The sequence below is a fragment of the Monodelphis domestica genome, chromosome 3 (assembly GCF_027887165.1).
Source record: "Monodelphis domestica isolate mMonDom1 chromosome 3, mMonDom1.pri, whole genome shotgun sequence".
In the NCBI taxonomy this organism is placed as follows: domain Eukaryota; kingdom Metazoa; phylum Chordata; class Mammalia; order Didelphimorphia; family Didelphidae; genus Monodelphis; species Monodelphis domestica.
This window is the reverse complement of record NC_077229.1, coordinates 224,195,331-224,470,483: the sequence shown is the minus strand read 5'-3', so window position 1 is coordinate 224,470,483 and position 275,153 is coordinate 224,195,331. Positions and strand designations below refer to the sequence as shown.

General features: G+C 36.5%; 4 protein-coding genes and 1 long non-coding RNA gene across 9 annotated transcripts; 2 read left to right on the top strand and 3 right to left on the bottom strand.

The window, feature by feature from the left end:
* Positions 1 to 31,887: 31,887 nt before the first annotated feature.
* LOC100023534 (centrosomal protein of 97 kDa-like) lies at positions 31,888 to 77,100 on the bottom strand. 3 transcript variants are annotated; one of them, XM_001375014.4, is made up of 13 exons: positions 76,648 to 77,100; positions 69,744 to 69,974; positions 54,392 to 54,617; positions 52,181 to 52,302; positions 48,945 to 49,103; positions 47,853 to 47,954; positions 45,732 to 45,845; positions 45,007 to 45,173; positions 41,849 to 42,013; positions 38,370 to 38,506; positions 36,381 to 37,137; positions 34,386 to 34,461; positions 31,888 to 33,899 (listed from the first exon to the last, which is right to left on the bottom strand). In XM_001375014.4, exons 2-13 carry the CDS (start codon positions 69,933 to 69,935, stop codon positions 33,315 to 33,317), a joined length of 2,802 nt encoding a protein of 933 aa, XP_001375051.2. In that variant the 5' UTR covers positions 69,936 to 69,974; positions 76,648 to 77,100; the 3' UTR covers positions 31,888 to 33,314. The 3 variants fall into 3 exon arrangements, with proteins under 3 accessions (XP_001375051.2, XP_056679513.1, XP_007487892.1); XM_056823535.1 differs by lacking the exon at positions 69,744 to 69,974; XM_007487830.3 differs by lacking the exon at positions 41,849 to 42,013 and having other exon boundaries at positions 76,648 to 77,099.
* A 132-nt stretch (positions 77,101 to 77,232) lies between these two features.
* LOC100023635 (glyoxylate/hydroxypyruvate reductase B-like) lies at positions 77,233 to 151,136 on the top strand. Of its 3 annotated transcripts, none has more exons than XM_007487828.3 (6): positions 77,233 to 77,368; positions 139,899 to 140,283; positions 140,996 to 141,167; positions 143,956 to 144,134; positions 145,528 to 145,624; positions 146,699 to 151,136. In XM_007487828.3, exons 2-6 carry the CDS (start codon positions 139,902 to 139,904, stop codon positions 146,853 to 146,855), a joined length of 987 nt encoding a protein of 328 aa, XP_007487890.1. In that variant the 5' UTR covers positions 77,233 to 77,368; positions 139,899 to 139,901; the 3' UTR covers positions 146,856 to 151,136. The 3 variants fall into 3 exon arrangements, with proteins under 3 accessions (XP_007487890.1, XP_056679512.1, XP_007487889.1); XM_056823534.1 differs by lacking the exon at positions 77,233 to 77,368 and adding an exon at positions 79,093 to 80,094; XM_007487827.2 differs by lacking the exon at positions 77,233 to 77,368 and adding an exon at positions 134,282 to 134,440.
* Positions 83,175 to 89,022, bottom strand: LOC107651825 (uncharacterized). Its single transcript, XR_008917642.1, has 2 exons — positions 88,202 to 89,022; positions 83,175 to 84,638 (listed from the first exon to the last, which is right to left on the bottom strand). It is a non-coding gene; the product is annotated as an uncharacterized LOC107651825 (long non-coding RNA).
* Positions 151,137 to 160,351: 9,215 nt separating the features above from the next.
* RBFA (ribosome binding factor A) lies at positions 160,352 to 177,950 on the top strand. Its single transcript, XM_001375112.3, has 7 exons — positions 160,352 to 160,702; positions 163,103 to 163,145; positions 163,793 to 163,969; positions 164,732 to 164,844; positions 168,513 to 168,597; positions 172,117 to 172,187; positions 177,319 to 177,950. Exons 1-7 carry the CDS (start codon positions 160,458 to 160,460, stop codon positions 177,758 to 177,760), a joined length of 1,176 nt encoding a protein of 391 aa, XP_001375149.2. The 5' UTR covers positions 160,352 to 160,457; the 3' UTR covers positions 177,761 to 177,950.
* A 78,192-nt stretch (positions 177,951 to 256,142) lies between these two features.
* Positions 256,143 to 256,938, bottom strand: LOC100023693 (coiled-coil domain-containing protein 127-like). The gene is given in 2 exon segments (XM_056823533.1): positions 256,143 to 256,581; positions 256,584 to 256,938. Coding segments are annotated over 2 exon segments (777 nt in total). The 5' UTR covers positions 256,927 to 256,938; the 3' UTR covers positions 256,143 to 256,147.
* Between the last annotated feature and the right edge of the window lie 18,215 nt (positions 256,939 to 275,153).

Here is a 275,153-nt window from a genome sequence, read left to right as displayed (position 1 = left end):
AGACTTTTTCCCTTTGGGGAAGGCAATAACCTATCTATCAGAAGATTTCCTTCAAAAGCCATATCTCTGTCTCAAGAAAATACATCATCTTGAATACACAAAGATCCTAATGGTCATCTGGGACTTAGTCCCTAGACCTGAACTTCAACCCTTGAAGAAACTCTAGGTGGAAAATAGATTAGGAACTTCCTGTCCCCTCTTTCCTAACCTACTATACCAAACCTATCCCCTAATAAATAGATCTTTTAACTTACTGAGGAACCAGACATCTTCTTCAATGTACTGAAGGGTGTTACAGACAAAAGAGTGGTTGGCATAAACTGTGACCGCGGAAATATGGTTTCAAATCAAAAATATAGTGGTAGCCATGGGAAAATTCCCAAATATGAAATACCCAAGTCAGCTGGGTTTTTATGGAGATTTTAATTAATACAAATAAAGAATTAAGGAAAGGGAGAGAGAGAGTAAGAGGAAATAATGAGAAAAGGGCTAGGCCAGCCTAGGCTTAATTAAGCCTTAAGAGAGAGATCAGTCAGTCTTTAATCCACTCACCACAAGATTTTTCCCAAGCAAGATTCTAGTGTTCAGAGAGACCCTCCAGTTCAGCTCAGGAAGCTGAACTAAGTTCAGCCACAGAGACAGAGACCAGCCTCCAATTCAGCTCCATAGCTGGATTTTGTTCAGAGGCCTTCTGACCTCCTTTTAAAGAGAATTTTCTCCTATGTCACCTCCCCTAAGTTTTCACATCTACCAATCACAGTAGACGTTTTCACAGGACTGACCATTCTTAATTCACACCTGAGTAGATTAAACTTTTGAGTAATTCACACCTGAGTAGACTAAAACCTCACACCTCTTGCTAAGCTTGCTTGAACTTTTAGTGATTAATTTGACATTCATAGGTACTTAGCACCTTTTTGTATTAGATCTAAAAACAGACCTAGCTTAAGGGCTTGGCCTCCCTATAAGTATGGGTTAAGTACTTTTTCATTGTTCAGTAAGGAGTTTTACAACTTGATCTTCCCCTTAAGGTATACCTAAATATGGGTGGAGTAATTTTTAAAGTTCTCACATTCTTGATCAGGTACCTTCATTGTTTAAAATGGGTTTAGCTTAATCACATCTTCTGAAGTAGAGTCTGAGAATTTTTAAGATTCACAAGTCTGAGAAATTTTAAGATTCACAAGGATCATAGATAACAATCAGCTAAAGAAGAGATTAGTAAAAGAAATTGAAGGGGATTTTCTCTTACCCTTCAGCTCTGGTCAGAGATTCAACTCCATTTTCTCTGGGATAGCTCTGCCTGCGAGGGAGGTGGTGTTCCTCTTTATCTGTTGTATCCCTCTCAGTTACCTGTCAAAGTTTGGTTCCTGATCCCCCACTAGCACAAGCAACAAGACAAAAGTCAAGAAGACTGGCAATATCCCATGATGCAGTGGATGATCTTGGAGTCTTCAAGGTCTGACCAAGCTCTAAACATTTCACTTCATCTTTTTAATCTGCTTCAGCTGCCTTGAGCTCTTGAAACAAATTGTTCTCATCTACCCTTTCTGCCAGGGAAAATCTTTACATGTGTAATATATACTCCAACTCACCAACAAGATTGAGGACATTACACAGAGACTAATACACTGTGGTATAATCGAACGTAATGGACTTCTACATTAGGGGCGGTGTAATGTCCCTGAACAACTTTCAGGGATCCAGGAGAAAAAAAAACACCATTCATAAGCAAAGGATAAACTATGGGAGTGGAAACACCGAGAAAAAGCAACTGCCTGAATACAGAGGTTGAGGGGACATGACAGAGGATAGACCTTAAATGAACACTCTAATGCAAATACTAACAACAAAGCAATGGGTTCAAATCAAGAAAACATCTAATGCCCAGTGGACTTACGCGTCGGCTATGGGGGGTGGGGGGAGGAAAAGAAAATGATCTATGTCTTTAACGAATAATGCTTGGAAATGATCAAATAAAATATATTAAATAAAAAAAAATATAAAAAAAAAAGATTGAGGACATTAGTTATCCTTACCCTGGTTTAGCTCACATGCCTCAGCTGTTTCACTGGGTTGTGGCTTCTATGCATGCTACAGCTTTTTGAAGCCATAGCTGAGAGTTGGATCAAAGGTAGACATCAATGGCAGGTGAGTGGCCCCAAAAAGGAGTTGACAAACCCTCATGCCAAAGGAGCTAGTCCTCCCAGAATATCCCATATACCCCTTAAACTGAATTACCTTTATTCCAGTGGGAGAATTCTGCATTGTTGGCTATATACGTGTATACATTTTCTGAATTCTAATTTGCTATAATTTGCTTAAATTGGGTTTTATTGGCTGGATACTGTGTACTTAGAGTCAAACTTTAAATAAAGATCAAAGGATCCTGCTCTCCTACAATTATGACCCAATGATCAGAAGTTAGAATGAACCTGATCATATGGCCTAGAACAATGAAGGCAAACCTTTTAGGGACTGAGTGCCCAAACAGCAACCTTCACCCTGCATGTGAGTCCCCACCTTACCCAAGAAAGGGGAGAGAGGAAGCGCTACTATTGGGCTGCTGGGCAGAGGGGCAGGTGATATGAGAAATGTCCTCAGGTCTGCATGGAGAGAGGGAAGAGAGCAGAATGTGTTTCATAGGTTTACCAACATGGCCTTAGAATAATAATATTTAAGGGAGCAGATAGATATAACTCAAGTCTCATAGCCCCTCTCTTTTGGGGATCAATTGATTCAATCTATTTAATCTAGTGGAGATAATTGGATGAAATGAGGACTTTTTAGGGATGAGGAGACATTGACACATTTATAGGTATCAGAGAAAGAGATCATGTATCAGAAGAGTTTGAGGATAAGAGAGAAGATGGTAGTCCCTTTGCTGGAGAAATTAGGAGGACATGGGATAAAATCTTCATGTAAAAACATTGACTGTGGCAAGGGAAAAGGCCAGTTCTTTGTTCAAGGACTAAATGAAGGAGGAAATAGTGGGAAAAGATGTCTGAATGATATGTGATAAGGAGGAGAATGGTCTTAATTTTTTCATTAAAACATATTGAAGTCCTAAACTGAGAGGATGGGGGGGGGGGGGGTGGGTTGTAATAAGAAGCTTGTGGAAAGATAAGCTAAATCAAGTTTTTTTAACCTGTCTTCATCAAGCATTATTTGAACCCCCTTGAGATTAATTCTAGCTAAGAATTGCAAAAGGTAGAAATACTCCTATAATGGATACCACATTAAGCCTCTTAAGTTATTTATAATTCAGTGTGAATTAGTTTATCAGAGTACTTCCTAGGAACCTGTTTTGAATGTGGGAAAAAGAAGAAAACATGAGAGTATTGGATGCTTCAGTGATGGTGGTAGCTCTGTAAATGGAGTTGGGAAGGGAATAGAGAGGGGAGGCTTTGGACACTAATGTTGTCAACATAATAGAGTGCTGGACTTGGAACCTTATATATTTTATCTTCTCCCCCTCTCAAAAACCATTCATTAAAAGAAAGAACAAAAAAAGGGGAAGGGAAAGCAATTCAGCAAAACTAAACAACAAATAAACCAAGTCCCGACATTAAACAATGTTCCATGCTGATGATCTGCCATATTTTGAATGAAGGGAAAGAGATGCATTCTCAAAGTTCTTCCCTGGGAACAAAATTTGGTCATTATAATTTCACAGTATTAAGTTGTTCTCTTATTGTTCTTTCCATATTCATGTTATATTCATTGTGTATATTGTTTTCATGTTCTGCTTATTTCATTGTCTCTCAATTCATGTCTTTTCATGCTTCTCTATTAGTTATGCTTCTTTCGCTTTCATACCCATCAAAGGTGTCAATGTGGAATCTAGAAGCCCCCAAACTTGTAGTCTAGAAAGATTTAATGACCCCCAGTTTACTTAGCTTATAGGTGAAAGCCCCAGGTTTGACCTTGTCACATGAAAGTTTCTCCCTGAGGGAAAGTCCAATTTCACTAGTCTCAGACTAATAATAAACCTTATCTTGAGCTTTAGTGGGGATGATCATTCCCACCAGGACCAAACTCTTCTTGTCTCTAGAAACTTCTTCCAGTATATCACACCTTCCTTCCAAGGATCGACCTCAGGACCTTCAGCTTATGAGACTGACAAGCAGCTTATTGTGCTAAAGAGTCACTCCCTTGAGTTTGGTCCTGTGTCTGAGGTCAGATTTGAACATAGGACCTCTCCTCCAGTACTCTTTTGCTTTAGAAGTCTGTCCTATGGAAGCTTCTTCCAGGAAGAGTCTGTCTTGGGGACCTCAGGCTATTGTTATGCTTAATAAATATTGATAAAAGTTGCTGAGATCAGTTTGGTACCCCACTGATATCTATTTATTCACAGGAGAGGTTAGAATAGGAAACAGGAGATGGGAAATAGGATAGTATATCTCTTAATCCTTATACTATGTCTAAAATTCTAATCCTATACTAAATTCTCTAAAACCCTATATCTATGAATCTTCTTGCCTGACAAAACAGGCCTAATTTATCTACTCTGTCTAAACTAATATTAAATTCACTATCTATCTTAACTAATAATCAGTGAACATTAAATCAATAACAAAACCCCTTAAAGTAATTCTTCTATTAACTGTCACTTATAAATTGCCTGTCACACAGACACAAAGAAAACTCTTCCCCCAAAATTTTGAGGAGAAAAGCCCTCGGTAACCAGACTCTCAAATTGGTATCTATATCCCAAACTCTCAAAAGTAACTGACAGATCTTATTGACTGAGAGAATGACATGGAAATCCCCAGAACCTCTGCTCTCTAGGAAGACAGAGAAAATGGAGTCTCTCTTAACTGAAATCTGTCCTCATAAAAAATGCTCTTAAAGAGATAGAGTGAGATTAAGTAACTTCTGCTCTTACATGTAAACTTTGCTCTTAATGAGATAGATTGAAATTAAATAAAACCTTATGAAACTATATTTCTTTCTCTCTCTCTCTCTCTCTCTCTGAATTTGTCTAAGCTTCATAACTTGAGGCAATGCCCCACATTTTTCTTCCAATAAATACCATCCATTTTAAAGATTTTTTTTGTGGGTTTTTAAAATAGTGGTTAAAAAGAATGTACTTTGATATTTTCAAGGTCCCCTTAAATTTCCACTTCACACATACTTATTTCTTATATCACAGTAATATTCCATCACATTTGTAAAGATGGGATTAACTCCACCCTACTTATTCTTTAGATTTCAGCCACCAGGAATATATACACCCCCTCACTTAAGGATTAAGTACAGAAAGGGGAAGGTCTATGACTCACTTGTGCTAGAGAGTGACAAATCAGAAACAACCAACTGCCTCTCAGGCAGTCTGAAGCCAAGTTTAAGCCACCATTGGTACACAAAAGTGGACCAAAGGCATAGGAAGTGACACAAAGAACTGTCTTTAAATTTGGTGGTCACTTCCTGTGAGGGGTCTTCACCTTTAAACTTAGCCATGGAGGAGCTTGGGATTCAGACCTTAGACTGCTTCTCTTTGGTGATTGAAAAGAGCTGACTCCTTTTCCTTGTTTTTTCTGGAGGCACTAGCCTCCAAAGAAGTCCCTCCTCTTGGAGGAGGCCTCATGACTGGAAGTGTTGTTTAATTAATCCTCTGGGCACCCCCCATCCTTGCTGGGGCCTCCGAAGTCCTGAGGGAGTAGCTCCCTCTTTCTCTCTCTCTCTCTCTCTCTCTCTCTCTCTCTCTCTCTCTCTCTCTCTCTCTCTCTCTCTCTCTCTCTTTCTCTCCCTGTCATTCTGACTTGAGTAATTAATTGGAATTTAGTAATTAAACTCCTGGTGACCAACCCAAAATATATTCAGTCCAATCATAATTTTTACCTCCTACACATTCATTTATCCCAATTGTTTAGCTATCCCCCAAACTATAAATATTTATTTTATTTTCAGTTCTTTGCAATTACAAAAAGTGCCTCTGTAAATATTGTAGTGTATATGGAATCTTTCTTTTTTTAATAATTGTCCTTTTTTGGAGTTATGTGCTTAGTAGGATAGAAGGGTATGAATATACCTAGTCACTTTCTAAGCATAATTCCAAATAGATTTCCAGAATATTTGGAATAATTCAAAGCTCCATTAGAGTGACTGCCTTTTCAAAACACATCTACTTTTTTTTAGTTTGTTAATTTACTTCAATATTCTTCAGTTTACTGATATGAGAAAAATCCTCAATTGTTTTAATTTGAATTTCTTTTATTAGTGGCACAGAACATTTTTCCATATGCTGCAATTTCTCTTTCACTGGAAACCTACCTCAATGTATGTGGGGGCAGTCAGCCAGTACCGTGGCTAGAAGGTATAGATTATAACTAATATTTGTTTCATTCTGTGACACTCTTGGAAAGTTGTTTGGTTTTTTTTTTAAGCCATATTGGTTATCACAACATCCAGACTGACAAACATAACTCTAGAGTTGCAAAAGTGACAGATATTTCTAAAAGTTATATTCAATTCAATTAAACAAATGCGTATTAAGGAAAAGTGGAGACACATGGGTATGCATGGGTATAAGCACACCCATATCAATTCATATGCTTATGGAATTATAGTGCCACCTTGTGGCCTTTTCATGTATTGTACCTAAGCAGTTTTGTGACTAGACAAAATTGAAATACTATAGCCCTTGCGGCAATTTCCCCTGGTCCTTGGGGCAAATAGCTGAAGGGCCACATGCAGCCAGTAGAGAAGGAGCTTTGGCTACCAGGCGTTTATAGCAATTAAAAGCAGTAAAAATGACTCCTTAGAACCACTAGTTTACATGTCTATGATATGAGAAACATAGTGTCCCTGGTTTGTTCTTATGCATAGTTGTAAAATAAGTGGCTTCCTCCTACCCCCATCTCCTCTGTTTAAAACTGTGTTTCTAAAACTTCATAGTACTCTATCCGCTTATACAGTCATTTCCTTAAGTTCAGATTGGAAACAAAGTAAAGTATAGAGATTGAAGGCTGGCTTATAATTAAATGCCTACTTCTTTGGGAAGGTCATCGATAAGTTGTCCTTTGATAAGGGAAACCAGGATGGTGAAAAGCCTTGAATTCATTTCTTAAGAAGACCAGGTGAAGCAATAGGGAATATTTAGCCTGGAAAGACTAAGAGGAGAGGAGAGTTGTATTGACATATCTAAAGACAGAGGGATTGTACAGGCAGCTCTTGTTTTTCATAAGTGGAGAGACTTAAACCAAACTTCCTCTTCCCTCAGGGAATTCCAAGTGGCCCTGCCCCCTCCGTGATTCTAGGTCCCTTTATCTGGAACCCTCACTTCCTTGGGCCCCACTTTGGAGCTGGAGCAGTGAACCCTGGTCAGGGACTGCACCAGTTTTGCTACTGCACCAGGTTTTGCCCCTGCATCTACCAGCCCCTGATAGAGAGGCTGGACCAGCCTGATAGGGGTTCCTGCTGTTCAACTGCAGAGGAGTCAAATTCATAATGCAAATTTATGGGAAGCAAGAATAATCTGGGTAGATTTAACAACAGTGGGTAAAAGTTGCAGAATTTAATAATTGGAGACCTATTAAAAACAAAATCCAATGTAATAAGTCAATCAATCAAAGTGCTAAATAGTGTGGAGTAGATGATAAGAAAAATAGAGAAAGGGCAAGATATTGGGCATCAGAAGTAAGGCACAGTGATCCCTCACCTATGGCAGGAATTACATTCCTGAGACCTCCATAATAGGTAAAAATCCACAAAGTAACAGTGTTATATTTATTATATTATTTTTTGATGTTAAGCATCTTCCTCTGGTGCTTGGGTTCACTGCCAGAAGCCTTAGAAGGCACAGAATGTTTGGGGGGGAATAGGGCTTGAAATAAATTAAAACTTTTAGGAAAACTTCACAAAAACACACCACCATAAAACAACACTATACACAGCAATCAGATTTTGATGTGAAGTGGACCAGAAGACGTGCTGAATGTATGGGCACAGTGCAGGAAAGCAAACAGATCAATGCTATAGTCACTGAGACAATCAGCACCCAGGATAGAGAACACAGTGCTGTGGTTGGTTGCCTTTCATTCCATTAGCCAATAGTATGCATGTACAATCTCAGGTTGGCAAACTTGCTCAAGAGGTAGTGGTGTACCACATTTCCATTGTATACCATATGGTATTGATCTGCAAAATCCCTCGATATAGTGAAAAGTCTGCAATGCAGAGTTAGATTTTTTTTTTTAAACCTGCAATACAGTGAAGCCATGATAAATGAACGGAGATATAGCAAAGGACGATTGCAATCCTTTTGTTTTTGTTTCATATCATAGATTGAGTGCTAAAAGGATCTTAGAGGTCATCTAGTCCAAATCCTTCATTTTACAGATGATTAAATGGAGACCCAGAGAAACTAAGTGAGTTGGGTAAGGTCAAAAGGTAATAAATAATAAAGGCATAACTTGAAATCAGGACCCATTGTTATGGGTCTAACCTGAGTTTCCTTTGGACATCCCAAACCCTAGAAATGTTTCAGGTTAAACAGAGTGCAGGAAAATGCCTTTTCTTTGCATTCTTGTTAATGCTGAAGAAAAGGTGACTCTGGGCATTAGAGACTCACGATAAGGAAAGACCCCTGAGAGAAATATTCCTCTTGGATTCTTCCCTAGATTTTGAGATGGACACAGATATACATCTTCTGGTTGTACTCTGATACCCTTGGATTGTAATCTGGGACATCTACTTGTCTCCTAAACTATGTCTGGTCACCTTCTATGTCTTTGGGACACAAAACATCACTTTAGCCCCAAGTCAGATAACAAACATCTCCCACTTCTGCCCAACCTCATTCCATTCACGTAGCCCTTCTTGTCAAAAGGGTATATAAAGCCCAGAGTCCATCTCCTCTAGGAGGCAGTGTCCTAACTATGTTGCCCTCTGAGCCAAATTCAACATGAATACCAAATTAATAAATTTCCCTTTTTATTTCTAAGCTAAATTATAGTCTTGCATTCTTGCAAAGAGTACTTGTCCTGAACCTGGAGTTGACCTCAAGTCCCCCCATAACACCATAACTTCAAGTTCAGTGTTCTAAATTCAATATGACTTTCATGGTATCACACTGCTTCTAAGGGGAGATAGGATTTTTTTTTTAAATATTATTTTATTTGGTCGTTTTCATACATTATTCACTGGAAACAAAGATTGTTTTCTTTTCCTCCCCTCCCCTCTCCCCCCCCCCCCCCCCCCCCCCCCCCCCCCCCCCCCGCCTTTCCCTCTCCCATAGCCTACGCATGATTCCACTGGTTGTCACATGTGTTCTTGACTCGAACCCATTTCCCTGTTGTTGGAGTTTGCATTATAGTGTTCATTTAGAGTCTCTCCTCAGTCTTATCTCCTCCAACCCTGTAGTCAAGCAGTTGCTTTTCAGCGGTGTTTTTACTCCCACAGTTTATCCTCTGCTTGTGGGTAGTATTTTTTTTTTAGATCCCTGCAGATTGTTCAGGGATTGCATTGATACTAATGGAGAAGTCCATCACCTTCGATTGTACCACAATGTATCAGTCTCTGTGTACAGTGTTTTCCTGGTTCTGCTCCTCTCGCTCTGCATTACTTCCTGGAGGTTGTTCCAGGGGGAGATAGGATTTGAACTAGATCTTAAATATCAGGTGGGATCTCTTAAGATGGGAAGGAAGGAAAAGAAAGCAATTCAATTCAGTAGCCAACATTTGTATTGTGCTATAAAGTCTGAGGATACAAAGACAAAAAATAAAACTATCTCTGCCTCTAGGAGCTTAGATTCTATTGAGGGGGAAAGGTGACAACATATACATATGTAATACAATGTATTTACAAAGTAATATAATGACTTTAAGAGGGAGAAAGTGCTGATAAAAAAAATCCTATCTTCATGGCAGCAAAGAACTAGTAATTAAGGGGATTTTTGTCTATTGGGGAATGGCTGAACAAATTGTGGCATGTGATTGTGATGGAAGAGCAAGTTAATTTCTTCTTTTTTTCACTTTCAATTCCTATTTTTTCAATTACATGTAGAAACAATGTTTTTTTTTGTAATTCTTTATTTTTTATTTATTTTTTATTATTATATTTTATTTGATCATTTCCAAGCATTATTCATTAAAGACATAGATCATTTTCTTTTCCTTCCCCCCACCCCCCCATAGCCGACGCGTAAATCCACTGGGCATTACATGTTTTCTTGATTTGAACCCATTGCTATGTTGATAATATTTGCATTAGAGTGTTCATTTAGAGTCTCTCCTCTGTCATGTCCCCTCAACCGCTGTATTCAGGCAGTTGCTTTTCCTCAGTGTTTCCACTCCCATAGTTTATCCTTTGCTTATGAATAGTGTTTTTTTCTCCTAGATCCCTGCAAATTGTTCAGGGACATTATACCGCCACTAATGGAGAAGTCCATTACGTTCGATTATACCACAGTGTATTAGTCTCTGTGTACAATGTTCTCCTGGTTCTGCTCCTCTCACTCTGCATCACTTCCTGGAGGTTGTTCCAGTCTCCATGGAACTCCTCCACTTTATTATTCCTTTTAGCACAATAGTATTCCATCACCAACATATACCACAATTTGCTCAGCCATTCCCCAATTGATGGGCATCCCCTCGTTTTCCAGTTTTTGGTCACCACAAAGAGTGCAGCTATGAATATTTTTGTACAAGTCTTTTTGTCCATTATCTCTTTGGGGTACAGACCCAGCAGTGCTATGGCTGGATCAAAGGGTAGATATTCTTTTGTTGCCCTTTGGGCATAGTTCCAAATTGCCCTCCAGAATGGTTGGATCAGTTCACAACTCCACCAGCAATGAATTAATGTCCCTACTTTGCCACATCCCCTCCAGCATTCATTACTTTCCTTTGCTGTTATGTTAGCCAATCTACTAGGTGTGAGGTGATACCTCAGAGTTGTTTTTATTTGCATCTCTCTGATTATAAGAGATGTAGAACACTTCTTCATGTGCTTATTAATAGTTTTGATTTCTTTATCTGAGAACTGCCTATCCATGTCCCTTGCCCATTTATCAATTGGAGAATGGCTTGATTTTTTGTACAATTGATTTAGCTCTTTATAAATATGAGTAATTAAACCTTTGTCAGAGGTTTCTATGAAGATTTTTTCCCAATTTGTTGTTTCCCTTCTGATTTTAGTTACATTGGTTTTGTTTGTACAAAAGCTTTTTAGTTTGATGTAGTCAAAATTATTTATTTTACATTTTGTGGTTCTTTCTATGTCTTGCTTGGTTTTAAAGCCTTTCCCCTCCCAAAGGTCTGACATGTATACTATTCTGTGTTTACCCAATTTACTTATGGTTTCCTTCTTTATGTTTAAATCACTCACCCATTTTGAATTTATCTTGGTGTAGGGTGTGAGGTGTTGATCTATTCCTAGTCTCTCCCACACTGTCTTCCAATTTTCCCAGCAGTTTTTATCGAATAGTGGATTTTTGTCCCAAAAGCTGGGATATTTGGGTTTACTGTCTTGCTGAGGTCGATTTCCCCCAGTCTATTCCACTGATCTTCCTTTTTGTTTCTTAGCCAGTACCAAATTGTTTTGATGACTGCTGCTTTGTAATATAGTTTAAGGTCAGGGACTGCAAGGCCCCCATCATATGTGTTTTTTTTCATTATTTCCCTGGATATCCTTGATCTTTTGTTCTTCCAAATGAACTTTGTTATGGTTTTTTCTAAATCAGTGAAGAAGTATTTTGGTAGTTCAATGGGTATGGCACTAAATAGATAAATAAGTTTGGGTAGGATGGTCATTTTTATTATATTGGCTCGTCCTATCCACGAGCAGTTAATGTTTTTCCATTTGCTCAAGTCTAGTTTTAGTTGTGTGGCGAGTGTTTTGTAGTTGTGTTCATATAGTTCCTGTGTTTGTCTTGGGAGGTAGATTCCTAGGTATTTTATTTTGTCTAAGGTGATTTTGAATGGGATTTCTCTTTCTAGTTCTTGATGCTGAGCTGTGTTGGAGATATATAGAAAAGCTGATGATTTATGTGGGTTTATTTTGTATCCTGCAACTTTGCTAAGAAACAATGATTTTTAACAATTGCTTTCTGGCTTTTTGCAATCCAAATTTTCTCCCTCCTCTCTCTGGCTCCTCAGATTGTAAACAAAATTGTAATTGTAAACAAAAATAAATAAAATTATTCCAGTGTTGTCATGCAGATTTCCATATTCCTCATGTCATGAAAGAAGATACATATTGCACATATAAGAACAAAGTCATGAAGGTAATAATGCAAGAAATGGTATGATTTGATCTGAGCAGGTTCATTAAAAAAAAAAAAACATGGAAAGATGTACATGAAATTATGAAAAGTTAAATGAGTAGAGCCAAGAAAACATTACATACAGTTACAGAATTAATGTTTAAAAAATAACTAGTGACTGTGACCTTTAGAGAAAGAACTGATAAATAGAAACATTAAAGACATAATTTATACATACATGCTTCCCCCCCCCCCCTTAACCCTTACCTTCCATCTTGGAATCAATACTGTGTATTGGTTCCAAGGCAGAAGAGTGGTAAGCACTAGGCAATGGGAGTTAAGTGACTTGCCCAGGGTCACACAGCCAGGAAGTGGCTGAGGCCAGATTTGAATCCAGGACCTCCAGTCTCTGGGCCTGATTCTCAATCGATTGAGCCACCTACCTGCCCCCTACATATACATACTTTTAGAAATCCTAATATAGGAGGAAGCACCTGAGCTATGGCTTGAAGGATATTATAGATTCTATGAGGATGAAATGAAGAGGGGGTACATTCCAGGTATAGAGAAATGACTTGTGCAAATATGTGGAGGCAGGAAATGGCATGTCATTCATGGAATGAAGAATGTATGAAGAATGGCAATATGAAATAATACTGATAAGGTAGGTGGGTACCACATCATGAAAGACTTTAAATGCCACACTCAGAATTTTTTATTTTATCCTAAAAAGAATTTGGAGCCATTATATTTTTTTGAGCAGGCATAGTTATATCTGTATAGATGACATTGAAGAGTTTTGTTGTGGAATAGTGGAGTATAAGATTGTACAGGAAGAATAGTAATAGATATTATCAGAGATATGCATCAAAGGAGCAGAAGATGGGCTGGTCACATGGCAAGAAAGAGGGATAACTGGTGGACAGCCTTCACTTCTATTCTTTGAAATGTCAGGAAAAAGCAAAGAACATCTCATGGATATTGGATGGATCTTCTGTGTTGAAAAGAATCACAAAGGATAAATAAAGATGGATGCTTGTGATCTACATGATTGGAGAAGAAAGCCAAATTGATGGGACCACATATCTATTTGAGTATTTAGATAAGTGTCAACATGGAATCTAGAAGTCCCCAAACTTGTAGCCTAGAAAGATTTAATGAACCCCAGTTTACTTAACTTAAAGGTTAAAGCCTCAGGTTTGACCCTGTTCCTGTGAGAATCCACGCTGAGGGAAATGTCAGACTTAACAATCCACTTCAGATGGGGACTAAGCCCAAGCCAATACCGAGTGACTCTTTGGCACAGTAGGCAGCATGTCAGTCTTGAAAGCTGAAGGTCCCGAGTTCTATCCTCAGAAGGAGGGTGTGATATCCTGCGAGAGGCTTCTGGAGACTAGAAGAGTCACTTGGCTTTGGCTTGGACTTAGTCCCCATCTGAAGTGGATTGTTAAATCTGACATTCCCCTCAGCGTGGATTCTCACAGGAACAGGGTCAAACCTGAGGCTTTAACCTTTAAGTTAAGTAAACTGGGGTTCATTAAATCTTTCTAGGCTACAAGTTTGGGGGCTTCTAGATTCCACGTTGACAATAGGTAAGGGCCAAATTAGGGGGAACTTCAAAAATTAAGACATTTATATTTGATTGTGTGAGTAAGGGTTCCCATACGTTTCCTGAGGAGTCTTGATTTCTCAAGTCTTATGACCACAAGGTATGGGGAGAGTGGTGGAAGTGATGACCATGCAAGCTACTGAGAGGAATAGAGGCTGTCAGTAAAAGTCTATGACAGGACAGTGGAGGAGGTGTTTCAATAAGTCTTGATTCTTTCCCTGTAGGGAACTCTTTAAAATGAAGAGTAAGGAGATTTGTATATTTTAAGAGTTAAATTAATGTCCAATACTTCCAATACTATTTTTATAAAGTTTATTATCTAACAAAATAGAACCACATGACTAAGTTAATTTACCTGCTCAAAGGGGCCCACTCCACTAAAGCTGCCAACAGGAAGGAAAGAGGGCTAGACACAGAACCCCCCCCCCCCATTTATCCTTTCTACATCAGCATATAACTACAGGAAGTGAGTGGGGTTCTGGGAATCTTAGTTTTTGCTGGGGATCCCGGTTTTGCTGGGAATCATAGTTTTTTAGGGTAACAGATTCTAATTTCACAATATAACAGCTGTTTGAGAGACTGATCAGATATCAAAAGCAATTCCAATTAGTGTGAATCTTAAAAACTGTTCAGACTCTACCTTAGAAGATTTGGTTAAGCTATTCCCTTATTGTAACAAATGGAGATACTTGATCAGGAATGTAGTGGGAATTTTAACATTACTCCACCCATACTTAGGCATACTTTAGGGGAAGATAAAGTTGTAAACTCCTTACTGAACAATGAAAAGTCCCCAACTCATACTTATAGTAAAGCTAGAACCTTAAGCTAGGTAGTCTATTTTTAGATCTAATACAAAAGGGTGCTAAGTACCTATAAGGGTTAAATTAATCACTAAAAGGTCAAGCAACTTACAAAAGGCAAGAGGTGTGAAGTTTTAGCCTACTCAGAGAAGGTTATAACAAAAGAAGATGTGAACTAAGAATGGTCAGTCCTGGGGAAACTATCTACTGTGATTGGTAGATGTGAAAATTTAGGGCAGGTGACACAAGAGAAATTTGTCTTTAAAAGGAAGGAGCTCAAGGTGGAGTTTTTTAGTTGGAGTTTGGGTTAGTTGGAGGTTGGACTAGTTGGAGTTTGTAGTTCAGTTTGGGAATTCGCCGTGCTTGGGACAAATCTTGTGGTGAGTGATTAAAGACTGACTAGTCTCTATTAAAGCTCAGGCCTAGGCCATTTGGCCTAAGCCCTTCATACTATATTTCTCTTATTCCCTCTCTCTCCCTTTCCTTAATTCCTTCATTTGTATTAATTAAAATCTCCATAAAACTCAGCTGACTTGGGTATTTTCATATTTGGGAATTTTTCTCATGGTGACCACTTATTTTTTATTTAAATCAAGACACTAAAAATTATCTTTATAGTTTTGGCAATTCACAGTCTTGAAACCCACATTTTCATGGTTACATTAGTGTAAACCTTAAAATTTCTTAGACTTATGAATGTTGGAAATTTCACCATTGGGAAATTTCATACTTGGAAAAAATTTCCTACTGATAGTAAGAACTCTATTGGAATGTGAAACCCCTTGGCATGGGAGGATCCTTCTCCTCCCTACTTAAGACTACTTTAGGACAGAAACCTTTTGCTAAACAATGGAAAGGGTTTTGACCTATGCTTAAGCATAGAACAGGAAGTTCTTTGAGTCATGATTGATTTTAGAATTGATACAATAGAGATACTTGGAATAACAGAACCAGGCCTTGCAAAATACAATCTCCACCCTACTCAGAGTAACAGGATTTAGAAAGGGCTGCAGCAAAGATCAAGATTTAATTATTTGAGAATATGACCTTCAACAGACATGTGCAAAGCCACAGACCTCTGGGCGGTCCTGGGTTAAGCTAGAGCCACCATTGGCAGAGGGGAGAGATCGACAGTGATTGGTAGATGTGAGAACTGAGGGGAGGGAACTTAGATGGTTTCCTTAAAGATAGCGGGGTCTGAGGACAGTGAGAGGAGAGTTTTTTGCTCTGAGGAGGTTTTGCTCGAGGAGGTTTTGCTCTGAGAGGTTTTGCTCTGAAGGAGTCTGAGAGGAGAGAGGCCCTGGAGGGAGAGCTCCTGGAGAGGTCTTGAAGGAGGCTGTGGAAGGAGAACTCAGGAGGAGTCAGAAGGAGAATTCTCTGGAACATTTCTTGAAAGGAGGCTCTCTTGAAGGTGGAGTCTGAGGTTGGCATCAGAAGCCTTACCTAGAGAGATCTTGGGTGAGTGATAAAACCAACTGACTGATTTATTCATTCTTATTCCTTTCTTACTTTCTCTCTTTTTCTATTGATTAATCAGTGTATTATAAATTAAATTTCTCTATAAAATTCAGTTGGCTTGGGCATATTCATAAATTGGGAATTTATTCCCTGGCAACCATCTTATATTTATATAAAACCAAGACACAGTAGAAAACATATTTCAGCGGTCATAATTGTTATATATTTCCCTTGCTCCCAAAACATTTTAATTATCACATTAGGCAACTAGCAATGATTAGCAGTGATACAGAGTAAATTCTTAAATAAAGCATCAATGTAATATAAGTGGAATGTGAAAGAGATGAATCTAGCAATAGTCTGATGGATTGAAGTTAACTAAATTCAACTGGACAAGTATTTATTAAACACTTGTTCTGTACTAGGTGCTGGGAATATTCAAATGGATTTATAATCTCAGTAATATGAATGTTTCCTCCCATGTTGCACATTAAAACCCATTCATTCCTGTCCATCTGTGTAAGTCTTGTCTATATACATGACATAAGTTCACCTGGTGGGGAAGTGGGGAGGAAAAAAGTGAACTGTACATACTTATGCCCTAACATTTTCTTCCAGGAGGTCACTGATGTGTGTAATAGATTGTTCTCCTAATCATTTTACATAAACAGGAAAGTAAGCATATATGCTAATAGATTTTGATCTACTCTCAATCATTACCAACTTCCCTTTTTTCAATAGGAACCAAGATTTTTGATGTGCCTTTGGCATCTTCCTCCCTTGACAATGTGTCCCTGAATTCTTTTATCCATCATGGATAATATTTTGTAGGTAAGTCTAGCTGCTTTTTCCATTATTGTTTTCTTCAGTGACTTTTCCTCTTCCCTCTCTAAGCAGTGTGGTACAGTATCAATTTCTAGGAAAGCATTTGACTAAATGGTCTCTGTGATCCTTCTAACTTTTTATTTTGATTCTATGATTTTTTTTTTTGCTGTCCAATTTTTTCCATAGTCAAACAAAATAAATTCTCACATTAAATAAGTCTGAAATTATTCATCTCATTCTTCAACTTGAGTTTATCACTTCTGCAAGGCAATGAGTCCTTTCTAATGATCCAAGTTCTTGATTTTCAAAGTTAATTATCTTTACAATGTTTTATTGTCATACAAATTGTTCTCCTGGTTCTACTTACTTCGCATACAAGTGTCACCAAGTTCCTCAGAAACAATTCCTTTCATCATTTCTTAGAGTATAATAATACTCCATTATATCCATAAACTAAAATTTGTTTAGGCATTTCCCAATTCATGGGTACTTCCTTAGCTCCCAGTTCTTTGTTTTAACAAAAAGAAACACTACAAAATATTTTGGTACATATGGAATCTTTTCTATTTCTTTTTAATATGATCTTATAATCTTTTAAGTACAGCCAGAACTGTGGTGTTAGAGTACAAATGTGGTTACTTCATTGCCTTTGATGGCAAAAAGAATTTGTAAACATCTCAACAGATTTTTTGCAGTCTTTAATTGTCCGTTCTCCTCCTTCCAGTCTCATTATCAAATAAATAAGGAGTACATTCCAAACATGGAAAAACAATTTGTGCGATTTCATAGAGGCAGGAAATGGTGTATCATTTATGGGTGACAGCTAGTTAGCCAGTTTAACTGGAATGATTTCAGATGACTTTGCTTGGTTGGGTCTCTCACAAAATTTTAACAATTTTTGCCTTTCATTGCTTTCTTTCTTTTTAGGAGGTGATATTGCTCATAATTGTTTACCATTTGTTTTTAAAGAGTCTTACAAATAAATTCATTTTGAAACCAATATTGCCTTGGCTGCCGTCTTTCTCTACCTGGCAAGTAAATCAGGTTGTTTACTGACTAAGGTAGTTTTAAGATTTTTTTTTTTGTTTCTGTAATGGCAATTGACATATTAGGTAAACTTCTTTATGAAATTATTGTAATTATGAGCCTTTTTTCACCAACCTACTATTTTTACCAGCAATAACTTATTTAAATATGTCAATGTAGAGTTTTTTAATTTCATACCATTTGTTTTTCTAATTTTTATTATTTCATCTAATATTATGGTTATTTTTATCTTTGCTCTAATAGGTTGATAAATAGATCATTCAGGAATGATTCCTATATCAGTAATAAAGTATAGTGCCCAGAATTTTAATCAATAAAGAATGTGAAGTCATTTCTCTAAGCCCATTAACAAAGAATGGATGTTTGGCTAGCCTCTTCCTCAAGCAAAAGACCCTCAGTAAGCCTTGACTCTCTCTTATAAAGAAAGGTATGTTCTCTCTCTGGCTGACTTGATACATCCTTTAGACTTCCCCTTACAGTCCTCATTGGTGGATATTTCCCAAGAGGAGGTAGATTTAGAGACCTTAACTTAGAGATCCTGAATTACTTCATCCCAGAGAAGGTAGGTCTTTACCAAATAAGGAAAACACCAATATACTTTACTTTCAAGTAAGTGAAAATTCAGTTATGGCTGATCAAACCTGCCTTCCAATGCCTTTAATCTTTTCAAGTACTTAAAAAAGGTAGTTTGACAGCTTGGGGCCTAGAAGTAAGTTTAGCTTGGAAGCAGGTTATTTCAGCCTGACCTTGGGCAACTAAAGGGCTTGGAAAATTATTTCACACAGAAGCATTACTAACATGACACAATTCAATATTAACTTCCTAAAAGTTTCTTCTTTCCTCTCTCTGCATAGATTTTAAGAATGATCTCCAGATGTAACCAAAAAGGCTCCAATGTTCCCAATCACATTAATCCTCTTCTCTTTAACTATTAGTAGTTAATTTCCTTTTAAATGATCTAACCAGACCTAAAGCAGTCAAGGTATATGTTCTTATATTTCTTCATAAGTAAGTACAAATTGATAATCAATTATCTCTGAGTCCCCAAACTAATTTTTAAACCAGAGAAACTGCTTTTTTCCATAAGATTTTACCCTCCTATTTTTGTCTTTCTTTGTGTCTGTAGCATTTAACATAATACCTAACAATTAATAAATATTTATTGATTGGTTTTCTCTGGCACTGTTTCTGTTTGTCCCTATCTCTGTCTCTGTTTTGTAAGAATGATATTAGAAAATAAGTATTGTTTTATTAAGTTAGGGATAAGAAGTAAAGTGGATGGCTTGAGAAAAGAACTGGAGTTTTAAGCAGAGCTGAGAGAGCATGTTAATTTCAACTACTGACAGTTTTAACTGTTTTTCTGTGTCAATTATTCTCTATGGCAGTTGGGAGTTGGTCTCTGGCAGTTGGCAGAGAAACACTCTCAGAGACTCTCTCTCAGGGCTGGAGGAGATAACATCTTTGCCTCTCTGTCTGTCTAAGGGAAAGATCTGAAGGAGCTCAGTGTTTTCATTTCCCAACTGGGAAATACTATTGATTATCTATTGTGGTTTTTATAGATTGTTTAACTCTGAGAAGACCAAAGAAAAACCTGGTCTTTGGTTCGGACTCTGAGTCTGTTAAGACTCAAGAGTCCTAACTTGATTCTTGTTGAGACTCAACCAGCTAGCCTTTGCTATTTTATAATTTGAAGGTGAAGTTAAGATTTATAGGGATAATAGTGGTATTTTATTTAGATAGTATAAATTTGGGTTAGTCAGATTAGGGAGGATTAGTGTAGCCTGTGAAACATAGGAGAAGTGGATCCTTGTGGAACCAGGGAGTTTATTTGGGTGGATTTAGAATCCTTTAGAATTAGAAATCCTTTATTTATCCTTATATATTGCAATAAACACTTTATGTTTATAATAAGTCTCTTTAGTGTTCTTGCGCCTGGCCCTGAAGGGAAGTTCACATTTGAGCTTCACGTCATCACTGAAGATACTTTTGATTACCTCTATCAAAAGTATCTGAAGAGTTTTGAACCTATATTGGAACAGTTTTTCTATCTATATTTATGTAGCTCGCCTTTATCATTTTTTTTATTTTTACAATTTCTGTCTCCTTGTCTCTATCTTTAAACAACTTCAGTCAAATACCTACATACTTATTTACATATAGCCAAATATACTTTTTAACAATAACAGAACATGTAAAGTAATAGATAAATATTCCAACAATATATCAGGTTATAGCCAGTCAGCTCTTAGAAAGTACTGATCTCTAACACTGGATCTCCAGTGTAAAAGTAATTCCATTCTCTCAAGATAGTAAAATTTTTCCTAATCATGTTTTATTGCACAGAATAAAAGTTAAATTTAGTTCTCTTGCATTGTCTCTTCAGATTCACTTTCCTCTATGATAGCTAACTCTCAGGAAAGAAGGTCTCTTAGTCCTTTGTGTACATGGCTCAATCTTTCCATCAATGTAGTTAATTCTCTCCTGATAACATTTAAACTATAATGCTCCTCAAGAGGTTTTCTTCCTTAAAGATACAATAGCAGTGTCTTTACTCTATAAAGGAGGAAATGTTGAAGTAAATTGTTGTTCAGTCTTTTCAGTCATATCCCACCCTTCATGACTCCTTTTGAGGGCTTTCTCAGGAAAGATACTACAGTGATTTGCCATTTATTTCTCTAGATCATTTTATAGACAAGAAAACTGAGGCAAACATGGTTAAAGTGCCTTGCCCATGAACACCCAATTAGTTAAGTGTCTGAGATCAGATTTGAATTCAAGAAGATGAGTCCTTCTGTCTCTGGGCCTGACACTCTATCTGCTGTACTACATAGCTGCCCACATTGAAGTAAATGTTATAAATTTAAATACAATTAATTTAATCTGTGTGATGTCATTTTGTGTATTTCATGTTCAGTACCTTTTCTGTTCTTAAAGTATTCATGATGTGTAGGAATTGATGTTTCTGTATATGTCTTTGGGCTCTCATTCCTTCCTTATTCCCAGTGTGTAGTTTATTAACAGATTTTTATCTAACTTAGTCTTTTTTGATCTTTGAACTGAAGTCACCAAGTAACAAATCACTCATGGATTATGTTTGGAAAGTTTCATAAAGTTCTCTGTAGAAATTCTTGACTTAATTTTCGATAATAACAGGTGTTGTGTTTATTTTCAGGGTCATCTTTTTTGCAAAGATTTATCATAAGGACTATAATACTAAATAATCAGATGTTGCAGGAAATTATATTTCTTGTTGACTTTGTATGTACAACCAAACCAACTCTGATAATACCTTTATTTGATTTTCCAAGGAAAAGCTGTGAATCATCATTCCATTAGCTGGAACATCCTTTCATCTTCTCACCGCTATAGAAGACTTGTCAAGATTAATACATGTCAATTCTTCTAGTTGTATATCCACCTGTTGCGTACTGGACAAGATTCCATATTTAATATCAGCATCAAAGTTAGCATTTATAGACATTCTCAAACCTATATGGCCCTTAGCATCATTCTTCTCCTTTCCTATGCTTTGCTATTCTCATTGCAGAAGGGAAAGAGAGCCACACATTTTTGAAGACCATTACATATTTTTGTTTGTATATTTCATGGATTACCATGGTCAAATTATTTACTACCAAATGGCCAACTTGCTGGTAATTGAATTATTTGTACTTTGCTAGACTGATTTTGGTGAAGTCTGTTGCCAGGACTGCATAGGAAAAAAGGAGTTGAAATGAGGTATAGCCTCCCTCTTCAAGAACCTCAGAATCTAGTAGACATAAAACACATAGATAAATACAAAACAAAATGTGATGAGTGCCAAAGTGAGATTCATTGTGGTATGGTGAGAAGACTATTGGCTTTTTAAAAAAGTCTTATCGTTTGTCTTAGAATCAATAATAAGTATAGGTTCCAAGGCAGAAGAATGGCAAAGACTGGGAATTGGGGTCAAATGAGTTGTCCAAGATCTCACAACTAAGAAGTTTCTGAGGCCGTATTTGAACCCAGGTCCTCTTGTCTCTACACCTGAGACACATAAGTCAGGCTATACTTTTATTCTTTAAGATTTTCAGTTAACTGACATCTGTTAACAGATTAAATAGTCTTTGAGGTATCTTATGATGTTGAGATTCTATGCTTCTATGAGATTCAATAAATGAACAAGCATCTCCTGGCACCCGATTCTCAGTCTCAAACAGCACCTTGAAATTATATTAATCAGGGATAGAACTGCTGAGCATTTAAGCAAATCAATCAAATACTGCATGGGATTACAGAAGAAACCATATAACTCAATTTATGCCTGAACAAGAATATCTCCTTTAACACACCAGACAAGTGACCATCTAGACTTTACTTAAAGCTCTCTAGAGACAGTGTGCCCACTTTTTTCCATAAAACATTTTTCATTCATGAGTATTTTTAAGTTTTTAATACCATATACATTGCTTAAAATGTACGATGCTAGTAGTGACTGAAAATGAATGCTGCATTTGGTACACATAGGCTATAAACCTCAAGTAACAGAATTATGTGTACCACCCACAATGCTTTACAATCTGCACTTCTATTTAGCCAGGTTTTTATGTTAACTTCTTATTAAGATGTTTATTGGTATTCTAGTATGCATTCTGGAATGGTGAAATAGTAATATTACCTCATTTATTTTAGCAAATCAGTCTACCATCTCTAGAGAATTTCAGTCATTACAAGATCAAAGTATATAATTTTTCATTTTAGTTTATGTTTTTATTGAGAGTTTTGGTTTTATATGAATATTCTCTTAGAATGATGAACAAAAGAAGTAAGTTTCGCATGATAAAACATGTGCAATCCAGATCAAATTGCTTACCAACTCCAGGAGGGGGAGAGAAGGGAGGAAGTAAGACAATTGGTCTTCTAATTTCAGAAAACATATTGAAAATTGTTATTGCATGCAATTTGGAAAATAAAATATTAAAATAAATTAAAATAACAAAACAGTAATAATAAAATACGTGTTTTACTATATACAACTTTTAACTTTTAATTATGATATCCTTTATAATTTCATCCATGCACATAACTCTAACATTACCATTTTAAAAGCATACAAGCACAATTAAGACTGCTAGAAGCATTTTATAATAAATTAATTCCTTTACACATAGATAAAGTACCTCCAAAATACAAGTTCCTATACATGGTGAGCTACTTTTCTTAAAATTAACACAAATAAATTGAGTATGTAGACAGCCTAAGAACAAACTGACATTACAATTTAGCTAGGTACCATATTTCCAAATGGAAGAACTTTATTTGCAAGTAAATTTCAAAACTTAAGGTAACCTTCTATAATTAAATACAGAAAATATACTGATTTGCTAAAATAAATGAGGTAATATTACTATTTCACCATTCCAGAATGCATACTAGAATACCAAATGCAGCATTCATTTTCAGTTACTACTAGCATGGTACATTTTAAGCAATGTATATGGTATTAAAAACTTAAAAATACTCATGAATGAAAAATGTTTTTATCCAATTACACACATTCTCACTGTAAATTTCAAGGTAAGATTTTTCCCTCTGAAGAAAAGGAATGGAGCATTCTAGGGCAGGAAGGGACTATGGACTCAGTCAAGAAGATGTCCCAAATCTAGCAGAGAGGGAACTAACTTGTTCAGAATACAGAAATAGGTGTCACCTGGAGGCCCTGTTGCTTACAAATCGATTGCAGATCATAAGATCTACGGCTGGTTGATAAGAGGATCTGTTTCTTGGGGTGATATTCTAAGGTAAGGAATGGTCACAGGCTCTAGGCTGTCTCATGAACTAGGAGCAAGTTCACAAGCAAATAGCAGCTGTGCGGCTCTGACTTCTAGCTTCTAGCCCACTCTGAAATCTGCAGAGGAATAAGCAGGTCAGGAATCATAGACCAAAGAAGATGCCTACAATTCTGTCCCTGAGTCAGTAGAGCTTCCCAGTTGAGATAGTAGCTGTGTAGCAGCAGTCACCTGAAACTTCAACTGGGGCAAACCCACAGATGTGTTGTTCAGACTCAAATCAGGTCAAGAACTCAAATAGCTCAGACCTGAAGCACAACAATTGGATTAGTCCATTTGAGGTTCACGAAAAGTTTGCACGTCCCCAGCCTGAGTGGTTCCAGAGATTCTGGAGGAATAGAATAGCTGGACCAATTCATAACTCCACCAATAGTGCATTAATGTGCCTGGCTTTTTTTTCAACTTTAGGTTTATTTCATAATATGTACAGTAGTTAATAAATTACAATTAATACAGTTAATCAGTTATGTTAATTCTACATCATTTTAAAAAGTCATGCAGTACATAGTGTGGTATAAACAAATAGCCTTTGTCATATACAAAAAATTGCATTATGATGAGAAATATGATTACTGACTTTGCAATTTTATATATATTATACATACATATATACATATATAAGATTCACCTCCCCATCAGGAGTCCTTCATTAAAATTTAAAGAGTTTACTAATCAGTTAATACATTACTAGAAAAGAATAGATGTTGTTAGTAAAGTTAGATTACTAACAATTACTTTTTTTAAAAAACCCTTACCTTCTATCTTGGAATCAATACTAGGTATTGGTTCCAAGACAGGTCACACAGCTGGGAAGCTTCTGAGGCCAAATTTGAACCCAGGACCTCCCATCTCTGGGCCTGGCTCTCAATTCACTGAGCCACCCAGCTGCCCCCTAGCAATTACTTTTAAAATTAGTCCAGAAGCAAGATTAAATGTATTTCCATGAAATAAATCTTTAGTTAAGAAAATAGTTTTGAAAAAAAGAGCTCATACTGAAGGTATGCATTCATTTTGTCAGATTATACAAATCAAATCAAATTTATTGTGCTGAATAATGAAAATATGCCCATCATTTTAATACTCATAAATAAATGCTCAAAAATATAGTATTTATATGCACAAGTGAAAAGATGTTAACATGTAAAAATATACTATTCCTCCACTTATGGGAAAATCATAGATCATTAAAAAGATATCAAATTGAATTTTTAAATGTCCAATTTAAATCTACATTTAATCAGCACAAATACTTAAGCAGAGTATTTTTTTGTAAACAGTTAAGATAGTAATCTTTTATTTATTTATTTATTTTTGTCATTAATCTCTACTGGGAAATAAGCTACTTTTCAACAAGACTGAAAGTTCCAATTTTAATTCCACCAAATTCCAAAAACCACTAAGTTTTTTGGTAAACAAAGTGAATGCTTTTCAAAGTGCATAATTTCCAAGTCATCCACTTAAAATAGGAAATTCTAGTTCATCAGTAAGAAAATGCACTTGTCTATAAAAATATTAAGGAATGTTTTTGAAAAGAAAAAGCTATTTGGTAGAAGTAACCACAAAAATAATTAGACTGGCCTATTTTTGCCTCCTTGTGTCAATTAATTTCTATTAAATTTCTGAATAAAATTACTGTAGTCAATGTAAAAAATAAATAATTAGTCTAAATCTTTGTACAGCTTTAATGCAAGAACTTTATAGTATACTTTCTTTCTAAAACCTTTAAAGCATAATCAACTCCAAATTATAAATATCCACTTTTCAAGAAAAAGAATCAAAGCGAAGTGTTTCTTTAAAAAATTAAGAAGACTGATCATGCAGGTGTTAACCTGCTGACACTTTGTGATACCCTTATCTGCCTCCTGTTATCTTCTATGGTTCTGGCATGGGACTCTGGGTTTCCCTTTGTACAACCCAAATCCTAGAAGCGTTTCAAGTCAAACTGTAAGCAGGAAAATTCCTTTCCTTCCTTGTTTTTTTTTTTGTGATGCCAAGGAAAAGATGACGTTAGGCCTCAGAGACTCATGAGAAATATTCTCCTTGGATTGCCCCCTAGATTTTGAGATGGACACAGAGATACACCTCTAGACCCTGCTTTGATACCATCAGGTTGTATCTAAGACATCTACTCGCCCCCTAAACTATGCTAGTCACCCCTTGTGTCCCTAGGACACAAACCCTGGTCAGATAACAAACATCCCACCCCCCTCCTGCCTAACCTCGTTCCAGTCCCTCATTCCGGGTCACTGAGCCCCTGTTTTTGTAAGGCTATAAAAGACCCAGAACACATCCCCTCTAGGAGGCAGTATTCATCTATATTGTCTTCCCAGCCACTTCAATATGAATTCCAAATTAATTAATTTCTTTTTATTTCTAAGTTATGGAGTCTTGCATTGTTGCAAAGGGTACCCATCCTGAACCCCAGGGGTTCGCCTCAAGCCCCCCTTCCCCAATGGTAGTAATTAAAGGCAAGGAGTTATTCTGAAATGCAGATGTAGATCAACTAATCACATTAACATTTTCATCTTCTCTGTCTGAATCTGCTGTTGTGACTTCACTGTTCTGGAGTCCCAAAACTTCACACCCTCCTTGAGGTAATTCCTTGCACTTGGCCATCTGTATAGAAATTACTTTGGCCTTGAATAGTATATCTTCCACATCAGCCTCAGGGACAACTCTTTGATATGCTCAAGTATTTAATAAAAACCTTAATGCTTTTCAATGATTTGCAGCTTTTCAAATTCCAGAATAGTATAGCAAAGAAGGAAATTCTGACAAGGGAATTCAGTCTATATTGCCTTCCATAATTGAAGAATATCTAGAAAGCTCAATTCCCTTTTGAACCTAATTAGAAGCCAACAGAAACAAAAATAAGGGTATCCTCAGTCTTGAGATTCTAAGTGACTGCAAAATACACTGAAATAAGGCACTTAACTGAATTTGCTATGCTTTCATGCCTTGCATCTATTCTTCAAAATTCTGATGCAAGATACAAAGCATCAAAAAGCACATCCACCTCATTCTAATGTGCCTGTTTTCACATAAGCCCTCCAGCATTTGTCATTTTCTTTTTTTTTGTCAATCCTGCCAATCTGTTTGGCTATCAGGTAAAACTAGAGTTGTCATAATATTTATTTCTCTAATTATTAATGTTTTGGAACATTTTTTCATATTTCTTAATAGCTTGTATTTCTTTCATTTAAAACTAATCACAATTGGGGTTTTTTTAGGCATAATAATTTCCTTTACTCTGTATTTGGGATTTTTTTTTACTAACTAGGGAACCCATTTACAGATTACTTCTTGAAAGTCTAGCTAACTCATTGCATGGTTGTGCTTACCCTTCTTAGCAATATAAATATTAGTCATAATTCTAAGCACTCTATTCTGTTTTAGATATGATCTTAAACTTATGAGTCCTATTAACTCTTTTGTGTTTCATGGGAATCCTTAGGAATTCTGTTCTTTAGAGAAGAAAAGAAAGTCACACCCCTTGTGGTCTATTTTTTTGGAGCTTCTAGGGCCAGCCAGACCAATCCACCTTATAACTAGGGGGAAGGGGAGATTGAGTCTATAGGAAAAAGAATGTCTTGCAGCCAGACGGAAAGGACTTCAACAAGTCAAGACTCTGAATATGGGAGAAGTGTCCTCTGGTCCTTGCTCCCCATTACTTTGTCCCTTGAACTTTCCTCCACATATGGTTCCTTGGCCAGTTATAGGACTTGGTCCTGCTGTTCTTTGTTTATGGTCTCCTCCCCTGAGAATTTTCTTGGTACCCTACTTTGAGCAAGGTTTCTTTCACATCTAACTACATTGGGAAGCTTATATCAGCTTTTATATCTTATTTTGCTATGAAGATTAATATAATTTAATGTCTATTAATTGGTTATTTATATCAATTTGTCCGGGGTGCTGTGACAGAGGCTGGCACTAAAGAAAAAGTACCAGGCTGAAGAGTGTGTGGATCTGATCACCTCAATGAGGGAGGGGTCCCAGGAGGCTGGAATCTTGAGGAGCAGAAAGTTCCCTCTGAAGAACAGTTGGTCTCTCAGTCTGGAGAAGCTGAAGAGAGAAGGGTGAATAAGACTTTCTCCTGAGGGTTATCCATTTTTTCCTGCTTGTGACTGAAAATCCTTCCCCCCCCCCCAACATTTCCCAATTGAAAAGATTGTTGAAGAGAAAGCTGAGAAAAGACATTTGGAATCTCTGTCAGACTTTACCTCAGCTCCTGTTGCCCTGGGTCTGAACTGTGGCCAAGGGGCCAAACCCAGGGTCAGTCAACCTATCTCTCAGGGGGTTTAGGCTGCCAAAGCCTGAGTTTCCCCCAAACTCGAGGAGGGAGGAAAAAGGGTTTAAGCTAGAAAAAGGGATCACCTTTTTCCCACTATCCTTTCCCATTCTTTCCCTGCCAGTTATTCCTTTATATTACCGATTGAGTTAATTGACATTAAAGTAGTTATCTTTTCCCCCAAGCTTTGAATCAAGTGTGAGTGAACAGATCAAGGGGAGAGACAGCTTCCTAAGAAGAAACATTTAGTCTCTAATAGTGGAGGGGGGACAAGAGGGACAAGAGCAAATCTGGGAGAGCATCCATAGCTAAGGAGGGAAGGGGGAAGAGGGAAAATCTTCAAACCCTCTCTCCTCTCTCTGAGCCAATCCTAAACACCATCTGTCTCTCCTAGATTCGTTTCCTTTTACCAACCCCAAACCATTTCTCCATTACATCGGGCACCCCAGGATTTAAAAGAACCCCCATTTTAAGAAAAGCTTTAGTGACCAACTGTTGCCAACTGACAGTTGTAAATCCTCAGGCTAGCAGTCATTGTCACTGGCTCTGTCTAGGGGTTTCCACACAGGATCAAAGACATCTTGAATCCTGGTGGGGAGAGTAGAAGACAGTAACCAACTGCCACTCTGGTCAGTTGGAAAACTGAAGAAGTGAGGCCATTGTAAAAGGGAGGCTGTATCAGGGCTGTCAGTTTATAGGATCTAGCCATTTTAGATCCTGTTTAGAAACAAAGCTTGTGGGGACAACAACCATTTCTAACTTAGTGCATGGATAAATTATCATGTATTCACTATCTATGAATTTCAGAACATAATTATTTTCTTATTCTGATGCCAGAAGGTTTTAGGTTTTTGGAAAGAATGGTGAAGTCTAGTTATTTTTAACATTGATATAGTTGGGGGGCAGCTGGGTAGCTCAGTGGATTGAGAGCCAGGCCTAGAGACAAGAGGTTCTGGGTTCAAATTTGGCCTCAGACATTTCCTGGCCATGTAACCCTGGGCAAGTCACTTAACCCCCATTGCCTAGCCCTTACCACTCTTCTGCCTTGGAACCAATACCCAGTACTGATTCCAAGATGGAAGGTAAGGGTTTAAAAACAAAAGCAAAAAAAAAATTGATAATAGTTGTAACAATATGAGAAAATTTATGTTTAACCATAAACATGATTAGGGAAATTTGCCTTTTGAAGTTATGTTTTATGGGGTTGTAATGGCAAGAAATGCTATGGAGCCAATGATTTATAACATCAGCAGCCCTACAGAGTGACATCTGTGAACTCAAGTAAATAGCTGGTTTAGGAAGAAGCTGAGAGAATGATTTTCATCTGGGTTAATTTTGGGCTCTCTCAGCTGATTTCCCTTAGTATGACATTTCCTCTTGAATAGGTTTTGCACCTGGCAAGTTCTGTACATGGTTATGCATTATTGTCAACTTCCACCTGGCATTGACATGTCAAGGGAAGTCTTATACAAGACTTAAAGTTGATTAGATAATATAGGAATTCAAGATCATAGTTCATTTTCATGTTTAATGGTACCTATAATACTCAAAAAGAACAAAGCTGTTTGTGTAAAGATATAAAAACAGTTCAGCTGCAAAATGAATCACTTTTAAGTTTTTTTTTTCCCTTGTGGCATTAAGTTCAATAGGTCAACAATCATTTCTTTTAGTCAATATACTATAAATAAACCTCAAGTAGTTTTTTTAAACCCTTACCTTCTGTCATAGAATCAATGCTATGTATTGATTTCAAGGTAGAAGAGCAATAAGGATTAGGCAATGGGGATTAAGTGACTTACCTAGGGTCACTCAGCTGGGAAGTGTTTGAGGCCACAGCACCTCTGGTCTCTAAGGCCTCTCAATCCACTGAGCCACTTAGCTGCTCCCTACTACTTTTCTTAATACTTTATCAAAATATTTTCATTAGGATGCAGTTAAGGTTAACTAAACTTTTCCAGAGTTCTAATTCCCTTTTTTGAACATATTAATAAAATGAAAGTGTTGGAAATTCACCAATATCTCTGTGAAGAATTCAATAATAATCTACCAGCTAGCAAATCTATTATTCATCAGAGCTCTCACTCATTTTTCCCTTTTAAAAAGATTAGATTGACTATGTGGAACTCACCATCCATTAAACTTCACAATGTACTAGAAATATAATAAAATAATTTTAAATTAAATTCCTAGCCACCTCAAGGTTCCTAAGATACGTTCATTTCTAACATATTCAATTCATAAATCAAGAATATGAAAATCAAAGCAAAATGAAACTTGGACTAATCCCAGCTCTAAGCAAACAATCTCAAGATCCATATTCATTCTTCCATCATCTGTAAAACCTGGTTAGACTATCCTTGCATCTCAACCAATGATTAAAAAAGGAGATAATGGATAGGTAAGAACATCCATAATATTAAGCTAGTTATAGTTTTAAACTTTTATTTTTTAACATGTGAAAAAAGTTAGCTTCTGGAGTTCTACAGAACTCTACTCAATTTATTTCAAAACTTTGGTTAAAGCAATATAAACTTCAGCTAAAACATATTAGCTAGTAGGGCATTTTGTCATGAAGTAACACATTTTAAAAAAATTATTATTATTTATGAAACAGAACAGTGTGCACATAAAAAATGCACATAAATAATTTACAGGCAAAAAACTCTACAATTCAGAGTCTTAAGAGGGCTGCCAAGGACACCGAGGGAGTAAGTGGCTGGCATAGAACTACATTGCTAGTAAATGTCAGAGGTGGAAGTTGAACCCTGTTCCTCCTGAAGCCAAGGCTGAATCTCTATGCTTCACATCACCGTGGCTCTCATTTCTATAAGGTACAGCAGTCAGAATAACATAAAAATAACCAAAAAAAAAGCATCAGAACAGTGAAGAAGCCTTCTGTTTGTCTAACTACCTGCAGCAAATATGGTACTCATATGGAAAACTGGAAAATGAGGAATCTTGAAGAATAAATTTAAAACAGCCCATAAAAAAATAATCTTCAATTTGAAATCAAATTGACACAGTATTTCTTAACAAGTAATTCAACTGTAAATCCCCATAACAATTATGGAAAGGCTAGTGCAATGTTTTTTTATGATTAGGGTGTTACTCCAGTTATTTCTTTTCTTTTTCTTGCTTCTGTGATTTCCTTGTTAGGACAAACTCCTGCTATGGAAGCTTCCAACAACAATATAGATCAGCAGCCATATTTCACTTAGGGAAATGCCTGTGGCAGGGTGGGATAAATTAGCCTTGCTCAAAGAAACAGTCAGAAGATAAAGTTTAGATTCTGGTCTTTTGAACTACAATATAAGCTTTCTAACCACTGCTTAACACTGCCTCTCATTGTGGTTACAGAAGTCAAAAGTGATTTCCTTAGCAAAATATTCTAGATTCTCCAGCAATTAGGAGGGAAAAGTCAAGAAGTACCCTGACTACTACCTAATAAGCCAGAAAAAAATAGTACAATTTTAACTGCTAAATAATAAAAATTAGAAACTGGTTGAATGCTTCATCATTAATAGAGAAACTCTATTTCATTCTTAAACGGTCAGATGCTTTTTTAAATGAAATGTCAGGTAGTCGCCAGTGAGATCCATAAATTTAAAATGATGCTTTTTCTATTGTTCTTATAGTAGCTGCAAGACACTAATATGACATTAAAAAAAAACAAACAACATTCCATGTTTGGGAATTAATGGAATTAGAATTTTTGAAACCAAAAATATCATATTTCAAAGAATTAAGATTTTATGTTTTCAAAAATTATGTAGGTAAAACCAAAGAGAAATATAATTTACGACACAAGACATACACAAAAAAAGTGAAAATTATTCTTGTTTGACTTTATTAGGGTTAAAATTTTTTTAATAAGACAAAATAAAGCTGTATGCCTTTCTTAAACTGAATAATTGAAAATTAGGATCTCAGAAATTGTGGTTCAATGTACATTTTTATGAAATTACTGTTTTCAGAGTTTAAAAGGTAATTTTAAAGTCTGTATATTTGTTAGTTAACATCATTATAACCAAACTATAGCCATTTTTCAAAATATAGTTGTTTCCCAATTCAACCCCCAAATTTGCAATGAATATGAGTATATGTGATAAATATTGATGTACCTATCCCAGGTGAGGGACAAAGTTGGAGGAAAAAATGATTAAGGGCTTTTTAGTAATAAATCAAAGATAAATAGGAACAAGTAGGGCAAAGGTTAAATAAGCAATGAAGCCAATGGTTTAAAGTATGTACACTAGCACAGCTTCTAAAGGAACAGAAGGATGCTTTGTGCTTTCTGACATGTAACAAGAGTATTGCATTTTTACTAATTTTGATTAAGTAAGCCTAGGTTTAGAGCTGAATGAATTATTTCATTTAGCAGATTAAAGCTTACTGTTCTTTTGTGCATTTTGACAATGAAAATGTAAAGCAATAATTTAATAATAATGTTTAATAATTTTTATAAACATAAAATAATGTTATAGTAATGTTTATCAAAACAATAACCACCTGCTGGGAGAGCTTTTAAGATCACATTTTTTCTTTCCTTCTTTTGTTTACAATAAGATCCTTTTAGTCCCTTGTTAGGAAAAAAAATCAAAGCTAGGAAACAATTTCTTAAACCTGTAGGATGCTCAGCAATAGTCACAAGTTCCTCTTCTGCACATCATCCTGCATATGCCACCTCTTTCCATTTTATATGCCTGCACTTTTTACATTATTTTATATGTTAATGATAGAAAAACTGGAGTTCTACAGGAAATAAAACCAATACAAATTTTTAACAAATTCTAAGATATTCTATATTTCCTCTAGAATAACAGAAATACCATTTCACACAAGAAATTATCTTGATGCATTTCAGTCAAAAGACAAACTACAAATATCTTTTAGGAAAATATTGTTTAGAATAACAAAGTATTTGAAGGTATAATATTAACAAGATATTATTAAGATTAAGTATCAGTTTGGGATTTATAATCCAAATAATTAAAGATGAACATATATATGTATATATTGAAATGAAATATACATTCAATATACATATATGTTGAAATAAAAAGGAAAGAAATGGAAGGACAAACACACAGATATATGAAACCAAACACAATTTTTAAAATGGAAATTCAGGTAGATTATATAGTTTTCCATGAAAACTATACAGTAATACCAATATGTGAAATCTGAAATTCTGGGTCACAGACTGGTGGAGGCACTAGAACTTTTGCTTCAGTTCATTCCTCTCAGATATCTAAATGACTTCATCTTGCAAGGTGGTGACTATGTCATGGCATGCATCTATAGCAGCAACATTTGTTAAAGAACTGGGGTTTTCCAGAGGCAAAGCTGTATGAAGCTGACTAGCTTCCCTTTCATTACTGGTACTTGTCATTTCAGTAGCATCATCAAGCTGCTGAACTGACATTAAATACTCCAGTAGGAGACTTTTGTCTGGTTCAGTGTTAGAGCTATCTTTACTCCATTCACCCTGCTGGTCATAAGTATCCTCTGGATCTGGATTCTTATAAAATCTAACCGTTTCTATGAAACTACCTACTGTAGCATTCTTATTTTCTTCTGTAGAATTTATTTCAAAATCATGAGAAACTTGAAAGGGATCTGTAAGGGAGGAAAGGAAATCAGAATCTAGAAAGGGCAGAAAGGCTTCCTCAGGGGGACCTTTGGCATCTGAAATAAACCACTCAGAATGATCAGCAGAAGAAGGCTCTTGATTTAGAGTGGCTAATGGAGGCTTGAATGGTACAGGAACATGATATTGCCAGTCAGAACTGAGGTACTCGTTCACTGAAAGTTGCCAGTTTTGTAGGGATCTTATCTGAAAAACACAAGATAAGGTCTCATTTTGAATGATGAAAATATTTCATTATCTATAAAATATTTTATAAACGAAGTGATAAACTTTGACATTGCAAAAGTTAATCTGTTGGACAATAATGATAACACTTTTACAATATAAGCTGTTTCAGATATTTATGTACGGTTTTCTAAATGATAGAAAGACTTCTCTTTGAAAATAAAAAAATCTGATATTACTAGTTCTTGCTCAGATTGACTTTTACTCAGATTTTGTTCTAATGAGATCTAATCTATAGCTACAAAACATAGGTTGTGATTCTTAGTACAGATATGGTATAGGCAAAGCCTTTTAGTGTTGTGTTCAAATCACATCAATGATTGTGCTGAAACTGGACCCTGAAGATAGAAGGAAAAAAAGCTCAAATGAGTTTACTGATGTCACTTAGAAAGAAATAACAAAACTTCTCTCTCTTGGCTATTTCCCTTTATTCTTATATTTGCTAACCTGATTCCAAAGGAATTTGATAGTCTCTTGCTGCACAAGCTTCTGCTTGCATTCTTCATCTCTTTCTTTTCTCAATCTGTAACAAAACAATATACTCCAGTTACTGATGTAAATAAAGCAGACTGCTCTAATCTCTATTTCTTTTTTAGATGCAGACCTGTGATTTCATTGGCATAAGGAACTATTTCTATTCATTATTTCCCTTGATATTCTTGACTATTTGTTCTTTCAGATGAACTTTATTGTAATTTTTTCTAATTTTATACAAAAGTTTTTTGGTAGTTTGATAGGTATGGCACTGAATAAGCAAATTAATTTGGGTAAGATTGTCATTTTTATTATATTAACTTGTCCTACCCATGAGCTATTAATGTTTGTCCAATTATTTAGATCCAGTTTTAATTGGGTGAAAAGTATTTTGGAGTTGTATTCATATAATTCCTATGTTTGTCTTGGCAGATAGATTCCTAAATATTTTATATTGTCTAGGATGATTTTCAATGGGGTTTCTCTTTCTACCTCCAGTGGGATCAGCAACTGTTCTTTTTGTTAATTAAATAAATTTTATTTAAATAAAAAATGTTTACAAAGTGTTTTTTGCATATTGTTTTCTCTTACTAGCCCTGTGAGCTAGGTACCATCAGTATATTTTGTTCAAATATTTACTAGGCTGCATGTCCTAGTGTTAAACCAAAGAAAAGCAAAAATAAGCTTGTCATTAAGTTGTTTACATTTCAATAGGGGCAACAACAGACATAAGACACATGTACAAGACTCTTGGAAAAGATGGCACTGTGAGGCTGAAAGGCATGCTGAGAATTCTGCACTTTATAGCAGCAGAGTCACAGAAATGGCCAAAGTGCTTAGAAGTAAGTGTCTTGCCCAGGATCACAAAACCTGTATATATATCATGGTTGAAATGTGAACCCAGATCTATCTCACTTCAAAACCAACTCTTTCTCCACTAAGGCCTGTTGTCTCCCTGTGTTCAGTGTTACTATTTATTGCAAAGCAAATTTGCAGGAGTTTAATAATATTGCTTTTCTACTTTGTAAATAAGATCATAAAATAAATGTTAAGACTAAGTTTCAGTAATGAAATAAGCAGAGCTGTCTGAATAAATAGTAGCCATTGGAAAAACATTATAGGCCACAATCTATTTTTATACAAGAATGCTAATGTCAATAGGAACATCAATGACAGAATAAGGTTTAAGATGGTTCTCTTTGTATTCTCGGTTAGTAAACTGTAAGGAATACAATCAATTATATTTCTCTGAAATTTTCAGGCTTTGGACTCTGTGTATCCTATTTTAAAAACTGAAAAAAAAGTAGTAATGGATATAACTTGTTCTCTTAAGTTTAATGAAAAAGAATACATACTATGAATTTTCTCAGCTGAGAATTAAATAAAGTTAATGGTCAACAAATAGTGGAAATGTTTACATAAATTACGAATTTCATTTACTCATATCTAGGTAATTTTCATATATTTCACTGATTCATTTATATGGGACATATGATTTCACAACATGTTTGATGGGTAAAAATTGAAATATAGCTGGTTTCTTTATCTACAAAGAAATCACAAGACTTTATTCTAAGTTGATCATTTTAAATAAGTTTTTTCATTTACTCTTCAACAGGCTGTAAGAAATTCTATTTCTTGATACAGTCAATTTATATATTGGGCCATAGAACTTAATAATGGTAGGATTCAAACTAACTTATAGCTACATTTAGCTTGAAAAATTCTAACTGTTTACCATTTTCAGACATTATTTCCACAATCTGACTCTGCCTAACAGTTCACTTTAAATCTTTTATTTCCTTTACTTCCACTCAGATTATTGCTTTCAGTTATTTATCCATTTTCTAATTTTTCAAATCTGAAAGCAAATAGAGAACTTACAATATGTATAATATCCTGAATCAAGGTTATAAGGATTCCATTCTCAGACTAACAGATAGACATGAGACAAGACTTCAGACCCACCTCCGAATTTCATCAGTTAAGCAGACAATGCGCTCTTGCATTCTGCTCAGCCGAATTTCATATTGTGCTTCTTTTGCTTGGAGGATATGATTTCTTGTGAAGAATCCCCTCCAGCAGGCCTGAAGTTTGGTGGCTGCTTCATTCATTTTCTGAAGCGCCTCAGTCTCTTGGTCCAAAGCCATAGCTAATTCAGATAAAATTCTGCAGGAGAATTTTTCTGAAACGGTTTTAGATAACATTTCATTATTACTCAGTTCTGGGTTGGACACACTGTATCCTTCTCTTTTTAAAGAAGAAATATCATAATAACTAATATTATCTGTTGAACCACAACTAGGTATTGTTAGATCAGGGCAAAGCAAAATGCTATCTTTCTTATTTTCTTCTGGATTGACCTTATTCATCTTTGCTTCAGTTGAAGTCTCTTCTTCATCATTACCCACATCATATCCTTTTCTTTCATTCACAAATTCAATCACAGCACCATCATCTTTTAGGTCCAAGTTAAATCCATGTGGTATCAGTTCAATGGTAGGAGATACTGCAGAAAACCCTGAGGCAACAGGCATAAAAGTGGACTCTGAGGATAGAAGACTACAGTTCAGCTTATCTTCATCTGTCTGTATATCTTCCAAGAATACCTCATGAAGAGAATATTTTTCAGTTTGTATGGAGCCAAGGAAGGTATTCTTAATAGCATATGAATGATCAACAGTGATGCTTTCTCCAACCCAAGAATTTATTTGAATGTCAGGTCCTAGAAAACAGAAAGTTCCAGTAAGGCCACTAACCACTTATTGATTTATCTATGCAGTCTTAAGTCAAACTCCTGAAAAACAGTAGCAGGCAATGAATGGTCAAAACTATCTCCCTAAAATATTCCATGTAAGTCAAACTATATTGGTTTGAAAACCAAACCAACTTGTAATTTTTAATAATAACAGATATAGGTACAATGTTATGACTCAAAGTACATAATATTTGCTTTCTAGTTCAGAAAAAAAGGTTGATGCACTTAAGATTTTTTATTTATAAACATAACCATTATAATATATAAATACTAAACCTCAAATAATGTGAATTTGAACATGTGAACACTTCACAGAATTCATTATTTGCATTTATATCATATGCTAGAGGCACTAGGGAGTCACTAAAGAGACTTGTGAATATATAGACTCCCAAGAGATAAGTGTGATGGAGAGACATTACTTAAAGATATAAAGCCTTTTTTTTTTCATTCAATAATAAAGTTTTTCTTGAGACAGGATTTCAAATGCATCTAGTTGAGGGGGAGAGTAGTAGGAAAGAATGAATCAAAAAAGTAATTTATGAAAATAATTATTTAAAATCAATCTGAAATTATACAAATTTGGAGAATTCTTCTGAACTCTACTTACAAAAAAATAGAGGGAAAGGTCCATTACTGACTACTGGAACTGATAAAATTTAAATGATGAAATGGAGCATCAAGATAAATGTGATGCTAAAGTGAATATTACATACTACAAGGAGAATAGGGATTCAGAGGAGAGAACATTCAAGAAAAGGATAAAATAAAGTGGCTTTAAATCCCAAGATGATAGTAAGAAGGCAAATAAGAGAATAATAGACAAGAGGTACAACATTAAACATGCTCATTATCTTTCCTAATTGGCCATTAATAAATTTATAAGTTATTAAGTCTTGAAGGAACTTTATAATCACCTGATGAAACCTTTCATTTTACAGATGAGGACAATGATATCCTCTCTCTATCTAAATAGGAGGGATACTGCATGTCTACTTGGGGGAGGGAGAAAGAAACATGCATAAAAACAAATATGGGATTTTTAAAATTTGTATTTGTGGTTTCTAGAATCATCTACTAACTTTAAGATTATATCCTTATAACTTGCATTTGAGTAAGTAGAGTTCAGTGCACCTTTCAGTGCACAGTCTATTCAACCATTAAAATTAAAAAATCACAGAAAAAGATTAGGAACTTACCACTTTCAACAAGTATATGGGGTTCTAGAGTTGGACTCAAATCCTCAGGTACAAGAGGTATCCCTAATTCTTTGGAACTGGAGAAGGCAAGGACTTCTTCCTTTGAATTTTGGCTCACCAACTCCGTCTGGTGGAACCTAAAATCCAATATCTGGATGTTAGTTGATAGATCTTCATATATATATATATATATATATATATATATATATTTAAACTCTTATCTTCCATCTTAGAATCAATGTTAAGTATTAGTTCTAAGACAGAAGAGCTATAAGGACTGAAGTGTCTAGATGGGAAGCCAGATGTGAACCCAGGACTTCCTGGTACTCTTTATTTACTGAGCCATCTAGCTGCCCAGACTATACACTTTTTACTGGTATCCTTCCCCTCAACCCTTTCCAAAGTTCACATTAACTCATCTTAGTGAAACAGATAAATGTTAGGGAAATCATTCATAAGACTACACTCATAGCCACATATACATTCTAGAAAATTGTCCTGGAATAGCTTGATCAATGAAACAAAAAATAACACTTAGTTATTATACATAAAGTATTTTGAGTATGCCTATTGCTAACTTGAAATCTGGAAACCCCAAGTTTGCCCCAAAGCCCAGCCATTTTAGACTGAACAATAGACCCAAGGTAAATCAAATTTCAGTACCCTCTGGTCTATTTCTCCCATAGTATGAGTCCTCTCCCAGGTAGCCCAGTCCTAGGCTGGACCCTTCCCTTTTGTATCCTTTGTAAAGCATCAGCCTCCCCATGCCCCAGCCTCCAGCTATGGCTTCTTTCCCAAACCTGTTTGTGTCAGGTCAGTAGTTTGAGCATCTCATTTACTTGTAACCATGGCAATGTCAATCAATCATACTGCCCAGGCCCATAGTTACCCAAATGGTATGTAAGTTCCCCAAGTTCTATAGTTCTTCAGAGGATAATCTAGCTCGGGTTATCCTCTCAGAGATACAGATGGGGGCGGAACAGTGAACACTATATATACATCTCTCTATATAAAGTGTTCATATATTAGATATACACATATGTACTCATATGTAGTTCACATATTAGCTCTACGTGTATATATATATACACCCTCCTATATATAGTGATTATGTATTATGATTATGTATTATATAAATATACACACCTATATATAAAGTAATTATGTTATATATAGTGTTGACTGGGAAAAACAGAACTATTAAATGGTCAAATTCACTCTTTAATCAAGGGGTTCAATGCAATAGTAGGCCTTGACACAGAGCTGTGTGCCACACCACTGCACAGAGTCAGAGGATGGAACTCTGGCCGCTCTGGACATTGACCCCTGAGAAAGCCAACCAGGCTAGACTGGACATTTCCAAGGAGCCATTAAAGTTGGGGAGCTTAAATACCTTTGTAGGTGAAGCACAGGGGCTGAGGATGAGAGGGACAGTTGATTGACTTTACAATGGTAACAAAGGAAACCAAGGAGTTCCAGACAGGAATTACAGTGAGGGACTGATGCTTTACAATGGACACAAAAGGGAAAGACCCAGCCAAGAGCTGGGCCTCCTGGGTAAAGAACTTTGGCCTTAAGGGAGAAACCATAGGGTCAAAAGAGATACTTAACATCTTAAAGTCTATTGTTAGTCTGAGATCAGTGAAGTAGGACTTTCCCTCTGGGAGGAAACTCTCATGTGACAAGGTCAAACCAGGGGTTTCTACCGCCAAGCTAAATAAACTGGGGATCACCAAATCTTTCTAGGCCACAAGTTTGGGGGCTTCTAGATTCCATGTTGACAAAACCTACAATTAACTGGAAAAAAACACAGAACTATTAAATAATCAGAAAAACCACTCTTTAATTAAGGAACAGGGTACAGTGCTTTCCTCAAGGCCTCCACCCAGAGAAGTGTGCCACAAATCCACACAGAGCACTGAGACTAGAGACTGTAGTTGCTCTGGCCACTGACCCCTGGGAGAGCCAACTGCTCTAGATTGACAACTAGGAGGAACAAAAGAGTTTGGGGGACCTATATATCCTTTGGGGAGACCCAGAGGCAGGGAAAGATGACTGACATTGTCAACATGGAAATAGAGATCCCCAGTTTATTTAGTTTGAGTGTAAAAACCCCAGGTTTTGACCTTGTCACAGGAGAGGTTTCCCCCTGAGGGAAGGTCCCTCTTCACCGGACAGTGAACTTCCTGGTAGTTTGGGTGGGAACAGCTAATCCCATCCAATATTAAGCATCTCTTTTGTCCCAAGGGACCCTCCCCCTAGGCTAAGACCCATTACCAAGGAGGCCCAGCCCTGGGCTGAGTCTTTCCCTTTTGTGTCCATTGTAGGGCATCAGCCCCTCACTGTAATTCTGGTGGGGAACTCCTCATTTTCCTTTCTTACCATTGTAAGCTGTCCCTCTCACCCTAAGCCCCCAGGTCATCTAGAGGGGTATATAGGTTCCCCAAATTCTTTTGTTCCTTGGGGTTGTCATCTAGCCTTGTGGCACTCCCTAGGGATAACATCCCCAGAGTCCAGAGTTTATACCCTGAAAAAGTAGTGGCGCCGAACTCTGAGTAAAGGGCCAAATTGGACTTATCCCAATTCTGATTAAAGACTTGGTTTTTCTGACTATTTAATAGTTCTGTTTTGTTTCCAATTTAAAGACATTACCATAGCTACCAGGAAATGGGAGTGTTCAAACTATACAGACAGGATACAATCAAGCCTGGGAAAGGAATCAAAACCAGAGGCTAGGGTGGAAGGGAAGGGGCTGCCAGGTGGGGGGGGTCTTCTTGGAAAAGAGTCCCAGATACAATGGGGAAGACCACCTAACTGGAAGTGTCCTTTACCTTAGGGTCCATTATTCAGTCTGAAACTGCAAGCCTGAGATTCCCTTCAGGATGGATTCTCAAGGAAATGAGGAACCAAGACCAGCTTTGGGGTCTCCTATTTACAAGCTAGTCCTAAAATTTGGGGTTCATTGGATTTTACTAGGCTACAAGTTTGGGATTTCTAGATTCCACATCGACATTACATATATAGTGTTCACATATTAGATATACATACATACATAAAGTGCTTATACATTGAATGTCCATATATATATACCTCTATATAAGCTTACATATTAAATATACATAAATATATATGCATATAAATAAAATATTTAATCGAACTCTACCTCACTGTAGCCATTTGCTAGGATGGCTCTCCATTCCCTAAAAAAGAGGGGGAGGGTACAGGATCTCAAGGTTGCTAGAGGCAAAAATGAGAAGCTGCAGCAGTACTGCCTAGTAGATAGTGCTCCTACAAAGAGTCTCCAAAGCAAACAGCACTCAATTTAAGTAAGCTCCTCAAAGCCTAGCAGAACTCATTAGGGGATATGTAAATGAATAATTTGCATATTAATTTGAATGATTACATTCTGCCTTCCCAAGAAAGCATACCTCAATTAAACCTCCTCTAGGAAACTCCACCAGCTACTAATTCAGGCTCACCTGGTCTTGTTCAATATCTTCTCCAGTTTAGCATCTTCTGTAATTTGGAGGCCCACTGCAGAAGTAAGAGGGCAAGTGGAAGCCAGGTACTGGATCAACTGAATATGTTGGCCAGGCTGATAAGAATGTCCTTTGCCTTGACTAGAAAGCCATTCAGCTTTTAAACTGAAGATATATTATAATAATAATTAATGTTAAACAGTATCAATGGAGAAAAACATTAATGATACCATTCTCTTCCAGATTCTCTTTATTCCATTAATCAATCAATTGGCATTATTAAATACCTACTGTGTTCCAGGTGCTAAGCTAGGCACTAGAGACACTATGAGAATGATTTTCTTTGAAAGTTAGTCTTGATTGTTCTGTTAGATTAATTTTGTTCATAAGATGGAATCAGACAGCTTTAGAATAAAATATATCATCACGATATTAAGCTGCTTATACATTAGGAGATCTAAGTTATAGGTTAAGTTTCTCATTTTGGTAGTGCTCAGCTTTTCCAAAGCCAAAAATATTATTACCAAAAGTTTAACTTTCTTCCATTTTTTTTCTTTCGTTATATTTTGGGGTTTTTGGTTTTGTTTTTCTCTTCTTTTGATAATTGACTCATACAACCCCATAACTCAACAATGCATCCTGAGCTTAACTGGATGTTTTTTAACACCCACTTCAGGGGGGGTTTGTATTTTAATAAAAATTCAAGATTTTGACATTTTGTTCGAGAAAAGATCTTCAAAGAAGAAGCTTGCTAACTCCTAAATCCAGAGAACGAATTGTTGCAGAAAGATGCCAGGAAACCTACATTACATCAAGAAGATCCAGAATGAACTTTGGGTGTGGTTGATTGAACTGAAGTTTGATTGAACATTTTTTTGAATGTATACTCCCTGGGCTGTCCTAAGTCAAGCTTAAGCTACCATTGGTACAGGTGAGACATAGGAAAGTGATGTAAAACCCTCTATATATTTCACATCACTTCCTCTCTCTGGGGTCTTTTCCTGGAGAGGTGGCTCTGGCTGGCAGTGTGCTAAGCATTCCAGCATCTTGGCGTGGTAGAAGCTATTGTCCAGTTTGCTGGTGAGTTTTCCTTGACACACACTGGGAGAAGCTGAGTAGCTAGTTCAGGTTTAGGCATCTTAGCTAAGCTCTCTTGGAATTAAGGCTGATACTTTCTCCTTTACCTTCCAAACACTGTCCTCTCAGAGAAAGCCTCTAATCTTCCCCCTGGCACAGGCCAGGCGGGAGAAATCCTACACCTTTTCCCTCTCCCTTCTCCTTAATTTCTTTCCTCTATATTAATTAAAATCACCATAAATTTCCAGCTGACTTGGGTATTTTATTTGGGATATTCCCTGGAGACCAAAATTAATTTAGATTAGGTCACAACCCTAAAATTATCCTTACACCCACTACCTTAAATTACTCTTTCATGAAGGAAGCTGAAGGAATATCCTCTATAGGCTATGTAGGAGAAAAATATCAATCTAAGATATTTATTGTTACAAAATATGACTTACATTGAAAAATATGTGAACAAGCAAGTTAAGCTGGGTCCCTATATGAAGTGAAATATTACAAATTTCCTAAGAAAAAATATAATTAACAATTCAAAATAAGAAGTATAAATATAGCATGATCTCACTCAAAATCATTAACTTCTGAATATACCCTTTAACAAAAGTTTGTTTACTCTTTTTTTACTCAATTTTTAAAAATATTTTACTTAAATTTTACATTTACTCATCTATATATAAAGATCAGCATATTAAACTCTGATAATCAAAAAATCTATAGCAAGATTATTTAAAACAATATTTTTTTTACTCCTTAAAAAAGTTCAAATCCACACTTAGAGAAAAATGTGAAATTTTAGAAGTAGGCAACATTAGTTTTTTGTTATTGATATATTCCACAGAAGCTTAAGAAAAGTATAAATGAGATCTGGAATAAGCCCTGAGTAATACCATCATGAAATTAAAAAATGCCATCTTTGTTTCATTTTAGTTAAATCCAAGTCAATAAGCATTTATCATGTCCTAGTCACTATGTTCAGTGCTGAAGAGAAAAATATGGTCAAGTGAGTCCCTGCTCTCAAGCTCACAGTCTAACTAAGGAGACAACATACAACAACTACATATGTAGAATAAACTGGAGAGGATCATGGAGGGAGGGCACTATTAAGAAGGACCATGTAAGTCTTCTTGAAGAATCAGTTTTAATAAACTGATTTCTTTCTAATGAAAGTATCATATCAACACATCCTTTTCATATTGAGTCACTTCACTAATCATTTTGTCTTCTCTTTCAGATGAATCTCACATTCAAATTCTAGGCCAGGGATCCCCAAACTTTTTACACAGGGGGCCAGTTCACTGTCCCTCAAACTGTTGAAGTGCTGGACTATAAAAATCAAACAAACTATGAACAAATCTGTATACCGCTGTCTGGGATAGCGGAAGCTGCAGCACTGGATGTGATGGGACTGTCACACCTTGCACAGGCCCATCACCGCCACCACTATGCCAGGCAGTAGTATACACAGTGCGGAATCCCCTCCCCCAGATCGCTGCTCACCATGCTGACATCTTCCATTGTGCAGCCACATAATCCTTTGCACAGCACCTCATTCTTGCTCAGTTACTCTCAGAACAAGGTGCCATGCGAAGGATTATGTCACTGGAAGTCATACTGTACGTGAATGACACCTCACTTTGTGGTGCCACCACATACAGTACTCCAGGTCCTGTACTCTTCTCACTGACCACCAAAGAAAGAGGTGCCCCTTCCAACAGTGCAGTGGAGGCCGGATATATGGCCTCAGAGGGCCCCACGTGGCCTGTGGGCCACAGTTTGGGGACCCCTATTCTAGGCACTAAAGAACTAGCAGCTTTTTCACTAATGCTTTATTATTTTATGGAATGAACCTCAAAAGGCATAATTGTAACTTACTTTGGTGCTAATGTATTTGGTGATGCTTGCCAGTTTAATTTATGTACATAATCGTTTTCATGTTGTCTCCTTTCTTAGATTATGAACTCGAGAGCAGTGACGCTCTTGACCCTAATTTGGTGCATTATATTTCAAGTTAAGAACAGTTATAATACTCATTTGTAGTTGTTACATGGAAAATTGTGAAGTAAAGAGGCCATATTCACCTTTCTTTTTGAGAAATCACATAACCATCCAGGGCTTTGAGATTCAGGCACCAACTAACAACATATGGCCGATAATCAAATCCTGGAACCGACGGCATAGCCATTACACAAGGATTGTTCATTATTGATAACTGTTCCATCTCAGAAAGGGATGACAAGAAAGAGATCTGTAATAAAAGATATATTTATTGAACCAAAAAGACCCAGTGTCAAATAATGGATTCCAATGCCTAATTATTTTCGGGACTTACTAGAACAACAATTTCTCCCTTGTTCTAAAAAGAAAAAAAAAAAGCTACTTTTCCATCTGCCAAATTTAAACCAGAAACAATATGATCATATGTCTACTCTACTTTGGCTGGATCCTTGAGAGGTATTATCTCATCATATCCTATTAAAAAAGACAATTGAAGGTTTAAAAAAAAAAACACCTGTTTGACAACAGGGATAAGTGGATTATTCCTCTTCTCTTACCCTATTCATTGAAGTGCCACAGATGACTAAACAATGTTATCAATGAGCTTGAGGAAAACCTGAGACCTGCCTTCTACAACCATTGACACACTGAAGTGGAATGGAAATTAAGCTGAAATTACACACATCATTTCAAATTTAGGTGGCATCTTCCTAAGCTGTCTAAAATTGGACACAAATTCTTACAAACTATGCTTTCATTCTTTTTGGATCCTACAGGGATCATACATAAAATACCTTTAAGTTCATACCTCATTTAGGTCACAGATTTCATTTTCTGCTAAAGAAAGGACAGTCAATGAGGGAGGTAGATAAACAGGTGCTGCCCTAAGCGAAGTTATGATGTTTCCTCGTAGAAGCAAAGTCTTTAAAAAACAAAAAGAGAAAGTCCATGGTAAGAGCAAAGACAGTGAACACAAAGAGATTTAACTATTTCTCAATGCTAAAATTACTGTGTATGTAAATAATGTGATCCATTTAGATATGTCATATATAACCTATGCTATGTAATTCCATATTCCTTTTGAATAATTTCCAATGTTCTTATTTAGAATGTCTTCTCCTTATCTCTATCACAACTGAGGTAAATTTCACCTTCCATGAAACATTTCCCAATCCTTCCTCTGTCCCCACTTCCACTAATGTTGGGTCTTCCCTAATTCATACAGCCCTTTGTTGTCGTTCAATCATTTCAATTATGTCTAATTTTTTGTGACTCCATTTGGGGTTTTCTTGGCAAAGATATTACAGTTCTTTGACATTCCCTCCTCCAGTTCATTTTACAGTTGAGAAAACTGAGTGTCTGAGGCCATATTTGAACTCAGGAAGATGACAGTCTTGATACTCTACACTGTGCCACCAGTTTAGCTGCCTCATTTAGCTCTTATGTTGGAAAATTTCTCTTCATTTCTAAAACATAGGACATTTGTGTTTTATTTTGTATTATAGTTATTTTTGTGTGCATTGTCTTCCTGAATTCAAATTTGGCCTTACACAATTACTAGATGGGGTGTCCCTGGGCAAGTCACTTAACCTTATTTGTTTCAATTTCCTCATCTATAAAATTATCTGGAGAAGGAAATGATAGTATCATTGCCAAGAAAAACCCAAATGGATAATGAAATCAGACACAACTTAAATGGCTGAATGACACTGTCTCCCTAGAAAAGATCCATGAGGGCAAATACCCTATTGTATTTATGTCTGCATCTTCCTCAACACTTAATATAAACACTTAAATTAGATTCTTTCATTATCACCATAGTATCTGATTGAAATATTTTAGAATAACTGATTCTAAAAGGGTATTTCTGTTAATAATAGTTCGAAAAGAAAATTATCTATTGCCTTGCCTTCAAGGCCAAAAAGAATTCAACTCCTGGTACTGATGTCAAGGGTGAAAGTAGTATGAAACATAGTTATATAAAATTCTAACAGTGATTCTCAGATATTATTTGTTTTTTGTTGTATGTTTCCTTGCCTCTCCCCAAAATATTCTGAGACACATTAATTAAATTTAATTTTTAAAACTTTTTGAGAGAACTGAAGACATCCTGAGATACAACACAACCAAATTTTAGAATTTCAGCTCCAGAAGCTCACTTCAATAAAAACACTTAATTCCCTGAGCTCAAAGACAAATTCTATTAATCTAAGAAGACAATTTATTCATGTATAAGGCTCATGTCTAAGAATGTCAGTTTTCTACTCTGCTTTAGTTTTAAAAATTGACATAAAAAAAAAAACAAAATAAAACAAAAAACAAAAAAAATTGACATCAATGAATAATTATGAAGAAAAATCAAAATCTCATTGTAAAATCCCAGTATTTTGAAAAAAAAATTTAATAGAATTTAATTCCAGGTATCTCAGTCCCTCTATCACCTTCCTACACTACAGAAGGCATCATCTGGCAAAGACACACACACACACACACACACACACACACACACACACATTATGTATTGTTTCCATTTTTCAGTTCATTCTCTGGAGGTGTACACAAGTTATTCTTCAAATCTTACCTTTGTAGCTGTATATAATGTTATCTTGGTTCTCTTCATTTTACTCTTCATTATCTCATGGAATACGTGACAAGTTTTTAAAAAAATCAAACTGCTCATCATTCCTTATGGCACAATAGTATTCCATCACAATTTGTTTAGCCATTTCCCAATGTTGGACATCCCCTCTATTTTTAATACTAAAAATTCTAAAATTACAACAAGGTATTTTGGAGTAATTTTTAAAGATCTTAGAACAGTACTGATCATCAGGGACATATTCTAAGATGGAGAACTAATTTATGGCAGTTAGATAATTTACAATGTATATTAAAATATCAAATCTCAAAATCAGAAAAGTACACATACCTTCAGGGATACCAATTTAGAAAGATCACCTATTTGAGAAATGTTATTGTCTGACAAATCAAGGTGTTGCAGTGTTATACAGCTACCAATTTGGTCTGTGGCCTATGTAAAGAGAAATTTGAATTGTATTAGTTCATCTGTGAATGTTAAAAAACAAATGTACCAGAAACCCAATTCCTTTATTATCTCCCTTAAAATTTCATTTTCTGGTTCCTGTACCTTTTTTTTAAAACTAGGAATTTGGAGGAGAGAAGATTGGACAAAAGTAAGTTAAATATTCATGAAATTATAGACCTTTCTCCATAACCCTACAAAAATAATGGACTACCCACTTCTGGTATAACAAAAAACTGGATTTATGAGTCTGAAAACCTAATAGTTTCAGATTTGGTTCTGCTATTTAACTAGCAATGTGACTAAATGAATTATTTGATCTCTCAGGATCTCAATTTAATCAGCCATTAAAAAGCAATAATACTTACATTACTTTTTTCTTCAAGTTTTTTTTAAATAAAGAAAATGAGTTATTAAAGACATATAAAACATTTATATGTGAAATAGTATTCATTGACAGTTTTACTGTATTAGCCCTCATTTAGCCTCTCCAGACATGTGAAAAATTTTCCTCTTCAAAATGTTTCAAATCCATGCTAGACAATATAAAATATTTAGGAATCTATCTGCCAAGACAAACACAGGAATCACATGAACACAAAACAAAACACTTTTCACACAATTATTCATTAGACTCTACATGAGAACTCAAGTCATTCTGTCAGTTTTCTATTCAGAAGCCAACTTTTATTTTTTAAAGAACAATTTTATTGGTCACCAAGTATTACCAATTGTGAAAATCATGAGTGTCATAGGCAAAACTTGTGCTCAACATGTATTTGCCAGTGAACTTAAGCTACTAGATCTAAAAGAGTTGATCCCTGAAGTAATATCATTTTAAGAAATGCCAGAAATCTCATTTGGAGAAACTTCATTTACCTGAAAAAAAGCCATGCTTGTGATTGCTTGTCATTTGTCATCTGTCAAGAGTTGATTATGTGTTTTCCAGATTTCATTTTTAAAAGAAAAATATTTTACCTTGAGATTATTTCCTGCCAAATTGAGCCATTCCAAGCAAACTAGCTCCTGTAGCCCCTCCACACAGCCAATGCTGTTATGAGGTAAATTCAGCACCCGGAGCTGAGTTAGTGTGGCCACACCCATCATCCGAACTAGACGGTTATTAGCTACTGATAACTGTGAAATAATTAAAAAAAAAATGTTGTTTTCAATAGCCAAATATAGAGATCTCACATTTTAAAAAGAAATAAGGATTATATCTTTAAAATAAAACATACAAAATGGCCAGGCCAGCTTATTACCTGCTCACACCACATTCTCTTTAATTGTTTCACTGCTATCCCTTTATTTGTACATGAATTTTAATTTTACATGGTCACATAAAATTGTATATTGTTCTAAATCTGCTTTCCTTACCAAAAGTCTTTCTAAGTTTCTCTATATTTTTCTATTTATCATTTTAATACCATTAAAGGATTTGCACAATCTTCAAAAGAAACATTTCCAATTAGTATATATCATAGGAAAAATTATTCAAAATCACTAATAAGCAAATGAAAGTCAAAATAACTACATTATTCTTAGTCTTTCTTAAACTGACACACCAGTTTGTTGAGCTATTCCCCAATTTTTAGATATTTTTAGACTGTCATCTTTGTAATTATAAATAATAATGATCTTTGCCTTTTGATAGGTTAAACTTTTAATATGTATTCAACATGATGAGATTTTAAACTCAAAATGTATGCTGATTTTTGTGATTCTTGTTACTTTGTCAATGTGCTCTCAAAGATTTTTATCAATTTGCAACTCCAAAAGCAGTATTTATTACAAGGGTATCTATTTTCCCACATGCTAATCCAAACTGAGTTTTTAATCATTTTGAATCATTCTTACCAAATACAGCAATATAAAATAGTATCAAAAATTTGTTTTTATCAAATTAGTGAGTCTGAATTCAACCATTATTTTACAATCCAAATATAACATTTCTTTTTTCTTTTTATTGTTGCCCCTTTTCCTACAAACCACTGATTTGGTTGTAAACTTCCTTTCTTCTTCCCTCACTCTATCCCTAACTGAATCCTTCCATCTGACAGAATATGCTTCATTCCCCCTGCGAAGGACCCAATTTTTCTTGTTGGAAGGAAGGCAGGTGCCTTTCATCATCTGCTTGATGGGACGAAGATTAGTTACCCACAATTCCTCAGTTCAGGTTCCTTTCATTTCCTTTTCACTTATATTACTGTTCCTGTAGTCACTATGTACATTGTCGTTCTTGTTCTGCTTGCTTTTTATTTTGTATCACTTCATACATATTTGTCCCAATATTTCTCTGAATTCCTCCTATTTGTTCTTTTATAATAATAATATATCATATTCGCATTGGTAGGACACAATTATTTTGTTGTTATGTAGAATACATCCTATAACAATGCAGATCAGCAACTTCTCTGAAAATTATGGTCTAAAGAATTCTTTAGAACATGAGAAATTATATGACTTGTTTGGTGATATAGCCAGGAAGTTTGTTGTTTTTTTGTGTTGTTGTTTTTTAAACCCTTATTTTATGTCTTAGTAACAACTCTAAGACAAGGGCAAGATCTAGGCAATTGGGATTAAGTGACTTGCCCAAAGTCACACAGCTAGGAAGTGTCTGAGGTCAGATTGGAACCCAAGTCTTAGCCTGGCACTCTATCCACTGAGCCACCTACCTTCCCCACCAGGATGTTTCAGAAGTGAGACTTGGACTCAGGTTTTCCTGGCTTGATTCAAGGCCGGCTCTCTATCCACTACATAATACTGCTTCTCAACACATTCCTATATCAATTTGGGTTTTTTTCCCATCATTCTCAAATTAATGAATACCCATTTTGTTTTGATATTTCCTAACACAAAATGTTACTACAAATATTTAATTCATATAGGTAGGGTTGTGTTGGAGTCAGCTCTCTTATGAATACTGACTTAAATTTTTAGTGTGAGCATTTATACCTCAGAAATCACCAAGCGCTACAAATCAAGAGCTGATTAATCATTTTGTTCATTACATAGACTTAAGAGAGTTAGGGGGGGAAATGATAATAATGCATATTAAATTTTAAAGTGTCCTGGACACATTTTTTTTGGAGAGCTAATTTATAAAAATGTACATGGGATTTTTCTTTCTGTCATCCACCTCTGAGGAGTCTGGTTAGATGTGGGAGGTGGTTCAAAGGACATGAAATTTTGTGATTTTTTTTTCAGATAATTATAAATTGCTTTCCAAAAATGATTACAGCAATTCATAGGTCCAAAACCAGTGTATGAGGATCTGTCTTCCCACAGACCCTCATACACTGTATTCATTTTTTATCATCTTGGAGCAATTTTCTTGGTGGGTATAAGGTAAAAAAATCTCATAATTATTTTGTTTTGACATTCTTTTATTACTAGTAATTTTGACTCATCTTTCATATGGTTGTTAATAGCTTACAAATATTCTTTTGAGAAGTATTTATTTCTCCCTTGAGAAATGGCCCTTAGTCTAATACATTTGAATAATTTTTCTATGTATCTTGAATGTTAAAATATTTAATGCAAAGATTTTTCCATTGTATTCTGTACTGATTTTGTTTAATGTAAACGTTTTTCAACTTTATACAATAAATCTTTTTTATCTTTTATAATCCTCTTTATGAATCTTGCTTGTTAGTAAAGCATTATCAAATGGCCAAAGTTGTAAAATACCTCCTTACATTTTTTTGCTTTTTTTTTGTGGCATAAGTTCATATTTGAGGCAAATAACCATTTGGAATTTACTTGTCTTAAATAATTCTTTCCTTAAAATACTGGTTTCAACCCAATTTCTGCAAATTATCTTCCAGTTTCCTAGTAGTAGGAAGCACACTTGAATTTACTGAACCCTTGAGTGTTTTCTATTCTCAGCAAAGCAGAGCAGAGACACAATAGCCACAGTGCTATAACAACTTTATGACTCAATCACAGAGGCAGAGCCATGATAATTTTCATCACAGAGGAGGAATTTATCTCTCATTATGAGAAGGGAAATTATCTTGAGATATTAATATGAATATTTTCACATCAGCCATTTTTATTTTAGCACTATAAATATAGTAAAATATTATTATGACAATAAGCTGCTTCTACCCTTGGACATCTAAAAGCACATAAAAGTACATTCACAATTGTACCTAGATTTGAAAAATAAGTAAACTACTTAAATAATAATTTCCTTGAATTTCACACGATACCTGCAACAATCTTCTGAATTTCTCAAGATTTTCCAATTTGATAATCTGATTTTTATCAAGAATTAAAGTAAGGATATCAGCTTTGCAAGGCAAATTTTGACCCAATTTCTGTAATCCTTGATCTTGAAGAAAATAAGAGAGGAAAATATCATAAAAGAGTAACAAAACAAGTATAAAAGGTTTTGCATGGAGATAGAACTGTGATTAGAATTAAAAAGAAAAAGAGAAAAACATTATGGATTTGAGATCCCAATTAGTCTTACAAATATTTTCTCTAAATGGTTCCATTTTTCTACTGGAAGATTTTCAAAAAATCATATCTCCCAAATTTGGCAACATCCAACACTAATTTTGTATAGCAAGCAGAATGATTGAGTAAAAAAAGAAAAACAGTAGGAAATCTAGGATCTAGTTCTAGCTCTGTCATTAACTCTGCTGTATGACTTTGTATTGCCACAGGAGTACATAAAAATGTATGTAAAAACTTAGACAAGTCTATGTTATTTATAGAGGGCACTTAGATTTACTTATGCCACACAGTGGAGTATTTATTAGATACTTTTATGCAGAATTGGGTAATTTTGGGGGCAGAGTTCCAAATTGCTTTCCAGAATGTTTGGACTAATTCAGTTACACCAACAGCGTATCATTATGTCTGTTTTTCTGCAGCCCCACTAACAGCTGTCATTTTCCTTTTTAGTTTTGCCAATCTAAGGGGTGTAAAGTATAACCACAGGTTTGTTTTCATTTGTATATCTTTAATTTTTAATGTTTGGGGGCACTTTTCAACAGTTTCTTAGTAATTTGGATTCCTTCCCTTTTTAACTGCCTTTTAATATTCTTTGACCATTTATTTATTGGGAATATTCACAAATTTGAATAAATTCTGATATATAAGAATTTATCAGAGAAATTTCCTGCTAAATTTTTTCCTAACTATCCATTTACTACCTAATTTTAGCTACTTTGGTTTTGCTGTACAAAAAACTTTTCAATTTTTCATAATCAAAATTGTTCATTTTATCTTCTATGATCCTCTCTATCCCTTGTTTGGTCATGTGCTCTTTCCCTAGCCAGAGATCTGAAAGGTAATTTCTTTCTTGTTTCTTTAAATTCCTTAAAATATCACTTTATATATGTTAAATCATGTATCCACTTGGATTTTATATTGTTATATAGTATGAGATTTGGAATGTGCCTAATTTTTGTCAGATGGCTGTCAAATTTTTCCAGTATTTTTTTTTTGAAATGTGAGTCTTTACCCCAGTAACTGGTATCTTTAAACACTAAGCTACTATATTAGTTTGTTTCTGCATGTTCTGTACCTAATGTGTTCCACTTACTGGAATATTTTTTAACTAGTATCAAATTATTTTCAAAATTGCTACTTTGTATTAGAGTTGAGATTTGGTATTATTAGTCTTTCTTTCCTGATTCTGTAGGTTTTAAAAAATTTTTAAAAAGATCCCTGTCTTAAATTCACGAAGCTGATTTATCGAACCTATGTAAGATTATATATTTATAATTATTAAATTTCATGCTATTATATTTTTTTTTCAAGCTTATATTTATCCAGGCTGACTGACATCAAATTATATTATTATATTAGCTAAGCCTCTCAGCTTTGACTCATTATAAATGTCTATTTTTATGTAAATCATTGATAAAAATATTAAACCACATAAGGCCAAGCACACATCCCTCTTTCCAAGTTCCTCTCTAACCACTGATGCCTACTATTCTTTGAGTCCTAACATTCAAGCAGTTCAGAATGTAATTTTACTACTGTCCATTCCATATTTCAAAGATAATCTTAAAAGCAAAAACACCAACTCTTTTATTAATGTGGTAAATTTTTTTCCTGGTAGTTCCTCTTGCTGTCAGTCACCAGAAATTCTTTTAATACTATCACTAGAAAGACATGTTCTACATGGGAAAGAGAAATAAATAAAAGCCACTTATAACCTCCTACCTGTGTGAATATTGCTGGGATATAAATGACAGATATTCAAAGCAATTCCAGTTGACTGTGTTATTCCATCTCATCATGTGCCCCTAATCTATGACAATAAACCTTACTATGTAATATAAAGACATTATTTAACTCACTTAATATGACACATTTTTAAAAATGTGTCCCTAATACATGCATCCATTTCCTAAACATGTACATGCTAACTTGAAATTAGGATTAATAAGGAAAATCATTACTTGAAAGATCCACCACTGCCTCCTGACTGAAAACAGCTCCCTTTACGATGAAATGGTCCTGGAAGCACTCACTACTAGCAGACAGAGCAGAATTTGGAAATCTGCATTCTTCTCCCTCTCTCAGCAAGTCACAGAAATGACTGGAGAGTCTTGGTTGATTTAGTTGCCTTAAGGTCACTGAATAATTTTTTGAAGAAGATGTCATCACAAGGCTTTTGGTGTCAGCCTGTTAAAATTTAATTTAATAATATGTTATTTTCATCATATGTTTTTATTTGGTAATCTGCTAATGATGCTTAAAATTTTTATTCTGTATTTGACAAACCCTAATAAACATTAAGATTTCCATATACAAAGACCAAAAAGAGTTAGATGAAAAAGACAAAAAAGAGATTATATAACCAGGAATTTCATTATGTATAGCTTATTTATTTAAACTTTTTGTAAGTATATATTAAATTCAGCATGTTCCTTCAAAAGACTATCTCACTTACCTATGTTCTCCTATACTATATTCTGTTCTCTTAAAATATTTTATTTATATATATTTTTTGCATTGCTATCACTAATCTCTCTTATGAGCAGTTATTTCTCCTGGAAAACAAAAACTTCCTTCCTTGATATAAAAAGTTAAGGTGTTACAAAAAAAAAAAAGAACCATATGTCCAAAGATGTATCTGTTTTGCATCTCTAGTTCATTACTTTTTGGGGAAATGGGAGAATAGAATATTTGGACTTCCCCACAATCCCTAGCACCCTTCTCCATTCCTAACCCCTTCCTCCAATTGCCAAATTTCTTCCCAGAGTATCTATTTGAAGACATGTCCAGGTCAGTTATGCTTACTCCTTCATTCCTCTCTCCATTCCCTGGACTAGCCCACCATGTTCCTCTGCAGTGACTTTCTCCTCTCCACTGCCCCTTTCCCCGCTTTTCATGTAAGTCCCTGAAAGCAAAGACTTTTTTTTTTCTTTTATTATTTGTCTTCTCAGTACATAGCAAAATAGCTGGAACACAGCAAGTGCTTAGTAACACTCAATATCTCCAATTCAGGAACTAGAACTGGTTATCAAATTGATTAGAGGCCCCAATTCTTTTTCAGTTGCCTTTCTTTCCAATGCTGTTAAAACTGCATGAAGGTCCAATTATTTTATAAATTACTCTTTTGGTTCTGGATCAATTTCTTCTGTATCAGTTCATAAAAGTCATCCCATGTTTCTATGAATCTGTCCCTTCAATCTTTTCTTTTTCTGTGTATGTGTAAGAGTATTCTTTTATTATATTCATATGCCATACATAGTCAGCCATTCCTCAACTTTAGACACCCCCCCCTTAGTTTCCAGTTATTTGCTTTAACAAAAAATATTGCTATGAACTTTTTTATACATATAGAATCTTTCTCTCTTTTATCTCCTTGGAAAATGTGCTTAGGAGTATATTTCCCACTGAGGGGATGTCTGGCTGAACAAATAGTGGTACATGTTGGTGATGGAATGCTATTGTGCTCTAAGGAATGATAAGCAGGATGATTCCAGAAAAAGCTGGAAAGATCTGCAGGAACTGATGCAGAGTGAAATAAGAAGGATGGGGAGAACCGTGTTTACAGTAACAGCAATATTGCAAGATGACTGATGGTGAAAACTTGGCTACTCTCTGCAATGCAATGATCTGGGACAGTCCTGAAGGACATTTGAAGGAATGCGAACCTTCTCCAGAGAAAGAAATGGTTGGAATCAGATGGATGTGGATTCAAAGCATATTATCTTTCACGTTGGTGAATTTAATTTTTTATTTTGTGGTTTTGTATGAGTGTGTTCTTACAACAAAAACCAACACAGAAGTCTTTTGCATGATAATAAAAATAAAATTTAATTTAAAAAATATATTTCCCTTATTAATTTGGAATATTTTAATAAGGTTTTTAGTCACTTACATTTCTTCTTTTGAGTGCGTTCTTCCAACAATGACCAATACAGAAGTGTTTTGCATGATAATAAAATGAAATTAAATTTTAAAAAGAAGTATATTTCCCTTATGATTAACTTGGAATATTTCTGCATAAGGTTTTTAATTGCTTACTTTTCTTCTTTTGAGAACTACCTGCCCAATTATCTACTGGGAAATGACACATTATATATCTGAATCAATTCCTTATATAGCTTCAATATCAGAACTTTGTTACAGAAACTTGTTGCAAAGATTTTTTTCTCCAGTTAATTCTTCTCTGACATTAGTTGCATTGCTTTTGTTTGTGTAAAACTTTTTTAATTTTGCACACTTCAAGGCAACCAATCATAATCCCACAGAGGATAGTTTTGCCCCATCTGGCTCCTCAGCCAAGAGTATACACCAAATAGCTAAACTTTTAGTATTCCTTAGCCAGGCACATCTACCAGACACCTGAACTTACCATTCCTCTCATAATAAACAGGATTGCTATAACAACAACTCATTAGCAGCAGAGCAAAATTAAACTCTCTGACGGTACTAAACTAAGCTCTACTCATGTTTCTTATTAATGGATCAATACTTGGCGAATTTTGCTTCAAAATGACGGGAAGAATCAAAAAGCCACATTACTATAAATGGTTAGCTACCACCACTAGCATGAGATGCTGGTTTAAATCTAATTTCTGCCCATTTTCCAGGTTTCCCAGAAGTTTTTGTTGATCAGACTAAGTAAGCCTTTTCCCCAGATGGTGGAGTCTTGGGTGAGTTCCTTCCCGAGTCTCCATTTTGGGGAAGAGGCTCAGGCCAGATAACCTTCATCCCCTTCCAGCTCTACTCCTGACTTTCTGCAATTCAGCACTGTCCCTCTCCCCACTCTTCTTTTCAACTCCTTTTGGTTATTATCTTCCCTCACTGGAATAGAAACCCCACTAACATTAGCTTTCTTTTTGCCTTTATTTGTTTCCCAAAATTTTGTTGTTCAGTTATGACTGATTCTTCATAATCCCATCTCGGGGTTTTATTGGAAAAGATACTGGAGTGGTTTGCCCTTTCCTTCTCTAGCTCATTTTGCAGATAAGGAGCTGAGGCAAACAGGATTAAGTGACTTGCCCAGGATCACAAAGCTAGTGTCTAAGGATAGATTTGAACTCAGGAAGATAAATCTTCCTAATACCAAATGCAGTGCTCTATCCATTGTGTCACCTAGCTACTCCTGGAACATAGTGCTTAAATGTCTAGCCTTGTCAAACACAATGTTATTATGTTTATTTCTAGATCTTGTATTCCTAAGCTGTTTCACTGAAAATTTTTCTATTTCTTTAACTAGTACCAACTCATTTTAATTACTTCTTTGCTACATAATTTTTAATATGGTATTTCTAAGTCCTTTATTACTTTTTTCATTATTTCCCTGCAAATTCTTGGTCTTTTGTTCTTCCAAATGAATAGTTTTAATTTACTAGTTCTATCAGCAAACTACTCTAGTAGTTTGACTGGCACAGCATTAGATAAGTAAATTGAATATTGTAATTTTATCATATTCTCACAACCTGACAATGAGCAAGTAATCTTTCCAATTGGTAAGGTCTACCCATTTTTATATAGGGTTATGGTAGTTTTATTAACATTTTATATATTCTAGTTATTTTGGATGGAATTTCTCTATCTCTTGATGTTAGGTTTTGCTGGCAATAAACAGAAAAGCTGATAGATTATTTGGGTTTATTGTATCTATTGCTTTTCCCCTAAAGTTAATGTTTCAAGTCATTTTTAGTCGAATCTCTAGGTTCTCTAAGTTAAAGCATCATATCATCTGTAAAAAGAGATAACTTCATTTGATTTTGCCTGTTTCTTTTTGTCATATTGCTACAGCTAACATTTCTATCACTATATCAAATAATGTTAATGGACATCCTTGCTTTAACCCTGATCTTATTAGAGCATTTCTCCATTATATATAATGCTAGATCTTAGTTTTTCTGTTATATGTTTATTTTTATGTTTTCTGGTGTTTTTTGCAGAAATGAGTTGCAGTTTGTCAAGTTTATTATTTATTTTATTTTATTTTTATTTATTTTATTTTTATTGACTTAACATTTTCCATTGTTTATGTTTGCCTATATCGAACCAACTCTGCCCTTCTAATATAAAACCAACCAGATCATAGGATATGATCTTCTTAATATATTACTACAGTATCTCAACTACTATTTGTATATATTTTTGTGCTGAAATTCATTAGCAATCTATAGACTATGGGTCTATAATTTTATTTCTCTACTTCATCTTGTCCTTTATTTGGGTAACAAGACCATTTTTGTATTATGGAAAGAACTGGATAGGAACTTTTCTTTTTTTCTAATAGTTGATATATTAGTATTCTTTGAATATTTGATAGAATTTTCCTTATAAATCCATCTGATTGGGAGGCGGAGTCAAGATGGCGGCTTAGCAAGCAGCAAAAGTTCAGACCTCAGAAAACCCTTCCTTACGGATTATAAACTGAATGCTCCTAGGGCACCGAAATTCAAACTGAACAACAGGACAGAGGCAGGGAACCCTCCTTCTGGACTCAAATCAAAAGGTACGCCCCCCCAAAAGCTGGAATCCAAGAATACTCGGGTCTAAGGGGAAGGCAGAGGGAAGGTCCCAGGACCCCTCCTTCATAACCCAGAGGGCTAAGCCCCCAGTGGCAGCGGGAACCTCTGAGCTGGCAAAGGTGCTGGTTTGGAGGGTCTATTTTGTGGGCAGCAGGGTGCCAGGCACTGAGAGTCCAGCGTGGACAGTGGGGAGAAAGCCAGGGAGAGACCGGGGCTGTGGCTGGGTCCCTCCATCTGGGTCCTGTCTCACCCTTGCCTCGGGGCACATCTAGACCAATCCAGTTGAACATAATCCCATCAGGACTCCTCAGAGCTCAGAGAGGCGGGCAAAGGCACTGGGGAACCTTGCGGACAGTGGAGAAGTAGCTGGAGAGAACTGGAGAGAGCCTAGGCGGCCCAGCCTTCCAGGAGTCTTCGGCCTCAGAGCACATACAGTCCAACCCAGTTGAACTTAATCCGATCAAAAGCCTCCAGAGGACAGGGAAGCTAACATTCCTCCCCTAGAGACTTTACCAAGAGATCTGACAAAGCTCCAAGAGAGGAGACTGACAGCCCCAAAACAAAAAAAAAAGGAGAGGAGCAAGAGCACAGACAAATACGGGGAGCAAAGAAGGGGTGAACTCGAGCAAACAACAGAAAAAGAAGAAAGAAATTACAATAGACAGCTTCTGCACAGGTAATGAGCAAAGAGCAAACGAAACAGAGGGGGAGGGATCAGCAAAGGAAAAATCAGAAATACCAGTGAATTGGATACAGGCTTTGGAAGAACTCAAAATGCAATTCAAAACACAATTAAGAGAGGCTGAAGACAATTGGGAAAAGAACTTAAAAACTAAGATAAGTCATCTGGAAACAGAGGCACTTGAACTAAAACAAGAAAATAGTGTCTTGAAAGCCAAAATCAACCAGCTGGAAAATGAGGCAAAGGAGATGAAAGTTGAGGCAAAACAGATGGAAGATGAGGTGAAGAAGATGACCTCCAAAGAAAATCAGACCAAAATGAAAAGGACGACCAAAAAACTAAGGATGAAATCCAGTCTGTAAGAACCAGAATACAACTAGAATCAAGTGACCTCACAAGGCAGCAGGACACTATAAGACAAAATAAATCAATCTGATTCTTGCACTTTTTCCTTTGACAGTTAATTATGGATTGTTGAATTTCTTTTTCTGAAACTTAGTTATTTCAGTTTTCTATTTCTTGTTCTATTAATTTAAATTTGTAAACAAAATACTCACTTATTTAAATGATCAGTTCTGTTGGCATAGAACTGAACAAAACTGTTAAGTAATTTCCTAATGTTGTGAATACTTCTCTTTCATTTTGTAATTAGAAATTTCATTTTCTTTTTAAAATTCAAATTAGCTTAGTTATCTTTTATTAGTTTTTTGTCATCACATATCTTTTTTCATTCAATGTTGTTGTTTTTGCTTTTTAATTTGTTACACTTTTCTTTGATTTTCAGAATTTCTATTTTGGTATCTGGCTAGGAGGTTATTGATTTGTTGTTTTTCTAGGGTTTTTTCCCTGCCCAAATCATCAATCTAATTCTTTGTCTTTTTTGTTGATAAAAACTGTTAGTGATATAAAGTTTTCCCTCAAGACTCTTTTGGCTATAGTCTTGGTATATTATCTCATTGCTGACAGTTGATGAAATTATTTGTTCTTTGACTCAACAATTCAATTGTTAATCAATCTCCATATAAGGTTCAGTTATTTCTTTACAGGCCATTTATTGATGATAATTTTATTGTGTTATAGTCAGTAAAAGATGAATTTAACAGTTCTGCTTTTTTGAATTTAAGATGCTGTTATACCCTAGAGTAGAGCCAATTTTGTAAAGGTGCCATGCATAGCAGAGAAATATGTACATTCCTTACTATTAGTCTTCAACAATTGCTAGTGATTTATCACATCCATTTTTCTGAAGTTCTGTTCAGGTCCTTAACTTGTTTCTTGCTTATCTTTTTGTTAATTTGTCTAGACTGAGAAAAGCATATTAGGATCCCCAAATATTCTAGTTTAGGAATCTATTTCTCCCTGTAATTAACTTTTCATTTTCTGTCATTATACATATTGGCATGATTTAATTTTCTAATACAGCATAACATGTTTATCTCTTTTAATTTAATTTTTTAATGTAGTCTCAGATCATTATTACTATCTCTACTTTTTTAGTTTACTTGAAGTATAATAAATTCTCCTTTGTCTTATATCTTTACAATGTGTTTCTTATAAATATACTGTTTAATGCCATTTCCTAATATCCCGTTTCCATTTTATGCGCAAGTTTGTTATTCTTGTTCATACTTATTACTGTTAATTGCAATTTTTTGCTATCGTATCCCTTTATACTATTTCTTCTCTTTGATCTCCACATTCCTCTTTACAAAGGAAATGGTAAAAGGAATGTGATGAACACTAGTGATATGTAACTGAAGAAATGTTTCCACTTGACCTACTTTCTTCCCTTTGTCTAGGGAATAATTCTTTTTATTTAATCTTCTCCCCTTTTAAATCCATATTCCTAAGCTGCAATTTCTTTTGCTTTTATATATATATATTAATATGTACTTGTCTCCCTCTCCAATTCTATCTACTTCCTTTTTTATATCCTTCCCTTTTCCCAAACTCATACAATCAATCAATATTTATTGATAGCCTATCCTAGGATGTACCTGGCAATGTACAAGCCACTAGGAATACAAGTACAAAGAATGAAATAATCCCTACTCTCAATGATCGTATATTCTAAGGATCATATATTCTAACACCATACTGTTAACTCAAGCCTTCATTGACACCACTTCTTTTAGTGCCCCCTGACTACAAGGTTGGAAGGTGGATGGAGCCCAAACTCTTCCCAACACCATCCTTTTTGGAGGGCAGAAACTAAACTCGGATCATTCTACTTTGCAACTCTTCTGATTTCAATTTCCTGAGCCAATGTGCCCTTGCATTGCTAAATGTTTCTCCCACACCAGCCTTCCTGTCTTCTTTTGTGTACTGTCTTCCCCTTTAGACTGTAAACTTCTTTAGAGCAAAGACTATCTTTCTTTTTATTAACCGTATATCCAGTGCTTTAGTACAGTGCCTGGCATAGAGCAGGTACTTGATAAATCTTAATTGGATAGGATGAAGAGACAAGTATACACCAAAAAAAAAATATCAACATAAACATTACAATATAAATTACACTCATGAAATAAATAATTACAAATAATTAAATGGGCACTTGCATTTGAGGGAAATTGAGATTTAATAAAACTGGAGCCCAAAGTATACTATTTTAAAATTTATTTAGCACTTACATGGTACTTTGCATGTTAGCTTATTTGTTCCTCACAACAACCCTGTTTGTTTTTATTTTTTTATAAAATGTATAAAACTATACTGCTGTTTGTATAAAATGTAAAAAGTATAAAAACAATTTATATTGTTTTCATGTGATATTATAATCTTCATTTTACAAATGAGGAAACTGAGGATGAATGAGGTAAAATGACTTGCCCAAAGTAATACTGCTAGTAGATTTCTGAGTCAGGATTTGAAATTAGGCTTAAGGACTTAGACCTATTTTGATTTTACTGGGATATCTAATACAAGATATTGATCCTAATTTCTGCTAAATTACTTTCTAGTCTTCCCATAACTTTTTAAAAAATCAAATATGAAGAATAAGCAGATATAAAGAGAAAAATGCCTCTAAAATTTTTAAAAATGCTATGATTATATATTTTGTAAACTTTTACTGACTGTAAATGAGTATTTTATTTGCTCAAAGGCTTTTTCTTCATTTATTGATGTGGTTTTGGATGTTTTGGTTTTTAATGATCCTCATGTTGAACCATTCTTACATACTTGGTATAAATCTACCTTGGTCTTAGACAAATCCTGTAGGTTATATGACAGTTCTATTTCTTTTTTTTAAACCCATACTGTGTATTGGTTCCAAGGCAAAAGAGTGGTAAGGACTAGGCAATGGGGGTTAAGTGACTTGCCCAGGACCACACAGCTGGGAAGTGTCTGAGGCCACATTTGAAACTAGGACCTTCCATCTCTAGGCCTGGCTTTCAATCCACTGAGCTACCCAGCCACCCCCCCCCCCCCCATCCCCTTTAAAAAATGAATTGTTTAAGAACTTCTGATGGTTTGGGTATTTTATATTTTTGAAAATATATCTGCTTTGTTTCTATTCTTTGAGTTTATCATGTAGTTAGGAATCAGAGGTTCTGGTAATTATTTTTTCCTTCTGGTTTTGTGATTTTATCCGATTTATTTTGCTTTTCTTATTTTATTGTCTTCTTTTTAATCAGGTTGGCTACAGGTTTATTCATTTTGTTATTCTTTTCAAAAAACTAGGTTTCAATTTTATTTATATAATCTTTTTACTTTCCAATTTATCTTCTTTTCTCCTAATTTTCAATGTCTCCTCTTTGATGGTTATTTTGGATTTGTTGGCTGTCTAATTTATAAAAACATATATTCCATTCATTAAATATCTCCTATTCAGTTAATGTATGTTTGTAGAAATATAACTTTCCTTTAAGGATTCCTAAACTGCAATTCATAAAATTATTGTTTCTGTGATTTGTTCTTTGACTCACTCATTTAGGATATCATTGTTAAATATCCATTTGGGTTAAGTCTTTTGTTTGTGTTCCCTGAACTAATTACTAATTTTATTCCATTTTAGACTGTAAAGGATAAATTGGCTGTTACTATATATACTATATAAAAACTTTTTCTATTGCTGTCTATTTAGAAGGTGCTCTAAGTGTTTTAGCTCTAGCTTTTCCCTTTGTTCAATTCCACATTTTCCTTTTTGTTACCTCCACATGGGCTTTATCAAAAACAGAGAAAGGGACATTAAAGTCTCCCGATATTATTACTCTCTTTTTCTTGGAATGTAGTTAATTTTTCTATTAGATTTAAATACTAAGAGCATATAAATATTAAGAGCATAAAATTTAAATACTAAGAGCATATAGAGCATATACATTTGCTATTGATGTTGATTAATTATCTATGGTTCTTCTCAAAAGTTTTCCATATTTATCTTTTTATATCATATTTGATTTTACTTTGTCTGATAGCATGCCTGCAGCAATTGCCTTTTAAAAATTAACATGATGCATAGTTAATTTTGTTCTAGTCTTTCATTTTTTTCTGCATATGATGCTTTTTAGGTCTGTTTCACTGAAGCAATAACGTGTGGGGTTTTATTTTCTTTCCCAATCTGTCACTTTTTTTGGGAAGGGGAACTGAATCCATTAATAATTAAAGTTAAGAGAGCTAGCTTTACATTCCTTTCCTTCTATCTCTAAAATTGCCTTTTTCTGAATAAGGGCTTTTTGTTGTTGTCTCTTTTCATTTCTTAAAAGTTTTTTTCTCTAGTCATTTTTGGTTAATCTACTTTAAAGCAATCTTTTTTCCATAACACTCTTCTCCTAAGTCTCAAATTTTCCTCCTTCTGTTTGCTATCCCTTACCCTAGTTTTAGAGTTTTATTTAACTTTTGAGTAAAGCTGCCCCTTCCTTTCTTCCCCTCCATCTTGTTTTAAGGGGTTTTTTTCCCCCTGTACCTTGGTCTAAAAATAATTTCTTTATCTTATTCTCTCCTTTAATTCTTTCCCTTTGCTAGTTTAGACTTTAATTCTTTGATTCAGTTTTAATTTTTTTCGTATATAATATCAATTTACTTTATTTTTAAATTTTATTTAATTGGATGATTTGGAATAATTTTCCATGGTTACAAGACTCATGTTCCTTCCCTCCCTTTCCCCCACCCCCTCCCATATATGATGCACAACTGTACTTAACATGTGCCATCGATCAAGACCCATTTCCTTATTACTAGTATTTGCAGTAGGATGATCTTTTAGAGTCCACTTTCCCAGTCATAGCCCCACCGACCCATGTGTGATTCAGCTTTTATGTCTTATTTTTTCCTTTTTTTAGCTTTTCTATTCCTTGTGGCATGAAAGTTTCTAAATTACCTATTTTAATTTCCTTCTAACAACTTCTATGTTATGCCTTGTAGATCTTGCCATACACCTCCCCCCACTTCTGGCTGACCTTTAGTCTTAAAAGTATCAATATCTGCAGGAGATAAAGGATAAGAAATAAACACATAGCTGATTGTGCAATTGTAATTCCCTGTCTTCCTCATCATCCTTTTCCCTTGCCATGAAATCTCTGAGTTCAAACCTACCCTTATGGATATGAATTAAGCAAAGGAGTTTTGATTTTTCCCTCTCCAGAGCCAGGGAGACCTAGAGACAGAATACTCTCAGAAACAGCGGTCTCCAGAATCAACAAGTGTCTGCAGAGGATTCCTACTTCAGGTCCCCATCTCCTATTGGAGAACGCCTCTCCTCTCCCTTGGGGAGTGCTCTTTTGTGGGCCCCCCTTCCCATCTCTACAACAGGATGCTGCCTTCTCATCCCCTGAGCTTCACTTCCTTCCTTCGCCATTGTATCCATTCTCCCAGAGCCCCACACCCTCATCAATAAGAAATTCTCAGTTATATTTATCTTGTTAACACTGACTTGATTAGGGTGTATCACACATTCCCCTCTATCTTCTTTCTTCTCTTTTTTATACCCAAACCATCTCCTTTCTTCCATTCTGAAGTTTAATCTCACAAAAGACATTTATTCACCTGCAGGTAGGGTGGTGTAGGTTTAACCTATGGTATTTCAGGTCTGTTTCTCCAACTATTGTTCTATTTTAAGTTTCACTTGCACCCCTATCCCTTTGTGAACTTACAGGAAGAAATATCTTAAAGAATCTTATTATTTTTTTATTTTCAATCCCTTAAGTATTGTTTTCTGTGACCCTCTTTTATAGGACTTATTTCATTACTCCTGCCTTCCTTAGTTGTATTATTTATTTATTTTTCTTCATTTGGGGGTGTTTCCCCCCACGCCCTGGGGTATTTGAAAGTAAATAAACTTTTCCTATCAAGAGTTGTTTGTGGAAATACTTATGTTTTAATTTAATGGCCATTACATTTATTAATGATGAGGTTTAAGTTTGTAAGGTATGTCATTTTGAGTTGTAGCTCTGTTACTCTTCAAAACACATTATTCCATTCCCTCCTGCAGTTTCTATAGGGTGCAAAATAATCTTGTCAAATTTCCCTTTCTTTATATTTGAAGCTCTTTCTTTAATTGGCACTTTGTTTTCTATGTTCAGAAGTTTACGGCAGTTTTCTTTTATTATTTCTTGCATTAGTTTTTACATTTTTTTGTTACCTCTTCTGAGACACCTATGATTCTTACTATCAATACTATGCATTTCACTTTTCTGTATTTCTATTCCCTATTATTTGTTCTCTCTTTCATTTCCTTAGTGAGACTTGCCACCGTGAAGTCAAATTTTTCTATTGTGCCATTTATTTTTTCTGTGCAGGCCATGATTCTTATTTCTCTCACGAATCATTTGGGTACATTTTACTGTAGTTCTGGGTACTCTTGGAAACCCATAGCATCCTCTGCCTCATCAGATATGCTAACTCATTTTCATTTGTCTTACAATATTTATTCAGAAATTTTGGAATCATTTACATGGGTGTCTGGAGACAACTTCTCCTTCTATTATTAACCTATTCCCTATTGATTTATCTGTTCATGTCCAAAGTTTTTAACTGAATTTTTCTTAAGATGTTTAATAATTTCTATTTTCATATTCCTTTGTGGATCATTTTCCAACTTGTTTCCCTTTAATGGAGGATCCCCTGAGAGCTGAACCTCAAAGCTGTCTCAAAGTTCCCTCCAGTGTGGGGAATTTTTAGCAACCTCTCTCTCTACCCCAACTTGATTTCTAGGGGAATAGAACTGGCCCCAAATGCATACCAGTCCTGTTTCCTTAAGGTCTGGGGAAACTCTGTTGTTCCCCTTCCTCCCCCTACCACCTCCCAGCTCCTTGTCCAGGTCTCCATCTTCTTTAGTTTTTTTACTAGCACTATTGCTAAGTGGCTCCCGGAGCACAAGTCCCTGGGACTTAAGTACAGCCCTGCCAGTAGGATGGGGGGCTGGGGGGGGTGGAGGAAAGGGTATACTGAATGAGCATGTTAGGGACTGCCCTCCTATAAATAATAGACTCGAATACAGGACTACAATCCCCACAAGCCTTTGCTCCACTTCCCCAAAATGCTTTGTAATCTCACAGGAATTCTGAGGTGGGCCGAGATCGAGGAAGGATTTAAGCTGGTGGCAAAGGTCTTGTCGAGGCTCTCTTGGACTTCCGTTTTGGGGCAGGCGTGGCTTTTTTTCATAATGTAGGTGAGGTTGTGTATAGGCCTCTCTATGGCCTGGACACGTGTCTCTTATCCTGTATTTTCTTTAATCCTTAATCTTCAATAAACCTCTAAAAAAAATATAATACTCCTTGCAGAGAGAAACTAATTTCTACCTGCCTCAGTCTCCCAATATTCCCTAAATTTTAATCTTTACACTCCTCTGCTATTAATTCAACAGGTTTTTATCGCATTAAGAGTTTTTTGTTGCTTTAGCCTGTAGAGAAAGCTGCAATTAATTTACTTCTTACATATAATTATAATTTTGGAGAGTTGTGAAGTCATGAGGATAAAAGAAAATGTCTCCATCTTGTTGGTTACATGACCTGGAATTCTTGGGGGGGGGGGGTGTCTTTAATCATTTTTTGATCTGGTGCCTTTTTAATATTTTTGCTGGTTATAGTTTTCTAGTGTATTACATTTCATTTGTAATTTTAACATTAAATCAAATTTTGCATTCTATCTAGCCATCTGCCCAAGCCATTTTGCCATCTTCTAACTATTCTGGATATATCCCAAGACTCCCTTCCATCTTTTACTCTTCCAATAATAAAATTAATAATACTAATAAAAATTAATAATAGAGTTTAACATCCCATCCCTATAATTTCCTAGACCGAAACTCCCTTCTCTGTCTACTACTCCTCTATTATAAATGCTAGCCATTAATAGAATGGAGGGCACAAGCTATCTCATTTTCTAAAATTAGTATTCTTAGCAATAAGCATATACCTGCCATATAGCAAGCACTTAAAAATTTTAATTCCTTCATTAATTTTTAAAAATTTCTTTAACTTTTAATTCTTTCATAAATTAAAAAAAACTGTGGATGATGTAATGTAAAACTATACATGAATAATGGAAAAGCGTATTTATGTATAAACCTGAAGATGTCACCCTGAAATCAATGCCAAAGCACTGATCCAGGAAAGAACAAGATGTTTGTGCGAAAGCATTTTCTTGTTATGACTATTCCAGGAAGATATTCATGAGTTAGTGTTCCATCCCCAAAAAATAATAATCCACCTAAAACATTCTTAAACATTAATGAAAGATTTGGCAAGCTTTTGCATCATTCATGCACTAGTTAATAGCTCTGGAATCCTTTTGAAGTAGCCACCAGTTCACCTGTCTTTTACATCCCAGTGTGACTTTCTTATGATTAACATGTAGCTATGTACATTGATTTTCTAATAAATATGCACTGCCCTCTCTGCTGAGTAGCAGTTACTCTGAACATCAGCCTGCTCCAGACTCTCTCCTTTTGGTGCTCACATGCTGAACCGATTCCTCTTTAGCTACCCTGCTCTGTGCTGCTCTGTGCCTACACTGGCCATAGCAAAAAACACTTAAAAAAAATGTAGCATTAAGACAAAGAACGCAATCCCCCTCCAGAGAAAGAACTGTTGGAGTATGAATGCAAATGAAAGCGTATGTTTTTTCACGTGTTTATTTGAGTATATGTTTTGGGCTTGGGTTTTATATGATTATTCATTTATAAAAATGAACAATATGGAAATATGTTTTGAGTGATAATATATGTACAACCCAGGCTGAATTACTTGCCAGCTCAGGGAGGGAGAAGGGAAGAAGGAAGGGAGAAAATCTGGATCATATAACTTTGGAAAATTTGTATGGAAATTTATTACATGTCATTGGTAAGAAAAAAATGTTTTAATTAAAAAAAAGAAAAAATAATAAGTTATTGCATTAACTTTTAAAAAATCAAGAATTTAAGTTGCTTAGAAACTCATAGCCCAGAGAATTTCAGCGACTTGCCAAGGCTACATAGGTAATAAGTGTCAGAACCAGCATTCAATTCCAAGTTCTGACTCCAATTCTCTTCTTCCAAGAAGTATTTAGCTGGCCATGGCAACACACACCTGTAATCTCTGCTGCTGGGAGCTAAAGTTAATAAATCTCTTGAGTTTAGGAATTCTGAGCCACAATAGGCTGACTGGGTGTCTCTATAAGTCTGGCACCAATATAGAGAGTCCCCAGAAATAAGGACATCCAGCTGCCTAAAAAGGGGCACACTGGACCAAATCAGAAAAATGAAGCAGATCAGAGCTCATGTAATAGATGCTGCACTTCTGGCCTGAATAAGACAGAAAGACTTCCCATTCCATTCACTCTTTCCGCCCAAAAAAGATACTTAAGTAGGATGAAAAGGCATTAGAATATTTTCTATATTTAAATATCCCAAATAATGAAAACATCAACTAAGTCACAACAAATTTAGTTAGCTTTAGATATATATATATGTATATATATATATATATAGAAACTAAATTTGTTGGTATATTTTCTTGATAATATAAAAAAAATCATTAACAAAGTCTTACATGTAAAATCCAATGGAATTGTTCATTGGCTATGGGAGGGGGTTGAAGGAGGGAAAGGAAAGAACATGACTCATGTAACTATGGAAAAATATTCTAAATTAATCAAATAAACTTAAAAAAACTTCTTAAACATTTTATTAGTTTAAAATACACTTACCAATTCAAGATCATGTTTGGATTCTAGCTTTTTTTTCAAAGCTTTGGGTACTGTATCTGGTACTGACCCGGAACTTCTTGATTCATCAATTATGTCATTATTCTCTTCAGTAGAGTCTCTCTCTAGTACCAATTCTTCCAACATTTCAGAAGAATGCAACATTGAGCAAATCAATCTAGTTTCTCTTAGCATATGTTATATTCTTCTATATCCTTCAATAAGCTCTAAATACTTAAGGAAAAATGAGAATGAAAATGTCAAAAAAAATATGTATATCCTTTACCTGAAATGACACAGATTACCCATAGTCAGGATGATGCTGATAATGTATTAAAAAATTTGGATTCCCATATTGATCATAATCACAAGAAAGCTTGATTCAGAGCTCCATAATAACATTAATTTTAAAAATAGATATTTATACATCTCCATTTCATCAAAAAATTTTATTTGAATTCTGTTTTTAAAAATTATTATTAACATTAACTTTCAGTTACCCATAAGACTTCCCTATAGTTTCTCCTAATGGGGATGCCATAAGCCAATTTGCAGATCTCAAAATGCAAGAATATGCTTCTTTACTCAGTCAGTTTTATTCTATTACTCAATAACATTTACTAATTATCTACTTTATACATAGCACTAAAGATAGGTACTGAGGGAAAATATAAAAATAGATAGTTCTTAACATCAGAGTTTTAAAGACATGTCCAAATTTGGATTTCTGTAGTCAAACACTGGGATTCATTTACATATGTTGTGGTACAGAAAGGAAAGGACGCTTTTCTTTGCTCTATGATATGATACATGTGAATTTTAATCTAATTTCTTTGGATGGTTAGAACATGCTATTAGGAAGCACACCATGTTAAAAGGAGGTCCAGATTTTAGTTCCAAGTATGCCATTATTTGTAACCTTGAGAAAGTTACTTCATTTCTCTGAGCCTAATGCTTTCTTCTGTAAAATAAGATGCTTTCTCAGAAAGGTTCTTACTATCTCTATTAATAATCAATTAATAATTAATAACATTCTATTATTCTAAATACTATTTCCTTTCAATCTTATGCAACCCTAACCTAATCCTGTGCTTTTCTTGTTCTAAGATGTAACCTTTTGGAGGGGGATTTTATTAAAAAGGTTCTCCATTCTCAATATCCACACATATTTCTTCATTTTGTAATGAAATATGTGTATTATATTACAATTTGTTGTCCTCTAATTTATTTCTTAAACATTGCATGAAATTTTCTATCCTTAAGAAAGAAAATAAACTCAAGGCCAGAAGTATGACCTTCAGAAAGACCTAAGACACTAGAACAAAAAAATTCAATTGTTCATTAACTCACTTGTTTTTAACTTGTTATATGCTAAGAAGTATGTGCAGAATGTTCATTTTTGTTGATAGTTAATTGTTATATGCTAAGGAGTGTGTGCAGAATGTTCGTTTTTGTTGATGGTTACGTTTATAGAAAAACGTAAAAAATTTCTCCTAGCCTTTCTCTAATTTTTTTAATTAACCAGTTCAAAATTTTCTCTTCCTACCTCACTTCCAATGAAAAAGAAAGAGGAAAAATAAAATTCTTGTAACAAATATGCAGTCAAGCAAGACAAATACCAAATTGGTTATGTTAAAAATTTTAATTTCCTATATTAATCTATTAGATTATATTGCATATGTAAAACACTTTTTTAAAAGCCCATACCTTCTGTCTTAGAAATGATACTAAGTCTTGGTTCCAAGACAGAAGATCTACAAGAGCTAGGCAACTGGGGTTAAGTGACTTGCCCAGGGTCACCTAGCTGGGAAATGTTTGAGGCCAGATTCAAACCCAGGGCCTCTTGTCTCTAGGCCTGGCACTCTATCCACTGAACCACATCCATTGAGCCTCTAAATTGTTACATAAATTTTTTTTGGTTGATATTCTCTCTCTCTCTTTTTTTAACCCTTACCTTCTGTCTTAGAATCAATACTGTATGTTGGTTCCAAAGCAAAAGAGTGGTAAGGGCTAGGCAATCAGGGTCAAGTGACTTTCCCAGGGTCACACAGCTAGGAAGTGTCTGAGGCCAGATCTGAACCCTGGACCTCTTGTCTCTAGGCCTGGCTCTCAACCCAATGAGCAATCCAGCTGCCCCTTTTGTTGATTCTTCTTGACTCTTGGAGCTACAAGCTACTGTTATTTTCACTTCTTTTCCTAAAATATTTCCTAATCAATTTCTTCTACCTGGGCCTAGAGATCAAACAAGCTGATAAAGGAAGCTTGAACAGTACCACTAGCTCAATAGGACCCTGAGAAAAGGAAAACAGTCTATATTTTGCCAAATTAAGTGACCTAAACAAAAAAAAAATCTTGATAATGAATAGGTAGTAGGCATAGTATAAAAGAATCTTTTATTTGTACTAAATCTACCTTTTTTACACTCTATTCTAACTAACTACCCAACCCAGATCCTAGAAGCAATACTATATTGGTGCCTCGGACATTTTTTTTTCCTTCCACAGAGAATTCTCTGTCTGGGTCAGTCTTCCTTTCTCCCCCAAATGGCTCACCTTCTGCTAGAGAAACCTGACTACATGCAGATGTCCCTTCCAATTCCTCAATCTCTGCTCTCCATTGACCTAAGCATCCTAGAAAAGAGTTCTACTTAAATGATCAGAAACTTCCAAACCCATCTGTCAGACCAAATAACCTCTTTTCATTATATCTCTCTCTAGTACTTTCTTCTCCTAAACGTATCTTTATTTTCCTTGGAACCTCTCTTCTCTTGTGTAATTAGAAATCTTGTATCGTTGAACTACATTACCCAGGAACCCACTCACTTCCTGTCATTACATGCTGACATAGACAGAAAATAAATTGGACAGAGTTCCATGTTGAGCTCTCTTTCCTTCCTGTGGCAGCTTTGGTGGAGTGGGCATTTTGAGCAGGTGGATTAGCCATGGGCACATGGTTTTATTTCATTACTTCCAGTGATTATTAATAAATCTTATAAAATATAGTATTTGGAGTTGTAGTATATTAATTTTAATTTTTATACTCTTTATCCTTCAGAAACTTCTTAGGTTATCATTCCTGCTCTAATCTCATTTTCTTCTTTTCCCTCTCTTCCTCCTACAGTCAACCAATTCAACTGGACATTATCCTCTGCTCCTAAATCTCTCACAACCCTTCCCCCTTCCTCAATCGACTTTTCTGTCTACAAACTCTATCCCTTGGGTGATTCCTTTTAGTTACTTTTTCTGCTACTCCCCACATGCCACAGGCTGGATGGATCTGGCTCTAAACTCCCTGAGAGTTCACTACAAATCTACGATTCTGTCATTTTAACACTGCCTAGACCTCAGCAGCAAGATCATCTCTACTCCTCTCTAATTCTCTCTTTCACACATCACAAATGACCTACTGGACCTTTCAAACTGTCCAGCAGAGGGTTCAAGTGCAACAGATCCAAGTAGAATATACCCCCCAAAAAACCAACCCCCTTTTCCAAATTTCCCCATTTATGTTGTTGAAATCACAATTTTTCCAGTCTCCCAGGTGTATAACTTTAGTATTAATATTATGCATTCTCTCTAACCTCATCTATCCTGCATCTTCACACAGCTCAGGCTCTCTTCCCCTCTCCTATGGCCTCCACACTGGCCTCCCTGCCTCAAGTTTCTCCCAGCTCTACCTTCCCACAGCTGGTGAAGGGATTTTCCTTAAATGCAGGTCTGGCCATGTCACTTTCCTCTACCCAAAATATCCCAGAGGTTCCCTATTATCTCTAGGATAAAATATAAATTATACTATTTAATTTGTGTAGCTTTTCACACCCTGATTCCAAAGGATCTTTCTTTAGAAATTATTATTCCCCTTAATATTCTCTAGTCTAGTCAAACTGGCTACCTTTCACATGAGGCAGTCTTCAAAATTTTATTTATTTATTTTTCACATCAGGCACTCTTATCTCTCATCTCCATAATTCTTTACTCTTATTTCATAGTATCTCCCTCTTCCTTCAGGATTTAATTTAAAAACATCAAGCCTTTCTTGATTCCTTCACTGATTTGTATTTAACTACCTCCAATTATATAATAAATATATGTATATGTTATATATACTTATAAATGGTAATACAGGTACATGGCAACCACAAAAGCAAAGGCAGAGAAAGAAAAATATGTAGTGGACAGTAATAGACCAGTTTGACTACACAAGTGGGTTTCTAAAGGAAAGCAGTGGGCAATTAACTGGAGAGACAGCTTGGGGGTAGGAATGGCTTGAATATTAGGCTAAAGAGCTTGGGTTTTAAACTATAGGCATTGGAAAGAGAATCCTCTGGATAATGGAAACGTTGAAATGCTCTAAGTAGGGACCCAAAATGACGAAAATGAAGATTGAAGAAGAATAATCTCTTTGGTTTGATTTTTAATACAAATCTCAGGGCTGAAAAACACAATACAGATAGGAAAAATTATTTATTCTTTCTTAACATGTTACCCCAGGTCTAAGAGATACTGAATAAAGAGTTGGATTTCATGGGGGGGGGGGGGGCAGAGTTCCTCAAGCATCAGTAAAATGAGGATAATAATACCTTGCACTGTTTGACGTAATCAACAAGCAATCATCATTGTGTGCCTAGCACTGGGCTAGGTGTTAGGGATACGAAGAATGAGAATTCCACATATGTACTATAAGTTCACAAATATTATATATAGGGCATTAACATTTTAAAAGTTATTGTAAGGACCAATCAATAAACATTTATTAAGAATCTACCACTTATGCAAGGATCTGTGCTGAATGCCTGATCCAAAGAGATAATATAAAATAAATTTTAAAATGTTAGCACCATATATATTACGGGTATGAACTTGTAGCTCATAGGAGTGAACCTGAGGGGTGCATGGGTATGAGCTTTGCAATGCAATGCACTCAACTAGCTTACTATCTTTCTTTCACTATCTTTTTTTTTACTATCTTTCACACTCAGTAGCATTCTTTCTCCTGTCCCCTTTCTACAAACTGTTTCCCAGGTCTAGAATATACACCCTCTTCTTAGAATCTTTCTTATAATCTTACCCATACTCTCTCTTCCCACTTATTTGTTTATATGAATTCCTTAACAAAATGAATGTTCCCCAATCATTAACCTCTTTTTTTCCTTTCAGTGCCTATGATGGGCATTTTGGAAATGTTTGAGTTGAGATGTGGCAATCAGAGTTTATTTTTGGGAAGTATGAGATTATTATGGACTGTAGTCAGGGAAGGCTTGATGGTGGAGGTGACAGATATGATTTGTTTAGGTGGAAGAAAGAAAGCAAATCCAGGTAAAGGCAGCAACATGAACAAAGGCTCAGAAAGAAGAATAAGTAGTGGACAGTAACAGACCAATTTGATTCTACCAGTAAGTTCTTAAGGGAGAGTAGTGGGCAATTAAACTGATTAGGCAGTTTTGAGATAAGTCATAGAATGGCTTGAATGCTAGGCTAGAGCTCAGACTTAAATTTGTAGGCACTGAAAGTGGATCCTCTGGGTTAATGGAGACCCTGAGGCGCTTTTAGTAGGGGGTACACATAATGAAAAATGGGTGTCGTGAATAATCTTTTAGGTTTGATTTTTAGCACAATCTTAGGGATGAAAAATGTGGAAAGGACAGGAAAAATTGCTCCTTCCTTACATGTTATCCCAGGATTATGGGATAGAAAATAAAGTGCTGGATAAGTAAAACAAAAAGTATGGGTTTGAATCCTGCCTCAGGAACTTCTGGGCAAGTCATAACCTTTCCAACCCTCAGTTTCCATATCATTCAAATATATAGAATAGCAACTACTTTACAAACTTAATGTAAGGGTCAATCAATAAACACACATTAAATACCTGCTACTTGTGCCAGGCACTGTCATGAGTGCTGGATCCAAGGAGATAATGTATAAAATCAATTTTAAAATGTTAATGCCCTATATATAATATGTGTGAACTTATATTACACATGTGGAATTCTCATTCTTTGTATTCCTTAACACCTAGCCCAGTGCCAGGCACACAATGATGATTGCTTGTTGATTAAGTCAAGCAGTGCAAGGTATTATTATCCTCATTTTACTGATGCTTGAGGAACTTAAATGGCTTGATCTGTCGGAAGAGTCACAAAGTAAAAGAGGCAAGATTTAAATACATCTTGTGATTTCAAGTCCACAGTTCTTTTTACTAGAGTAGCAGCACCACTCAAGTAAATAGGACAATCAGATAATCAGAGCCAGAGTAGCAAGTTTTACAGGGTTAGACAATGAGTTAATGTTTTCCCTATCTAAACTCATGCATTTCAATCTCCTCCCCTGACATGTTTCAGAAAAGTTATAATTCTTTCAACTTGGTACAGTACTGTTCTTTTATTTGCTCCCCTCCAACTTTACAATAATTCAGTTAAAGATAACTTAAAAGTTTGCTTACCACCCCTGCAAGTAATAAAAGTATTACAGTCATTTTTGAACTAAGCAAAAGATACAGATAATGTCACAAGGCTAGTTAGTAAAAAGGTCTCCTGATTGCAAGTCTACCACTTCTTTTCCTCTCCATACATAAACCCATTGCTCTTCAAGTAGAGGTAGCTGTAGCTGGGTGCAAGGCTCCAAGTATATTTAACGGCTTAGTTCCAATACCTTTCCTGAACATAACCTGCATTTTTTTTTTGGTCCTTTCTGGTCTCCACTGCTAACTGGCATTAACTCCCTCATCCACCTCATATGAAATTAAAGATAATTGTTCAGTAAGGGGCTGAATACCAAAACAAACCTAAATATTAAATTGTCGCCGCAGCTTAAAAAAGCTGCTGTTCGAACTGAGTTTCATTTGTTAAAAAAACAAAGGAGTGAGATCTCTAAAGCCCCTTGCAGCAGTGGCATTACAGGTTCCCTCTCACCTCCCCACCAGCATGCAGTCCTCGGACAGGTGATGATGCTCCGGAGAGATGGGCCCAAGCTGCAGGATTGCAGCGGTCCAGAGCGAGCACACCCGCAGGAGCCCGTCGGCTGGCAGAGAGGAGGCCCGCCTAAATCAAGACGCCTCCAGGTCGGGACGCCGAGGCGCGAAGCGCGAGCACACCCTAGCCCTTAATCTCCTAGGCGCGGAGTAGAGGCACGTGCTATGCTCCTCCCACCGCTGGCAGTAGCTCCTTCTAGGAATGCCAGGGCAATAAAGAGAGGAGGAAGAGAGGGAAAAACGCAGCGCTGGAACTGGAGGAAGAAAATGTTCCCTCCAGGCCCGCGTGGGCAGCTCCAGGAGACCGCTGCGGTTTGTAACCAGCTCTCAGGACCTGCGGGTCCTCAGCGGGCTTCTCCACATAGCTCACCAACTAGTTGGGGTGGAGGAACCGGAGGAAATGATGCGTACAAGGGAGGCGGGACATAGACTGGGACAGGGCGTGGCACATGCTGGGGCGGGGCATAGGCTGGGGTGGGGCATAAAGTGAGATGCGGGGGCGCGCGGAGGAGGGGAGGAGAGGGGAGGAGAGGGGAGGGGAGCGGAGCGGAGCGGAAGGCGGCAGGGTGGCAGGTTGTCTGTATGCCTGCCTATCTAGATCCCAGGTGTGAAGTCCCCGAACCCAGGGTACTCCTTCTGCAGTTCGCGAGTTACCTTCTAAGGTACTGGCTATCGTGATCCAGCCTCATTTCGTCTTCTTTGCTCCTTCTCACTTCTTCTGGAATGACCCAAGTGGGAACGCCCACCCGAGGGAGGGAGAGGCTGGGGTGGAAGATGGAAAAGAAAAAGGAAAGGAATGGAGCAGGGAGAGTGGTGAGGGTAGGGGAGAACAGGACCTAGCTGCTTTGGGGATAGGGGAATAAGTGACTCTGAGTAAATAGCAAGAATTTAGGGTATGGGTCGCGTGTGCTTGTAGTCTCCTGGCCCCACTTTATACGCGGTAGACAGTGGATAGAGCTTCACTTGGAGAAAGGAAGTATGGGTTCAAAGTCAACTTCAGACACAAAGCTGTGCCTCCGTTTCTTCATCTGTAAAATGAAAAGGATTAGGCTTGATGGCCTGTAAGGCACTTTCCAACCCTAGAACTGCCATCCTGCACCCCAAATGGGCCACTCCACATATACGCTTATCAGGAGGGGAAAAAATCGGCAAATCTCCTTTCCCTCTAGTTTAAATCTTTTTGTGTTTTGGATGGACCCCTTTGTGGTGATACTCATGGACATCTTCTCAAAATAATTTTTATTAAAATTTAATTTTAAATTCATAAGATTATTAAGAAAACTAATAAAATACAATTAGAATACCTTTTAAAAAATAAGTTAATAGATCGCAGGTTAAGAACTTTTGTCCTAGTTGAAAATTAACAACACAGACTAATCCACAGAATGTGACCTTTGTAAAGATCCTGGAAAATTGCTCCGTGACCACCTAAGCAATTTTTCAATATCACAGAACCAGTTTCCCAGGTACAAGGCTCATTTCCGAAAACGAGAGAAATAGTGAAAGCAAGGGTTGTAAAGAAATGCCATTAGTTTCCAGGCCTTCTAGACCTGCTAACAATAAAGCAAACATAAATCTTAGAATTAGGTTGATTTTCAGTTTTATTGCTGGTTTCTAGGCAGAGACTAAAGGTTTTTTTTTGTTGTTGTTATATTGGCTCAGACTACTGTCTGAGCCTCTGAGCCGTCTGTTTTGTTTTTTTTTAATATTTTATTTGATCATTTCCAAGCATTATTCATTAAAGACATAGATCATTTTCTTTTCCTCCCCCCCACCCCCCCTATAGCCGACGAGTAAATCCACTGGGCAGAGACTAAAGTTTTATACTCAATTTGTTCCCATTTATTAAGCCCCTGCTAAGTGCTAAGAACTGTGCTAAACTACTGGGGACACATAGTAAATGATTGCACATAGTAGGACTTTAATAAATGTATATTGTATAGGTGAAGGAGGCCTGGAGGAGATTGGCAACAAAAGTCCTAAATAGGAGAAAATATGAATACAGTTTGCTAGACTATCTTGTATGACAGCATTTGGACCATTTTTCTTTCCAACTATGGTAGAATTTTTTTTTATCTGTAGTGTTTCCTACTGTCAACATAGACTCTAGAAACCCCAAACTTGTAGCCTAGTAAGATATAATGAATCCCAAGTTTTAGGACTAGCTTGAAAATTGGAGACCCCAAAGCTTGTCCTTTTCCCCTGTTCCCCCGAGTATCCACCCTGAGGGGAATCTCAGGCTAGCAGGTTCAGACTGAATAATGGACCCTAAGGTAAAAGACAGTACTCTAGAGGTGGAGGCTAAGCCCAAGCCAAGTGACTCTTTAGTGCAATAGGCAGCCCATCAGTCTTGAAAGCTGAAGGTCCCGAGTTTGATCCTCTGAAGGTAAGATACAGTGGGAGAGGCTTCTGGAGACAAAGAGAATCACTCTGCTTGGGCTTAGCCTCCACCTCAAGTGGATTGTCTTTAGTGATTCTTTAGCGCAGTCTCATAAACTGAAGGTCCGGAGTTCGATCCCCAAAAGGGGGATGTGGTACAATGGGGAAGCTTCTAAGGCAAAAAGAGTCACTTAGCTTATGCTTAGCTCCACCTAACTGGGATTGTCATTTACCTTAGGGTCCATTATTCAGTCTGAAACTGCTAGCCTGAGATTCCCTTCAGGGTGGATTCTCATGGGAACAGGGAACAAGGACAAGCTTTGGGATCTCCAACTTACAAGCTAGTCTTAAAACTTGGGGTTCATCAGATTTTACTAGGCTATAAGTTTGGAGTTTCTAGATTCCATGTTGACACACTGATAGGAACAACTTAATTTGAGTAGGGAAAAAATACTAACTAGGGTGATCACAAAAGGTTTCTCAAGTACAAAGCACTTGAATTGAAGCTTGAAGGTTTTTAAGACAAAAAATTGAAGAAGGACAATCCAGGAAGAGGTGGGGAGGGAGACACCTGTGTAAAGTTGTGAAGTCAGGAGATGAATTGTCAAGCTCAGAGGATAGCCAGGAGAATAATTCGAGTGAATAATAAGAGTGCATGAAGTGGAGTAATGTGAAAGAAGTCTGAAGAGCTGGGCTCAAGCCAAACTGTTAAAGGCTTTAAATGCTAGCTGAGGAGTTTGTATTTTATCATAAAGATAATGAGACAACTGCCCTACTTGCCTCTGGAGAGCGGGGAAGTGATGTAGCCAATTTGTGCTTTACTAAGATGATTTTGGCAGCTGAGGGCCTGGAACCAAGAAGATCAGTTAGGAGGCTATTACAATAGTCTGGGCTCTAGGTATTGAGAGCCTGAGTAGGCTGTTAGTGGAGAGGAGAATGGACGCAGTGTTGTGAAGGAAGAAATGACAAGACTTGAAATATCTCATTTGTCTTTATATGACCCTCAGAGGTAGGTATGATTGTCATTATTTTATAATTATAAAAACAGATTCAAAAGGTGGTGATTATTCATACAACTGCTATGCTGGAAACATAATTCAAATTCAAGTCTCTCCTTGGCTCCAGGTGTTCAGGTAGTTTTTCTAATGTATTAGTTCTAACCATATCATTTCCTACCCACTGACCTCTTCCTATCATCTCTGGCTTCTTTGAATTTTCTCCCCTCCAGTCACTCCACAATCCAGCAGCACTGGCCTACTTGAAATACTTTAAACATGACCTCATCTCTAGACTCCATGCTTCTACATGGTACTGGCTGTCCCTCATACCCACAACAGTTTGCTTCCTACTTTCCCTGTCTTCCTTTAAGACGCAGCTCAAATCCCAACTTTTGCAATAGGCATTTCCCAGTTGTCCAGTCTCGTCTATTCTGGATATGAAGTAGTGAGATAGTGCAGTGGATATAGCAGAGCATTGGGCCTGGAATCAGGAAGACTTCAGTTGAAATTCAGCCTCAGATACTTACTTACTAGCTATGTGGCCCTGGGCAAGTCAAACTTTATTTGTCTCAATTTCTCAACTATAAAATGGGGACACACTGAAAGAGAATACAGGGTAAGCCACTCCAGTATCTGCTGAGAAAGCCCATTGGTTTATGAAGAGCTGGACATGACTAGATAACAAAATATTCTAGATATATGTCTTCCTTTTACCTAGTTATTTGCATTCCTTAAGGGCAGAAACTTATTGTCTTTCTTTGTATCCCCAGGGTTTATCATAGTTTCACACATATTAAGTGCTTAATAAAGACTGGTTGACTGTCTATCCCTACAACATACCACACTACCCTGTAGACAGACATTCAATAATGCTTCCCAGCTTCTTTATTAATTTTTTAGCTGTTACAGAAAAATTGTGACTTGTTTTGATTAACTCACTTAATAATCTCAGAAATTAAAGGTGTGTGGCACTATTCTTGCAATCTTATTATGTAAATAGCTTTACTAAGTAGACCAAAGCTACGGAAGAAACAACAGTTCTCTTTAGACATTACATATGTATTTAGTCAGATATGTATATATAATTTAAATCTACTGGAGCCTTATTTTAAAAGATAATTTTAATCACTATACATTAGCACTATTCAAATATATCTAAACATATGTACATGCATATACATATGCCTATATATGTGTATTTATTACCCTTTAATCCAGGCCTCTGATTGGCAGACTCCAGCAATGCAAATCAGTAACTTGTCTGCCACTTAAAAATTTCATGGTATACTGAGACATTAAGTGGCATTCCTTTGGTCTCAGAGACAGAACTTGAGAGCAGGTTTTCTAACTCTGAGGTTAGTTCTCTATCCACTGTGCCATGGTACTAATTAGGGGCCAAGATCCTGCTGGAACTGGGGAGACTTGTCTTAATTCCTCATGTGTGCGCGTTCATAGAAGCCAGGAACTATTGTGAGCAAGGAAAGTAGAGAGTCGATCTGAGGCAGTTTAGTTTAACTTTGCCCCTTTTTGGACTGATCTAAGACCAAGTCTTGGGTTTCTGTGGTAAAGAGAATATGAGAGGTTTTTAGAATTTGGCAGGCATCTCCTATCTCAGAGAACTACCTTGCTGGTGTTTTTTATCTGAAATGCTTTTTAACCATCTCAGACACTGTTTACACCTGGGGGTATTGAAATATGTTTTAAGTAAAACATTTATTTGAATCTTTAGGCTCCGAGTGATCACATTGTACCAAATGTTATGATGACTCTCCCATATCCACATACAAACATGAATTCATATTATAAAATGAAATAACTATTTTTAAAGAGTCTGTCATAGTCAAAGATTCTCTCTGGATTTGGAGCCCAGCTTCTATTGTGGAAGATTATATCCCTTTGCAGTGTTTAATCCTTCTATCTAATATCACCTTTTGTTGCCCTTTTACAATGACTCATCTGTCCCATTCTTAGGTGAGATAGAGTTCCCTTGGGTAAGAGCTAGTGTGTCCCTGCCTGTGACATAAAAAATGAGAGACTACTCCTATATGACTATTATATCTGGATAGCAATGATTCATTTCATTGTATTTCTACTTGTGTTTTATAAATCACTTTCTCCTGTGTACAGAGGTATAGCTGCAGTTTTTTTTTTTAAACCCTTACCTTCCATCTTGGAGTCAATACTGTGTATTGGCTCCAAAGCAGAAGAGTGGTAAGGGCTAGGCAATGGGGGTCAAGTGACTTGCCCAGGGTCACCCAGCTGGGAAGTGTCTGAGGTCACATTTGAAGCTAGGGGGCCTGGCTCTCAATCTGCTGAGCTACCCAGCTGCCCCCTAGCTGCAGTTTTTTTTTTTACTCTTGCTTGTTTTGTAACTGGCAAGGATATCTAGATTTTGAGGGATATCAGTAAGTCAATTTTGCTTACTATAGAATATATGTATGCAAACATACTTTTATACGTAGTTGAATTAATAAGGAAGATCTTTAGTCCTCGTTTGGCATATTAGAAGTTTATTTCCCCTTTGCCTATGGAATCAGTTAGCATTTGTCATGTAAAATCTCAAGAGAGAGCATCAGCCCTGTGATTCTTCCCTTGAGAGAATAACCCAAGAGCATTCGTTTGCCATTTTCCAGGTAATTTAACAAAATAACTCCTTGGGAAGATTTTTGCATGCCACTTGTCATTGTATAATTAGAATCTGCTTGCCAGGACTCTAAATCTCAGCATCCCATTTTCCTTCTCATGTTATGTCCTTATGTCTTGGAGATAAAGTTTGTGTGTGACCCCTACACCCTCTCTTTTTTTCCCAGGATTGTGACTGGGAAAAGTGGGCTTTATGCCATCCAGGAGAATCTACATATGTGTGTTTACTTTTTGTTAGATAATTAGGTTTAAACTATTTCTTTTAGTTTATTTTCTTTCTACTTCAAGTGATTGTTAATAAACTTTGTAAAATATAATACTTGGAATTATTGGATAGTAATTTAAATCTTACAGCATAGATACTGTAAGTTTTAATTGTCTCTTGTTTTCATACTGTTAAGGTCCAGGATTTCACCCACCACCATGGAAGTCCACGAACAATGCAAACTGGCAGAGAAAGGCCATTTATTGAACTGATACGCGCATCAGTGGGAACCTCTATCATCAGAGTTCCGAGTTGCTTCTGACAGGCTGGGCTTTTTATACTTTTCTGTAGGTACCTTACCATCCTTGGAATTTTGCCTGCACGTATGGCCCTTATCTGCTTCCTACTATTCTTGGAGCTTTGACAATTCTATATTGTTGGGGTCCCCCTGACCTGTTGTTTGACATATTTGTTGGGGTCTTCCTGGACTTTATCTGGTATCTACTGCAGCTGGCGGTTTGGCATATTTATGGTTCTGACAAGTTTCTCAAGGCTGACCAGCTCATTAGGCCTTCCTGCTAGGATTTGGTATATTTATGATTCTGACAGGTCAGCTTGTTAGGCCCTCAAGTTTGACCATTTTCCGGCCTCCCTCATTCCCAACTCCTTTTTCTTTTAGGGGGCAGTGGTTAGGCCCACCCACTGGGGCAGCTAGTGGCTCTCGGCTAGGGGTCTGTACTGTTGTCGAACGGCCAGCACCTGGATGGCATCTAGTCAGTCTTTTATGAACCGAACAAGGCGGTTAAAGATACAGGGGCCAAATGTCAAAAGTAGGGTTAAGATTATGAGGGGTCCTATGAGGGACGTGACTAGGGAGAAAAGGTCGCGTATCAGGGGCCGGCAGTTTCCCCCTCCTTCCGTCAGGGCTTCTAGACCTTCTCGTAGCTTGCTCAGGGAGTCCCTAATAATCCCTGAGTGGTTAACATAGAAGCAGCACTCCTCACCCAAGGCTGCACAGAGGCCCTCTCCTTAAGGAAGAGGGGGTCCTGCTTGGCATAGCAGGTCACTTTGGGCACTATTGTGATGGGGTGCAGCGGGCAGTGAGGAAGCTAGGGGAGACACAGGGCTGTAGGCCAGAAGGGGGGCACAGCCAGTGCGCTCCTGCGGGGGGGATAAGGTATTTCCCAGTTGAGGGATACTCTGTGACAAGGGAGGGGGAAACCAAGAGGCGGGGGAGAAAGTGAAGTAATGGAAGCGAGTGGGTCATGTATTCCTTTTGCTAGCTGTCTCCCCACTGCTTCTGGTGAGTCGTGCAATCTGGCCAGCCCAGCCATCCATAGGGGAACCACACAGCCTCCCGGAGGGCCAGAGTCTCAGGCCCCACCTGGTTCAGTGCCGCCTGCCATCCCATCCCCTCCCCTCTCCAAATGTCTAAGGGGAAAAGGGCGGAGGTCCAGATCTTCTGTAGTTTCTTCAGTGCTGAGCATGGGTATAGAGCTGTCCCTACCTATGTGTAGGAGAGAGAGGGAAGGTAATACGAGGGGGAGTGAAGGCTGCAGACAGTGTCTTTAGGGGCGCGTCCTCAGTGGATTCCAGGGTCCCAGGTCGGTGGAGAACTGCCTGGAGATCTGAAGGGTGTCCTGTCACTCCTTCCCTCGATTGGCAGACCGGTCACAAGGGGAAGTCAGCCCCTAAGAGAGAAGGGTACTGGGGCAAATAGCAGATAGGAGCAGGACATTAATACAATAGCAATGAACATCACACATTTGCATTTGGGTATCTTAACCAACAGACTTCATCCTCAGAAATCATCTTCTGACAGGAACAGATCCCTTCCTGAGTTGTTTGCAGAGTTGGTATGTGACGTTTCTGTTAAAGAATATCCTATTGCAAAATACACATTAACTATAACGTCTATAAACACTGGAGTAACAATATCTTACAGATGTATTTCCTTACCCAGAGGCTGGGGAAACCAAGAAGGCTGTGAGCTATTCCTAAGCTCAAGAACCAAACCTCAACTGTGGTAAATTAAGGCTACAAATACAAGCCATCTAGGAATACACTCCACCTATTTCTCAAAGCATGTTCCTAACAATTTGAGAATTCCCAATTATTAGGGTTGTTTGAGGAAATGGAAACTTTAATATCACAATTTGCATTATGTGCTGATCATGGGAATTGTCACGAAGGAAGAAGGCCCTGAAAGGGAAATATCTCCAAGTCACAAAAGACACCCCAAGCAAGGCTGTCACTTGCCACTGTTGTTCCACTCGAGGATGGTCAGGAAAATTCAGTCCAAAGTGAGCCTTGGGCTGCCTTCTCTATAGCCATCCTAGGACTTTTTCTCTCCTTAGAGCCCTTGCCACTGGGTCCCAGAAGCCTTCTTTTTCCTTAAAAGACAAGTTTTCCCCCATTTCAGCTGAGAGAAATTTGCTTATCAGCAATCCAGGAACAAATCTCCACACCCCCAAACAAGCCTTTAATATCCCTACAAGGCTGATCACTCAATTATTTTCATGTATTTACACATCAGGTGTAGTCACATGAGTGCTGAATTAAGTGGTTCCCTATAAACCAGGGCTGTATCCTCTCCTGGACCTAGGCCATCTGACAGACTGAGACAAGGTCATGCAGGAATCACTTCAGGGTAACTGTCCAGAGAAATTAAAGAATCATGTGTGATTTTCCCATATACATTACGTTATATAGTATCCCTAAGTTAAAGAGCCAATTGTGAGAGCAGAACATTCATCTGTTCTCTTTCACCTTCTCTCTCCCTTTCTGTTTCTTCAAAACCCTCTGCTTAAAAGCAGAACACACCGTCCATCCTTCCTTTACAAACCCACATACTAAAGCTTTTTGGACTCTAAATCAAAGTTCCCTCCTACCAAATTCAAACCCAACATACCTCCCCACTTTCTCTAACCTGCTTTTACCATCATAAGTCAAACAACCAGCCCCCTGGTATCACTTCAACTGCTAATCTGTAACCCAAAAGAATTCTGATTTAAAAGATGACATCATTGAACAGTCTTTAGCATAGAGCTCAACCATAATTTCAGTTCATAGCACAAATTGGTAGACTGAGGTAACAAAATATATGGTAGAGTCAGGTTTACAATAAGGTTTTGTTTACATCCAAATAATACTTAAACACATTTTAGCAGCCATTCACATAACAATCATAAATTTCTGAGCAAGCATTTCACATATATGTCATTTTTAACACCCTACCTATTCTTTGGCTATTGTTTGCCACATATATTCTTATACAGATTAAAAATGTAACCAAAATATCAACCAACAATCCCCAGAACTCGTATGAGGTAACTTTATCAATTACATATCACTTAACTCATTTTATCATTCTGGACCTGGAATGTTTGTAGTGAGATTCCACAGCTGCAAACAAGCTTTTTTGGTCAGCCAGGGCTGGCAATATTTGCTTGCTTGAGCACCTTAAAACCTCCGTTTCTACAATTAAGATATACTCATCTTTAAGTTCTATCACACAGCAGTTGTTAACTTTTTGAAGCCCCTATGTCAGATCATAAGTATCAGTGTAGAATAATTATAAGCACTTCCTTCTCCTTCCTGTGTGCAAGGAAGGGGTTAATAGTTTCTGAGCAAGTTATCCGAAGGCTCCTTGGCTCAATTTAGATTTATTACTTAACAGCCTTGTCCCATCCTTCTTTAACAAGTGAGCGTACTTCAATTTAAAATTTTGAATTTATCAAACCTCTTTCATAATAATTTACTTTCAGTAAATTTTTAGTTTGAACTTCCCAACTTCCAAATAACTGTGATTAAGTTCTCTAGCAATCTTTCAGTGTGTAACCAAACTGAAGTACAAAGCATTTAGATCCTCCTGTTTAGTTTTCTTGTAGCTCAAAATATTGCTACATACTTGATTAAATTCCAATTTATAATTTGTTGTATCTTAATATCAACTAGTATCTCTATTCATTACTCTCATTGAAATGGAGCACTTCATAAAATGAATCCAGATACCCCAAAATCCAATTATTAACTTATCTAGCTAGGTTATAAGATATGAAGTTATTTCCTTTCACATGTACTTAATCACCTTTCCCTAGTTAGCTACATGTTACCTGGCGTTCCAGCCTGACCTCTCTGATATACCTGAAGCTTGACTGTATTTAATCCTCATGAAAAGCCCTCTCGATTACAGGGCTGGTTGAATTTATCTTGTTAAGGACATACAGTTTGTATATCATATACCCTTAACCTATTTAGGTGGAAAACTTAATCCTCTTCATAATATAATGCATACATATTTAGCATTCACTCAGCATTACTCATTTCCAGCATTTGGTATCTGAATACATACATGTTCATTTCTAGATTACAAATTCCTTCCTATGCATTTTGCATTTTGCACGTTTAAAAACAATACATATAACCTTGATTAAAAACAGCATCATTTAAAAATTTCCTCTTTTGTAAAACATAAATTCTTAGCACTTATCTCATTAATCCCATGCACAGATTAACCACTTTAAAAAACTTCTTGTGTGTGTAATATAATTTCTTGCTGCTATTAAAATAAATGTGATTTGAAGGATTCCCAAATTCAAATTCTAGAATAAGTTCTTTTCAACAACACAAGTTTCTCTGAATGACTTTTACATCTATAAAGTAGTCAGTAAAATTTCTGTCCATACAGAATAAACTTTCCTCTCTGCATCAGACTTGCTATCAATCACATTTACACAATTCTCAAATTCACTGAAATCATTATGCATTGCAAGACCTAACAAAACAAACCCCTAACCATGGGTTTTTGTGCTCAATAAAAATCTGGCAACATTTCACATTTAACTGGCAAACAGTAATACATGAAATTACATTTGTACCATATCAAAATCATTATCAATCCTCCCAGTTTGAGAATTAATTTTAAGAGAAAGTTTCTAACTGTGGAGTAAGAATCTCCCTTTTCTGCTCAGAATTTTCTCTCTTCCGCTCCTTTGGGGGCCCATCCAAAGGAAGAAGGAGAGAAAAATCATCGAACGGATAATTGCACTCTCTCTCTAGCCCTGAAGCCTGCTTCCAGGAGCAGGAACAGTGTTGTTACTTCATCATAGCCTGCCTGTTGGAACGCAGGCAGAGGGAGCAGGGGTGCAAAATCTATTCTCCTTTGTGACCCTGCATCCCAAACTCCCCCCTCCCTTTTTTTTCTTAATCCAGCCACAACAAAGACTCAAAGAACCCTATAGGACACCCTCTCCGACACATCCACATACCTGCGTCTAAATACAGAAAGACCCACGAGACAAACAGCAAAAGCCAGAAGACAAATAAGAGACACAGACACGTAAACTGCTCCGATCCTAGGAGCTTATCTTAAGATCTCATTTCTTGGCATGTACTTGTAAAGACCATAAAACACTTAAGCAAGCTGTTTGACAAACAGACTGGTTTTCTATTATTGAGACCAAGAAGTTGCAAGGAAAGGGTTAACCACTGCCCAAGGCAGCCTGACCTTCGGCTTTTTTTTTTTCCCACTGCTTCGGCTTCCTTCACAGTAAAGAAAGAAACCTGATACCCGCAATTACTCATCAGCTGCCTCTGGAGTCCTTGGGCTGCCTCCGGAGTCCTTCGGCTATCTCCGGCTATCTGTCAGGGGCAAGCAGCCGGCGGCTGGCCACCCGATCCCTCCGTGTGGCAAAAAAAACCTCAGTGTGTCTAAAAATCACCTAGAGATCATGGGGCGTCCCCCAGTCTTTCCTAGGGGTGCAATATCTTCCCAAAAAGGGGACTGAAAAAACCCCTTTCCCCACACTAGACAGGGACTCGAACCCTGTCCCAAAAGTGCCAGGGTACCTGACAGAGACACGGAATCTCGTGCTCAGGGCCTGACAACTAGACGGAGACTCGAACTCCCTGCGACAGAGACAGACCTCTGCCCCAGGGGCCTCTAACCACCTGAAAGTTCCGATCTCGGCACCTGCCCTGGACCGCATCCTTCCCCTCCCCTGACCACAAATGCTTCCTCCATTAACTGACTGACTTTCTCGCGAAAGTTCAGAAATGCAGCCATCTGGAGTCCGCACTCAGAAACAGGTGGGAGGGTCAGACCAATGCCTCGAGGCTAAGCCTCTCAGGCGGGCCCTGGGGCTTAGCATAGGGGCTCTTGTTTAAACCGAAAGAACGAATGCCCCACTGAGCCATATGCCCATCAGGGGTCGTCGTCTCCCCCATACACATTCGGTCACCATTCACACCCACAGCCACACAACACTCAGCTCACCTGAAGGTCCAGTCCAAGGCAGTGCCTTAGGCCCTCCTGTCCGGGGGGTTCCAAGGTGGAGGGGTACCGGCGAGCCCCCAAATGTTAAGGTCCAGGATTTCACCCACCACCATGGAAGTCCACGAACAATGCAAACTGGCAGAGAAAGGCCATTTATTGAACTGATACACGCATCAGTGGGAACCTCTATCATCAGAGTTCCGAGTTGCTTCTGACAGGCTGGGCTTTCTATACTTTTCTGTAGGTACCTTACCATCCTTGGAATTTTGCCTGCACGTATGGCCCTTATCTGCTTCCTACTATTCTTGGAGCTTTGACAATTCTATATTGTTGGGGTCCCCCTGACCTGTTGTTTGACATATTTGTTGGGGTCTTCCTGGACTTTATCTGGTATCTACTGCAGCTGGCGGTTTGGCATATTTATGGTTCTGACAAGTTTCTCAAGGCTGACCAGCTCATTAGGCCTTCCTGCTAGGATTTGGTATATTTATGATTCTGACAGGTCAGCTTGTTAGGCCCTCAAGTTTGGCCATTTTCCGGCCTCCCTCAATACCAAAAACCAACAGGAGATCTTAATTAAGCTCTTACTATACATTGTAATAATTAAAAATTATGAGGCTGGTTGTAGTTTAATAACTTTATTAAATCAAAGTAGTGGCTGTCATTATGGGACTCCTTACTACACTATGCCACACATAGCCCAAGACCCCCACTTCCTAATTGGGTTGGCTTATAAACTCTTTTCGCTACCCATTAGCTCTCACATGCCACATCTCAGGAACCAATCATACTTTTTTTAATTTGCCTCCACCGCCCAGGGGGACAGTGCCTGTGGCTGCCTCAATATTTTTTGATTCTCATTGCTCCTTGTCTCATTGGTTCTTAATTTCCCTTTTTCCAGTGTCTCATTTATCTCAACCCGCTTGTTGGTATTTGGCCTACAGGTGACATCACATGAACGACAAGGGAAAAAGGAAAAATTTACTTTAGACAATATCATGCCCAGTTCTGACCTTTATTGAAAGAAGTGCAAGCAGACAAGCCAATCCCTACCCTCAATGGACTACTGGGGAAAAATCACTTTAAAGGAACTAGAAGTGAGGAGGAGGCAGTTGATGAGAGGGAGAAAAAGTAATCGAAAGAGTCCAAGTGTGAGAGGAGTAGAGGTTTGCTGGAGCTCTACTGTTATGAGGAGAGCTGTCCTGATTCACAAGGGTTTACCACCTAAAGAATTACAAGTGCCCAATAAAGTTTAAAAGTTTATTAGGGAGATTGATGGCCAGGAGGCAGCTCCCCAGTGGAAGTCGCCTGCCTAAAGTAACAAAAAAGTGGCGGTTTTATTGATTTTACAGGTGGGCTGAGTACTTGACAAACAAAGGGGCAGGAGACATGTAAGTAACTGGTGAGTCTGGGTGGAGGGGCTGGAGGTGGTGACTTCAGTGACTTTGGGAAGGGCTTGAGGTTGACATGTGTCTTTGTAGTGTAAACCTCAAAATTCCTTAGACTTATAAATGTTGGAAATTTCACCATTGGGATATTTCATACTTGGAAAATTTCTTACTGATAGTCTATTGGAATGGGAACCCCATTGGCATGGGAGGTTCCTTCTCTTCCCTTCTTCAGATTACTTTAGGACAGAAACCTTTTGCTGAACAATGGAAAGGACTTTGACCTATGCTTAAGCATAGAACAGGAATTTCTTTGAATCATGATTGATTTTAGAATTGATACAATGGAGATACTTGGAATAAATCTCCACCCTATTCAGTCCTAACAGGATTGAGTAAGGGCTGCAGCCTAGATCAGATTTAATCATTTGAAAATATGACCTTCAACAGACATGTGCAAAAGCCAGAAACCTCTGGGCAGTCCTGGGTTAAGCTAGAGCCTCCATTGGCACAGGGAAATTGATGAACAGTGATTGGTAGATGGGAGAACTGAGAGGAGGAACTTGGATGGTTTCCTTAAAGATAGGAGGGTCTGGAGACTTGAGGTGGTGGAGGAGTTTGGTCGGGGTGATGGCGGTGGACTCGGAGAAGCTTGCGCTGAAGGAAGCTGAAGGTGGGGGCCTCTGAGACTGTTTCTCCATTTTGGTCACGTGAGTGATAGGGACTGATCTCTTTTCTTTGCCCCAGCTATCTAAGGGCTTGGGCCTTTTGGCCCAGCCTAAACAGAAGGGGTATTTAAGCCCTATTCCCTTCTCTCCCTTTTTCTTTCTCTCTATCTCTAATTCCTTTCTTGCTCCTATTGTAATTAAACTCCAAAAAAGGCTGACGGCTGACTTGAGTTTTCATTTAGGAATTACATAGCTGAATTCCTTGGCGACCTTAAATTAATATATATCAGTCTTTTAAAGTGATTCCCTTGTAACAGTAGATGGGTAACTTGGGGGGGGGGAGGGCAGACTGAGGTTTACATCGTGACTGGCAAGGGCAAGTGGCTGGGCAAAGGACTGAAGGCCAAAGATGTTTAACAGGAGATAGGTAGATCTCAGAAGAGTGGAACATATCTGCTATCTTTATCTGTCTATTGGTGGTTATCAGGAATGGTCTTCTCTGGTCCGGTTGGTTTAAGGGAATCCTTCATTTGTCTCCTGAAATTTCTGGGTTTTCAGCATCCCATTCCAGATTTCCCTCTCTCTTTATTTCTGAGTTCTACTTTATCTACAGCAATAGTACTCTAGTCAGAGAGTCACCAATCAGGAAATTGGGGCCTCTTTTTAGGATGGCGGTGAGGGAGGCCGGAAAATGGCCAAACTTGAGGGCCTAACAAGCTGACCTGTCAGAACCGTAAATATACCAAATCCTAACAGGAAGGCCTAATGAGCTGGTCAGCCTTGAGAAACTTGTCAGAACCATAAATATGCCAAACCGCCAGCTGCAGTAGATACCAGATAAAGTCCAGGAAGACCCCAACAAATATGTCAAACAACAGGTCAGGGGGACCCCAACAATATAGAATTGTCAAAGCTCCAAGAATAGTAGGAAGCAGATAAGGGCCATACGTGCAGGCAAAATTCCAAGGATGGTAAGGTACCTACAGAAAAGTATAAAAAGCCCAGCCTGTCAGAAGCAACTCGGAACTCTGATGATAGAGGTTCCCACTGATGCGTGTATCAGTTCAATAAATGGCCTTTCTCTGCCAGTTTGCATTGTTCGTGGACTTCCATGGTGGTGGGTGAAATCCTGGACCTTAACAGCAGTATCTTCAGGGTGGTACAGAAGCTGGATAGGAGGAGGAGAAGAAATCCAGAGAATGGAGTCAAGACAAGTCCACCATCTCCTTTCCCAATAACCAGAAAAGATCAAGTAAAATGAACACATAGCCAATGAAATCATAGATTAGACCCTCTATGGCTCCCTTGTCAGCCAACCTGGAATAAATCTTGAAACATTGCACTTTTATTCTCCAGTCTAGTCTTCTACTGATTACTGAACTAAAAAAAATGTATTGATCTGAAAATGGAAGTAGCAAATAACCTCTTGCTCCTCATTAGTTACCATGTTGAATCACCAAAAAGGAAGGAGAATTTCTAACACACATCAGGATTAAGCCTTTTCTTATACTGAAAAGGAAAACAGGGAATCCATCTTTGGAGCTGTTGTTCTATCACCCCAATTCCAGAAATGGATTTGAACAAATGTAGCACACCATTCCCATTTCTAGACTTCCCACAGCATTGGTTGGTTACCCAGAATATTATTTAGTCATTTCTAGATACATAAGCAAGCAAAGGGATTTAATAAATTAAAATCATTAAGCAACAATGCAATAAAGCATTTCCCCAGTAAACTTGAGGCATAGCTTTTCATAAACACACGCTGTTAATGGGAATGTATAGACCACATAAGCAGAGACACATATCTAGGGAATACCTGGTGAAGGCAACAGTGGTACTAGGAATATAGTCTTTGTTAGATATTGCTTCCCTAGATTCTCTCAAGCACTGGATTGTTGTTTCTGTTTGCTTTTTGCACCACTTAAAAGTCACTTTCTCCTGAAAACTGTAGCTTCTGCAAGAATTTGTGAACTTGCCTTTTGCCTTTGACTCAGCCCCTAGGTCTATACCCAAAATTAAAAAGCAACAACAACAAAAACAGGAAAAGACTCAGATGCATAAAAACATATATAGTAGCTCTTTTTGTGGAAGCAAAGAATTGGAAACTGAGGGGATGCTCACCAGTTGAGGAATGGTTGGAATAAGTTATGTTAATTATATTTAGAATACTAAATGTACTATAAGAAATGATGATGAAGCTTAGTGATTTTTGAGTAGTTTTTTGGAGTTCTCACAAAAAATAGTATCAGGATTCATTTCACTTTCATTAATGTCATATTTTTTTTCATCAGTTTGTTTAGACCACTTGTGTTGGAGTGACTATAAGGTCAGACTGTCTTCTCATATTTATGTTAGAATCATAGAATTCTAATTTTTATTAAAAATAGCAACTTAGTTAAGGTTTTGGATTATTTTAAAGTGTTTGATTTAAGACTTATTTTTCTGAGTCAGTAGTTGTTATAAAAATAGTACATTTAATTTATTAAAGAAATAGCAACATTATTTTATAATGATCTATTTCCCCTATTTCATAAGCTATAGTTTAAAATTCCTCCCTCTTATAGTCATTACTAGAAAATTCCTCATTGAATATAAATTTATTTTTTTCCAGTTAATTTTACTAATGGATAGAAACTTTGCAATCAAAAAAGTAAAATAACATCTTTTAGAACTCTGAAATTCTTGAAGACAATTTCAGCAGACGCTAATTCTCTTTTCTTTTTTCATAATAAAGTCATTTTACAAGTAGGAAAAAAAGGTTAATCTTTAAGCAGTCCAAAGCTAGGTTACAAAATATCACTATCACATGTTATAAATACCTACATTATCATTTGATTAAACTAAAAGAATTAGCATAAATTTTTTCTTCTAATTTTGAAGTATAGGGTTTTTTTGAGATAAATTTCTTTTTTTTTTTCATTTTATTTTTGTTATCATGTAAAACATACTTCCACATTGGTCTTTGTTGTAAGAACACACTCATACATAACCAAAACCCCCAAATAAAACCATAAATACACTGATGTGAAAGATACTATGCTTTGATCCACATCCATCCAACTCCCATTCTTTCTCTAGAGGTGGATAGTATTCCTGTCATAACTCTTTCAGAATTGTCACTGAACATTGATTGCATTCTTGATAGTAGCCAGGTTTTCACAATTAATCATCATGCATATTACTGTTTCTGGGTATAATATTCTCCCAGTTCTGCTTATTTTACTCGGCATCAGTTTCTGCACGTCTTTTCAGCTTTTTCTGAAATCATCTTGCCTATCATTTCTTATAGCACAATAGTATTCCATCACCTACATGTACCACATTTTGTTCAGACATTCCCCAATTGAGGGCCATCTCCTCAATTTCCAATTCTTTGTCACTACAAAAAGAGCTACTATAAATATTTTTGTATAAGTAGGTCCTTTCCCCTTTGGTAGTGGCATTATAGGCTCAAAGGATTTGCACAATTTTATTGCCCTTTTGATATAGTTCCAAATTGCTCTCTAGAATGGTTGGACCAGTTCATAACTCCATTAACAATGCATTGGTGGGGAGCAGCGGGGCACCTCAGTGGATTGAGAGCCAGGCCTAGAGACAGGAGGTCCTAGGTTCAAATCCGGCCTCAGACACTTCCCAGCTATGTGACCCTGGGCAAGTCACTTAACCCCCATTTCCTAGCCCTTACCACTCTTCTGCCTTGGAACCAATACACAGTATTGATTCCAAGACGGAAGGTAAGGACTTTAAAAACTTTAAAAACAACAACAACAATGCATCAGTGTCCCAATTTTGTCATGTACCCTTCAATATTTTTCACTTTCCTTTACGACCATATTGGCCAATCTGATAGATGTGAAGTGGTTCCTCAGCACTGTTTTAATTTCCATTCTTCTAAGAGTGATTTAGAACATTTAAAAAATATGATTATTAATGGTTTTGATTTCTTCAATTGAAAATTGTTTTTTTAATATCCTTTGACCATTTGTCAAATGGGAAATGGCTTGTATTCTTATAAATTTGACTTAGTTCTCTATAAATTGAAGAAATTAGACCTTTGTCAGAGAAATTTGTTATAAATCTCCCCCCCCCTGCCCCAGTTTGTTTTTTCCCTTCTAATTCTGGTTATATTAGTTTTGTTTGCACAAAAGTTTTTAATTTAATATTATCAAAATTATTCATTTGTTATCTTATAATGTTCTCTTTCTCTTGGTTGGTTATAAATTCTTCACTTTTCCCAAGATCTAGTGGTAAACTATTTTTGTTCCCCTAACTTAGTAATGGTATCACTCTTTATAGCTAAATCATATATTCATTTTGACCTTATTGTGGTATAGGGTGTGAGATATTGGTCTATACCTAGCTTCTGCCATATTGTTTTCTGATTTTTCCTGCAATTTTTATTAAATAAAGAGTTCTTATTCCAAAAGCTGGGGTCTTTGGGTTTATCAAACAGTAGGTTGCTAAGGTCATTTATCTCTGTATATTGTGTATCTAATCTATTCCATTAATCAATCATTCTATTTCTTAATCAGTACCAGACTGTTATGATGATTGCTACTTTATAGTATAATTTGAGATCTGAGACTATTAGTCCACCTTTTGTTTCATTAGTTCTCTTGATATTCTTGATCTTTTGTTCTTCCAGATGAATTTTATTATTTATTTATTTTATTTGTTACATTACATTATTTATTTTATTATGTTTAGTTCTATAAAATAATTATTTAGTAGTTTGATTGGTGTGAAACTGAATAAGTAAATTAATTTAGATACAATTATCCTTTTTGTTATTTTAGCTTGACCTACCCATGAGCAATTAATATTTTTCCAGTTGTTTACCTCTGACTTTATTTGTGTAAAAAGAATTTTGTAATTGTGTTCATATAATTCCTGGGTTTCTCTTGATAAGTAGGTTCCAAGGTATTATATATTGTCTAGAGTTTATTTTAAAAGGAATTACTCTTTCTCTTGCTGCTGAACTTTGTTGGTGAGATATAAAAATGCTGATGACTTATGTGGATTTATTTTGTATCCTGCAACTTTACTGAAGTTATTATTTCTACTAGTTTTTTAGTAGATCCTGGAGGATTTTTTAAGAATAATTTTTTAAAAATAAAAACCCTTACCTTCTGTCTTGGAGCCAATACAAGGCAGAAGAGTGGTAAGGGCTAGGCAATGGGGATCAAGTGACTTGCCAAGGGTCACACAACTGGGAAGTGTCTGAGGCCAGGTTTGAACCTAGGACCTTCCATCTCTAGGCCTGGCTCTCAATTCCCTGAGCTACCCAGCTGCCCCCCACTCTTTTAATTTTTGATATCGATTATTTGGTTTTCTTCTTTCCTTTTTTTTAAACAAATTAACAATTTTTCTGTCTATTTCATTTGTTTTTCATAAAACCAATTCATAATCTTAATTATTATTTCAATTATTCTCTTTAAATTTTATTAATTTCTCCTTTAATTTTAGGGTTTCCAATTTAGTTTTTAATTAAAGATTTTTAATTTGTTTATTTTCCTAGTATTTTTAGTTTCATGTCCAATTCACTGAGCTGCATTTTCCCTATTTTATTGATATAAGTCTTTGGAGATAAAATTTTAAGCCTAAGTACTGCTTTGGGTGTATCCCATAAATTTTGATATATGGTCTCCTCACTGTAATTCTCATTAATGAAATTATTGTTTCTATGATTTTTTTCTCTTCTCTACCCCATTTTAATTTTTTCCAGTCAATAAACATTTATTAAGTACCTACTATATACTAGATATTGTACTAAGTGCTAGGGTTAGAAGGAAAAATTTAAAAAAAAAACAATCATTAGTCTCAAGGAATTAATAGTCTAATCCACCTCTTTTTAAGCATTAGATTATTTAGTTTCCACTTAATTTTTTATATATCTTTCCATGGAGCCTTATTGGTTATGATATTTATTGTGTTATGATTTGAAAAGGATGCATTTATTATTTCTGCTTTTCTGCAGATTTTTCTGTGAGATTTTTATGCTCTAATACAGCATTGGTCAACCTTTTCTGAGTTCCAAGTGCCCAGAGGGCAAATTCAAATTGTTTGTAAACCCCCACATTATTGGAGAGAGCTGAGGGAGCAAGTACTTCCTTTGGGCAGCTGGACAGAGGGGCAGGGCATGCAAAAAATATTGTTGGGCACTGAGAAGAGAGAGAACAGAGCAGCTCTCCAAGTGCCAGCTGTACATGCATTTACATCTTTGCCAGTGCTACCCTAATACATGGTTGATTTTTTTGTAGAAGCCATGTACTGCTGAAAATAAGGTATAATCCTTTCTATTTCCATGAAATTCTCTCTAGAAATCTATTAGTTCTAACTTTTCTAAAATTTCATTCATTTCCTTTACTTCTTTCTTAGTTATTTTTTGGTTTATTTTGTCTAAATCCGAAAGGGGGAAGTTGAGGTCCCTCACTAGTATAGTTTTACTGTCTATTCCCTCCTAAGGCTCATTTATTTTCTCCTTTAAAATTTTTGAGGCTATACCATTTGGTGCATATGTTTGATATTGATATTACTTCATTGTTTATAGTACTTTTTAGCAAGATGTAATTTCTTTCCTTATCTTTTTTAATCAAATCTGCTTTTGCTTTAGCTTTATCTGAGATCATGATTGCTATTCCTACTTTTTTTTTTTAAATTTATACGAGGCACAATAAATTCAGCTCCAGCCTCTTACCTTTACTTCGTGTGTCTCCCTACCTCATATGTCATTCTTGTAAACAGCATATAGTAGGATTGTGGTTTTTAATCCATTCTACTATTTTCTTCTATTTCATGGGTGAGTTAATCCCATTCACATTCACAGTTATGATTACTAACTGTGTATTCACCTCAATCACATTTTCCCCTTTGGATCCTGCTGTTTTTCCCTTCAGTCTGTCACTCTTTTTTGCTTTTAATCACCCTCCTCTCCCCTACTATTTGATTGTTATTCCCTCTCTGACCCAGTTATGATGAGAGTAAAGTTTAAGCATTTCCCATCACCACTCTCGTCCTCCTCTCCATTGTAATAGTTTTTCATGACTCTTTAGGTGAGATAATTTACCCCATTTTACCTCTATCTCCCATTTTCTCTTAGTGTAATCCTTTTCTTCACACCTTGATTTCTTTTGCATATTATATCATCCTAATCATCTTACTTCCATACTGTCAATGTACACTCCTTCTAACTGCTCTACTATTGCTAAAAAAAAATTTAAGAATTACAAATATCTTCTTTCCACATAGGAATACATACAGTTTGACCTTATTAAGTTCTTTAAAGTTTGTTTTTTTTTTCTTATTCGCCTTTTCACACCTTTCTTGGGGTCTTGTGTTTGGACATAACATTTTCTATTTAGGTCTTGTCTTTTGATCAGGAATGCTTGGAAATCTTAAATGACCATTTTTCCCCCTGAAAAAATATACTAAGTTTTGCTGGATAGGTGATTCTGGGTTATAAAGTTGGATCTTTCACCTTCTGGAATATCGTATTCCATGCCTTTTAATTCTTTAATGTGCAGGTCACTAAATTCTGTGTAATCCTGACTATAGTTCCATGGTATTTGAAATGTTTCTTTCCGACTCTGTGTGGTATTTTCTCCTTGGGTTGTGGGGACTCATGAATTATATTCCTGGGAGTTCATACGGGGGATTTCTTTTTGGAGGCAATTTGTGGATTCTTTCAATTTGCATAAGAATCTTAGGGCAGTTTTCTTTGAATTATGATGTTCAGGTTTTTTTGTTTTTGTTTTTGTTTTTATCATTGCTTTCAGGTAGTCCAATAATTCTTAAATTATCTTTCCTGGATCTATTTTTCAGGTCTGCCTTTTTCAATGAGATATTTCATGTTTTCTTCTGTGTTTTTTTTCTTTTGATTTTGTTTCATTGTTTCTTGATGTCTCATGAAATCATTAGCTTCTACTTTCCCAATTCAGATTTTTAAGAAATGATTTTCTTATGTGAGTTTTTGAGTCTCCTTTTTCATTTCATTTTTCTTCCCCATTTCCCCTCTTCTCTTAATTGATTTTAAAAATACTTTTTGAACTCTTCCAGAATATGAGACCAGTTTGATGCTTTACTTTCACTGTTCCATTTTGTGTCTGTGCCTTGCTTTTTGTTGCCCTGAAAATTTTCTATGTTTAGGTTATTTTTTTTTAAAGTTTTATTATTTTCCCAGTCTTTTTCTTGACTTTCACTTTTTTATCTTATAGGTGGGTTCTTCTCTCAGAGGAGAGAGAGCACTCTAAAATTTTATTTCTTCTTTGATTCCAACTTTAACTTTATTTCTTGGTTTTTGTAAGTTTCAGTTCTTCCAAGGTGATGTGATAGCCTGTGGACTGGGTGCTCTGAAAGCCACCATCCACTGCTGACTCAATCACCCCTAGAGAGTGCTGAGCCTGCAGAACTCTGCACTATGAGCTATCAAAGGCCTCTGAAGGTCAATTTTTCATCAAAAGGTTCACAGCTAAGGGTGTGAACCCCCCAAATCTCACCTTCTGGAGAGGTGAATACCCATCAAAAGAGTCCACAGACCCCTGGCTGACTGAGGTGTGAATTCTCCAAGTGGTTTGTGAGCTAAACCCCTCCCTCCAGCCCAAATAGGGGTACTTTAAGTTATTGCCAACCAAAGTGTTTACTCCAACTAGGCAAAGAGAATAAAGGATTCCATTTTTACAAGGGTAAATTCAGAATAGGCAAAGAGGACCAAGAATTTCCTTTCACATCCTTCACCCTAGACAGGGGAGGAGGAAGGCAGAGGAGTAGCCCAAGAGCTCCTTCTTAGGCAAGGCAGTGAATACTTCTATTGTGCTGCTGGGCAGAGGAGCAGGGTGGCAAGGTGGAGAGGGGGAAGGGAGCAACTTCACTCAAGTCCCTCTGCCTTTCTATTAACTCTGGCAGGCAATGACCCGTGTCCACAGAGAGATCTTTGTGTGCCATCTTTGGCACATGTGCCATAGATTTGCCATCATGGATCTAGGATTAGAGGTGAATTTGGAGTCAACTACCTACCAGATCTTGTAAGAATTGAATAATATTTCTACCTAGATATATATTTTATAAAGTTTATTGGAAAGGTTAGACAACTATTCCTATAAGTAACCTGACCACATGGTGCCTAGCCTGCCAGTCTATTTCCTCTTTCCTCCCCTCACCTGCCTCCTCTGTTCTCTTCTTGGTTTTCCCCCCATTCTCTCTCGACTCTCTCCCTCAGAAGCCCCAAACCTTGACCTTTATTGATGCACAATATGTAGACCAATGAAAAACCTGGCGCATCTGTGCTATCTCAGGAATGTTTGATGGAAAGGCTACTCTGGAGGTGGAGGGGAAAAAACTTCCTTGACACAATCTCTAGGTAGGAGAGACTTTTTCACCAAACAAGGGTTTGAAGTAAACAAGCATAGAAGATATTATAACTCTTTTTAATTACATAAAAATGGAAAAATTTTTTACATGAACCAAATCAGTGAAGTGAGAATAAAAGAGAAAATGCTATTTGGTAAAAAGAAGTCTTTGCATCAAAGAACTTTTGATAAAGCCTAGTGTTTAAGACATTTAAGACCAAGAGCTATTCTCTAATAAATAAATGGTCAAAAGGTTAGTACTAGCCAAGTCCCTCAGTCAAGGGGTCAGCACATTTCTAAGGCTCCTACCACTCTTCTGAACATGCCTTATATATGGCTGATAAGGTTTCCCCTTACTTTATGAGCCATACCCTATTACAATAGGAGTTTATAAAGAAAGAGGAAAGTAAGAAGTTACATAGTTTAAACTTTTCTCTTATAAAATATAATTACTGGATTTCTATTGATTAATTGTGATAACTAGGATCTTATTTAAAAAGAGTCAGGGGTTCAGGGATTCTCATTTTCCTCAAATTGAACTCAGGTCTTTTTGACTCCAGGCCCACTGCTGTATCCCCTGTACCACTGTGCTACCAAAGAAATCAATATCATTTCTCTATATTACCTATACATCTCAATATAAAAGAACTTCTATGCAAAATTATTATAGAATATGTATATTTGTGATTCTAGCTACTAAAATATACATTAAAATTATATGAATATAACTAGGAAACATTATTTTATTTTATTCTATTTTAATATTTTAAAAGCCTTACCTTATGTCTTAGAATCAATACTGTATATTGGTTCTAAGACAGAAGTGCAGTAAGGGCTAGGCAATTGGGGTTATGTGACTTGCCCAGGATCACACAGCTAGGAAAGGTCTGAAACCAGATTTGAACCCAGGACCTTCATTCTCCACACCTTACTCTACCCACTGAGCCATCTAGTTGCCCCTATAAAAGACCCAAATAATTGGAGAAATATTAACGGTTCATTAGTGTGACGAGTCAATATAATAAAAATTATAATATTGTGTAAATAATTTATTCATTCAGTGCCATAAGAATCAAATTAACAAAATATTACTTTATGAAACCAGAAAGATAATGAAATTTATCTAGAGCAGAAATTAGCAAACTACTGTGGATGAGAGATTTACAGTCTGCATTGCAAGGACTTTGCAGGAAAACCTCATGCATGAAGAGAATGGAATTCTGATGTCAGCAGGGGATGGGGCTAGAACCTTTAGCCAAGAAAAAGCAGATTAGTAGTTGGAGAGGGGGTTCTTCTCTTTTTGAACCAGAAGGAAGAGGATCATCTTGCTGAGCTCAACCTGTTGTGATCCCTCATCTATTTGAAGAAATCAGATTAGCCATCCTTTTTCAGTAGTGGAGAGAAACTTTTTTCCCTTTGGGGGAAGATAAGAGACTATCCACCCAAGAAGATTTTCAACTGATCTCTTCAATAACTGTACATCCCTCTATATCAGGAAAATACAACAACCTGACTCCACAATCTCATCAGGGACTCAGGTCCCCAGACCTGAGCCCTTAACCCCTGAAGGGAATTTAGGTTAAAATAGAATTAGGCATTTCCTAATTTTCCCTCTACTCTAAACCCACCATTCCTAAATACCAAAAAAGGATAAATAGATTTTATTAATCCAGAAGAAATTGAACATCTTATTCTTCTAATGTACTAAGGGGATCAGAATAATAGGCCAGAGAAGGGAAAGGGATTTCCTCCTTACCTTTCAGCTCTGAACCTTGATCAAATCTCTTGCCTTCACTTGGGTAGCTCCACCTAAGAGAGGAAGTAGTGCTTCTTTTTATCTGTCCCCTCTCTCTCTCCTAAGCCTTTCAAACTTGAGTTCCTGATTCCCTGCTAGTACACTACCTGCCAGGCAGATCTAACCAACTCCATAGTTTTGTATGGTCAATAAGCTAAGAATGGTTTTTACATTTTTAAATGAAATTTTATTTTAGATTGGCCAAAAAATATTTGTCACAAGTATTTTTATTTATTTTCCAGCCACAGACACTTCCTAGCTGTGTGATCTTGAGCAAGTAACTTAACCTTTGTCTGCTGCAGTTTTCTTATCTGTAAAATGGAGATAATAATAGTATCTACCTCCCAGGGTTGTTGTCAGAACCAAATGAGATCACTGTAAAGAGCTTAGCACGATGTCTGGCACAAAGTTAGTGCCATATAAATATTGGCTACAATAATTATTCTTTTATTTTTCACAATTTTGCTGGTGTCATTTTTTTTCAATTCCATTCTAGCCAGCATTTGGGGGATTCTCTAAGTAGACCGTACTATCATTTGTGGGAAATGTTATTTCTATTTTCTCTTTGCTTAAGTATTTCCTTCTTCTTGATTTATTATTATAGATGGGATTTCTAGTCTTATGTTAAGTAATAATGATGATAATGAATATCTTTGTGTTATACCTGATGTTATTGGAACAACTTCTGCTTCTCTAATATTATGTAAGATATTACCTGTGTGCTTTGGATAAATATTACTGATTGTACTAGGTATTCAATTATTCCTCTTCTTAGGATTTTTATCAGAAATGGATTTTGGATATTTTAGAATCTATTAGTATAATAATATGTTTTGGGGTTATTAACTTTTTCTATTATGCTTAGAGTTTTTATTATATTGAACTCACCCTATATTCCTGGCATTAATTCAGACCAGGTCAGGACACACAATCATTTTAGTATATTAACTTAGTCCCTTAAAATTTTTTCTAATTGATATGTTCTGTTTCTTACATCATCATAATGAAATGACACAATTTTAGGTGAGTTGATATGAGTAATTTTGATTTACTTTAATAACTTATCTTAGTAAGAGTTAGTTCTGACTGTTATCCAGGTCTATCAGCTAAGTCAAGCCAACCTATTTTCTTAAAAAGTAAGTTACTTCTAGTAGTAACACCCAGTTAATCATTTAATTAAAGAATAACTTTGAAGGAAAGAATAAACTTCATTCAGTAAGAATATATTTTATTATAATCTGAAGAATGAATTAAGTTAGAAATCATGGGTGTTAATTTCCCTTTCTGTCAGCTAGCTGCAGCCCTGGCACCACAAAACCACAGGATTCCTTGCATTGTCTTTATTACATCAAGTTTAACAACAATAGTTCACAATCTAGCAGTTACAACGCATTACAGAGTATAAATCATGAATTTTTAAGTCTCTAATTTGTCTGTCCTTTTGAGTTCCATATATCACATCATCTTAATGTATTATAAATAGCTTAAATTTCTCAGCAATGCCTCCCCTCTCTGTAAATTCTTGGCAATGACACCTCCTTCTGTAAACCCCTCCTATTTTTAAGTTCCATATTTTCACCTTACAAAGAACTTTTATACATCATTTTTTTTGCCTCTGATCTCATTGAGGGTCAGTGGCCATTGATCTAATATTATGTAATTAAATTAAATTAAATCAATTATATCAGAATTTTATATTTCCCTTTCCCTTTATAGGTAAAGAAATTTATTGTTAACGACAGTATTTAACAATAGATAAACCATAGTCATCTTCAGTATCTTTAACTCTCCCTGTTCCAGAAAGCCAATTGATATAACAAATAATTTATTTAGAGCAAAAAAATAAGAATAAAAATCAGTGAAACTGATAATTACATTGAAAAAAGTCTAAGGACTTGTACAACATGTAGCAACTATGAACCTTCCAGTTTCACTAAGGGTTGTGTTTAGGGAGAGAAATTTTCTCATATTTCTTAATTCAAGTCATGCTTGATTTTTATAATTTTGTTACATTCATTTTTTATTTTTTGATATGTGGTTGTTCTTTCCATTTACATTACATCTTTAATTGTCATGAATTTTCTTTATTCATTTGTGAGTCAAAAAATTTGGTTTTCTTTTTTTAAAAATCAGACTAGTATTTATCTATTTTATGAGTTTTTAAAATTTTCAAACAGTTCTTCATTATATTTATCAATATTATAGAATCCTTTTTTTGCTTCAATTTTGTTAAGCTCTTGCTTGGTTTTCAGATTTGATAATATTAGCTTTCAAAATCCAGTTAAGAAATCTGAATGCTCAGTCCCTTGATCTATTTTTTGTTGACGAAAATATTTAGGATAAAAATTTTTCCCAAAAGACTATATTAACTGAATCCCACAAATTTTGACATGATTTCTCATTATTATCATCTTCATTGATGAAATTTTCTATTGTTTCTGTGATTTATTCTTTAGTTATATATCTTTTAGTTCTCAATTAATTTTTAAGTCTCCCCTCCCCCCCCAGGACATTTCTTTAATATATTTATTGCATTATTATCAGTAAAATGAATGTATGACACAGCTAAGAAATATTTAAATTCTGTTCCCATTTAGTAATTAGTTGAGATCTTTTATCTCTACCTTTTCCAAAGTTCTATTCAAATACTTAAATTCTTTCTTGCTAATTTCTTGTTTTGATGACTACTACTTTATAATATAATTTGACATCAGTTGAGCCTTTTTTCTTCTTTTTCTTTTTCATTAATTCCCTTGATATTTTTGACCTTTTGTCATTCTATAAGAATTTTATTATTTTGTCTAATTGATTTTTAAAAGCATTTATATGCTATGTAATTCAATGTAACTATGTTAAATATTTATATTGATTTATTATCTATGTTATCTATGTAAAGTATAGATGCAGGTTCATAGTCTGTGCTTCCTTTAAGACTAAAACAGTTACCCCAAGCAAGAATATATCTATCTGATTTAGAACAGAATCAGTAAAATGACTTCCTCTATCTGATTCAATACATGCTGGCAGGCCAAGGTGAGGAATAATCTCTTTTAAAAGCACCTTAGCAACAAAAGCCGCTGTGGCTCGGGCTGTAGAAAATGCTTCCAGCCGTCTGGTCAGTTGGTCTACTATGACTAGACAAAATTTATATTGTCCAGCCTTTGGCATTGTTATGAAATCTATCTGCAGGTACTCAAAAGGTGTGTAAGCTCCACCCTATTCAGTCCTAACAGGATTGAGTAAGGCCTGCAGCCTAGATCAAAATTTAGTTATTCCAATCTCTACCCTACTCAGGTTAACAGGATTTAGGAAGGGCTGTAGCAAAGGATCAAAGATTTAATTATTTGAAAATATGACCTTCAACATACATGTGCAAAGCCAGAGACCTCTGGGCGGTCCTGGGTTAAGCTAGAGCCTCCATTGTCACAGGGAAATTGGTGGCTTATTTACAATAGGAGGATGAAATTAAGAATGAGAGAGAGAGAAAGGAATTTAATTGCTCTAGCTCAGGCTGAGTCAGGCAGGAGTTCAAAGGCCATGGCCAAGGAGGCTTCCACAGAAAACCAAGGGAAAGGGGAGTCAGTCTTATCACTCACCACCTGACCGTCTCAAGGAAGTCATCTGAGGGTCTCCTCCAGGCTCACATTCCAGGGTCAACTTGTGCCCAGCTCTTCCCACAGGAAGTGACACAAAATACAAAGGCAGTTTTCTACATCACTTCCCATGTCTCACATGTGCCAATGGTGGCTCAAGCTGGGCTTAGGACAGTCTAGGGGACAGTCAGTTTTTCTCATTTGTCACTTGCTAGCACATGCCAGTGTGGTATGGGTGTATACATTCCTGTATGCTAGACTAAGCAAAATGGAGAACATCTAAAATTCACATTATCTATGTAAAGTATAGATGCAGGTTTATAGTCTGTGTTTCCTTTAAGACTAAAACAGTTACCCTGTTTATCTCTTTTACTTAGTCTTTTTTTTTGTTGTTGTTGGCATTGCCTGAGGTCATGATGGGAACCCCTGCTTTTTGGAATTCATCTAGAAGAGAATAAATTTTGCATTAATCCCTTATTTTAACTCTGTGAATCTTTGCTTCTTATAAACAAAATATTAATAAATCCTGCTTTTAATTCATTTTCTTTTTTACATTTCTAATTATGATCATTATGTGCGAATTTAATATAAAGTGTACCCATTTATTCCATTTGAAAACCAATTCTTGACACCAGTCTTACCCTTTGACTGTCTGTGCACATATGGCTATGAGGCATTCTGGTGAGGGATTGCCAGAAGTCTCCTTTGGGGCAGGTGACATATCTGGAAGTCAGGACATGGGATCCTACTGAGGTTTTAGCCTGTCCAACCAACAGATCCCATGGGGAGTTGTGAAAACGGGCTATTTTAGCAAATGGAGAGGAAATGCTGGCTGACTATCTCTTCCTGCATGCAAACTGCTTTCTCTCTCCCTTCTCTGTAGCTTGGAAACATGTGACCAGGTAACCATGAGGAGGTCTTCTCTCTCTCCCTCTCCCTCTCCCTCTCTCTCTCTCTCTCTCTTCTCCCCCCTCTCCCTCCCCCTCTCTCTCTCCTTAACTTTTACTTATAAATAATTATGAATAAATATACAGTCTCCAGAGAATTTTAATCATTTTACCTGGATGTGTATTTCCCTCCATGTTGTACATTTCTTATCTTTGCTTACAATCTCTTCTCATTATAAAGAAGGGAGAGGGGCATCAAAGATGAGTTTCCTTAATGAAGCCATATAGTTGAAATGATCTATTCCTATCCAATTGACACTCTTCTTTCCTTCTTGCTCTGCCCTATCACACCTTTTTTTTTCAACAATGTTTCCCTCCTTTGAATTTCCACTTTATGATCCACCCTCTAACAGTGGAGTTTGTTTTGCTTATGACTACTTCTTAACATACCTTCACTCCATCTTGAATTTCTTTCTCTGTCTCTTTCTAGTGTGTTTTTTAATTTAATGTTAACTTTATACTGAGCTTTGTGTATGCATGTGTGCATTTATATGTTTACTTAGTCTTCCTTCATCCAGTCCAGATAAAGTCAATGAAATGCCCATTTTCACTGCATTTCTTTATGTTTCTTTTTCTTTAAAAAACAAAAACAAAACAACCCTTACCATTTGTCTTTTTTTAAATTTTAAACCCTTACCTTCCATCTTGGAATCAATATTGTATATTGCCTCCAAGGCAGAAGAGTGGTAAGGGCTAGGCAATGGGGGTTAAGTGAGTTGCCCAGGGTCACACAGCTAGGAAGTATCTGAGGCCAGATTTGCACTCAGGACCTCCCTTCTCTAGGCCTGGCTCTCAATCCACTGAGCTACTCAGCTGCCCCCTTACCTTTTGTCTTAGAATTGATACTGAATATAAATTCCAAGGTAGAAGAGTGATGAGGGCTAGGCAACTGGTATTAAGTGACTTGCCCAGGGTCATACAAGTAGAAAAAATCTGATGTCAGATTTGAACCAAAGACCTTCCATCTCCAGGCCTGGTGCTTTATCCACCGAGCCACCTAAATGCCCCTCATTCCTTTACGTTTCTAAAATCACCTCCTGTATCTCTGATATATGGGATAGTAGTTTGCCTCACTTTCTTTTCCCTTCCCTTCCCAGTATATTAAATTCCTTTCTTTTGGTAAAACTACCAAAAGAGAATTAAGCAATTCCCAAGCCTTCTGTCTATCTTTTTAAACTTTTTCTTTGTCTCTTAAAAACAGAGTTCTGAGAAGATATTTTTTTCTTCTCCCTTTATTAGAATGCAAAAACATCTCAGCATATATTACAATTGATTAGATGTATTTATCTTCCTATGTTTCTCTTAACTCCTGAATTTTCATTTCAAAGGTACTATTCAGGTATTGTCTTTTCATCAATATTTGGACATCCTCAAAATTTCATTTTTTGCCCCTATAGGAATATACTTAGCTTTCCAAGGTAGCATGTTCTCAGTAATATACATTCAGCTTTTTCTTTGTGGTGTTTTATTTAAAATTAATATCTCTACCAGATCTTATTTTCCATACAGTTTATTAAAAATTACCTGAGATAGAAAAGGTAGATAAGCATAGAGTTAAAGTCTTTTCCTTACTCTCAGTATGACCACATGGAGCCCCCCTCCTGGAGAAATCCCTATCTCTCTCACCTGCATCCTCCAGCCCAAGTTTTGTGCCCAGGTAGGCTCTGCACATGCCTTTTATTTATGTTCATGGACTGTGAAGTATGTTGATGAATGGGTCTGCAACATAGGAGGGGGAGGGGATGAACTTCCCTCAACACAATGGAATATAATAGTCTACGTACTCTTTCCCCATTTTGGGGTAGTTGCTAAATCTTTTGTGATCCTGACTATGACATTTTGGCACTTGAATGCTTAATTTTTCACTGCTAGCACTATTTTTTTCTTTGAACTGAACATTCTAGATTTTGGCTTTGATATTCCTGAGAGTTTTCATTATAGTGTTTCTTTTGGAAGCCCTTGTATGGATTTTTACTTTGTCCTCTGATTCTAACAGAACTAAATAGTTTCTATTTATGATTCCTGGAAATATGGTATTCAACTTTTTTATCATAATTTTGAAATAGTCCAGTGATTTTTAGATAGTCTCCCTTTGACTAATTTCTAGACCTTTTAGTCTTTTCTTTTTTATTCAGTCCTTTGATTTTATTTTAGTATTCATTATACTGTCCTGGAATTTTTGCTTTTGGTTTGTTTCTTTCTCCTTTTCAGAGAGTTCAGCTTTAGGGTAATATTTATGACCATTTCCCAGTTAGTCTCTTTTCCATTTTTTTTTAAAACACTTAACCTTCTGTCTTGGAGTCAATACTGTGTATTGGCTCCAAGGCAGAAGAGTGGTAAGGGCTAGGCAATGGGGGTCAAGTGACTTGCCCAGGGTCACACAGCTGGGTTGTCTGAGGCTAGATTTGATCCCAGGACCTCCTGTCTCTAGGCCTGACTCTCAAGTCACTGAGCCACCCAGCTGCCCCCTCTCTTTTCCATTTTATCTTTCCTAGAAATCATTTAATTTAACATTACATTTTGTCTCTATGATGTAATTTCTTTTGAATCCTCTTGTTATCATTGTAGCCAGGGTATTCTTTTTTTCTGAAGGTCCTGAAATTTTGAAGTTCTGGTTCTGGTTCTTGTGTTTGTTCTTCTTCCTCCTCCCAACCTCCTCTTCTTCTACTACCTTTCCCCTCCTAAATTACCTCTTGAGTTTCTCTTACTCTGTAGCACTTCTTCATTGTGTTTGGCATTTTCTTGTTATTAAGTTATTAACAACCTCAGTTTCTGGATTGAGACTTTATACTTAGATCAAACTCCACATTTGTTATTTCATTTTTTAGAATTTTACTGGAGTTTTTATGAGGAATCTGATCCCCTAGGTCCATGGTGGTGAACCTATGGCATGCATACCAGGGGAGCACTCAGAGCCCTCTCTGTGTGCACTGAACTATTGCCCTAGCAGAGTTCACCAGAGTTCATTACTAGAAAGCCAGTGGGATGCAGGACTGGGCTCCTCCCCTTCTCCTCCCCTAAGGACATTTCTCACATTACATACCCCTAGTGGTTCGCCATCACTGCCTTAGGTCCTATCACACTACTCATTTTCCCAATAATTACAAAACTTATATTTGATTTTATTCCAATCCATCAATAATATAAATATAAATTAACTTAATTCAGTTCAATGATTGAATTGACAAAGATTGCATGAAACTGAACTTATTTTAGGATAACCATGAGAAAGCAGACATGGCATACACCTGGTAGAGCTAAGAATTGACCCAACTATTTGGGAAAACAATTTGAAGTTTAAAAATAGGTTATAAAAATATTCATAATTTTTGTCTCTGAGCTCAATATTTTGTCTATACCTCCAAGGAAGTTAAAAGACCCATATATATCATAATATAAATAGCAGTTTTATTTTTGCTAGCTGTATACTATATATGCTCATTCATCATTTATAGAAAAGCTGAACAAATTATATTACAATATAATGTACTATTATTATTCTCTAAAAAGCAGCAAATAGGTGGAATTCACAACTATGCGGGAAGACTAGTATAAACAAATACAGAAGGAAGTGAGCAGAAAAAAGATATCAATATGCCATATACAGTAACTACAATAATGGAAATAGAAAGAACACTGAAGTGGAGATGAACTCTGAATAAGTATTAAAAACAAGTGTTCGTTAGAGAGGAAATGATGAATTTGGACATCCTTGCATTCAGTGATGAGGGGTATCAATTCTATTATCTACACTGTCAGATAGACTTGTCCTATTAGTACCATGAAAGCAGTATAGGACACTGGAAAGATAGCTAGCTCTGAAAATAGAGAGAAAAAATAAATGTTCACTTTGTATTAAGGGCTCCCAAGTAAACATATATATATATGTATATATATATATAGAGAGAGAGAGAGAGAGAGAGAGAGAATTTGTATGTATTCTGATTATTAAATACCCTAGTAAATCTAAGAGATTTTCAAACTGATAATTTGAATATTATGCTTTATTTCTTCAACCAAATCTAATAAAAATTTCATAGAAAAAATATTTTTTCCATCAAGGGCTAGTAAGTGAAAGGCAAAAATTATTCACTTTCTATAATTTTTTTTCTTCTTAAACTCCTTACTTTCTGTCTTAGAATCACTACTAAATATCAAAATATCAATTACAAGGCAGAAGAGTGGTGAGGGTTAGGCCAGTGATGGCAAACCTTTTAGAGACAGAGTACCTGGCCCTGATCCCACTCCGCCCTCCAGACTGAATGTCCTACTGTGCCCCAACCCCCCAACCTCCTACACCAGACAGGAGAGGGAGGAAGTGTTCCCATTGGCTGCAAGGCAGAAGGGCAGGGGAAATGAGGAATGTCCTCAGGCACATGGAGATGGGGAGGGGAATAGCTCTGCCTTGAGCCCCTCTAGCTTTCTAGTAAAGAACTCTGCGAGTGACTGCAGGCATGCCCACAGAGAAGGCTCTGGGTGCCCTTTTTGATATGTATACCATAGGTTTACCATTACTGGGCTAGGCAATTGGGGTTGAGTAACTTGCCAGAGTTATACAGTTAGGAAGTGTGTGAGACCAGATTTGAATATAGGACCAGGTCTGGCTTTTTGTCCATTGAGCTATCTCCCTGCCGCTCATTTACTACAATTTTAAAAAAATGATTTTTAAAATTTAAAATATATTCAATATGTTATCCTTTAAGTGTCAAGAACACAGAATTTTATTCAATAAATCTAATAGATAATGACAATATTCTTTATTTAAATAATATGGCTAATTTTAAGACAGAGAGAGTCCAAAGTGGGAGAGGGTAAAAGATACATATCTACCCAGAGGAGTACTGTAGGTCTTCCATACATATCTACTGTAATAATTAAAGGAATTGCATTGAAGAAGTACAGGGGATAAGGAAGGTTTTGTAACAGGGAATGGAACAGTTGAAGGGATAGAGGGAATATTGATTCTGATGAGTTAAAGGGAGAGAGGAACATACATATCTACCCATAGGTCCTTGTACCTACAATCTATTCTAGAAGTTTTCCCCTAAACCCCAAACAACCTTGTTCCATTATTGTAATTCAGGAACTCTGTGATTGAACTAAAGAACATAAGAACACACTCTGTACACCTGACATTTTTTTCCTTTCCTAAAAAACTATTTTTCTCCATAGATCATGCAAGATAACCATATAGTAAGAATAAAGATCACATAAGGGATCTCAAAAACATTTTAAATTCATCATCATACAAGAATTTCTTGAAAACAAAACAAATTTTAGGAAAAAGATATAAGGTATATATATATTTATGCATATATTATGTGTATATGTGCATATGTTTAATATGTATGTGTGCATATTATATATAATGTGTATATGTATGTGAATATCTATCTATCTATCTATCTATCTATCTATCTATCTATCTATCTATCTATCAACATATATAAATTCTATATGGGGAAATAAACTGTGTATTGACCAGGAGTTCCTGGTAAGCTTGTCTGCCTTGAAGATTATTGTAAACTAGGATCAGGACTGGATCATTTAAACCTGAATGTGATTGCTAGCTTTGGTGTGAAATTGGCCTACACTCCACATGCTATTTATAATAGTACTGCTGATTTGGGAGTGACTTTACTTCTAGAATCAGTCCAAAGAATATTAGAAGACGTATAAAATGACCTTTTGAGCCACTTAATTTTATGATTATAACTATAGCCTTTATTTGTGGGGAAAAAAGTATTCAAACTGATATTTGAAAAATATAAATCTTTTTTTCTTATGAAACTTTCTCAGAAATTTTCTCAGAATAGAGTTTTTAAGTGAGCAAATTAAAATACCTAAGATGACAAAGGGAACCAATTCCACTGAAATATAGTTATCAAAAAAATTTAAAAACAAGTTCCAGGGAATGGATTCACAATGTAGGAAAAGGTCCATTGATCTATCTGACCTCTACCAAACTATCCTACATACAACTTTGATATAAGAGTGATAGAACCCACAAAATGAGGGAATGAAATAATTTTTCACGCCAAGATAACTTAAATGGTTGAGAGGTCACTGGGGTAAAAGTGGAGCACAGACTAGCACACTAAGGCAGCCACCATATTGGCAAGCCAGCACTAGCTTTGGAGGCCACTTAATGAGCAACAATAGCTTCCAGAACTCTCAGCCACAGATGAGATGGACTTCAGACAACTGGTCAGTAGGAGATAACAAGGGACCCTTTGCTGGCTCTGGGTAGGATTCTATTATTACCCATGCACAAATCCAGGGCACAGTCCTAGGAGGAGGAGGAGGAGGAGGAGGAGCACTAGCACACACCAGTGCTTGTAGCCATAGGGGAGCAGAAGACCCTGATCATAGTTCCAAGAGGGAAGAGAGTGCTTGTGTTTGCTCGAAAACCAAAGTATAGGTCAAGAGAGTATTAAACACAACTCTCCATAGATTATACTACCTTGGAAATACTGAAAACTTCTAGATCCCTAGAGTTAGCTCTAAGACATAGTGTAAAGAACATGAAACTTGAAATAGTGCCCCCTTAACCATAGGAAAAGAACACACATATAACAGTGTTTTAAGTTAAAAGGATACAAAGTGAGCAAACAACAGAAATATAAACTCAACATAGAAAGTTATTTTGGTGACAAGGAAGACTAAGACATATTCAGAAGACAACAAAATTAATACTGCTGCAAACAAAACCTCCAACAACAATAGGAATTCCTTTCAAGCCCAAAAAGAATTATTGGAGGAACTGAAGATGGATCTTAAAAATCAAATTAGAGAGGTAGAAAAAAATTGGAAAAAATGAATGATGCAAGAAAATCATGTAAAAAGAGTCAATAGCTTGGTAGAAGAGGCACAAAAAATACTGAAGAAAATACTACCTTGTAAAATAAAATAGGCCAATTGGCAAAAAAGGCACAAAATCCACTGAAAACAAGATTTCTTTAAAAAACAGAATTGGCCATATGGAAAAAGAGGTACAAAAATTCACTGAAGAAAAACAATTTCTTAAAACTTTGAATTGGGCAGATATGAGACACTGAGAAACAAAGTCAAAAAAATGAAAAAAAAATAGAAGAAAATGTGAAATATCTCATTGGAAAAAAATGACCTAAAAATAGATCTAGGAGAGATACTCTAAGAATTATTGGACTTCATGAAAGCCATGATAAAAAAAAAGATCTTTAACAGCATCTTTCAAGAAATTGTCAAGGAAAACAGCCATGATATTCTAGAACCAGAGGATAAAATAGAAATTGAAAGAATCCATTGATTGACTCCTGAAATCCCCCAGAAAATTCCCAGGAATATTATAGAAAAATTCCAGAACTTACGCAAATGAGAAAATATTACAAATAGCCAAAAAGAAGAAATTCAAATATAGTGGAATCAAAGCCAGAATAATCTAATATTTAGCAACTTCCACTTTAGGAATGGAGAATCTGGAATATAATATTCAGGAGAGTAAAGCTTCTAGGACTACAATCAAGAATCATTTACTCAGCAAAACTCTTGGGATAAATCATTCTTGGGAAAAAATGGGCATTCAGTGAAATAGAGTACTTTAAAGCATTCTTCATGAAGACTAGAGTTGAATGGAAAGTCAAACCCTCAAACAGAAGACTCGAGATTCATAAAAATGTAAATAGGAAAGAGAAATCATAAGAGATTCAACAAGGTTATACTATTTACATCTCTATAGGGGAAGATATTTGTAACTCCTAAGAACTTTATCATTATTAGGGCAGTATATACATACAAAGAGGGCATGAGTGTGAGTTGAATATGATGGGATATCTAAAAAAGTAAAATTAAGTGGCGAAAAAGAGGAATGTATTGGGAGAAGGGGAAAGGGATAAATATAATAAAGTGACATCTCATGTAAAAGAGGCAAGAAAGAGCTTTTGCAGTGGAGAAGATAGAAGGGAGTGCTTGAATCTTATTCTCATCAGAATTGGCCCAAAGAGGGAAGAACATACACATTCAATTGTGTATAGAAATCTCTCTTACCCTATAGGAAAATAGGAAGGTAAGGGGGATAAAAAAAAAATATTTGTGGGGAAGGGTGTTGCTGATAGAAGAGAGATGAAATTGGGGTTGATGTTGGTCAGAAGTAAAACATTTTTTAGGACTAACAGAATGAAAGGAGAGAGTAGAATAAATGGGGGAAATAGTATGGAGAATAATACACAATAATCATAATGGTGAAAAACATTTTTACAATAAATCTCTCAAATACATGATGAAATGGGTCAAATATTTAAGAATACAAGCCATTATTCAACTGATAAATGATCAAAGCTTATGATCAGGGCAATTCTCAGACAAACTAAAGCTATCTATAGTTATGTGAAAACACTAAAATAATGTTTAATTATTTAGAGAAAAACAAATTTTAAAAAAATTTGAGGTATCATCCCACACCTAATAGATTGGCTATTATGACAGAAAAAGAAAATGACAAAAGTTGGATGGAATTTGGGAAAACTGAAAAACTAATGAATTTTTTTTTGGGGCGGGGGGAGTTGTGAACTGATTCAACCATTCTGGGAAGCAATTTGGATCTATACCCAAAGGGTTATAAAATAATATATCCTAATAATGCCATTATTAGGTTCACATTTCAAAGAGATAAAAAAAGAAAAAAGAAAAAGGACTTATATGTACAAAAATATTTAAAGCGTGTCTTTTTGTGGTAGGAAAGTATTGGAAAATAAAGAGCTACCAATCAAGTGAAGAATGGCTAAGTAAGTTATAGTATATGATTGTAATGGAATAATATTATTGTATAAGAAATGATGAGCAGGAGGATTTTAGAAATACTTGGAACCATTACAGAGTGAATTAAGCAGAAGCAGGAGAACAAAGTAATAGCAGTATTGTACAAGGAATATTTGTGAATAACTTAGCTATTCTCAGCAATATAATGATAAAAAATAACTGCAAAGAACTCATGTTGAAAAATGCAATTGGCTTCTAGAAAAAGACCTGAGGGAGTCAGAATCCTGACAAAAGCATGTTTTTTCACTTTCTTAATTTTTTTTTTAGTTTCCTTTCATAAAGGATTAGTATGGAAAAATGTTTTATATGCCTACACATGTAAAATCTGTGTCATATTGCTTACTGTTTCAGCTAGAGGGGAGAGAATGGAAAGAGAAAATTTAAGACTCAAAAAATTTTTTCAATGTTAAAAATTGTTTTTATATATAATTGGGGGGGGGGGTGAATAAAATGTCAATTTTTTAAAGTTCTCAGACCCAAGGTTAAGAACCCTAGCCTTATTGTGACAGAAGATTGTTATAGTAAATGGTACAATGTAAACATTCTTTGAGTGGCCAGGATATTCTAGTTTATATGGTGAAGAAAAACTATTCCCGTTACCAATGTGTCATTATTTATTTTTTGAACTTTTTGTTCTTCTTCATATAGAAATGGTTGAGTTGTGTGTTTGAGAATGATAGCTCTCAGAACAACTCTTTATTATTAGAGATGGCAAAGAAAGATATAGATTACAATTTATTCCTTCATTCCCTTGTATTAAAAGCACATTAGTTCCGTGGCTTGCTTTTGCATTTTGAACTTTTAGAAAATGTAGTATCTATTTCATAAGACACTAACTATTTTTCTATTAATTGGATAGGAAAAGAAGTGACCATATCTACTTTGGGAATCATAGGTATGGGCAGCATTGGCTATAAGGATGATCAGTAAGCCAAAGCATTTGAAATGAAGATTCTGTAGGGGCAGCTGGGTAGCTCATTGGATTGAGATGTGAGATCCTGAGTTCAAATCTGGCCTCAGACATTTCCTAGTTGTATGACCCTGGGCAAGTCACTTAACCCCCATTGCCTAGCCTTTACCACTCTTCTGCCTTGGAACCAATACACAGTACTGATTCTAAGACATAAGGTAAGGGTTTAAAAAAAATGAAGATTCTGTATGACAATAGGAATTACAGGTAAAACTTCCAGAAAATAAATTTTTAAGCTTAACTAAAGGTGTGCCTCTCTAAATGAAACCCATGATTCCATTCACTGCCATATGAAAGGAAAATTATTTTTTTATTCTTTTATGGTATTATAAACCAAATTATCACATATCTTATAGGGTGTTAACTGCAACTATGCTTTTTATTTTTATTTTATTTTTTATAACCCTTTTAGAATCAAAACTATGTGTTGGTTCCGAGGCAGAAGAGTGGTAAGGGCCAGGCAATGGGAACCAAGTGACTTGTCCAGGGTCAGGCAGCTAGGAAGTGTCTGAGGTCACATTTGAACCCAGTACCTCCTGTTTCTAGGCCTGGCTCTTAATCCACCGAGTCACCCAGCTGCCCCCTGCAACTATGATTTTTAGAAAAAGTTAGGCTCAGTTAGTAAAATAACTGTGATATCAATTATTAATATTAACCACATAGTCTATAACCATAATTCATGTAGTACTAGAATGGAAATAGTTGGGTATACTAGAATATTTTAGCTACTAAGTAGATGAAGAGCTTCTGTTTGAGGAATAAAATTTTTACAAAATCTGTGTAGTTATCTCAGAAAGCTAAAACTCATGCAGAAAGTGCTATGCTCACTTGAAATGATGAGTACACAGATGACCTGATGAGATCATATGAAAACAACATTGTCATGTTCAGATGTCGTTTGATCCTGTGAAGATTTATGCCAACTGCAGGCTCCCCAGTGTTTTATGGCCAAGAAAGATTACTTTGACCTAACCCCTCCCAGAGGAAGTATGATACTTCTGGACTAATGATTAGAAGATTACTTAAGATTTCTTATCTTAACCTTGTACTAGATTTATTACTTCATATCAAATGTTATGAAACCTTGTTTTCAAATATTATATAGCACATTTCTTTACATACTATGTACCTTCTGCCTTGTTAATGACATGCTAATTAACAGTCAAAAACCTATAAAACAGTGTTGAACATCTAAGCTGGGTCTTTGACGCAGGCTGGGCATGGTGAAACCTCCAGTTTTAATTCACCCCAATTAAAGTTTGGATTTTAGCTCAGAGTGATGCCCCAGAAATGTCTTTATTTCTGATATATAACACAGCATAGTGATAAAATACCTGTTTCTTTCTCCATAGATTTTCATTCAGATGTTCTCCATCATTCTCTTCCTTTCTTCTCTGTTCCAATTCCTAGATTTTACCTCAAAAGTACATATTCTTAATTTAAAGTCTTTCTTCTTCCCTCTTTACCTATCCTTTCCCCCTAGATAATGTAATAAAAAAGAAGTATTTTAACAGGCAAATAATGTCTTATAATAAGTTTTGATTTAGCCTAAATTTTTTGTGAAATCTGTCTTGGTGAAAAAAATGTAGTCTGTTTTCTCCCTCTCCCATCTTTTCATCATCTTAGTCTTTCTGATTTGCAAGACACCATTTGGAGCTGGGATATGAACACAGGTTTTCTAATTTTCTAATTCTAAAGCCATTGCTTTCCCTTCTATTCCATATTGCTTCCATAGTTTGTTTTTTTTTAAATCTAATTTGAATTTACTTGGCAATCCTTAGCCTAAATAATATATCTGAATCATTTTATCTTGTTGTAGGTTCCTTTTCTGTGATTTTTCTCTGGATTTTTAAAAAAGTCTCTTGAGATTTCTTTTGGTCATTTCAGGCTATTTCTGATTAGGAAACACTTTATTTTTTCTTGGTTAACTCTGGCAGGAAGATTGAAGAGGAACAGGTAGTTGGGGTCCCTAACTATGCCAAGTTGGAGGAACTCCAGTATTCGTACTTTGTACTATTGGTCTCCCCTATGACATCCCAGAATCATAATATGATTGGAAAGAAGGGACTAGGACTAATGAACCCTACTGCTACACTTGTAAACAATGGCAGAGATATTAAAAGACATGCCTAGCAAAATGACATTTTTCTCCTTCTCTGAAAGATGTAGCAATACATTTCAAATATTTCGCATTCCCTGTCCACTTCTTTCTTTGTAGCTCTTTTGGTTTAAAGAGTAACCCAGACTGTTAAGCAAGCGACATGAAATTTATCTCCAAACTGTAAGAATTTCTGACATTTTATGAATATATTTTGTACACAAGTTACTCATAAATCAAGAAAAATATTTTTTAATTCAGATTTTTTGTACCTTTTGTGGGAAAGAGCATATATTGGGTATCTTTTAAGTTCAACTCATTATATGTTTCCAAGTATTTAATGATTACTTTCTCAGCAAAATCTTTGTTTTTCTTACATTTTTAGAATGCCTAATTTTAATATCTATTCATAGAAGTCATTCTTATTTCCACTCAGAATTAAGTCATGAGTTGAACATATAAATTATAAAACTGAAAACTGTAATAGGATTCAGTATAGAGACAAAGTTCTGTTGACATTGAAATGACATGACTGAAATGAATGGAGACTGTATGTGTTAGTACTAATTTACTGATCAGATAGATAGTGGAGTTTGGAAGACAGAGCTCTAGGATTGGCTCTACTATTAACTATGGCTTTGTGTAATCTTTGTGCCATAATTCCTTTAATGTAAATATGGTAAAGATAATATCTGGAATTTATAACTCATAAGAATTAAGTAATAAAAGTAAAATTGGTATAAAAACTAAGAATATATTATGAATCTATACTACAATACATAAATCTATAATAAAATAATAAATATATTTTTATAATTATGCATTATATGAGTAATATAATTATACAGCATATAAATATAAATAATATAGTAACTACATAGCATTGTCATGCTATATAATATCATTATTTTCCCCTATATTGGATTGACTTGGTGACTGTCTTAGGCACGTACAAACCTTCTATCCTGGGAAGCTACATTCAGGGATAAAAGTTGGTGTTTTTGTAGTCCAACTGGACATGTAAATAATATGAATTCTGGAGACTACTGTTACAATGAAAAAAACCCCAACATTTTAAAGAATTGATCTTCAGAAATTATTCTTATCCAAGTATCTCACCAAGTTTCATTACTCTAAATTTTGCACTTAGGTCTTTACTGAATACAGATTGGCATGCAGAAAGAGCACCATAAACCTTTCTGCAAATGTGAAAGTTCTAAGTGTGGAGGAGAGGTTTCTTTCTCAGCTTTACCTCTACTTGAGGGAACATGGGCATATTGTTTTGAACCTGAAATGAATTGAGAGGCATCATGGCCTAGTGAACTTGGAGTCAGCAAGATTGGAGTTTTAGTCCTGAATCAGATCCTTCCTGGTTGTGTGACTCCAGGCAAGTCACTCAACCTCTTGGACCATCAATTTTAATATCTATAAAAAGAAGTGGTTGGACTCATTAATTTTTGAGATCCATCCTTTCTAGTTCTAAAACTATGATAACCTACATTTTTGTAGCACTTTTAGATTTACAAAGTGCTTTATACAAATTATTTTCCTCTCCCAAACTATTTATTGTGGTTATTATGGTTATTAACTCAACTTTGTAGATGAGGAAATTGAAGGTACAAAAATTAAGTGATTTGCCCACAGACACACAGCTAAGAAGTTTAAGAAAAACTGAATGAAAACAGAAATCTTTCATTTTTAAGGCTAACCTTCTTCCCACTGTAATTTTCTTCCTTGCAACTAAGTTTTAAATGTTGAATTCTTCTGAAGTCATTAAAAGTATGCGGAAAACAATGTATTATATTGTTTAGAAAAAAATTATTATACTGTTTTAAATCCAACACTATGTGGTTAAAAGTTGTCTGAACTTAGAATATTGCCTGACAATAATAACTCTCTCTAGGAATCCTGGAGATGGTTACAAAGTTGTTTTGGTGTGTTTTTTTGGGGGGGGAGGGGATTGTATTTTTTTGTATTTTCTTTTTTACTTTCTCTAGATCCTGGATCCACTCAAAGCATTCTTGCCTTGGGTCACCACATCTAGGGCTTGTAATAGGTCCACTTAAGCTTGTATTTTGGGTTCCCTTTTGTTTTGGTTTCACCCAAATTTTACATTTACAATTATTTACATCTACCTTGCTTTCAAGCTACTCTCTTAGCAATTTCACTTAACTGCATATGAATGGTTGGTTAGTATGTGGACACCCTTTTCTAAAAGCTATATAATGTCAACCTTCTGGAGCTCGTCTGATTATCTCTATCACACATCACACTATCTTACCCTCTTCTGTAGACATTCAATATATATTTTCTTCTCAGTTTCTCTACAGATATTTTTAGGTGTTGTGGGGTTTTCCTTAATGGACTTCCCTGACCAGCAGGGTCCCACAAGGGAAGGGGCTCACCTTTGTGATGGGACCCGAGGAGAGGTAGGAACCGAGAACCAGGGTGGAAATGAAAGACACGGACAAGTCAGTGGTTGGATAGGGCAGGCAATCCCTATGATACTCCTTTTGATAGGAGAGTATGAGTACAAAGGAACACAAGGCAGATGAGGAGATTAAGATAGGAAATGCAGGCCGAGATGGTTACAGCCTCGGGGAAGGAAAGGACTTGGAGGAGAAAGAGAGAGAGAAGCGGTAATCCTATCTAGGGAAAGAACCTTCCTAAAAAGAGAAAATTCCAGGGGTTGCCTTGCTTTTATTGATGAGGAGGCAGAGGGATGCCTCTAATCACGTAGACAATCATGATTGGGTGGTACAGTGGAGGGAACACCTTTTGGGCGTGTAGGACATAACCGCACTTTCCCGGGCAAGTCTCCGAACATGTTAATGGACTTGTGTTGGGCAATAGGTCTCGTGATCAGGTCAAGGTTACCTTCACAAACCTTATCGGTAAAGCCTCATGCTTGGAGACACAGTAATAATAGTCATCTATATTTCATAGATGTGAATATGCTTGGGATGCTACAGGTGTCTCAGGAAAGTTATTATATGTCTTCTTTTGACTAATCTTAGAAATTAAAGATATGTGAGAGCATTGTTAAAATTTCATTATAGCTTTACTAAGTAGAGCAAAGTTGTAGGGGAAATAATAGTTCTTTATAGACAATACATATGTATTTATTCAGATATTGGAACTTCATTTTAAAAGAATTTTAATCACTATACATTAACACTATGTAAATATATCTAAACATATGTACATATATATAGTGAAAGGGAATTCTTTATACCGTTTGTCTATTTTGAGTTAATCAACCAAGAACTTAAAGTACCCCTACTTAAGGCTAAGTAAGAGAGTTCACAAGAAGTTCACACCTGCAAAGATCACAAGCACTGTCCTATCCTGGGCAGTGCTAGGCAAATTGGGAAACTGTGATTGGTTCCCTCAAAGTGGGGGAGCAACAGGAAGTGATGTGGGAAAAGGATTATAAAAGGCAAGACCAAAAAGTAGATTCATTCATTCCTTGGCTCTTTGGTGAGAAGACCCTCCTGGAGCAGGATTCTTTGCTTAAGGCTGGCTGGGTGAATGACTGGAGCAGAAGAGACTTCCATTGGTGGAACCCTTGCAGAAGACACTACCAAGACTCTTGGCTTAAGAGACTGCCATGACTTCATGTGGAGATCAGGACTTGAGGGAGCCCTTGCTGGGTGGTGAGCTGGGCTTCTTTGGACAGAAATTATAGGGTATCTAGCTAGGCAATACTTTCTACTTCCTTCCTACATTTCTCTCTTTTACTATATTCATATTAAACTAAATTGTTAAGAGCAGCTAACAGACTCTTGACTTAAGAGTTAATTTTATAAACATTGACCACAATCTTATTTTTTAATTCATATTTAATCAAACCAATTTTAATTTTTACAATATACATATGTCTCCATGTGTATATCTACTACCTTTTAGTCCAGACCTCTGATTGGCAAACTCCTAATGTGGAAATCATTTCCAGCAATGCAAATTCAGTAACTTGTTTTCCACTAAAGTGTTGCAGACTTCTGGTCAGGATGGCGGCTTAGAAGCAGCAAAAGTTCAGACCTCTGAAAACCCTTCCTTACCGATCACAAACTGAATGCTCCTAGGAGACTGAAATTCAAACTTAACAACAGGACAGAGCCGGGGAACCCTCCTTCTGGACTCAAATCAAAAGGTACGCTCCCCCAAAACCAGAATCCTAGAACATGCTGGTCTAAGGGGAAGGCAGAAGGAAGGTCCCAGGACCCCTCCCCTCCAACCCAGAGCACTGAGCCCCCAGCAGCAGTGGGAAACTCATGGCTGGCAAAGGTGCTGTTCTGAAGGGTGCACCTGGAAAGCAACCTGGGTCAGTCTCCTGGCATCCAATACAGACAGCAGGGAAGCAGCCTGAGAGAGAAGGGGGAAGCCTGTAGCCCTGTGGCTAGGTCCTTCTATCAGAGTCTCACCAGAGGTTTTTGCCTTGGGGCACATCCAGACCAACCCAGTTGAACCTAATCCCATCAGGAGCCCTCAGAGCTCAGGGAGGCCAGGATTCCCCCCTACCCCCCCCAGAGTGCAGGGCCTCTGAAAGAACAGGAACCTTGGGGCGGGCAAAGGCACTGGGGTACCTTGCGGACAGTGCTGTGCCAGGCTCAGAGCATGGAAGTAAGATAGCAGAGAAGCAACTGGAGATAACTGAGAGCAGTAACACCCAAAACGCCGGCAGGTAGGGGAGGGCAGACCCTGGGATCCCCCAGGAAGACAGCACAGCTGCAGAGAACAGACAATTTGCCTGGGGCTAAAGCCTCAGATCATCAGACAGATTCACTGAGAGTCAGTCCTCCTCACTCAGATTTCTGACTGGAAAGGGGAGAAAAAACCCATAGAGATGGTAAACAGTGCAGAGGTGCAACAACCTCCAAACACCAAGAAAAGCAAGAAGAAGGGGGTTACTTTGGACACATTTTATGGAGCAAAAATACAAAATACAGAGGAGATAGAAAAGGAAACACAAATAAATGCTCCAATACCTTCCAAAAGAAATGGAAATTCTCCACAAGCTCTTGAAGAATTTAAATTTGAAATTATCAAAAAGATGGAAGCCTTTTGGCAGGAAAAATGGTAAACAATACAAAAGAAACTCAGCAATCTGAGAGACCAAAATATGCAAATGCAGGAAAAGCTAGAAGCCTCAAAAAACAGGTCAGACCAAACTGAAAAGGAAAACTAGTCTTTAAAGGTCAGAATCAGACAACTGGAAGACAATGATCTTAAAAAAGAGCAAGAATTAATAAAGCAAAGTCAAAAGACTAAAGAATTAGAAGATAACATAAAATATCTCACTGACAAGGTGACAGACCTGGAAAACTGAGGAAGGAGAGACAATCTGAGAATCATTGGTCTACCAGAAAAGTCATAAATAAACCGTAATCTTGATATAATACATGATATCATCAAAGAAAACTGCTCAGAGATTCTAGAACAAGGGGACAAAATGTTCATTGAAAGAGTTCACAGAACATCCTCTACACTAAATCCCCAAAAGACAACTCCCAGGAATGTAATTGTCAAATTCCAAAGCTTCCAAGCAAAAGAAAAAAATCTTACAAGAAGCCAGAAAAGGACAATTTAGATACAAAGGAACTCCAATTAGGGTCACACAGGACCTAGCAATTTCCACTCTGAACGACTGTAAGGCATGGAACATGATATTCAGAAAAGCAAGAGAGCTGGGTCTTCAACCAAGAATCAGCTATCCACCAAAACTGACTATATACTTCCAGGGGAAAGTATGAACATTCAACAAAATAGAAGATTTCCAAGTATTTGTAAAGAAAAGACGAGAGCTCTGTGAAAAGTTTGACATCCAGACACAAAGAGCAAGAGAAACTTGAAAAGGTAAATATGAAGGAAAGGGAAAAGGAGAAAAATGCCATCTTTTTCTTTTATTCAAACTCTCTTCTATAAGGACTACATTTATATCAAATTATATACATTAAGATGTGGAGAAAATGTAATGTGTAACTCTCAAAAATTGTATGCATCATTAGAGTAGTAAGAAAAATCATGCATGGGGAAAGTTTGGGGCATCAAGATGATATGGAGAAGGGGGGGGATGGAAAGAAAAAGGGAGGGGGGAATCGGTGGTACTAATATATACTCCAAGAAATAGAAAAAAACTAAATATAATAATCATTCTCACACAAAGATACACATGGGAAGGGGAGGGGAAGAATTCTATAAGAAGGAGAGGAAGAGAGTTTTTACTTAAACCTTACTCTCAGTGAAATCAACTCTGAGAGGGAAGAACATCTAGACCCATTGGGATCTTGAATTTTTATCTTATCCAACAAGGTAAGGGAGAAGGGAAAACCAAGAGGGGGTAGGGGAGAGGGAACACAAAAAGGGAGGGAAGGAGAGGGGGGAGGGGAAGGGAACAAAAAGGGAGGGGCTAGAAAGGGAAACATATCATGGGAGGGGACAAGGGGGACTGATTTAAAGTAAATCACTGGCTTAAAAGATTATAGCTAAAGAAGAAAGGTCAGAATTAGGGGAGGATATCAAAATGCCAGGGAATCCACAAGTGACAATCATACCTTTGAACGTGAATGGGATGAATTCACCCATAAAATGTAGACAAATAGCAGAATGGATTAGAATCCAAAACCCTACCATATGTTGTCTTCAAGAAACACACATGAGGCGGGTAGACACTCATAAGATCAGAATTAAAGGATGGAGTAAGACCTTTTTGGCTTCAACTGATAGAAAGAAGGCAGGAGTTGCAATCATGATATCTGACAAAGCCAAAGCAAAAATAGACCTGATCAAAAGGGATAGGGAAGGTAAATATATTTTGTTAAAAGGGACTATAGACAATGAGGAAATATCACTAATCAACATGTATGCACTGAATGGTATAGCACCCAAATTTCTAATGGAGAAACTAGGAGAATTGAATGAGAAAATAGACAGTAAAACCATATTAGTGAGAGATCTGAACCAACTACTATCAAATTTAGATAAATCAAATAAAAAAATAAGAAAGAGGTAAAAGAAGTGAATGAAATTTTAGAAAAATTAGAGTTAATAGACATATGGAGAAAAATAAATAGGGACAAAAAGGAATACACCTTTTTCTCAGCACCACATGGCACATTCACGAAAATTGACCATACACCAGGTCACAGAAACATGGCATACAAATGCAGAAAAGCAGAAATAATAAATGCAGCCTTCTCAGATCACAAGGCAATAAAAATAATGATCAGTAAGGGTACATGGAGAGCCAAATCAAAAATTAATTGGAAATTAAATAATATGATACTCCAAAATTGGTTAGTTAGAGAAGAAATCATAGAAACAATTAATAATTTCATCAAAGAAAATGACAATGGTGAGACATCCTTTCAAACCTCATGGGATGCAGCCAAAGCAATACTCAGAGGAAAATTCATATCCCTGAGTGCATATATTAACAAACTAGGAAGGGCAGAGATCAATGAATTGGACATGCAAATCAAAAAACTCGAAAGCAAACAAATTAAAACCCCCCAGAATAAAACCAAACTAGAGATCCTAAAAATTAAGGGAGAAATTAATAAAATCAAAAGTGATAGAACTACTGAACTAATAAATAAGACTAGAAGCTGGTACTTTGAAAAAACAAACAAAATAGACAAAGTACTGGTCAGTCTAATTAAAAAAAGGAAAGAAGAAAACCAAATTAATAGCATCAGAGATGAAAAGGGGGACATCACCTCCAATAAAGAGGAAATTAAGGCAATCATTAAAAACTACTTTACCCAATTATATGGCAATAAATATACCAATCTAGGCAATGTGGATAAATATTTACAAAATATAAACTGCCTAGACTAACAGAAGAAGAAATAGAATTCTTAAATAATCCCATATCAGAAAAAGAAATCCAACAGTCCATCAAAGAACTCCCTAAGAAAAAATTCCCAGGGCCTGATGGATTCACCAGTGAATTCTATCAAACATTCAAAGAACAGCTAATCCCAATACTATACAAACTATTTGACATAATAAGCAAAGAGGGAGTTCTACCAAATTCCTTTTATGACACAAAGATGGTACTGATTCCCAGACAGGTCAAAAACAGAGAAAGAAAATTATAGACCAATCTTCCTAATGAGTATAGATTCAAAAATCTTAAATAGGATACTAGCAAAAAGACTCCAGCAAGTGATCAGAAGGGTCATTCACCATGATCAAGTAGGATTTATACCAGGGATGCAGGGCTGGTTCAATATTAGGGAAACCATCCACATAATTGACCATATCAACAAGCAAACTAACAAGAATCTCAATAGATGCAGAAAAAGCCTTTGATAAAATACAACACCTATTCCTATTAAAAGCATTAGAAAGCATAGGAATAGAAGGGTCATTCCTAAAAATAATAAACAGTATATATCTAAAACCATCAACTAACATCATCTGCAATGGGGATAAACTAGATGCATTCCCAATACGATCAGGAGTGAAACAAGGATGCTCATTATCACCTCTATTATTTGAGATTGTACTAGAAACACTATCAGTAGCAATTAGAGAAGAAAAAGAAATTTAAGGCATTAAAATAGGCAAGGAGGAGACCAAGTTATTGCTCTTTGCAGATGACATGATGGTCTACTTAAAGAATCCTAGAGATTCAACCAAAAAGCTAATCGAAATAATCAACAACTTTAGCAAAGTTGCAGGATACAAAATAAACCCACAAAAGTCATCAGCATTTCTATATATTTCCAACAAAGCTCAGTAGCAAGAATTAGAAAGAGAAATCCCATTCAAAATCACCTTAGACAAAATAAAATACTTAGGAATCTATCTCCCGAGACAAACACAGGAGCTACATGAACACAACTACAAAACACTCTCCACACAACTAAAACTAGATTTGAGCAATTGGAAAAACATTAACTGCTCATGGGTAGGATGAGCCAATATAATAAAAATGACCATCCTACCCAAACTTATTTATCTATTTAGTGCCATACCCATTGAACTTCCAAAAAACTTTTTTACTGATTTAGAAAAAAACATAAAGTTCATTTGGAAGAACAAAGGATCAAAGATATCCAGAGAAATAATGAAAAAAATACAAAGGAAGGGGGCCTTGCAGTCCCAGATCTCAGACTATATTATAAAGCAGCGATCACCAAAACAATCTGGTACTGGCTAAGAGACAGAAAGGAGGATCAGTGGAACAGACTTGGGGTAAGTGGCCTCAGCAAGACGGTATATGACAAACCCAAAGATCCCAGCTTTTGGGACAAAAATCCACTATTTCATAAAAACGGCTGGGAAAATTGGAGGACAGTGTGGAAAAGATTAGGTTTAGATCAACACCTCACACCCTACACCAAAATAAATTCAAAATGGGTGAGTGACTTGAACATAAAGAAGGAAACTATAAGTAAATTAGGCAAACACAGAATAGCATACATGTCAGACCTTTGGGAAGGGAAAGACTTCAAAACCAAGCAAGACTTAGAAAGAGTTACAAAATCCAAAATAAATAATCTGGAATACATCAAATTAAAAAGGTTTTGTACAATCAAAACCAATGTAACCAAAATCAGAAGGGTAGCAACAAATTGGGAAACAATCTTCATAAAAACCTCTGACAAAGGTTTAATTACTCAAATTTACAAAGAACTAAATCAATTGTACAAAAAATCAAGCCATTCTCGAATTGATAAATGGGCAAGGGACATGAACAGGCAGTTCTCAGCCAAAGAAATCAAAACTATTAATAAGCACATGAAAAAGTGCTCTACATCTCTTATAATCAGAGAGATGCAAATCAAAACAACTCTGAGGTATCACCTCACACCTAGCAGATTGGCTAACATGACAGGTATGGAAAGTAATGAATGCTGGAGTAGCAGTTCTTGAAGTGCACCCTGTAGACACCTGATAGGCTTCTTTTTCAGAGGATCCACAAAGTCAAAACTACTTTAATATGACATCATTTGTCTATTCTTTATCTTTATCTGAGGGGACCAGAATAGGCAAAGGATAGAAGTAACGCTTTATGTTAAGAAGAAATATTTTTGAGAGAAAATCCAGGAAATGGAACAGAGAAGGAAGGAAAAAAAGAATGACGGAGAACACCTCAATTCTATGGAGGGAAAAAAAAGAAGGAATTTTATCATTACATTATGATATGGCAGTGAATGGAATCATGGGTTTCATTTAGAGAGGCACGGCTTCAGGTAAGCTTAAAAATTCATTTTCTGGAAGTTTTTACCTACGGTTCCTATTGTGATACAGAAGCTTCATATCAAATGCTTTGGCTCGCTGAGCAACCTTATAACCAATGCTGCCCATACCGATGATTCCCAGAGTACATCCAGTCACCTCTTGTCCCGTCCAGTTAATAGAAAAGTACTTGGTGTCTGGTGACAAAGCTATCTCATTTCCTAAAAGTTCAAGATACAAAAGTGAGCCAGGGAATTGTCTCCACAAAGGATACTATTGTACTTTTAAGAGAAAGTAATAAAAGAATAAATTGTGATTTCTATCTGGCTTTGCAATCTCTGATAACATGAGTTATTCTGAAAATTCTTGCCCATTTCTACATGAAGCAGAACAAAAGTTTCTACAAAAAAAGAAAATACCCAACAAATCACAACATATTGGAAATATGCATATATTGGAATAGCATACATGTCAGACCTTTGGGAAGGGAAAGACTTTAAAACCAAGCAAGACTTAGAAAGAGTCACAAAATGTAAAATAAATAATTTTGACTACATTAAATTAAAAAGTTTTTGTGCAAACAAAACCAATGTAACTAAAATCAGAGGGGAAGCAACAAATTGGAAAACAATCTTCATAAAAACCTCTGACAAAGGTTTAATTACTCAAATTTACATAGAGCTAAATCAATTGTACAAAAAATCAAGCCATTCTCCAATTGATAAATGGTCAAGGGACATTAATAGGCAGTTTTCAGATAAAGAAATCAAAACTATTAATAAGCACATGAAAATGTATTCTAAATCTCTGATAATCAGAGAGATGCAAATCAAAACAACTCTGAGGTATCACCTCACACCTAGAAGATTGGCTAACATGACAGCAAAGGAAAGTAATGAATTCTGGAGGGGATGTGGCAAAGTTGGGACATTAATTCATTGCTGGTGGGGTTGTGAATTGATCCAACCATTCTGGAGGGCAATTTGGAACTATGCCCAAAGGGTGATAAAAGACTGTCTGCCCTTTGATCCGGCCATAGCACTGCTGGGTTTGTACCCCAAAAGAGATAATAAGTAAAAAGACATGTACAAGAATATTCATAGCTGCGCTCTTTGTGGTGGCCAAAAATTGGAAAATGAGGGGATGCCCTTCAGTTGGGGAATGGCTGAACAAATTGTGGTATATGTTGGTGATGGAATACTATTGTGCTCAAAGGAATAATAAAGTGGAGGAATTCTATGGAGACTGGAACAACCTCCAGGAAGTGATGCAGAGTGAGAGGAGCAGAACCAGGAAAACATTGTACACAGAAACTGATACACTTTGGTAGAATCGAACGTAATGGACTTCTCCATTAGTGTCAATGTCTCTGAACATTGTCTCCATGCAATGTCTCTGAACAATCTGCAGAGATCTAGGAGAAAAAACACTATCCACAAGCAGAGGACAAACTGTGGGAGTAAAAACACCGAGGAAAAGTAACTGCTTGACTACAGGGGTTGAAGGAATATGACTGAGGAAAGACTTTAAATGAATACCCTAATACAAATACCAACAACAAGGAAATGGGTTTGAATCAAGAACACATGTGATACCCAGTGGAATCGCACATCGGCTATGGGAGAGGTGGTGGGAGGGGAGGAGAGGAAAAGAAAATGATTTTTGTCTCTAATGAGTAATGTTTGGAAATGACCAAATAAAATAATGTTAAAAAAAAAAAAGAGTTGCAAGGTAAGGACAGTTGGGTGGCTCAGTGAATAGAGCACTGGAGTTGGGAGGACTTGGGTCCACATTTGACCTCAGTCAGTTCATAGCTATGTATCCCTCAGCAAGTCACTTAACCCCATTTGTGTAGCCTTTGCACTTCTGTCTTAGAGCTGTTACTAAGACAGATAGTAAGGGTTAAAAAAAGAAGAGTTGCATGAAACATGGAGAAATTAAGTGGTATGCCCTTGATTTTAGGGGTAAAACCTTAGACCAGGTTTCTGACTGTGAGGTCAATTCTCTATCCACTTGCCATGGTGTCAATTGTGGGCCAAGATCCTGGTTGAACTGGGGAGGCTTGTCTTAATTCTTCACATGTCTAATGTAAGGGACTTTTGTGAGCAAGGAAGGCAGGGAGTAAATCTGAGGCAATTTAGTTACCCACCCACCCCCAGGTGGACTGATCCAATACCAAACCATAGACCGTTAGACATTAGAATGGATTTTTATTAAGGTTTCAAGTTATGGAGGATGTGGGATTGTCAATCAAACAGGTGGTATGATAGAAACAATAGCATCAAAGCCGAGCTCCTGGAAGTTTCTCAAGAGAATAGCTCTTTTCTGAGGCGGCTCTCTTCAGAGAAAAAGCAGCAAAGAGTCAGCTTGTCATTCACCATGTCAGTCCAATTTAGCAGATCTTTATGCCCCTCCACTCCAAGTAAAACTGCCCCTCGAACTCCAGCAGAAGTGGAAGTCCAAGTTGAACTGCCCCAGTAGAACTCTCTCTCACAGGAGGTTCTACTCCAAGTGAAAGTTCTAAGTGGAACTGCATTCAGGCAGTTGTCCCCTTTTAAAGGCACTTTCTTTTTTGTCACTTCCCCTAATTTTTACATCTACCAATCACAGTTGATGCTTTTGCCTTTTGAACTGACCAGGGGCAGTGAGTTGATTTTGATTCATCACCCACTATTTCACATTGGGGTCACAGACCTCCCAATTAATGTGTGGAATGGGATGTTTACACCTTTGGTGATTAAATCTAAAAATGGGCAGATCTTCCCTACTCAACTTTAAGTATCATGTTTGTACTTTTAATGATTAAATCTAAAAATAGGCAGGGTTTACACTTTAATTTTCACAGTCAGGGGAGAGTTAAGTATTTTCATTTGTTATAATCAGGGGAGAGTTAAATTTAATCTTCACAAATGGCAATTAACAAGACCAAAGAATGGATATTCACACAATGGCATAGCCAGTGCCCAGACCAGAAGCTCCTTTGAAAGTCCTTCTTACTCCAGAGCCCTGGCATCATCTCATTCAGATGCTGAGTGTGTGTTTTTGACTTGACAAAGAAGTTACTGAAACTGCACACCAGCCTTCCAGAACTGCAGACAAAGGGAGAAGTTTGAGTTCCACAAAATTTGAGCCCATTCAATTTAAGGATTCAGAAATCAATCATGTGAAATATTAGAAATATATTCTTAAGTCTGGTCCATGAACACTTTGCTCATTAGAGTCAGCTTTTGAATACATTTTCAATATCTTCATGATTGGTTTATAACTGGAACCCTACAAAAGGAATGAGGGAAAGACTTTAAAAATTCAGTATTAAAAATTATAATGATAAAGTATTAAGAATAGATCTCAATAAGAATAAATCTTGGGCTTTTATCTGAATTTCTCTTTAACTGTCTCAGACACTGTTTTACTTGAAATTATTGAAATATTCTTTAAGTAAAAGAAGTCTTCATTTGAACCTTCAGTCTCTGACTGCTCCACTGTACCAAATGTGGAACAGGGACTGGTATGCTGACTCTCCCATACACACATACAGACATGATTGCGTACTATAAACTTAAATAATTTGATTTTTAAAAGAGTTTGCACCATTCAAAGATCATCTCTGGATTTGGAGCCTGATTTCTATTGTGGCAGGTTACATTCCTTTGCTGTGTTACATTTACTCCTTCCCTCTAATATCACCTTTTGCTGCTTTTTTACAATGACTTAATGGGAAAGCATTCCCCCTAAGCAATCTCTGGCATTTTTCTGCCTGTGACATCAGAGACCAAGGGACCTGTCCTATATATCTATTACATTTGAATTGCAATGATTCATTTAATTGTATCCTATTTGTGTTTTATAAATTAGTTTCTTATTATGTGTACAGGGATATAGTTGTAGGTTTTTTTGGGTTGTTGTTTTTGTTTTTACTGTTGCTTTTTTTGTTTGTTGATATCCAGATTTTAAGGGATATAAGTAAATCAATATTACTTCCTCTAGAATATGTAATTGCATGCATACTTTTATACATAGCTGAATTAATGGGTAAGATCTTTAGTCCCCTGTTAGGATCTTTGTGTATTAGAAGTTTATTTGATGTTTTGCATGATAATACATGTATAACCCAGATCAAATTGTTACCAGCTCTAGGAGGGGTAGGTAAGAGAGTGACAGACAATTTGGATCATATCACTTGAGAAAATTTATGTGGAAACTTATTATTACATGTAATTGGTTAAGTAAAATATCTTTGTAATAAAAATAAATAAATAAATGAAAGAAGCTTATTTGCCCTTGCCTATGGAATCAGAGATAGCATTTATCATGTAAAATCTCAAAAGAAAGCACTCTTCCTTGGTAATGAGTTTCTATTTTCTTGCCTTCTCAATGGATGTGGGAGTTGGAAGGGAGAGAGAGAATTTGGAACTGAAAAGAAAATAGAATTGAATTTTTTTAAAAAGAGGAAAAAAAAGTAAGAAAGTTCTATTTCAGTTTAAAACCCTGAAATGTTTTACAACTCTCTTGGAAAAGTATCTGGGAACCTTGGAGCAGCAAAAAGGTTCCCTCACAGTGGCCAAAAATCGGTTGTTCTTTTCTCCCCGGGCTGTTCTTTCTGGATTCTTAAGGAGACTTGAATAGAGATTCTCCAACATGAGCTCAGAGGAAGCCCGTGAATCCTAGGCTTTCTGTCTACAAGGCCAGCACTCTAATCCCTACGCCAATACTGGTTGTTGGAAATGAATGATTTGTGAGTTTTGAGGTAGTTGCTTTAGAGTTCTCTGAGGACTCCAAAGGTCAGTGACACAGTGAATAGAATGCAGGACCTGAAGTCAGGAAGACTAATTTAGATCCTAGGTATGTCACTTAACTCTGTATCTATTTCCTCTTCTGTAAAAAAAAATGAGTTAGAGAAAGAAAGAGCAGATCACTTCAGTATCTTTGCCAAAAAAAGCCCAGAGGAGTTCACAAAGAATCAGACATGACTGAACAATAGAAATAGTAATACGATATAATTTCGTTAGTTTCATATATTAATTTCCATCCATTTGTTTAGACAAATTGGGTTGGAATTACTATAATGTCAGGCAATGTTTTCTCATTTTTCTCTTAAAATCTTAGAATCTAATTTTTCTTAAAAAACAACTAATTTAAGGCTTAGTGATTTTTTTTTTTTTTAGTGTATGTGATTAAGGACTGATTTATCTGGCTCAGTGGTTGGTAATAAAAAACGTGTGTTTCATGCACTAAAGACCTCAATACCACAAGATAGGATATAGCTTTAAATCCCTCCTCCTCACAGCCACTGCTAGAAAGCTCTGCCTTGAATATAAACCTCTCCTCCTCCTCCTTTTTTTTTTGTCCAGTTTATTTTCCTCTTTAAAAAGAAACTTTGTGGTCAAGAAAGGACACAACTTTCAGAACAGAAGTTCTTGAATATCATTTAAACAAAAGGTAATTTTCTTTCTTTCATCTTTTTGAAATATTTAAATACTTTAACAAATAGGAGAAAGGGTTTATATCTAAGTAGTTTGAAGCATAGCTTATAATCATTGGTGTCATATATTACAAATACTTAAATTATCATTTGGTTAAAGTGAAAGAACAAGTATGCATTATTTCTTTTTCTTCTAATTTTGAAGTGAAGGTTTTAACAGTTCAGCGTACTGTGTCACTGATGGCCTTATTGCTTGACTTTTAAAAAGTGAAAGTATTTGTTTCTGCTGGTGAACTGTCTAAAGCACATTATTCAGCTGTTAGAAGAGCATTGTTTACCTAGTCAGACTTTCAGTGACTGAGCCAGAAGCCAGAATGCAAAGGAATGAAAAGCCTGTAGGATAAGAAGTGAATATGGAGAAAAGTACCTACTAGATCTCTAGTTAGGGAGAGACTTCTTCATCAGCCAAGGAATAGATCTGATATTGGGGCATACTCAACATCTGCCAGACTGCTTTCCATTCCTCCCAGAAGTCGTTGTGTAAAAAAAAAAAAAAAGGATTTACCAACTAACTTGGCTTTATAGATTATTATGCTGTTGCATTGCTTGCTTCAGTAAGTTGTATACCTAGCCTGATCAACCTCTTTATTTCCTACTCACTATCAAATCCTTTTACTGATTGCTGCTTTTTAGTATAATTTGAAATTGGTAGTGCTAGGCTTTATTACTTTTCATTCCTTTTCTTTATTTTCCTTGAAATACTTAACCTTTTGTTCCTCTAGCTCTGAGATAAGCATTTTATGACCTAAGGGCAAACTCCACCTCACTTATATTTGTAGAACTAAGAATGATTTTTACATTTAAAACATATAATACAACTTCATTTTAAAACATAAAAACCATTCTTAGCCCACTGGTCATAAAATTAGGTATATCTGTCTAGCAGTTAATTGTATTATTATTATATATTATGAATATTAATATATTAAAATAAACATATTAATTGCTTGTGGGTGGTCCAATCTAATATGACAAAAATGATAATTCTACCTAAATTATTTTGTTTATTTGGTGCCATATCAATCAAACTGCCCTAAAACTATTTTACAGAGCTAGGAAAAAAAAGAAAATTCATTTGGAAAAACAAATGGTCAAGAATTAATTAATTAATTAAAACGTATATGAAGGAAGATAGCCATATCAAATCTTAAACAATATTACAAAACAGAAATCATTACAATAATCTGATATCAGCTATGAAATAGAATGATAGATCAGTGGAATAGATTAGGTGAACAATCCAATGTTTGAGAAACCCAAAGATCCAGAAAAGGAACTCATCATTTGAAAAAAACTGTTGAGAAAACTATAAATTTATGATCAAAGAAGAGAAAGGGAGCATTACAAGCTATAAATGTGAATCATTTTGATCATATTAGATTTAAAAGCTATAATCCAAGCAAATCATTGCAGCAAAGACTAGAAGAAAAGCAAAAAAATTGTGTGTGAGATTTTATAGCAAGTTTGCCTCATTTCTCCAATATCTAGATAACTGAGTCAAATTTATAAGAATATGAGTCAGTCCTCAATTAATAAATGGCCATAGGTAATGAATAGGCAGTTTTCAGAAGAAGAAATAAAAGCTATCTATGGTTATAGGAAAAAATATTCTAAATCATTATTGATTAGAGAAATGCAAAACAACTCTAAGGGGGGGCTCCAGCCATGATGGCTAAGGAAGAAATGGATACCCTACTGATCTCTCTCAAATTACCTTCCTTCACAACTTTGATAAAAGACCTCAAAATGAATTCTGGAGCTGAGGAACCCATAAAACCCATAAAATGGGGTATATCAGGTGATAATGACAAATTACTCATGGGTCAGTGAACTGGGACGAGAAAAATGAATCTGGCATTATAGGAGGGTTGAACTGACAGACTGACAGATCAAACACGTAGACATCTACTTGCTGGGTAATGACAATGTTTCATGATAGGGTACAGACTTTATAGGGAAATGACATAGGTTAAGAGATTAGGTAAGCCTTTTGCAGGGACAAGCTAGTAATGATTTATAAGATGGAGAAAATGGATTTAGATTACCTCAGTGGTTCTGAACAGAGTTTTCTACAGGATAATAAATCACAGGTAACATGTCCATTCACCATGTCATTGTATGACCCAGTTCTGTATAGAATACTGTATGTTCTTGTCTCAGAAACTTCTACATTATAATTTTCTTGGAAGAACATATAATATTTGTTTTTCTCATGCTAGGGAGCAGGCTGTTTCTGGCAATTTCTAATCTATGATTTCCCAGAGACTTGGCAAACTGGGGTACATTGGGCATTCCATAGCCTTGGTGGAATGAAAGCCCCTAATTTTCTTATGCTGTTCCCATAGGAGTGAAACAATTTTTCATTCTAAGACAACTTAAAAGGTTCGTTGCACCACAGTGGGAGTGGAATGCGGGCAAGCAATGGCAAGCTAGCACAGGCTTTGGTGGTGGCAACAGCAATGGCTTCAGCCCACAGATGGTAAGCAGGTCAGAGGGAAATTACAGGGTTTGTGTGCTGGCTCTGAGTGCAGGATTCTGTCACACTGCTCATCTGAAGAGCTAATGCACAGACTTGATTCACATTTACAGGTAAATGTCCCAGGAATATATCAGTATATACACTTGTATATACCAGTGTTTAGTCACTGGGAAGCAGGGAAACCTAGTCACAGCTTCAGAGCAAAAAAATAGTGCTTATGGTGGTTTATATTCTAGTGCATAGGCCAGGAGAATCCTTTTTTAAAATGGCTTTATTTTTTTCAAATACATGTATAAATAATTTTTGACAATTTGCATTTCATATTCTCTTCCTCACTTGCCCCCTTCCCTCCTCTCCAAGATTCAAAATTATCTGATGTAGGTTATACCAGTGATATCATATAATACATATTTCCATATTCCTCATGCGATAAAAGAAGACACATATCACACATACAATTAAAAAAAAACTCATTTAGGAAATAAAGTGGAAAATGGCATATTTTGATCAGATGCTAACAGTTCTTTCTTTGACTGTGGATATTTTTTAACATGAGTCCTGTGGTTTTATACCTTGCATTGCTGATGCTTTAGTCTTTTAGTTGATTACCATACAAGGCAAAGGGAGTATTAAAAACATTTCTCCTTGTATCATGCCACTTTGGAAGAACTGAAAACTTATAGATCCCCAGAGCTAGCTCTGAAAGCAACAACAGAAAGAAGCTGAAGCTTAGAACAGTGCCCCCTTCACAAGAGTAAGGACCAACTTTAATAGTTTGGGTTTTTGTTTTTTTTTTTAAGTTAAAAGTCAAGAAAGACAGAAAAGGAAAATGACAAATGTTGGAGGGGATATAGAAATTGTGGGTCACTAATTCACTGTTGGTGGAGTTGTGAACTGATCCAACCATTCTGAAGAACAATTTGGAACTATGACCAAAAATCTTTCACAACATGAGTAAAATAGAAATATGTTTTGCCTGATTATACATATAAAACCTATATCAAATTACTTGCCTTCTCAACAAGGAATTGGGAAGGGGAGAAGAGAAATTACAATTCAAATTTTTTAAGAAAATGAATGTCTTGGCTTTAGTCACTTTCTAGCTGTGTGACCCTGGACAAGTCACTTAACCCCCATTGCCTAGACCAGTGATGGGCAACCTTTTGAACTTGGTGTGTCACAATTTGCCAAAAAAACAAGCATAACTTGGATAGTGTGTCACTCTGAGAAAAAACCCATAATTTTGTGATATTTATAGTTTAAATAACAAAAATGTTTAATTGTAATATATGACTATTTAATAAACCAAAAACTAATTATTTAACTTACCTGCTTAGTGACTTCTTTGTTTATCTGTCAATTGGTTTCTTTTGTTGGTCTTGATATTTATTATTTAACTAGTGTGGGGTGATGTGAACTATGATAAGTGAGGGGGAATTTTTTAACTAACCTGCTTATTAGTGACTTTTTTGTTGCTGAATTTCATTGGCTAAATCTTCACTTGAAGGTTGGTATTTTCTACATTTCAAGGCCAAGCAAGTGCTACTAACTTCATCTGTCAATCTACTTCTTTTGTTGGTTTTGCTATTACTTAACACTGAGAATAAGGTCTCACAAAAAATACGTGGAAGGAAAAATTGTGAGTAAAGCCATTGCTCTATTTTTCAGAGTGCTAAAAGTGTCAGGTAATCAGTTCCAGGCACTCCCCCTTTGTAAATAGGCCAGAGCCCCGCCCAGTCTTCCAAAGGCCTGCCCCACCCTGCCCCAGCTAGTTAGCCCAGGGGCACGTGAGAGCAATGTCTGCCAGCCTGCCTGCACAGTCCTTCCCAGTGCTTCTCCTCCCTGCCCCATGGGAGCCCCACGTGCCCCTGCCAACTGGAGCATACTGCCCACCGCTCATCCACCTGCACCTGCGGGCCAGCAGATGGTGCAGCCAGCCCTCGGCCCCTGACTAGCTGGGACATGGCCATGGCCACAGCTGTGGGGTGTGGCTCTCCAGGAAGTTTGAGGCATGCTGAGCCTGCATGTGACTGCATGTCATTAAAAATGGCTATGCATGTCAGTGTTAACACACGTCATAGGTTCGCCATTATGGGCCTAGACCTTACCACTCTTCTGCCTTGGAACCAATACATAGTATTGATTCTAAGACAGAAGATAAAGTTTAAAAGATAGAATATTAAATTAATATTGTTTTTACATGTAATTGGGAAAAAATTTTTAATTAAAAAAAAACAACTCAACATCGCTGCTTTCAGAGATGAGGTTGGGGAATGAGGGTTATTAATGTGTCAGATTTCCTGTTAGTACCATGAAAGCAGCATAGTGCACTGGAAGGACTCTGAAGTCAGAGGAAAAAAATAAATGTGAGCTTTTAATTAAGGGCTCACAAGTAGATTTTTATTATATATGAATTTTATTATATTCTGATTATTATCTCTGATTATTATAATCTTAAGAGGTATTCAACTTGGTAATTATGTTACACTTTATTTCTTATGCTGAATCTTAGAAAAATTCCATAGAAAAAAATATTTTCTTTATCAAGGGCCAATGAGCCAAAGGCAAAAATTATTTCCTCACTACAATTTTTAAAAACGAATTTGTTATTTCACATAAAATATTCAACTTATTAACCTCTAAATACCAGGAACATAGGATTTATCCAATAAATTTTATAGATTATGAAAATATTCATCAATTTAATGGTATGGCTAATTTTAGAACAAAGGAAGACCAGGATGGGAGAGGGTAAAAGAAGCATGTACATCCAGGGTAGTATGAACTCCTTGTGACTGCGAACTGTTTTAGAAGTTTCTCCGAAAACCCCAAATGATCTTGCTCCATTCTTACTGAAATTTAAGAAGTCAATGACACACTCTTTACACATACGAGTTTTTCCCTTTACTAAAGTAAATCTTTATTTTTCTCTACAGATCATGCAAGATCAAGTGCTACCTTGTGTTCTGATCAGTAATTTTGGAAAACTGTATGGTGTGAATACAGATCACGTAAAGGATCTCAAGAAACATTTTAATCTCATCACCATGCAAGAATTTCTTCAAGACAAAATGAATTTGAGTCAAAAGATACAAGCTATATATTTATGGGGAGCGGAACCACATATTGACAGGGAGCTGCTGGCAAGCTTGCCTGCCTTAAAGATTATTGCAAGTTCAGGAACAGGCCTGGATCATCTAGACTTAAACCTGATTGCCAGCTTTGGTGTGAAGTTGGCCAACACGCCACAAGCTGTTTCTAACAGCACTGCAGATTTTGGAATGGCCTTACTTCTGGCATCAGCTCGGAGAATATTAGAAGGTAAAATAATCTTTTCAGCCTTTTAATTGCATGGTTATAACTACAGTCTTTATTTATGAAAATAAAGGAAAGAAAAAGTATTCAAGTTGATATTTGAAAAATGGTAAGTCCTTTTCAAGTTGTCCTGAACCCTAGATAATGTCTTATTTATAATTAGTCTTTATTTGGGGAAAAAGTGAAAAAAATACTCATGGCAATATTTGAAAAAATGTTAAGTCTTTTTCATGTTGTTTTGATGTCTTATGAAGCTTATGGAGTCTTTCTCAGAATAAAGTTTTTAAATGAACAAATTAAAATATATATGATTACAAAAGAAGATTCTACTAAAATAGAGTTATCAAAAAACAGTTTAAAAATACGTTCCCAGGTCCAAGGTTAAGAACTCTATCCTTATTGTGACAGAAAACTGTTAACTTAGAAAACATGCTACAATGTCAAGTTTTTTGGCCAGGATATTCTGTTTTTTACTATGGAAAAGACTACTACCTATTTCCAATATGTTGTGATTTGTTGGGTATTTTCTTTTTTTGTAGAAACTTTTGTTCTGCTTCATGTAGAAATGGGCAAGAATTTTCAGAATAACTCATGTTATCAGAGATTGCAAAGCCAGATAGAAATCACAATTTATTCTTTTATTACTTTCTCTTAAAAGTACAATAGCATCCTTTGTGGAGACAATTCCCTGGCTCACTTTTGTATCTTGAACTTTTAGGAAATGAGATAGCTTTGTCACCAGACACCAAGTACTTTTCTATTAACTGGACGGGACAAGAGGTGACTGGATGTACTCTGGGAATCATCGGTATGGGCAGCATTGGTTATAAGGTTGCTCAGCGAGCCAAAGCATTTGATATGAAGATTCTGTATCACAATAGGAACCGTAGGTAAAAACTTCCAGAAAATGAATTTTTAAGCTTACCTGAAGCCGTGCCTCTCTAAATGAAACCCATGATTCCATTCACTGCCATATCATAATGTAATGATAAAATTCCTTCTTTTTTTTCCCTCCATAGAATTGAGGTGTTCTCCGTCATTCTTTTTTTCCTTCCTTCTCTGTTCCATTTCCTGGATTTTCTCTCAAAAATATTTCTTCTTAACATAAAGCGTTACTTCTATCCTTTGCCTATTCTGGTCCCCTCAGATAAAGATAAAGAATAGACAAATGATGTCATATTAAAGTAGTTTTGACTTTGTGGATCCTCTGAAAAAGAAGCCTATCAGGTGTCTACAGGGTGCACTTCAAGAACTGCTACTCCAGCATTCATTACTTTCCATACCTGTCATGTTAGCCAATCTGCTAGGTGTGAGGTGATACCTCAGAGTTGTTTTGATTTGCATCTCTCTGATTATAAGAGATGTAGAGCACTTTTTCATGTGCTTATTAATAGTTTTGATTTCTTTGGCTGAGAACTGCCTGTTCATGTCCCTTGCCCATTTATCAATTCGAGAATGGCTTGATTTTTTGTACAATTGATTTAGTTCTTTGTAAATTTGAGTAATTAAACCTTTGTCAGAGGTTTTTATGAAGATTGTTTCCCAATTTGTTGCTACCCTTCTGATTTTAGTTACATTGGTTTTGATTGTACAAAACCTTTTTAATTTGATGTATTCCAGATTATTTATTTTGGATTTTGTAACTCTTTCTAAGTCTTGCTTGGTTTTGAAGTCTTTCCCTTCCCAAAGGTCTGACATGTATGCTATTCTGTGTTTGCCTAATTTACTTATAGTTTCCTTCTTTATGTTCAAGTCACTCACCCATTTTGAATTTATTTTGGTGTAGGGTGTGAGGTGTTGATCTAAACCTAATCTTTTCCACACTGTCCTCCAATTTTCCCAACAGTTTTTATGAAATAGTGGATTTTTGTCCCAAAAGCTGGGATCTTTGGGTTTATCATATACCGTCTTGCTGAGGTTGCTTGCCCCCAGTCTATTCCACTGATCCTCCTTTCTGTCTCTTAGCCAGTACCAGATTGTTTTGGTGATCGCTGCTTTATAAAATAGTCTGAGATCTGGGACTGCAAGGCCCCCTTCCTTTGTATTTTTTTCATTATTTCCCTGGATATCCTTGATCTTTTGTTCTTCCAAATGAACTTTGTTATGGTTTTTTCTAAATCAGTAAAAAAATTTTTTGGAAGTTCCATGGGTATGGCACTAAATAGATAGATGAGTTTGGGTAGGATGGTCATTTTTATTATATTGGCTCGTCCTACCCATGAGCAGTTAATGTTCTTCCAATTGTTCAAGTCTAGTTTTAGTTGTGTGGAAAGTGTTTTGTAGTTGTGTTCATATAGTTCCTGTGTTTGTCTTGGGAGGTAGATTCCTAGGTATTTTATTTTGTCTAAGGTGATTTTGAATGGGATTTCTCTTTCTAGTTTTTGCTGCTGAGCTGTGTTGGAGATATATAGAAAAGCTGATGATTTATGTGGGTTTATTTTGTATCCTGCAACTTTGTTAAAGTTGTTGATTATTTCGATTAGCTTTTTGGTTGAATCTCTAGGATTCTTTAAGTAGACCATCATGTCATCTGCAAAGAGTGATAACTTGGTCTCCTCCTTGCCTATTTTGATGCCTTCAATTTCTTTTTCTTCTCTAATTGCTACTGCTAGTGTTTCTAATACAATGTCAAATAATAGAGGTAAATTGTGCAATATACTGGTCTAGTTTTTGTCTGCTTTCTAGTTTTCCCAAATGGTGAATCCCCAAATTTTGGATCTTTATTTTTGTCAAACACAAGGTTTTATTATTGTATAATCTTTTTATTGTATAATCTTTTCTGTTTTGCTGATCTATTTCTTAGTTAGGACCAGATAGTTTTGATAATTAATGCTTTATCATATATTTCAAAATCTGGTACTTCTTTTCCTTTTTTTTCATCAGTTCCTTTGATATTCTTGACCCTTTGTCTTTCTAGCTGAATTTTATTATTTTTTCTAGTTCAATAAAATAATTTTGGGGATGATTTAATTGGTTTTATTTAATAGCATTATAATTATTTTCATATAGATTCTGGATTTGTTTTCACAGATAAAATCCTAGATATTTTATTCTTTCTATGGTTAGTTTAAAATGGGTTATTTTGTACTATCTCTTCTCACAGAATGTTGATAATACTGATGATTTATGTAGGTTTATTTTATATCCTGCTACATTGCTAAAATTATTGATAGTTTTAAGTAATTCTTTAACTTTAAGGTATCATGGGAAAAATCATATCTTAAGCTCAAAAGGAACCTTAAAGAGCATCTGGTTTAATCTTATTATTTTACAGAAAAAGAAAGTAAGGCTCAGAGAGATATTTCCTGTGTGACTGTGGGCAAGTCACTTAAGCCCAATTGCCTTAATATTTAATATCACTTCTAAGATAGAAGGAAAAGGTTTTTAGAAAAAAAGGCTGAGAGGGACTAAACATAGCCAAGCTGGGATTTGAACACAGGTTTCCTGACTCTAAATCCAATTCCTTTTCATTACACACATGCTTCTTCTATCCAGTCTGAATTTAATTGTTAGTCCTTTGCCAAAATAATGTCTGAATTATTTTATCTTGTTTTAGTTTATTTTTCACTGACTTTCCCCTGGATTTTGTTCTTGATCTCTTAATATTACTTTGAGCATTTTGTACTATTTCTGATTAGGAAATTCACTTTATATTTTTCTTTTGGTTTATTCTGGCAGAAAGGTTGAAGAAGAACAGGCAGTTGGGGCTCATTACTGTGCAAAGTTGGATGAACTGCTGCAGCTATCAGACTTTGTAATGCTGGTACTCAGGCTGACACCCGACACTCATAAGATGATTGGAAAGAGGGAACTAGGATTAATGAAGTCTACTGCTATTCTTATCAACATTGGCAGAGGTAATAGATAATAGAAGATATGCCAAGCAAAATATTTTTCTCGACTGCAAAAATGCAGCAATAAATCTCAGATAGTTGCCATTTCCTATCAGCTTCCTTCTTTTGTAGCTCTGTTGGTTCCAAAAGTGACTCAGAATGGTAAGCAAGTGAAATTTACTTTCTACTTATAAGAATTCTTGACCTTGTGACTATAGTTTATTCAGTGAAGAAAAAAAACCTTTTTATTCAGACTTTTAGGGGTACCTTTTGTTGGAAAGAATTTGGAATTGATACTTTAAGACACTCAACCTCTTTGACCATTAGTTTCAATATCTGTAAAATGAAGTAGTTGAATGCATTAATCTTTAAGATCCATCATTTTGCAATGAAATAAAAAAATTATGGGGTCCTACTTATTGTTTTCTAGGCTCCATTTCAATTTTCATATCTGATTTGTGTAGCATACCAGGCATGTTAGCATCTTGGAAGTATGATTGATGTATTGATATTGTATCTTATTGTATCCTATGTTTTCATTTACCAGACACATGGTCAGATCACTTAATGTTCATTGTATGGAAATGGACAGTCCAAAGTACTAGAGCAAAGGACAAGCAAATTCCTGGGCTGGGTATTGCCAGTCAGTGCCCTGGCTTGGACTACATTTCTTTACAAAGCATGGGTTGGATTAATCTCCTATTTGATTTTGTCTTTGTCAATTCAACCACTGTCAAAACCTATATCATGTCACGTATTCATTAATCACCTCCCACCTCACCTTCCTAAAATCTCCCATAAAAGCTGGGGAACATGTGCGAGCCTTCTCTTCTCTTACTTCTCTTGCTCTCATAGCTCTTGCTGTTCCCCTTGCTCTTGCTCTTGCTCTTTGCACCTCTTAATCATGCTATGGCCTATTATGTTCCTCATGTCTGACTGATTTACGCAGCGCATCTGCCCCGCATATTTCCCATTAATCTCTTGACCATCTGGTCCATGGGTAATATCCCGGAGTTATCGACTCCCCATCTGTTCTCTTGTTTCTCATACTTATAATTTCTCCACTTGTTATCTTCTTCCAGAGAGGTATCAATGGAGGAGCTCAAGACTCCCCACGTGTTTTAACTTGTGGTCTCTGAGTCTTTATTCCTATGTCTCTGCCTATAACTGCATTACCTATTCATTCATATTCCTTTAGCCTCCAATCTCCTTCTCAGGGCACCACCCACAGGTTCATTATATAGGAGCTGCTGGCAGTTCCTATACATTTGCTATTCATGTCTTTGTCATCTTTTGATTATTTGAATGGTACTTTTTTTTTGTTTTATTGCAACAAGTTGAAATGTGGACATTTATTCTACTCTATTACATATGTTCTAAATTTGATAGTCACAAAGATACTATTTCATTAATTCAGGTCAATTGGTTGATCAAGATGCCCTAGTTGAAGCTCTGCAGACTGGGATTATTAAAGCTGCAGCACTGGATGTGACTTACCCGGAACCCCTGCCAAGGTAAGAAACAAAGAAATTGTTCCTGCAAATTTTTTAAAAGATAAAAATAGAAGCAAAATTCCCTGTCTATATTTGAAGATAAAAGTTTTGTTTGTTGAGGTTCCCCTCTGGTTGCGTTTTCTGACTTCTCCACCAAGTCCCCAGATCAAATACCTTCTCCTCCCCACCTAAGGAAAGTAAAAGTACCTTAAAGGTCTTAAAGTAAACTTAATAAACTTTTATTGGTTTTACAAAATAACATATTTCGTTGAAAAACAAAAAATCTAGCGATAATAACAGCATTGTTTTACACATTTTTGTAAATCTTACTGCTATTCTGTCTTAATTATTAATAATTATATTTTACATATAATATAATAATATAGTCATATAAAAAACTGCTAGACAAAAAATATCTTTAAAGTTCTGTCTGGTTCTAAGATCTCATTAGTCTTCCATAAATCAAATGGAATTTCCTTGTATGAATTAAATTAAGTTACATGGAATTTTCTCAAATTCTTTTAAAATCTTCTACATAAGGACTTGCAATGGAAGTTAAGGGCCACACAGGGTAGGTTAGATTTGAACCCAGGCCCTTCTGACTCAATCATCTGTGCCACCTTGCTCCCCACTATGATTAAAACTTAATAGACTTGTCACTTCCACTTACTGGTTCTAGCTTTGCCATCTTTAGCAATATAAAACAAATGGATAGCCTTATCTCTGAAAAAAACTCTGTTTATCTTGTGTTCTTGCACCTGAACACTTAACTCTTTAAAATTACCCCTAGTTTTCACACAGTGTTCTAGACTTTTGAGATAATTTTGAAGACACTGCTGCTACTGATTCATTCTGTCCTGATTCTGGACCTCTCATTCCCTCATCTATAAAATGCAGATATTAGACTAGGAAATCAGATCCTGTCTGACTCTAAGATCTCATTAGTCTTCCATAAATCAAATGGAATTTCCTTGTTTTTTTTTAATCTCCTACAACTGTTTGTCTTCCCATGAATATAAAAAATGAAACTATAGTATAATGATTTTTAAAACAATGAAATGTGGGTAATTTTTTTCAATGCATATTGTATTTCAGATCTCATCCTTTGTTAAAATTAAAGAATGTTATTTTAACTCCTCACATTGGAAGTGCAACTTTTCAAAGTCGCCGTGCCATGATGGAAGACATGGTTGAAAGCCTTCTGGCTGCTCTCAATGGCCTTCCTATTCCTAATGAAGTAAATCTTAAATGATATGTTTGTGTGGAAAATTGGTGATGATGAAAACTTGACAGATGAAATGATAAGGGCTTCTTTTTACTTCATGTAAACTCAAAATTTTCATTTTATTGTGCTTTAAGAGCTAAGAAAAAATAAAATGCCAGTTTAGAATATGTATGCTTTTGTATTCTCTTTTTCTTTAGAGTTCTTTATCTTCCAAAAAATAAACAATATATAAGTGGAAAAATGGATTAGAAGGAAATGCGAAAGCATTTGTAAGTTCAGGTCTAGCTCAAGACAAAAATATAAGAGTAGGCCAGGTTTTTCTATTTTTCTATTCCCATTCTTAAAATAGAGCTCGTAATTAATTAATAATTAATTCCTGGTCTGGAGCAATTGTGTAATAAGAATAGTTATAATAATTATATTAACTTAGCATAACTGACTCCATTTTAAGTTTCCATTTTGTAGATTTTTTTCAATAGATTACTTCCCAAATGATAAATACTATGTAAACTTTTAAATATGAAAAATAACCAATAAAAATGATTTTAAACTATTTTATGTTCATAAAATAACATTTCATTTTCTAACAACTAAATTATGTGGTAAGCTTAGTAATAAATCACCCATCAGAAATTTAGTGTAACCTCCCTCTATTCCACTTAGTTTAATTTAATTAGCACCTCCTACTGTAAGTCAGTGTAAATTATCTTAATATCAACATGTCCAAAAACTACTTCTACCTTCTTGGAAATTATTTCTAGACTTTTTGGGTTGCAGGCATGAACTAGGACACAAAATTATTCACTAAATATTAGAAATATTAAAAATGCTTCATGCTCTCTCATAGAAATAGGGATACAAAATCAAGGAACCCAATAATATTATATTATTCCTTTGCTTCATAATCAAACTTTTTAGAAGAAATTTCAGTCTCACTTTTTCTCTCTCACGCACTTAATGGCCCTAGAAATTTAATGCACACAGGTAAAATGCATTTCAGATTTCCAGGTGGCTGAATATTTTTCCCATTTTTTCTATTTCTATTTTCGATTTCTTTTCCCCCTATTTTCTACTTCCTTTATTTTATCTCTTAAAAACCTATTTTAATTAAATGTTAATTTAATTAACTCTTTGTCCCCAAAACCCTTTTTTTTCCTTTAAGAGAGAGAAAACACAATGTTCTGAGGTTGGAAGGAGAGGTTACAGGTTTTTTTAGACTAGACTAAAAGAACTGAACTATTTAAAGCAGCTTTTGTTTTGTTTAGACCCCTTTGAACTGATTTTGATGAATCTTAGCTGGTTTTGACATGTTTGAACTGGGTTTTGACTGGTTTCACCTGTATTATAAATTTTATTCTTTTGGAATTTGAACACAGGTTGTTTGATTCTGAATCCAATTCTTTTCCTATTACCACATATGCTTCTTTTTAGTCTGAATTTTAATTGGCAAAAATATTCCAGTTTCTTTTATTTTTGTTTATTTCTTTTATGGGGATTTTCTCTTTCTTCCAAATCATAATTGGTTAAGAAGTAAGGCTTTATCTGGTTTCTGATATCAAGACCAAAAATAAAATCCAAGAAAAATTTCATAAAATAAATTAGATAATTTTATAATTTCCAAGAATGTGAAAAATGGGGCTCAATCTGTTAAAAAAACAACAAAAAACCAGTTTAGCCCATTCAAAACAGTCAAAATCCAGGTCAGGGCCTAGTTTGAGTTTGAGCTGGCCTCAACCAACAAGAACCAGGTTAGACTGGTTGAAATTTTTCTAAACTTATTTGAGCTGGGCAGAAACAGTTCTAACTGGTCTGAATCAGGCCAAACTTATTTTAGCCAGTTTTGACTAGTTGTAGCTGGCCATAGCCAGTTTAGACTGGTCTAAACTGGTTTGAGCCACTGGTGGCTAGCCAGAACCAGTTACTTTTGAGGGTTCTGTACTATTTTTGATGGTTCCAACTAGTTAGAACTGATTTAAATAGGTTTTAGCTGTTTTGAACCAGTCTGAAACTGGTTTTTACTACTGGTTTAAACTGATTTGAGATGGTTCAGACAGATCAGAACCATTTTAGACTGGTCTGAATGAGTTCAGGTCATTTGGAGCCTTGCCAAACTAACTGGTCTAGACTAGTTCCAACTGGTTTGGACTGGTCAAAACTGGTCTGGGCTTGTTCTTATAGGTGCTGACCAGTCAAAACCAGCTGTGTGTTTTTTTTTGAGGGGGAGGATTCCTTTTTAAAGGAAACCAAAATTTTTGATATCTACAGGACTCGGGGCTGGTCTAACCTGAATGTTGCAGAGTGCTTGTTTTCAATGTAATTTTATGTTGTTTATATTTTTATTTATAATTATATTTTTGGGTCCTTTTAAAAAATTATTTTCTTAATTGAAAAGATCCCTGAAAAAGATCCAGAACCTTCAAGGTTGTTTGGGAGTCCTGTCTCAGCCTTGCAAGATCTATTTCTTATCAAGATTTTCTATTATTTTTATTAATAATTATTATTATATATTATCTATTATATCTATTTTATCTCTTGTCAAGTTTAGTTCAAACTACAAATTTTCTTCTCTTTTTTTCCTTTTTCTTCTCCCACCCACTCTGGATAATTTGTGATTACTGTCAGTATATAAAAATGAAATGAATTGTGTCAGCAAAAACTTACTATATTTAAGTGCTCTATATAATTGTTATATTTGAGTGTGAAATGTGTCAATTTGAAATTAATCTTTATGTGGAAGTTAAAAATTATTTGATGCCTATATTGGGCAGAGGAGTCCAGACTCTCTTCTTCCATTATTATCATGTGCTTGTCTATATTCCAAGCTACTGACAAACATCTGATGTTAGGCAGCAGTTTTTTCTCTTGTTGCCCAATCTTAGGAAATAAACCGTTTTCTGCGTACAGTGATTTGCTCTCTGGTTTTTGGAACAAACAGTTTGCTTTGTTGTTTTCTGGATAACAAACATGAAATAATTAACAAAAGGAAGACACTAACATTAACCAGGGTTAGTTAAGATTTCTTGTAGGTAGTTGCATCTTAAAGGAAGTCAGGGAGGTTGGAGCAGAGGAGGGAGGGTGTTCGTTCAAGCATGCATGGATGCTCAGCTCAGAGCTGAGAAATGTAGTATCTTGTTCATGGAATAGCTGGGTGGAAAGGTAGGTTAGATTTGAATTCCAAACAGAATATTTTGTATTTGATCTTGTAAGTGATAGGGAGTCCCTTAGTATGCTTTAAGAAAATCACAAATGTCTGAGTTGAAGGATGGATTGGAATTGGGAGAGACTTGAAACAGGAAAACCTGGTAGTAATTTGGGCTTGAAGTAGGCTTAACAATTGTATTGCCTACAGTAAAAAGGGAAGGTGGCAGGGGAGGTAGGAAGATGGTTAGTGAGAAAATAAGGAAAAGTTTACTGAGTAAACTCCAGTGGGTCCCTTTCACTTCCAAGATCAAATAAAAAATATTCTGTTAGGAATTCAAATTCAAACCTGACCCTGTACAGGCTGAAAAAAAATCTTCATTTGATACTTCCATCTCTGGTAACTATTTTCCTTTTACCTTTTCAAGAAGGCTGTCTACAATAGAGGCCTCTATTTTGTCTCCTCCCATTACTTGGTCAGTTTAACCACAGAAATCAGAGATAAGATACCTATATGTACAAATAGGTTTTCTGTAACTGTTTTTATAGTGTGAATGAGAAACTATGAGATTGTCCATCACTTGGAGGATGGATGAACAAGTTATGGTATATGGTTATATGGGAATATTATTGTGCCATAAGAAGTGACAAGCTGAGTTCAGAAAAACCTGGGAAGAATTATGAACTGATGCAAAGCAAAGTGAGGTGATCAACTGTGAAGGAGTTGAAGCAAGTTCCCAAGATATCCACAAGAGAACCACAACCAACCTTATCCAAATAAGGAAATTTAGTAACAGTTCAACTGATTATTGCATTAAAAGATAAGAGAGCATTGATCTGGAAGTGGAGGTAGCAAATAACTTTTTATTCTTCATCAATTACCATTCTAAATCACCAAAAAGGGAGGAGAATGTCTAACACATATCAGAAATGCTACTTGTCCTATTTTTTAAAAAAAGGAAATACTGGGAATTCATCATACCATAATCTCAATTCCAAACTTGGATTTGGAATAATGTTGTACCCCACTCCCATCTCTAACCTTATTGTAGACTTTTTTTTTTTAAATCAAATGTTATCTATAAAGTCTGGTATCCAATATATGTAAGACCAAGAGACATTTTCCAATGTATCAAAGTGAACAAACAATTAAAAAATTCAATCCATTAAGTCATTTCTTTGTTCTTGTTTTATTTAATGGTGTTTATCTCTCTAAAAATTATTGTGGATTTAGTAAACACTAAATAATTTGGACATTTTCACAAATAGTCAAACAGAATAGGAGGGTTGTATATGAAACTAAAAAGCTGTTAAATATAATTCTGTATGTAATTTTCAAAGCTGTCCTGTTGCTTCTGTTCCCTCAAACCTTTTTTCTGTTTTCTACATGAAAATAATGCTTTCATAACACCCTTTAGTTTTTCCTTTTTTGTCCCCATTAGTTACCCTTATTTCTATTCCTTCACTTCAAATATCTTCAAAATGAAAAATAGAAATAACCAAAACTCTTATGCAATTCCCAAAGGAAAACAAATTCCCACAGTGGCTTTAACTAAAAATGTCTTTAAATGTGCTTTATTTGCATCTTGAGGCTATCACCATTTTTTTAGTCCTTGAGAATTTATGGTTCATCATTTTAGTCTTTTTTCTTTATAACATTGTTATTTTGCAAATTGTTCTAATTTCCCCATTTACTTAACTTTGAATCAGTTTATACAAGTCTCATAATTCTTTCCTCATTTCTTATGGTGCAATAATATTATTACATCACATTGTTAAACCATGATTTGTTCTATTAAAGTAGATTTCTTGAAAAAATATCCATCTTATCGGTCAAAATGATAGCAAAGGAAAGTAATAAACGTTCTGGAGTATGTGGCAAAATTGGGACACGAATGCATTGCTGATGGAGTTGTGAATTGATCCAACCCATTCTGCAAGACAATTTTGGAACCAAAAGGCTTTAGGAGACTGCTTGTCCTTTGATCCAGACATAGCACTGCTCGGTTTGTACCCCATAGAGATAATCAGGAAAAATACTTGTACAAAAGTATTTATAGCCATGCTCTTTGTGATGGCAAAAAATTAGAAAATGAGGAGGGTGTCCATTGATTGGGTTATGGATGAACAAATTGTGGTATCTGATGGTGATGGAATATTATAGTGCTGAAAGGAATAAAGAACTGGAGGAATTCCATGTGAACTGGAAAGCATTCCAGGAATTGATGCGGAGTGAAAGGAGCAGAACCAAGAGAACCTTATACCGAGAGACTGATACATTGTGGCACAATCAAAGGTAATGGACTTCTCTATTAGCAGCAATGTGATGATCTAGGACAATCCAGAAGAACTTATGAGAAAGAATGCTATCCACATCCAGAGAAAGAAGTGTGGGAACAAAAACACATTAGAAAAACATGTGATCAATCACATGGTTTGATGGAGATAGAATTGGGTTTTTAATCTTAAAAGTTGATTGGGGATGTTGTCTCTAAATGATCACTCTACTGCAAATATTAATAATATGGAAATAGGCTTTGAACAATGATACATGTAAAACCCAGTGGAATTGCTCATAGGCTATGAGAGGGGGGGGAAGGGAAGAAAAGAATATGAATCATGTAACCATGTAAAAATATTCAAAATTAATCAATTAAATAAATATATTTTAAAATGTTTATCTTGGTATGTAGGCTGTTTCCCCCCTTATATGCCTTTTATTTTAGTCTTTTTGATTTACAAAACACTAATTGGATCTGGGATTTGAAGACAGGTTTTCTGACTGTAAGTCCAATGCTTTTTTCACTATACTACACTGCTTCCATACTTTTTTATCCAGTTTGAATTTAGTTGGCAGCTCTTAGCCTAAACGATATGTCTCATTTATTTTATATTGTTTTAGGTCCCTTTTCAGTGATTTTCTCCCTAGATTTTGTTCTTGGTTTCTTGAGGTTTCTTTAGGTATCTTGGGATGCTTCTGATTAGGAAATACCTTGGCAGTATTCACCTTGAAACAGGAATTTCGAAATGACTATACAATGTCAGAGATAGCTTAGTATTTGGGAGACTGAACAAAGTATGGAGAGAGGTATTAAACTATCTACTAAAGTTAAAGTCTACGGGACCACTGTATTGATCCACAGAACTGTGGTCACAAACAATTCTGTTATGCTTTAAGACTAGGAAATGTGACAGAGGCTGGCACTAAAGAAAAAGTGCCAGGCTGAAGAGTGTGTGAAACTGATCACCTCTACAGGGGAGGGGCCCCAAGGGATTGGAATCTGGTGGAGGAGAAGACTCTGACTAGGAGAGGAGTTGGGCTCTCAGTCTTGAGAAGTCGAAAAGAGAAGGTTGAAAAAGATTTTCTCCTGAAGGTTACCCACTTTTTCCTGCTGGTGACTAGAAATCTTTCCCCCCAACATTTCCCAATTGAAAAGACTATTGAAGAGGAAACCTGAGAAAGACATTTTAAATCTCTGTCTGACTTTACTTCAGCTCCTGTTGCCCTGAGTCTGAACTGTGGCCCAGGGGGACGAACCCAGGGTGAGTCAACCTGACTTTCTCTCAGGGGGGTCAGGCTGCCAAAGCCTGAGTTCCCCCCAAACTTGTGGAGGGAGGAAAAGGGTTTTAGATAGAGACAGGGACCCCCTTTCCCCACTTTCCTCTCCCATTCTTTCCTTGATAGTTTTTCCTTTGTATTATCCTAATTGAGTTAAGTTGACATTAAAAAGTTATCTGTTCCCCAAGCTGTGAACAAGTGTGAGTGAACAGATCAAGGGGAGACCCTTTGGTCTCCAGTAGTGGAGGGGGGATAAGAGGAACAAGAGCAAATCTGGGAGAGCAGCCTTAGCTAAGGAGGGAGGGCAGGAAGGGGAAAAATCTTCAAATTCCCTCTCCTCTCCATGAGCCAATCCTAAACATCAGCTGACTCTCCTGAACCCCGTTTTGAGAAGGGGTGGTCTCCACTCTTTCCCCCTCGCTATACTAAAAGACCAAACCCCTCTAATACAAATTAACCTTCCCTTATAATACAGAGATGAAGGAATAAATTGTGCTCTATAGCTTACTTTGCAATCTCTGATAAAATCATTGTTCTGAATACTTGTCCTTGAACAGGATGACTCATCCATTTCTGTATGAAGTAGAACAAAAGTTTCAACAAAAAACATATTATAACTGATAATGAGTAATAGTTTTCTACATAGTATAAACCAGAATATCTTGGCAAAAAAGGTTACCCTATAGCATTTATTATAAATTAGCACTCTTCTGTCACAATAAAGCCTCAGTTCTTAGCCTTAGGTCTAGGAACTTGTTTCAGAAAATCTTAGATAACTATTTCAGTAAAATTAGTTTCCTTTGTAATCTTATGTGTTTTGATTTATTCATTAAAAAACAATATTTTGAGAAGAATTCCATAAACTTAACTACACAACCAAATAAACTCATGGCCAAGAAAAGTTAAGAATCCATATCTTACAGGGAGGCTGATGTCCAAAATTGAATTCTTTCATGTAGACATACAAAAAAGGCACAGTTCTTTCCTCTATTTAACTGTTCACCATGGGAAGATGAGAGATGTCTTCTATTAATACTTCAACTGGCATAGGAATATGCCCAGATGTGCAAAGAAACACTATTCATGTCCTCAGGTTACCTTTGGCTCAATTATATGATGCACTACTTTGCAGTTACTTTCCAAACTACTATCTATCTAACTCTTGGAAGCATTCTATAATTATTTTGAAATTATTTAGACAAAAATTTTCTAAAATGCTTTCATTACTCTGTGATAATTAAAAAAAAAGTTAAGAACTTTACAATTATACAAAGCACTTCCAAATACATTCTCTCATTTGATCCTTAAAACAATCTTGTAAGGCAGGAAAGATAGGTAACTAATATTTATTATTCTCTTTTTACAAATGAAGTAACCGAACCTAAGAAAAGGCGAAGTGCCTTTTAAAGTGCTAGTAAGTGGCAGAACTGGGACTAATCTCTACATTTGGTTATTAGCTTCCATAATATTATACTAATTCTGTGAAATGGCTAAGGGAAAATTTTCTTGTGCCAAATACTAAAATACATTCATGTATATTTATTTTAAATAAATCATATCAGGCTCCAATGAAACCCTTCTCTTCCTCTGAATCATATATATCCCTAACCTAAAGTAGAAGACATTATCTATGGAGTGAGACAACTTACAAGAGACTCTTTTCACAAATAAATACTCCAGTTATGAATTACCATGAAATTAAATGGCTTAAGGCCATTTGTAGTATCACTAGTATTAGTATTAGAATAACATGTAGAGTGCTGGCCAATTTCATGCCAAAGCTGGCAATCAGCTTCAGGTTCAGATAATTCAGAACCAGATGGATTTCCAAATTACTTGTTTTCACATTTTAATTGGAGAAGAAAAAGGAAGTATTTTCTCACCCCTGTCTTTAAAAGTCAAACAGAAATTTAAATAAGTTAGACAAAGGATATACTTAACAGAAGAAAGAAATTGGAATGTGCTGGGAAAAGAGGGAAAAGTAAAGTGAGAAAATGTGTTATCTTAAATAACTGGTATATCTGACATAAAAATAATAGAAATGTTGAGGGATCTGTGGAAGAATGGACATTTTATGAACTTCATTTTCTTCTGATCCAGACAAAGGAAGATTAAATGGAGTATCACACAGCTTGCTGCAATATTACATTAAATTCAATAGGGGAAATAGAGACAAGAAAGAAAGGACTTCATGAGGGATAGTACAAAGGTCATAAAATAGTCATAAATAGGGACATCTAGGTGGCTCAGTGGATTGAAAGCTAGGCCTAGACAATGGAGGTCCTCAGTTCAAATATGACTTCAGACTTCCTAGCTGTGTGGCCCTGGGCAAATCACTTAACTCCCATTGCCCAGCCCTTACTGCCCTTCTGCCCTGGGACCAATACATAATTTTGGTTCCAGGGCCGAAGATAGGGGTTTAAAAAAAAATCCATCGTAGCCCTATACAAGAACAAAGGCTCACGAGCAGCCTGTGACAACTACAGAGGCATCTCACTACTCTCCACTCCTGGAAAGATCCTCGCCTATGTTATACTCAACAGACTCCTGTCATCTGTTTCAGAGCAGAACCTGCCTGAATCACAATGTGGCTTCCGACCAGATCGCAGCACCATCCACATGGTCTTCACGGTGAGGCAAATGCAAGAAAAATGCCTTGAGCAGAACCTGAGCTCTACATTGTCTTCATAGACCTGACAAAGGCGTTCGACACAGTGAACAGGGATGCATTGTGGGTGATCCTCAGCAAGCTCGGTTACCCAGCAAAATTCGTCAAACTGATCCAGCTCTTTCATGTCAACATGACAGGGGAAGTCCTATCTGGTGGAGAGACTTCTGATCGCTTCAACATCTCCAACGGCGTGAAACAAGGCTGTGTCCTCGCTCTGGTACTCTTCAACCTATACTTTACCCAAGTATTACGACATGCTGTGATGGATCTAGACCTGGGCGTCTACATCAAATACCGGCTGGATGGCTCACTATTCGACCTTCGCCGCCTGACCGCAAAAACAAAGACAACAGAGAGACTCATCCTGGAAGCTCTCTTTGCAGATGACTGTGCTCTCATGGCCCACCAAGAAAATCATCTCCAAACCATTGTGGACAGGTTCTCCACCACAATAAAGCTGTTTGGCCTGACTATCAGCCTCAGCAAAACAGAGGTGCTGTTCCAACCTGCACCAGGGAGGCCAACGAACCAGCCGTGCATTACAATCGACGGCATGCAGCTTTCTAATGTCAACACTTTCAAGTACCTGGGCAGCACCATTGCCAACGACGGGTCCCTAACGAGATTAATGCCAGGATTCAAAAGGCCAGCCAGGCACTCAGGCGGCTGCGCTCCAAAGTCCTCCAACACAGCAGTGTAAGCACTGCGATGAAGCTCATAGTGTACAACGCAGTGGTCCTCAGCTCGCTCCTGTACAGCTGTGAGACATGGACACTGTACCGGAAGCACATGAAACAGCTGGTGCAATTCCACCAATGCTCCCTCCGGTCAATCATGAGGATCCGATGGCAGGACCGAATCACCAACCAGGAAGTCCTCGACAGAGCCAACTCCACCAGCATCGAAGTCCTGGGCCTCAACACCCAGCTACGATGGTCTGGACACGTCATCCGCATGGACCCACAGCGAATACCAAGACAGGTATTCTATGGTGAACTGTCAGCTGGACTCAGGAAACAAGGCCGACCAAAGAAAAGATTCAGGGATCAGCTAAAGTCCAACTTGAAGTGGGCTGGCATGACACCAAAGCAACTAGAACTCACTGCCTCTGACAGAAGCAGCTGGAGAACCCACATTCACCATGCCGCCACCACCTTTGAGATGAACGACGTCGACGTCTTGCCACTGCGCGTGAACGCCGACACCAGGCCACAACCGCACCTCCCTTAACAACTGGCGTCCCATGCCCCATGTGCCACAAACTCTGCGCCTCAGCCTTTGGACTCCAAAGCCACATGAGGGTACACCGTAGATGAAACTGCACAAAAACAATAGTCATTCTCGATCACTGAGAGACTACACTCTCTCTCTCTCTCTCTCTCTCTCTCTCTCTCTCTCTCTCTCTCTCTATATATATATATATATATATATATATATATATATATATAACAAAGTAGTCATAAATAAAACAACTCCAGCGTTAGGGAATGGATTAAGAAGGAGAAATTAAAAGGAGAGAACAATTTTTAAAAAGTGTGATTAGGGCAGAACAAAAAAGGGGGAAAATCAATAGAGCAGAAATAAAAAACAACTACATGACTGCTGTTAAGCTCTTCTATGACTTCTACCTTCTTTATAAAGAAAAGAAGCAGGAGCAAAAAGAAGAAAAAGTACAAGATGACAAGATGGAGGGAAAAACAGGTCTGACATTTATAAAATAAATGTTCAATAAAAAGTTAATCAAATTACAAGAAGAAATAGATGGCAAAATCATATTAGTACAGTTATTTAATGTAGCACTTTAATACCTAGAAGAATCTGACATAAAAAAGAAGAACCTGAAAAGAACTTTAGAAAAGATGGAGATAGAGGATCTCTACTGATTATTCCATGGAACAGAGATTATAAAATTTTTCAACTGTGCACAACACCTTTACAAAAATTGATCATGTATCAGGACTCAAAAAATTCTGAAATGCAGAGAAGCAAAAATACTAAGTATATCTTTTACTAAAGATGCAATTAAACTATTTTAGATAAAGTGCCATTAAAGAAAGGATTAAAAATTAAATGACAACTAAAAGATTTAATACTATGGAATGTTACTGCTAGGTTGCTCAGTCGATGGAGAGCTAGGCCTGTGGAAGTGGAGGGAGAGGTACCAAGGGAGAGGTCCTGGGTTCAAATCTAGCCTCAGCAGTGTGACCCTGGGCCAGTCACTAAACCCCAATTGCCTGGTCCTTACTGCTCTTCTACTTTGAAACCAATATTTAGTATTGATTCTATGACAGAAGATAGGGTTTTTAAAAAAAAATCCTAAAGATTGTGAGTCGAGGTCATTGTAACAATAGAAAACTTTGTCAAAGAAAATGATGACTTTGAAAAATCATACCAAAACCTGTGAGATATAGCCAAATCGGTCCTCGATATCTATGAATATTTTCAACAACAACAACAAAACAACCAACCAATAAATAGATTGAGTGTTCAATTTCTTAAAGCTGGAAAAATAATAAATGAAGACTAAATAAATAGCAAGCTGGGAATTCTGAAAATGAAACAAGAACTTAAAATCAAAAGCAAAAAAAATCCCATTGTATTGATAAATAAATGCTGTAGCTATTTTTAAAAATTAATAAAATAGGTTAAACACTAGTCTGATTTTTTCTTTTAAAAAAGGACCAAATTGTTAATATAAAAAATAAGCAGAGCATTCATGACAACTGAAGATGAAAGATATGAACTATCAGAGACTATTTTTTTCAGTTTCATGGGAACAAAAATGATAATAGAGAAAATGAATATTCATTTAAAAATATAAAGATTAACATAAGAGATTACCTACTTCAAAATCTGAAAAAATGCCTCAAATTAAGTCTCAATGAAAACCTAGACAGAACCAGATGGATTTCTAAATAAATTTCATGAAATACTGAAAGGAATGATAAATTCTTATATTCCATAATATATTTATAAAAATCAGAAAATAAACATGAATGGACTTTCTTTTCTGATTTTTATAAACAAATTATGGTCTTGACACTTAAACCAGTGAAAAACAATGTAAAGAAAGAAAACTAAAGATCAAAAGACTTAAGGAATGTCAATATTAACAAAAATAAAATGTTGATAAAGAGGCTAGCGCAACATATTAAAAATATTATATACTAATTCACAGCTGACTTCATGCCAAAAATGCAAGATGGTTAAATATAAGAAAAACCGTAACAGTCTGAATTAATAACAAAAATTAGGCAAAACTAGTTTTACCAATGGCAGCTAGATGGTACAGTGGATAAAATGCCAGGCCTGGAGTTGGGAAGTCCTGAGTTCAAACTTGACCACACTTTCTAGTTGAGTCAACCTGAGAGAGTCAATTGATCCTGTTTGTCTCAGTTTCTTTATGTGTAAAATGAACTGAAGCGGGAAATGGCAAACTACAGAGTAGGAATCTCTGACTAATGTTAAATTAATGTTGAATTGGACGATTGAAGAAGGCTTCTTGCAGAAAGCCAGATTTTGTATTTGATCCTGGAGGAACAGGCAGCCCCTGGAGTTCCATCCATTGAGTCTGTGTGGCTCGATGTAAAAGGTTCGGAAAAGTAAAGTGGTACCACTAGGGGTTAATTAGAGTATGTAGCTGGACGGTACGTGGTTAGATCGGAGCTTTGGTAAGATCAGTTTGGCAGCTGAGTGGAGAGTGGACTGGAGTAGAGACAAGAGTAGGGAGAGCAGCTAGTACGCAATAGCCGAGGCAGGAAGTGGTGGACCAGGGCAGTGGTCGTGTCTGCTGGAAGAGGGAAGATGTACTGAAGGTATAAGGATGCCACCTCCCGTCACCGGTCCCGTTTTTACATAACTTTGCAGCCCCCTAGCGGAATTAAAGTTTTGGTTCAGCCTTTACATTTGATGTATTCTCTTTTTTTACATTAAGGCCCGGGAATCCGATTGTCCTTAACAAGTTAGAAAAATGGAGGTTGTTTTTTTTAATTAAATTTAATTTAAAAAAAAAAAGAAAAGGCGCCAAGCTTGGAAAAATGTTCTCGGAGCTGGGAGAAACCATGTTCAGCCTGGGACGCCCCGCCCCTTCACTCTCGTAGGGTGGTGACGGCGATGAGCGGGGGCACGTGCGGCGAGGTTGGGGAGTTTCGGCCAATCGCCACCGAGGACGGTTCTGGAAGTGCCGGAACTTCCGCATCTTATCGCGTCGTCTTGGTTTCCTCTCCTTGTGACCATAGGGTCTGCGAGAGCGACTTGGGCGATGTGGGTTGCGTTAGGTCGGCCCGGGTGCTTCTTTTGGAGCGGGACGGAACTGGCGGTTTGGAGAGGGAGAGGGGTCTTGGCGGCTAGAGCTGGGAGTCGGAGGCCGAGCCCTGCGGGAGGTGGAGGCGGCGATACCTCTGGGCTCAGTGTCCTTCGGGGTCGCCCCCTGTGTCGAGGCCTGCATGGTTCGCTCGTCGCCTGCGGCAATAAGAATTTGCTCAAGAAATTTTCTTCGAAAACCAAGTAAATGGAATGGGGAAGGAGGCAACTCGGTGGCGCGGTAGCTAGAGCGCTAACCCATGACCCCTGTTAATCTGGAGATCATGGGCAAGTCCCTTCATCACCCCTAGCCTCAGTTTCCTCTAGTGGCTCATCAGTGCTTGTCGATTATTTACGGTTTCATGTGAAATGGAGATAACTATATCCGCGCCTGCCCTACGATTGAGGGAGATCCATAGCTCTTTGCACACATTAAAGCGTCACATAAATTAGCTGTTAATAGTTTTGGGAAGGGGAGATGTGAGGATGTGCCACAAGTGTCCTCAGGCTGTTGTTGGAGTTCCTTTGAAGCTCCACCTCCAGTCAGTTTATGATTATTCATGGTTGGGCATCGGGCCTGGAGATGAGAGTCCTAAATTTCAAATTTGGCCACAGACTCCAGGTGTGTGACCTTCCTTGGACAAGTCATTTTCCCCTATTGCCAGCCCTTACTACTTACTACTTACCTAGCCTTGGAATCGATATCGATTCTGGGACAGAAGGTAAGAGTTTTTAAAAAAGGAAGAAAGACTCAGTTTCTAGCTGCTGAATCTCCCAAATCATAGGTGCCTCATTTTAAAGATGTAAGCAAGCCAAAGCATCATCCAGTCTGAACTCTCCCCAGAGGAAGTTAAGGAACTTGCTCAGGGTCTCAACAGTTATTAGTGATAGAAAAACTGAAGATGAATAATCCGACTCCAGACTTTCACTTGAATTTACTGTGCCCCAACAGTAGAATAACAGCTGGCTTATTTGCTCATACTATTATGGTAATTATTAGGGTAAGAAGATGAAAATGCTCAAGACAATGCTTAGGTGGTTGAGCACTCTGCCCAATTAGGTTCCATGGAATCTTAGAGCTGAAAAGAATCTTCAAAGATTATGTCCAGAGCTCTCTCATAGTATGGGTATGCCTGATAATGATTTGTCAGGTCCTCAAAAAACCATGTGAAAATTTGAGAAATAATGTGGGAAGCACTAAATTTTGGATATTTCTGGAAAATTGAAAAGTTTGATTCCTCAGGTTGTAAAATCTCACTAGGCAATATTGCTAGATTAACCTGTAGTTTACAAACATGTTGGGATTCTACTATTAAAATTCTTTGTTCCTACTCATATACTATATGAGGTTAATAAAAGAATAGTCAAAAACTTTATACCAATAATTCCCAATTTTTGTTTCTATTCTGTGGATGTTTTCAATAATTTTTAAAGAATCCTTTAAAGGCTTCCAGAGACAGAAAAGGTTGAGAATCTCTGCTTTTTGCCATAAACATTGACCTCTACTAAACCAGTTATGAAATTTTCATTCCCCCAACCACCCTAAAAGAATATGGCATTTTTGCTTTTCAGATTTCAGCATTGTTAGAGCAGTCTGAAGGAAGATAGATTTTGTACTTGGTACTTGAAATCATCCAAAATATAACTGACAGTATAGAAAGATTATGTACTAGTTGTTTCTAAATTACCTTAATTTTAATATCTTCTAAACCATTTAATTGTTGGGCATTGAAAATGAGCATTTGACTTTATATAGCATGGGGAAATCTGGGTGCTCTAATAAACACATTCATGGTAATGGCAAGTTTATCAGGTTGGTCAAGCTGAAAAGCTAGACTTTATATCTAGGAGAGAATGGTTGAATATGTCTGCCCCTGGGCAGGCTTGAGGGACAGGTGGGGAGCCACTTTAGTCAGTTGGTGGTTTGAGATAAATAAGTCTCTGGAGTTGTTGCATCTCTAAAATATGGTTGCTGCTACTTTTCTGTCCTAACTTTCTAGAAGTAGTAGTTGTGTCATTGTTAATATTAAGGTTCTGAAACTATCTCTAGGGGAACAGGACATTTGCTGTATTTGCATTGGTTCTGCCAGATATTATATCCCATTCATTTTTAAAGAGAATAACTATTGAGTCAAAAATCCCCTGTCATTTTAAACCTGACATTTTGTAAATCTTACCAATGAGATATAGTAGGCCTGATATGGCCATGAATTTTAGGTTCTTACTTGGTTTTTAGTAATGATAAAAAGGTGTGGGGTTGCCTTAAAAAAAAAAAAACTGACTCAGAACTACTAATGCCACTAACTTTTTACATTTTTATGAATAGAGCCCAGATCCTTTTGGGTAATTGGAGTAGAGGTTCTTGAGAATTTTTTTCTGCCTTTGTACAGTTAAACAGAACTAACATAAAACACTGTCAAGACTTGAAGTGACTTCATTTTCTTTACCCACTACTAAGTAGTTTTTAATTAGATCCAATGTCTAACTTTAGCTTTTTAATTATATAACTGGTGTCCAGACATCTCAAGAGTCTAATTAGACAATCATAACTTTTTTCTTCAAGTTACTATCAAAGCAAATATAATCTTTCTATTTTCCTCACAGAAAGAAGTTCTGGTATGAAAGCCCTTCCCTAGGACCTTACCTTGTAAGTAAAAGGTGCTGGGGATGATAGAATTTTAGTCCTAGAATCTTTTGCTAAATAAGCCTGGACACATTTGTAAGTGCATAATATTTTCATTCTGCTGCAAGGTTAGAGAGAAGATGTATTCATTAGAGTAAGATTCTTCAAGGGCTGCCAATCATTACTATAGTACCACTTGCCTCTTTTACAGGACAAGAGTATCTTTAGGTAAGAAGGACTAGTTGTCATAGCAAATGGAAGATGGGATTTTTTTTTCTCAGAACACAGGATTATTCACTTGCACCATTTTCTGCAATCTAGTTTCCAATTAAGCAAATATGACTGATTAGATTTATAGCTGCTTCAAATACAGTCATTGTACATAAAAATCTACATAGACTGCTAAAGATTACAAATATTTATGTAAAAGCATTGGTGAATTCTTTTATTTAAGAGAGAATCAAAGAAGTCATCTGTAAAATAAGCAGTTAGCATTTTCTCACTGAAAGCCAAGACAACTCAATATGGTTTTTGTGGGCTATTTTACATTTAGGGAGGTGGCCAGATGCCATTTGAGCATTCCTTGATATCCTTTCCTTTAAATTTAATAGGTGTTCAACATACTAAGATGTTAGTCATTTTTAACCCATGTGTTCTTTTTCTCTTTGAAGACTCGGAACCCATCAAGCTGGGAAAGTCTAAAGAAACATACTTCAAAGAAGACCAGAAAAGAAGATAGCATACGCAAAAGAGCCCTGGACGGCATTCTTTATCAAGCATTGTCAGACTTGATGTGTACCTTTGAGGTGAATCAAGATATCTATGATCTGAATGTGGAATTTTCAAAGGTAAACCATTGTGGCCACAGTTTCTGAAAAGCTGTGCTGATGAAGTTTCAGGACTTGCATCAATTATGTATTGAGTCTTTTCATATTGACAGTTACCAATTCATGCACAAAGACTGTAGTTGTAGGTTGCAGAGGTAGCATTAAAACTTTTCATTTAAAAAAGCTAACGGAAAATTAGAATGTGTAAATGTAGGCAAATGTCTAAGTAGAAAAACAGAATACCAGAAGATGTGAGAAAGAAGTAAATCAGATTTTGTTGTTTTTTAAAATCCAAGTAAACTATTTTCTGTTGACAGATAGGTGGCAGAGTGAGTAGAGTATTGGGTATGGAATCAGGAAGACTTGTTCAAATGTGACCTAAGACATCTAACTAGCTGTGGTGACCCTGGGCAAGTCATTTACATTTCAACATTACATTTAACCCTGTTTGCCTCAGTTTCCTCATTTATAAAATAAGCTGAAGAAGGAAATGACAAACCACTCCAATGTCTTTGTCAAGAAAAACCAAAAGAGGTCATAAAAGTTGGATACAACTGAAAAGTACTAAAAAACAACAAAAACAAACTATTCCTCCCATTATTTTAAAGTGAATTCACCCTTGGGAATAAAGGTCTAAGTATGCAGAGTTGGAGTGTTTGCTAAGTTAGGAGGAATTAAATACTACTTTTTGTTACTCACTGGATGAAACTTTTTTGTATACACAAAGTTTAAGAGAACAAAACCTGATTAAATGATTTTTTTTTTTGGTTGGTGGTATTTCAGGTATCTCTTGCTCCAGATTTCTCAGCCTGTCGTGTATATTGGAAGACATCCCTTTCTGCTGAGCAAAACGATCACATAGAAGCAGTTTTACAGAAGAGTGCTTCACGTATCAGGTGCTACCATTTTGCTTTCTCAATGATTCTTGCATTATAGTTTTCATAGTGTATTAAAGCTTTCCCAAAACATCCCAGTTTTTTTGTTTGTAGTTAATTATCTTAGGTTTTCCCTCTAATTACATTCTCTTTTATGGAAAGTATTAAGTAGTTTTCTAGGAAATTCATAGCATATTTTGGCATTTTAAAAAAAAAAACCTTTTTTATTTAGTGATTTCAAAACTTTATTTTCTTCAGGCTTAAAGTATACAAATAAAGCTTTATTAACTGGAACCTATTCCAATTAAACATTTAATAAGAACTTGCCATATTTGATTTGAGGAAGAAGCAGAGTTTAGATAAAATAGAGTCTTGTTCAGCCCAGCTAACTGGTTACTTCATCAGAAATTCCCAATTTTGAAGTAAATTTCAAGAGCATAAGCTTATATAGAGGATTTAGTTTTTTAAAAAGTAACTTCTAAGGGGCAGCTGGGTAGCTCAGTGGATTGAGAGCTAGGCCTAGGTTCAAATCTAGCCTTAGACACTTCCCAGCTTTGGGACCCTGGGCAAGTCACTTGACCCCCATTTCCTAGCCCTTACCACTCTTCTGCCTGGGAGCCAATACACAGTATTGACTCCAAGACAGAAGATAAGGGTTTAAAAAAAAAAAGTAACTTCTAGGCAACATCCTAAGTTAAGCACACATTTTTGCCCAATCTTCTGTCTCTATACTAAAATACCATGAAAATTGGTGTGTATGATGATGGTTTTGAAGGTTATTACATAATCCTGAACTATAGATTCCAGAAGGGTTTAATTATATTCTCTGTGAAATGAAGGAATATTATGCTTACGTTTTATTCACATATTTTCTAAAATTAGTGTCTTATTGATGATCAACTCCAGTTAGAACATTCCTACATAACAATCAATAATTTAGTATAGCTAAACAAAATAATACATATCCACACATTGGTCATATCGGAAAATATATGCCATATTCTGCACCTATAATCTATCCCCTCTGTCAAGAAGAACAAAGCATACTTTGCTGTTAGTGCTCTGAAATTATAATTGGTTTAGTAGTATTTTCTTTTACATTATTGTGATAATTGGGGCAATTGTTTTTCTGATTTTGCTTATTTCACCCAACATGTAAAGTAAGTTTTACTGGAGACATATTAAAACTTAAAATATCTAAAATTGAACTCAGTACCTCATCTCCTTTCCTCTTCCAAATTTTGCTATATATGAATAAAATAACACTATCTTCTTTCTCTCCTAGGTTTATCTCTTTATGCATTATTCTGGACTCCTCACTGTCCTTTACACCACATATATATCAATCACCAGTCTTTGCATTTTTCTCTTTCTCTCTCATATGCAACTTCTCTCTGCTCTCACACTGACCACCTTAGGTTAGATTCTTTTCACTTCTTGACTATAGTATTAAAATAGTCCCCTAATTATTCTCCCTGCTTAAACTCTCTCATTCCTCTAGTCCATTATAGAATGCATAAATTCTTTATACATAAATCTGGTCATTTGACTCCCTTGCTCATTCAGTTCTAGTAGCTTCCTCTAGAATGCCTCTGGTTGGCGTTTAAAGGCCTAAACATCCTGATGTCAACTTGTCTTTCCAGTCTCATTTTTAGCTCTACCTCTCCCTCTCCCTCTCCCTCTCCCTCTCCCTCCCTCTCTCTCTCTCTCTCTCTCTCTCTCTCGTCTCTCTCTCTCTCTCCTCTCTCTCTCTCTCTCTCTCTCTCTCTCTCTCTCTCTCTCTCTCTCTCTCCCTCTCTCCCTCTCTCTCTCTCTCTCTCTCTCTCTCTCTCTCTCTCTCTCTCTCTCTCTCTCTCTCTCTCTCTCTCTCTCTCTCTCTCCCTCTCCTCCCCTCTCTCTCTCTCTCTCTCCCTCTCTCTCTCTCTCTCTCTCTCTCTCTCTCTCTCTCTCTCTCTCTCTCTCTCTCTCTCCCTCTCTCTCTCTCTCTCTCTCTCTCTCTCTCTCTCTCTCTCTCTCTCTCTCTCTCTCATCTCTCTCTCTCTCTCTCTCTCTCTCTCTCTTCTCTCTCTCCTCTCTCATCTCTTTCTCCCTTCTCATTCTCTTACTGTCTTGCTCTCTCTCGTATGCTAATCCAGCTAAGCTGACCTTTTCTCTGTTCTTCACACATTCAGTTCCATCTCTATCTCATTGTCTTTTCAGGGGTCATCCCCCATCTGGAATGTACTCTTTCCTTACTACCACTTCCTAGAGTCGTCCTCTTCCTTGAAGATACAGCTTAAGCACTATTTTCTATAGGAAACCCTTTCTGATCCCCTCCTTCTCTCCTTCCCAGACTTTTGTTGCTATTTAGTTGTCATAAATATAAATAAATATTAAGTAAAGTACAAAACAGTCTGGGAGAGACTACATTGTACTTAACTACTTTGAATATATTTGTACCTATTAACTTCATGTATGTATATGTTTTCCTATTTACTTGTGTCCTCTGTTAAAATGTAAGCACCTTAAGAGTAGGGACTGTTTCATTCTTTGTACTTGTATCCTCAGAGCCCAACACAACACCTTGTGCATGTAAATACTATTTAGTGTATCTTGTACTATTGTACATACTTGGTAAAAGTAATACTCTGTGATATGTTTATTAATTCTTCTTTGCCATTTCTTAAAACACTTTTCTTTGTTTCCAATTCTTTGCTATTACAAAAAAGTGCTTTTACAAATATATATGTGTATATATATATTTTTTTTCATCTTTCTCTCTTACCTTCTTGGAGTATATGCTGGTAATGCTGGATCAAAAAATATACATAACTTGGTGATTTTTCTGGCATAATTCCAAATTGTTTTCCAGAATTGCCATATCAATAGACAGCTCTACTGAAGTACATTAATTGCCCTATCTTTCCACAGCATCTTCATTGTTTACCATTTTTATCTTTTATTGTCTTAGATCATTCATATGATTACTGAAAGATTGGATTTCTTCTTCTTTTTTTTTAAACTGTTACCTTTTGTCTTGGAATCAATACTGTGTATTGGTTCCAAGTCAGAACAGTGGTAAGGGCTAGGCAATGGGGGTCAAGTGACTCTATCTATGACCCTCGGTAAATCATTTAACCTCTTCAGCTATAAAATTAAATATATATATAATGAAATATGTATATTCATTATATATGTATAATATATAATAAATATATATAATAAAATGAAATATAAAATAAAATGAAAATAATAATAGCACTTACCTCATAGGGTTATTGTGAGAATCAAATGAGATATTTGTAAAACACTGAGCACAGTGCCTAGATCGTCATAGGTCCTTATTAAATGCTTGTTTTCTTTCTTCCTTAATAAAGGTCAGTATTCAGAACATTATAATCATATAATAGAAAGAGCCTACAAATATACAAAGGGAGTTTTTGTTATAAAAGTACTTTTAAGGGGCCTAATTTAAGAAAAAACAAGCTAGTGTGATTATTACTCTACAGTGCAAATCTTTTTTTTCTCATGTTACAGTGGATTGCTGGAGACTTTTTAGGTTGACATTTTAGTTCTGGGTTAGATTTCTAAATTAGCTTCTTGCCACTGATTGTAAAGTCATAATGTGTTTTTATTTTAACACCATCACTCCTCTCCAGTAAATGTCATGTTAAAGCTGAGTAAATCTTTGGGCCTTCTGTTCTTTTTAGGCATCTTTTAATTACTCATCAGGTGCTAAGAAATGTTCCTCCTATAGTATTTATTCGGGACAAAGAAAGTGCAGCAATAGCAGAGGTAAGTAAGACTTAACATCTAATGCTACATATAAATAACATTAGGTTGTCAGGGTAAATTTTATTTTGACAGATATATTATTCCCCGTGCCAGGAAAATGTAGTAGACTGATTTTTCCTTCTTATTTTGGAAAAGGATTTAAATTACAGGAACATAAAACTTGATATGAGTGTGTTAAAAGAACTTGAAATTGAATCTATTGTTAATTAAATTATCCTCAAGCTGCTTTGCTTTCTCCTCTTGAAAAAATGTAGACTCTCACCCAAACCCATTTTCTTCCACCTTAGAATCAATACCATGTATTGGTTCTAAAGCAGAAGAATGGTAAGGGCTAGGCAATGGGGGTTAAGTGACTTGCCCAGGGTCACATAGCTAGGAAGTGTCTGAGGCCATATCTCTAGGCCTGACTCTCAATCCACTGAGCTACCCAGCTGCCCCCCCAACCCATTTTAGTATAACAAGATACTATTAATTTCCCATTCTAGTTTTGAAAGAATCGAATTATTTAGTAACATGTTATTATTCAATTATTAGTTATATAATATTAGTTATATAGTACCGTGTTCTATTGATTATGGATCTGGAATTTCATTGGTGTGGATATTTCTTCCAATTACAGAGATTGCAATTCCTTTATAATTTAATAGATGGTCTTTAAAAGTTGCTGTAGTGGAAAATTCAACTGGTCTTTATCTATCACATACATGAACCATCATCACCAGCCCTATATTTGAAGTCTTTCTAGCTTGTTAGGGCCATCCAAAATTTTTGCTCCACTAGAATACCCTCGGAGAACCCAGGGTTAGTCGAAGTCAGAAATGTCAGGATACGACCTCCAACTTGTTTATAGCAAATGAAATAAATTTTCTAAATATTTTAAACCCATAAATTATAAAATTTTCTACAACATTACTTTGAAAGAAAATTTTGATGAAATGTGTTTTTCCTAAGAAATGAAATCTGATGATTAGTTTGGCATTTGATAAATAATGATGAGATATTGATCTATTTCAGTCATTTTCTGCTTTTAGAAGCAATAAATTCGTGAAAATGTCTCCTAAGGTTGCCATTTGTGTTCCTTGTAGTCAATTAATTCCTCAGTTTTAGGTCAAGACTACATGGCAAGATGGTGATGCTCTCACCTAAAAATCATTTTGATGCCTCTCTAGTCATTCACTTGCATTGCTTCTTTTACAAGCTTTTCAATAGCCTTCCAGCCTGCAAGAGAAGATTGGGGAATGTTATGAAAAGATAGATTTAATAACAATATTTGAAGCATTTTTCAAAAATGCTTTTAACACCCAAGAGAAATATTTAGGGAAATCAATTAAAGCTGCACATGAAAATTAGTCCAAATAATTCAGCACTTCAGAAAAAATTCTAACTAGACAAACAGTAAACATTAATCAAATGTCTACTATGTGCCAAAGAATTGAGAAAATAGTTTTAGAAGTCTGGCTGTTCCTCAAAATATTGTGAAGTATAGAAAGAACCATGTAAATTGAAATTTTAATTAAATTCAGCACTTGAGGCCATATTAGGCATAACAGCATTAGTAAAATTTTTAAATATGATTTTAGATAATATTTATATGATTTTTCAAAATTTACAAAATAACCTTAGAGGTCAGATTGTGCAGGTGTTGAAAGTAGCAGGATATCCATTTTGATAATGAAGAAACAGACTTTAGAGATGAAGTAATATATCCAAGGTGATGTAGCCAAAATCATGGAATCCTAGTTTTGTGGGATTGACCTCAATCATCTTGTCTAATACATACCTAAACAAGATTATCTCTTGCAGCATTCCTGTGGAATTATTACCTAATCTCCAGGGCAGCCCATTCTCCTTTTGGATGACTCTTATTTTTTAAATAATGTTTATACTTATGTTTAGTCCAAACTTTCCTTTCTGCAACACATGTTTATAATTCTTTTGACTCTGAGATGAAACAAAACAAATCTAATCCCTTGTCTACAGGAAAGCCTTTTAGACACATGAAAATATCCAGTCTCTTCAAATTCCTTCTAAATTTTCTTTAGGATAAGCTTTCCCTATTCTTTCATTCAATCCTTCTGTCTTCCTATGATATGGTATATTCTCCCTTCTTAGTCACCTAGTTTTGGGGTATTTCAACTGGCCTTTAAGTAAGGTACTTGGATTTGAGCATTATATTCCATTTGTTTTGAGACCTGTAAGGTACAGAAGGATTATCATATCTCTTTTTCTGGGTGCTGTGCTTCTCCAAGGGTATCCAAGGAGCATTTGCTTTCTTTGATGCCCTATTATATTTGACTCATTGAACTTGCAATCCATTAAACTTTCTTATCCATTTCAGACTAACTACTCCTCCATCTTGAATTTGTGTTTTTTTTTTTAACTGAACCACAGGACTTTCTATTCAGATTTCATCTTATCAGACCTGTTGTTCTAATCATTAAAATTCTTTTGGTTCCTGACTTTGTCATCTGCAGATTTGATAAGTGTACTATCTATGCCATTGATCAAATCATAGATTACCACACTAAACAACATAGGGCCCATCAGATCCCAAGGGTACTTTATTATCAATTTTTCAAATTGACTTTGGCTTGTTGCTGAATATTCTTTTTGTTGGATTAGTCTCCCCTTGCCTCATCTCTCCACTTTGCCACTAGGATAGCAGATGACAGATTGTCGAACACTTTGCCAGAATCTTGGTATAAGTAGATAAGGTTTTTCTGTCATGACCTACCTGTTCCTGATGAAGTCAGGCTTCAAACTCTTCCTTTAATAATTTGTGTTACCACTTTGTTGGAAATTGAAGTTCGGCTTACCAGGCTATGGTATATAGACTTAATTTTCTCCCTTCTTAAAAAAAATTAGAACACTTGTCCTTTTCTCCCTGCACCTTTTCCATAGTCTTTCCTGTTTCTAAGATTGCTGATAGCCCTTCAGCAGTCATATGTGCCAATGCTTTCAGAACTCTTTATATAGGTTCTCTACTAGATCCACTCCTGATTCTTTAAATTTTTCTACTTCCTTATTAATAATCTGTCCTACCCTGCTGATGTCTTCAGTCCTTTGGTCTCTTTGATTTATGAATTCCTGTTTGGGGCTGTCATTTAAGGAAGCACCCAGACCATCTGTTCTTACTTCTCTCTTTCCTCCACTCCTAATTCTCCAGACTTTTCTACCTTGTCCCCACTTTTTTTTTTAACCTATCTTTCCTGTCCATTTTTATGTTTTCCTCCCCCATTGAAACATAAAGTAAAATAATAGAAAGTAGTTCTTCCTTTTCTCCTTTGCCTTGTTTTCTTCATCCTTTCTCCCTCAAGCAGAAGTACTGACCCTGCTTTGATCTTTCTTTTAAATGAAACAACCAAAAAACCTCACTTTGGTTTTTTCAGTTAGTAGAGTGAATTAGTCTTAGGTGTATTAATAATATTCCATTTGTAAGTGTTGAAGCCAAGTCTTGAACCTAGGTTTCTGGTGTAGGTGGTAACAAAATGTAACTAACTATTTTAATTTATTTTTCAGATTAATCGGTTATTGGAAATTGCTGATTTTGGACCCCCTGATGAAAAAGATTTGATACAGAGTGACTTAAGGTAAATAGCCTAATATTTCCTCACATTCTTGGCCTCAGATTAAGGGTGCTTTTACATGGACATATTCTGTATGCGAAATTCCTAGTACATTATATAACTTATATTGTATTAGAAACAGAACCCCAAAAACCTATTTCACTCAGTTGTCAATTTTAGAAACTTTTCCAGGCTTATTTTATATGATCTTCTTGATCTATATGATTTCATGTGATCTTGATAACTTTGTTACATTTACTCTTGATTTTTTGCAGTGCTATTCTTTCCATCTACATTGTTGTAGTTACTGTGTCTTTTGTTTTCTTGGCTCTGCTTTTACTCTGCATCAATTCATTTAGACCTTTCCTTGCTTCTCTGTATTCATCACAGTCAACATTTCTTACACCTTCCAGATTTTTTTATTTTCCTTTTTTTGGTCAACTTTACCAGTTTGATTGGGGTAAGAAGAAATATCATAGTTCTTTCAATTACATTTTTCTAATCATTAGTGGTTTAGAGCAATTTTTCTTATGGCTATTGATAGCTTTCTTTGAAAAGTACCTGTTCGTATCCTTTGACTGTTGATGGATGACTGTTATTCTTATAAGTTTGAATCATTTCCCTTTATCTTAAAAATGAAACCTTTATTAGAGAAAGTGACTGCAAAGATTTTCCCCCCTCCATACCTAATTCACATGAGTTGTCTTTAAAAACACTTAAGGATTTTATGATCTGAAGATGAAGGGGGTATGTTCCAGGCCTGAAAACACAATGAGTACATAGGTTTAGAAATAGAAGATGGAGAGTCACTTATAAAAGAAAAAATCCAGTTGTTTTATAGAAGTTGTGATGGAAAGTAATGCGTAATAAGGCTGGTGGAGGGGATGGGGTAGAGTGTTGCTAAATGTCTGAGAGGATAGAGAACCAGGCCTGAAGATGGGATGACCTGGATTCAACTATGGCCTCTGATATTTCCTAGCTGTCACCCTGAGCAACATTTGATCCCCATTGTCTAGCCCTTAGTTTTTCTGCCTTAGAACCAAGAAGATGGAAGGTAAGGGTTTAAAAAAAGATAAAGCTAGTTATAATAGAGTGGGGCCAGGTAATGAAGGGTTTTAAATGCTAAATTTATATTTGCTTCTTATAGTAAGAAGTATGGTGAGACTTGAGGCAGAAAGGCCAAATAAAGAGGTTATTGTAGTAATCTAGATGAAAACTTATGGGGACTAGACCTACAGTTATATAGATGGAGAGAAAGTGATAGATACAAGATGTTATGGAGGTAGCAATGATAGGAATTGGCAATTGATTGGATATGTGGAATCAAGTAATGACACTAAGATTAAAAACCTAGGTCAGTGATGGCAAACCTTTTAGAGATGGAGTGTTGGGCCCCACCCTACCTCCCAGATCAAGTACTATGCTGCCCTGCCCCCAGTACCCCAGAGACTGTGTGCCATGCCCACACACACACAGGGGAAGGAGCAAGCACTCCCACTGGGTGCTGGGTGGAGGGGTGAATGAAGTGAGGAATGGCCTCAGCGAGTGAAGAGAGAGGGAGGGGAGTGGCCTAAGCGCTCTTCTCCCCTCCAGCTCTGCCTCCTGTGAACCGCCCAACTTACCTGCTGTGCATTCCCATTGGGCACCTGGGCAGAGGGGAAGGTGATGTAAAAATATGTCATTAGGTGCAGTGGAGAGAGGGAGAGGAGCTGCTCCACCAGAGACCCTCTGCCTTTCTAATAATGAACTCTCAGGGGGGAGGGGGGAGGGGGATGAGGTGGCCACATGCCCACAGAGAGCTGTCTGCATGACATCTTTGACACCCATAACATAGGTTCACCATCACTGACCTAGGTGATTAAAAGAATGCTGATGCTCTTGACAAGTTAGGAAGTGGAATGGGTTGTGGGAAAGACCTTCAGATACTGAATTCCACTTTGGACAGGTTAAGTTTGAGATGCTCATGAGTTCATCCAGTTCAGTATGTCAAGGCAGAAACTTTAAAAAACAGATTTGAGAATGGATGAGTAAACAAGTGTAATTCTTTATTTTAATTGCCTTTTTAATGCTGTTGTCATTGGCAAAATTATTTACAAACCAGCCCTTCAAATAGCCACTTGTTCTATGGGGGTAATGATTAATATCAACTACCATTGAAGAATATTGGTCTCATTTAATTCCCAGTTTTATTAACTCATCCTTCATCAGTAAAGAAAACACAGAGAATATCTTGTTGTCTTAAACTGTTGACATTTATATGTGAAAAGCTAAACACCAGAGGGTTGGCCCACAAAATGTCTGCTTTTTTGGTCTATAGAAACTCAAGCATCTTGCCTACTAAGTTATAGAGCAGTTTTATCCTGGTTTGATGGAGGTAGTACCTTAAAAGTTATTGAATCATAGATTTAGAACTAGAAGGCATGTCCAGAAGCCACCTGCCTAGGCTTGTTCCTTCATTTTACCAATAAGGAAATCAGGGACAAGGCAGTTAATATTATTTACCTGCCCAAGGTCATGTAGTAGTAAGTGAAAAGTCAGGATTTCAGTCCTAGGCCTTATGACTCCAAATCTAATATTCTTTCCACTGTATCAAAGTATATTTAAGTCTTGGTTTGTTTGTTTTTAAGCTTTTAGAAAAGGTATTTATTCCAATTGTATAGCAGTTACAAAATATTTCTTCCACATATCCACGGAGGATAGGGTAGGGAGAGTAGACACAAACTTATACAGGACAAGTGAGGAGCAATCATTTATTAAGTGCTTACTTGCTTTGTGCCCTGGCACTGTGCTAAGCTCTAGAGATAAAAATACAAGCAAAAAAAAAAAGTCCCTGTTTTCAAGGAGTTTGCATTCTCATGGAAGAAGACAACACATAAAAAGGGATCTGAAAATTGGGGTTTGGTGGATGTAGAAAGGAGAGAGTAGAGGAAAAAGGAATGAATCTACATAGGAGTATGGCAGTGTGGCTGAAAAGTCCAGAAAGTCAGAGGCAAAGCCAGGAGATGAATGAAAGAAGCCTAGTGTGGGCTCCTCTTCCAAAAGGAGAAAGAATTCACTGAAGGAAACAGGAGACTTCAGGGTTGGAGGTATGTTTTTTCAGGGTAGATCAGGGAAGTTCCAAGGTCAGAAGGAAACTGAGGCATGAGGGCAAAGTCCAATGAGTCAAAAGTGGAGTCAGGAGAGGAAACAGTGGTAAGGGAACCTAGGATAAGGCACTTCACAACTCTAGATCACCAAGGCCTCCATCTTCTCTAGGGAACCCTTACAAAAGATATACTTTTACACAGTTGATCTTATTCCATATAGATAATAAATGACTTTAAACCATATTCCAAACATTTTCCTTTCTTAAAGGTTGTTAATAATGATCTCCAGGTCAGGGAGTAAAATACCCATTCCTTCCTTTTTTATGGACTTTCCAGGGCTAAAGAGAAATAGCACTTTATAATAGTAGTAGCCTCATAATAGAGCTTGTGATGAAGGATATTTTTAATGGTCCCATTAAGGTGATTCCAGTGGATTTGAGCTCTGTAATAGTGTGTTTTCTGATTAAGAACAGGTTGGTTTTCAATCAATTCATAAACATTTATATTTAAAGTGACACTGACTATTATATGCTGTTATAAGATAAGGTACTTTATAGCTGAAAATGTAAACAAAGCAATACCAGCTGGCTTCCCTTGATATGTTACTTATGTGTTACAATACTGTTTATGAGTACCAGATGAAGAGAAAGGAAAGTAAGAAACCATTTGCTAGAATACTACATCCAAGGATTTTTCAAAATTTGTATTTATAGCTTTTGTTTTTACTTCATTGATGCATATGTCCTTTTCCCCTTTACTACTGAGTGACCTATCCCTGTAACAAAGAAAAGAGAAATTGAGTTCTGCAAAATTAATCAATACATCAGCCAAGTCTGACAGTATATATAGTATTCCATGCTGATTTAGTCCTCTATCTCTTCATGAAAGAGCAGGAGGTGTATCTTCTAGTATAAAAGGGGCTAGTGCATAGTTTGGACTTGTGGCTGCCCTTTATTTATCCTTTCTGTCATACCACATGCACATATTGGTGGCTTTGTTGAGCTTTTTCCCTCAGACTACTAAGAAATGAACTTTTCAGTAAAAAGAATCAAATCAAAACTCCCTAAAATCACATGGAATACACCATTACAATTACAGCCTAGTGTTTGTTTTTTTAAACCCTTACCTTCCATCTTGGAATCAATACTGTGCATAAATAGGCAGAAGGGTGGTAAGAGCTAGGCATTGGAGGTTAACTGACTTGCCCAGGGCCATAGTACTAGTCAGTATTTTATATCAGATTAGAACCCAGGACCCCCAGTCTCTAGGCCTGGCCCTCAGTCCTCTGAGCCACCTAGTTTCTCTGTAAATATATATTTTTTTACATTAAAGTCTCAATTCTATTGGTGACCAGAGGAGACACATCATTAGGTTTGTTTATAGCCAGTTTTCTTTCATGTAATGTTCATATGGTAGAAAGTTTAATGGTTTTGAAAGAGAAGACAAAATCGTGTGTGTCTGCATATTTATCTCTTGTAGTCATTCTTGGTTGAGTTCCCTTACATAAACTGTTCAATTCACTTGATTAATCTGGCATGTATAATTGAAAAATTTCAATTGGACTGCATTTAATGAAGGCATTAGGTGACTATGAAAAAATTGTGCTCAACAGAATCACTTGTTGTATGGTTATGAAGGGCTGAGGCTGATTAACTCTGAAGCAAGAGTAATAGCATAGTAGCAGCTGGGTGACTCAGTGATTTGAGAGCCAGACCTAGAAATGGGAGATCCTGGGTTTAAATCTGGCTTCAGACACTTCCAAGCTGTGTAACCCTTTAAAAGTTACTTGATACCCATTGCCTAGCCCTTACCCCTCTTTTGCTTTGGTAGTATTGATTCCAAGACAGAAGGTAAGGGCTTTTTAAAAATGAAAAGAGAGTAATAGCATTAACATTATTTGCTTTCTTGCTGCATTTTTGGTTCTTCATAATTACCCAAAGTATTGTTTTGGAGGTATGTGCATGGATGAGTTAACACATACTGTATTTTTATGTGGAAATGTTTAAAGTGTTTCTTTTATGCTGTTGATAGATGAAGATTCCCTCTTTTTTTGCCCTTTAAATTCACAGAAAATCTGAGGCTTCACTAGCCACTGAAACATCTCATGTGTCAGAATCCACTGTTCAACCAAGCCTCTTTGGAATTGACCATGAAGCTCTCCACAAGCAGATAATGGAGTACAAAAGAAACAAAAGGAAAGAGCATGAGAGTGTAAGCATTGGGAGGGAAGAGCAAGAGCAGGAACAGCTAGCTATGCTGAAGAAGCAAGTGAAGAAGAAAATGAAGAAGGCAAAGCATCCCAAGGATGATGATATCACTCCCCAAGAATATCTCCTTGATAGATATTGTGACAATCAGCCAAATGAAGATGATATATTTTTTGAAGAACATAAACCAGATTATGAACTGAAGGAAGCATTAGAGAAATTAGAGTTGGAGGATAATAGTGATTATAAGGAACAGAATTCATTAATTATAGGTCCTGGAGAAAATAAACATAAGAAGTGTTAAATTTTCTGATACTTTTTTTTTTCAATTTGGTTGGTTTTGCTATTTAACATTAAACTGGTCCTAAAAAGTTATTCTTATTATCATTATACACATTGTCTCTATTCCTATTTTGAAAATTAAAAGCACATTTTTCCTTTTTCAAAATGGGAATCAATTAAAGACTGAAATAAAGAATGTAAACTGAGTGAAACTTTTACTTGTTGAAATGGAGAGGTAAACTGAGGTGAAACCTGCGTCTTCTTCAATGACTGCTGTTCTCTGGCTGGCTGTGACTAGAGAGACCTGCTGAGGGAGCCTGAACCTGCTTATTTGTGATGGAGGGATGCCACACACACACACAGATGCTGGTACACTGAAGGATTGCTTTGTGTTTTATTCTGGGGTTTGCCCTGGGGTTTGCTCTGGGATTTCTGCCTATTGATCCCTACTGATTGCTGATTGATCAATCTATTTCCTAACCCCCTTCCTCCCTCACTCCCTCCCTTAACCAACCTCTCCCTTTTGCCTCCCTCACCTCCCAGATCTTCTTGAAGCCTTTGGCTCCTTCCCTCCCTCCTGAGTTGAACTATGATGATACTCTAGTTGCTTTCTCAGTCAAGGGGTTTATTGGGATAACAGGATGGGAAACTGAGGTAAGAGGGATGGATGAGGAATTTCCCTAATCTAAATGAGATAAAATTGAGGGTTTGGGGAGTCACAAGTGTGACTCTTAGACAGTTAGAAAGATGGAGGATAATAGCAGTTCAAAATCATCTTTCTTCTTCACAAATCAGCCAGATCTCTCAGCTTAACCCCAGAAAGAAACAAAGTTCAAAATTTCTCTTTTTCTCCTGGCCAGCTAAACTCTCTTATAGACAATCAACTCAAAAGCTTCTCCCCTAATCAGCTTCCACTGCTCAGAGCTAGAGACAAAGTCCAAAAGCAAAGTCAGCCTCACAAAAGTCTCTCAGCCAGCTTCAAACCTCCAGGGAGAGAGTGTGTGTCTCCCAGTCAGAGACAAAGTCAAAAGTTAAGTTTGTTCCCCCAAGGTCCTTTCAGCCAGCTTCAAACTCACCAACCGGGGACATTCCATTGGAAATCTTCTCCTGACAGACATCTAGAACTTGATCTCCAGCCCTGTATCTTGGTCCACAAGTCCTGCAAAACCTCTCTCTCATGTCTCTATCACAAGACATACAGCAAAAATTTCAGGGAAAAATAAAAGCAAATTGGTCAAGAAATCAGTTATTTCTTCTTACCTAAGTTAACATCTGCTTAACTGACATGATTATACAGTTCATTTTTATCTAAATCTCATTCATGATAGATTTAAACTTGCTTTATTATGGAAGGAGGACATGGAAGATTGCTATCTCTTTCTCTCAATCATTGTAATTGAAAAGTATGTTAAGTGCCTAGTTATGTGTAATGCTATGCAGAGGGTGTTCTCTACAATGAACTTTAGCCCTGTTAAGAAGCTTTATTTTTTAAATTTTGTTTTAAAATATTTATTTATTTAGAATATTTTTCCATGGTTACATGATTCATGATTTTTCCCACCCCTCTTTACTCTCCCCTCCTGGAATGAATAAGCAATTTCACTGGGTTATATATGTATCATTGTTCAAAACCTATTTACATATTCATATTTACAGTACAGTGATCTTGTAATGCCAAAACGCCAATCATATTCCCATCGAACCACGTGATCAGTCATATGTTTTTCTTCTGCGTTTCTACTCCCACAGTTCTTTCTCTAGATGTGAAGAGTGTTCTATCTCATAAGTCTCTTGGTGTTGTCCTGGATCGTTACATTGCTACTAGTAGAAAAGTCTGGTACATTCAATTGTGCCACAATATCTCTGTACAATGTTTTCCAGGTTCTGCTCTTTTGACTCTGCATCAATTCTTGGAGGTCTTTCCAGTTCACATAGAAATCCTCTAGTTAATCATTCCTTTTAGCTCAATAGTATTCATTGCCATCAGATACCACAATTTGTTCAGTCATCCCCCAATCAATGGACACCCCCTCATTTTACATATTTTTGCTATCACAAAGAGCATGGCTATAAATATTTTTGTATAAGGATTTTTCCTTAATACAAGAACTTTAAAGAAGCAACTCTGCAGTTGATAGTATAAACAGAAGAGTCAAAGATGTGCTGTAATGGAAAAAATGCCCAACTTGGAATATAGAAGCTAAGTTCTATGTGACCTTGAGCAAGTTAATTAACCTCGTTGGGCCTCAGTTTCCTCATTTGTAAAATGGGTTGGTTGGACTATGTGATCTAAAGCTCCTTCCAACCTAAAACCTTTGATCATAGGAAAAATTTTAAGCTCCTTTCTCAATTGAACTCCTCGGGGTGAGTAATGTGTTTGCTGAAGCTCGTTAGAGGAAGTTCTGTTAACTTTGTCAGTAGGAAATGATGGGGAATCAAATTCCTTAGCTTCAAAATAAACTTAAAGGGGGCATTTGGGTTTATGCCACTCTCAGTTTAGCTGAGTAGTTAGAAATTGGGCGTATTGATAATAAAAATATATCTTTTAATATAAAAGAGAGTGCAATTTGGTAGGCTCTCAAGAACACTTAATTTCAGTTCATCTCTTCCCAAGAGTTATCTTGGCATTTTAAATCACATACCCAGAAAGTAATCTCTCATTTATAGTACATTGTTACTCTAAAACTTCAGATGAAGTTGCAAAAATGTCTTATTACATTTTATTATTTCAGGCATTGTATGTGCTATGAGTTTAGATTTAGGTGTTCTCTAAATTTTTGCCTTAACTCTTCAAACTTTCATTTGCCTAACTTTGCATTTAATAAGATAAATTATTGGTGGTAATGTACATTGTCTTGAAGAGACCTTGTGGGTGATTTCAGAGCTAAGAGGTGATTAAAAGTCAGGAGACTGAACACTTCTCCTTTATAGCCACTCTTCATACATTTAGGGCTATTGATTCAAAAGGAAAGTTATACATTTTGAAATACATGAAATTAAACCATGGTTATGACTAAGTATAATAAAATTGGAGTAATAAAAGCAGATGGGAAAATAGGTTGGATAAATGTACTTTGAAGTAGATTAGTACTTGTCACCATTGTACCCCAAAGAGTATTAACAGATTAGTTAAGCAGCTCTTGTGAAGTAGAACTCTAACTGGTGTTGTCCTTCATCCTTTGTTTTCAAAGATGGCCAATGGCATCATGGAAGGATGTTTTGACTTGTGAGTGAATTGGGTTTAAGTGAGGCAGAATTACATAGTCATCAGCCTCACTTTCTCTTCCAGAGTCATTGAAGTCCAGGACCAAGACAAAAGTCAAGATGACTGGCACTGGTCCAGGATGCAGTGGATGACTTTGGTATCTTTTGACGTTTGACCAAGATCTAAGTGCTCCCCAGAGCCTTCAGGGTCATTGGGACAAATTGTTCTCATCTGCCCATTCATGGAGGGGAAGTGTTCACACCAGGCTACCAGACTGAGCAAGCCTATTGGTTACCCTCATCCTGGTTTAGCTCATCTGCTGAGATAGTTTCACAGAGGTATGGCCACTGGACATGTTGTAGCTTCTTGGAGCCACAGGTGAGAGTTGGGTGAGAGATGGACAGCAAAGTAGATGGATGAGCAGCCCATAAAAGAGCTGTATGGAGTGTTCAGGGAGGATTACCATGTCTGCTATGGGAACTAATTGGTGCTTCTCACCGGGAAATGCTTCTCATTCCTGTGTTATTTAATTTGATAGACTGTGACAGAACATCTCAAGTGGCAGGATGCTTTACTTTTCCTTTGGCCCTGTTCTTTTCAACATTTTTTTTATCAATTACTTAAATAAGCATAGGAAGCAAGCTTATCAAATTAGAAGATACGCATCTATATGGTATAGCAGTGCATTTGATATAATTGGGTTTCAGAAAAATCTTTATGCTGAAATAATAGACCATATCTTGTAAAGTGAAATGTAATAGGAGTAAATAAATGGAAAGTGCAACCCATGGTGTGGGGTGAGAGTGGGCAGGGGGAGAGGGAGAGGGAATACCTATACAAATTCAGTATGGGGGGATCTTGACAGAAAGTAGAGCAAAGTTCAAAAAAAGATAACCCTGAGGGGTTCCAAGAATCACAAATATGAATCAAAGTGAATGATACTTCCTATCATTTTCTAGTTAGATGGTCTATGGAACATTATATTCCAAGTATCAGATTTATGAGGCACTATAAGTTACCTTGTAGTCACAGAAAGGTGAACTAGGTAAGGGAACACAAAGCTTCAGGGAATTAAGATTACCCTCAGGAAGAGGAAGTTAAAGCTCAGTGAGAACATTCTTATTTGAACAGTTATCACAGAAGGATTAAATATATTCCGTTGGGCGCTACAGGGCAAAGCTAAAACCAATGAGTAGAAGTTAATGTATAGAATATTTTAACTCAATGTGAGGAGGAATTTTTTATTAATTCAAAAATGAAATGAGTAACTCTTGTAGGTAGTAAGTTCCCTGTCACTATATGTTCAAACGATTAGATGATAACTCATTTAAGATTTTTGTTTAGAAATCAATTCAATTAAATTAGAAGAGAACATAACTAGGGAAAAACTTTGCAGCAAGTTTCTCTGTTAAAAATCTGATAGCCAAGATATAAGAGGAGCTGTTTGTAAAACTAAGCCATCTCACTATAGATGGCCATCAAAGGATATGAACAAACAGTTTTCAAAGGAATGAATCCAAACTATCAGCAACCATATGAAAAAAGTCTTCAAACTGCTAATAAATACATGTTAAAGAAACTGAGGTTCCACTTTACACCCAATTTGATGAATTTGGTGAATGAAAATTACATTAGAGGAACTTAAAATAGAGGACACTTGCCCTCTTCCTTCTATAGGAACCTTCCCCTTACCTTAGTGGTAAGGCCTAGGCAATGGAGGTTAAGTGACTTGCCCAGAGTCACACAGCTAGAAAGTGTCTGAGGCCAGATTTGAAACCAGGACCTCCCATCTCTAAGTTTGACTCTCTATGCACTGAGCCACCTATATCCCCTCCTAACCCTTTTTAACTATAGTATCTTCCCTTTCATTTATGTTTTTATTTATTCTTAATTAGAGCTTTTTTTTTTGTTTATATTCATTTGCTTATTGTCTCCCCCATTATATTGTAAAGCCCCTGAGGCCAGAGACTGTTTTTTTTTTGGTACCACTAGCACATAGCACTGGGTTTGGCACATAGTTGGCACTTAACAAGTGTTTATTGACTATTGGTGGAGCTGTGAATTGCTTCACATTATTCTGGAAAGCAATTTGAAACTGCCCCAAAAGGAACTAAATTGTGCATAGAATATTCATTGACCCAGTGATGGGCCTATAACCCCAAAACATATTATTTATTTATTTATTTTTAATCCTCACCTTTTGCCTTAAAATCAATACTGTGTATTGGTTCCAAGGCAGAAGAACAGTAAGGGCTAGGCAGTGGGGGTTAAGTGACTTGTCCAGGGTCACAGAGCCAGGAAGTGTCTGAGGCTGGATTTGAACCTAGGACCTCCCGTCTCTGGGCCTGGCTCTCAATCCATTGAGCTACCCAGCTGCCCCCTAAAAATATATTTTTTTAAAAGGGGAAGGGCCCATGAGTACAAAAATATTTTTAGCAGCAAAATAAACAACACCAAAGGAGTGTCCATCTTTGGAGAATGGATATATATATATAAATCATGATATATGAGTGTAATGCAATTGTGCCATAAGAAATGACTAAATGGACAACTTTAGAAAAAACTGGGAAGAGCTGTATGAACTGGTGCAGAATAAAGTGAGCAGAACCCAGAGAACAGTTTATATAATAACACTATGAAGGAAAATGACTGAAAGACTTGAGAACCATTGCTATAACATTGTGAAGAAAAGCCAGTCCACAAGCATTGAGAATTAATATGACCATTTCAGAGTACTGAAGATAAAGTATGCTACCCATCTTACCCAAGGCAGATAGAGATCTCAAATAATCCAATCTTAGATAAAAAAATATGATCTAGTTCTAAAGAAACTACCAAAGTCAGGAACTCTTGATCCTAAAGGATTTAGAGGAGAATTCTTTAATTAGTACCAATACTTTACAAATTATTCTCAAAATTTGAGAAAGAAAGCACCCTACTAGAATCCTTTTATGAGACAAACATAGTTCTAATACCTAAACAGGGAGAGCGAAAACAGAAGGAAAACTATAGCCAATAATGTTCATTATTATCAAATTCAAAGTTTATAGAAAATACTGTCAAACATAATATAGCAATTTAACCAAGAGATTATTCATTATGACCAAGTGGGATTTATACATGAGACACAAGGATAGTTCAACATTAGGAAGATAATATAATCATATGACTTAGGCACGTAGCATTCTATGTCAAATTCTATAGTCACTTTTCCCTCGAATAAATGTATTCTTTTCATTGTTCTGCTCTCCCAAAATTGGGGATGGGGGAAGCCATTATATTATATACCTTTACAAATTTTATTCCCACTTGGTGGCTTACGCTTGCATTAAACTATCGCTTTCTTATTTAGCCATGATAAGAATTTTCCAAAGGTATTGATTGCACAGTGTCATGATTGTAATGTTTCTACTTTGCCTATAACTTTTAGAATTAAAAATCTGGCAGATCCCTGTGAATGCTAATGCAATTTAACTTCCTTCTCATAGCACAACTTCATGAAAACACGTTCATGGAAATACTTGTCAAGTTCTCAGCATAACTTCTTTGCTCCTTTAGGTTTCACGCTGCTAATACTTTTGAAGCTGGCAGAATGAACAACATTCTCAGCTTTCATGTTTGGGGAACCTCAGCAGTTCAGATGGTTGTGACACAGCTGGATAGATTTGGTCCTTTTTAAAAAACAGAGCTATAATATACTGGGTAATATAGAGCATTAGTTCTTGCTGTTTCTAAGAAATGGGAATAATATGCCCTTTGTTCCCCTCCACACTTTAGCATTTAGGGAAGAAGAATATAACTTGAATTCAGAGTTTCTAGTCTTCTCAAGTTGATAGCCTGTTGTTTGGCTTTGTGACACATTCTCCACTTTTTCCTCAAACCCCATAAAGTGATGAACATTAAAAAAATCCAAGTGAATAAAAGTAATTTGATTTTACTGATACCCTTCCCAGGTAAAGGGAGACAGGCTGGGGAGTTATAATAGTGTGGTTTATAGGCACTGCTCTAATTGTTAAAGAGTGTCTTCGTTGCTCCAGGCAGGCTCAGTTACCAGTCAATATGCCCAACCCCAAGTCTCTGTGTGATCTAAATTACAGAGATGTGTATGTATTTAAGAGATGACCTTCCTGGTGTGTACAGAGAGCCAGGCAATATCTGAGGTCGAGTCCTGATTCTGACACATACTAGCCAAGTGACCCTGGTTAAGTCATTTGATCTCAGTGCCTTGGTCAACACTCAAACTAGTTCTCAGAGAAGGTATCACTCTGCATCGGTAGGGTACACTCATCTGGGAATGCCCTATGCCAATAAAATCACAGGTCCTATCTCTGTCCTATTCTTGTTCAGTTAAAAAATTTAGTAAATATTTAAGGACTTACAATGGACAGAGAGCACTGTGTTTGCTCTAGCTGTGGTAGAGCTTAGTTCCATGGGAAAGGTATGGATTTGTAGACCTAAAACCCCAGATTTAATTCAGGCTTTGCCATTTTACCTTGTAACTTTAAAGGAGTTATTTAACCTTTCTAGGACTCAGTTTCTTCATCTGTAAAATGAATGCCAGATCTAGGACACAAACACAAATAGCTATTTATGTGAGGTCTAAGGAGGGGAATGATAGGAAATTAGGCAATATTTCATAACTTCATTATGTCATCTTTGTGCCTGATCTTGCATTCCCAAGGGGTCACTGGAAATCTTCCCTACCATCTGTACCCTGAAGTCTCAAAGACAGAGATACTATGGGAATCTCTGTAAGTCTGCCAACAGGCAGGATAGTTGTCCAGGCACCACAAGGAACCCCTGTGCTGAATAATCCCGGGACCCAACCTATGATCTCTCCTGCTGAGATAGAATTTAGCGTAGCTGCCTACTTCGCTAACAGAACTCTCTTCCAACCCTAGCTGATCAGATCTGGGAAGGAAGGAGGGTAAGAGTGATGGTTCCTGGCCAAGGTCAAGTGGTAATCTCTTATGTAGGTGTAATATCTGGACTTGCTCAATTGCAAGGCTTTAGGGACTTGGATATAAGTAGAGACCAGAATGACTGAAAATAGTCCAAGTCTAAGACACTGACCTCCAGTTCAATAGCCTCATTTTAGGTTAAATCTGCCTTATTCTGTACTAATCCTGGTGAAAATATTGGCTGTCTCATTTGGGAAATTCAGGAACCACACAAGAAAGAAGACAAAGCTTTTCCCTTCAGGGGACATTCTCCTCTAAACCTGGGCAAAGAATACAGAACTCACCAATGAAAGGAACCCTTCTGTGGTCAAAGCAAAAACAATAAAAACAAAACCAAAAACAACTTGTGAAGTGCATTCAATAATGGATTGAAACTGTATAGAGTTGCTGAACAAAAACTAGTGTTTTTAAAGATTCCCTGTTATGTCAAGTGCATTACATCAAAATTCACTACCTTTCAGTTTTTGTGTAGAAAATTACATTTTAATCAAAGAGTGGAAAGTGTCAAAAATTACTCAAGTTTGACCTATCGCTTTTTCTTTCTCCTGAGTCAAAATAATTTCCAGACTCTGTGGGATTCAGATTCCTTTGAAAACCCAGCAATATGTGGATGCCAATTATTTCCAGAGTAGAACAAAACTAGGGGGAATGAATCCCTTAAGTAGTAATGCAATCCAGCCTTTGGCATTATGCAGTACTGAAGTATAGGAGCATGGATGATTCAGAGTAGCAGATGAAAAAATCCCAAACCAACTTACACAGTTGCAGAAGCAGAAATTGGTTGTAGGTTGCAGGCATTAAGTCCTCTCATTTCAAAAACCAAGGGAGAAAAACAGAAAGCACAGCTGCATCCAGGTGTATAAACAGATGCATAGAATATTAGAGGTTGTGAAAATTAGTTGAATAGAGAGCATTTTTTTTTACCCAAGTAGGCTATCTCCTAATCCCTATTTAAGGTATGAATTTGTTGATAGCAATGAAAATAAAGGAAAGAGACAGTATTCTTTCTTTTATTTTTTATAAATTTTTTAAACCCTTACCTTAGAACCTTTGGTTCTAAGGCAGAAGAGTGGTAAGGCCTAGGTAATGGGGGTAAGTGACTTGCCCAGGGTCACACAGCTTAGGAAGTGTCTAAGGCCAGGTATGAATCTAGGACCTCCTGTCTCTAGGCCTGGCTTTCAAACCACTGAACCACGCAGCTGTCCCCTCTCTCTCTTTTATAAAGAGAATATTAAAGACCCAATAACGAAGGGCACTGTATTATTTGTATGAAGGCAGCTAGGTGTGGAGGTAATAGAGAGTTTGAATTGGATGACCTCTGAAGTTCTTTTCAATCAGCAATGAATGCATATAGAAAGGGGATGGTTTTAAAGACTGACCTCTGTATTGGAAATAATAAACTGGAGCTAATTCTAGTTGTAATAAATGGAATACTCTGGCTTGACTAGAGAGATACTAGGGGAAACTTGTGAGTACCTAATGGTAATGGAGATAGAGATGCTTCTGAGAGATAGAGAGATACTATTAGAGATATTCTGGGGTTGCCTATTGATCACTATTGATGGCTAATAAATCAAGATTTTTCCTACCCTCTACCCTTCACCTCCCAGTTTTCCACCCATGCCCTCCTGCCTCCCTTTCCCTTCCCCCGATTTTAGACAGCCACCTTCTAAATAACTCAGGGGAACTATAAGATTTCAGAGAAATATTCTTTACTCTTCTTTTCTCAAGCAAGGGGGTTTATTGGGAAAAATAAGACAGGATGGAAATTGAGGTGAGAGGGATAGGGTTGTCCCTAGTCTATAAGGAGGGTCAGGAGGACTTTGGGAAATGTCAGTCCCATCACAAACGTGACATAAAAGTCTGTCAGGGAGATGGAGGACAACTGCTTAATCTTCTTTCTTCTTCCTTCAAACTCAAATCTCAAATATACAATCAGTTCTTCAGGTTCATCTACCACCATCAGCCACACGAAACCTTCTTGCCTCCCCTCTCCCAAAGCCAACAGACTTCAGCATAGGGCAGAAGCTAACAGGGTATCAGTTCTGAGCGTCTTCCCTCTTCAGCCTGGCTTGACTCTCCAACTGACTTTCTTGGGAACATTCCATTTGGAATGTTCACCTTGACTGACTGCTGAGGTCCTTTACTCTCTGTCTTGCATGCATGAAATTCTCTCTTCCTTCATGCCTCTTCCACATTCCCCCCTTTTATCTTTTTAAAGAAATTTGCATCCACGAATTTCAATGATACCTATGATATAATTCTATCTATCTATTCTCAACTCTGTACTATCTGAAATATGCCTTTACCTTCCCAAAATAACAAAATCCTAATTAATCTTAACTCTTCTGTCTACCTAAATACTAAGCTAAGAGTGGGTATAGGAAAATGGTTTAGGTAAGGGATTTATGTGAACATAGTTTTACATAACAACAAATCATGTAACAATTTTTCAAATCATTCCAACAATTTCACTAGCATTCAGAATATGCAATTGTCCTATTTCCTAATATCTGTAAGTTTAACCAAGAAAATTCCTACCACTAACAAATACTAACTTACAATAACAATGTAATCTAACTTCTATACTTGAGAACTTCTACATCTCTCTCTACTTCCTTAAAACTTGAACAAACTCACTAGGCTGTTACTATTGTTAGTATTTAAAATATTAATAAACTATTCCAATAAAGTTAGCTTGTTAGTCAATTAGTATTTACATATGTACATAGGTTGTAGTTATTACAGATTTACATATGTACATCATTCTAAATTTCTGTACAAACTCATGCAGAAATTTCTTAGTCTGTTTGAATTTTCCACAGAAATTTGCATCAGTGTGTTTTTTGTTATGCAACTATGCATGTTGTATACTTACCCATTCCATGAGATATATTCCTAGAGTGTAATCTATGTAGCATGTGCATGCATATATGTGATGTTAACATGTATGACACATTCTTACATATGCTCATGATCAAAAGTTCCAAAATTTCAAAGTCCTTCCATGTCCTTTTATGTTGCTTGTAGAAACTCTTTCTTCCTCTCTGGTTAGCTTATCACTCTTCTGTCTTCTCTCACTTTTGATTGAAGACTTGTGTCCTTCAACTCAGGATCCACTGGAATAATCAGGAACCAGGAACACACAGGAACAACACAAAAATGTATGCGTGTTAGGATTTTATGTGTGCATGCATGTAAGAGTGAAATTTACATTTGCATGGAAGTAAGATGAAATCTTCATGAATGTCAGAATTTATCAATCTTCATGTGTGCAAGTAAGCCTTACACGTGTCTATCTTCATGCATGGAAGTAAGATTTGCATATTTACATCTTCATGAATGTAAGTAAGCTGTGCATATGTTCTTCATGGGTGGATGTGAGAGCATTATGCATAAGTTTTCAAGATTTTGTTAAGAATAATGATTTGAATTTTTTTTCAAGGAGGTCTATTGTATGGTTACTGTCATCATTTCTTGTATAGTTACTGTACTTATTTCTTAGAGATAGAATTTAGAGAATTATGTATTCATTTGAAATAACATTACTTCTTTCTGTTCAGTTACTGTGTGGCTGGCAGAAACTTTGTATATTATATATATATAGGCTTCTATATGGTTGCTTAACTTTCAAATGCATTTTTCTTTTTGTTTTACTGGCTTTTCTTTCTGGAACTGTACTATTTGCTTCAGGGGTGCTTTCCTATTGTCATTTTAACATGTGCAGTGCTCTCTTGTCTGTATTCTAGTGGCAAGTACTCTCATGTGCTTTCCTTTGTTTTCATTAGGCTTTCAATCACAAGAATGTTTTTGATTTCTTCTTGAGCTATTCATGTTGCTTCTCATGACTAGGACTTTAAAAATTTTTTCATATGTCATCTGTATGTATCTTCACTGATGACATGATCACATTATTGTGTCTAGTGAGGTATCTGAAACTATGAAGTAACATCTTCATGGTATATCCTCTCTCTCTTCCTTCTCCCAGTAAAGACTTTTAGGATGAAGGTTGAGATATATTGATAACTTTTTTCAGTTCTTATCTATAACTTGCTGTTAAAGTCTTGTTATAACAAATTCATCCAATGTGAATCCATGCTTCCATAGCATTCTAGATGTTTGTGTCTGTCCTAGTTATGAAGTTGAAGTTTCATGCTACAAGTTTAGGACTGTTCTTGTTGTTGAATTACTTGTTCTTCTTTTGCTGGAATAATTTATTTCCTATGCTACCTAAGACTAGTCTTCATTCTCATAAGGTTTTGTGTAGTATGTAACCCTATGGAACTCCAACAAATCTTAGTTTCACTGTTATAGCATAAATGGTACTTGGCATGTGTTTGAAGTTAGAGAATAGAAGTGAGATCGTGTATCTATCTCTCCTCCTTCAGTTCTCTAATATGTTCTTTAATATCCACCTTCCCATTCAAAATCTGTATCTATACAAGCCATGGAATTCAACTTCTCTATAAAATCATCTTCATTATCAACCCCTAATCTTGCATAAATTTCTTCCATTGGTATGCAACTTGTTCTGTGCCCAAAGAATAATTCCTCATCATAGTCTTGGTAAGATTTTGTTTGCACTGGTTCCAGGTATTCAATCTTTTCACTTGTGTCCCACACATCTCCTTCTTCGTCTGCCCCTTCATAAAGCTTATAAAATTGGTAAGGCATTTATTCTAAATCATCTTCATCCATTATTATCACACCTTCTGGTATTCCTTCTGATTCAGTATCTGAATCTGAATCACTGAATCCAATCACTATGTTCTTTGGATTTTGCTCAATGCCATGTAAATTTATGTCAGATATTGGTAACTCTGGTTTTGTGCATTGATCTAAGCCTATGTTGTCAGCTTCTGTGTTTCTCAAATCAGTCTCTGTTTGCTTGTCACTACTAAGCTTAAGATTTTAATTTAGAATTGGTAAACTTGATGGTATGGGGTTAGCTTCTTCTTGCAGATCTTCTATACTGTTAATAATCATAGATCCTACTCTACCACGAGTCTGAGGTTTATGTTTATCTTCATTCTCATGTGACTATGTAGAGATAGTAGCCTTTCCCTCTATTTTATATCCTTCTGGGAATATGTTTGGTACAACTACATTTCCCCCTGCATCATCAGTAGGATGTGTGCCTTCAGTCTGTCCCACAATATATTTGTTTCTGGCTTTGTAGCTAAGGTGTTCATAACCACCAAATGAGTGTCTGTGTCTTTGCTACTCTCTGCCAGGTGCATATGAAACTCAGTTAATTCTTTTTGATTTGATTCATTCCCTATGAAGTCTTCATTTGAGGTTGTATTCTCTATTACATTGGAACATGAACCTAAATCAAAGCTGTTGCTTTGGCTAGATTCCCCTCTGCCATTTAGAACGTTGGCACCAACTGAATCCTCAGTTGTTACTAAGACTGCCATTCTATCCTCCTTTCCAAATTTAATTGTTATGTCACCTCCATTATTTGAATAGGATTATTGTGTTCAAAAGTAATTTCAGCTCCATTTTCAGTTAGTTTTTCCTCATCTATACCACTCATTGCTGAATGGAAGGTATTAGTTCCTGGATTCAAATTAGATGTATTGGTACCTGTGCCATAAAGCTATTTACAGAATTAACTAAGTTTGGTGGGATGTCATGATACAAATCTGTGAATGGTTTCAAAACCTTTATAGTTCCTTCTTTAGCAACAGTAACCTTTAGGGAATTGAAATTATGTGTCTGTGTATCTATTACAAACTTTTGCTTGAGTTCTTGTAACTTATTCTTTCTTTGTCTTTTGCACAATTCAATCTCATTATCCACTCTACACTGGAAAAAGTTCTCTAGTAAAGATTTTATTTCCCTTACACTCTTTTCCTGTTTTGTTATTATGCAGCTTTTTCTGTAAGTCTCTTATCTCATTTGCAATTTGTGATGTAATTTCTTTTATTTCTGCATCAATTTCTTTACTCTGTGTCTTTCTCTTACTTCATTGCATGTACTATCATTCACAGATACTCTTTTTTGCACAAAATTTTCACCATTTCCCATCTTTTTTCTATTTTCAACTGCAGCCTCATTCTCACTATTTCTTCTATCTCCATTAGACACACTATATATCTTATGGGCCTGGCTTCATAATTCCTTCCTAACCCTATCTGAGTATTTAGGCTTAGCTCCAGAGTTAATTGCATGTTGCATCTCTTGCAAATAATTAGCTTGCTTTGAGGACTTTAACTTGCAATGTGAACAACAAATGGACTTCTTGTACCTAGGTTGTATGTTCTTATTGTTAATCTCATGTTTCTTCTTTAAAAAAACAATTTCTAATCAAGTGACCTTTTTTTTTTGTGACAAAAGAAAGATTCCCTGGACTCTCTCTATACTGGTTTTTCCTTGTAACTAGGTTTCTTGTAACTAGATGTTGTGTAAGTCTTCACCATGTTCAGTCTTTTGATTTCATCAATCTCCTTTTGTTTAAGATTATTTCCTGTCATTTCTAACTTTTCTTTTAGGTCTTGGACTTGATCTGTTCTGAGTTACTATCATGTAAGTAAGTTGCTGTCTTGTGCAGTTCTATCAGGCCAACCAAGTCATACTTAGTGAAATAGTGCTTGAAAAAAATTTTCAAAGTAGGTATGCAACCCTTTAGAAATTGTCTACGGACATGGCTTGCAGATGCTTCACTATCAGCCTCTAGACCCAAGATTGAATCTGCCATCTCTGACAGATGGTCAGTGTATGTGGCAGGGTGTTCCCCTTTATTCTGCAATTCCCCTTTATTCTTTTCAAACCTAGCCCATGCATTTGGTTTTGAACAGCATTGTTTTATGGCCTGTAGCAAGTCCTCCCTGCATTTTCTTAGGTAGGAGATGCTAGTAGGATTAGCAAAGTCCTTATCTACCCTTTATTCCACAATTGGCCAGCTAGTTAAATTGCTATCAGATCTTGTCTTCTCCAGGAATTGTCTCTGTTAATGGGGGCTGAACAGTTCTGATAGTAAGAACTCAACATCTTCAAAATCAGGATCAATGATCCTGAAAGCTCGTTTCAACTCCTTTTGAGATTTGAAGGGATTTTCTACAAATTTTGTGAAATGTCTCTTTATAGATTCAAGTTACTGTGGGGTGAATTGTCTATGGGCTTTGGAGTGTAGCACACCAGCATTACTGGATAGCTTAGTGACCTCTTTTAGTGGACAGATTTTCTCAGGTTCACAGTCAGGCTTGTTCTCATTTTCATCTCCATTTTCCTTAGGTACACTCTCAGTTTGTCCATTGTCCTTGCCCACAACCTGATCTAGCCCTTTTTCCTTAATCACTTGCTCAAACACAGCCTTAATCATGCTTTCCAGGTTGTTATCAATAGCCAGTATCTTTTCTGCCTTCAGGGGAATCACAAATCTAAAGATCTTCTTTACTTGGGTCAGAGTTTGAAAGACAGCCATTAAAATCACATACACGTGAGCAGGACCTGCAGAGTACCAGTTCAGTTTGGAATGGCAACTGCAAAATAGACATGGTTATATTGCCTATATAATCAATAGATTCCACAATCATATGGGTCATTCTGTTGTACAACATGTGGTAGACCCAGAAACAAGCAATGATAGCCATAATCATAGTTCCACAAATAACTCATTTGAACATTGTTTTTTCCTATTCTACTCTGTCTTTCAAACGATTGTAGGGTTCAGTCAGACTTCGAGGTGCCAATTGTATTAGAAATAATAAACTGGAGCTAATTCTAGTTGTAATAAATGGAATACTCTGGCTTGACCAGAGAGATACTAGGGGAAACTTGTGAGTGCCTAGTGGTAATGGAGATAGAGATGCTTCTGAGAGATAGAGAGATACTATTAGAGATATTCTGTGGTTGCCTATTGATCACTACTGATGGCTAATAAATCAAGATATTTCCTACCCTCTACCTGTAAATCTTGAAATCTCTCAGATTTGTGAATGTTAAAAATTTCCCCACCAGGGAATTCTTAATTGGAACAAATTCCCTACTGAGAAACATTCCCCATTTTGATGTGAGAACTCGCCAGGATCAGAAATGGGAGGACCTCTACTCCAACCATACTTAAGACTGCTTTAGGGGGAAAAAACTCCTTGCTAAACAAAGAAAGTACTTGGATCCATGCTTATGGTGGGACAAGGAGTTCTTTGAGCCAGGTCTGTTTTTAGAATTGATACAGTGAGATGCTAGGTACCTAAAAGGGTCGGGCAAGTTTTGTCTTAATGAGATTAGTTGAATCAGCTGTGTTTTCAATGGTTCAGATTTACTGAGGAGATTTGTCGACTTAGCAGGAATTCAGATGGGCAGTCCTTTGGAAAGCGTCTACAGTGATTGGTAGATGTAGGGACTTAGGGGAGGTGACATGGGAGAAAAACCCCTATATAAGAAAAAGCAGAATCTCTTGAAGATAGATATCCTTTTGGAGAAATCCTTTTGGAGGATCTCTGATGAGGATCGCTTGGGAAGAATCTCTTGAGAGAGGCTCTGGAGAAAGGCCCTTTGGAATAGTCTCTGGCTGGAAGGCTCTCTGGTGAAGTCAGCTGAGATGGAGCTGGCCTGGTGTCACTAGAATCCTTGTTTAGACAGACCTTGTGGTGAGTGTTAAAAAACTGACTGATTTCTCTCTTAAGACTCAGGTCTAGGCCATATTGGCTTGAGGCCCTTCATACTTATTCCTTTCTTACTCTCTCTCTCTTTCTTTGATTACTCATTATATTGTTAATTAAAATCTCTATAAAACCCAATTGATTGGGTATTTGAATAATTGGGAATATTTCCCTGGCAACCACCTTATATTTGATTTAAAAACCAAGACACTGTAGTGAAACATATTTCTGCGGTCAAATTTACTCACCCTCTCTTATATCTATCACAATTTATATCTTCCACCATTTTAACTCACTACAGTTTAAGACATCGACCATTTTAAATCTCACATACCCTTCACCTCCTAGTTTTCCACCCATGCCCTCCTGCCTCCCTTTCCCCTCCCCTGATCTTAGACAGCCACCTTCTAAGTAACTCAGGGGAACTATGAGATTTCAGAGAAATATTCTTTACTCTTCTTTTCTCAAGCAAGGGGGCTTATTGGGAAAAATAAGACAGGATGGAAATTGAGGTGAGAGGGATAGGGTTGTCCCTAGTCTATAAGGAGGGTCAGGAGGACTTTGGGAAATGTCAGTCCCATCACAAACGTGACATAAAAGTCTGTCAGGGAGATGGAGGACAACTGCTTAATCTTCTTTCTTCTTCCTTCAAACTCAAATCTCAAATATACAATCAGTTCTTCAGGTTCATCTACCACCATCAGCCACACGAAACCTTCTTGCCTCCCCTCTCCCAAAGCCAACAGACTTCAGCCTAGGACAGAAGCTAACAGGGTATCAGTTCTGAGCTTCTTCCCTCTTCAGCCTGGCTTGACACTCCAACTGACTTTCTTGGGAACATTCCATTTGGAATGTTCACCTTGATTGACCGCTGAGGTCCTTTACTCTCTGTCTTGCATGCATGAAATTCTCTCTTCCTTCATGCCTCTTCCACACCTCTTATGTGATAGGCCTAATATCTACTTCCATTTCCCTATAGCATAGTTGAGACTCGCCTTCTCCTCCTTCCTCCTGTGTCAGGAATTAGTTTTCCCTAATGTTATAATTAAAATTAATATATTTACCAGTTATTATTTTTCATAAAGTTTATTAATAGTGTAATCAAGAGAAATGGCCAAAAGCAGAGGAAAATCTGAGATTTGAAGAAGATTGACCCAGGAGGGGTAAATGGAATGTTCAGAGGACCTGCAGGGGATGGGAAAATTTTCCAAGTGTAAAGAAGCAGTTGGGGCCAAAAAGATTTCTGGTCTTCTGGTCTTGGATTCTGAGAAAGAGACAGGTAGGAGAGATTCTTCCCAAATCCTTTTGCCTGAACAGTATTGAAGAAAGTTCTTGCCCAGTTGAAGACACCTGCTTGTTTAGAGACTACATTTCCCTTAGGGGAAATTCAAAATAATTTTTTTCTGAAAAGACTTTTGATCAAGCCCTCAACAGTTGCTAAAGGAAAGCTATCAGGGACCTCCCATTTCTTCCCTCTACCCTCTCCCTTTTCCCTTCAAATTAAATTAAATACTTTTAGTGATAACAACATTGAGTTAAAGTCTATGTAATAGAAAGGGGAGTTTCAATTCATCAAATATTAGAAAGCTGAAGGAAACTCAACTTACCTTTTAGTCTGGGCTGTGTGACTTCATTAGAAAACCTGCTCAACTCCAAGGGGAGGAGGGGAGGAAGTGTGACACAGAAATCAATCCTAAACAATAGCTGCTCTTTGGTTCCTTCATCTCCCCAGTTCCCCTCCCTACTACAATAGAAAAGTTAGATAAGCATAGATTTAAATCTCTTCCTTACTCTAAGTTCTCAGACCATGTGTCAGCCTATTCTCCATGAATCTTTCTTTCTCCCAAAGACCCTGGTTGGCTCTGTCCCCTTTCTTTTATTGACATTCAGGCCACAACTGTGGTGTATGTGTGGAGTATTGATCAACCAGTTGGCCCTACAGGATGGGGAGGGAATGAACTTCCCTCACCATAATAACAGATTACAAAGCAATCTCTGGGATTCCTTTAATGCATTTTCCTGGCTACCTAAGAACATAAAAAAATCCTGCCCACTTGGGGTCTGGTCGCTTGGTAGATTTCTGAAGACCACACAAGTTCCAGACCTTCTTTACCTTGGTGACCACCATACTTTACCCAGATGAGTTTCTATATGGAAATGAAGGCAGCAATGTCCAGAGGAGAGTGGTGCCACTATGTTCTGGTTGTTTCTCATCATTACTTTATTAGAGCAAAGAAAATCTTTGATTAACTGTTCGATGAGACATTCAGTGTTTGATTTCGTCCCAACACTGAACCTGAACGAAGAGAGTTTTGAAGTTAGACCCACTGCTAACAACTTGTTAGGCATGATATTTAAGAGATTCTTACTGAGATAATGGTTAAACTGGGTTTTCTTTAAGGTTCCTCCCCATTCTAATACTCTATGCATGTATACATCTTCATTTATTAAGCAAACAAGTAAGCATTTATAAAGAACCTACTCTCTGTTAGTCACTAATGCTAGAGTCTTTGACCTTGAGGAGCATATAGTCTAACTAAGGGAGACATGTACAAAAGGTTTATATAAAATGAATGAAAAATAGATACATGGTGAATTGGGGGAAAGCACTCTTAAGAGAGAGGATAAGGAAAATGAGAGACTCTGAGAGATGGAGGGGAAGTGGGAGTATATTCCAAAATGGTGAAAGATGGAGTGACATGTATGAGGAAGAGCAAGAAGGCTAGTTTGGTTGAGCCATAATGTACTTGGAAGGGAGTGATTAAGCAATAAGTTTGGACGGGTAGTTTGGGTCTTGATAGTGAAGGAATTTAAATGCCAAATAGAGGTGTTAATATTTGGTCCTGGAAGTAATAGGGAACTCCTAGAGTTTACTAAGTAGATGTATGACATAGTAAGATTTTCATTTGAGGAAAATTAATCTAATATTTATAATAGGTCACGTGCTATAAAGTTGTAGAATACATTGTCCCTACCTTCAAGGAACTTAGATTATATGTTGAGAAATAAGACTTCAATTAGTACAGAGTAGCAGATGAGTGCCACTGGAGAGGGGCAGATAATGCTACAAGAGTACAGAATGGGGTAGGACCAAAGCAAACTTCAAAGAGAGAAAAGAAGAGGTAGCATTTGTGTTGGATTTTGGATGATAAGCAGACGGTGAAGATGTGGTGGTGATAAAATACCAGGCAGAGTAATTCCAAGAAATTCCCAAGAGATTTGCTGGGAATAAAATATTCTTTTACAAAACTAGCTGGAATTTCAGAGACGGGGGCATGTTCTGGTTCCCTCTGTGCTGTGTCGAACAGGAGTGACTGAAGGGGTGACAGTGGTAATGTCTTAAGGAAGGCCTCTATTGGTGGGACAGGGCTCAGCTTCTCTGTACTCAGTCAATGGGACCAGGTCACCTGGGAGGGTTACAGGAATCATTCTGACTGGAGCTCTAGGTAGCTTCCACATTCTGTTTGCCTCACTTGAAGGAGAGGAAGGAAGAGAGTACCCCTGCTATGGCAGGAGTTAGGGAGAGGGGGTGTAAGAGAAAGGAATCTACATTTGGATGTATTTCTGTGTTTCTTATATAGTTTTACCATAACTAATTAAGTTTTTGACTCCAAAACACGTGTTTGAATGTATCTTCTTCATTAGAAGGGATATTATTGCACCAGTCTTTGAAATGTACTTTCAAGGGAGCACTAAATTTACCTTTGTAATTATGCTTTGCTCAGTCTAATATTGAAGTTAATTAAATTCCCAGAGAACATGCTAGAATAACACATGTATGTGTATTTGGCAAGAGCAGGAGAATATTGAGTAACAGGAAAAACAAGTTTAAGATTTAAAAATTTCCACAAACAAAACCAAAACATGTCATCTGAAATGTGAATGTGCTGCTAACTGTACTTCAATCCAAGGTACCATATAAACAGAAAACCCAATTAAACCTAGGAAATGGAAATTAACATCATACTTGGTTAGTAACTGGACATTCCTGAAATTTAAAAATTGGTATGCAAATATCAAATATGGCTCAAGTTTATTTTAATAAACTGCTTCTATAAAATGGACCTTCATTTTTTCAGTGTTGAAAACAAGATAATTTTGACTTGAGTAAATCTTATATGTCTAACTAGTCTGGTGTAGCACTTCAGCCAATCACTTTCTGACATTTTTATTTATATGAAAAAAATAGTTACTTTTCTCCCTTCCATCTCTTCTTGATTTAAAAAAAGAATGAACCCTTGTAACAAATAATTAAATTTAAAAAATTCTTAGTCAGTATATTTCAGTGCATAATCAATCAAAACAAATTCCCATATTGGCCATATCCAAAAATGTTTCAGTCTGCATATGCATTACCTCTCTGTTAAGAGAAAAAAAATTAAACCTAAACCAAGACATATTTTACAGTGAGATTCTAGGGCATGCCCCAGAAAGGGAAAAGGGGACCTGTTAAGTTATAATCAAATGAGCTATGGGAGTATCGTGTATCACAAGCTCTAAAGACCTTCAACATAGACCAACATCTCATTTTGTGTCCATGAAACTATCTTTTTTTGTACTTAGATTTTTCCAGTTTTTAATAAATGCTGTTTATTCTTCATTTTCAACAAGACCCAATGACATCATGGGATAATGTCCTGAATTTTGCTAGATTTAAGTGAGACTGAGTTGCACAAATTTGTCTTCTTCCAGTCATGGCTATCCAGTGGCAAAGAAAAAAGTCAAGACAACTGGCAGCAGCCAGGGATGCAGGAAATGGCCTTGGCGTCTTCAAGATCAGACCAAGCTCTGACCATCCTCATCTTCATATTCCACTAGGGGAAATCTTCACATGCTTGAGGCAGACATTCCCTGACTCACTGATGGTTTCAAACCTCATTGATTACCTTCAGTCTAGTTTAGCCCATCTGCTGAGACAGTTTTATCAGGCTATGACCAATGTGATTGCTACTAGCTTCTTGGATCCACTGGTGAAAGTTGAGTGAGAGTTGGACCCAGAAGGTGGATGAGCCACCCTGAAAAAGGATAAATGAGTTGCTTTGTGATTATTCAGTAAGTCATTTCAGTCTTGTTCAATTCTTCATGACCCCATTTTCTTGGCAAAGATACTGGTGTGGTTTGCCATTTCCTTCTTCAGCTCATTTTACAGATAAAGAACTGAGGTTAAATGACTTGGCCAGGATTGCTAGCCAGTAATTGTCTGAGGCTGGATTTGAACTCAGGAAGATGAGTCTTTCTGACTCCAGGTCATCTGATACTCTTCTCACTCCACCACCTAACTGCCCTTAAGAGACAGTGTTACTGTTCTTTTTGGTGATATCTGACTCTTTGTGCCCCCATGGACCATAGCCATCCATGAGGTTTTCTAGGCAAGGATACTGGAGTGGTCGGCTATTTCCTTCTCCAGGGGAAATGGTAGATCTTTTTGTCAGTCAATGAGAGGTTAAGAGACTTTCCCAAGGTTATACAGCTGGGAAGAACCAAACTAGTTAGCAGCCTCTAAATTGTGCCTTATGGATCACTTGTTGATGCCTTTCATCTCTTTTGCTGCTATGGAAAGAGAGCATACTAAAGAGTCACTGCTGCTGGAGTTTGGATGACAAAGAACACTGAAAGGAAAAATTAATAACTACTGGGGTTAGCAAGAACATTTTTGACTTGAAAATGATGTAAGGTGTATATCATAATCTTAGGTAGAGAGAATCAAATTCTGAGCCAGATTTCCATGTTTCAGACTTGGGAATGCAGAATACTGACAAGAATATACATATTGCATTCATAGAGATGAAAGAGATATTTATTTATTTATTTTAGACATTATTTTTATTTGGTCAATTTCAAACATTATTCATTGGATACAAAAATGATTTTCTTTTCCTCCCTCCCCTCCCGCCACCCCTCCCATAGTCAACACGTGATTCCACTGTGTATCACATGTGTCCTTGATTCGAACCCATTTCCATGTTGTTGGTATTTGCACTAGGATGTTCATTTAGAGTCTACATCCCCAGTCATATCCCCTGGGCCCCTGTAGTCAAGCAGTTGCCTTTCCTCAGTGTTTTTACTCCCACAGTTTGTACTCTGCTTCTGGATAGTGTTTTTTTCTCACAGATCCCTGCAAATTGTTCAGGGCCATTGCATTAACACTAATGGAGAAGTTCATTACGTTCATTTGTCCCACAGTGAATCAGTCTCTGTGTATAATGTTCTCCTGGCTCTGCTCCTTTCGCTCTGCATCACTTCCTGGAGGTTGTTCCAGTCTCCATGGAATTCCTCCACTTTATTATTCCTTTGAGCACAATAGTATTCCATCACCAACATATACCACAATTTGTTCAGCCATTCCCCAACTGAAGGGCATCCCCTCATTTTCCAGTTTTTTGCCACCACAAAGAGCACAGCTATAAATATTCTTCTACATGTCTTTTTACTTATTATCTTTTTTGGGGTACAAACCCAGCAGTGCTATGGCTAGATCAAAGGACAGACAGTCTTTTATCGCCTTTTGGGCATAGTTTCAAATTGCCTTCCAGAATGGTTGGATCAACTCACAACTCCACCAGCAATGCATTAATGTCCCAACTTTGCCACGTCCCCTCCAGCACTCATTCCTTTCGGTTGCTATCATGCTAGCCAATCTTCTAGGTGTGAGGTGATACCTCAGAGTTGTTTTGATTTGCATCTCTCTGATTATCAGAGATTTAGAACACTTTTTCATGTGCTTATTAATAGTTTTGATTTCTTTAACTGAAAACTGCCTATTCATGTCCCTTTCCCATTTATCAATTGGAGAATGGCTTGATTTTTTGTACAATTGATTTAGCTCTTTGGAAATTTGAGTAAATAAACCTTTGTCAACGGTTTTTATTATGAAGATTGTTTCCCAATTTGTTGTTTCCCCTCTGATTTTAGTTACATTGGTTTTGTTTGCACAAAACCTTTTTAATTTGATGTAGTCAAAATTATTTATTTTACATTTTGTGACTCTCTCTAAGTCTTGCTTGGTTTTAAAATCTTTCCCTTCCCAAAGGTCTGACATGTAAACTATTCTGTGTTCACATAATTTACTTTTTGTTTCTTTCTTTACGTTCAAGTCATTCACCCATTCTGAGTTTATCTTGGTGTAGGGTGCGAGGTGTTGATCCAAACCTAATCTCTCCCACTCTGTCTTCCGATTTTCCTAGCAGTTTTCATCAAATAGTGGATTTTTGTCCCCAAAACTGGGGTCTTTGGGTTTGGATTGTCTTGCTGAGGTCACTTACCCCAAGTCTATTCCACAGATCCTCCTTTCTGTCTCTTAGCCAGTACCAAATTGTTTTGATGACTACTGCTTTATAATATAGTTTGAAATCTGGGACTGCAAGGCCACTTTCCTTTGTATTTTTTTTTTTTATTATTTCCCTGGATATCCTTGATCTTTTCTTCTTCCAAATGAACTTTGTTATGTTTTTTTCTAATTTAGTAAAAAAGGTTTTTGGAAGTTAAATGGGTATGGCACTAAATAGATAAGTTTGGGTAGGATGGTCTTTTTTATTATATTAGCTCGTCCTATGCATGAGCAGTTAATGTTTTTCCAATTGCTCAAATCTAGTTTTAGTTGTGTGCAAAGTGTTTTGTAGTTGTGTTCATATAGTTCCTGTGTTTGTCTCGGGAGATAGATTCCTAAGTATTTTATATTGTCTAAGGTGATTTTGAATGGAATTTCTCTTTCTAATTCCTGCTGCTGAGATGTGTTGGAGATATATAGAAATGCTGATGACTTATGTGGGTTTATTTTGTATCCTGCAACTTTGCTGAAGTTGTTGATTATTTCCACTGGCTTTTTAGTTGATTATCTAGGATTCTTTAAGTAGACCATCATATCATCTGCAAAGAGTGATAGCTTGGTCTCCTTATTGCCAATTTTAATACCCTCAATTTCCTTTTCTTCTCTAATTGCTACTGCTAGTGTTTCTAGTACAATGTTAAATAATAAAGGTGATAATGGGCATCCTTGTTTCACTCCTGATCTTATTGGGAATGCATCTACTTTATCCCCATTGCAGATGATATTTGCTGATGGTTTTAGATAGATATTGTTTATTATTTTTAGGAAAGACCCTTCTATTCCTATACTTTCTAGTGTTTTCAATAGGAATGAGTGTTGTATTTTGTCAAAGGCTTTTTCTGCGTCTATTGAGATAATCATGGGATATTTGTTCGTTTGCTTGTTGGTATAGTCAATAATGGGGTATATGGGGTGCTCAGGGAGGAGTAGTATCTCTGGTATGGAGGGCTTGTTGTGCCCTCCTAGGGCAGCTCTCCAACCTCTGACCCTCACCTGACACCCAGTTCTCACTTGTGGCTCCCAATAGCTGCTAGCATGCAGCAGCGGCCACACCCCAGGCAACGGCTTCGACAGGCCAGCTAAACATTGTGTAGCCATTGGGTCATAGACCCCTGGTGAACCTGGGCTTTGCTCACCCAGCATGTGAAGACTGTTTCAGCTGAACAGACGGAAGAAACCAATAAGAAGGTTCAACGACTGAGAGGGCAACACAGCAAAGCACTGTGGAGTGCTTAGGGTGTGTTGGAGCACAAAAGACAACACGGCCATCCAATGCAGCTGAGGAAGTCTCTAGGTGTAATGATTTTTCATGCCAGTGGACCCAGGCTTCCAACACCGAGAGAGTGGGACTGTCTCTGTGCATCGACTCTTCCACTTAAATCTCCTTCACGCACAAGTGTTTTTGTGCACACTCATCTACATCATAGATGAAAGCGCACAAAGACAATCGTCATCCTCAGTTACCGAGAGATTACTACTAACTAGTCTAGTCAATTATATGGATGATTTTTCCTGATATTGAACCATCCTTGCATTCCTGGTATAAATCCCACCTGATCATAGTGAATAACCTTCCTGATCACTTGCTGGAGTCTTTTTGCTAGTATCCTGTTTAAGATTTTTGCATCTATGTTCATTAAGTAGATTGGTTTGTAGTTTACTTTCTCCATTTTTGGCATGCCTGGCTTTGGGATCAGTACCATATTTGTGTCATAAAAGGAATCTGGTAGAACCCCGTCTTTAATTATTATGTCAAATAGCTTCTATAGTATTGGGATTAGCTGTTCTTTGAATGTTTGATAGAATTCACTTGTGAGTCCATCAGGCCCTGGGGATTTTTTCTTTAGAAGTTCTTTGATGACCTGTTCAATTTCTTTTTCTGATAGGGGATTATTTAAGAATTCTATTTCTTCTTCTGTTAATCTAGGCAATTTATATTTTTGTAAATATTCATCTATATCACCTAGATTGGCATATTTATTGCCATATAATTGGGCAAAATAGTTTTCAATGATTGCCTTAATTTCCTCTTCATTGGAGGTGAGTTCTCCCTTTCCACCCCTGATACTGTTAATTTGATTTTCTTCTTTCCTCTTTTTTATTAGATTGACCAATATTTTGTCTATTTTGTTTGTTTTTTCAAAATACCAGCTTCTGGTATTATTTATTAGTTCAATAGTTCTATCATTTTCAATTTTATTAATTTCTCCCTTAATTTTTAGAATCCCTAATTTGGTTTTCTTCTGGGGGTTTTTAATTTGTTCACTTTCAAGTTTTTTGATTTGCATGTCCAATTCATTGACCTCTGCCCTCCCTAGTTTGTTAATATATGAACTCAGGGATATAAATTTTCCACCAAGTACTGCTTTGGCTGCATCCCATAGAGTTTAAAAGGATGTCTTATCATTGTCATTTTCTTCAATGAAATTATTAATTGTTTCTATGATTTGTTCTCTGACTAGTCAATTTTGGAGAATCATATTATTTAATTTCCAATTTTTGATTTGGCTCTCCATTTTCCCTTACTGATCATTATTTTTTATTTCCTTATGATCTGAAAAGGTTGCATTTATTATTTATGCTTTTCTGCAGTTGTATGTCATGTTTTTATGACCTAGTATATGATCAATCTTAGTGAATGTGCCATGTGCTGCTGAAAAGGTGTATTCCTTTTTGTCTCTATTTATTTTTCTCCATATATCTACTAACTTTAATTTTTCTAAGATTTTATTCACCTCTTTTACCTCTTTCTTATTTATTCTTTGATTTGATTTATCTAAATTTGATAGTGGTAGGTTCAGGTATCCCACTAGTATAGTTTTACTATCTATTTCCTCCTTCAATTCTACTAGTTTCTCCATTAGAAATTTCGGTGCTATACCATTTGGTGCATACATGTTGATTAGTGATATTTCCTCATTATCTATACTCCCTTTTACCAGGATGTATTTACCTTCCCTATCCCTTTTAATCAGTTCTATTTTTGCTTTGACTTTGTCAGATATCATGATTGCAACTCCTGCCTTCTTTCTGTCAGTTAAGGCCCAATAGGTCTTGCTCCACCCTTTAATTCTGACCTTGTGGGTATCTACTTGCCTCATGTGTGTTTCTTATAGACAACATATGGTAGGATTCTGGATTCTAATCCTCTCCTATTCATCTACGTTTTATGGGTGAATTCATCCCATTCATGTTGAAAGTTACGATTGTCACTTTTGAATTCAGCATTTTGATATCCTCTCCTAGTTCTGACCTTTCTTCTTTTTGCTATATCCTTTTAAACCAGTGATTTACTTTTAGTCAATCCCCCTATTCCCCTCCCTTGATATGCTTCCCTTTCTGGCCCCTCCCTTTTTGTTCCCTTCTTGTTTTTTTAGGGTCTGTTAAGTTCTCTTCCCTCTCCCCTTTCCTCCCTTTTTTGAGCTCCCTCCCTACTAGCCCCCTTAGTTTCCCCTTCTCCCTTACCCTGTAGGATAAGATAGACTTCAAGATCCCAATGGATCTAGATGCTCTTCCCTCTCAGTATTGATTTCACTGAGAGTAATATTCAAATATTACCTATTAGCACTCTCTTCCTCTCCCTCTTATAAGAGTATTCTTCCCCTCCCCTTCCCATGTGTATCTTTGGGTGACAAAGATTATTCTAATTATTTTATTTCTTCAAGTATCTCTTAGTACCATCATTGATTCCCCCTTATCCTTTTTTTGCATATCATTTTATAGCCTTTAATGCCCCACTCTTTTCCTATGAATGATTCTTCTATTTACTATAACAATGAAAACATTTTTGAGAGTTACAAATAACATTTTCCCCATATATTAATATATATAATTTGATCTAATTGTAGCCCTGAAAGAAGAGAGTTTGAATTAAAAAAAAACAAACTTTTTTCTCCTTTTCCCTCTCTTTCATATTTACCTTCTCATGTTTTTCTTGACCTTTGTGTTTGGATATCAACCTTTCCACTTAGTTCTGGTATTTTTCTTACAAATACTTGGAAATCTTCTATTTTGTTTAATGCCTATACTTTCCCCTGGAAGTATATAGTCAGTTTTGATGGATAGGTGATTTTTGGTTGAACCCAGTTCTCTTGCCTTTCTGAATATCGTGTTCCAGACCTTGTGGTCTTTTAGTGTGGAAGCTGCCAAGTCTTGTGTGATCCTGATTGGTGCTCCTTTGTATATTAATTGTTTCTTTTTGGCTTCCTGTGGGCTTTTCTCCTTAGCTTGAAAGCTCTGGAATTTGGCAATTAATTTCTGGGAGTTGTTTTTGGGGGGTTTAGTGTAGAGGGTGTTCTATGAACTCTTTCAATGTCTATTTTGCCTCCTTGTTCAAGAACTTCAGGGCAGTTTTCTTGGATGATCTCTTGTACTATGGTGTCAAAGTTTCTGTTTATTTCTGGCTTTTCAGGTAGACCAATGATTCTCAAATTGTCTCTCCTTCCTCTGTTTTCCTGATCTGTCACCTTTTCAGTGAGATATTTTATGTTTTCTTCTATTTTGTCATTCTTTTGACTTTTCTTTGTTAATTATTGCTGTTTTGCAAGATCATTGGTTTCCAGTTGCTCAATTCTGGTCCTTAAGACCTGGTTTTCTGCTTTAAGTTTTTGGTATTCAGCTATGATTTCTTCATTTTTTTAACCATTTCCCATTTCTCTTTCCAGAAGGTTCCATCTTTTTGATAAGCTCCATTTGAGATTCTTCCAGGGCTTGTGGACAATTTCCATTTTTTTTTTTAGATTTTGTTTTTGTTTGAATTTCATCCAGTATTTCCTCTGTAGCCTGGGTTTTTCCTCTGTAAAAATTCTCAAGGGTCACAGCCTTCTTTTTGTTTTTGTTTTTTTTTTTGGAAGGATTTTGAGGCTCCTGTGTGCAATTAGCCATTTTCCTGGATGTTTTCCCTTCCCTCTTTAGTTAGAAATCTGAGTCAGCTGGGCAGGTTTTCTGTATATGGAGTTAAGGAGCAAGGATTTTGCCTGAGGCAGGCTCTTGAATCTCCGCAGTTCTTTGTAGCTCTTCTCGGTGCTACCTTCCCAGGGCCACTCAGGGTCTGCGCTCTTTTGCCCACCTGGTTTTCCAGTCTAGCTGCTTTCAGGGGTGGTTCTCTGGTGGTCCTTGTCAGCTCCCAAGGACCCAGAAGTATCCCTTGCTTACTCCAGGGGTGCCCCTTGGTCCCTCATCTTGGCGTGTGCTGGCTCTGACTCTGGCTCCATAGGTGGGGGTGGGGGAGGGTGGATCGGCTTGCATTTGGGTGGAAGCCCTTTCACCTTCTTATAGACTGGAAAAGCCCCAATCCCATGCACCTTCAATGCTGTGCCCTACTGTACAGCTCCTCCACTCTTCTGAAAATGATTCTTAAGGTCTTTTGGGGGTAGTCCTTGTTGGTGTGTGCTGGGGAAAGAAAGTGACCCATGTTTAGACTGCCACCATGCTTACCCGGAAATCTTGAAAGAGATTTTTAACAGCCTTGTTAAACACCCCTATTTTACAATCTGAAGCTCAGAAGGTTTAAATTATTTGACCAAGGTCACACTTAACAGAATGGCGTAGTTAGGAATTGAACTCAGGTCCTCTGGCTCCAGAACTACTGTTCTTTCTAGAGTACCTACCATATGACAGTGACCATGAAAACAAGTTTCAAATGAATACTGATTCTTTCTTTCTGGGACTCTCCTTTGAAATCATTACACATAATATATCGACCTGGAATCAAAACATTTCCATTTGAGTCCTCATACTGACATTTCTAGTGTAAAAAAAAATTTCAATGATTGTAAATATATCACAAAAAAGACTGAGAGAAGCTACTAGTGACTTTTATATTTTTGAGTCCTCTTAGTTCTTATGTTCTCTTACTTCTGCTTATGAAAGTTACTGATGGAAATAGATTTTTTAAAAATAGTGTTAGACCTCAATTTTCCCCTCAGATCTAGATAAATCTAACAAAAAAAAAGATAAGAAGGAAGTCAAGGAAATGAATAGAATCTTAGCAAATGAAATATGATAGATATCTGGAGAGAATTGAACAAAATTAGAAAAGAGTAAATCTCAGTGGTACATGATACCTTTATAAAAATTAGTCATATATTAGTACACAAAACCATTATGATTAAATATAGAAAAGCAGAAATATTTAATGCATCCTTTTCAGACTATAATGTAGCAAAAATTGTATAGCATGAAGGACCATGGAAGCACAAGGTAAAAATTAATTGGAGACTAAATAACTTAATTTTATGGAAGGAATGGGTTAAAGAACATATCATAGAAAAAAGAAATAATTTCATTAAAGAGAATAATAATGAGACAACATACCCCAAACCTATGGGATACAGCAAAAGCAGTACTTAGAGGCAAATTCATATCTCTAAATGCTTGTATTAATAAAATGGAGAAAAACATATCGGTGAATTGGGAATATAATTTGAAAAACTAGAAATAGAATAATTAAAAAATCCCCAATGAAACACCAAAAGAGAAATTCTAAAAATTAAAAGTGAGATCAATACAATTAAATGTAAGAAAACCAGTGAGTTAATAAATAAATAAATCTGAGTAGTTTTATGGGGGAAAAAACAACAAAATATATAAAACCTTGGTTAATATGTTTTTAGAGAGAAGAAAACCAATCACTAGCATTAAATATAAAAAGAGTGAATATATCACCAATTAGTAGTTATTTTGCTAAATTTTAATAATACAAGTGCAATGGAAGAATACTCACAAAAATATAAACTGCCTAGACTATCAGAGAGGAAATAGAATATCTAAATAAATGTATTTCAGAAAAAGAAATTGAAAAGGCTATAAATGTACTTCCTAAAAATAAAGCATCAGGACTGGATAGATTCACAAGTGAATTCTACCAAACATTTAAAGATGAATTATTTCCAATATTAAATAAATTATTTTGCAATAATGGGTAAAGAAGGAATTTTACTAAACTCCTTTTATAAAACAAAAATATAACACTAATACCTAAAACAGGAAGAGCAAAAACAGAAAGTTATAGACCAATATTATTAATGTATATGGATGCAAAAATCCTAAATCAAATACCAGCTAGAAGACTACAACAATACATCACAAAGATTATACATTTTAACCAAATAGAATTTATACCAGGAATGCAGAGATGGTTTAATATAAGGAAAACTGTCAATATAAGTGTTCATATTAATAACAAAAGCAATGAAAAATCATATTATTGTATCAATAGATACAAAAAAGCCTTTGAAATACTACATTCATTTCTATTAAAAAACACTAGGAAGCATACATATAAATGGAGTTTTTCTTAAAATGATTCAAAGCATCTAATTAGAACCTTCAACAAGTTATTTGTAGCAGGGATAAGTTAGAAGCCTTCCCAATAAGATCAGGAGTAAAACAATGATGCCCATTATCACCAATATTATCTAACATAGTATTAGAAAAACTAGTGAAGGAATCAGAATGAGCAAAGAGGAAATAAAATTATCTCTTTAAAAAAATTTAAAAAATAAAAAATAAAAATTATCTCTTTTGCAGATGATATGATGGTATGTATATATTTGGAAAATCCTAGAGATTTAACTAAAAAATTCATTGAAACTATCAATAATTTTAGTAAAGTGGCAAGATATAAAATAAACCCACATAAGTCATTAGTATTTATATGTATCATTAGCAAAGTTCTGCAAGAAGAGACAGAAAGAAATACTCCATTTACAATAACCAGAAATAAAAATACTTGGGAATATACATGCCAAAACAAATTCAGAAACTACATGAACATAATTATAAAATACTTTTTACCCAAATAAAGTTATATCTAAATAATTGGAAAAATGATAATTGTTCATGGATAGGCAAAGTTGATATAACTAAAAATAACAATCCTACCTAAATGAATCTACTTAGTCAATGCCATCCTAATCAACTTACCAAAAACATTTCTTATTGAGCTAGAAAAAATAATAAAATTCATTTGGAAGAACTAAAGACTAAGAATATCAAGAGAATTAATTAAAAATATAAAGGAAGGAGGTCTAGCAGTACCGGATTTTAAATTGCATTATAAAGTAGTAATTATTAAAACTCTCTGGTACCGACTAAGAAATTGAAAGGTAAATCAGTGGAAGAGAACAGGATACAACAAACAACAGTAATTATATTAACCTTATATTTTATAAAAATATAGATCCAGGCTATTTGGATAAGAAACTATTATTTAGTAAAAATTGCTGGGACAAAAGTAGTTTGGCAGAAACTAGGTATAGACCAATATCTTACATTATTCCTTAGGATAAGATCAGGATGGATACATGGTCTAGACATAAAAGGAGATATCATAAACAAATTAGAGGTACACAGAGTGAACAGCTAAGTGGCTCAGTGGAAAGAAAGTTAGGTCTAAAGATGGGAGGTCCTAGATTCAATCTAGCCTCAGATACTTATAGCTGTGTGACCCTAGGCAAGTCACTTACATTGTCTAGCCCTTACCATTCATACCTTGGAACCAATACTTAGTATTGATTCTAAGACTTTTGGTAAGGATTAAAAAAAAAACCAGGGAATATATTACCTATCAGATTTATGGATAAAAGAGGAATTTATAAGTCAACATGAAATGGAGACCATTGTGAGATGTCAAATGGACAATTTGGGGTACATTAAGTTGAAACAGTTTTGTACAAATAAAACAAATGTTGCCAAGATTGGAAGAAAAGTAGAAAATTGGAAAAAAAATTTCAGACTCTTAGACAGAATTTCATATCTAAAATATATAGAGAACTTTGTCAAATTTATGAGAATAGGAGCTATCTCCCAGTTGACAAATGGGAAAAAGATATGAAAAGTTAGTTTTTGAATGAAGAAATCAAAACCATATATAGGTACATAAAAATGTTCTAATTCACTACTAATTAGAGATATACAAACCAAAACAGTTCTGAGGTATCATCTTACACCCATCAAATTGGTTAAAGTGACAAATATGCGAAATGTCCTATGTTGGAGGGGATGTGGAAAAATGGAGACACTAATATACTACTGGTGGAACTGTGAACTAATCCAACTATTTTGTCTTTTAAAAACTTTTTTTACTAATTACATGTAATAATAAATTTCCACATAAGTTTTCCTAAGCTATATTATCAAACTTTTCTCCCTCCCAGTGCTGGCAGGTGATTTAATCTGGGTTATACATGTATTATCATGCAAAACACATTTCCATATTGTTCATTTTTGTAAGTGAGTAATCTTATAAACCAAAACCCCCAAACATAATCCCAAATAAGCAATTGAGAAATTGTATGCTTTCATCTACATTCTGACTCCAACAGTTCCTCCTCTGGAAGTGGAAAGCATTCTGTGTCATAAATCCTTTGGAATTGTCCTGGATCATTGTATGGCCAATAATAGCTAAATATATCACAGTTGAGCATACCACAATATTGCTGTTACTGTGTACAGTGTTTTCCTGATTCTGCTTATTTCACTTTACATCAGTTCACATTGGTCTTTTCAGCTCTTTCTGAAATTATCCTGTTCATCATTCCTTACAGTACAATAGTATTCCATCACTATTATATACCACAATTTGTTCAATTGTTCCCTAATTAATGGACATCCCTTTAACTTCCAATTCTTTGCCACCACAAAAAGAGCAGCAATAAGTATTTTTATACAAGTAGGTCGTTTCCCCCCACCCTGTTTTTTTTTTCTCTCCAGCAAACAGACCTAGTAGTTGGTAGTATTACTGGATCAAGGGGTAGACAGGCCTTTAGGCATAATTCTAAATTGCTCTCCAGAATGGAACCATTTTGGAGAGCAATTTGAAATTATTCCTAGAGAGTTATAAAACTGTTATACACTGAGATCCTGTAATATTTTCCAAGGAAATCAAGGAAAAAGGAAAAGAACCTAGTGGTGTCAAAGAACTGGAAATTGAGGAAATAACCATCACTCAGGGAAGGGCTAAACAAACTGTAGTATATGATCATTATGGAATGCTACTGTATGAAGAAATGATGAGTAGATTAATTTTTATAAAACTTAGAAAAAACTACATGAGATAATGAAGAATGAAATGAGTAAAACCAAGGGAACATTATATACAGATAGATTTATTATTTGAAGAATAACTTGTGAATATTAACCTCCAGAGAATGAACTGAGAAGTGGAAATATAAAAGACATAATCTCTATATACATATCTGTTTGCCAAATAATGCCATTTATGGTATGAGGAAGGGAAGGGGGACTGAATATTAATAATAATAAAGAAAGATCTGTGAAGGAGGTGAAACTGCCCAACTATGGACAAATCCCTTAACTCCTATAAACTTCAGAATACAGCATGTATTGGTCTCACTGGATTGATGTGAGTAAAATATTCTATAAACATTAGTTTTCATTATTTCTCATCTCTGAGCTCTAAAAACCAAAATACTTCAAATCTGAATGTGAAGATGTAGTCTTGTTTAGAAATACTATAGTTAGAAACTCATTGCCTCTTGCTATTGCTCTGGGAGTAATATAGTATGGCAGCCAAAGGAGGAAAGAGCAAGCACATTTTCAAGGGTCCAGTCACTTCAGATAGCAGAACTTTGGGTCAAACTAATAAGCCAGGAGAGATCTGTAGCCATTGAAAAAACAAACAAACAAACAAACTCTCCCATGACCAAATCAGCAATCCCCAAAGCTAATTTTGAGAACAGTAAGAGGAGGAAACTAGGGAAACCACAGTGATTATCATCTATTCATAGAGCTAAAAAGGGACAGAAGAAGTTATCTAGTTCCACATCTACTTGAAGGTCTCCAGTTTTCTCATCCAGACTCTGCTTGCATCCGGTCCCATCAGGATACAATCTTCAAATGTTTTGTGAAGAAGACAGTCAATATTCTCTGAGAAAATAATTTCTTTTTACAACCCTGATTTATTATATTGCTCCTCCTTGGGCAGCACTTCAAAATCCCAAATCCCATATTTTATAATATTTATGCCATTTAGTAATGAAGATTAGGCAAAATATTTTTGTGGCATGGGCCATATTTTCTATTTAGATAGCCTGGCCATAATGCCTAACACAGTGTTAAGTAATTAGCAAACACTTCTATTATAGGATGTATGGGGTACTCAGGGAGGAGTAGTATCTCTGGTATGGAGGGCTTGTCGTGCCCTCCTAGGGCAGCTCTCCAGCCTCTGACCCTCACCTGACACCCAGCTCTCACTTGTGGCTCCCAGTAGCTGCTAGCATGCGGCAGCGGCCACACCCCAGGCAATGGCTTCGACAGGCTGGCTAAACCTTGTGAGGGTAGCCATTGGGTCGTCGACCCCTGGTGAACCTGGGCTTTGCTCACCCAGCATGTGAAGACTGCTTCGGCTGAACAGATGGAAGAAACCAATAAGAAGGTTCAATGGCTGAGAGGGCGACGCAGCAAAGCACTGTGGAGTGCTTAGGGCCTGTTGGAGCACAAAGGACAACACGGACATCCAATGCAGTTGAGGAAGTCTCCAGGTGTAACGACTTTTCGTGCCACAATGCCAAGAGAGTGGGACTGTCTCTGTGCATCGACTTTTCCACTTAAATCTCCTTCACGCACAAGTGTCTTTGTGCACACTCATCTATCATAGATGAAAGACACAAAGACAATCATCATCCTGGATTCTTGAGAGACTACTACTAACTAACTAATATTAAGAGAGGGAAAGGAAGTGAACCAGCATTTACGAAGCTCCTATTATGTGCCAGGCACTGTACCAAGCACTTTTGCAAATATTCTCTCATTTAGTCCTCCCAACAACTCTGAGAGATAGATATTATTGCTATTTTTCATTTTACAGCTGAGGAAACTGAGGTAGATAGTGGTTAAGGGATTTTCCCAGGATCACACAGCTATTCTATATCTCAAGATAGAATTGAACAACACAGGTCTTCCTGACTCCAAGCCCAGTGTATATTCTTCAACACCTACCAACCTTAGTGCCACATTCTGCCTATAATAAAGAGGTGTGTCATCATGGATAGAGTACTGGACATGGTGTCAGGAAGATTTGAAAGCTGATCTCATATTGATACTAGTGTTGGGACCACAGATAAGTAATTTATTTTCTTGAGCTTCAGTTACCTCATTTCTAGAATGTGAAGAATAATGGCTATTTCACCTTACTCATGGAGTTGTGTAAAACAGAAAAGATGATTTATGTGAAGCTTTTGCAAACTTTGAAGTGAAATATTACTATAAGTTATTATTGCTAAAAAATGTTTATCGATTGGCCAAAATCTTCAGGAAGGAAGGTTTTATTTTGTTTTGTTTTGTTTTGTTTACCAAAAATCAAAGCCAAATTGCTTAAGTCAATGTAGCATTGTACCCAGTTCAGAGCCAACTTCTTCCACTAATCTTATCTCAAATAAGAACTATGAGGACTAAGAGAATATGTATGTATAAATTGTGCTTCAAGCCTGGGGCATTTGCCTAAGACTCTTTGTTGGTAGAGAGGAAAACTAGATGTGGAAAGATAACTCCATGTCCTGTACCTTCTTTTTTTTTTTTTTAAACAATATTTTATTTGGTCATTTCAAAACATTATTCATTGGAAACAAAGATTATTTTCTTTTCCTCCCTAACCCCTCCCACCACCTCTCCAATAGCCGACGCGCAATTCCACTGGGTATCACATGTGTTCTTGATTCAAACCCATTTCCATGTTGTTGGTATTTGCATTAGAGTGTTCATTTAGAGTCTCTCCTCAGACATGTCCCCTCAACCCCTGTAGTCAAGCAGTTGCTTTTCCTCGGTGTTTTTACTCCCACAGTTTGTCCTCTGCTTGTGGATAGTGTTTTTTCTCCTAGATCCCTGCAGTTTGTTCAGGGACATTGCATTGACACTAATGGTAGAAGTCCATTATGTTTGATTGTCCCACAGTGTATCAGTATCTGTGTACAACGTTTTCCTGGTTCTGCTCCTCTCGCTCTGCATCACTTCCTTGAGGTCATTCCAGTCTCCATGGAATTCCTCCACTTTATTATTCCTTTTAGCACAATAGGGTGTATGGGGTGTTCAGGGAGGGGTAGTATCTTTAGTATGGAGGGCTTGTTGTGCTCTCCTAGGGCAGCTCTCCAACCTCTGACCCTCACCTGACACCCAGCTCTCACTTGTGGCTCCCAGTAGCTGCTAGCATGCGGCAGCGGCCACACCCCAGGCAATGGCTTTGACAGGCTGGCTAAACCTTGTGAGGGTAGCCATCGGGTTGTCGACCCCTGGTGAAATAAGGCTTTGCTCACCCAGCATGTGAAGACTACTTCAGCTGAATAGATGGAAGAAACCAATAAGAAGGTTCAACGGCTGAGAGGGCGACGCAGCAAGGCACTGTGGAGTGCTCAGGGCGTGTTGGAGCACAAAAGACAACATGGCCATCCAACGCAGCTGAGGAAGTCTCCAGGTGTAATGACTTTTCGTGCCACTGGACCCAGGCTTCCAACACAGAGAGAGTGGGACTGTTTCTGTGCATCGACTCTTCCACTTAAATCTCCTTTACGCACAAGTGTTTTTGTGCACACTCATCTACATCACAGATGAAAGCGCAACAAAGACAATCGTCATCCTCGGTTACCGAGAGACTATTACTATACTATTCCATCACCAACATATACCACAATTTGTTCAACCATTCTCCAATTGAAGGGCATCCCCTCACTTTCCAATTTTTGGCCACCACAAAGAGTGCAGCTATGAATATTCTTGTACAAGTCTTTTTCCTTATTATCTCTTTGGAGTACAAACCCAGCAGTGCTATGCTGGATCAAAGGGCAGACAAGTCTTTTATCACCCTTGTGGGCATAGTTCCAAATTGCCCTCCAGAATGATTGAATCAATTCACAACTCCACCAACAATGAATTAATGTCCCTACTTTGCCACATCCCCTCCAGCATTCATTACTTTCCTTTGCTGTCATGTTAGCCAATCTGCTAGGTGTGAGGTGATACCTCAGAGTTGTTTTGATTTGCATTTCTCTGATTATAAGAGATTTAGAACACTTTTTCATGTGCTTATTAATAGTTTTGATTTCTTTGGCTGAGAACTGCCTGTTCATGTCCCTTGCCCATTCATCAATTGGAGAATGGCTTGATTTTTTGTACAATTGATTTAGCTCTTTGGAAATTTGAGTAATTAAACCTCCTGTACCTTCTTGATGGACACAGTTGGCTAGAGAGCTTTGGAGAGTAGATAGACTTTATTCTTTTATTTGAGAAATAAATGATTCCAAATAGAAAAGAAAGAAAAAAAGGCTTTGAGATGTGGCAAATATGCAGGAAAATCAGAAACGCAACATATTCTAGATTTAAAGCTTTAACTTTGGGGAATTTCCCCTTATTTTAAATTAGGGATTTCTCTTTGTTAAGCTAATGTATCTTACTTCCTGTGGGAAAACATATTTGCTATGTGTGTTTTGTAGTATATTCTAATAAAAAGAAAGAAAAGAAGAATATAGACATATGTTAACATAAATGTTATTCATTCTACACTCTGAGTCTTTTACTTTGCCATCAGGAAGTCAATAGCATATTTCATTATGAGTCCTTGGGAATCATGATTGGTCATTAGAATGCTCAAAGTTCCTAAATTATTCAATATGTAAATTATTCTCTTGGTTCTGTTCACTCCATATAAGCTCAAACAAATCTTTTCAGATTTCATTGAAATTATTCCCTTATAGTCATTAAAGATATGACTGGGAATGTCATCTACCTCCAGAGAAAGAACTGTTGGAGTTGGATGGATACGGATCAAAGCATACTATCTTTCACATCATGTTATTTATGATTACATTTTGGAGTTTTGGTTTTATGTGAGTGTGCTGTTACAACAGTGGCCAATATGGAAGTATGTTTTGCATGATAATAAAATTAAAAGGTGTTTAAATGAAAAATTCTTAAATGAAATTATTACCTTCATTTTTTACAACACAATAGTATCCTACCACATTTATATACAACGATTTTTTAATCCATTCCTTAATGAATAAGTACTACCCTCAGATTATCATTCTTTAGATCATCCTTAGTTTTATCCTTAGATTTATCATCCTTAGAGTTTGTTTTTCTTGAGAATAATCCTTCCCTTAATCTATTTATTCACCCAATGTCTCTTCTTTCCCTCCTTCTCCTCTTTCTCTTATATTTCTCTATTGAGTAAATGCATTTCTGTGTCCAACCATGTGTATGTATTCTTCCCTTCTTTGACTAATTCAGATGAAGTTGGTGTTCAAGTGTCAGCCCACTCCTCTCCTTCTTAGCTAAATAGGCTTCTACTTCAACATCCCAAATATGCGAGGTAATTTTCCCTAAGCCCTTTCCCTTCCCCCAACCCTGTGTATTGTTCTCTTTTCATTCTTCTTTTAAGGTCCAGATATAACAGATCTACTTGTAAGGCTTCTGTCTAATTCCTTCTATAAACCTTGATGATGACAGAGTCGGAAGGGATGCATGTATTATCTCCTCATATTAGAACAAAAAGAGTTTATCATTTTGCCTTGGTTGTTCATTTGTCTTGACTTTTTAATTTTTCTCTTGATTCATGTTTAAATTTTTGAACTATACAGCTCAAGTGTTTTTCATCAGGAATGTTTGAAAGTCCTCTATCTCATTAAGGATTCATTTCCCCCCACCCCCCAGGATTATATCCTTTGTTTTCTGAAATACTATATTCCAAGCTCTCCTCCTAGTGGTTGCTTAAATGATGTGTGATCCTGACTAAAGCTCCTCAGGATTTGAATTCTTCTTTTTCTGGCTGCTTGCAGTATGTTCTTTGCTTTGGAGGTTCTAAATTTTGGCTATAATGTTCCTGGAAGTTTTTATTTTAGGGGTTTCTTTCAGAAGATGACTATTGAGTTCTACTTTCATTTTGCTTTCTGGCTCTAAGAGATCTGGATAGTTTGCTATATATAGTAAGGTTCCTCTAACAGAGTTTGCCCAGATTCCTCTAACAGTTCTTCCATTTTTGAAAATAGTTTAAAAAATATATCGAGGCTCTTTTTGTGATCATGGCTTTCAGGTATTCCAGTGACTATTAACTTTTTCTTCTTGAAAATGAAAAATATGAAAATATGTTTTGCATGATAATATATATATATATATATATATATATATATATATATAACCCAGATTGAATTCCTTGCCAACTCTGGGAGCAGGGGAGGGAAGGAAGAAGGGAGAAAATTTGGACCATATAATTTCAGGAAAATTTATGTGGAAATGTTATTTATGTAATTGATAGATATATAAGTAAAACAAAATAAATGTTTTTCTTCTTGATCGTTTTCCAGGTCATTTTTATTTTATTATAAGATACATTATATTTTCTTCTTTTCTTCAGTCTTTTGACTTTATTTTTATATTCCTTGTTTTCTCTTGGAATCATTGGTTTCCAGTATTCCTATATTTAATCCATTCTAATTTTCAGGGAGTTCATTGCTTGCAAAGTTTTATATCTCCTGCTTCAAACTGTAAAGTCTCTTTCCAATTCTCATTGCCACAGCTCTTATATCTTCTCCAATTTTTTCCTCTTGCACTTTCCTTTAACTTATAAAAATGTTTTAAATTTAAAAATAAAATCTTCATGTCTTTCAGGAATTCTAGTTGAATAGTGTATGATAAAGCTACCAACTGGCAGTTGTTACTAAACCCAATATGAAGTTTTTGGAACTTCAGTTCAGTAGTGTTTTAAAAAAGATGAAAGAGAGAAGTTCTTTGCCCCAAAAGGAAGCTTGGGCTTTTGGTATGAGAGAGGGAAAGAGGAGAACCCCTTTTCTCAAAGTGGGGTGCAGGGAAGATAGCAGATGTAATGAGTTGGCTCATAGAGGTGAGGGGGTTTAAAGATTTCCCCCCTTCTGCCTTCCCTCCTTAGCTAAAGATGCTCTCCCCAATTCACTCTTGTCCCTCTTGTCCCCCCTCCACTACTCAAGACCAAAGGGTCTCCATAATTTTTAATGTTAACTCAATCAGGTAATACAAAAGGAATAATGGGCAGGTAAGAATGGGAAAAGGAAAGTGGAAAAAGGGGATCCCCGTTTCTATCTAAACCCTTTTCCTCTCCCTCCTTGAGTTTGGGGGGAAATCAGGCCTTGGCAGCCTGAGCCCCCTCTGAGAGAAAGTCAGGTTAACTCACCCCTGGGCAATAGGAGCTGAGGTAAAGGCTGTTCAGGTTTCTCTTCAGAAAGTTCCTTTAATTGGGAAGTGTTGGGGGGGAAATATTTCCAGTCACCAGCAGGAAAAGTGAGTAACCCTTAGGATAAAGCTTTTATCCACCTCTCCTAACTGAGGGCCTCACTGCTTTCTCTTCCAGACTCTTCTCTCCTCAGGATTCCACTCGTGGGGCCCCTCCCAGGTCAAGGTGATCAATTTCACATACTCTTCAGCTTGGCACTTTTTTTTATGTGCCAGCCTCTGTCACAAATCCTCCATTCCCTTCTCTTGCCCTGGTGCACAGCTCCTCTCTAGGTTCTGGAATGCTCCAAACAGAGCACTCCTTTAAATACTGATTTCTGTGTTCTAAGTCCTCTCTGTTGTTTCTCCATTCTTGTCTGGTTTGGTAGAATAACACTGTCTTTTTTCCCCCAATTTTCCTATAATGATTTGGTCTAGTGTATTTTTTACGTCTCCTAGTGGGAGTTTTGGTACAGAGCTCCTTAATCTGCTTCTTGCTACTCTGCTATTTTGACTCTGCCTCCTCCACCATTTCTTTTAGATGTGCACAGATCCTCTCCCCAATACAAAGTTCCAGCTTAGAAAATACAGCTAGAAAAATGATCAAACAAAAGACACCCAAATGAAGAAAATAACTTCACATTATCTACTAGCAGTCTCAAAGAAAAAGACTTCAGAATGTTGACCAATGGTGACCAAAATTGACTCCAGATCAGTAACAGCAAAACATTTCTCTATTCTCTTAGCAAAGAGGTTGTGGACTATAGGTGCCAAATGAAGCATATATTTTCAGAGAAGGCTGTTAATTTGTCTTGTTTGATTCTACTTATTTGTTGCAAAGGAGAATACACTTGAGGGGGTAGGAATCATTGGGAAGTGATAGTTATTTTTAAAAAAGAGAATAAAGCAATGCTTTTTAAAAGGATGGATAGAAGATGGCGGCCTAGAAGGAACAGAAGTTCAGACCTCTGAATACCCTTCCTAACCGATCATAAACTGAATGCTCCCAGAGGACTGAAAATCAAACTTAACAATAAGACAGAGCCAAGGAACCCTCCTGCTGGACATAATTCAAAAGGTACACCCCCCCAAAAGCCGGAATCCGAGAATACTTGGGTTTAAGGGGAAGACAGAAGGAAGGTCCCAGGACCCATCCCCCCTCCCACCCAGAGCACTGAGACTCCCAGACCCCAGTGGCAGCGTGAACTTCTGGGCGGGCAAAGGTGCTGGTCTGGAGGATGTACATTGCAACCAGGGGCTGTGATAAGTTCAGAGTCTCCAACACAGACAGCGGGGAAGGAGCTAGAGAGGGAGCATAGACCTGGCAGCCTGGCCAGAGCTTTGGAGATCCTCCATATTTGCTCCAGCCTTCCAGGAAGTTTTGGACTCAGAGCACACACAGCCCAGCTAAGCTGAACCTAATCCCATCAAAAGTCTCCAGAACTCAGTGAAGCCCAGGCTCCACACTCATCCTCATTGATTGCTAGACTTTAATCCAATCAAAAGCCTCCAGAGGACAGGGAAGCTTAAACCCCAAGAAACCTCCACCAGAGACTACACCAAGAGATCTCCTGTTAAAACTCCAAGAGGGGAGACCAACAGAAGCCCCCAAACCAAAAAAAAATGAGAGGAGCAAGAGCACAGACAAATACGGGGAGTAAGAAGGGGTGAATTTGAGCACACAACAGAAAAAGAAGAAAGAAACTACAATAGACAGCTTATACTCAGCAAATGGAACAGAGGGGGAGAGATCAGCAAACGATAAATCAGAAATCCCAGCAAATTGGATACAGGCTGTGGAAGAACTCAAAACACAATTAAGAGGGGATGAAGACAATTGGGAAAAGAACTTAAAAATTAAGATAAGTCATCTGAAAACAGAGGCACTTGAACTAAAACGAGAAAATAGTGTCTTGAAAGCCAAAATCAACCAGCTGGAAAATGAGGCAAAGGAGATGAAAGATGAGATGATGAAAGATGAGAAAAAGGAGATGAAAGACGAGGTAAAGAGGATGAAAGATGCCCTCCAAAGAAAATCAGACCAGAAAGAGAAGGATGACCAAAAAGCCAGGGATGAAATCCAGTCCTTAAGAATCAAAATACAACAACTGGAATTAAGTGACCTCACAAGACAGCAGGACACTATAAAACAAAATGAAAAGAATGAAAAAATTGAGGAAAATATGAAGCATCTCATTCACAAAACAAATGATTTAGAAAATCGTTCGAGAAGAGACAATCTAAGAATCATAGGTCTACCAGAAGACTATGACAAAAGAAAAAGCCTGGACATAATACTACAGGAAATTATTCAGGAAAACTGTCCCAATATCCTAGAACAAGAGGGGAAAGTGGAGATTGAAAGAATCCACAGATCACCCCCTGTATTTAATCTCCACATGACAACACCCAGGAACGTTATAGCCAAACTCAAAAACTATCAGACCAAAGAAAAGATATTACAAGTTGCCAAGAAGAAGCCATTCAGATACCATGGAAACACAGTGAGGATAACTCAGGATCTGGCTGCATCCACACTGAAGGACCAAAAGACATGGAATATGATATTCCGGAAAGCAAGGGAACTAGGTCTACAACCAAGAATAAAATACCCATCAAAACTGACTATATTCTTACAGGGGAAAGTATGGTCATTCAACGCAATAGAAGAATCCCATGCATTCAAAAAGAAAAGACCAGACCTGAACAGAAAATTTGATGTCCAAGCACAGAACTCAAGAGAATCATCAAAAGGTAATTTAAAAAGAGGGGGAAAATAAAAACAAAACAAAACAACAATAACAAAAAATTTTTTAAGAGACTCAATAAGTTAAAATATGTATCCCTATATGAAAATAGGTCATTGGTAATGCTTAAAAACTGTTGCTATCACCTGGGCAGCTAGAAGAATTACACTTAGAGGGAACAGTGACAAACTATATAGGATGAAAGGACAAGACATAAATAGGTATATAGATATATGCATGCATAAATACATATACATGTCTGTGTATATATATATATACATATGTATATATATATTTATACAACCAGCACTAAAAAAAAGAGGCTAATACTAAAAGAAATGGGAAAAGAAGCAAATGGGGGTAAATTGATATGTCACAAAGTAGCTCATGGCGGGAGGGGGGAGAACATCAATACACTAGAAGGGTAAAGAGGTTGGAGATAGGAAATACTCAACTCTTATGTGCTTTGAAACTGACCCAAAAAGGGAAGAACAATCCAATCCATTGGGGGCAGAGAATAGATTTGCGCCATATAGGGGAGTAGAAGGGTAAAAAATGGACTGGTGGGGAGGGAAGCAGTACAAGGGAGGGAGAGGGTGGGGGGAATTTTAAAAAGACTACAGGGGAAAATAAGGGGGGGATAAGAAGGGAAGGGGGTAGAAAGGGAAGTAAAATAAGGGTGGGAACTAGGGGGACTGATTCTAAATAAACACTGGTATAGAAGGAAAGAGTGAAAGAAGAAAAGGCAGGACCAGGAGTAGAAATCAAAATGCTGGGAAATACACAGCTAGTAATCATAACTCTGAATGTGAATGTAATGAACTCACCCATAAAATGCAAGCGAATAGCAGAGTGGATTAGAATCCAAAACCCTACCACATGCTGTCTGCAGGAAATACACATGAGGAAGGTAGATATGCATAGGGTGAAAGTAAGAGGATGGAGCCAAATCTATTGGGCATCAACTGATAAAAAGAAGGCAGGAGTCGCAATCATGATATCTGACAAAGCCAAAGTAAAAATAAATCTAATTAAAAGAGATAGGGAAGGTAACTACATCCTAATAAAAGGCAGTATAGAGAATGAGGAAATATCTGTACTCAATATGTATGCACCAAATGGCAGAGCATCCAAATTTCTAAAGGAGAAACTACTGAAGCTCAAGGATGAAATAGACAGAAAAACTATACTAGTGGGAGATCTGAACTTTCCTCTATCCAAACTAGATAAATCAAACCAAAAAATAAATAAGAAATAGGTGAGAGAAGCAAATGAAATCTTAGAAAAATTAGAGTTAGTATACATGTGGAGAAAAATAAATAGGGACAAAAAGGAATACACCTTTTTTTCAGCAGCACATGGTACATTCACAAAAATTGACCTTGTATTAGGGCACAAAAACATTGCAAACAAGTGCAAAAGGGCAGAAATAATAAATGCAACCTTCTCAGACCACAGTGCAATGAAAATAATAATTAGTAAGGGTACATGGAGAAATAAATAAAAAATTAATTGGAAAGTAAACAATATGATTCTTCAAAATCAGTTAATTAGAGAGCAAATCATAGAAACAATTAATAATTTCATTGAATAAAATGACAATGGTGAGACATCCTTTCAAAACCTATGGTATACAGCCAAAGCAGTACTCAGGGGGAAACTTATATCCTTGAGTTCATATATAAACAAATTAAGAAGGGCAGAGGTCAATGAATTGGGCATGGAAATTAAAAAACTAGAAAGTGAACAAATTAAAAATCCTCAGATAAAGACTAAATTAGAGATCCTAAAACTCAAAGGAGAAATCAATAAAATTGAAAGTCAAAGAACTATTGATTTAATAAATAAGACTAGAAGCTGGTACTTTGAAAAAACAAAAAAAATAGACAAAGTACTAGTCAGTCTAATTAAAAAAAGAAAAGAAAAAACCAAATTGACAATATCCAAGATGAAAAGGGAGACCCCACCTCTAATGAAGAGGAAATTAAGGCAATCATTAAAAACTACTATGCCCAATTATATGGCAACAAATATGCCAATCTAGGTGATATGGATGAATACTTACAAAAATGTAAATTGCCTAGACTAAAAGAGGAAGAAATAAATTACCTAAACAACCCCATATCAGAAAAAGAAATTGAACAAGCCATCAAAGAACTCCTTAAGAAAAAATCCCCAGGTCCAGATAGATTCACAAATGAATTTTATCAAACATTCAAAGAACAACTAATCCCAATATTATACAAACTATTTGACAGAATAAGCCAAGAAGGGGTTCTACCAAATTCTTTTTACAACACAAACATGGTACTGATCCCAAAGCCAGGCAGATTAAAAACAGAGAAAGAAAACTATAGGCCAATCTCCTTAATGAATATAGATGCAAAAATCTTAAATAGGATACTAGCAAAAAGACTCCAGCAAGTCATCACAAGGGTTATCCACTATGATCAGGTAGGATTCATACCAGGAATGCAAGGATGGTTCAATATTAGGAAAACCATCCACATAACTGATCATATTAACAAGCAAACTGACAAAAATCACATGATTATCTCAATAGATGCAGAAAAAGCCTTTGATAAAATACAACACCCATTCCTATTGAAAATACTAGAAAGTATAGGAATAGAAAGGCCTTTCCTAAAAATAATAAACAGTATATATCTAAAACCATCAGCAAACATCATCTGCAATGGGGATAAACTTGAAGCCTTCCCAATAAGATCAGGAGTAAAACAAGGATGCCCATTTTCACCTTTACTATTTAATATTGTACTAGAAACACTAGCAGTAGCAATTAGAGAAGAAAAGGTAATTGAAGGTATTAAAATTGGCAATGAGGAGACCAAGCTGTCACTCTTTGCGGATGATATGATGATTTACTTAAAGAATCCTAGAGAATCAACCAAAAAGCTAGTTGAAATAATCAACAACTTTAGCAAAGTTGCAGGATACAAAATAAACCCGCCTAAGTCATCAGCATTTCTATATATCTCCAACCCAGTTCAGCAGCAAGAATTAGAAAGAGAAATTCCATTTAAAGTCACCTGAGACAATATAAAATACTTAGGAATCTATCTGCCAAGACAAACAGAGGAACTATATGAACACAACTACAAAACACTCTCCATACAATTAAAACTAGATCTAAACAATTGGAAAAACATTGATTGCTCATGGGTGGGATGAGCTAACATAATAAAAATGACCATCCTACCCAAACTTATCTATCTATTTAGTGCCATACCCATTGAACTTCCAAAAAACTTTTTTATTGAATTAGAGAAAACCATAACAAAGTTCATTTGGAAGAACAAAGGATCAAGGTTATCCAGGGAAATAATGAAAAAAAAATACAAAGGAAGGTGACCTTGCAGTCCCAGATCTCAAACTATATTATAAAGCAGTAGTCATCAAAACAATTTGGTACTGGCTAAGAGACAGAAAGGAGGATCAGTGGAATAGACTTGGTGTAAATGACCTCAGCAAGACAGTATATGACAAATCCAAAGACCCCAGCTTTGGGGACCAAAATCCACTATTTGATAAAAACTGCTGGGAAAATTTGAAGACAGTGTGGGAGAGATTAGGTTTGGATCAACACCTCACACCCTACACCAAGATAAACTCAGAATGGGTGAATGACCTGAACATAAAGAAGGAAACTATAAGTAAATTAGGTGAACACAGAATGGTATACATGTCAGACCTTTGGGAAGGGAAAGGTTTTTAAACCAAGCAAGACTTAGAAAGAGTCACAAAATATAAAATAAATAATTTTGACTACATCAAATTAAAAAGTTTCTGTACAAACAAAACCAATGTAACTAAAATTAGAAGGGAGGCAACAAATTGGGAAACAATCTTCATAACAAAAACCTAATTACTCAAATTTTTAAAGAGCTAAACCAGTTGTACAAAAAATCAAGCCATTCTCCAATTGATAAATGGTCAAGGGACATGAATAGGCAGTTTTCAGTTAACGAAATCAAAACTATCAATAAGCACATGAAAAAATGTTCTAAATCTCTTATAATTAGAGAGATGCAAATCAAAACAACTCAGGTATCACCTCACACCTAGCAGATTGGCCAACATGACAGCAAAGGAAAGTAATGAATGCTGGAGGGGATATGGCAAAGTGGGAACACTAATTCATTGCTGATGGAGTTGTGAGTTGATCCAACCATTCTGAAGGGCAATTTGGAACTATGCCCAAAGGGCGATAAAAGACTCTCTGCCCATTGATCCAGCCATAGTACTGCTGGGTTTGTACCCCAAAGAGATAATAAGGAAAAAGACTTGTACAAGAATATTCATAGCTACACTCTTTGTGGTGGCCAAAAATTGGAAAATGAGGGGATGCTCCTCAATTCGGAAATGGCTGAACAAACTATGGTATATGTTGCACTAAAAGGAATAATAAAGTGGAGGAATTCCATGGAGACTGGAACAACCTCCAGGAAGTGATGCAGAGTGAAAGGAGCAGAACCAGGAGAACATTGTACACAGAGACTGATACTCTGTGGTTCAATCGAACATAATGGACTTCTCCATTAATAGCTTTACAATGTCCCTGAACAATCTGCAGGTATTTATGAGAAAAAAAACAACAACTATCCTCAAGCGAGGACAAACTATGGGAGTAAAAACACCGAGGAAAAGCAACTGTTTGACTACAGGGGTGGAGGGGATATGATTGAGGAGAGATGCTAAATGAGCACCCTAATGCAAATACCAACAACAAGGAAATGGGTTCAGAGCAAGGACACATGAAATACCCAGGGAATCGCGCGTTGGCTAGGGGAGGGGTGGCGGGGGGGGGGGGAGGAAAAGAAAATGATCTATGTTTCCAATGAATAATGTATGAAAATGACCAAATAAAATAATGTTAAAAAAATAAAAATAAAATAAAAGGATGGATAGAAATTCAGTAGGAAAATGGCACGACAAAGGAGAAAGGGCATTATAAGTAAAATGCAATAGTATGGGCAAAAGTCACTGAGACTATACATTATTGGGATCAGTGAAAGGCCAGAGAGGGAGTAGAATTGTTTGATCTGAGTATTGTAAGAGAAAAGTATTGGAGAGTACTTTTTATTTGGAGAATTTTGGGGATGATAAAGGAAACAGGATCTAGGAGAGGACAGCTGATGTTTAAGGTTGCCTCAGAGAGAGGAAAGAGGGTTTGAAGATTTTCCCCCTTCTGCCTTCCCTCCTTAGCTATGGCTGCTCTCCCAGAGCTATTTTTTTTTTTTTTTTTGCGATTGTCCCCTCTCCACTACTAGAGTCCAAAGGGTTTCTTTTTAGGAAGATGTCTCTCCCCTTGATATGTTCACTCACACTTGATTCACAGCTTGAGGAAAAGATAACTACTTTAATGTCAATTGACTCAATCAGGATAATACAAAGGAATAACTGGCAGGGAAAGAATGGGAAAGAAAAGTGAGGAAAAAGGGGGTCCCTGTCTCTAGCTAAAGCCATTTTTCCTTCCTCGAGTTTGGGGGGAACCAAGGCCTTGGCAGCCTGAGATCCCTGAGAGAAAGTCAGGTCGACTCACCCTGGGTTTGGCCCATTGGCCACAGTTCAGACACAGGGCAACAGGAACTGAAGTAAAGTCTGACAGAGATTCAAAATGCCTTTCTCAGGTTTCTCTTCAATAGTCTTTTTCAACTGGGAAATGTTGGGGGGAAGGCTTTCCAGTCACAAGCAGGAAAAAGTGGGTAACCCTCAGGAGAAAGTCTTATTCAACTTTCTCTCTTCAGCATCTCTAGACTGAGAGACCAACTCCACTTCCAGCCAGAATCTTCTGCTCCTCAAGATTATAATCTCCTGGGGCCCCTCCCCTGATGAGGAAAAAACTCTTCCTTTAGTTCCAGCCTCTGTCACAGTATCAAGAATAATGGGGAGAGAAATACAGGTTAGTCTGATAAGTTAAAGATGGTAGAGAATTGTAGGAGGTCTTTGAATGATGAATGGGTCAAATATTCTGGAATATATTTGAGAGATAATATAGAGCCACTCAAAATTTGACTTTCCTGATATCCTTCAAGTCCCAAATAAAATCCCACTTTCTATAGGAAGCCTTTCCCAACCCCTCATAATTTGAATGCCTAAAGTCACTTCCTATTTATCCTACATGAGGCAGCTAGGTGATGAAATGGATAGAGGGCCAAGACAAGACTCATCTTCCTGAGTTCAAATCTGACCTCAGACATATGCTAACTGAGTAACCTTGAACAAGTCACTTGACCCTGTTTGCCTCAGGTTCCTCATCTATAAAATGACCTAAAGAAGGAAATGACAAACTACTCCAGTATCTTTGCTGAGAAAATTCCAAATGGGGTCACAGAATCAGACACAACTGAAACTACTGAACGACAAAAATGGATCCTGTATATGGCTTGTTTCTATATATTTATTTGCTTATTGTTTCCCCATTAAATTGTAAGCTTCTTGAATACAAGGGCTGTTTTTTTGCCTCTTTTTGTACCTTCAGTGCTTAGCATAGTGCCTGGTACAGAGTTGACATTTAGTAAATGTTTCTTAACTATTCAAGTCATCAGCACAGCAATTATTATCCTCATTTTCTTGATAGAGGCCCACAGTTCAGGAAAATGACATAACTTGTAGGCAACAAGTGGGAAAATCTAAGACTTTTGACTTCAAGTCTATTTCTCTTACTTTGGTACCTCCCAGTATTGCTTCAATAATGTGTTTCTTTAAAATATATAAGTTGATCTTTTCTTTAACAAAATCTGTAACTTATTACTATAGATTCACAATCTTCACTAATTCAGAGTGATCTCTCTCTTTTCCATGATTCTCCAAATTAGATTTATTTTATTGTTATATGATGATCAAAGGACCAAGTGATTAACATTAGTATCAGCCACATTTATTGGCTAATGTCAAACCTACTAGGTGATGCCTGGATCTGTGTTTAGCTAGTGAAATTTTATATTATCTATTCAATGAATGTTAACAGTGTCTCACTAATTTTTCCTCATATCAGTTCAACTAATGATATAGATATTAAGACTGGCTGGCCCTAGAGGTAACTTCTTTCAAGGTCACTCCACTAGTCCCTCAGGGGATCCTTTATAACATACCCATAATGCATGGGACTCTCAGAAACTCTCCAGGATGACTCAGCATCACCTTTGTGGAACAGCTCTGGATTCAATAGGCCTGTGCCTTGCATCTGCAGTGATCCATAGATCAGTAAAGACAAATGAGCTTCTTTTTGACTTTGCTCTGGGAAGCTAGATAGGTGCATCAATCAACAAAATTTCTATTAGTAATATAGAAAAGATGGAACAATGGCAGGTAATGAGATGAATGATAGAGTATTGTGTAGTTCCCATAAAAATAGTGTCCAAAATGCTTATATTTGAAATAAGTTGAAACTGCAAAGTGAAGTCAAGGACAACAAAAAAAGGGATCATTTTCTTTTTGTTATTGCTGTTGTTCTAAAGTATATTGGGCTATAAAGGAAGAACAAAGAAAGGAAAGATCACTGCTATGGGTACTGCTATGGGTGGATAAGATGATGCTAGCTGACAATAGGGAGATGGCAGAAATGCCTAATTTTAATTTTATTTCCATTTTCTCTGCTATGGAGAATGACCTTTACACTGGAAGTGACAGAGCAAAATGGCTAACAGGGAAATGGTATCAAAGATAAGGTTGAATTTATGTTTACCTGCTTCAGATGAACTGCATCCTAGGATAGTGTACCAATTGCCAGTTACTGAACCTCTGTCTATGATATCAGAAAGATCATGGAAAATGGAAATGTTACCAAAAGATTGGAGAAGAACAAATATTATATCCATTAAAAAAAGAAGGTAATAGAGTGCTCATAATATAAACTAGTGAGCTAGACCTTGATTATTAAAAAAATTTGGTTTGAATTATTAAATATATAACAGAGGAGCAACTAGGTGATCCAGTGTATAGAGTGCCAGACCTGGAGTCAGGAGGGTCTGAGTTCAAAAATGGCTTCAGATACTTCCTAGCTGTGTGACCCTGAGCAAGTCACTTAATTGCATTTGCCTAGCCTTTGCTCTTCTTTCTTAGAGTTGTTACTAAGACAGAAAGTAAGGGATTAAAAAAAAAAGATTATGTTAATGAACTAATCTTCCAGCTCCCATTTGTTTGGAAGTCAAGTCCCCAGAATGCCACTAAAATGTCCCCTTAAGGTTTTAGGGCTATTCCTAATGCCCTGTTTGTCTAATATTATGATCCAAAAGCCCCTACCAGTGTGCTCACTTCCATGATTATCAACTGATGTCAATGAAGCAGCCAGGTAATGTTACAGATAAAAGAGTGGTTGCCATAAACTGTGACCGCAAAAATATGGTTTCACGACTGTGAATTGCCAAAAGCATAAAGATAATTTTTAGTGTCTGGGTTTTATATTTAAAATAAAGTGGTCTCCATGGAAATTAATTCCCAAATATGAAATACCCAAGTCAGCTGGGTTTTATGGAGATTTTAATTAATACAATTGAAAGAATTAAAGAAAAAGGAGAGAGAATAAGAGAAATATAGTATGAAGGGCCTAGGCCAACATGGTCTAGGCCTGAGTCTTAAGAGAGAGAGTAGTCAGTCTTTTATCACTCACCACAAGATCCTTCCAAGCAAAACTCTAGTGTTCAGAGAGACCTTCCAGTTTAGCTCAGGAAGCTGAACTAAGTTTAGCCACCGAGAGAGAGAGAGACCCAGCAGCTTCCTCTGACTCCTGACCTCCAATTCAGCTTTCAAAAGTTGCATTCCCCTTTTCAGAGGCCTTCTGACCTTCTTTTAAAGAGAATTTTCTCCTATGTCACCTTAGGGGACTAAGTTTTCACATCTACCAATCACAGTAGATGTTTTCCAAAGGACTGACCATTCTTAATTCACACCTGAGTAGACTAAAACTTTTAAGTAATTCACACCTGAGCAGACTAATCTTGTCCTTTGCAAGTTGCCTGATTAATTTGATCTTCATAGGTACTTAACCCCCCTTTGTATTAGATTTAAAAATAGACCTAGCTTAAGGGTTCTTGCTTCACTTTAAGTATGGGTTGGGGACTTTTCATTGTTCAGTAAGGAGTTTACAACTTTATCTTCCCCTAAAGTATGCCTAAGTATGGGTGGAGTAATGTTAGAGTTCCTACCTTTCTGACCAAAGTCCCTTCATTGTTTTAAAATGGGGAATGGTCCTAACCAAATGTTCTAAGGTAGAGTCTGGGAATTTTTTTTTAAACCCTTACCTTCCATCTTGGAGTCAATACTGTGTATTGGCTCCAAGGCAGAAGAGTGGTAAGGGCTAGGCAATGGGGGTCAAGTGACTTGCCCAGGGTCACACAGCTGGGAAGTGTCTGAGGCCATATTTGAACCTAAGACCTCCCGTCTCTAGGCCTGGCTCTCAATCTACTGAGCTACCCAGCTGCCCCCTAGTCTGAGAATTTTTAAGATTCACAAGTCTGAGAAATTTTAAGATTCACACTAACTAGCTTTTAGATAGGGATAGTTACTAAGAGAGTAAAATATGAATAGCTAGTACAATCTCCCAAAATTTGTGACACACTTTCCCAGCAATATCTACAGAGTTAGAGCAAGTAAATTTAGAGAGCACATGTGACAAAGTGGTCACCACAGTTCTGGGAAACCCTTTTGCTAGAGTCTTCAAGATATTTCCCTTAAGTACAGTATAACTTTTTTTGTTGGGTTGTTTGTAGAGTCTTGAATCTGCTTTTTTCCTCACATCCAGTCTGTCTTTTGCTCCCAATGCAGACACTATATTCTATAGACACTCTAAAGATGTTAAGAAAAAAAGTCTAGACCCTATGGAAACTTCAAAATTCAAGAGGCTCACCTGGCTAAGGGAATGGGGAAGAAGGAGCTCAGCACCAAGACTGAGACTTAGAGCTCTATTCCTCCCCCTCTAAATTACTGCTCAAGGGTTTAGCTGGAATGTACTCTCCTCTGCTGTCAGATACGCTGTTATATGACTCCAACTGACCCGGTGGTCTTACACAGTCCCCTGATGGCAAGATGAAGCCCCTTGGCTGATTTGGAGAGACTTCCCATCACTGAGAGAGGCATCTAGACCTTGTTCACCTCTAGAGAATAATCAAGGCATCCTCTACTGATGTATTAGGGATTATACATTATAAAACACAGCTTCCTGTAGATTGAAGTCCCAGGTTCAAGACAAACAACCAGCTTGGGCTTGAGTCCCCATATTTATGGTTCTAATAACCTAATTATAAAACACTCTGGCTTTTGAGGACATCCCTACTGGCCTAACCAGTTGGCTCCAGTGATGCCATGGCTCAAACTCCCAGGTCTAAAGGGGTTTACTACTGGTATCTGAAATCCAGAGGACAAAGGAAGAATTAAAAAACAAACAATCCCTAGCCAGAAGTTCTAAAAGGAGAGATAGGGAAGGGTTTCTCTCCCTCTTCTTCCCTTGCCTTCCATTACAGTTCATGGCCCCTACTGTCTGGAAGAATGATGATCTTCACTCCATGGACACAGTAGGAAAGAATACATGGAAAAGAGAGAAACTCTCAGAGTCTGGTCAGTTTTTAAAGAGGAAGCCAATCAAAGGAGGCTACTCCAGCTACATGGAAACAGGCTGTTCTGAGCATGTTCCAAAAGCCTTGTTACGCATTTCCCCATTTGAAATTTGGCATCCAGGCAATTTCTCTTTCAGGCAACAAATTCAGAAGAGTTCTCTGTGGTCTCTGGTAGGACATAAATAACGGAAAACTTTCTTCTCCAGTCCCATAAGTAAAGTCTCAACACAGCCAATGCTACATTATTATTTGCAATCCCACATGTAAAGATGAAAATCACAATTATCCCAGAACACAAAGTTTTATAGATTCACAAAATAAGGGATGCTTCCCAGTTTCCCAAATAAGCCAACCAAATAAGAAAGCATTTTACAAATTTACCAAGTATACCCTTTTTCAACCCACAAGCAAAAGAAAGAGTAAAGACAAAACTGGTTTCCCATTTTGAAAAGAAACCTGGTCCATACTGAGCTTTCCAAACAACATGACATGTTCTCCCTAGGGACTTGGGACCTGGGGTTAACTTGGAGTCCCCCCATTCTCAAATGAGAAAAATGCCCTGTGAGGAAAATTTTCAAATGATTCTTTCAGTACATAGGGCCATCAATTGAGGCCTGCCAAAAAGTACCCCTTTCTTCATAGGGACATCAAAATTCACCAGGAGTACCTCTAGCATAGGTGATCTCCATAGAGGTCCAGGAAGTTGTCTCTGGATCCTTTATCCCAAAAGATACCTAAAATTCCTCCTTGTATCCTTGCTATTTCTACTGTGAGCCAAATAGAATTGCAAACTTACCCACTGGGACAAGAAGACAAGCAGGCTCAGTTATAGAAGTAGCAAAGAATGTCAGCTATTTGGATTTTTATCGTGGATTTTAGGCACATGTTTGGGCACAATAATGTAGCTATTGTGGATTTTAGACATAAGATTCTTACCCTAAAAAGTTGTAGGACACTTTGTTTTCATGAAAGACATGCATTCTGGGGCTATTTCAATGCCAAAGAACATAATGAATATTTTTACTTGTCAGTAGCAATCTAGAGATTCTAGAATTTTTACATTAAGCTTAATATCAGTGCTTATATAGATAGAATCAGTAATACAAAGTAGCATAAGTATTAGCATATCAGTATTGGTTATCAGTATATCAATACTTGAATGGAATTAATTTATGCAAACATTATCAAGATTTGACTCAACAAATGAAGTTTTTGAAAAAAAGTTTGTAAATGTACACCAATTGAACTGAATTGTAAGAGATCATACCAGGAAAAAAAAGTCAATTGTACACTTACAGCCTTAAAAATATTTTTTTTGGGGTCAAGTTTCTCTTGGATCTCACAGTCTATTTTGCTGTTCAGTCATGGCTAACTCTTTCTGACCCCATTTTGAGTTTTCTTGGCAAAGAGTTCTTTGCCATTTCCTTCTCCAGCTCATTTTATAGATGAGGAAACTGAGACAAACAGGGTTAAGTGACTTGCCCACAGTCATATATTTAGAAAGTATATAAGGCCAGATTTGAACTCAAATTCTTCCTGATTCCAAGCCCAGCACTCTCATTGTCTAGGCTATCTTAAAAGTCAAGTCGTGGGCAGAGAATCTTTCCAGAGGTCCCTGCTAAAGCCAAAGACCCACTTTTATCCCAATAAAAAGACCTTTCATGTAATACTAATCGCTTTGGCCCTCACTGCTTAGAAGACCAGGTAGGTTAGATTTCACCCCAAATTCCTTTAAGGTTGTCAGAGAACTCTGGGGGAGGAGTAAACCTAACCCACCTGACTTTCTAGGAAGTAAGAATGAGGATAGTCAATCAATCAATCAATGAAAGGTTATTAAGTGCTTATTATATAATAGGCATGATGTGGATTAAAAAAGAGGCAAAAGACAGTCTCTTCCCTCAAGGAGCTTACAGTCTAATGGAATATAATAAAGGTAAGGCAAGGACAGGATCGGCAGGATAAAGACTTCCCATTTGTCCTTTGTATTTGAGTTTTCTCTCAAGTGAGAGCCCGTGATTAAAAATAGTCACACATCACTCGGCTTGTCCATTAAGAGGTCATTTATTATGGTCATAAAGAAGGGAACTGCAGATAGCACAGACATCAGCTGCCAGGGTCCCACTGCTGCAGTAGGGTGACTGACATCTCTCCTTTCTCTTCTTTTTGTTGTCTCCCCACAGATCTTGAAAATTTCCACCAAAAGCTGTGCATGAAAAAGCAAATTTCTCAAGCAGGGAAGAACTATACAATCAATGCCTTGTCAAAAGTTCTCACACTTATATGTGTGTATGTTGTCTCCTCCTTTAGAATGTAATCCCCTTGAAAATAGAACTATTTAATTTCTTACTGTTTCCCAAGCATTTAGTACACTGCCAGGTATATATGAGGTGCTTAATAAATACTTATTCTTTCCTTTCCTTTCTTTTTGCTCTTCCTTCCACCATTCCTTCCTTCTTTCTTCTTTCTCTAGAATATAAGGTTTTGGAAGACAGGTCTGTTTCACTTTTGACAGTGTTTCCTCAACACCTAGCACAAGGCTGGTACATAATAGGCATTTAGTAAATACTTGTTGATAAAATAAGTGACTGAGTATACAGGGATCTGTGCTTCATTCTGTGCTATTTACCATTATGTCAGTGACTTGGCATATCTGATATATTCACAAAATTTTCAGATGGCACATAGCTGGGAGATCTAACCAACACACTGAAATAGAATCAGGATCCAAAAAGATCTTTAACAACTAAAGACTGAATTAAATCTAATAAGATGACATTTAATAGGTATTAATATAAAGTCTTATACTTGAGTTAAAAAAAAAAACTCCAAAATTCAGAATGGGGAAGGCATGTCTAAGTAGCAAATTATCTGAAAAAGAGTCTTAGTGGATTGGAAGCTCAATGTATGGTGTGGCAGCCAAGAAAACAAATATACTTTTGGAATGTATTAAGAAAAATAAGGAGATTCCTTTATTAGGTATTAAGAAATAAGGAGATGATGTACTGTTGAACTCTGCCTTAGTCAACATCTGAAGTATTGTGAGCAATTCCATTTAAGGATGTAAAAAAAAAAAAGAAAAAAGGATGTCAATAAGCTGGAAAACAATCAGAGGAGGGCAATTAGGATGGTGTAAAGCCTCAAGTCCATGCCATACTAGTATTGGTTAAAGAAACTGGAGAGAAGACCCAAGGGAAACAGGGGGCATATGAAAAAGGGATTAGACTAATTCTGTTTGACACCAGGAGATGGAACCAGGAATAAATAGTAGAAGTTACAAAGAAAAACTTAACCATTAGAGCTGTCCAAACAAGGGATAGACGGCCTCAAGAATTCCTCATCCAAGGAGATTTCCAAGCAGAGGCTTGAAACAATGGGTGAACAGACACTTCCTAGCTGTGTGACCCTGGGCAAGTCACTTAACCCCTATTGCCTAGCCCTTATCAGTCTTCTACCTTAGAACCAATGCACAGTATTGATTCCAAGATGGAAGGAAAGGGTTTTAAAAAAAATAATAATTAAAAAAAAAACAATAAGTGGAGATGGGCAGCAGCATGACTGCCATATTTCAGAAGAGAGTAGAGATAGGAACCACTCTGGACTCCTTCTGAGAAAATAGAATGCTAAGTTCAAAAGCCTAGCTTGGGATAGATGGCATATGCTCCTACTGCTGTTCTTGTTCAGTTGTGATCAACTCTTTGCAACCCCATTTGGGGTTTTCTTGGCAAAGATACTGGAGTGGCTTGCCATTTCTTTCTCTAGCTCATTTTACACAAGAGGAAAATGGGGCAAACAGGGTTAGGTGACTTGCCCAGAGTCACATAGCCAGTAAATGTCTCATCAGATCTTCTCCTGGAGCTCTCTCCACTATATCACTTAGATGCCTACATGCTTCTACCACAAAGAAAATAAATAAGATTAGTAACCGTACAGGATTTGAGCTTTTCATAGGCTGATGGTACGACTGCTGTCCTCTACAATATGGCAGAGAGGGAACTGCCTAGACAGTAGCCGTGGCTGTTATTCCCAATGTATCAGAAAGCAAGTTAATTTCCCAAATATACTTCAATACATTGAGTAGTTCAAAGAAAACCAGCAGGTTTTTAAAGCTTATGCCAGGTAGGCATGAAATATTGAAGCTGCATGATTACTTACTGAGTGTGGTTAAGGGTAGAGACAACTGTGGGCCTTATAGTGCAGGAAAGGCAGAGAATAGAAAAAGGCTGCGACTTTTTTTGTTTGTTTGTTTGTTTTTTGTTTATGATTTTAAAGGAATTCCATTATCTCTTTGAAGTCCACATAAAATTCTGCTCTGGCTACTGTAAACTAATAACAATAATGTCTCACATAGAGCAAGCTACTTTTTCTTACAATTACCCCCATGAGCTTGGTAGTGCAAATATTATTATCCTGTTTTCTAGATGAGGAAATTGAGGCTTGGAGAGGTTGCATGGGATCACACAGCAAGTGCTAGAGCCACATTCAAACCCTCTTCTTTCCTGATACCAAGTTTAGGGCTCCTTCTGTTCTCTCAATGGTACACAACTCAATACATTGTCTGATGAACATTAGTCTGCCAGGAGTACATGTAATCAGAGATTCTCGTGATCTGGAAAAGAAAGATTTAAAACTAAGCATGAGGTTACTTAACCTCTGGCATAGAGAAGATTTGTGCAAACATGGTAGAAGTTTGCCTTGTCTAGCTGTCATCAAATAATTAAAATTTTTACAAAATGATCATGTTGGCAGTAATTCTTAACAATGGCAGCATAATCTGATCATCTAAAATAATGGAGGATGTGACATCTCTCCAAGGAGAATAATTAACTTCCTTGTTTATTGTTTTGAAGAAGAACATTGCTTTTACCATCTGCAATATGATTGCTGCAGTCTTCTCTATGGACATATCAAGCCTGGCAGAGACTCTTACATGAAGGGATCATCCTAGCCATTGAGAAACTGCCTTCCCTGCCTCCACAGCAGCCTGAATGAAAGAATGAAGTCAGGTGATGTAGGCAGGAAATGGCAGATGTTGCCAGGCATGTTAATTTAGTGGATGTCATTCCCATGATCCTGCCTGCCGGAGAAACTGGGTTTTAGCTTTTGGATCCATTTCTTTTCTTTGCAGGTTATAGATCAAATATTGGGAGGGACAACAGAGTATCCTCTCTCCCTGAAATAAAAGCAACTTTACAAGAAGGGACCTTGCCTGGGGGACCAACTTCCAGACATATATGGTGAGAAAGAAACCCAAATCAAAATCACTGAGAAAGAAAAGTAGGGATGGGGCTCTAAGATGTGATGAACTGGTTGTTATGCCAACACACAAAGAAATGCAGATGTGCCAATCAGTGTTCCATTATTGCAATAAAATAGGAACCATACAAAATTCTGGTATAAGATGCTGAGTAGCTGTAATTTTCTTACTTATGTACCCTGGTACTCATCTCTGTGTAAGTCACCAAAGGCAGTATGGGGGGGGGGTGATCCTTTTCTTCTGCTCTTTAGTGCTATTAGAGGGTAAATAGAATGAATATACCTCATTGAGAATATCCTTTCAGTGTTTCAAAGTCAGGATCACAAGAATTTATGCTAGGATCTTTCAAAAGGTTAGACTAACCCCAAAGAATAATCAGGCTCCTTCCTGGTTTCTTTATGGGGTAAAATAGTGAAAGAAAGGGAAAAGAAGAGAGAGGAATAGAAATGATCCATAAAAACCTTTCCCTAGTACCCTCGCATTATGGGATTTTGCCCAGTCTACTTTTTGAAATTTTCCCAATACTTTTCCAATGGTAAGAAGTTGAATCACTCAAGAATGGATGAAAGTGGAACATAAATTATTAAGCAAATCATTTATTACAGAGAATAAATAGAAACTATTGAGTGATTGAGGGATAAGAGGTAAATTTCCCAATCTTGACCTCTTGGTGAACCAATTCAATTCTGCAGTAGTTCACTCATGTCTGACACTCTGTGACCCCTTTTGGTTTTTGTTTGTTTGTTTGTTTGTTTGTTTTTGGTAAAGATGTTGAAACCTTGTCATTCCTTCTCCAGCTTATTTTATAGATGAGGAAACTAAGGCAGTTAAGGTTAAGTGATTTGTTCAGGGTCACCAACTAGTAATTGTCTGAGGCCAAATTTGAACTCAGGAAGATGCCAGGCCTCATACTCTATCCACTGTGCTCTTGCTACCCTATAATTCAACATTACTCTATCCAGAGGTCCCCAAACTATGGCCTGTGGGCCATGCATGACCCCCTGAGGCCATTTATTCGGCCCCCACCGCACTTCTGGAAGGGGCACCTCTTTCATTGGTGGTCAGTGAGAGGAGCACGGTATGTGGTGGAACCACAAGGCATGACGTTGCTCATGTAAAGTACTACTTCCAGTGACATAATCCTTCGTGTGGCGCCTTGTTCTGAGAACGAGGCACCGGGCAAAGGATTATGTGGCTGCACAATGGAAGACTAAAGCATGGTGAGCAGCGATCTGGGGGAGAGGATTCTGCACTGTGTATACTGCTGCCTGGTATAGTGGTGGCAGTGATGGGCCTGTGCAAGGTATGACAGTCCCATCACAGCTAGTGCTGCAGCCTCCGCTATCCCAGACAGCAGGATATAGATTTGTTCATAGTTTTTTTTTTTATAGTTCGGCCCTCCAACGGTCTGAGGGACAGTGAACTGGCCCCCTGTGTAAAAAGTTTGGTGACCTCTGCTCTATACTTTACTTGAGTCCCTTGATCCCCCATCCTATTATTAATCTTGTCTTGCCAATCCTTAGCCTTGGTTTATTCCCATCAGCTTTATGTATGATCTGACTCAACAGTTGCTGAACGAAGCTAGAGAAAAGATTACAAAACTGTGTTCACTAAATCCACAACAATTTTTTAATATAATCTCAATTGGATCCTCAAGATAATCCTACAGCTCAATAATTGATTCACTATCCACTCATAATGGCGTATTTCCCAGATCTTTTCATTCCTCCTCAAAATTCCTATGGCTCCTTTTACCTCTACCTTCTCAACTGAAAACTTTAACTCAAATTTCACAGAAAAAAAATTGAGATCACTTGCTGAGCTCTCTCAGTAGTTCTCACATCGTTCAGATGCCTTCTGCTACTATCTCTTTCTTCATTTCTATCTCAGATAATGAAGTGCATCTTCCCCTTGCCAAGGCAAATCCCATGCCCAAGTGATACCATTTCAGTCCCTCTTCCCCAATTGTCTTCCCTAGCATCCCTATTCTCACTAATCTTCAGTATCTTTCTGCCTATTTATTCCTTCTCTGCTACCTACAAACATACCATGTGTCAGACTTCAGGCTTTCATCAGACACCATCACCTGAATCATAAAAGAAATAATTTTTAAGCTGACTTTATTCTGTATTCAATATTGGCATATAATTGTGAAACCAGTCTATCATGTCTGAAGTTCACAGTGAAATGTATTGGGGAATATGAGAGAAAAAAATTAGGTGAAGCTCTAATAATTCGATTCAATTTTTAGAAAGCTTTTATCATTGTCTCTTATTTTTTACATCATCATCATTTCCTCTAGTATTCTTCTTCCTCCCAGAGAACCATCTCATAGAACAAAGAGTGTTGTTTTTTTAAAAGACAAAAACAAAGAAGAAAGTTAGTACAACCGATTGAAACATTGGAGGAGTACAAAATTATATGCAATATGTAACATCTTTGACCTTGCTTTCACGAAAGTGTGAGTTGAGAGTGTCTTCTCATATTTATTCTTTTGAGTCATTATTGATATTTTGGATTTTCCAGCATTCGTTTTTGGGGTTTGTGTGTATTTGTGTTTTGTTGTTCTTTCCATATACATTGTTGTAGTCACTGGATATAGTGTTTTCTTGGGTATTCTTTAAAAAAAAACCAACTTCTTGTGTTCTGTTTTAGAATCATTACTAAGTATTAGTTCCAAGGCAGAAGAGCAGTAAGGGCTAGGGAATTAGGGTTAAGTGACTTGCTAGGAAGTATCTGAGATCAATTTTGAACCCACAACCTCCCATCTCTGGTCCTGGCTCTCTATCCACTGAGCCATTTAGCTACCTCTTTCTTGGGTATTTTTACTTTACTTTTCATCAGTTCATATGAATCTTTCCAGGCTTCTTTGTATTCATTGCATTCATCATTTCCTTCACACACTAATATTCCATTACATTTATATACCACAATTTGTTGTCATTCCCCAGTTGATGTGTATCTACTTTGTTGCAAATGCTATTATGAACATTTGGTGTATATTGGGACTTCCTTCTCATCAATGGCTTTCTTGGGGCTATAGCCCCATAAAGTAATCTCTGGTTTGAAGAGTATGGATAGCTTAGTCACTTTGTTTACATATTTCCAAATAACTATTCAAAATGTTTGTTTCATTTCCTAGCTTCAACAACAATTCTAGTGTACCTATCATCCTACAACCTTTTCAACATTGGTTATTGCTACTTTTTGTTATTTTTGCCAATTTACAGAGTATAAGGTGAAATCTTGGGCTTTTAAAAATTTGCATTTCTCTTATTATTTGTGATTTTGGACATTCAAACTGCATTCAAATGCCATTGATTTTTGAGAGTTTATGTATTGTTAATATTTTGCAGTTCATCTTTTGAGAACTATTAGTATTCTTTGATAACTTATTTATTAGGAAATGGATATTAATTTTTATTAAATATTAATCATTTGTGTATCTTGATAGCTAATTTTTTCAGAGAATTTATTTAAAAGATTTTTTTTTGCATTTGACTGCTTACCTTCTTATCTTAGGTATATTAATTTTGTCTATACAGAAACTTTTAAGTTTCATGTAATCAAAAGTAGCTATTTTTTGTAATGTCTTTATCCCTTGTTTAGTCAATACTACATCTCCTACTCACAGCTATGAGAATATATGATCTGTTTCTTTTCTAATTTTTCAATAGTATGATCTTTAATATTAATATTAATAATAATTGGAATATGATATAAAGTGTTGGTCTAATCCTAATTTCTACTAAACTGTTTTGTAGGTCTGCCAGTAGTTTTTTAAACATCAAGTTCTTTTGAAGGTAATTATGCCTTCCCATTTTAACTAACACAGGGTTATTAAGTTCTATTTTTTCTAATTTTTCTTTTTCTAGTCTGTTCTGTTTATCTATTTTTTTTAAACTGATGTCAGATTATTTTTATTACAGCTGATTTATAAGTTTTGATGACTACTGCTTTATAATACAGTTTAATGTTTGAAAGTACTATTCCTCCTGGACTGCTACCTCTTTCTATCATTTCCTTTGGTATTCTAGATTTTTTCATTTTTCCAAATGAATCATTATAATTTTATCAAGTCCTATGAAGTTTCTCCTTAGTAATTTGATTGCTATAAATTAAAAGTATAAATTTGATGGTATTATAATTTTTATTACTTTGATATAATCCAGCTATGACTACTGAATATTCTGCCAGTTATTTGTCATTCTTTCTTTCTTTTAGAAAAACTTTGTAATTGAATTTTCACAAGTCTTTTGTGAATGTAATCCTAGTCCCCAAACCCATAGCATTGCAACTCTTTCCTTATTGGTAGACATCACTGCCATGCACCCACATAAGGACTGGGGTGGAATTGGTGAGAACAGGAGAGAGGAGAGCTCTACTATTTTCTTCAAACCCTCTTGGGTCTCTTTAGGCTCTTTAGATTCTGTGGCTGCTTTGGGCACTTCTGGCTTCCAGCTTCAAGAGAAACAATGGCTGATAACCATCTGACTTCAAATTACTTAAAGGAAAAGACCCTGAGAAGAAGTACACATGAGATGAGCTGGCTGTCTCTCTTGTGTCCTTATTTTCAGTTTCTATACTATAAACTTTGGGGAACTTCCCCTTGGGTGAGATCTAGTACTTCATCTCTTATTTGGATTGAGTTACCTCTCACTTCCAAGGGAGAACCTTCACTTAGTATTGTCTGATATGTATTCTTCTATGTTTCCTTCTCTTGACTTCTCTTTTGCTACTGACTTGGATAAATGGATTTCTTGGCTAAGTATATGTGTATTCATTATGGAACTAGTAGTTGGTAGGAAAGGAATAAAGCTTTGGATATAAAGATTGGAGTCATGCTTCCCCCCATTTATGAAATGGCAATTGGATGTTAGATTGATCCTGAAAATCATATCCCCCTAGTCTAATACTACTTTAGGGAGCAGATAGATTTAATTGAACTCCAGTAAACTTTCTCTCTGAGAGATAGCTGCTTCTTTCGGGGTGGGGGGATTGATGGGAGGGGAGAGGTAGAAATTTCTATTCCGCCTCCCTTCAAGCTACACTATGGCACTCTCATGCTACATGTAGGGATAGCCCTTCTAGCAAATGCTTTGGTAGATTGGTCCCTAGTACTTTGTGAATTTTGCAGTTATTTGGAATGGGATTTCCTTTTCTATTATTGTTTCTTAGATTTTGTTATTATATAGAAATGCAGTTGACTTTTGAGGGTTTATTTTGAGGTCTGCATTTTTATGAAGCTATTGTCTCAATAAATATCTTGGCTGACTCCCTAGGATTGTCCAAGTCTATCTTCATCAAATAAGCAAATAATGCTAAGTTTTATCTCACCTTTCTCTATTGTTATATTTTGAATGTCTTACTCTAGTTTTTGGCTTTTGCTAGTATTTCTAGAACTATATCAAAAAATAGGAGAGAGAGAGAGAGAGAGAGAGAGAGAGAGGGCATCATCGCTTTAATTGTGTATTTGTTGGGAAATGTTCTGGTGTAGCATTGGCATTGGCAAAGTATTGACACACATTCGGAGCAGGCACTGAGCGAGCTGCTCAGTTCCCTCCTCTTCCCAGCACCAGAGGTTTTTTTTGCATGCCCTGTCCTTCTGTCCAGCTGCCAAAAATGAGCACTTCCTCCCTCCACTCTCTGGGGTAATGTGAGGGACTGACTGGAAGTTTGAAGTTGCAGTTTGGGCACATGAACTTGAAAACCTTCATTAATGCTGTACTAGTATATCCCATTACATATGATGTTTAGTTTTGGTTTTGATAAATGCTTTCTATTTAGAAAATTTATATATATGCCTATACTTTGTAAGATTTATTACTGTTTTTAGCATAAAAAGTGTTTTATATTGTTTTGGATGTTTTGGTTTTTAATATGATCAATTAAATTGATTATTTTTCTAATATTGAGTCATTCTTATATTCTTGGTTTAAATTCAATTTGATTATAATGAATGATTTCTAAGATAAATTGGTATAGTCTGTCTGACAGGATTTTATTTAAAATTTTTGAATAGATATTTATTAATGATATTGGTCAATAGCAGTGATGGCAAACCTTTTAGAGACAGAGTACCAGGCCCTGCCCCCACTCCACCCCACCAGATCAAGTGCTGTGCCCACCCCACACCAGAAATTGAATGCCATGCCTTTCCCCTAACCAAGTGCCTGGCCCGCTGCCCCCTTGCCCCACACAGGGGAGGGAGGGAGTGCTCCCATTGGGCTGCTGAAGGGTTGGTTGAAGTGTAGAATGTTCAGTGAGAATACAGAGGGGGAGGGGAGTGGCCTGAGCACTCTGCTCCCCTCCAGCTCTGCCACCTGTGAGCTGCCCATTTTATCCCCTGTGCACTCCCATTGGGCTGCCAGGCAGAGGAGCTGGAGATGTGAAAAAATGTCATCAGGTACAGTGGAGACAAGGAGGGGAGGAGTTCTGCCCAAGTCTCTCTGTCTTTCTAGTAATGAACTTGGGGGTAGGGTGTCTGCTGTGCCACAGGTTCATCATCACTGGTCTATAGTTATCCTTCTCTGTTTTATCCTTTCATGGGTTTAGGTATTGGGACTATATGCATCTCACAAAAGGATATTGGCAGGGCAATTTCTCAATTTTTAAGAATAATATATGTAGTATGAGTACTAATTGTTCATTAAAGGTTTTATAGAATTGTCCTGTAAATCCATCCGGTCAGGCGTTTTTTTTTTTGGCTCCCCCTCCCCCCCTTGAGTCCTTTATAGCGAGTTCCATTTCTAAAACTAGATTATTTAAGATTTTATCTGGTCTTCTGACATTTTGTATATTTCCTATTTTTGAAGGTAGAGTTCAATTTCTTTGGTGCTTTCAGTTTTGTTAGCATATTACTATACTATGATAAGTTCTGATTATTCTTTTTATTTCTCTAGTTTTATTGTGATTTTAACTTGTCCTTTTGCTTTTTTATTGATTTGGTTTTATGTTCTCTTCTTTTTAATCAGATTAGTTAATTGCTTTTTGTTTCTCTTCATCTGAATTATCCTTCTGTATATTTATATCTCCAATCATGCTCTTTTATATTTATATTGTTGTCACTACAAATATTGTTTTCCTAGTTCTGCTTACTTAAATTTGAAGAGTTCATATGAATCTTCTCATGCTTCCCTATAATCTTTGGGGATCTGTAGGGGACCCTACAGATATTTGCCATTACATATGGCCACAATCTATTCAGTTATTTACCAGTTGATAGGAATCTACTTTATTTTTATTTCTTTGCTACTACAAAAGGTGACACTTCAGTTTTAATGAATGAAAGAAAAAAGCATTTATTAAATACTTACTATGTAACCAGGGGTGTATGGGGTGCTCAGGGAGGGGTAGTATCTCTGGTATGGAGGGCTGGTCATGCCCTCCTAGGGCAGCTCTCCAGCCTCTGACTCTCACCTGACACCCAGCTCTCACTTGTGGCTCCCAGTAGCTGCTAGCATGCGGCAGCGGCCACACTCTGGGCAACGGCTTCGACAGGCCAGCTAAACCTTGTGAGGGTAGCCATCCGGTCATCGTGGACCCCTGGTGAACTAGGGCTTTGCTCACCCAGCATGTGAAGACTGCTTCGGCTGAACAGGCTGAGGAAACCAATAAGAAGGTTCAACGGCTGAAGGGCGACGCAGCAAGGCACTGTGGAGTGCTCAGGGCGTGTTGGAGCACAAAAGACAACACAGCCATCCAATGCAGCTGAGGAAGTCTCCAGGTGTAACTGGAGTGTAACTGACTTTTCGTGCCACTAGACCCAGGCTTCCAACGCTGAGAGAGTGGGACTGTCTCTGTGCATCGACTTTTCCACTTAAATCTTCATGCACAAGTGTCTTTGTGCACAAAAACACACAAAGACAATCGTCATCCTCGGTTACCGAGAGACTACTACTACTACTACTACTACTACTACTACTACTACTACTACTACTACTACTACTACTACTACTATGTAACCAGCACTGTGCTAAGCACAGGAAATACAGATACAGAAACAAAGACAATCTGTTCTTGAGAAACTTACATTCTAATGAGAGAGACAATATAGAAAGGAGACTTATAGCCAGAGAGAGGCACAATGATCATGATAATTTCAAGGATGAAAAGGGGGCTCTAAAGGCATAGATCAACAAATCCTGACCTGGAACAATGCAAAGTTGTTTTGATTATAGTTCTTAGTACCAGAATGTAAAAGAGTAGGGAGAAGTGGTAAGGGGGAAAAGGAAGAAGAAAGTGTCCTTTGGAAGTATGAAGATAGAATTAACTCTCCCCTTGCCTACTTTAAAATTTAATCAACAAAAGCAAATGCACCCCTACTTAACCCTAAAGTAGGGGAAGTCCACAAACTACTTACTGAAGTAAGTACCTCCATAAGCAACTGACTACCCCCGGGTAGTCCTAAGCAAATTTAAAGGCTACAATTTATCCCCTAAAGTGAAGGAAGGAACAGGAAGTGATGCAAAGAAGGGTCTTTAAAAGTGGCTGAAACTTCTACTAATGAGGTCTTTGAACTCTTTCAAGCCTTTGGAGGTTGGTGGAGGACCTTCTTCAGCATGAACCTGGGACTCTAGCATTTGTTAAGACTACTCTTGGATCTTCCCCTTTGAACCACATAGTGGGTGAGTGAAAAGCTGACTCTTTTCCTGGCTTCTGGAGAGATTAGTTTCTGGAGGAGGCCATGTGGTTATCCACCAGTGGGTCCTTTCACCAAAAGGCCCTCTGGCTGAAGGTGCTCTGGTGGAGAGCTATAGCCCAGTCTGAGAAGAGCCAGGCACTAGAGAAACATTTAGGGTAATAAGCTAGACTGCTTACTCTACCCTCTTTCACATTTCTCTACTTTACTCTTTTCCTCTATTTTGTAAATAAAGCTGCTAAATAAAAAGTCATTTTGACTTGAGTTATAATATCAGTGACCACATTCTCTTATATTTAGTCAAGCCATATTAATTTTGACCTCAATAAAAGTGATAAGGCAGGTTGCATGGAGAAAAAGTTCAGAGTGGGAAATGAAGCATGACTGGAGTTTGTCTTGAAATGCTGGTCCATTTACCAATCAGATGAGAGGGCATAGGGTGGAAGTTTATACAAGATAGGAAAGAGTCTGGAGTGGAAGAAAAGTCTGGAAAGTATATAGTCAAGTATTTGTATTTAATGTATATTTATTTTGATATATATATATATCAAAATAAATATATATATATATATATTGAATATATATATATTGAAACTTCCTATCTTTTGCCTTCTTGAATTATATTCTTAACAGTGTGATTATATTTTAGAATCAATGTGGGGTATTGGTTCCCAGGAAGAAGTGTGCAAGGGCTAGGAAATGGGGATTAAGTCACTTGCTCCAGGACACACAACTAAGAACTGTCAGAGGCCACATTTAAACCCAGGACTCCCTGTCCCTAGGTCTAGCTCTTGATGTACTAGATCTACTGAACCACATCCCTGCCATTGGTAGATTATGTTTTTAAAGGATGTCTAATGAACCTCATTAAAAGGAAGAGGCTGTAGGCAACTTCTGGGATCAGAGCCAAGATGGTACAGAAGGGAAAATAGTCAGCTGAGCTCTCCCAACATTCCCTTCCAAACAATTTTAAAATATCTCCTCAAATTGAATTCTGGAGTGACAGAGCCATAAAAAGGTCAGCTGAAACATTCTTCTAGCCCAGGATAACTTAAGGGGTCAGGAATACAGATCTTTGACACAGGGTGGAGGCTTGCCCAGTTCCCAGACTGATGAAACACCAGTGGTGGGACTAGGTAGTGCTAAACAGAAACAGCAGCAACTTTGCATCTCCATAGCTAAGCAGTGGGTCTGGCACAGAGTTAAACCCTTAAAGGTGTTGCCTAACTGACTGAGAAGGTTGAAATGGCATCTAACATCTTTTCTGAATCTGAATCTTTGATCTTATCTCTAATGGCACATGCTGCATTGCATACGTATACTTCATCCCCTTTGCCAATAAGTAAGAAAGTAAGATTTACTATTGTCCTCTGAAATCAATTGATCTTTTCACATTGATCTAATTTCTAGTGAATTTCTTTCTATTTATTTTTTAACAATTAGCTTCTGTCTTAGAACCAGTATTGGTAGCATGTTTCCATTTATTCAGCCATTTTCCAATGTCAGCAACTATTTTATTTCTAGGATTTTTTCTTTGGTTTTTGGATATCACAAAAATTTATGCTATAGGTATTTCTGTATATGTGGAACTTTTTGCTATGTTTTGACCTCCTTAAGATATATGCCCATCGGGGGCAGCTGGGTAGCTCAGTGGATTGAGAGCCAAGCCTAGAGATGGGAGGTTCTAGGTTCAAATCTGGCCTTAGACACTTCCCAGCTATGTGACCCTGGGCAAGTCACTTGACCCCCATTGCCTAGCCCTTACCTTCTGCCTTGGAGCCAATACACAGTATTGACTTCAAGACAGAAGATAAGGGTTTATATTTAAAAAAAAAGATATATGCCCATCTATGTCAAAAGATATGTACAATTTAGTGATTATAAAAATTTGGTTGCAAATTATATTCCTAAAGAGTTGAACCAATTCACAATTCTGCCAACAGTGCATTAGCATGCCCATCTTCCCACAGCCCCTCCAACATTTACTGTTCTCATCTTTTATCATCTTTGCCAGGCTGGTGGTTGAGAGGTGAATATTGAGGAATGTTTGTCAAGTATGTTGTCTGTCGGATTGCTACCTTAGGTAGAGATTGAACGACCTTCAAGTCATCACATCTAGAAGACTGATTTTTTATGAAATCTCATCAGTATTTTAAGGCATAACTCACACCCCTCTTTATTCTTCTATAAATCTTCTATTTCTTCTATTAAGATTTTTTCAAATTACTTAGCTGAGTATGATATATCCCTCCTTCTATGGTATTTATTGTCTATACAGTTATTTGCCATATTACTAAATCAAATAGGTCATATTTCTTCAGCTTGGGGACAATCCTCATTGGCAACAATTCTTTGAGTATTTCATGTGATATTGTCATCTCCATTTTAATGATGGGAAGACGGGCTCAGAAAGATTGAGGGCTGTGTTCAGTTACCACTGTGACAAGGAAATCACTTTAAAAGACTGATATATATTAATTTAATTAGGAATTCAAGGAATTCAGCTATGTAATTCCTAAATGAAAACTCAAGCAGTCAAACTTTTATGGAGTTTTTAATTACAAACAGGAGGAAGAAAGGTATGAGAGAGAGAGAGAGAGAGAGAGAGAGAGAGAGAGAGAGAGAGAGAGAGAGAGAAAGAGAGAGAGAGAGAGAGAGAGAGAGAGAGAGAGAAAGAGAGAGAGAGAGAGAGAGAGAGAGAGAGAGATAGAGAGAGAGAGAGAGAGAGAGAGAGAGAGAGAGAGAGAGAGAAAGGGGAGAGAAGGGAATAGGGCTTAAATACCCCCTCTGTTTAGGCTGGGCCAAAAGGCCCAAGCCCTTAGATAGCTGAGGCAAAGAAAAAAGACCAGTCCCTATCACTCACGTGACCAAAATGGAGAAACAGTCTCAGGGGCCTCCACCTCCAGCCTCCTTCAGAGCAAGCTTCTCAGAGCACAACCTCTCAGAGCAAAAACTCTCCAACCACCTCAGTCCTCAGACCCCGCTATCTTTAAGGAAACCATCCAAGTTCCCTCCCCTCAGTTCTCACATCTACCAATCACTGTCCATGTCTTCCCTGTGCCAATGGTGGCTCTAGCTTAACCCAGGACCGCCCAGAGGTCTGTGGCTTTGCACATGTCTGCTGAAGGTCATATTCTCAAATAATTAAATCTTGATCCTTTGCTGCAGCCCTTCCTAAATCCTGTTACCCTGAGTAGGGTGGAGATTGGAAGTTCCAAAACCTGGTTCTGTCATTCCAAGTATCTCTATTGTATCAATTCTAAAATCAATCATGATTCAAAGAACTTCCTGTTCTATGCTTAAGCATAGATCAAAGCCCTTTCCATTGTTCAGCAAAAGGTTTCTGTCCTAAAGTAATCTTAAGTAGGGAGGAGAAGGACCCTCCCATGCCAAGGGGGGGTTCACATTCCAATAGACTATCAGTAGGAAATTTTTCAAGTATGAAATTTCCCAATGGTGAAATTTCCAACATTTATAAGTCTAAGAAATTTTAAGGTTTACACCACATAGTTAGTGAATGGTAGAGCAAGAGCTCACATCTTTATTTCAGCAAAGCTTTTAATATTATATATCATTATTTGGGACTACCTAAAATCACAGATAAAGATTATTAAGAAAAATGGCAAAACCAGCAGGACCAAAGGAGCAATTTGGTGGCACAGTGGATACAGTGCCAGGTCTGGAGTTAGGAAGACTCATTTCCCTGAATTCAAGTCTGGCCACAGACATTTACTTAGCTATGTCATCATGGACAAATCACATAACCTTGTTTGCCTCTGTTTCCTCATCTGTAAGGTGAGGTAGAGAAGGAAGTGGCAAACCACTCCAGTATCATTGCCAAGAAAACCCCAAATGGAGTCATGAACAGTCAGACATAACTAAAACAATTGAACAAAAGCAGTAACAGATCTTCAGATTCATCTTTCCATCCATTGGCCATGACACATTTGGAAGTGAATCTGGTAGGACAAATGCTATGTAGAAATGTGTTTTCTGAGCCCCAACTTCCCTGGGAACTGAGAGAGTTTATGGGGAAGTGTGCCTCCAAATGTATGTAGTGGGGGAGAAAGTGTTTGTAGCTTCTGTTCTTGTCTTGTATGGCAAATAAATATTGTCTGAAAAATCTAATTAATATGCTAAATTAAATGGAGGTACTAATTGTTAGCAGTTAACAGTAGGGAGAAGACACTAGAATGGAGGCTCAAGTGGATAGCATTAAAGTCTCTCAACTTTTGAAAGTACCTCTAAAACTCAGAAGGGAAGCTATAACTTCACTCTGGGAAAGTGAGGTTAAAATATTGCTATCAGAGGAAGGGCAAGGACATACAAAATCACTATGGATTTATTCTTCCCTTTCCCTTCACCATCATTAGATCATAGTGCTAAGACAAAAATAAGAAATATTGTAAAACTAAAATGCATGATTTGATACATACGATGGGCAGGGGACCAGAGTAAAGATATTGAGGGTATGGGTATTAAGGGTTCCAATCCCTAGGCATTTTATGGGCATTCATCATACTTCAAAATTTTTATTTTATATACTGAAAAATTATTTCATCTTTCTGTTTAAAATATTATAAAATGAATTCTTTTATACATATAAATAATTATAAAAAACTTTTTCTATTAATTTATTTCTAGTGTGGAAGTTACCTCCCCCCAACTCAGAGGGCAACCCATCTATGGCTTTGTGATGAATCCTAGTGAGGAGCCCAAGGTGTTCAGAGGTTATGTGATATTTTTATCATCATGCAGCTATTAAATATCATAGGTGGCTTTTGAATCTGGATACAAAGCTTTGTGTTATCCTGATACATACTCTATCCACTAAAACACATCGTCTTACTTCATTTATAGTTTTTTAAATATTTAATAGGATGTATTTGACTATAACTTTGTATGTACTTATATATTAAATTATGTATTTCAGTGTTAAAATATAAAAATAAACCGTAAATGTTACTTTATTTTTCTTTTTAGAAATTTAAAAGGAACTTATACATTTGTAAAAGGAAAATTAGTAGGCCATTTCATTCAACTTAGATTGAATGAAATCATAATCATATACAATCAAATAAATCTGAGAAAAATATTTTTGGGCAAAATAAAACCTTTGACAAAATATTTTATTTTTCCCAAATACAAGAATAACATTCTCATTCATATATATATACATGTATATATATGCTCTCATATTCTTTCATTCATAGCAATATGAAGTATCTTCTACATCCTCCCCCAAGGAAAAGCCCTGCAGCATTCAGTATCAAATAGAGAACTGTGATATGTTTCATGGTGGTTGGAGAGATAATGGAAGCCAGAGTTCCCAGGGGCACTCATTACCCAAAGTATATCCTTCAGTCATTAATACTAAAGGATCAACCATATTTCAAAGAGATCAAAAAAGAAAAAGAATACTCAAATGAATTTTTAAAATTATAACAGTTCTTTTATTTTTGGTTTAAAAGCATTTTGAAAGCAGAAGAGATGCTCATCATTTGGGGAATGCTTAACAAGTTATATTAGTTATATTAGGGGGTGGCTAGGAGAGCTAGGACCAGAGACAGGTGGTTTGAGGTTTTAATCTAGTCTAAGATGCTTCCTAGCTGTGTGACCCTGGGCAGATCATTTAACCCCCATTGGCTAGCCCTTTTCTGCCTTGGAAACAATACACAGTATTCATTCTAAGATGGATAAAAAACCAAGTTATAGCATATGAACATGATAGAATACTATTGTACAGAAGAAATAATGAAGGGAATAGTTTCAGAAAAAAACTGAAGACTTAGATGGAAAGTGAAGTGGGCAAAACTAGGAGAGAAATTTATATAATAATACCAATACTGTAAAAATAATTAGCTTTCAAAGGCTTGGGAATTCTGACTAACATAATGACCAATCACAACTTCAAAGGATTCATAGTATAATGTATTATCTATCTCCAGATAGAAAGCTGATGGACTCAGAGAATAGATTGAAGGATATTTTCTTTTATTTCTTTTATTTTCTTTTTTAGGAGGTGATAGGGACATTACTGCTGGAATTTATTTTGCATGACTACACATGTATATTTGTATGTGTATATGTATATATATATATATTAAATGTGTAAAGATGATATTAGAAAATAAATATGGTTTTACTAGGTTAGGGATAAGAAGTAAAGTGACTAGATTTAGAAAAGAACTGGAGTTTGAAGCAGAGCTGAGAGAGTGTGTTAATTTCATATGTGACAGTTATAACCTTTTTTCTGTGTCAATTACTTGCTCTGGCAGTTGGGAGTTGATCTCTGGCAGTTGGTAGAGACATACTCTCAGAGACCCTCTCTCTCTTAGGGCTGGAGGAGGTAACGTCTTTGCCTCTCTCTATGTCTGAAGGAAAGACCTGAAGGAGCTTAGTGTTTTCCTTTCCCAACTTGGGAAACACTATTGACTATCTATTGCAGTTTTTATAGATTGTTTAACTCTGAGAAGACCAAAGAAAAACCTGGTCTTTTGGGTTGGACTTTGAGTGGTTAAGACTCAGAGTCCTAACTTGATTCTTGTTAAGACTCAACCAGCTAGCCTTTGCTATTTTATAATTTGAAGGTGAAGTTAAGATTTATAAGGATAATAGTGGTAATTTTTATTTAGATAGTATAAATTTGGGTTAGTCAGATCAGGGAGGATTAGTGTAGACTGTAAATCACAGGAGAAGCAGTTCCTTGTAGAAACAGGGAATTTATTTGGAGTTTATTTGGATGGATTTAGAATCCCTTAGAATTAGAAATCCTTCTTTATCCTTATATATTTCAATAAATATTTTATTTTTATAATAAGAGTCTCTTTAGCATCTTTGCGCCTGGCCCTAAAAGGAAGTTCACATTTGAGCTTCACTTCATCACTGAAGATACTTTTGATTACATCTATCAAAAGTATCCTAATAGTTTTGATAAATATTTTATTTTTATAACTCACCACCATAATTTTTTTTAATTTTTTACACTTTGGCAAGCTAATTAGGACAAAGAACCTAACAATTGAGAACCTTAAAAATTCTTTTTTTTTTTTTTTGCATAATACAAACAAGCCAAATCTCATTTAATAGTGCATAAATTTGGATACAGGAAACACTGAGTTCAAGTAACACAATATAGTTGTGTTATTACAAGTAGCACTACTTTCCATTATCAACCACAGTACCATTCTGTACATAATCTGACAATTTTTCAATTCCATTTTCAGGGAAAAATACGCTATATGAGATTATGGTTCAAGGGAAACTAATTTTTAAGGGAATGCTAAAAACAGACTAGTTACTTATAGTAAAAGCTAAGGCAAGACTTCACTTTTGCACTAACCACTTATAATTCTTTCCCAAAGCTTAATCTGGTGGTAGGACAAAGTAATTGTGTCATTTAAAATATCAACTGCCTTGAAGAAGCTTCAGAGAATCTTTAACAGCAAGCCAAGTACAATAAAGATGTTACCTCTGTTGACTACCTCTTAGGGTAGGGAAAGGTACACTGATACAATTTTAAAAAGTTGAGAGCCTTTGAAGCATGCCAGCTAATCTAGAGCTGGACATTCTTTTTTAATGGCAGTATATATGGTAACAGCAGCAATGAAAAAAATAAAGATTTGGGGAAAACCAGGACCCCAGAATGACAGTCTGGAATTACTCCACTCATAGTCAATATGAGTTTTCCCATTTTCCATCTTTTTAAGATTTGCAGGGGAGTTGAATGCTCCACTCAAGAGGCCCAGGGAAACCATCCTGGGTGGTAGCTTCTTCACTTTGAGGGGTGTCCCTAAAATCCCTATTAACTTTCACTGATCCCACAGTACCACATGGTGCATCAGGTAAGTTCTTTAAAACAGATTTAGAGGCTGTCAATCATACTATTTCCCACTTTTCCCACTTTTAGGGTAACATGGGGTTCAGTGCTTCTAGGTGGTGAGTGGACTGGGATAATGGGAGTCATAACCTCAGGATCAGGAAACCTATATTCTATCTTCCTGTCCTTTACTCCCTAAATCATCACTTTTTTCTATTGTACCATTTTTCAGTATTTTCAGCTCTACCTCCCCTAGAAAACCTTCATAACTGACTTACATGTGTACCCCTTTGAGAATCTTGCTTTAGGGTGTTGCCACCAACAACCCTTTGGAGAGGCCCCATTCTTGAAATGTCTACATTTCTTCAACCTGGTTATTTCCTTGGTAATATCTTGGTAGTCATAACTAAATGCTTTTGGAAAAGCATTCCATCTGTCTTGGTATGAACCGTATCTAAATCCATTGTATACATTGCCTGTTTCCCCTGAAGTTGTTTCTGTTATACCTAATGTTATTGGGGAAGTATCTCCCATTCTGCCTGAACACTTGTGTGATGATCTTTTCAAATTTCTTAATCATAGCTACTGGTTTCTCTTCAAATGAGGGAATATTCTTCCGAAAACTTTCAATATCGGCTTGGGTAAACCCTTTTCTGGTGCTTGACATTAATAAGTTGATTTTCTTGGGTGAGTACTGGAACCTGGCATAAGGGAAAGTAACTTCCCACATCATCATTTAATTCTATGGTCTCCTGTTCTAGTTCAGTGCCCTTCTGTATTGTCTATATCTCATTACAAATTTCCAGGTAATCTATTTTCATATCCCCTTTTTATCCCTTAGTAGTTTTGTCTTTAGTGTTGTAATTATATTTAGGATGTAATAAACATACATCCTAATCATAAACCCTCCTAATATGCCACAACCACCTAGTGGGATCCATTGTAAAATACCTAGTAGGCTAAGGCACAGTAAATTTCCTTTACATACCCTGGTATCTTCCTGGTAAAAATTTGGGTTATATTCCTCATATTCATGTTGCTGATGCTGAACCACATATTCAGTTGTAATCTGTCCCTAAAATTCTGGCCCTTTGTCTAACTGACCAAGCTTCTTGTCTGATGGCAGAAAGATTGCTCTGCAGTTCTCCTTGTGGTGAAAGCTGAGGAGAAAACTCTCTGTAGAGTCTTTTTAAATTCTTGTCTGTATTTTTAGGTTCTTTTGTACTTTTGGCTCACCACCTGTTATGGGGAATATGAACCCTGGTATTGATTAGTTATTGTATCAATAGATATCAGGTTTAAAGATATTCAGTTGATGACAGCTGGAGTATGGCTGGACTTGGAAGTTGAGAATTTGGTTGGACCAGTAGTTGAAGAAATTTCCTGGAGATATTCCCTAATCTAAAATTTCTAACTGAACCAAAAAACCCCAACTAAAACTCTGCAAGGAGTGTCTTCTGCCTGAAACCAGGCCTACACTGAACTCCTTAATCTATCTAAAATATGTAATAACTATCTCACTAAACTAATCTATTTAATTATCTTCTTAAATATAATTTAGAAATCCAGAATCTGCTCTCCCTCCAGCCAAAGATTTTATCTGATAGCTATTACACAAGACTGTCTTCCTCCAAGTTGCTCTTTGGTACCCCTTGGTGGAAATTCCAGAGAACTACATAGCTACTTTTCTGTTTAGATCAGGAGTTTTAGAGATTTTCCAAACTAGATATCATTAATCTCTTCCCAAACGCTTAGAGCCAGCTCCTTAGACACCTTTCCTCAACAAGGAAAATTCAAGTGAACCATTAACCAACTGTCCTTCCCAAGAGCCTCTGGGAAATTTCTTTTCCCATCATCCTCTTCAGGATTCTTTCTTCTGAATTAAAGCTCAGCTCTGTCAAAAATCATCTTTCTAATCAATCACCTATTTCTACTTACCAAGAATCTCTAATCCAAGTAGCTAATTACTTAAAGTAAAAAAAAAAGAAAAGATTTTGGGAAAACCAGAACTCCAGAATGCCAGTCTGTATTATTCTACTCATAGTCAATAAAATAAGTTTTTTTTTTCCCATGCTTCTCTTAATTTTCTAATATGGATTTCTCCACTTTCTGAAACTTTTTCAATTCAACAATTAATTCCCAGTATTTGAGATAGAGCCACATGAGTCTTCCATTTTGGCGTTTGTTGGAATTCCACATATCCCCACAATATGTGTCATGCTTAAATATATCTGTTAAACCAGATACCATCTCTAGGTCAGAAGCAACTGGATCGATGGATGCTTGAACCAACAACCTTTTCTCGATTTCCAGGCGCCGGGTTCGAGGAAGAACCAGACTACAGTAGATATTCTGTTGTTCTATAAGTGCTTCTTCAAATTCTCTCAGCAAATGGGTAGCCTTTTTATGCCAATTTTCTTCCTTGTCTAAGTAGTATTGATATACACTTTTCAAGGGTTGTAGCTGCTGCTTTTCTTGCATTACCTGTGCCCGTTCTTGTTCCAGAAGTTTCCTTCTACTAATTTTCGACTCTGAGAAATGAGGGCTTCACGATAGCTAGTTGTTCTATTATGTTCCTTTTCAAGCTCCAAAGACAAATGAGCCACTGCACTACGGTTTTCTGAGATAATATCATGGTATTTAGCTTCAAGATCCTGCTGGAAAGCAACTGTTTTCTGGTAATATGCTTGTCTTTCCTTTTCTATTTCTTTCTGAGACTCTCTAGACCAAATCCAACGAAAAGCAGCTAATCCCAGCATGGGAACCAGAAGAGCATAATTCCATCTGCTTCCATCACCACCCTCTGCCCTCGAATTAGGCTGGATATTCCAATGTGGAGGGTCATTTAAGTTATTCATGGAGATATACCCAGGTGGTAGTCCTAATAGAAGCAGTACTCGGCCAAAGTTCCTCCAAGAGCCAGTTGAAGGCCGAACCTTAAAAATTCTTAAACCCTACTTCATAAGGTTAGGATTGTAAACCTTAAAAAATTCCCCATTGGGACCATTCTCCATTTGGGCAGTGAAGGTACTTAGATCAGGAATGTGAGAACTCTACTTAGATCAGGAATGTGAGACCTCTACTCCACCCCTACTTAAGTCTGCCCTAGGGGAAGATAAAGTTGTAAACTCTTTGCTGAACAATGAAAAGTACTTAAACCCATACTTATAGTAAGACAAAAAGTTCTTTAAGCCATGCCTATTTTAGGACTAATACAAAAGGGTGCTAAGTACCTATAAAGGTCAAGCAACTTGTGAATTTACAAGGAACAAAGAGGTGAGAAATTTACTCAGAGCTTTCCTGGTGTGAATTACTCAAAAATTTATAGCTTCTTAGGTGTGAAATAAGAATGGTCTGTCCTTTGAAAAACATCTACTGTGATTGGTAGATGGGAGAACTTAGGGGAGGTGACAGGAGAAAATTCCCTATATAAGGAGATGACAGTCTCCTAAGAAACAACAGTCTCTAAGGAGGCTGTTGGGAGAGAGCTCTGGAAACAGTCTCTTGAAGCAGTCTCTTGAGACAGTCAGAAGAATCTCTCTATGGAGAAGGATGGCTGGCTGAACTGGTATCTATATTCTTGCTTGGACAGATCTTGTGGTGAGTGATTAAGAACTGACTGATCTCTCTCTTAAGACTCAGGTCTAGGCCATGTTGGCTTAAGGCCCTTCATACTTATTCTTTTCTTACTCTTTCTCTCTTTCTTTAAATTCCTCATTGTATTATTAATTAAATTCTCTATAAAACCCAGTTGACTTGGGTATATTGAATAATTGGGAATTTTCCCCTGGCGACCACCTTATATATTGATTTAAAAACAAAACACTGCAGTGAAAACATATTTTCTGCGGTCACAACTTACTTGTCCACTCTTATATTTACTACAATTTATATCTTCCACTATTTTAACTGCCACAGTTTATGGCCTCAACTATTTTAATTATTACAGTTATTAGACAATCTGATTTTAAGGATCCAATTGTCAATTTAGGTAGTTGGAGCTGTTGTCTCAGCAGGGGATTTGTGGAAGTGGCTACAGCTAACAGTTTCACTGTGAGTTGTAGTAACAGTGAGCTGAATTCTAAGTGGCCATAAAATCCATCTCCTAGTCAACTTGATACAAAGAATCTGTACTCTCATAAAACCTGGTGAATTAGCTACATAAAATTACCATGGGATTTTCTTTGTTCAATATGACATCTCTCATTTTCACTATTGTACTGGAATATATTCAAAATGTACTTGCCTATGATTTTCTAATGCCATTACTCTCACTGACACTCCTACAACTAATCTCTTATGTCCCTGTGCTACTATTGTTTATCATGTACTTTTACATGATGATGAAATCTTTGGCAGTTGTTTAAACATTTAAAAGCAAGCATTAAGCAAGCTACTACAAAGAGTGATCTAATGTTAAAAGTGAATTATCTAGAGACTAAACTTGATAGAATGCAAACTCAATATGAGGAATTACTCAAGGCTAAAGGAATAATAGCAGAAACTAAAGAACATGTTGCAACTAAATCAGAGGATGAAAATAAATCAGGTAAACCAATTAAATTAGAAATGGAAACTGAAGCATTAGAAAGCAAACCAGTTCATAAGTTCCATCTAAGGGAGGTACCTATAGAGTCCCCAGAGCATGGTATAGTGAATCTCATGTGTCACAAAAAAGTTTACACAAGCTGATATAGACAGTTTTAAGAAAAATACTCCATCATATGAAGAAGAACCAATGGTAGTTGTAAAACAGTTTAAGTATTTAGTTAAGCTTTACAATCCTTCTTATTTGGATTTTGACATCCTTATGGATGAATTATTGGCCAACTCAGGATCCTGATTGGGAATATAACTCTTTTACAAGGTACAGAGACTTAACTATAGCCAGGGAGGCAATAATTGAAACAATGGACCTCAGCAAGACAGTCTATGATAAGCCCAAAGATCCCAGTTTGGGGGACCAAAACCCACTATTTGATAAAAAACTTCTGGGAAAATTGGAAGACATATGGAAGAAATTAGGTTTGAATCAATATCTCACACCCTACACCAAAATAAACTCAGAATGGATGAATGACCTGAATATAAAGAAGGAAACTATAAACAAATTAGGCAAACACAGAATAGTATACTTCTCAGATCTTTGGGAAAGGAAAAACTTTAAAACCAAGCAAGAGCTAGGAAAAATCACAAAATGTAAAAATCAATAATTTTGATTATATCAAATTAAACAAGTTTTGTACAAACAAAGCTAATGCATCCAAAATTAGAAGGGAAGCAACAAATTGGGAAATAATCTTCATTACAAAAACCTCTGACAAAGGTTCAATTACTCAAATTTATAAAGAAGTAAACCAATTGTACAAAAAATCAAGCCATTCTCCAACTGATAAATGGGCAAGGGACATAAATAGGCAATTTTCAGTTAAAGAAATCAAAACTATTAATAAGCACATGAAAAAGTGCTCTAAATCTCTAATAATCAGAAAAATGCAAATCAAAACAACTCTGAGGTATCACCTCACACCTAGCAGATTGGCTAACATGACAACTATGGAAAGTAATGAATGCTGGAGGGGGTGTGGCAAAGTTGGGACATTAATGCATTGCTGGTGGAGTTGTGAATTGATCCAACCATTCTGGAAGGCAATTTGGAATTATGCCCAAAGGGCGCTAAAAGACTGTCTATCCTTTGATCCAGCCATAGCACTGCTGGGTTTGTACCCCAAAGAGATAATAAGGAAAAAGACTTGTACAAGAATATTCATAGCTGCGCTCTTTGTGGTGGCCAAAAAATGATAAATGAAGGGATGCCCTTCAATTGGGGAATGGCTGAATAAATTGTGGTATATGTTGGTGATGGAATACTATTGTGCTCAAAGGAATAATAAAGTGGAGGAATTCCATGGGGACTGGAAGGACCTCCAGGAATTGATGCAGAGTGAGAGGAGCAGAACCAGGAAAACATTGTACACAGAGACTGATACACTGTGGTACAACCGAATGTAATGGACTTCTCCATTATTGGCAATGCAGTGATCCTGAACAACTTTGAGGAATCTATGAGAAAAACCACTATCCACATTCAGAGGAAACACTGTGGGAGTAAAAACAATGAAAAAAATCAACTGCTTGAATACATGAGTCGTAGGGATATGGTTGGGGATGTAGACTCTAATTGAACATCCTAGTGCAAACATCAACAACATGGAAATAGGTTCTGATCAAGGACACAAGTAATACCCAATGAAATTCCGTGTCAGCTGTGGAAAGGTTGGGTGGAGGGGAGGGAGGGAAATAAAGCAAGTATTGTAACAAAAAAAAATTAAATTAAAAATAAAAAAAAAGTAATTGAAACAATGAGGCAAAATTCCAGACACCAAGGAACCTGGTCTAAATTTGAGTTCCTAAAGCAAGAAGTGGGAGAGACTCCCTCCACTTTCCTCTATAGGATTATTGACTGTGCAATAAAAATGGATTGGGTTGGATACTTTAACAGATGAAAATGTAAATCATATTCACAGGCAATTTGTAAAAAATGCATGCCCTGTAGTCCGAAATTATTTTTGGAGCAACTATCCAAATTGATTTGACATGGGTCTTGATGAAATTCAGAGGATTGATAACTATATTTTCCAAGATGAGAAAGATAGGCTATCAGAAGAGGAAAATGATATAATTAATAACTTAACCAAAGAAATCAGAGAGCTTAAACAAAAACTGAAATCCAGTGAAGTGCAGGAAAAAACACTAAGAACTTATAGACAACCTAGAAATAATTACAACCCCAGACAATACAGACAAACCCCAAGATGTTTTCTTTGTAACACCTGGTCATCTCATGAGAGAGTGCATATTTAGGGGACAATTATTTGGACAAAGCTTCAGAGGAAACCAAGGCAATAGATTTAATCACTTTAATAGATTCAGGCAAAATAGATATAGAAATTATGGGTTTAATAACAGATTTGATAATGCAGTCCAGTATGGGAGACCAAAGTACCCAAATTCTTTTGATACTGGATACTACCATAATTCACAATAAGCTGCAGACCTGAATACCATGCAAGAATATATCAAAGCAGGTGCTCATCCAAAATATTCCCAAGTAGCTGGTGGGAATCCCCAAAAACTCAATATGCAAAAAGGTGCAACTTCATTATGAAGGTGTGCCAAGGCCTGTGCAGTTAAAAATCTAGTATATGGATAAAATTGACTAGGAAGTATGGACAATGGAATAAAAACTAATGAAAATGACAAAGAGATTTTAAAACATGGGAAATTAGTGCAGGAGAAATCAATGAAGAATTATAGAATGAAAAACAAGAACAAGTGTTGAGTTTTCCTGATCCTAGTGTGTTAGCTCCTGTGATACCTGTCCATTCTCCAGAAAATAACACAGAACTCTATGTAACCCTAAATGTAGGCACACAAGTTTACGATTGTTTCTTAGACACAGGTGCTGCCAAATCTGTGTTGCAGAAATCCCTTGAGGAGTGCAAAGCAGTGGGTTCAATAGAAGTTGTGGGTGTGACAGGGAGACCTCAAAAAGTAAAAAAGCTGGAACCAAGACTGATTTCACTTTGACTTCTAAGTGTAGAACACTCTTTTCTTTTAATGCCAAATTCCCCAATGAATCTAGTGGGTAGGGATCTTCTTTGTAAATTGAGAGCAACAATAGTATGTACCCCAACTGGAGATTTTTCTTTAAAACTCCCAGAAGAATCCCTAAACCTTTTCTCTGTATAATCAGAGAGGGAAGGGAATAACATCTATCAGATACCAGATGATATTCCAAAAGGCTTATGGGCTACAGATTCTACAGATGTAGGTTTATTAAAATCATCAACCCCTGTTAAAGTGCTGACTAAAGGAGGTCCACCACCATGCATTCCACAATACCCACTTAGCAAAGAGGCCATTGATGGGATTACCTGAACAATAAATTTGTTATTGCATAATAATTCCATGCATCGCTGAATATAACACTCCAATTTTACCAGTTAAATAACTCAAGCTAGATGATGAATGATGAATAGTCTATAGATTCCTTCAAGATTTAAGAGCTATTAACGATCATGTGGTAAAATCTTACCCAGTGGTACCAAGTGCTGCTACCATCATTTCATCTATCCCAAGTCATGCAAAATATTTTACTGTGGTTGATTTATGTTCTGCTTTTTTCTCAATACCTATACACAAAGACTCAAAAAATATTTGCATTCACGTGGCAGGGAAATCAAATACATAGTCCCGTTTGATCACAGGAATTCTGTGAAAGCCCTTCATTGTTTTCTCAAATCTTAAACAAAGATTTGAAAAATATTAAGTTTAAGGACATATTCACTTTGTAGATGATTTACTTCTAGCATCACCATCTGCAAAGGTGTGCCTATGTGATAGTAAATGTCTTCCGTGTGAGCTCTACAAGAGAGGACACAAAATATCAAAAACTAAACTTTAATGGTGTCTTCCTCATGTAGAATATTTAGAGTTTGTGCTGTCTGAGGGGTCCAGAAGCATATACCAAAAGAGAGTAGCAGACATATAAAAACTGAGTGCCCCTAAGACCAACTCAGAGCTATCTTAGGAACCACAGGTTTTTGTAGAAAATGGACACCTAATTATGAACTTACAAAACCACTGACTGCTTTAACAAAAGACACTGAGAAAGATCCACTGAAGCTAAAACCAGGGTATTTGCAAGGAATTGCAAAGTTAAAAGAGGCAATATTATCAGCTCCTGATCTTGGTATCCCTAATTATTTGAAACCATTCTCACTCTATTTCCACAATGAAGGGGAATAGCTTCAGGAGTTTTGACTCTCTCTCTCTCTCTCTCTCTCTCTCTCTCTCTCTCTCTCTCTCTCTCTCTCTATATATATATATATATATATATATATATATATATATATATATATATATATATATATATATATATAATAGCAGCCTGGAGTCAAGAGAACTTGAGTTTGAATCTGACCTCAGACACTTTCTTTGTGACCCTGGACAAGTCACTTAACCCTGTTTGCCTCAATTCATTATTTGTAAAAATGAACTGGAGAAGGAAATGGCAAATATACCATTATCTTTACCAAGAAAATACCAAATGGGATCATACAGAGTCAGATATGATGAAATAACTAAATGACAACAAACATGTGCATACACACATATATATGCATATATATTTATATTTATAATGAACTTTGCTTTTCTTGCCATTACAATAATTGGGGGAGGGGGAGAAGGAGGAAGAGGATTCAGAACTGGAAAAAAATAAGACAGAATAAATTGGGGGGGAAATGACAAAGGAACAGACAATGATCTAGAAGTTGAGGATCCAAGGTAATGGTGAAAGGTACATTGGTCAGAGAGGGCTAAGTAATGGCTAATATGTTTTTCAAATGGTTTTCAAATGTTTTATGCTCCAAGATTTAAATAGCACTGGACCAAGAGTGAGGAGACATGAATTTAAGTCCTGATTCTTACACTTTTTTAAGAGTGTGATTTTGGACAAGTTAGTCTCTTTTCCACAGTTTATGTATAAAATGAGATGGTAGGACCAGATAACCCCTAAGGTCCCTTCCAGCTCTAACAATCTATAACTCTATTATCAAAAAGCCAATTTTGTGTTAAAATGATAGATTTCAGTGTATAAAATAATAGAAATATTCTGTGATTATCAACTGTGAAGGATTATTATCAGCAAAACAAGGTTCCCAGATAACCACCAGGGACTCATGATAATAAAAAACAAAACAAAACATGCCATCCACAGCCAAAGAAGGAATTATTGGGGTCTGATTGCAGATCAAAGCACGCTATCCTTCACTTTACTTCCTTTGTGATTTTTTAAAATTGCTTTTGGGTTATGTGTCTTCAGTCACAACATGGGGAATGTGGAAATATGTATTGAGTGAAAGCACTGATATAACCTCTATCAGCCTATTTACTACCACAGGGAGTATAGGTGGGGAGAAGGAAGGGGGAAGAGAATCTGAATCTCAAAATGTTAGAAAACAATGGCCAAAAATTTCTTCTACATATAATTGAAAAAAAAAAGAAATTCAATAAAAAAAGAGAGAATGATAGGTACTTACACTAGCAAGCAGCTAAGGGATATTTAAACTAAAGGGATATTAAAGGGTATTTAATAAACATATTAAATATGAGTCAATCTTAAATCTTTCTCCTCTTCAACTCTAGACTTAGCTCATTGTCCATTAACAATACTTAACCAAGGCAGACATTGAATATTACATATATGTGCATGTATAAAATGAATCAGAGAATGTTGTATTGCCTTATTTCCTATCTATGAAGTTGGAAGAGAAAACAAAAATCTGGTGATTAGTAAGCTTTTGCTATGAGGACCTGGGGCCTAGGATAAAGAACTGTTGTGTTGTTAGGCAGTTTCAGTCATGGGTGACCCTTCATGATCTCATATGGATTTTTTTTGGAGAGATCCTAGAATGATTTGCCATTTCCTTTTTCAGCTATTTTACAGATAAGGAAACCGAGACAAACAGAGTTAAGTGACTTGGCCAGGGTCATATAGCTAGTAAGTGTCAGAAGCTGAATTTGAATTCAGAAAGAGGATTCTTCCTGATTCCAGGCTTGGAGCTCTAACTTGTACCATCTAGCTTCCCCAGGTACTAAATAGATTATAGAGTTATGGAATTAGAACTTCGGTGGCCAGCTGGTCCAATCTTGATTTTCATTTTTTTATATTGATATAATTTTTAATAATCATTTTCTAGAGGTAGATAGGTGGCTCTGTGGATTGAGAGCCAGACCTAGAGATAGGAAGGATTCAAATCTGCCCTTACATATTTACTAGCTGTGAGACCCTGGACAAATCACTTAACCTCCATTGTATAGCCGTTACTACTCTCCTGCCTTGTAACCAGCACACAGTATTGATTCTAAGACATAAGGTAAGGGGGCAGCTAGGTGGCTCATTGGATTGAGATTCAGGCCCCAGAGATGGGAGGTCCTGGGTTCAAATCTATCCTCAGACCTTCCTAACTGTGTGACCCTGGGGAAGTCACTTAACCCCCATTGCCTAGCTCTTACTTCTCTTCTACCTTGGAACCGATGCATAATATTGATTCCAAGACTGAAGGGAAGGGTATATATAAAGACATAAAGTAAGGATTTAAAAAATAATAATAATTTTCTGACATTTTACAATGTTCTCTCCCCCTTGCTACCTCTCTTCCCTCCCTAATAAGGCAAGTAATATGATGTAGATTATGCTCATGTTATCCTACAATACATATTTCCAGATTTATCATGTTCTAAAAGAAGACACATACTCCTTACACTAGAGAAAAATGCATGGAGCAAATAAAATGAAGAATGGTGTGCTTCAGACTGCATTCAGATTCCATCAGTTCCTTCTAGGGCAATGGATAGCCTTTTTTCATCATGAATCCCTGGGAGTTGTCCTGGATCCTTGCCTTGTTGATTAAGTCATTCACAGATGATCATCATACATTATTATCGTTACTGTGTACAAGTACAATTATTGTACTGTGTTCTCCTGGTTCTGCTCACTTCACTTTGTTGTTCTTTTTAGATAATATTTTGTTTCTTTCCTTATTATATGTAAAATCAATTTTCTAAACATTCATTTAAAAAAAGTTTTGAGTTCCAAATTCTTTTTTCTTCTGACTCTTTCTCCCCTCCTTACCCTTCCCCCTCCCTGAGATTGTAAGAAATCTGATATAGATTTGACATGTGTAATCATATAAAATATTTTTTCACATTACTCATTTTATGGAAAAGATATCAAACAGAAAGAAGAAGAAAGAAAAGAAATATAGTATGTTTCAGTCTGCATTCAGATCCCATCAGTTCTTTCTCAGAGGGCAGATGGCATTTTTCATCATGAATCTCTTGGATTATCTTGGATTACTGCCTTGGTGAGAATAACTAAACCAATCAGAGTTGTTCATCAAGAAATATTGCTGTCACTGTGTTCAATTTTCTTCTGGTTCTACTCACTTCAGTTTGCCTCAGTTCATATAAATCTTTCCAGATTTTTCTGAAATTACTTTTCTGTCATTTCTTATAGCACAAGAGAATTCCATAAATATCATATACCATAATTTGTTTAGTTATTCCCCATTTGATGGACAATGCTTTAGTTTCTAATTCTTTGCTACCATAAAAAGAGTTACAATAAATATTTTTGTACAAATGGGGCCTTTTCCCTTTTTTTGATCTCTTTGAGATGGACCTAGTAATACTATTTATGGATCAATGGGAATGAATAGTTTTAAAGTCCTTTGAGCATTGTTCCAAATTGTTCTCCAAAAAGGTATGATCAGATCACAACTCCATCAACAGTGTATAAGTGGCCCTATTTTCCCACATTCCCTCCAACATTTATCATTTTCCTTTTCTGTCATATTAGCAAATCTGATAGGTATGAGGTGATACCTCGGAGTTGTTTTAATGTGCATTTCTCCAATCAAAAGTGATTTAGAACATTTTTTCTATAGTTATAGATGACTTTGATTTCTTCATCTGGAACCTGCCTGTTCATATCCTTTCATCATTTATCAATTGGAGAATGACTTTTATTTTATAAATTTGATTTAATTCTGTATACATTTGAGAAATTAGTCCTTTATCAGAGATATTTGCTGCAAAATTTTTTTCCCAGCTTTCTGCTTTACTTTTAATCTTGGTTGCATTTGTTTTGTTTGTATGAAACCTTTTAAATTTAATATAATCAAAATTATCCATTTTATATTTTATAATTTTGTTTCTAGTTTGGTCTTAAATTCTTCCTTTATCTATAGATATGACAGTTAGACTATTCTGTGTACCTCTAATTTGCTTATAGTATCACTCTTTATATTTAGATTATGTATTAAATATGTTGACCTTATCTTGGTTTGCAGTGTAAGATGTTGGTCTAGTCCCAGTCTTTGCCATACCATTTTCCAATTTTCCCAACTTTTTTTTTCAAATGGCAAATTCTTTTGCCAAGAGGTTGGGTTTTTTTGATTCACCAAACACTAACTTACTATTATCATTTATTACTAGGTATTGTGTACCTAATCTATTCCACTGATCCACCATTATACTTCTTAGCCAGTACTAAATTGTTTTGATGATTACTTCTTTGTAATACAGTTTGAGATCTGGTATCCTGGTACCTTCCTTCACATTTTCTTTTCATTGATTCCTCTGATATTCTTGACCTTTTGTTCCCAACTTTCCTTTTAGAAATTTATCTTGGTTGACCATCATGCTTCAAGTGTCTCCATATTCCAGTCCATCTTCTACTTAGTTGTCCAAGTGATCTTCCTAACATAGAGATCTGATCATGTCAACTTCTTAGTCAATAAACTCCAGTGGTTCCTGACTGTCTCCAGGATCAAATATCAAATCTTCTCTTTGACATTCAAACTGAATGTCCTTCATAAAATGACCTCCTCTTACCTTTCCAAACTTCTTACTCCTATCTATGTATTTTACCATCTAGTGACTCTGGCATCCTTACTCTTTCTCATACAAAACACTCCATATCCCAGTTCTATGCATTTTCACTAGCTCTCCCATCCCAATAATTTTCTCCCTTCTTTTTTCTGCCTGCTACCTTTCCTTGCTTCTTTCAATTCTCATTTAAAGACCTACCTCCTGCAAAAAACTTTTCTTAAGCTAAGGTCAGAATGAATATTTGTTTTAGATACAAAGTGTGATACTATAAGCAAATTAGGGGAGCATGGAATAGTCTATCTGTCTAATCTATGGATAAGGTAAGAATTTATGATCAAACAAGAGACAGAGTACATTACAAAATATAAAATGAATAATTTTGATTATATTAAATTAAAAAGGTTTTTTATAACCAATATTATAAAGAAAGTAGAAACCTGGGGGTAAGGGAAATTTTTTGTAGCAAGTATTTATCAAGTCCTCATTTCTCAAATATATAGAAAATTGAGTCAAATTTATAAAAATATAAGTCATGATGGGCAGCTCAGTGGATTGAGAGCTAGGCTTAGAGATGGGAGGTTCTGGGTTTAAATCTAGCCTTAGACACTTCCCAGCTGTGTGACCCTGGGCAAGTCACCCCATTGGCTAGCTCTTACCGCTCTACTGTCTTGGAACCAATACATAGTACTGATTCTAAGGTGGAGAGTAAGGGTTTAAAAAAATAAAATAAAATAAAAATAAAAGGTAAAGGGACCTATTTGCACAAAAGTATCCACAGTAGTTTATTTTTGTGATGGCAAAGAATTGGAAACTATGAGGATAGCCATCACCTAAAAAAAGTTATATAAACTGAAACAAAGTAAAGTGAACAGAACCAGGAAAACACTGTACACAATAACAGAAATATTGTACAATGATCAGCTGTGAATAACTTAGCTATTATCATCAATACAGTGATCCATGACAATTTCAAGGGCTTCATGATGAAAACTATCCACCTTCATAGAAAGAATTGAGAAGAGTTTCAATGCAGATCAAAGCCTACCATTTTTCATTTTATTTTCTTCATGTGGATTTCATTATTATTTGTGTTTTCTTTTAAAACATGACTAATGTGGAAATAAGTTTTACATGATCAAATTGCTTACTGTATCAGGGAGGAAAAGGGAGAGAATTTAGAATTTAAAATATTAGAAAATGAATGATTAAAAATTGTTTTTACATGTACTTTGGGAAAAATAAAATATTATTAAAAAAACAAAATCCAGCAAAAAACTCCTTGGTTCTATTATTATAGAGCCTTCCATCTTTGATCACAGCAACCCATGAAACAAGAGAATTCAGTTTGGTTCATTCAGTGAAGATGGAGGAATGTGTAGAAGCAGGCAGTGTTAGGGGCAGCTAGTTGGAACAGTGAATAAAATGCCAGGTCTAAAATTAGAAGGACCTGGGTTCAAATCTAGCCTCAGACACTTCCAAGCTGTGTGACTCTGGGCAAGTTGCTTAACCCACATAACCTAGTCCTTGCTGCTCTTCTGTCTTAGAATTGATACTCAGACAGAAAGTAAGGGATTTTTAAACGTGAACAGTGCTAACTATTATCCAGTGTATAGACTATTTATAAACATTGATCCCAATAGTTGGCATTTTAAAGATGAGATCTTTGTGTGATGACCTAAGAATTGATGTATTCTTGAAAGAACTGGACCACATAAATATCAACATTCTTGAAATAAGCCTAGAAGACAGGAACGATGAATCTCTTTGGAAAGGCAAACAAAGCTTTGGGCAGAGTTGGTTTATCACACATATCCAAAGGCAATAAAAACCACATCCATTGAATAGATTTTCCTTTCATCATGCAGTGTCTTGATGAGCTTGAGCAAAAAAGAGAAATATGAAGATAATTGCCACTTATGCACCAAAATCTGCTCCACAGAATGAAGAGGAAAAAGAAATTCTCTGAAGACTTTGTCAAGATCCTCAGACTAAACCAAGGTATTATGCATATTATTATAATTATTGCTTTTATTATTATCACTAGATGACATTCATACAATGATTTAAAGCTTACAAAGTGCTTTACTTGCCTTATCTAGTTTCATCCTCACAATAAGAGGTATTATTACATCTATTTAAAAAAATGTTGAAATTGAGGACAAAAGGTTTATGTTACTTGCCCATAATCACACTCCTAGTAAATGGAGGGGGAGTGATTAGAACACAGGTTTTTCCTGATCCAAGCCTATTATTCTTAGTACTATACTAGTGTGAACATGGGGAAGATGTAGGGTGGTAAAAATAGGTTGGAAAATGTGGTTCATATATAAGAAATGAAAAGGCCAGAGTCTTCTGGATTACTCAGAAGCAGGCCCTGTCAATCAACAAACAATATTAACCAAAATATTATATTAACTGTGTCTTTTCCTTAAAAAATTCTGTTTTTATTTTTTAATTAAATGCATCACTTTTTTTTGAGGAGATGGGTAACATTCTTCACCACCAGTACAAAATCATGATCGGTGATTTTATTGGTCATAGTTCTCTTAAAAAACTATCTCTTAACCTAGGAAATAACCATGAGAAAGTCTGATCAGAATTAACTATCTGTGTGCATTTAGACCAGGAGTCAGTAAGCTATATAACCTACTGGCTAAATCTAAACCACCTTATGTTTTTGTATGGCCTGAGGGCTAAGAAGGATAAAGCTGGTGGGCTGTACAAAACAAGGAGTATTCTGGATTTGACCTATGGTCTGTGGTTTGCCAACCCCTGCTTTAGACTATCAATAGATCAGAGGTCAAAATAAACATTAAATATATAATATATATAGATATATACATATCTATATATACACACATATATGTGTATATGAAGGAAGAAAAATACCTTGTAATCATTAGGTGCTTAATAAGTGCTAATGGAATTGAATTACATTGAGGGAAGGATAATGATGAGAATAAGATGCTGTGTACAAAAGTGATACTTTCAAACAGCCATATTAATTATCAAATAGAAAGATACAAAAGACATTTATCTTGCCAGTGTGCCATATGCTCTAGAGCTACTATCTCAAATCTCATTTCCATTGATGAGTCAAATCCCTAGATTTCTGCTATTATGTCCCTTCAGGGGTCTAAGTGGACCCCGAGGGATTAGGAGTATCATTCTAGCACCATCTGCTCAAGCTTTAATTTCAATGTGCTTCTCACCATGACTATATGTTGAAAATCACTTAGTCTGACTCAATTCATTTTTTGTTTGTTTCTTATTTTGTTAATTTTTAGAAAAGGTTATTTTCTAAGGCACAATAGTAAGTATAAAACCATTCCTCCCCCAAATCTGGTATATATTCTCCTATTATTACATAGAGTCCAAAGGAAAGTGAACTCAGACTTAGAGACCACATTTGGCACAGAGATAATTCCTAGCTCCTAATTGCAGAAAGTACTTTGCTCCCCATCATGGGATGTTCATAAAGATCCCCCTAGCCATGGTGTATCCTCTTTGTTGGAGTCCTTATGGATCCATTTGTCTACATCCAGTATGTGAAATTAGCAGCATCAGAAAAAGCTTATGACCTTATAATTTCTATGGAGAAAAAGAGCAAAGAACAGAAGCAATAGCAGAGAGTGACAAACAAGTAAACACAACCAAACTTTATAAAATAAAATGAAAATTGGTCACAAATTCTGGAGGAACTTAAAAGGGAGTTCAAGAATCAAGTCAGAAAGACAGAAGAAAAATGAGAAAAAGAAATAAAAGTAATACAAAAAAGAAAATAACAGCTTAAAAGAAAAAAATTGCCCATGTGGATAAAAAGGCACAGAAATCAAACAAAGTAATAAGCAAATCTGGGGTTTAGGCTTTAAAATATCACTCTATAGCAAAAATGAATAATATAGAAATAGGTATCAAGTGATAACAATTGTAAAACCCAGTGGAACTGCTTGTCAGCTCTGGGAGGGGGGAGGGAAGAGGAGAGGGAAAGAAAATTAATCATGGAAACATGGAAAAATATCTAAAAATTAAAATAAAAAAAAGAAAGTATGCGAGACCATATTTGAACTGAAGTCCTCTTGACTCCAGACCTTGTGCTCTATTTACTATGCTACCTAGTTGCCCCCTATATAAGAAGAACATCATGTTATGAGTACTATGCCATTCCAAAAGCATTCATTCATACTTGAAACTGTCAAGAAAATAACAAATACTAAATAAAAAAATTGTGAACATTGCTATGTAATCTCTTTTCATTTTCAATGAAAGTGAAACCACCGTACTTAGACCTAAATATCTCATTTGCTAATGTGTTGTATGAGGAATTTAAAATGACACATAATAAGATCAAATCAAAAAGATTGTTTTGACTAAAACAAACCAAAACCAAGTCAATCCATCCTAAAGGTAACACAGTCCAGAGAACATTCAATGAACATTGTGTAAGACATCTCATTGAGGAAAGGACACCAGAAGAATGAGGGAGAAATCATAGAAATTGTTATCTAAAAGAATGAACTGAGAAAACTGTCCTATATGCCTACTGTTCTTATTTTGAATTAAATCTTTATGAAAATGATCTAACTATATATAACAATGATACCTTTGATAATAATTTGGAAAGGAAATAAATAAATTATTTCTTACCATGTCTTTATAAACACAAAATTGATTACAAAGGACAAAAGACATTAGGTTCCATTGTATTTATTGTTCTCTGATGACAAAAAAAAAATCTGTCCTGTATGCCATAAAATCATTCAAGATTCCTTTTTAAATGCAACCACAGTAATAAATGTTTGTCAACTTTCTGATCACTAAAATCAAACAAACCACTAACAGAAAGCGGCTTGCCAAAAATGTTTACCATAATCATGGGAGATGTCTCAAGTAAAGTCAAAATGGAATCCTAGAGATGATAACATCCTCCAAATATTCATGCTCATATATGGCAAAGTGTTCCTTACATAGGGACAGCCAGATGAAACAGCACATAGAGTAGAATACAGAGGACCTGAGTTCAAATCTAGCCTCAGATACTTGCTAGCTGGGGCACCTTATGCAAATCATTTAACTTTGCCTCAATTTCCTCATCTGGAGAATGAGCTGGAGAAAGAAATGACAAACTACTCCAGTATTTTTGCCAAGAAAACTCCAAATAGAGTTGGATCCAACTAACTGACTAAACAATAATTCATTGCATAAAGTCCTAAAACAGTACAGGATCTCCTCAATGAGATTTATCATTCCTCAGAAAAGATTCATGTGAGAGAAACCAGGCATGATATGGAGCAAGAAAAGCAAATGTAATCCTAGCTGAATGAAGAGAGGTGCAGTGTCTAGGACTAGCAGGCTGGTGGTCCAGCTATACTTTGCCCTAGTCAGACAATATCTGGAAATCTGTGTTCAGTTCGAGACCCTTCTTTCTAGGAGGACCTTGATAAGGTAAATAAGGGCAACTAAGATTATGAAGGGTCTTGATTTTATGTCACACGAAAATGGATTGAAAGAAATGGGAATGTTTCACCTAGAGTGCTGCATGCAGACTATGAGGTTGTTCATAGCAACTCCCTTCAAGTATTTTCAGGGTTACCTTATGAAGAAAGGAGTAGATTTCCTCCTACATTACCCCAGAGGACAAAACTAGGAGGAAAGGATGGAAGTTGCAAAGAGTTTTAGATTTAGTCTTGATTTATGGAAAAACTTCTTAACAATTCAAGCTATTCCAAAGAAGACTAGGCTATTTCAGGAAGTAGAGATTCCCCTTGACTGGAGTCTTTAAGCAAAAGCCAGATTTCATTTTTATTGGTATAATGGCAGTGGTATTAACTGCCAGGGAACTCTCTCTGGGCTATACAGATCACCTCAGCCAGTTATTAAGTCACCCAGTTGCTGTATTGTCTAATCAAGACCTGAGCTCACCACAACCCAGTTCAGGTTGGCTCTCAAGGAAAGAGAACAAACCTAGTCCGCTCACTGGATTATAAAATATCTGTAGGACCTATCTTCCTCCTCTATTTGTCCTTAAAACAAAGTTGGCAGCAAAAAGAAATAGGTATTTGGGATGAGTTTCAAGTTTGTCCAGTTGTACATTGGCTGTAAAGGAGTAAATCCTGAAGCTCATGACTAGTGAAATACATTTTTCTCTAACACCACTAATATACAATCCCTTAGCTGAAGCCTTTTTCCATCAGTTGACTGCATCTACCTGCCACAGCTCCTAGAAAAGCTTTCCAACTTTCTTCTGTGTCTTCATTTCTCAAATTTTTATATCAGGTTCCTCTATGCTTAAATGAGGGCCTCCTGATTCTACTTTAAGGCACTGGAACCCTAAATATCCTCTACAAAATCAGGACCACATCATGTCTCCAAATGTTTATAAGATTTCTTTTTAGTTTTAGTTTTACCCCTTTTTAGTCAATAAATAATTACATACAAACAAGCTAGGGTACCACAATCCCCTGATATTCTTAAGTCTTCAACAACTTCTTATTTTGTGTCTTTGAAACAGTTTCTTTGACTCATATTTCCTCATTAAAAAAAATAAATAAAAGTTCTTTCTCTGCCTCTTAAGGACATCAAACCATTTATATATGTAAGGCATCTTTCTACATTATCCTCAAGGTGATTTATATTTATGCTACAGTTTGTTTTTTGGTCCAAACTGCTCAAATCCTACATGAAAGCTCTTTTTGTTTTAATTTATAGACATTTTAACAGTCTTAATGAAAACAAAGTTCTCCTTTGGCTTTTATGTATGAAAATGTTTATAATTACAGCAATATCTTTCAGTTTTTTAATATATATACAAAATGATTTCTCTGCTTTTCTGCCATATGAAAATTATTTCAAAGAGACAGAAAGTTATCCAGGTAAAGGAGGTTGTAGCATAAGCACATATTGTACTAGATAGCCTCTGAGGTCTTTTCTGCCTCTTAGTTTTGGTGATTTTAAAACTCTGACTTATAGTTGGAAAATCAGGCCATCAGTACTGAAACTGCAGATGATCAGAGTCTGGGTCAGAGTGAAATAGGAGGAAGATGGCAGGCTAGACTGCATTTAAAAAAAGATTAAAATAGTACTGACCTGTTCTCCAACACAAAACCCCAACTTTTCGACACTAATATTTTCCTGATGATGTCATATGGCTGATAATTTTCAAATAGCACTATCTACATATAAGAAAAATTATCTGTGATTTAAAGATCATTGGAAAAGGATTGCATGGTGGGTACAAGTAAAATGACATCATTTTTAATGATGTCAAAGCACAGGTATAAGGAATACTATTTAGGAATTACAGACATATACTGGTAATATTGTGGGTTTGGTTCTAGACTATGACAATAAAGTACATATTCCATTAAAGCAAGTCAAAAATTTGGGGGTATCCCAGTGCATATAAAAGTTTGTAGTGTACTGTAGTCTATTAAGTGTATAATAGTATTATGTCAAAAATATATACCTTAATTAAAATACTTTATAGATAAAATGTTAATAATCATCTGAGCAGTCAGTGAGTTAATTTTTTTGCTGCTTGCCCCTCTGTCGAGGGCTGCTGACTGCTCAGGGTGGTGGTTGCTGAAGGTTTGGTAACTGTAAATTTCATAAAATAAGATAACAA

What these genes read in the sequence shown, in the direction of transcription:
- LOC100023534 (XM_001375014.4), bottom strand. Translation starts at nt 69,935, where the DNA reads ATGCTAAGAGAAACTAGATTGATTTGCTCAATGTTGCATTCTTCTGAA. An exon ending in GGCAGTGGTGGATCTTTCAA is followed by an intron (nt 52,303 to 54,391) that starts GTAATGATTTTC and finishes ATTTTCTTCAAG; the next exon opens with ATCAAGGATTACAGAAATTG. An exon ending in AAATCTGTGACCTAAATGAG is followed by an intron (nt 45,174 to 45,731) that starts GTATGAACTTAA and finishes CTTTTATTACAG; the next exon opens with ATCTCTTTCTTGTCATCCCT.
- LOC100023635 (XM_007487828.3), top strand. Translation starts at nt 139,902, where the DNA reads ATGCAAGATCAAGTGCTACCTTGTGTTCTGATCAGTAATTTTGGAAAA. An exon ending in AGCTCGGAGAATATTAGAAG is followed by an intron (nt 140,284 to 140,995) that starts GTAAAATAATCT and finishes TTGAACTTTTAG; the next exon opens with GAAATGAGATAGCTTTGTCA. An exon ending in TCTTATCAACATTGGCAGAG is followed by an intron (nt 144,135 to 145,527) that starts GTAATAGATAAT and finishes TCATTAATTCAG; the next exon opens with GTCAATTGGTTGATCAAGAT.
- RBFA (XM_001375112.3), top strand. Translation starts at nt 160,458, where the DNA reads ATGTGGGTTGCGTTAGGTCGGCCCGGGTGCTTCTTTTGGAGCGGGACG. An exon ending in AAATTTTCTTCGAAAACCAA is followed by an intron (nt 160,703 to 163,102) that starts GTAAATGGAATG and finishes TTTTCCTCACAG; the next exon opens with AAAGAAGTTCTGGTATGAAA. An exon ending in CTTCCCTAGGACCTTACCTT is followed by an intron (nt 163,146 to 163,792) that starts GTAAGTAAAAGG and finishes TTCTCTTTGAAG; the next exon opens with ACTCGGAACCCATCAAGCTG.